This window comes from Lepidochelys olivacea (assembly GCF_965140295.1).
Source record: "Lepidochelys olivacea isolate rLepOli2 genome assembly, chromosome: 26".
Classification (NCBI taxonomy): domain Eukaryota; kingdom Metazoa; phylum Chordata; order Testudines; family Cheloniidae; genus Lepidochelys; species Lepidochelys olivacea.
This window is the reverse complement of record NC_140436.1, coordinates 11,165,387-11,453,744: the sequence shown is the minus strand read 5'-3', so window position 1 is coordinate 11,453,744 and position 288,358 is coordinate 11,165,387. Positions and strand designations below refer to the sequence as shown.

The 288,358-nt window shown below is 44.5% G+C and overlaps 3 protein-coding genes across 4 annotated transcripts; 1 reads left to right on the top strand and 2 right to left on the bottom strand.

The window, feature by feature from the left end:
- Positions 1-18,996: 18,996 nt before the first annotated feature.
- On the bottom strand, positions 18,997-69,107 carry TGFA (transforming growth factor alpha). The gene is made up of 6 exons (XM_084615016.1): positions 68,545-69,107; positions 56,147-56,200; positions 32,023-32,140; positions 30,874-31,023; positions 27,484-27,593; positions 18,997-24,402 (listed from the first exon to the last, which is right to left on the bottom strand). The coding sequence occupies exons 1-6, from the start codon at positions 68,582-68,584 to the stop codon at positions 24,395-24,397; spliced, it is 480 nt and encodes a 159-aa protein (XP_084471142.1). The 5' UTR covers positions 68,585-69,107; the 3' UTR covers positions 18,997-24,394.
- Positions 69,108-148,036: 78,929 nt separating this feature from the next.
- On the top strand, positions 148,037-234,547 carry LOC311513497 (pyroglutamylated RF-amide peptide receptor-like). The gene is made up of 6 exons (XM_084615376.1): positions 148,037-148,463; positions 219,256-219,414; positions 223,180-223,241; positions 226,635-226,870; positions 228,393-228,490; positions 233,352-234,547. The coding sequence occupies exons 1-6, from the start codon at positions 148,121-148,123 to the stop codon at positions 233,756-233,758; spliced, it is 1,305 nt and encodes a 434-aa protein (XP_084471502.1). The 5' UTR covers positions 148,037-148,120; the 3' UTR covers positions 233,759-234,547.
- Positions 234,548-254,634: 20,087 nt separating this feature from the next.
- On the bottom strand, positions 254,635-287,876 carry GMCL1 (germ cell-less 1, spermatogenesis associated). 2 transcript variants are annotated; one of them, XM_084614923.1, is made up of 14 exons: positions 287,558-287,876; positions 285,750-285,873; positions 280,663-280,759; positions 279,450-279,547; positions 278,804-278,916; positions 277,930-277,995; positions 276,554-276,638; positions 274,461-274,551; positions 273,751-273,891; positions 267,569-267,638; positions 261,635-261,710; positions 259,933-260,078; positions 258,915-259,002; positions 254,635-257,948 (listed from the first exon to the last, which is right to left on the bottom strand). In XM_084614923.1, exons 1-14 carry the CDS (start codon positions 287,737-287,739, stop codon positions 257,820-257,822), a joined length of 1,506 nt encoding a protein of 501 aa, XP_084471049.1. In that variant the 5' UTR covers positions 287,740-287,876; the 3' UTR covers positions 254,635-257,819. The 2 variants fall into 2 exon arrangements, with proteins under 2 accessions (XP_084471049.1, XP_084471050.1); XM_084614924.1 differs by lacking the exons at positions 285,750-285,873; positions 287,558-287,876 and adding exons at positions 281,303-281,453; positions 282,454-282,512.
- Between the last annotated feature and the right edge of the window lie 482 nt (positions 287,877-288,358).

Sequence of the window (288,358 nt, the reverse complement as noted above, 5' to 3'; positions counted from 1 at the left end):
CCTGCCGCAGAGTCTGGCGAGCAGTCCCGGGTTTACAATGGTGCCAGTGCTGCTCAGAAGGGGCCCCGGCCTGCACCAAGGGCTCCTCTCCGCCCCTTGGCCCCACCCGCCGGCTCCTCTCTGCCCCTGGCCGGACCCCAGGGCACCTCCGGCTCCGGGCAGTCTCTGCTTCCCACCACCTGCGGGGCCCGCCGGTCTCCCCGGAGCTGAGCCGCCTGGGACTGGGGCAGAAGCCTGGCCAGGCCCCTCCAGGCAAGTGCGTCTTGAGGGAGCCCAGCAGGGGCTGAACGCGCCATGCCCGAGGGGCGGGAGCGATTCCTGGCCCCGGGACCAGCCCTGGCTGCGCTGCCGGCTCAGCCCCGCAGACAGCAGGGCCGGGGAGTGCGGCCGGGAGGCAGGGCGTGGGGGAGCGGGTCCCTGGGGGCGGGGGGATGCTGGGCCGTGAGGGGGCAGGGAAGATCTGCGTGTGTTGGGGCACTGGGGGCTCTGTGGGGGGCGCTGGGCAGGGTGCTGTGCATTTTGTGGAGGGGGTCCGGGAGGGTGTTGGTGTCGGGGGGGGCGGGGCTGTGTGGCATGGGCCCGCCCCCACTGGGAAGGGGCACACTGGCAGCACGGGGCCAGGCGGGCTAATGTGCATCTGGCACCTGCCGGTTTGTAACTAGTGCCCTCGCACTGGGCTGGACAGAGTGGGGAGGCCCCTGCCGTGCCCCATTGCCCCTAGCTGGCCCCTCGCTCTGGGGACTGACCTCCCCGCGCCATGGGGGCCCACAAAAGGTTAAGCCGGCCCTGCTGGCAGGTGCCATTCCAGCACCCTGTCCTACCAGGCCACCCTTCCTTCCTGAGGAGCGAAGTCACTCCGTTTCAAACCCCGCAGAGGTGTGAGGTGCTGGCCTGTCTCAGCACAGCCCCCCAGCATCTTTCAAGCGCTTCTTCCAGAGCGATTCAAACAGAACTCGCCAACCACCACCAAACTCACAGCTCAGGCTGCCAGGAGCCAGAGTCCGATCCCTCAGGTCCCCGCTCTCGCTACTCCAGGGTCAGCCACAGGACCCGGCAGTTCTCCTTTGACTGAGCTGTCTCAGCCCAGGTCCCTTCCCAGCTGGGTCTGATAATCAAATTGGGCTGGCTGGCCCCAGGCCTTTAAAGAGACAGACCCCTCCCTTCCCCTCCCGCCCCGACACTTGGGGAAAACATCTTTGTGAAAATTCGTTTTTCCACCAGTCCCAATAGAAAAGATGAGGGGGTACCCCTTTATCGGAAGTTCTCCCCGCGTAATAACATTGTAATAAGCAGGTAGCTACAGAGCTGCAAACATAACCAATCCCGGCCTCTGGACTGGGTAAGGGGGTCTCCCAAGTGGAGATTTTAATGCGGCTTAAGAACCTGGGCATGCAATTCCTTCCTCTCCACAGCAATCAAGCTGTCATCCTTAGCACAAAGTGACGTCTTAATCACGCACCGGGCTCTCAGTGCGATGAATTTCCCTTTTAAGAGAGGCAAGCGAGATCTGGCAGTCCCTATATTCCATGCGGTTTTAATTTCTACAGGATGCCGCAGATTAGGAAATCAGATAACAACAGTCACAGCAGCAGCAGCAGCAAACATCCCGATCCTATGGAGACTTGCAGGCTTCATTTCAGAATCAGGAACATTGCTAAGCGCTGTTGCGAATCCGGACGTGACAGGGCATTTTCCCATTGTCCCTGCTCAAGCCTTGCTCACGCTCTGTAGACACCTGGAACGGCTGAACGACAGCCCCATCCTCTGGCAAAGCTTCACTCCCCACGGTGACTGGTTTAGGCCCCGATTCAGCAAGAGACTTAAGCATATGCTTAATTTTGAGCATAGGTCAACCAGGCTACGCCCGCAGCTAAAGGTAGTCACGGCCACTGTTCCCTCTAAGCAGGGCACGTGTGTGTGCATATGCACAGAGAGCCTAAACCCTGACCACACGGCGAAACACCCCACGCACAAACATTTGCACAGAAGCACAACAATTTGCACAGAAGAAATGTTTTGCGCACACGGCCTGTCAAAAATTAGAGGGAACGTTGCTGATGTGCCTTGCTGATTTGCAGCCCTGTTCCCTGAATGATGCACCTCAGAATGATTTGGGTCTCTCCTGCGAAAGAAAGGTGCTGGCTTGAAACCCCAACTCTTCCGTCTACTCGTAGAAAAGGAAGTAGCAGGTGCCCCCACCACCATTACGTTTTCTTTGCAGGAATCCCTGCTGGAGATAGGATGGGATAGGTCAGAATCCATGTGCATTGGGTCCCTCATCTTTCCAGGTAGGCTGTCAACAAGGAGCCGATGAGCACTGTCTGACAGGCTGGACATTTCTTGGGACGTGGACACTCGTCCCCCTGGGAAATGAACTGAGGCTCACCAAAACCATTCTGCGCAAGGCACCAGGGAGGCCAGCAAATGGTGATTCCTTTTGGTCAGTACTGACCCAGGCCTAATTCAGACAGGACGATCTCGAGATGAAAGGCGCCATATCTTATTACCAACCCCGCAGCTCTTCTAGTGACTCATATATATATTTTTTAATCTGCTTGCTTGGTGCGGTTTCCAGTGTGCACTGATGCTCTTATACAGCCAAGCATTAACGTGTACAAGTCCCTGGGCATCTGACAGTACTGAGCTTCCTTCCTCCTTCAGTAACTTGGGCAGCCATTTGATTTTGACAAATTCGAGGCAGGATAAACTGGAGGAGCCCACGCGGCCACAGCTAAGAGGTCAGGACTTTACACTGAGTGATCCTCTATTGTATGGTATTTAAAGTAGACATGCTGCCTTCCTAACGGTTAACCCATCTGCTGCACAAAGAACATCTGAGCGCATCAATTGGTTTGGGGGGGGGGGGGAAATTCCCTGTAAGCAGATAAGAGAATCAGTAGCTGCTGTGTAATCTGGCAGCGTTGCTTTCCGAGCATTAATACGGCACATTGTCTCCAAGATCCTCGGTAAGACAGCACAGTGAGCTCAATATCCGCTTAGTCACCTAAACACCATCTGCTGCGAGTGGCAGCAGGATCAAGGAGACGGATTTGGGGAGTCGAAGCCTCTGCACAGCAGCCGCAAGCTGGCATTGGGGGAAACAGACCCAAAAAATCCCCTCTGTATTTTCTTTAGTGCACCAAGAACTAACTCAATAAAGCAACGGGCCCAGCAAACACGGCAACTAGAGTGGGTGCCAGAAGATCTGGGTTCCATTCCTGACTCTGTCGATGACCTGTTGTGTAACTGTGGGCATCTCAGCTTCCCCATCAATAAAATGGGCATAATAATACCTGTCCCGCGGGGTAAAGTGTGTTGAAACCTGGAGATGAAATGTGTCATATGCTATGTATCATTGATGAAGATGACCTTCCTTGTCCATCTCTCTGGATTGATTGCTCCTGACATTATGCAGTCCAGTTTTAAGAGGATCAAGGATTGTGTTTCCACCCCTTCCCACGTGCCAGTATTTGCCATAGCATTTTCCATGCTATTTAATCAACATTCTCCTTTTCTTAATTTTATCCCATTGCTCTTACTTATACCCTCTTGTCCGACCCATAATCATCCTTCTCTTGGCTTAGTGAAACATCCATCCATCTCCCTTAGCTCTAGCTCAGCCAAGTTATACATAGCCATTCTTTTTTCATAAATTATTCTTTATTATTTGTATTGTGCTCATGCCCAAGAGCCCCAGAGATGACAAAAAGATAGTCCCTACCCCAGAGAGAAAACCAATCCCACAAGCTGCATAGGGCCAGTCTTGTCAGCTGCTCACCTAAGATTTTGGACCCAAATGGTGGGGATCTCACAAATTTAGATAATCATACAAGATTTCTGGCACTGTGGCTGGTTAAAATCTCGCGAGATCAGCAGTTCTGGTGGCCAGATTTGGCTGAAAACTTAGAGAGCTCTGATGGGAACACACAGGGCTTGTCTGCACTCGAAATGCTACAACCCTTTGAAGCCGATGTGAGTCTTTCCATCGATCTCCGCTGGTTTTGGATCAGGCCCTTAGCATCAGCACTGGGGAGTTCCTGGGGCTTTGTTACTGGCTTGCTCTTCACTCCACAGGCCGGCGATAAAGGAGGTCAGGCTGCCCTAGCCCATTTGCAATTTTACTGGCCTTAGCGGGGTTGTTGTTTTTGATGCCCCAAGGCCTTCAGGATACAGGAGTCGATAAGCCCATATTGACTGAGCTCCCTGTTATGTACATGGCTCTCCTCCTCTGGCTACTCCCCCTCTTCGAGGGGAACAGCCCATTGGCTGGATGCCCACTCGCCAGCGAGAGCAAACTGAGCATGTTCTCCTGCAGGCTAGCACCTCGTGTACTAGGGGTTTGGAGCCCCCTGCATGTTTCCCAGGCATCTCGCGCTATTTGGCAGCCTACATGTCCCAGAGGCACTTTCTCTCTTCTTAATTAAAAGCTGCCGGACCTGTCCCTTCCTGAGACATATAGGGATTCAGGGAGGGCCTTTGTAGGATGCACCGTGTTTTCCGAGACTCAGAGGATTCTGGGAGACATGGTCTCCTGTGAAAGCTACTAGTGTTGAAAGCAGCCAGTCTACTCTCATTCCGGTGGTTCTTTGCCCAGTCCCAGTGCAGGTCCACAGACGCATAGAAAATTCCAAGAGATCAGCTCCCTTTTAGGCTCTGAGCACAACGGCAGCTGGTGGGTGCTGGGAAAATCTGGCCCTAAGTGGCTTAAGTTGGGCAACCAGAATAAGTAGCTACCCTGGGAAAACTGAGGCCTAAGCAACTTGCCCAATGTCACCCTGCAAGTCAGGTGTAGAACCCAGGTCTCCTGGTGCTTTCTTGCACACCGTACCCGCTGGGCTAGGCCACCTGCCTAACGGCCCACAGATAACTGTTAGTCTCGCCCACGGAGAGGTGGGATGGTGTTTGTTTTAATAGGTTGCATGGCACCTGGCTACCACCACCACTGATGTGATACAACCCACAAAGACATTGCTAACACCTCTGGAGACAGCCTGGGACTGGAGAATACCCCGCCATGTTCCATTAGCAGGCGGCATTAGGCCCCTAATTCTGTTTGACCCCCTAACATTTTAATAAACACTTATTGCTATTTGTGTTACTGTAATGCCTAAGAGCCCCAGTCGGGGACCAGGACCCATTGTGCTAGGTGCTGTACAAATGCAGAACACACAGTCCCCACCAAAAAGATTTTCAGGTGCCCTGCCTTTTTTACCTGTAGCATGGACATCCAGCCTTAAAAGGAGCCTTTCACTGGAAGGGTTTTTTGGATTAGGTATAAAATGGAGGTCCTGACCATTAGTAAAATTAAAAGAACTTAGGGCCCTTTATGCAAGAGTCAGGTTGTTAACTTTAAGTGTCCTGCACAGATTACAGCTTTGGTCATTATCTAGCACATTACCTTCTGCCTACCTCAGTTCCCCTGCTAGTCTTAGTTGAACATGGAATTTTCATCTCACGTGGGGGCAGCATGTGGCAATGCATGGGACCAGGAATCAGTGAAATTGGGCCCGATTCCCAGCTGCGTCGACTTGGGCAATTCACTGAACTCCTCTGGGCCATGGTTTCCTCATCTGTGAAGTGTCGACTCACCTTAGTGAAGTGCTCTGAGAGCCCGTTAGCAGCTGCCGTATTTCACCCCAGAGGTGGCTGCACTTCACAGGGGGGTGAAATGATTTCCGTAAGAGTCCCAGACACAGCCCTGGTCTCAGCAGACAACTCTACTGACATCAGCTGGTGACAACAAGCAGCTTCCGGTTATGGAGTTATTCTTTGTACTGCCCTCTGTACCTGCCAGAATGACCTGCTTTCGACCTCCCCTGAGTGACTCTCCCTCTAGACCTCTCCTGCTTTCACATACACCCAGATGGCCATTGCTATGAATTTTATCAGAGATATGAGAGTATCACTTAGAAACTGAATCATAGAATCTCAGGGTTGGAAGGGGCCTCAGGAGGTCATCTAGTCCAACCCCCTGCTCAAAGCAGGACCAATCCCCAATTTTTGCCCCAGATCCCTAAATGGCCCCCCTCAAGGATTGAACTCACAACTCTGGGTTTAGCAGGCCAATGCTCAAACCACTGAGCTATCCCTCCCCTAAACACTTGCTTTAGATACCTAAAAGACACTGCTTCAGGATTGCAGTATTTGTCTGGGGATACATGGGGCAAACTGCAAAACACACAGGCAAAAGTTATTCAAGACAACTGTTTAAGCACGACCAGTGTATTTGCGTCCTCTTCGGGTATGTCTACACTGTACACTGGGCCTGCACTCTGACTCAGGTTTGAACCCAAGCCTCCCTTCTGTCCACACACAAATCAGTCTGACTCAGGACAGCAAGCATTCGGAACCCGAGTCCTAGGACTATGCTAGTGAGGGTGGTCAGAGCCTGAGCCCTGCTGTGTTTTGGGTGTGAGCCTTGCCATTCTGCAATGTGGATGCAGCTCAAGCCGCAGACCCAAGTCAGAAGGTCTGTGTAGCGCAATAAGGATGTGTTAGCACAGTGGGAGAGCCAAGTCCAGCAACTGTAAACCGTGGTTTACTATGCAGTGTGGACACCCGAGCATGGTCTTGGAAACACCGAATCCATAAGCCTGGGTCCCATGGACCCAGGCTTAGTGTGCAGTATAGACAGACCCTTAGCCAGCAGCTGTTTCCAAACAATCACACCACCTAAGCAGAGATGTCGGCCTGCGATTTCAACCAATAGTGTAGCTACAAGAGTGTAGCTATGGAGTTTGCCACAGGGCAACTACCCTGGTAGCTGAAATCCCAAAGACCTCATGCAAATACCCAAATCATTCTGATACCATAGGGATGGGTGTAGTATAAGACCTGATGCTTCTCCCTCAGGGGGAACTCCCACCCAAAGCTTGGTCCTGAGCAGCAAGGTGATTTTTGCATCCACGTACTGGATTGTAGCATAAAAGGATGACTCAAGTCAACACAGACGCTCATTGAGTACAATGGGGTTGGATCAGGCCCTAAGGGAACATGCCAGAGCATATTCTTCCTAGAACCAATTTAGACTTTGTAGCTAGGGCAGTTAAGGTGTTTCTTTCCTGCCAGCCGCAGCCAAGACCCCTTTGCTATTAGCCAGGTTTGTGTTTATCTGGTGTTAGGCTAGCCCAGCGGTTCTCGACCTTTTTGCCGGCCTGACCCTACTTTGATTCCCACGACTCCATCATGACATCGATCGACTGCTGGAGGCTGAACCAGATGCGGTGCCTCTGTGGGCCCCCAGCAGAAAGCCAAGCTCTAGTAAACAGCCTCCTCCACGCGGCATGACCTTGCCCGTACGGTACACGCGAGGTCGCGCTGTACAGGGAACGCCATTTGGTAGAGCCGGTCCGGATCCCTTCAGATTTGGTTCGTACGTTCAGTTGGGATCATGATCCCATCCCTGATGGCTCAACCCCAAATCCCAGAGTTTGGGAACCGCTGTTCTAGCTCTGAATTGCCTAGATTGCTTGGTTTCGAGTTTATGGCACACCTGGCAGGTTCCCAAGTATCTGTTGTTCGAACAACACACATTCTTCCTATTTCCATTATCTTTACTCTCTGTAAGGCCTAGGATCTGACCTGCTTTCCCCCTTCACTTACTATTTTTAGTAAAACAGGCATTCTTCATAGCTCTGACGTTATCTTTATTGCCTTAATATCTGCAACACATGTCTGTTTTATTACACTGAGCTATGTGGATGATTCTGCCCTAGGAGAAACAGCACTGCTATGTCATTCATCCTTAGATAATCGGTTTTTCTCTCTCTCTCTCTCAAGCTGCTGTTAAGACTTTTTACACTAAGGACATAAACAATAAGTCAAGGGGGTTTTTCTCCAAGTAACTTATAGGTGGGTCTCATCCCATGGAAACAGAAGTGATGGGCCCATGATGATCTCTGAAGTGAGTGGTAGAACCGGGACTAGAACCCTGGAGTTCTCCTTCTGCTGCTCGGAGCATTAGCCAATTCTCCCTTCCCAAACCGGCCATCCTGACTCCCCACTCTGCTGCCTTGACCACTTGAGCACACTGTCTCCCTGAACCAGGGAGAGAACTCTGCAACCCTTACTCCGCTGCCCCACCCCCTGCCTTCTCAATATCTCAGGCTGCATCAAAATGGCAAAGTGGGAGGAAGATGGGAAGCAGAGGCACAAAAGGCGACCAGAGAAGGGTGTCTCCGAGCCCTCTCGTCGCATCATTGTAGAGTTTGGCGCTGGCCGAATGGGAAGCACCATTAATTCAGAGGTATCCTTTGCAGATATTAAGACCAGAAGGACCCATTCTGATCACCCAGTTGGACCTGCAAACGCAGGCCAGACAACTAAGGAACTCTGATTACAGACACTACAGAAGCAAAGTGCAATTGATCAATCCTGATGCTAAGGCTTGTTCCTGATGCTTTTAACGAGACGACACGCCTACAGAAGGCAAAGGGAGTTTTGCTCACATTAGCCTTGCCAGATAAGGCGCACTGGACCTTTTCCATGGCCAATCAACATGTGCTTTATGGAGCATGGGGATGAGGGGGAGTTAATTATTAAAGGGAGAGCAGAATTTTCAAGCACTAGGGCTTGTTCTGGCCCCGCCTGGCGACAGGCGTGCCGATCACCTGGTATGCACCTCGTAAAATCCGCTCCGTGCAGGCCCAGCCATATGCCGCTGTGCCATGCTGCTGCCTCTCAGAAGCAGGATCTAGCCTTGCCTTTGCCCGGTTCTCCATTACCTGAAGGGTTTCCATTCCTGTTCCACCTGTGAATGCTTTTTAAAAGTGCTTTTTTAATATGAAAAACAATCCATGGTGTTTCAAAATGAAAAATGCGGCGTCAGAAGACATCAAACCGGAAAGTTTCAACCTTTTCAAAAGATTCTTTTTAAAAAATGTTCGCCACCATCGACTTGTTCAGTAAAACACGCTGCTTTCCGTGCAAATGGCATTTTTCATCTAAAAAAATATTTTGACACAATATTTGACCAGCTCAAACGGTCATTTCTCAAGGCGCCTAGCACACGGGGGTCCACCTGGTTATGGCTTTAAATGCTAGTGTAACATAGGTGTTAAATAATAACTTTTTTATTATCCTGTTAGTGTTCTCCCTTAAACATGGTTATAGGCTCAGGTTTTATTGCTCCTGGGAGAGATCAGAGAGATTTGCCTGTTGCTAGCTCTGTTTTTATTGGTCCTCCAATGTAAACATCATGGAGAATGCACAACGGATCATCTACCCCTGATTGCTCTTTCTTTTATGATTAACTACCCCCAAAATGTGGGTGTGGGTGACTCAGGGATATGACGAGGCATAGTCTGCTGGCTCTCAGCCCCATCAGACAAGTAGTGACTGGCTATTCTTTGTTTTACAGTAGCAGTAAGGGGCCCTAACCAGGACTGGGACCCCCACTGTGTTAGATGCTGTGCGTGCATATGTTAAGAGACAGTCCCTGCCCTGGAGGGTTTACAATCTAAATAGAGAAGACAGAGGAAGTATGAGTATCCCCATTTTAAACATGTGGAACTGAACCACAGAGGCCCTGATTCAGGAAAGCTCTGAAGCAGACGAACTGTGGAAGGTTGATTGGGAGTCTCACTGTGGTTCCCACTGACCAGGTCTCAGCCAGGGCTGTCAGAAAGGTCCAGCAAAGCTTCAAAAAGTCAGTGAAATCAGAGTGTTCTAGCCAAGCCCACAAACCACCATCGCAGGGCTACCCAATCTGATAACTGCTTTCAACTACCTGAAGGGGGGGTTCCAAAGAGGATGGAGCTCGGCCGTTCTCAGTGGTAGCAGATGACAGAACAAGGAGCAAGTTGGTCTCAAGTTGCAGTGCGGGAGGTCTAGGTTGGATATTAGGAAACACTATTTCACTAGGAGGGTGGTGAAGCACTGGAATAGGTTACCTAGGCAGGTGGTGGAATCTCCATCCTTAGAGGTTTTTAAGGTCAGGCTTGACAAAGCCCTGGCTGGGATGATTTAGTTGGGGTTGGTCCTGCCTTGAGCAGGCGGTTGGACCAGATGACCTCCGGAGGTCTCTTCCAACCATAATCTTCTATGATTCTATGAATTTCAAGGACCTGGATCAATGCAGGTTTCAGAGTAGCAGCCGTGTTAGGCCGATGAAGCTTATGCTCAAATAAATTTGTTAGTCTCTCAGGTGCCACAAGTCCTCCTGTTCTTTTTTGTGGATCAATGCAGTTCACTCAGCCCTACTCTCAGCTCTCACTCTCTTCTCCCTGGGCCTAGAGATGTGGGCCCAGATCCTCAAAAGGTATTTAGGCACCTAATTCCCTTCAAACCAATGGGAGTTAGGCACCTAATGACCTTTGAGGATCTGGGCCATGTCCCTTAGTGAACCTGCAGGTAGAGTGTCACTGGGAATGGTCCTAAGAGGGAAGTCGCTCTGCACATAGCTTACATTTCTCTCGCATCCCGCCCTCACCGCTGAATCACTGCCCAGGGAACAATTAATGCACGGAGCAAAGATTCAGAGGCGCTGCCCTTCCTTCACCTTCTGCTAGGAACAAACATGAGTCCAGATAGCACCTTGGGGATTCCACTGATTGCGTAAGTCTCTTCTGGCCGCACAAACATAGTCTGCGCACCATTGCTCTGTGTTTGAAATGCAGAGTACGCAATCTCAGGCCTTGAATTTCACAGGGGCCCAGAGCCCGCAGCTCCCATTGATTCCAAGCCAAAAGGGGTATGTCAGCATGGGCTGCTCCAGCCTGACCCCCCCGGGTTACATACTTGCTTGCACAGTCCATGCTGAAGCCTGCATTGTGGCATCCTGGCTTCTCTTTTTAGAGAGCTAGCTGGAGAACGCTAGTGTGAGTACATCTACATGAGTTGCCATTCGGAGCCCCCTGGCTGCACTGCTGATGTTCCCTCGAGTCTTCTAGGAAGTGCTTTCAGACTGACAGAACCTGCCTGGTAGCAATCACAGGTCATCACAGCACGACTACTTATCCTTTAGTCAGCATTTTTTATCCAAGGTGCTTTATTGCAGTGGGACAGTATCATTATCTCCAGTTTACTGATGAGGAAACTGAGGCACAGCAAGGCCAAGTGACTTGCCCAAATCCACACAGTGAGTCAGCAGCAGAGCCAGAAACAAAACTCTTCTGACCCCCAAAGTCTAGCATCCTAGCCGCTGCATCACACTGCCTCTCTCATAGCCCCCAGCGTCCAGAATCAAGAGCAACCGATACTTTGGAAAGGTGTATCCAGAGTCCCATCTCCCAGTGACAAGTCAAAAATGAATGCAGCATCAACAAGTTTCCCCCCCTGCTGTTTATGACTTTTTCACAGGTTTCCCAAGTACTCGATGAGATCAAAGTGACTAACAACATAGATTAGGAATGTACCTCTTTGATCACACCTGCAACAATCCCTGGTCCTTAGTCACATAAGCATGTGGAAGTGGCAAACCCACATCCTTTGCAAAATTTGAAGGGGAAAAAAAAAGCAGTGACGGAGAAAAACAAATTGCTTCACCCTCGCTGGCTCATTGCAGCTTTGGGTTGCTGATCACAATTCAATATTTTGGGGTTAGAGGCCTTTTAGGATACCCTTCACATAACACAAGAACCAGGAGGTCACCCAATGAAATGAATAGGCAGCAGGTTTAAAACAAACAGAAGCCAGTACTTCACCCATTGCACCGTCGACCTGTGGAACTCAATGCTGGGGGATGTTGTGAAGGCCAAAAGTATAACTAGGTTGAAAAAGAATTAGATAAGTTCATGGAGGATAGATCCATCAATGGCTATTAGCCAAGATAGTCACAGGCCCAACCCCATGCTCTGGTTGTCCTTAAGTATCTGACTGCCAGAAGCAGGGGCTGGATCACTCAATAATTGCCCTATCCTGTTCTCTCTGAAGCATCTGGCACAGGCCACCGTCAGAAGACGGGACACTGGGCTAGATGGACCATTGGTCTGACCCAGTCAGGCCATTCTTACGTTCTTATTAGACTCCGGTTTGCTAGAAATGAGACCATACTGCAAAATTCAGCTCCCAACAGGGAATTCAGACATCTGGATTTGGTTTCACACCTCCCTGAACACAGGAAACCACCGTGCAATTGTGATCCAGGAACACACGTTAGTTTGATCTCACAAGACTTCTCTGGGAAGTTCAAAACTTGTATTAGCTGTGGTGGGCCGATGTGGAAACTGGGCACAGAGACGGGAAGTGCCTTGCAAAAGGCCACAGAGTAAGTTAGTGACAAAAATGAAACATGAAACCAGTATTCCCTGCCCCTTTTCAAACCATTCACTAAACCACATATTTGTGTAGCCCTTTAAATAGTAACCAACTGGGCCATGGGGAAGGAAGGGGAACGAGACAAGAAACTCTCCTTTTCTAGATGCTACTCTTGATCATCCTTTGATTATACAGATGCTTCCTATTACCAGCCTGGCACCTCCTCCCCTTTCTTAGCCTGTCACGACATCTCTCTCTGTTATGGAGCCTATTGCTGGGACCTCAGCAGATTTGTAAGAGCCCACCTCCCTGATGCTAGAACCCATGCATGGAGACTGCCCCGTGGTCTCACTTTACAAGCATGTGATGCATGTAACTGACTTGCTTAGCTCCTACACTAGTTATGGGCTCCTGGCTCTCCTTCCCCTTGGCTTAAGCCTGTCCGCTTCCTCCACCTTTCCTTTCTTTCTCCCAATAAGGGCAAAGCTCCTTGTGGGGCCATGCCACTGATTCCTCTCCACTGCTTGCCATGGCTGTTGACGTCCACCTCTGACCATAGATGCCTTTTGATTAGGAATGGGTTGAAGACACACAATTTGGCTCCAGATTTCAGATCCGCGGGAGGAGCGGGGGGGGGGGGGGAGCCTTGGGTCAAGGCTCATCTTGACCACGGAAGATGTTGTCCCTGCGTGACACCACCCAGACTTGGCATGGTGACACCTGTGGAGGAAGGAGAAGGTCACATACTAGGTACATTAACCTACAAAGGTCTTAATTCTATATTGGACCCGCCCTGCCCTGAAGCCTGATAAGCAAACCCGGGGAGAGGTAGAAAGGAGGCCCTCTCTGCAGAGTTGGTTTCCATTCCCTTCTCCCACCCACCAGGCTACAGAAATGGAGATTTGGGGGCTTTCCTACCTGTGGGAAGCCCTCCCTCCGGGAAGGAATGAGTGTAACACTGCACTTTCCTGCTGACTCAAGGAGCAGAGGAGAAATCAGAACCCATGCGCAGCTAAATGGAAGGTCAAACAGCAGTGGGCTGGGAGCACAGCTGATTTCTAGCCTCAGACAGCGCTGCATGCTGACCGAAATGCAGTACTGCATTCTCGAAGGGCAACAGGAAACTGCAGGTTTCTGCTTGTGTTTTTTTATTTCCATATACTTTTTTTTCTTGGCCCTTTGCAGGAGGATGGTGTGCGCGTCCCTCCTGGCTAGAGCAGGCAATGTATCTTCAAGGTAACGATCTGGAAGAACAAACTGAAAAGGTGAAGGATGCAGACTGGCTCAAGGCAAGGGAAGGGAGAGCTCAGAGCCCTTAAAACTGGTGCGTGGGGCTAGGAAGTCAGTTATATCCATGCTTGTAAAGTGAGGCCCTAATGGGATACAAAGTGGTCGAATGGATGGGGCACGAGATGTGGGTTTTATTCCTGTCTCTGCTGCTGGGTGACCTTGGATAAGTTACTGTAGTGCTTTCTGCCTCAGTTTCCCCATCTGGAAAATGGGGGTGATGATACCATTCTCCTTTGAGAGCTACTGATGGAAGGAGCTTCAAAGAGGCAGGTATTAGGATTATTTTTCCCAGCTCTGCTACAAACTTCCTTTGGACCACTCATTTCACCTCTGTTTCCCCTCCCACTCTTTGTTGAACATGGCTATTTAGATTGTAAACTCCTCAGCTCCTGGACTGTCTCTCGCTGTGGCCCTGGGCCTGAAAGCTTTGCCAATTGGAATGAGAGCAGGCCCTGGATTCTAGCCCCATGGGGACCTGTGCCCTCTAGGCACCTGTAACACAAGTAAGAGCTTTGCCTGGACTTGTCTATGACGATTCAGTTCGATCTACTTTAATATCGCAGTTCAAACATCCCATCCTGCTCGCTATCTTATCTTAGGTAGTTATACGGCCCTCATTACCACAGTATCCGGTGATCCTCCCAACACCCCCTTTAGAGGTGGGGAATGGAGGCCCAGAGAGTGCCTAAGGATACGTCTATACTGCAATAAAAGACACACAGCCCAGCCGGAGGTGGTCCGAGTCAGCTGACTTGGGTTTGTGGGGCTGGAAGAAGCAGTGTAGATGTCCGGGCTTAGGCCGGAGCCCAGGCTCTGAGACCCCATGACGAGGGGGTGGGTCTCAGAGCCGAGGCTCCAACCTGAACCTCTATGCTCCTCATTTTAGCGCCACAGCCTGAGCCCAGGTAAATCTGAGACTGGGTGCCTCAGGTTTTCTGATTGCAGTGTAGACGTTACCCCAAGTGACTTGTCTGGGGTCAAACAGGGAGTCCGAGGCAGAACAGGAATTTGAACCCAGGACTCTGTCTATGGCCCTCACAACTGGATCATCCTTTCCCCCTTCTTGCTCAGGGACACTGGTTGAAATCCAGAGTCGCTCAACTGAAGTCACTGCAGCCCTTCTAGATTTTTTGATATAAACCAGCAGCCATACTGGTTCCTATCTTCTTCCATGCCCTGGCACTGCAAACCTCACCCCCTGCTTCTCATTGGACAGCCAATAGCATGACAGGGGCCTTTCTCAGCAGAGAATTAACCAGATTCAAAATGCATTTCCCGCCTCGTCACTCTCCGGTTGTAAATGTGTCTGCAGCCGGTTCCCCATTGTTAGCCTCTCACCTGACGGAGTGAAAACTTCCTTCTTCTTTTCCCCACCCACAGCATCTCTTTTAGAGTCTCAAGGGGAAGACAACTCTGCCCTGTATGTTACTCTGTGCACTTAATACGGATGGTATGGTCATCATTAGGCCTGGGACTTCCCATGGCAACAGAATGCCAGCCGGAGGGTAGGGGGAACCAGTGTAATTCTGCTTCAGTGGCTCTTCTCAGCTCATCAATGCTAACGAGCTCTTTTGTGAGTTAACAGACTCTAGCACCCGGCCCACCGGCTCCATTCACTGGCGCTTTAGACTTAATGCAAATTATTGACTGATAACACACACAAAGAGAAAGTAGGGCAACCTTCCACTGGGAGGGGAATTAAAAAGGCTGCCAAGCTCCGAGCTGGGTGTAGGGATCTCTTGCTACTGCTTATGAGGCTCTGTCTATCTGCAATGAGCTTATTGATGTGACTATAAAAGGGAGCCAAGTTTGGCCAGGCATTTAGATTTTTTGTTTTTGTTTTAAAAATGGTGAACTTAATTGGGGCATCATCCTGGGGGGGAGTCCAACGGGGGCTGATGCATGCTCAGCACTTCACCGCATTAGGCCGTGGGTCAATCGGGTACTTAAGACCTGAGCACCGCCATTAACTTTGGGGGGCTTGGCATTAGACATGCTTAGCATTAGACAGCTGCTCAAATGCATGGGCAAAGTACCATTGCCGAAGCAGGGCCCAATCCTGCATCCATTGGTTAAAAAAACTCCCCATTGATTCCCATGGGAACAAGAGCAAACTGTCCAATTACCTGGGTCGTATGCAGTGATGTAACTTAGTGGGGAGTCACCGATCAGGTAGACCGGCCTCTTCCCGGGGCTGGTGTGATTCTCCGGCCTGTCTCCGGTTCTTTCGGGCCCACAATAACTAAGGAGGAGCCACAGACTAGCAGCAGCTAATCTTTGCCCTGCTTTGTTTGTGTCCAGTTTCCATGAGCTGTCTCAGCAGGAGCAGCCAGGAGTCGGAACGCTGAGGAACAATTATGATACTGTTTGCAACAAAGGGAGATTCTGATGTCAGAGGCCTCCCCCATTGCTGGGAAGCTCTGGGTTGTGATCGTGGAGAGGGACTGCTTGTTACCAATTTCTCTTTCTTTAAAAAAAACAAACCTCACCCCCGCTGTAGCTTCTGCCATGCTGCTCTGCTAGAAAGGACCCGGGTCACTGCCGGTGGGACTGAGCAGAATTCCTGCAGAGCCACGGACTGGCTTTGCCACCTGAGAAAAGTCACTGTTGTGAGAAATCAGGCTGTTTTCTAGTCTCTGTTTTAAAGATGGGACCAGTTGAGAACTCTAGCTACAAACCTGCCCCCAGCCTAGATCTAAATGTCCCAGCTGTCCGTATTTCATTTGCCATCATAGGTTAACCTGTGACTGAAAGACATAAGGGCTTGCCTACATTAGTGTAGCAGCATTGTAAAGTACAAATGATACAATGTAACTTCTCCCTGGGCCAGTGAGGCCCATGCACTGCACCTATCCTGGGGCTTTGCATTATCCTGAGACCAAAATCCCTGATGTAGACAACCGTTAATAACAAGGTGTATTCAAAGCGACAATCAAGGAGGCTCCCTGATTCTGTGGTGGAGTCTCCGTCACTTGGAGCGTTTCAATCCGGACCGGAAGGCTTTCCAAATGGTACATGCTCAAGTTCCACCACATGTGAGTCGGTGGCCAAGTTGTATGGTCCTGCTTTGAATGCATTGGGTTCAGATCTCTCCCATTCATGTGGCTCTCACCTTGGCAGCCTGCCTTTGTGGCAAGGGGTGTGGTGGGCTCCCCATTCCAATGAGTCTCTAAATGAAGAATGGCTATCTTCCCAAAGGATCTGCTCCGGCCCAAGAAGCGGTTATGGCCTTGATACTTACACTACGGCGAAGCAAAGGACTCCCTCCTGCAAGGCTCTGGGGTCATTTGCCACCTTCTACCAGCACTGAATTCACTATGGGTATGTTTACACTGTTTACACTGCAGCGCGGGAAGAGAGACGCATGCTAGCTTTCATTTTGCTAGCACGTGAAAAATAGCCATGTAGCACAGGTGGCTAGTCACCTGAGTACAAACCCACCCAGAGCTATCCCGAGCTGACGCCCATGTGACCCCTAGCTCCGCTGCTATTTTTAGTGCGCTGGCTTGAGCGGAGTTGGCACCTGTTGTCTACCTAAGCTGGGAAGCGGCTGCCCAGCTGCAATGTCGATGTACCCTGTGAAAAATAGATCAGCTTTTCATTACAGGTGTATAGAAAGATGGGAACTCTGCTCTTCGTTAAAATCAGATTGTATGTGATCCCATTCAAAATGCCGTTTGGAGTGTGTGGATGAGGAAGGAGATAAGATTTTAAGGTACAGAGAACAGGACCCCTCAATCAGGTCCATCTTGGGGGGCAGGGAGGCCAGAGGTCCATCCGGCCCTCCCTCCATTTCCCCAGCCAGCTTCAAACTGAAACTCTCCAGCCCCTCCTCTCGCCTGTCTCTCTTTCCCTGGCCAGGAAGTCACCTGATCTCTTTGTTCTCCAACACCTTCAGTCAGCACCTTTACAGGGGAGGGGCCCAGGCTATCAGTTGCCAGGAGACAGGGTGTCAGCCATTCTCTGTGTATACACCATCACACTGGCCCTCTCGGGCTCTGCAACAATCACACACCCTTATCCCCCCACCTAGATACTTAAGAAATGCATAGGGGAAACTGAGGCACCCACACAGTATTCAGAGAAAGCATAAAGAACATTCCCACTTTGTCACAGTAAGCTTGGCCTGTACTCTGTGCACCAAATTCTGCGCTCAGTTACACCAGTGCAACGATGAGGGCTGATTCAGAAGGGACTGAATTAGGCATCTCCAGAGCTAAAAGCATAAACTACTACACTTTAGGCTAAATAGCCAAGGCTCTCTCTAGCTGCTGGCTGTAACAAACTCATATCCTCTGTGGCTAGGCACAGCCTGGGACCTGTGACACTCACTCACTAGCAGCTGTGCCGATATGGAATTAGACCCAATTTAAGCCAGTGACTAATTGATTTTCGATTGTGAATGATGGTATGGTAGGAGGGCAGTGATCCTAGAATTACATACAGCTACCTCCATTCATGTTTTCTTTTCGGTCATATTCCGATCAGGGGATATTTGAATAAAAACCCTTAGCGTTTGAATAGTGCTTTACCGATCTTCCAAGGGATTGCACCAGCCTTTGCAAACTGGCTCTAATAAATCCCACCCCCAAACCTTCACCTAAATCTGGAATTGAAACAGGGAGCTTGTTCAAATTGCATCTCTAAGAGCGTAGACCTTTCGCAGCTAGGCTGGCCTTTAAACATGAACCGGTGTCCAAAAGGGACGGCCCCATTGGGCAGCTGCTGAACCAAATTTCTGCTTTGCTGGATTATAATTTATTTTATTAGAGCTCGTCAACATTTTTCATATTTAAAATGGTTTTGGGGTGTTTTTATTTTTAAAGACCTGTTTTCAATTAATTTTGTGAAGAGCTTTGAATTGAGTTTTGTTTTTTAAATGGAAAAATGCTTATATGGTTGAATGTAACCCATTGAATAGTTTTACTGGCTCTTAAAAATCTCATGGTACAAAGAACTATGACCAGTAGTGCTTGTAGAATGGAGCCCTTACATTGTAGACTACTGTCTTGGAGGAAATGGTGAAGTAACATTGGGTCATTTCAACCTGGAGTGAACAGAAGCATGGAGGAATATATGGTAGGCAACAATCTTGTGTTGTCCAGGCGTGTGGACTAGGCTAAGGGTTCTCAATCTCAAGAGGAATTCTAGAGCTACTCACTTTCTGTGTGGCTAGATGGGAGCTTGAAGTTATTTTTACTGATGTAACATTGCTTAAGAGCAAGGAAGAGGTTGAGAACCATTGGACAGACAAGTTGATAAAGAGCTTTAGCATCTCTTATCTCCAGGCTTCTCTTGTCTAATAATCCCTCACAGCGTATTTTAATATTTTCACACCACAGAAGAAAATCCATTCATTCTAGGATCACGGAATAGTCCAGGTTTCAAGCAATCCTCAGGTGGCTGGACTTCTCGTCCAGGCAATAAAAATGCGACAAAAAAAATCTGAAAAAAGTGTACTTTATCACTCTAAGTAACTAGAATTCAGGTATTAAAGAGAAAACAGCCAATCACAACATAGTACAGAAATCAAAATTAATTTAACCACACAAAATAAATTAAAACATTAAATATTAACTTTTTCAGTGCAACATATACAGATGACAGAGTAACCATGACTAAAGAAAAGCTTCAGGTTGGTTATTTATAACAAACAGAGAGAGAGAGAGAGAGAGACTAAAAAAGGTTAACAATTCAACTGGAGGTGAGAGTACCAGCTGGAGGAAGTTTCCTAGAATTAAAGCTGATTTTATTATTAATACAGATTATCTGTCTCAGATGAGCATGGCCCCTGCAATGAGGTGGTATTTCTGTCCTAGCACCGTAAAATTTCAAGACAGATATTTTAAAAACCAAACAGCACTCTTACAGGAGGTTTTTGGGTAAAAGTATCCAAAATTGTGGGGGGGGGGGGGAAACGCAAGTTACACGTTTCAGGGAATTTGTCAGAACATCAGGGACACTGGGTGACAGAGCACACATTATGAGTGCAAAAATGTTCAAAAAGAAAGTGGGGTGATTTTCAAAAGGCACATGTGAAAGTTGGGTGCCCAACTCCCACTGACTTTCTGTGGAAATTGGGCACTTATCTATCCTTTGTGACTTTAAAAATCCCCACCCCCCACTGATAATCACATTTAGTGATCTTGAAATGTCAGCTCTAAGAAGATTTTTTTTGTTGTAGTTAAATTAGATAGACCCTAATTTTGCTGTTAAATCTGGATTAACCCCATTGATTTTAAAAATGTCTCCCCCATGAATGGAGTTCCTCTGAATTCACACCCGTCTAACAGAGCGCAATCTGGGCCATGCTTTCTTCTTTTATACTTAAACTCTCAGGGTGAAAGCTTGGCTACACGGTGGTCGATGGCAAAACAATGGGGCCAGGATTTCATATGCCGAGTCACCAGAAATGCTCATCTTTCCAACAGAGCAGAAAGCATTACATTCAATGAAACCCTTTTGCGACACAATTCCAAATGGCCTTAGAACCACAGCGCCCAATCCCTGCACCAATGAAGTCACTGCAAAACTTCCAGAGATTTCAGTGACAGCAAGGATTCAGCCCACAGCTTTTTGTTTTCCTACCGTCAAAAGTCAACAGTTTATTTGATCTTCTAGCTTTCCCTCTCCTTGCATTGCGACTTTACCAGTAAAGAAAACATCAAGTAACAAGCATAATTTTGTAAAAGCGGCAAAGAGTCCTGTGGCACCTTATAGCATAATTTTAAATCTCTTATCCTGAAACAGTTTCAAATTAATTTAAAGCCTGCAACCCAGCACAGGATGGACCGTCTATACTCGTGTGTATGGAAAAGCCATTGTGGGGAAAGGAGAGAGGAATTTAGATCTTCATTTTAAATTCTGACCCCAATACCCATTGTCACAAGAACCTTTATTTCTCTCCTGTCCTTTCCAATCCCTCTTCAACTAGGCAATGTGGTTGTTTTTAAAGTACATTCCATATTAATGAAGTGTGATCCCACTTTCTGAGTCAAATATCTAGGTATATTCTTAAAAGCATCGCCATTTTAAAAATCAGATCCTGGAAGTTCAGATATTGCAAGGAGCAGATCATGGAATGGATTACGAGGTAGACTGTACACATGGCCCTTTATAATTGCTCTTTAGTAGGGTGCAATCGGGGTGGGGGGCAGGGGAAAGCAAGGATTCAGTGCCAGAAAACCTAGGCTAGATCCTCAGCTGGTGTAAATTGGCATTGCGCCATTTAAGCGAATAGAAATGTTAATTCACACTAGCTGAGGATCTGTCTCCCTTGTTTTTAAAAAAGGTCAAATTAGTGGCTGCATGAACATTCTCACTAGTGGGTCAACTCAGGGAGGCATGTCTGAGCTTCTTGCCTATCAATACATTTCCAGGCAATAAGGAGGGACAGAGCTGCCCCTAGCCAAGACATGCCTCGTTGAGTATCAAATACCTGTGTGTTCGTGCCATCTTAACATGCAAAACTTCTGAGTTGGGATGTTAAAGCAGCACTCAGGCTTAAAAGCATACCACAATTAGGGAGGGGTGAAGAGTGTCAGAACGTCATCCACGGCAAATCTGACCCAGGCTTTTGAATGAATTCCTATGAACTTCTTGGGGTGCACCCAGCACAAATGGCTATACAGCTTCCTGAGAAGGAACTTCCCTGGAAGGTCTGAGGACAAGGTGGGGCGGTCAGAGAACTAATGACCCAACTGTTAGTTGCAAGATCCATCCCTCTGCTCATGGATGTTGTCAGAGGACCTGACCCTGCAGCCCATTCCAGGAACAAGGCTTGTGAAATAAAGCCTAACCGCCCCAATGGGCCCGTGAATCAAGGCGTGAAGAGAAGCCTAAATAATTTAGGCTACAAGAAATCAATTCTTTAGTCTTATTCCCATATAAAAAGCAAAAGAGAGAGAAAGCACTATCCTGCAGGGTGCAATGTAAGGTACTCTGCTCCTTGTGGAATTGGGCCCTAAATGCACAGCTTCCATACGACATTTGGACGCAATTTTTTAAAAACTATGCTAAAAACCAGTCCCCACTCCTCATGGCTGGAGCACTCTGCATGTTCTAAGGTGAAAAAGGGCACTAAAAATCAGGTCGAACTTTTCTTGGGAGCCCTAGGTTAGAGGTTAAAGCCTACGTTCTAAAAAGCAGGACTAAGCTATTTATACAGCTCTTGTAATTATGGCCATCAGCAACACCGCTTCAATCTTAAGGGCTGAATTTGCCATTGACAGAAATGGTCAGTGTGCCACCGATATCAATAGACGTTATGGCCACTTATGCCAGCAGGAAATTTGGCCCCAAGTTTCCTGAAGTGCTCAGAAACCAAGAACAGACCAATAGGGTCCCTCCCTACACAAAAGATTTCAGGGATCTCAGAGATGGAGCAGAACTATTAACCTGCTGCAGGGCAGTTACATGGCACTTCAGTTCAGATATTTCTTCTCCAGTTGTTTTGAGCCAGAGGAGAGGGTGCTCTGATGTTTTAGAAGATATCAGAGAAATGTGGGTAATTCAGCAATTACTCCCCGATTCAGGAAAGTGCTTAAGCACTTGCTTAAACTTTAAGCAGACGCTTAAGTGCTTTACAGAATCAGGACATTAGATGTGTTGGGCTTTTCCTCTTTGACAGACTCCGAGCATCACTGATAGAATCACACATACAGCTCAGAAATTGACCAGACCACACCCCACGCTGCCACACCCTCAAGACGAAGTGCCTGCCGCATCACTGCCAAGTGCAATAATCCATATCCACCTCTCAGACACAGATGCTGCGATTTTAAAATTAATTTTTCAAATCAGCTTTAAAAATAAATCAAAGAATTAAACGGAGTTGGGCGGGGAAAAAATCCTGGGCAGAGATTGACAAAAGCCATCTTTTGGTTGGGGGTCAATCTGCCTCCATAAGAAATCAAGGGGAGTGGACTTAATAGGTGTAGAATCAGGGCCATTGGAAGACTGCATCAGACTCAGTCAAGGTGCAGGTCCAGCAAAGGGTTGAAACATGCTGATCTCTGACAATTAAGATTATGGAACAAACCATCACTTGTGTATCTATTTCGAAATTTCCTCCGGTGCCAGTCATTAGGTTGCTGTACTATAGGAAACCAGAAGTTCATAAGACTGTTGCCTCTTTTAAGTAAGAGTTTGAAAATGAATAAGTAAGGCAGTGGTTTCTCTATATAAGATAAATATATATTGTTGTTTCTATTTTCCCTACTATGGATCTGGGTTAAAGTTGCAAGCATTCCTCCTGTAACATTTTGCTTCTAAACAAAAGGGTGAAATTCTGCTCTTCAATCATCAGGACAAACCTAGGGCCAAATTCCTAACAGGTGTAAGCAGGGGAAGCTTCACTGACCTCAGTGGAGGGATAGGTCTCACTTAGGCCCATAGTAGTGAATTTGACTCTAGGACTGTATTTTGCCAGGCAGATCTGGAAGCAAACTTCAGATCAACATTCAGAAGAATATTTCATAGGTGGGACTGTCAAGTTTGTTATCCAATTGCATAATGTACGGTGTGGGTTTATCCTCTCAGACTCAAAGAGGGACTAGGGGTATGCAAACATTTACCTACAAGTTATAATCCATACTTCAGGGAATAGTCCCATTTACTTAGGAGGGCCTGATTCTGATCTCACTCCAGAGTAACCAATGGAGTTACACCAGTGTAAGCAAGATCAAAATCAGACCCCATGAGCTTATTCTATTCCCATGTGGAAGGGTTTGCAGGATTGGGCCCTAGGTTTCCCACTGTCATAACACAGCAACTCCTAAAGTTTTCTGAACAGTCCCTAAAGAGCATAAAGAAATGCAAAAAGCCACATGTCTAAGGGCCTCATCCAAACCCATTACAGACATTGGAAAGACTTTAATAAGCTTTGGATCCGGCTCTAAATGCCTAGATTGCCACCACCCCAATGGCCGCCATTTTGTTATGCTTATTTCCATGTTCCATTTTTTCAGCTTTCCAAGAACACCAAAGACATTTAACCCGCAAACACATTTTTCTGCCTCAATAACTTGTAATATTTTCTGCCATCACGTTTAAAACGCAAAGGACTGCGGGGGCTTGAACACATTCCACCCCCCGCCACACTGGCTTGCGCGTTGCTATTTCTCTCTTGCAACTTGTCTCCTGATGAAGAGAAATTGATCATCAGAAAGGGAAAGGATAGCCCTGGCCAGTCCATCTCGTCCTGTATTTCCCCTGCCCCAGATTTCATCTGGCAGGGCGAATGTCCCAATGGCCCCGGCAACATAAAGGAAAAAAATCGCAGTCAGGCAAATAGGATATTCCTTTGAAAGGGCTGCGTTCTCTCTTTTGAAAAATGGAGACCTGCAACTGCTCCTCCTAATGAGTCAAATATGTAACAAATGCATGAACCAAAGACCCAGTCTTCAGGTACATTCCATAAAGTCTCAAAACAGGACAGATACCGACAGACAGCCAGTAAGCAATCTCCAACCTGGACTGTACACACTCCCCCCCCCACCCCCAATCGCTGGTGTCAAACCTACTTCCCCTCCCCCATATCATCACATCTACGTAAACATGAAGCTGACCCACGTGTCGTTCTCGTGTCCGAGTCTGAAGTCTCATAAAACAGTCTAAGATTCCATGGTGGTTGAGAGGTGGTCTACTCGTTACTTCATGGCTTCACATTGCATAGCCCCATGGAGATGGTGTCCTCGATTTGGCAAGGTTCTGAAAGCTCAGCCTATAATACAGGATGCATATGAAGAGTCAAGGTAATGTAGTGTATGCTTGATACTAATCCCACGCCAGAGCATTTTCTTCCATGGAAAAAATGTTCTTCTCTGGAATGGGATAGGCCTCCTTTATTATACTGCAGCAGTCCCATCTGGCCATGGCAATTAATATATTGGTCAGATCCAGTTCTCCTTCAGACCACTGCAGAATAAAAAACAAAACAAAAAAAAAAAAACACATACACCACACGGGTTAACCTACTTCCATGGGAGCAAACAAGGGCGTAATTTGGCTCTAGTCTAGCATCAGAAGGCAAGTGAGTCATAAGAACAGCCACATTGGATCAGACCAATGGTCCATCCAGCCCAGTATCCTGTCTTCTGACCGTGACCAGTGCCAGGTGCTTCAGAGGGGATGAACAAAACAGGGCAATTTTGAGTGATCCATCCCCTGTCCAGTTTCTGGCAGTCAGAGGTTTAGGGACACCCAGAGCATAGGTTTGCATCCCTGACCATTTTGGCCAATAGCCATTGTTAGACCTGTCCTCCATGGTTAAATACATTAGAAATTCCATTACAGCAGTAACCCAGAGGGGTTAAATAACTTATTTTGGGTGCCTAACTTATGGCATTTAAGAACAGTCAGAGGGTGGATGCTCAGCACTTTCTGAAGATCAGGCTGCTTAATTTGGGCAACCAAAATTACTCCTCAGTCAGTCAAATTTGACTATTTAGGGCAGGGAGTAGATAGCTCGTTTTTCCTTCTTGCTCATTCAAAAACATTCACTTTCAAACGACACTGCTGTTTCAGTATCTGATCTATGTATAAGGGCTCCCTGTCTCTTTATGGAAGTCTAAGCACTCTCTCCTTCACGGTATGAAAAGTACACCTCCCCTACAATGTGGAGCACCTGATATAGCCACAAACAGCTCAGGAGACCACTCTATAAAGCCAGGACAAACAAAGGCACCTTAGCTGCTATTACAAATAGATCTAATACTCTAAAAGCAACGAAGAGGAGTACATGCTTTCTACAGAATTCTCAGTCTCCTTCGTGAGCGCGATGAATAAGTCAGGCTGACAAAGATAAATAATTAGAGCAGAGACAAAATTAAAGAAAAACAGGAAGAGATCCAGAATAATTCTGGCCCCTGCCTAGACGGTATGTCATAGGTCACCTTGAATTTATGGCAGCACGTGGTGCAAAAAAACCCCTGCACTGACAAAGAATATGTTGTACCAAACTGCCAAGAGCACAGAAGCTGGATTTTCAGAGATGCTAAAAATGGTTGCGATTTCTTCCAGTGTCATGGGAAATCTCTTGCAAATCAATGCTCATTTAGTGCCACAAATGGGACTGGTTTACATGCAGATGCCGTAGCCCTAAGTAGGCAGGCCAAATGGTTTGTAAATCAATTTTAAAGGGTGCAAAAATCACTCAGCACTCAAAAGATGCTTTACTATAAACTCAGATGGTCTATAAAAAGGGAGTCTGGGGAAATATCATATTTAGGGAGAGATTTTCAAAGGTTGGTTAGCTACCACTGCACATTTGAAATCTTCCCTCACTTAAATAAAATTTACTAATTTATTAGATTATATATTACTTCCCACTCTTTAGGCTCTTCACTGTTTGCATTTCTCTCAGCATGGGGTCTAAACCAGCAATCCTTACTCACATGGCCAGACCCAATGGGGCCTGATTCAGTGTTACACCAACTTCGTTTTACATCATCACCCCATTTGATCCTTGGGAATTAAAAATCTGAATTTTATATGGCAACATTAATGAAGTTATTTCACTGTATCTTAGGCAGTGTTACCTAGTGGGTAGGGCACTGAACCAGGACTCAGAGAATCTGGGTTCAACTCCCAGCTCTGCTGCTAGCTTGATGGGTAACCTTGGGAAGTCGCTTCCACCTCTCTGTGACTCAGTTTCCCTATGTGTAAACTTGAGATAAGGATACTGACCTCCTTTGCAAAAAAGAGCTTGGAGATCTATGGATGAAAATTGCTACACAAGAGCTAGGCATCACTCTACATCTTGGAAATGCCAGCTAAATTCACTTAAACAAAAGTTGCTCAGCAGTTCTTACTTACCTGGTAAGTCAGCCTCCCCGCCCGCCCCCCACAAAAAAAGGTAGGAATGAAATTAAAAAAAAATTTCATGCATGAAAGGTTGATCTCAGATGCATTCCAAGGGGTAAACAGGACCATTCTAATAGACGACGCCGAAGGATGAAGTGTACTGATGTTCACGTTACCTTATGTGATCTCCAAAAGGACCCCATTGATCCTGCTCTCATAACTGCCTACTGCAGATATAACCCACTGGTAAGTGTGTTACAGGTTGTAGGCCTGGCTTGACATGAGTCAGACATGGGTGAGGCCTCATTTCTTGGGAGACAAGGTTAGAGAGGTAAATGGAACAGGAGGTTGGGAACAGAATGTCCACGCTAAAACTAAGATAGGTTAATGGGCCGGTAAGATAAGAGACCATGTCTATACTAGCTAAAATGAGGGGGAACACCGAGGGAGCCATTTAAAATGGACAAAATAAGCGTGGAATGTAAAGAGGAAGTAAAAAGTCACATGGACAGTGCGTGTCTAGAGCATACTATACAGGGATTGGTACCTCTGAAGTAACCAAGCCAATCCCAAAACAGTAAATGCAACATCATGTGTACATGTATACAAAAAGGAAGAGGTTTTCTGTGTAAGTTTGGGTGTGTGGTATGCCCTATACCTATCCCCTATGCTTGAATCTGATCAACTCAGCACAGCTTTGCTGGAGGTCAAAATAAAGATACCAGAGTGACAATCTGGAGTCAAACTGAGTTCTTGAGCAGCTGAATGGAAAAAAGGTCTCAGAGGGAATCCCACCATAGGTCCGCCCCTGTTCCCGATCCACCAAGGACAGGAGTCTGTTGCAGTGCTAGGCAGCCTTGACTCTTTAGCTCAAAAAACTGTAGCAGCTCATGCTTTAGCTGTAGAGATCCCTGGTTCAAGTCCCAGTGTGTTGACCAAGATGGTGGCTATCACAAAAGGTTCCTTGGACCTTCCTTTGATGCATCTGATAATGGCTACTGCCAGGCTGCATGCATCACCCCATGGGTATGGGGAGATACAAGTTAAAGAATAATAGACGAGGGATCGTTTGGACTTTGCCTGCTACTGACGCCAGCTAAATGGAACTCAGCTCCTTAGCAGGATCTTCATCTCCACGGCCAACCAATTTAACAGTTGGAAGGAAGCTGTTGCTACGACCGTTGTTCCTCCTACCTGTCTCTGAATGGCAACAGGAAGTTCCCCCCTTCAGGAGCCCACTGGGCTTCTCGAGTCTGCAGATGAAGGCTCGGCACCACTCACAATGTTTTCTTATCCGACAGCAACTGAAATGCAATTTAGGGCAGAGGTATTAGGATGGAGACAAGGCAAATAGCTTGTGCACAGGGAAGGAGGGGAAAAAAAAAAAACCAACAATGAAGATGTCTTTACTGTTCAGCAATAACCATCTCAGCAACATACTGGGCTTAGTTCTGCTCTCAGCTACCCCCAGAGAGCTCCATTGATTTTAGTGAAGATGCCAATGCAGACTAACAGAGTAGAATGTGGTCCATTGCTTCTCTTTACGCGAACAAGAATGGTGGTGCTGAAGTCTAATTTGTACAGCTGCCTTGGGAAGCATCAAGGGGTGAGGGGGCGGGGGGAAGAAGGGGAGAAAAAAAAAAAAATCACACAGCATTCACTTCGCTTAGCACCGAAACGCAATTCCCCTACTGGGGTGGGAAATGACAGGCATTACTACAGCCCCAACAATGCTACATGTGTGAGTGTGAGTGTGAGTCTTGATGCAAGGACAAAGGGAATGCCTAATCATTGCAAAGCAACAGGGGAATTTAGATAGGCAAAAATGGGACACACTCACCCCTGGTGTAGCTCCATTGATGCACAGGAATGAATTTACATCTGGTTAGTTATCCGAGATCTGGAATTTGAACCAGACACTGGAGACTCAAAGCCCTACTCCTAGGAAAAGGGCCACGAGATCTTTCAGGATCTGGTCTAGACAGGAAGGGTGATCTAGAGAGGAAGGACAGCCTGACGACAAAGGCACCAGTCAGTGACTCAGGAGATTGGGATTCAATTCCTACTTCTGCCACAGACTCATTGTGTCATCTTAGATAAGTCACCTACTCTGACTTTGGCCCCTATTCAGGAAGGCACAAAAGCATGTGCTTGATTTTCAGCATATACTGAAATGCTCACCTGAATCAGGGCCTCTGTGCCTCAGTTTCCCATTTGTGAAATGGGGGTGATGATACTACTTCTCTCTCACCCTTGATCTAGAATGTAAGAAATTGACTGGCACTATGCATCTGTACAGATCCTATCGCAGCGTGATCCTGATCTCATTTGGGGCCTCTCGGGGCTATTTTAATACAGAGAAATAAACCACAAGCGCTCAGAAACTCTGGTTTAGACCTCAGACAACTGGAGGGGAAAAAAAGCCCTCAATGAATTTGGAACAAATTGTACACAGCGGCCAATAGCACAGATTGATGTGCTGTTGAAAGATTTATTTACATTTATAAGTATATATCAGCCATGAGAAAAGTGACAATTAGGGCAAGACAAACAAACACTCTGGCTTATTGCAGCTGTACCGACTGGTTTGTTCATTTGATCCCATCGTGAATGAAGAGTTAAGAGCTAACTGAAAGAAGAGTTAGGACATGCAGAGAGACTGTGAAGCAATATGTCTCGTAACACAAGACACTTGGGTTGGGAAATCAACAGCAACACTTACCTATTCCTTTAAATTACACAGTGAAGACAGTATTGTTCTCTTAACACACTCATGTTGCAACACGAGTATATTGTCCACCTGCCCTTAGAATTAACATTGAAGTACTTTACATCCATAGGGATGAGCTGTTCTGTAGAACTCCAGTTATTCACAGAAATGGGCATTGGCACAAATAATGTTTCTTGTATCACAGTAGCAACCAGAAAGCTTTCTGCCCTCTAAGGGCGCAGTACAGCGGTCTGCATTTCCCCTGCAACAGTTCCATTCACTAGCACATTAAATAGAATAGCGAGCTTCATCTCATGCACTATTTCGCATGTTAGTCGTGGCATCAACTTTGGCTGGAAAAAAAAACACTAAACCAAAAAAAAGAAAAAAAAAAACCCCCCACAAACCAGAGGCCCAATCCTATTCAGGGGCTCAGCACCACACAGGGTCAGGTCTAGAGTCAGCAGCTCCCATGGAAGCAATTTTCACAGTCTACATGCATAGGGCCTGTTCAGAGAAGAACCTGAAGGAGTCTAGTTAATGTAACCTACAGCTTCTTCCAGTCCTGTAGTATGCAAGATACACAGTTTAGATGCCCTTATGTCCATTTACCGATGTAAACAGGCCCCCCCTTTTATACCTGTGAATTTGGCCTATTTTGGTACATAGTTTTTATATTAGCTTCTCAGTTCATCCATTTAAATAGACAGCCTTAGAAGTCAGCAGGTTTTCAGACAGAAATTTTTCCCCTGGCACTGCACTCAAACATCCTACCAGTAAACTACCATTATGAGGTTCAGATTATTCTGTGTATAAATATCCCGGGTCCATCCCTTCCCGATTCCCAACCACGGCTCTGAAACAACTAAAAAGACTGCTTGAAAGAGAATTAAATTTAGGCTTTATATGGAACTGGGATGTATTAGCAGGAGTGTTGTAAGCAAAACACAAGTAGTAATTCTTCTACTCCATGCTGATTAGGCCTCAACTGGAGTAGTGTGTCCAGTTCTGGACCCCTCGCTTTGAGAAAGACATGGACAAACTGGAGAAAGTCCAGAGGAGAGCAACAAAATTTAGGAAAGGTCTAGAAAGCATGACCTATGAAGAAAGATTGAAAAAAATTGGGTTTGTTTAGTCTGGAGAAGAGAAGACTGAGGGGGAACCTGATAACAGTCTTCAGGTATGTAAAAGGTTGTTATAAAGAGGAGTTTCAGAGTAGCAGCCGTGGTAGTCTGTATTTGCAAAAAAGAAAAGGAGTACTTGTGGCACCTTAGAGACTAACCAATTTATCTGAGCATGAGCTTTCGTGAGCTACAGCTCACTTCATCGGATGCATTCAGTTCACAGTATGCATCCGATGAAGTGAGCTGTAGCTCACGAAAGCTCATGCTCAGATAAACTGGTTAGTCTCTAAGGTGCCACAAGTCCTCCTTTTCTTTTTATTAAGAGGAGGGTGATACATTTTTCTCCTTACCACCGAGGATAGGACAAGAAGCTATGGGCCTAAATTGCAACAAGGGAGATCTAGGTTACACGTTAGGAAACTACTCCTAACTAATCAGGGTGGTTGAGTACTGGAAAAAATGACCTAGGGGTGTTGCGGAATCGCTGTCCCTGGAGGTTTTTAAGAGCAGGTAGACAAGCAGGGATAGTCTAGAGAACACTTAGTCCTGTCTCAGTGCAGAGGACTGGACTAGATGACCTACCAAGGTCTCTTCCAGTCCCCCGTTTCTATGGTTCTGTAATGCGTGGCGGAACGGGACTTAGAGTCTGTGTGGATACTTAGGCACGGCTAAGACAAATCAACAGAATCTCACTGAGACCCAGTAAAGTAGTAGTAAGCTGAGGCACAACAGCACGTAAAGCAGACTTACTGTATTAGTACACAGGCCACAATAAGGACGACGGACGCTACCACTGAAACCACTACCAAGGCAGTGATGGTTTGTTTCTTCTGATTGGCAGCTACCACTGCAAGGAGGTCTGCGTGTTCGCATCGCGTCCCGACAAACCCAGAATGGCAGCTGTGAAAAGAAGAGACATGAGAATTAAAAAAAAGGAAGTGCCAAAGCCCAGGCACACCCAAGAAATAACAATCCAGTCACTGGGATTCTCAAAAGGCACTTGGCAGACAACCACCTCAGTCCCCTAGCCAGAGAATAAAGAGCGGGACAAAGACAGGCTAGCAATACTTCAAATGCCAATTAACGGGTTGATCCTGCAGCTTACGCTGGCAAAGTTCTCACTGAAGTTGTACCTGATCAAAAACTGCAAGGTAAAGCCCTGAGCACATACTAAGCCAGCTGCTCCTTGGCAAAGTTTTCAGGCCTCCAAAAGCCATCTATCTAGGCTAGGTTTTCAGAATGCTGAGTCCCTGCAAATACCCATTTGAGTTATGGGACCTGCTGGGGGCACCACTGAAGATCAGGCTAGTAATTTAAGGTTATGTCTACGCTGCAGTTTAAAAACCTGTGGCTGGCCCTTGCCAGCTGACTTGGGCTCGCGGGGCTTGGGCTGCAGGGCTGTTTAATTGCCATGTAGACCTCTGGTCTCAGGCTGGAGCCCAGGCTCTAGGATCCTGTGAGGTGGGAGGGTCCCAGAGCTTGGGAATGTTTACACTGCAATTAAACAGCCCCGCAGCCCAAGCCTTGCGAGTCAGTTAGCTGGCACGGGCCAGCCACGGCTGTCTAATTGTAGCGTAGACAGGCCCTTAGATAACTAAATATGGATTTAGGAGCCTAACTTTAGGCACCCAGGTTTGACTTTTTCCACCCCATCTTTGTGCCGTGAAGGACAAGGGGAGGTGGGTACTCCATTCTCGCTGAAAATTCCAGCCGGTGTGGTTTCCTCTTTGTGACTCCAAAGATAATGCAAAAAGTTATATGTGCCAGTTCGCAACCCAAGGGGGGATGCAATGGGTACTATCATAACCCTGCTGCCCTGAGGAACAGTGGATCACTTTCTCTTCAATTTCACTTGTGCTCACACAAGCAAAAAACACTTTGGCACAGGAAGAGACTTACACACATGCTGGCTTCTCCTCTTGCACCAGAAACCTGCAGGTCCCGTGGAAGCAGAAGTGACTGTGGGAGTCGGGACAGTCGTTAAAATGGGAACGGACTGCGGCAGCCACTGGGGGACCTAGATGGGGTGGACAACAAACAAAGATACATTTTTAACTCCAGGTGTAACCCACACAGCTTCTGGGTGTGGTGTTTTGTCCCTTCTAGTGGCACCAAGGCCACTTAGTTAAATGAGTCTGCTCGAGAGCCTTAGCTAAGAGGCAGTTGGCTTTTAGTTCATGCCATAGAGGCTCACGCACTAAGCTCCAGAGGCCCCAGATTCGATCCCACCCACCGACGATCGGGATCTGTCAGCGTTACACGTGCATTAGACAAGTCTGAGACAATTCTCTGCCCGCAGGGTTGTGCTCAGCAATGATTTAGATTTCGCATGATGCAGAGTTTCAGGGGCACAGCACACAAGTGTTCATAACCCATACAGTAAAGCCCGAAAGAGTTTACTAGAAAAGCATTAACCTCTTTAGTGGGGTTTTTTCCATTCCAAACCACCCTCTAAACTTTAAATAGGTAATTGTACCCACAGAATTCCACCAGAATTCCACCAGATAGAAAAGGAGACCACCACTATAGTTCAGAAAACCCTATTAAGGACTGAAGATTTTTAAGAGCAATTTCTGTAGAACCCTCTTGGTTTTGCTAGACATATTCAAAGCTGTCCAGGAGTTTTAGATCCTAGATTCCTGTTCGTATCAATGGAAACTGGACACCCAAATCCTTTAGGTGGTTTAAAATAATCCCAGTGTCTCTCTAAGCAATTCTCCCATACAGGCAGGACCCTTATTACTACGAGATTTTATGTCTATTACTGTAGCATCTAAGGGTCCTAGTAACAGATCAGGATCGCATTATGCATGGTACTGTACAAACAGACTCCTCCATTGTGATTTGAGCTTTAAGATTAGCTTAGTGCTGGTGAGGGGAAGGGTGGGAGTGAGCCCACCAGAAGAAACCCACCCCCCCTCCAAACGAAGGAGGGGCCACAGAAACCAGGGTGAGCAACTGGCAGCATCAGAGAGAAATCCTCCATGGAGCCACAAGAGAGATGCCGCCTGGAGCAGAGCAAGATTCCCATGCCACCCTGCCAAAGGTGCTTCAAGTCTGTCTTGGAGGACCCACCTCTGGGATGAGAGGGGAGTTCAGTCTTCATGGCCCAGCCAGCTCTTGGCCTCTTTGTTGAGGCTGCCAACAGAGGGTGCGTTTTAGCGACAGTGTGGTGGTCGTTCTCCATGACGGATGCTTACCCACCGAGAAGCAGACTAAATTCCCCATCTCCTTTCACATAGGCCAGCATGTCACCCGAGGAACACTCAGGCACTGATAGGCTGGTCTGAGTAGGTAACTTAGAGAACAGAGCCCTTTGCCTCTATTTACCAATCCCTTGAGCCAACCAGACACCCTCCTCCATAGACTCCTAGAAACATGGGAGGAAGGGAAGAATTTTGTAGGAGAAGAGCAAATTCCATTTCCCGTTCCAGAGGCACCTCGCCAATACCCCTGCAGGGTTTAGATTTTTAAGTAGGTCTTTTGCAGTCCTGCCATTCGGATTGGTGTAGATGGGACAAAGAAGCTGCATGTGTTGACACCAAGCCTGAATTTGGCCCAGAAGCGGTCATGAAAGCGATCGAGACTGCAGGCTGAGGAAAAAGTCAAGAGAGACCAAAAGGAAAGAAATTATCCACTGAGTGGGGGCTGGATTTGTTCTTCCAACCCTCTGGAAAAATCAGAGGCAAGCAGCAGATCTGTTTAAGGGGCCCATAGTGGATCGTTTTTTATACACTCACAAAATAAGCCTTTGTGGCACTAGAAGAATTTACTAAACAGCTTAAAACTTAAAGTTCTTAGCCTAGATGAAGTTGATGAATAATCAAAGACTCAGGTGTTTAGAGAGCACTTGCCAAAGATCCACTGCACTCTTCCATTTGTTTTCTTGTTACGAAAGCACCCACCACCACAAGAGCATGTCACAGAGATGATCTATATATAGATGAAGACACTCACAAGAAAGGGGGTCTGCTTTAAAAGGGACCTCTTCCACCAAGCGTGATGAACACAGCCAACTCAGTGCTGGCGATTCTATAGAATGAAACATTGTGAAGTCAAGTCTCAGTAGTAAGGACAAAGCAGAGCAGAGGAAGAGAAGTGGGTCACAAGAATCTGTCGGAGAATACAAAAGCTTTCCTTCCCCTCCTAATTGCTACACTGTTTTCCATTTTGTCCTGTGCTGTTTTAAATTATCGTTCACAGCTGATACTGAAAACCAATATCCTGCTTTTGGATTAGCACTCTTAGAAAGCACATCTGATCTCCGTTGTTTCAAAGCCCACTTCGGGTTCCTGTTTCCATACATTTATGTCGGGCATGGTAATTATATCCACATCTCTCAAAAGCTCCAGGTCCCAGGGAGATTTTAAACAAGTTTGAGTGTTAATCAAGGATACTGTGGAAAGAAAAGGCTTTGTTCAAACCACATATTCACATGAGGTGGTGGCAGGCAGCCTGGTTTGGTACTTGAGCAGCAGTGGGCCAGTATTGCCATGTTGGAGACACTGGTCAGATTTCCAGCCCAGATTGTCTCATTACACGGGTTACAAGCTCGCCGTAGATTTTAGAGTCAGACTGGGCCCAAAATGATCATCTTGTCTGACTTCCTGTATAACACAGTCCTCAGAATTCCACCTAGTAATTTCCTCACTGAGCCCTGGGCAGGAGTCAGCTAAGGAGCAGGAGTGACTGCTTCAGCCCCACTTTCAGGGAAGGAGCATCCCCATCTCGGAAGAAGGGGCCACTGGTAACTCCATTGCTACTAGCAGCCAACACTGTGACAGTGGATTTTCTCAAAAGGGACAGATCTCCCCCAACTTTACTGGCATGGAGAAAAAGCATGGGCAAGCCTTTAGATGGAAAGCAAACCAAGGCCCGCCAGCCTCATATCAGGATCAAGTAGATTGTATGACAGCTGGTTACCGTTTTCGGAATCTGAACAAAAGACACACAGATAAAGAGGTTGATCAAACACAAATGGGTCTTATAAAGGTACTACATACAGATTAGGACAGAGATCGGTTAATAGTGGTGTGCAAAGTTCATGTAAGTTATGATACATAACCAATGAAGATATGTAACCAATGATAAAATAGGGTTTTCTTTAAAAAATGCAAACCCCTTATTGGCAGGCAAAGGAATGAATGGGCCACTGTACCGGACTTCTGAGAAGCAGCCTCACACAGTCAGAGGGAAGAAACATTACTTAGATTTTAAGCTTTTCAGAGCAAGGACTGTCTTTTTGTTCTGTGTTTGTACAGCACCTAGCGCAGTGGAGTCATCTAGGATTAAGGCTTCAAGGCAGTGCCATAATACACATACAATAATAATAATTAGACTGGAATGGCAGAGAGAAGCTTACAATACTTAGTCCTGCCATGAGTGCAGGAGACAGGACTAGATGATGTCTCAAGATCCCTTCCAGTCCTACGATTCTCTGAATGGCCTGGACTATGCTGTAACAATTCTTTGGATAAATGGAGGACTTTAGAGCCATCAAACCAGCAGCTTTTGCCAACAAGCAATTCACTGAGCAGCAAGCAGCACAAATGGGCTTCTGAATGGAGTCTGGCCTGGCCTCTTTTAGCTAAAAGAACAGTGGATGTGATAAAACCGACCCCCTTCTCATGGCTCAGGCAGTACGGAACCCTGACTGTTTCTAATAAGGGCTCAGAGACACACACACACACACACACACGATGCCCTGGGAACATCTGAACATGGAACTGAAACTTCAGAAAAGGAACATGGAACGAAAATGCAGTGGTAGAGGTGGTCAGAAATTTTCAAGTGGAATGTGTGTGTGTCTGGAAGTGCGGACTCATTGGAAGCGGAACTTAAAAAAAAAAGTTTCTGAAAGAAAAAATTGGGGAGGGGGAGGAAGAGCTTTTTTGAAAAGGTTGAAACAGAACGTTTCAATTTTCCATGTCAAAAATAAAGACACAATCTTCTTTAATATAGTATAACATGAAAACAGAGTGAAATGTTTGACTTTTATCGAAGTGAAATGTTTCAACTGACCTGAAGTTTCATTTCATGGGAATAATTTCAAAATTTGTTCTTTTAATTCCATTTCAGACTAAAACAAGATTCTGAAATCAGGGATTTTCCCGCAGAACAAAATATCCAGTTCCTGCCCAACTCTCCTCATTACACACTTATTATTATTTGTATTAGAATCATAGAAGATGCGGGTTGGAAGGGATCTCAGGAGGTCATCTAGTCCAACCCCCTGCTCAAAGCAGGACCAATCCCCAACACCAACTAAATCACCATAGCACTTCTCCCCTCAGAAGGGCGAGAGGCTAAATAGACTGAATCAGCAGAATACTTAACATCACATGAAGGCATCCAATGAAGTGAGCTGTAGCTCACGAAAGCTTATGCTCAAATAAATTCTCTCATCTCTAAGGTGCCACAAGTCCTCCTTTTCTTTTTGCGAATACAGACTAACACGGCTGCTACTCTGAAACTTAATGTCACTGTGGCCTGGATTCTTCTCAAATGACTAGCAGTCTATTACAACAGGGCACTAGGTTTTAAGCAGCACAAGCATCCTTTGCAGTTTGGATGCTTCTCTGAAGCTGATCTAGGCTAATCAATCTGTCATGCTTCTTTTCTGTCAGATGATAAACCATTGGAGTGAGGCATTTAAAACAAATCTTTTCCTCTTCTACAGTGTTCTCCGCCTAGACATCTCATGAAAGACGGATCTATTAAAAAATGAAGAAAAATTATTCTTGTTTAAAAAGGTTGTTGAAAGAGGAAAGGGGAGGGGAATCCTCAGCTGATGTAACGTATGTAGCTCCACTGAAGCATCAACATCAAAGGTTTTACATTGAGTTTGCCAGCTGTGGATCTGTCCTAGAGTTTACAGTTTAGGATTTTCTAAGGTGCCTATTTCCTTTAGGTGCTAAGTGAGTCAGTGGGGACTGTGGGTTCTCAGCACCTCTCAATTAGGCCCTAAATGTCAAGTTCGGCAGCCAAAATTAGTGGCCACTTGTGAAAATTTAGGCTTAAGTCACCTGCTGTAGATCACACTGAACGTTCAAGGCAGAAGCTAGGAAGAGAACCCTTGTCCCCTCCACTCTGTTCTCCCTGCATTACCCACAAGGGCCTCCTGTCTCCCTTGATGGTAGCATCCTGGTTTAGCAAAAAAATCAGGACAGGCAATGCAGACCTGGATGTCATTTTACACTGATCCCCTCAATGGGGTGGGAAAATTAGCAGGTCCCGTTTTAAGCCATCTCCATCAACCCCCTTAATGATGAGCCACATCGCACATGGAGATTAAATGTAACCGCCCTCCTCCAAACAAAACTCCAGGACATCTACTCCTGTGCGTAATGGGAGCAAGAAAGGAGCAGTCCCTGCCAGGACACCTTTCCCCAAATGCGCCTTTAACTCCTTTGTAGGAAACAATGACTGAGGGCAGCTTCAGTTTACGACCTTGCCTCAAGAAGCTGCACCATTTGCAACTTTTATTGTTGTACCAGCCCACATCAAAGGGCTGGGACTTTCCTTTTGTTCCTCTGAACCAGAGAGCTTTTCCCATCCCAGTTACAACCATCCATAGATCAAGCCATTTAATCTTCTATTTTAGCTTCACCAGCTTTGCACCATAACAGTCTCCCCATGAGCATTCGCTGACCTCCTGCTTCAGGATTCTTTTGAACGGTGTTGCAGACTGGTAGTTCTGAGTGGTGGAACAAGGGCCTGCTGCAATGCTCTCGTCTACCATCTTTCAAATGGTATTCCATAGGTAGTTGCCACATGCCTCTGTAGGAACCAGTGGGGATAAGACGCATCTACTGGCCTTGGGAAAGCAAGACGTACAATGGTCTAACATGTTCACAGAATATCAGGGTTGGAAGGGACCTCTGGTCGTCATCTAGTCCAGCTCCCTGCTCAAAGCAGGGCCTACTCCCCAACTAAATCAACTTTAATAGACAGAGGTGAAAAAAGCATTGAGTACATTAGCTTTTTCCACATCCTCTGTCACTAGGTTGCCTCCCCCATTCAATAAGAGGCCCACACTTTCCTTGACTTTCTTCTTGTTGCTAACATACCTGAAGAAACCCTTCTTGTTACTCTTAACATCTCTTGCTAGCTGCAACTCCAGGTGTTATTTGGTCTTCCTGATTTCACTCCTGCATGCCCGAGCAATATTTTTATACTCCTCCCTGGTCATTTGTCCAATCTTCCACTTCTGTTGCTCGGCAGTGCCAGCTTTAAGCACATCCAGTACAGTTTCAGAGTCTGATTCCAGACACATTCGGCTAGCAAGGAGACAGCATTCTGAAGTGTCAGGAAATGCTCCCATTTTAACCAGTTCAAACAGCTGTGGTTGCAGCAAGACATGCCAGTGCGTGGTGATGCTCTTCTAAATCCCCACCACTGGGGAACGTTCTATGCAATTCACTGGAACACTTTTTGCAAGATAAGATTTTTCAAACTTTTGAAAAGCAAAAAAACCACTAAACATAAACCTTCCCCAAGATAAATATAATATGCACATCATCCCAGCTCCACCCCATCATCTGTCTTTCTCCTGTTCCCCTTTGCTTGTCTAGTACCAGCCTTTGTCCATTTACAAAGGCAGTGAAACACTCTCTCTCTCTCCCCCCCTTCCAGCTCTCCTGTAAAGGATTTTGGGATGCAGCTTGTAAAAGGGACTCTTAAAAGAGAATGTCCTAATCGTGCCCTCTATGCAGGGAGGGCTATATTTCTGTGCAATGCTCCATTACTTCACTGGGACCCCAGGCACTTGTCTGGATACACCAGTGCAATTCTGACTGTAGGATGGAAGCTACCATCTGCATTTGTTTTATTGACTAAATTGCAGATTGGTAGCCACAAAACAGCTACCAGAAAGCTATAATCACTCAGAGGTTGCCCTCTTCCACACAAAGCCAAGGAACTACGTTAAGCCTTTGGCAATCGTATATTGCCACTGCTCACAAAACTCAGTATGAACACACGAAAATGAAATGAGCTATAGTGGCTAATCCACATGTATCAGTGTGATCACATCACTGACTGGTGTAAGGGAAATGAATTTGTATGGCACCCTCCAGAATCTCTTGCCACTTCCCTGGGTGGGGTTGGCGACTTTTATAGCCTTCTTCTGAAGCTGTGGTACAGATTGCAACTGGGTATGGTCTCAATCTCTTTTTTTCTGAGCTACTCTAGGAGGACTGGTAGCATAAATTGGCATGAATCCATCCTGACCTTTCCAAATTTCAAGCATCCCATTCAGACCCTTTTCAATAATCTTCTCCCATACTTTCATCACATGTAACATCAGCTCAATTGGATGATTAGCACACTAATATCTCTTTATGTTTAAAAGAAGCACCACCAAGCTTTTACCCCATTCATCAAGCATTTTCCCTTTAAGAACATGGAACAAACTTGTCAGATACTTGAAGCCTTCCTTTTCCAATGACTTCACCACATCCATTACGGCTTCATCTGGCCCAAGTGCTTTCTCCATTTCCTTAAATGCCTCTGCATAGAAAGGAGGGATTGAAATCTGTCATGATCCAGTTTGGCTTACATATCCTTAATTCTTCCATTGGGTTCTGCTCGTTCATCCCTCTTCCAAAACAATTATTTTGCTGATTGAGTCACCCTTCATTTGCAATGGAACCACATTCATTTAGAACGTAAGCAAACTCATTCAGATGCCCCATCGTTTTCTCATTTACCTTGGTGAGTCTACAGATGGTCTTTTCTCTCCTATCCTCCTAGTCTGTATGGCTCATCACAGGCCATACAACACACTTTGCCTCCAGGTATGCCATCTTATCACTGCTGAAGCCACTGGCCTACCATTTTTCCAAAAGTTATCACTTCCCCCCTGCAAATAAATTTTTTAGCTCAAGGACTACACCACCAAGTCTCCATTCTTATCCTTCCCAGCACTAGACCCATAGCACATGAAGTCCTAGGAGCAATTTCTAGCAAAGTTGACTCCAGTTTGAACCAGTTGCCCTCTACGCTTCCTTGTGTGTGGTCAGGAAGTCTACACATGATTCAGTGTTTGTGAAGATTCTCTCATTTCCACCTTTAAGTTTCCCCCCACTTGGGGCCCTCTGGCATGCAGGGGTTCAGCTGCTTCTGAGGTCTCTGCATTCAGAAGTGCACCCGTCGGAGCCTGGGGGGTGGAGCTCAGAGCCAAGGCTCCAACCCAGGCTTGAACATCTACACTGCTATTTTTAGCCCACTAGCACAAGCCCGAGACAGTTGATCAAGGCTTGGAGACTCACTGCTGCAGGTCTTTTTTTTTGCAGTGTAGACATTACTTCAGTGAGTACTTACAGTATCATAGAAATTAGAGGTGCAGAGAGACCTATCAGTGCATCTATTACATTGCCATAGGTCCAAGAAGAATAGAGACCTTCTCCTTTGTCCTTCACTTCATGTTCCACACTTTCATCCTGTAATTCTCCCCTCCTTTCATTTTCTTCTGTTCTGCTCTCATCCACACCTCTGTGTGGAGGAGGAGGAGGAGGATTGCCAGGACAGACTTCTCCTAGCCACTGACTCCACAAGTTTGGAAATCTAATTAAATACAGAGAGACTCAAGGGCTTGATCAGGGAAATGCAGAAGAGTCAACCCGCTTCAATGTCCATTTTCTGCTGTCCACACTGGCCTTTAAAACAGTGGTGTTGAAGTGTGGTGTAAACTAGGCTGTGGTCAAACTGGGTTCTAATGAGGGTCAAGCTGCCAATGTGATCCGAAACATTTTGGTGCCAATCACCTCTCCCCCTTCCCTGCTTCACAGTATGGTTCCAGCAGAACCTGGCCCTGCTTGGGCTAGACAGTCAAACTAGGTTTGAATCCAAGCTGCAATCATGGTGTTAGCTTTGGTGCAAATACCAGAGACATGCCAGAGCCAAAAGTTTCATCCAGATCTAAAACCTTCCCAAAGGTCAGGGTGCAGAGCTACATCCCAGGGCTTTGGACTGGCCCAATATATTGAGAAGAACCAAAAGCAAAGCTCAACTGCTGATTTCCAAATTTCTGGGGAGTCTACAATGGGCCTATTCTCTAGAAAGTATGCTCTGACCTGAAGATGCTGCAAAGTGCTCTGTGATAGCCAAAGATCCCTTCTCTGTGCACCTTTTCTCAGCACTCAAGAAAGCAGCCTGTCCACTGACAAACAATACTAAGCAATCGCATCAGTGACAGTTTGTTGCAATTGTGTTGTAACGTTTGCATTGCCCTTGATGCTTCAGTGTTACAAGAATGCCCCAGCCGGGGAAAGAGTAAGAAAGGGGCTTTGCCTCGTTGAGCCTTCACCCTTGCAAAATGAGATCAGTGTGCCTACTCCAGGTACCCACAGCTGACAGCGTTCCCAGACCACCTCTTATGAGAGGGAGGAGGAACATCACTGGGATGTATACCAGCTCCCAACCACCTTTGCTTTTACACATACATTTCTGACCTCCCTTCTGCCCCGTTTTTAATTTTCCTTCCACCTCATTCTCCCCCTTCCAACTGACCCACAGCATGGCTGATTCCCAGAGTCTGGGGAAAATCCTTACAGTGGTGAGATCTTATTGAGTTTTCTATTTTCAAGTCCCCCCCCTCCCCCGCCAGGGGGGCCCTCACCTTCCCCTTTGGCTGGGTCCTCTCCCCTCTTTTGCTGGTATATTCCCTTTCTTGGGACCTGATCCAGAGTCCACTGAAGTGCCTGGACTCCTTCCACTGATTTTGGATCAGGACTTTGGTGACCTCATTTGCACCTTTAGTTTTAAGCTACTCATAGCAATATAGGAACTGGCCCACTAGAATAAAGACGAGTAGCCCACCCAGTCCAATAGCTGCCTTAGAGCAGCTGGTACCCGATGCTTCAGAGGAAGGCGGATACTGCTCACAATGAACAATCTGCACCAATGCCCCTCCACATAGGCAATTCCCAAATCTACCATTTAATCCTAATCTCCGGCTCCATTGGCTCAAACTCAGCGTACCAAAATAGGCTTAACATTGCTTCTTTCTCTCTCCCCCCACGTGGAAACCCCACTCTCCTCCTTGCCAGCTCAAACTAAATCACAAATCCTTGGCATGAGCAGTCTGCTTGTACTGAGACCAGCCAGGGAAAATTCCCCACTTCTAAACTATCTGATCCCTGCCTCTAACCCCCTTTCCCCCTCTGCAATAACTTCTAAGTCAGGGAATGGATTCCTCTCTCTCTCCTCCTGGATATTTTTTGTGAGTAGCATGATCAATGCAGCACATCTTACAACAGGCCACTTTGCTGTATGCAGTTTCAAGACCTTTCCATGGCTTCCCCTCTTTAGGGATTTCCACAAGTCACCTGCTCAACACTGCAAAGGGGCTTCCCTTGACTAACATTGTTTGCATAGTGCCAAAGGGGCATATATGGAGAAATCACTGTCAAAAGATTTAATCAGAGCTGAATGTTCACCAGTTTTCCTCCAAGATCCTGAGACACCTAAAGCGGCACACATCCTGGTTTCTCTGGCAGATGGGTACCATAAGGCTCCGCTATGGACTATGACCTTGAGCAAATCACTGCTCTCGTGCCTCAGTTTCCCCATCTGTACAACAGAGGCTATTACTACTTAACTCATGGGGGTGGAGAGGATGAACCTGTTGTTGCTTGCAAATCATTTTGAGTTCCTCAGATGGAAGATTTCAGAGCAACAGCCGTGTTAGTCTGTATTCGCAAAAAGAAAAGGAGGACTTGTGGCACCTTAGAGACTAACCAATTTATTAGAGCATAAGCTTTCGTGAGCTACAGCTCACTTCCTCAGATGCATATCGTGGAAACTGCAGCAGGCTTTATATATACACAGAGAATATGAAACAATACCTATTCCCACCCCACTGTCCTGCTGGTAATAGCTTATCTAAAGTGATTTCCAGCACAAATCCAGGTTTTCTCACCCTCCACCCCCCCACACAAATTCACTCTCCTGCTGGTGATAGCCCATCCAAAGTGACAACTCTTTACACAATGTGCATGACAATCAAGCTGGGCTATTTCCTGCACAAATCCAGGTTCTCACATCCCCCCCACCCCCATACACACACAAACTCACTCTCCTGCTGGTAATAGCTCATCCAAACTGACCACTCTTCAAGTTAAAATCCAAGTTAAACCAGAACATCTGGGGGGGGGGGAGGTAGGAAAAAACAAGAGGAAACAGGCTACCTTGCATAATGACTTAGCCACTCCAAGTCTCTATTTAAGCCTAAATTAATAGTATCCAATTTGCAAATGAATTCCAATTCAGCAGTTTCTCGCTGGAGTCTGGATTTGAAGTTTTTTTGTTTTAAGATAGCGACCTTCATGTCTGTGATCGCGTGACCAGAGAGATTGAAGTGTTCTCCGACTGGTTTATGAATGTTATAATTCTTGACATCTGATTTGTGTCCATTTATTCTTTTACGTAGAGACTGTCCAGTTTGACCAATGTACATGGCAGAGGGGCATTGCTGGCACATGATGGCATATATCACGTTGGTGGATGTGCAGGTGAACGAGCCTCTGATAGTGTGGCTGATGTTATTAGGCCCTGTGATGGTGTCCCCTGAATAGATATGTGGGCACAGTTGGCAACGGGCTTTGTTGCAAGGATAAGTTCCTGGGTTAGTGGTTCTGTTGTGTGGTATGTGGTTGTTGGTGAGTATTTGCTTCAGGTTGCGGGGCTGTCTGTAGGCAAGGACTGGCCTGTCTCCCAAGATTTGTGAGAGTGTTGGGTCATCCTTTAGGATAGGTTGTAGATCCTTAATAATGCGTTGGAGGGGTTTTAGTTGGGGGCTGAAGGTGACGGCTAGTGGCGTTCTGTTATTTTCTTTGTTAGGCCTGTCCTGTAGTAGGTAACTTCTGGGAACTCTTCTGGCTCTATCAATCTGTTTCTTTACTTCTGCAGGTGGGTATTGTAGTTGTAAGAAAGCTTGACAGAGATCTTGTAGGTGTTGGTCTCTGTCTGAGGGGTTGGAGCAAATGCGGTTGTATCGCAGAGCTTGGCTGTAGACGATGGATCGTGTGGTGTGGTCAGGGTGAAAGCTGGAGGCATGCAGGTAGGAATAGCGGTCAGTAGGTTTCCGGTATAGGGTGGTGTTTATGTGACCATTGTTTATTAGCACTGTAGTGTCCAGGAAGTGGATCTCTTGTGTGGACTGGACCAGGCTGAGGTTGGTGGTGGGATGGAAATTGTTGAAATCATGGTGGAATTCCTCAAGGGCTTCTTTTCCATGGGTCCAGATGATGAAGATGTCATCAATATAGCGCAAGTAGAGTAGGGGCTTTAGGGGACGAGAGCTGAGGAAGCGTTGTTCTAAATCAGCCATAAAAATGTTGGCATACTGTGGGGCCATGCGGGTACCCATAGCAGTGCCGCTGATCTGAAGGTATACATTGTCCCCAAATGTGAAGTAGTTATGGGTAAGGACAAAGTCACAAAGTTCAGCCACCAGGTTAGCCGTGACATTATCGGGGATAGTGTTCTTGACGGCTTGTAGTCCATCTTTGTGTGGAATGTTGGTGTAGAGGGCTTCTACATCCATAGTGGCCAGGATGGTGTTATCAGGAAGATCACCGATGGATTGTAGTTTCCTCAGGAAGTCAGTGGTGTCTCGAAGGTAGCTGGGAGTGCTGGTAGCGTAGGGCCTGAGGAGGGAGTCTACATAGCCAGACAATCCTGCTGTCAGGGTGCCAATGCCTGAGATGATGGGGCGCCCAGGATTTCCAGGTTTATGGATCTTGGGTAGTAGATAGAATATCCCAGGTCGGGGTTCCAGGGGTGTGTCTGTGCGGATTTGATCTTGTGCTTTTTCAGGAAGTTTCTTGAGCAAATGCTGTAGTTGCTTTTGGTAACTCTCAGTGGGATCAGAGGGTAATGGCTTGTAGAAACTCGTGTTGGAGAGCTGCCGAGCAGCCTCTTGTTCATATTCCGACCTATTCATGACGACAACAGCACCTCCTTTGTCAGCCTTTTTGATTATGATGTCAGAGTTGTTTCTGAGGCTGTGGATGGCATTGCGTTCCGCATGGCTGAGGTTATGGGGCAAGTGATGCTGCTTTTCCACAATTTCAGCCTGTGCACGTCGGCGGAAGCACTCTATGTAGAAGTCCAGTCTGCTGTTTCGACCTTCAGGAGGAGTCCACCTAGAATCCCTCTTTCTGTAGTGTTGGTAGGGAGACCTCTGTGGATTAGTATGCTGTTCAGAGGTATTTTGGAAATATTCCTTGAGTCGGAGACGTCGAAAATAGGATTCTAGGTCACCACAGAACTGTATCATGTTCGTGGGGGTGGAGGGGCAGAAGGAGAGGCCCCGAGATAGAACAGCTGCTTCTGCTGGGCTGAGAGTATAGTTGGATAGGTTAACAATATTGCTAGGTGGGTTGAGGGAACCATTGCTGTGGCCCCTTGTAGCATGTAGTAGTTTAGAAAGTTTAGTGTCCTTTTTCTTTTGTAGAGAAGCAAAGTGTGCGTTGTAAATGGCTTGTCTAGTTTTAGTAAAATCCAGCCACGAGGAAGTTTGTGTGGAAGGTTGGTTTTTTATGAGAGTATCCAGTTCTGAGAGCTCATTCTTAATCTTTCCCTGTTTGCAGCAGAGGATGTTGATCAGGTGGTTCCGCAGTTTCTTTGAGAGCGTGTGGCACAAGCTGTCAGCATAGTCTGTGTGGTATGTAGATTGTAATGGATTTTTTACCTTCAGTCCTTTTGGTACGATGTCCATCTGTTTGCATTTGGAAAGGAAGATTATGTCTGTCTGTCTGTATCTGTACAAGTTTTTTCATGCAGTTGATAGATTTCCACTCCATACGGCTAAATGCAGTGCCTTGCATAATGACAGGTTTCAGAGTAACAGCCGTGTTAGTCTGTATTCGCAAAAAGAAAAGGAGGACTTGTGGCACCTTAGAGACTAACCAATTTATTAGAGCATGAGCTTTCGTGAGCTACAGCTCACTTCCTCAGATGCATATCGTGGAAACTGCAGCAGGCTTTATATATACACAGAGAATATGAAACAATACCTATTCCCACCCCACTGTCCTGCTGGTAAGATGGAAGAGGCTCTTAATGAGCATAGCATTGTGATTAAGAGCAAAGGGAGACATTGCAGGGTTTAGAATAGAATGGGTCTCTTAGTTGCGTGATAACAAAAGCCTAATGCTGGCACAGGAACTACACGATCATTCCTTCGGCTCTCTCAGGTTCTTGATGAAGTAACAATTACCTTGAAACTACCTTTGACCAGCCCCTCAACTTGTGTAAATGAGTACAGCTCTATTGATTTCAGCTGATGGGAACTGAGGCTCAGGGAGGTGAAGTGACTTGCCCAAGGTCACACAAGGAGTTTGTCGCAGAGCCAGGAACTGAACCTGGGTCTCCCAAGTTCCAGTCCAAGGCCTTACCCACAAGGCCTCTCTTTTTTTAAGATTAGCATCACTATATAAAAGAGTAAAAGGAACAACCTCCCACTCCACAACGTAAGCCACTCCCTGCTTATTGCCATTCATAAAGTGAACTTAAAGATAAGAAATTTACAAAGGTTCGTGGTGGATTCTCCACCACTAGTAATTGTTAAATCAAGATGGGATGTTTTCCTAAAAGCTCTGCTCTAGCAGAAACAAGAATTAATTCAGGGAAGTTCTATGGCTTGTGTTCTGCCAGAGGTCAGACTGAATGACCACAGGGGCCTGAGACCAGAAGGAAATCTGTGAAAAGGGTTTTGGATCAACCCATATCAGAGAAGGGCTGGAGCTGTGAAGTTCAGATCCAAACTGAAACTTGGTTCATGCCTCTTTCTAAAATTTAAAAACTGTTTTCTTAGTGAGATTCAGATTTTTGCTTTGCTAACGTCTGTCCCACAGCGAGATTTCACTGTGAGGCTACATAAACTCAGGGGCAATCTCTCCCCTCTGCTCAGAGCACAGAGTTTCCTTTTACACACACTTTTCATTCAGTTGGACTCCAAATCCCTTCAGCCTAGAAAGGAGGTTTTATTCCACGGCCAGGAGTGATATTTACAAATATAACTTCCAAGAGACACAAATGCCATTCAACGTGGCACTGGATAAATAATCAGGTATGGATGAATTGGCCCCTTACAAGCCCTCCAGAGTCCATCCCCCCCTCCCGCGGCTTTGAACACATGTAAACCATGAAAAAGAAAAAAAAAAAAAAAGACATCTGGCTTGTTAAGTCTCCATCATTCTGGCCAAAGGACAGGACAAACCCCCTACACATTTGCTCTATGCACAAGCTGTATTTCTTAAGCTTCAGAGATGCCAGAAAGAAAACGTTGACATGTTTGTAGCCCTTTTAAAACTCTACTCCAGCCCATTCATAAAACCCACTTGAGGTTCTGTCAAATGGGAAAGTTATCGGGAAAAGGGTCGGGGAGGGCGAGGGGGGAGAGAAAAGAATCATTTCATTTTTCAGATTTCACAGCTTATTGTAGCAGTTTTATGAATGAAGCAACTGACCTAGTGTAAATTGATTTGTTACAATGCAAATCAGCACTGCCAACTAAGAGACCGTGCAGGAGCCGTAGTGCGTCTAATGCACAACATCCTACGGCTGGCAATTCAGTCCTTGGAGCCAGGTCATTATACAGACATTTCCATTTTTTCCCTAGAAAGGCAGCCAGTGTCATCCTCCTTCAGCTGCATCGCAAGCAGGCAGGCAGCAGACTCTAGCAGAGGATTCGTTCCCCACTGTGGCTTGCTTTTGTTCTTTGGCAGCTGCATTAAGGGGTTAGGGTGGCAGTGGATACCAAATCACCTGCCATGATTTTCAAAAGCAACTGGTGGTTTTGGGTGCTCCATTTAAGACCCTGCACTACAAATGTCCATTGGTGTAACGCTCCAGAGCGATGCCGTTATACTGATCTAACTCCCAGTGTAGACAGTGCTATGTTGATGGGAGGGCTTCTTGCGTGCATCTAGCTACTGCCTCATGGAGAGGTGGATTAACTACACCTAAGGTAGCGTCTTCATGCCGCTCGCAGAGGTAGGTTTCTTTATGCCGACAGGAGAGCTCTTCCCCTTCGGCATAGAGCATCTTCACCAGACGTGCTGCAACTATATCGGTACGGCTGCACCTCTGCAGTGCCGTGTGGATAGACTTGGCCAGCTTGTCTACGCTTGGGGTTTTCTTTTTTTAGAAAGTGTTCAGCACTCTCTCTCTCTCTCTGAAATTCAGAGCCCTTTATGGTATCTCCAGTTGAGGACCCAAACTGATAACTATACGGCCTTCTTCCTTACTGAGAAAGCAATATTTTGAGAGAGATAGATATCTAAGAAAGCAAAACTCCCATCAACTTCAGTAGGGCCAGATTTTATCTATAATGTTTATGCATCCCAGTCTTTGGAAACCAAGGAAATGAAAACAGTAATACCTAGAGCTCTTTCATGAGTAGAGCTCAAAGCACTTTACAGAGGAAATAAGAATCATTGTCTCCATTTTATAGATGGGGAAACAGAGGCACAGGGTGGTCCAGTGGCTTGCCCAAGGTCACTGAGGAGGCCAGCGGCAGAACCAGGAACTCAGCCTAGGTCTCCCAAGTCTCAATCCAGTGCTTTGTGCAGTAGGCCACCCTGCTTCCAATACCCATCTTCAGAGACCAGACTGAGTTTGCTCCAAAACACTGCCCATTGCAGAGCCTGGTACAGAAAGTCTGATTTCAGCAGCGGAAGAAAAAAAAACCCAAAAACTATTTCTGCTGTTCACCCACAGACATTAAAAAAAGTGTTTGATTTCATGCCCTAGGAAAGAGTTAAGGGCAATGACCCTCAAACGGTCTATCCGATTATAAGAATAAACATTAAAAATACACAGAGGTTGCAGAAAGGACACAACTTCTCATGCATCAGGGCACAAGCCAAACTGAAACTATTGGGAGTAGGTTATTCTAAACTGACTACTGCAGTCTTTCTTGCACCTTCCTCTGCAGCAGCTGGTACCAGTGTCTGCTGGAGACAGGACACTGACTAGACGGACCCTGGTCTGATCCGATATGGTCCTTCCTACATTCCATTTGGGATCTCCAATTGCACGCATGGTAACGTATCATCTTTGGGGAAAAAGAAAGGAGTACTTGTGGCACCTTAGAGACTAACCAATTTATTTGAGCATGAGCTTTCGTGAGCTACAAGTTTGGATTTCTTAGTCTTGCCTAATGATTGATAAGGGAGATTTTCAAGGTGCCTAGCTGGCGACCAGTGGGAACTGGATGCCTACCGGCCGCCTGGACCTCTGAAAATATCACCCCCCACCCCTTAGGATTTCTTCTGTCCCATCATTTGTTCTCTAATGGCACAGGAAAGGTACAGGCAGGCAAAAAAAAAGCATATTCTGCATAAGCAGAGCTTTTCTAATCACTGCTCACACTCGGCCAGTGTTTACTAGCTGCCTTATCTAACATGGTCTTAATCTTGGCTGTATTTTTATCCCCTTCCTTACCTGATTACTAATAAGTCCATTTAGCCTTGCTCTGCATATTTTCTGATCGCATCTACACTCACTCACTCTCGCTCAGAAGCCTGGGGCGACTCCGTGGAGCCAGCTATTGCCCAGCTCTGCTTTTGACCTCCACTGAAAGTAGAATTTGGTTCTTGGGCCTTGCTTGTCTCAAGCTCCCAGCTCTCGGGGTAGCCGTACGAGCACAAGCTTCTAGTGTAGATGCCAGTGCAGCTCATGCTGGTTTCAAACTGGGGTAAACCACACACATGGGAAGGCTGCTGCACCACTTCAAATTAGGTCTCTGCTGGGGGGGAAAAAACTGATTGTGAAATTTTTTGTAATGAAATGAGGATTTCCCACTCACTGAGTACAGTTTAAGGATTATACATTTTTTTGGGGTCGTGGATGCAAGAATTCCTAGTGGCTGAAATGTACATGAAAATACTGTAAGGTAGATAGGTGTAAGCCAGGAGCAGCTTCACTGAAAATCAGTTGGGTTGCACAAGTGGAAAACAAAACAGGAGAATCATCTTCATATTCCAATTCCTAGGCATAAGGGTTCCATTAAATTAATACAAAACAACCCCTGAACACCTTGTGCCCACTTACACTTCTTGTGGCTAGCCTGCCTGACCCTAAACGCAGGAAGCTGTTTTACCAGCTGTCCGTGGTGGGGGCACACTGCAATCGCTGTTAGCTATGCACAGCTGCTGCTGACCTATTACGAGGGACGAGCAAACCGTCCGAGTCTGGGAATTTCAGCTAAGCAGCCTCCCCTCCCCCGCAATTCTGACTTGAAATCCAGAGTGTGCAAGTCTCACGCTCAAAACGGGATAGTCAGGATTCGATTTACCTGAGCCTTGTCCCTTAAAGTATCTGAAGTCTGCTGAGCGGCTCAGAGGAGATTGCTCTGGAAGGACCGAGCAGCAGTGGGGTTTGTGCAAGCTCTGCATGTGGGTTTTTTTTTAAAAATACTGAATTTAATAAAACACCAGTTTTTAAAAGACTTATGTTCCCAGCCTAGGGACAAACCCAGACCAGAATGTTCATGAGACCAAACGCTCGAGAGATTTCCAACCCTTCAACTGCGGAGTGAGGCAGCATGGCCTAGTGGATAGAGCACTAATCTGGGACTCAGTATACCTGAATTCTATTCCCAACCATGCCAGTGACTTGTTGTGTGACCTTGGGCAAGTTACTTTCTCCCTGTGCCTCAATTTCGCCATCTGTAAAATGGGGATATGGACACTGACCTCCTTTGTAAAATGCTTTGAGACCTAAAGAAAGAAAGATACTATGTAACAATAAGGTGTTATTAATCATCACCCTTCCTGAACAATGCTACTAATCCATTACCCAACAACAACAACAACAACAAGCCCTGTTTGCAGGATTTCTTCAGAATTTTAAGCTAAATAAAAACAAAACAAGCTCCTTGGGGCAAGGACCATCTTTTGTGTTCTGGGTTTGTACAGCACCTGGCATAATGGGACCTAGGCCATGACAGGAGCTTCTAGATGCTACCACAATACCAATGCTAAAATATGTATGTTCAAAATTTAGATGCTGATTTAAAGAGAGATTGATTGAGATCAATCAATAAGAATAGGATGAAATTTAATAGTGAGAAGTGTAAGGTCATGCATTTAGGGATTAATAACAAGAATTTTAGTTATAAGCTAGGGACGCATCAACTAGAAGTAACGGAGGAGGAAAAGGACCTTGGAGTATTGGTTGATCATAGGTTGACTATGAGCTGCCAATGTGATATGGCTGTGAAAAAAGCTAATGTCGTCTTGGGATGCATCAGGAGAGGTATTTCCAGTAGGGATAAGGAGGTTTTAGTACCGTTATATAAGGCACTGGTGAGACCTCACCTGGAATACTGTGTGCAGTTCTGGTCTCCCATGTTTAAGAAGGATGAATTCAAACTGGAACAGGTACAGAGAAGGGCTACTAGGATGATCCGAGGAATGGAAAATTTGTCTTATGAAAGGAGACTCAGGGAGCTTGGCTTGTTTAGCCTAACTAAAAGAAGGTTGAGGGGAGATATGATTGCTCTCTATAAATATATCAGAGGGATAAATACCAGAGAGGGAGAGGAATTATTTAAACTCAATACCAATGTGGACACAAGAACAAATGGATATAAACTGGCCACTAGGAAATTTAGATTAGAAATTAGACGAAGGTTTCTAACCATCAGAGGAGTGAAGTTTTGGAATAGCCTTCCGAGGGAAGTAGTGGGGGCAAAAGATCTATCTTGCTTTAAGATTAAACTCGATAAGTTTATGGAGGAGATGGTATGATGGGATAACATGGTTTTGGTAATTAAATATTCATGGTAAATAGGCCCAATGGCCTGTGATGGGTTTTTAGATGGGGTAAGATCCAAGTTACCCGGGAAAGAATTTTCTGTAGTATCTGGCTGATGAATCTTGCCCATATGCTCAGGGTTTAGCTGATCGCCATATTTGGGGTCGGGAAGGAATTTTCCTCCAGGGCAGATTGGAAGGCCCTGGAGGTTTTTCGCCTTCCTCTGTAGCATGGGGCACGGGTCACTTGCTGGAGGATTCTCTGCTCCTTGAGGTCTTCAAACTACAATTTGAGGACTTCAATAGCACAGATATAGGTGTGAGGTCTTTTTTAGGAGTGGTGGGTGAAATTCTGTGGCCTGCATTGTGCAGGAGGTCAGACTAGATGATCATAATGGTCCCTTCTGACCTAAATATCTATGAATCTATGAATCTATGAGATTTAAAAAAAAAAACAAAAACACTAAAGGAAAGATGTTCAATTGAATTTTACTTACAAATCAAGTTGTGGGTGTGAGGAGGAGGCCTTTACACTTTTACTTACATTTAAAAAAAAAAAAGGGGGGGGGGGAGGGATATTTCCATCAAACCCTCTTCTTGCATTCAAGAGGCAACATTTGTTTTTAAAACCAAAAACAGTCCCTCTGCAGCCCAACATTGCAGACCTGGTTTAGTGCAAATGAAAACAAAGTGGACTAGAAACTGACAGTACACCAGGTGAAACTGACTAGTCTGTTCTGGATGTCCACTTTCAGACCTCTGCAGGAAGTGAGCAGGTTGGGATTTTTAAGATCCCTTCAGTTTTAATAAGCTATGGCTGAGTTAGTAGGGCAGGTAAGGTACTAAATTCTTTCCCCTACTGCATTCCCTTGATATTGTGGCAGCGTTGATCCAGTCAGGGTGGAATTTTCAAAAGCACCTCAGTGACATAGGAGGACAAGTCTCATTTTCAAAAGCGACTTGGCACTGACGAGCCATTGACATCACTGTCGACCTGGGCTGGGAGGGTCACTGGGTATGTAGACATACCTTGAGTCACTTGGGATTCCAAGTACAATGCTCTCCATCCTCGCAAGGCAGTCCCCATAATAGAATTTCAGCCTACAGAATTGACCCCCTGATGTCCTGTCTGTCTCCCCTTCTGACCAAATGCTGCCCAGGCACCAGAGGGCATTTCCCCAAGTTAAATTATTACTTCCATCACAGCAGCACCCAGAAGCCCTTACTAAGATCAGAGCCCTGCTGTGCGAGGCGCTGTACAGACGCTGCTCCAAGAAGCTGACAGACAGGACAGACAAGGTGGGAGGGCAAACAGAGGCACAGAGACATGGTGACACCCCAGGAATAGCACCCAGGTCTGCTGGCTCCCTAGTGGCCACCCTGTGCTGATTGCACCAGGCTGTCACGAACTTTAAGGGGCTCTCTTGATTGTTTTGTTAGACAGTAAATTTTGGAGTTTGCTTCAAATCACAGGCAGGCGAGATCTATGGATGATGGGTCTCTTTTGGGGCAAATTACCTCCACTCCATATGGAAGATCTACATGATCCTAAAAATCAGCTTATTCAGGTTGAGATCTCCTGCAGGATTGTAGCTATTGTGTAGACAATGAATCTCCTCCCCTGTGCGCCCGCCCCCCCCCCCCCAGCTTCGTTAGAATATCCTGGGACTTGGATTACCACCAGACGGGCACAAGTGAGCCCAGAAACCACCTCTCACGTGTTAGATCTGGGCTTTGAGCTCTGTGCCATTATTGGCTCTAAAGCCTTTCATGGCTTCTCACGTCCCCGTTAGGAAACGGAAAAACCAGCAGCTTAGACGCAGACGGGACTCCCTAGGGATTAGAAGGCAGTCATCACAAATGGGGAGGGGAAATCTTTTACAACAAAACATCACCTCATCTCACACCCGCAGTGACCTCTCAGAGCCAAAGTCCACCCTTTGCAGTGCGTGTTTCCGTTGCTAGGCCCTGCAAAGCATGCTCTCAGATAGAATAGAGCCCATAAATTATGGTCATTCAGAGATAAGTGATCCTTGAATCTCTATATCAAATTACTTATTATTTGCCTCATGGTAATGCCTAGAGGCCCCAAGAAGCGTCCTGTTGGGCTAGGCACTGTACACACATATAACGAGAGAGGCGCGCCTGACCTAAAGTGTTTAAAATGGGAGTTTTGCCCCACCTTCAATAGGTGCAGAATCAAGACGACAGGAGGATGCCACAAATGGGGGAAAACACAAGTAATAGTGGACTCAAACATCTAAACAGGAAGTTCTCTCCTTCCTCACCCACCTCAGTTGCGGGACCCTGTAAAGGGAAAGGAAGAGCCCCACATGGACAACCAAAGAAGCGCGAAGGGCCAATGATTAGAATTCGGCACAAAAACCACGGGTGTAGTTTTGATTTGGGTTGGACAGCCCCGTCATTCTAAAGCCACAGCTCATTCTCATCCCTGGGCCATTCCGCCCGGGTGGAATGAAAGAAGCTGTTTATTCAACCAACTGAACCGGCACCAAACGCTTCCTTTCCAAATTCATAAGACAAAACAAAGCAGAGAGATACGAGGACTTGAGCAACGTAGGACTGGACTCTCCTCTCATGCCAGTATAAAATAGAGGGCAACTCCACTGAAGTCAAGGTGATAAAAAATGAAGTACAAGGAGAATAATGCATTTAGTATCTAGGGCACAGCAATTTGGGAGCAGGTAACACATACCTGCACAAGAGAGATAAGCTTTCTAATTTTAGCACAACTCCAGTGCCTTATGGGAGAAAAGGCCAGGCAGAGAATGGAATGGAGAAGTTGTTGGGAATTTGGAAAGGTGGCTGTTGAGCAATAGTATCTCACACACAGAGACTGGTGTCTGGCTGGCCCACGTTCCACCTATTTGCAAGGCAAAATACGTGTTGCAAAAAATACCACATTCCCGAGAACGCCATTGCATGCGTGCATACAACCGCAGCCATAGCTCGCAACACTTCTCCCACGTACCAGTTATCCTGGTCTACTGGACAGTATTGGACCCAGGAGATGGGATCCAACTCTCCACCAGAACCTGGAGGAAGTTCAGGCCCAGATATGAACTTGACAACTCAGTCCCTCTCAGATCCACTCTAAAGGCTGTGAAGGAATGGCGCTAGCAGTTGCCAAGTGTTTTTCAGTGTGTAAATCTAACAAATCCAATATAGACACAGGCACTTAATGCTTGAGCCATGAAGAATCTCTGTTCGCAGTATGAGGACTATGACATGCAGTTGAGCAGATATGATTCCATCCACCAGAGGGTAGCCACACACACTAGCCAGCCCACTAAAAGATGCATTCATGTAAAAGAAGGTACTCACCCAATCCCCTCTTTGCACCACCCAGACACAGATACAATGGAATAAGGCGACATCCCGGGGGATCATTTACACACATGACTACTAGCATGCTATCCACACTGACCAGCAAGGCTCTGCATGGACCCTGTAATTAACATTACAGTAGCTATCAAAAGCCTCAACTGGGATTGTACAAATACATCAGCGATGGTCCCAAAGAACTAGCAACAGCATTGTTTGCTCATGGGTACAAACCAGCACGAACCCTGGAGAAGACCCTATTTCACTACACTACAAGTCAGCACTTGGTTATGAGCCAGCGCATAGGAAAAGACTATTCTGTCTGTTGGTTATTTAAATGGCTAGCAGCAGGCTGGAAGCTAAGACCTTTATGGGCTGGATAAGCAGTGCACAAACTAAAGTGAATTCTCTCCGCTATTGCTCTCGCAATGGCTTCACGCTCAATATGATGGAATGAAAGGCAGAGAAAAGAAATGACCTCTCTTCCACGCGGTCCTCTTAAACCAGCCCTACCAAGTCACACATATGATCTATCCACTTATTAACATGGTCAAGAGTAATACATTGACGGTAGGGCATTAAACAAGAATCAAGTTATGCCCTGGCAAAGAGGCCAACATTACATGCAGTAAGATAACCCCAGAAACGTTTCTGGATTTGTTTGCACTTTCAAGCACAGATCTCGGCCCCATGGCCGAGGCATTTTCCAAGCATCTGAGCTGGAGGACTACTGGAGAGGGCCAGGAAACAGGGTACAGGCATGATGAGAACATCTGTGGGGACCACTGGGTATGATTAGGAAAACCAGAAGGGGTGGCTGAGAGCTAATTCGGAGCTCTGGATGCAGAAGATATGGTTGAAATTACTGTGCAAGGTCTAAGGTTAATATATTACATCAGTGAACTTACCACTCAAGGCAGACGTTGTGTTCTCCAAGGCATGGCACACAGCTAGTAAAATACCTAGGGAAAAATTTCAAATACAGGTCAGAAACAATACAACAAGCAACAAATTGATTTAAACAGTCAAGAGAGACACAGAAGATCTTTCAGTTTCTAGCTGCGGGGGCAGAGTCAAAGATGCAAGAGACCTACAGGTTTTTAAATGAGTCAATGGCTTTTGGGACATATCCCTATGTTTTCAGCTCAGAAAGGATCATCTCAAACTATACACATACATACACCCAAGATATCCAAGTTTATGTATAATGCAATAGATACACACACCTGATCTATACAGGTATCGATGGATGGAAGTATTTACCCCAACAAAACCGCACAGGAGTAGAAGCAGCAATCATACTTTGAACATCCATGAAAACTTTCATCCTAGGATCTCAAAGCAGGTTTAAATATTAAATCTCAGTACCCCTGCATGGTAGTTTTAAATATCCAGGTAGAGATTAGGAAGCTGACACAAACACACAGAGGTTAAACAACTTGCCTAAGGTCACGCACCGCGAGGGTTTGATCCAGTGTCCATTGTGGTCAATGGACAAGTCAGTTGCAGAACTGGGAAAAGGACCCACGAGTCCTGACTCCCAGCTCCAACCAGTGGCTCAAATCTATCCAAACCCAAAGAACTGTGTGTACTGTAAGCCCTCTTATCCAAAGATTCCCCATCTCAATTAAATAGCCTTTTTATTTGAAACCCAGTTTATCGCATGAATTCCACACTCCCTAATTCTGTTGAGATAAGCAGAGTTCCAGCTCTTATGTTACCAGTTGCAAACAACTGTTCATAAAAATGAACAAAATGTGCACCAGAAAGGCAAACTGGCGGTAAGAATGGAAGCACTATCCTAACACGAAGCCTACAGAGCCATATGGGTCTGCATATAGTGGAAGGGTTCTAAATAATCCCTGTTTTAAGAGGATTTAAAGGGGGAGGAGAAAGCTACACACACTATACATTTCTGAAGGTCATTCTTTTTCCATGCTGAGAGTTAGGAGGAGGAAATTGACCACCAGAAGCAGAACTAATAGCAAATCTAGAAAACAATTAGGATTAATTTAGATTCAGCTTTCTGGAACTGCAGGCGCAGTGGAAATGCAAAGCCAGGTTTCATTGCTCTAATAAGACGGGTCACTGAGCCCGGGAAAAACAGAGGTCGGAGCCAGATTTTGTTCAGGCTGAAGTGCTGGTTAGACCCACCAAATTTAAAGCCAGAAGGGACCACCAAATCATTGAGTCCGACTTCCTGTAGATCACAGGCCAGAGGATGAAGAGGAGGGGTATGGTTTGGACAGCTTACATGATTTTGGAGCTTTTGCTGTGAGACTTCAGGCTGAAATAGTGGCTATTTCACCAGATCAGCTCATTTGGCAGAAGGTTAAATAGTGAATCACATGATCAAGAGATGGGTCTCCTTGCAAGGATAACCCATTCTGGGAGATTTAAAAAAAAAAAAAAAAAGCATTAGAACTGCCTTTTAATCTCTCTTGGAAATAAGGCCATGACAGCAAGCTGGGATCCAGAAATCGGGATGCCAATACCTCTTCCTGAAATTGAGGGGTTCAGATTGAAGGTCCTGGTTTGGGCCCTAATTAAGCAGAGCCATGTGAAACTCAACCATTTCCAGTCTGCAGGATTCTCTAACCTTTTCTTGATTTTGGTTCATGCAGCAATTGAACCTCACCCTCCTGAGTCTTGGTCAAAACAATCCCCAAAGCTAAACCAACACTCAGCTGAAGCCAGTTAGTGTGGCTGGTTGGAGTCAAACCCACCAAGACTCTACTAGAAATCATTCAATGCCTCTTGCTCAAAGGGCTCATAACCCCTAGTGAGACTGGGCTGAGTACTAGGTCTGGAATGAAAAACACACGTCAGATAAGCTGGGAACGTTGCAAACAGGTGCCCAGTTATGAACGCTCGGCTGCCAAGTTGAGATTGGCGCTACATTGCACCCACAAAAACAGAAGAAGAGATTCAAAGAACAATTGTATGAGGATAAGGGCAACTCACTCTGCCTCCTAGATGTTACACACGTTTGTTTAAAGATATGGCCCTTGGAATGCTGGCATTTCCCCAAAATTCAGCTAGATGGAGCACCCTGCTGGACTTCCTGGTGACAGCACACAGAGTGTTAACAACAAGCATATCCAAACTCAGCTGGGAACCTTTCCAGCACCACCTTTGCATGATTTGCGCAAGAGAGAATGCTAGCTCATAGACCAACACCTCCACAAGTTGCCCTCCAGCTAAGCTGAGCTGTGACCCAGAGATAGGCCACCAGCAGGTGCAGAAGGTTTTCTATGTCCTTCAGCTTCAAGCTGGCATACAGACAGGAGCTCCTTCAGAGCTCTCGGCTGGGCTTTAACTCCCATGAGGAAATATAAACAGGCAAAAATTATTAGCTAGATCAGGTGTTGGAACCTGTTAAAAATTGATCATCCCACCTAGTTCAAATAGATGCTTCTCTCTGTGGAGTTTTGTAAGGCAGCTGAATACACACACACACCCCCAAAAATGTTTGCTGTTAGACAGCCAGTGATCTCTTGAAACACTGTGCCACTGACTGCTCTTTAATTACAGTTTGCAGTGTTGTTGTCTGTATCTGCATGTTGGTCCCAGGATATTAGAGAGACCAGGGAGAGGGAATCTTATTGGTCCACCTTTGCTTCTGTTGGAGAAAGAGACAAGCTCGCCCGCTGTGTAGAGCTCGTAACTGAAGAGCAGCTCTGAGTAGCTGGAAAGTTTGTCTTTTTCACCAACAGACGTTGATCCAATAAAAGACATTACCTCACCCACTTTCTCTCTCCAGCTCTTTAATTAGGTGGGGTGATAGCCGCCTTTGATTGTAGGAACATAGGGATTGCTAAATCAGATTGGGCTCATAATCCATCCAGACCGACGGCCATTTCTGAGAGTGGCCAGCACCACTTGCTGCAGAGGAAAGTGCTAGAAATTCCACAGCAGGAAGATGTGCTCTCATCCCAATCACTAGGAGTTAAAGATTAGTTTAAATCCCAAAGCATGAAGTTTCACATCCCTTCCAAAGCTCTTCTTTTAGAGCTATTCTAACTCTTGACATTCTTGTTATCCATATTATTGCCCAGTCCCTCTTCAGCCAGATTCAGTCTTGCCCTCCACAACATCCTGTGGCAATGAGTTCCACAGTCTACCCTGGTCAGAAAAAGTATATTTCTTTTTACCAGCTTTGATTTTCTCATCTCAATTCCACTCAAAGTCAAGAGGGGGCTACTGGTGGGAGATTCTCTGTGGCTTTGGAATTCTATACCCGCCCCCCGTCTGAAACGGGCCCAACATGATTACTTTCAAGGCATGTCACAAAGCACATCTTTTCCCCCAGCTGCTGGAAAACTGAGCCGGTTTGGAAAAGTGGGGAAATGTTAGAGGGGGAAAATTTAAGCTTTTAACTAGTCTGGCTTGATGGTGGCAGGTTCTACCAAATTGTATTGTGCTTCATTATTTGTAATGTACTTGCAAGTTACATGAAGGACACAAAGTTGATGTATGGATGCCCCTTGTACAAACACTGAAAATAAGCCCCCAAAGCCAAAGAAATAAATTAAGCCACAATTGAAAAAGTTATCCCAATCTAGGACAGCACTTATGCGTGGAATCAGAGAAATGTAGGGCTAGAAGAGACCTCAAGAGGTCAATTAGTTCAACTGCCTGCACTGAGGCAGGACCAACGATACCTAGACCATCCCCGACAGGTCTTTGTCTAACCTGTTCTTAACAGCCTCCACAACTTCCCTAAGTAACCTATTCCAGTGCTTATCTATCCTAGGTAGAACATTTTTCCTAATATCCGATCTACATCTCCCTGGCTGCAAATTAAGACAAGTATTTCTTGCCCTACCCTCAGTGGGCATGGAGAACAATTGATCATAGTCCTCTTTATAACAACCTTTCACATATTTGAAGACATATCACATCTCCCCAGCCCCAGTCTTCCCTCCCCCCCCCCCCCCCCCCCGACTAAACTGGCCAATTCTTTCAGCTTTTCCTCAGAGCTCATGGTTTCTAAACGTCTCATTTTTGTTGCACACGCCTAAGTCGCACTGAAGTCAAGGAGAGCTTAAAGTTAAGTGCCCTGGATCAGGCCCTAACACTGCTTCAGAGCAACGCCTTGCTGAAAATATACCAAGGCAGACAGCACAAGCTTAGCACTATTCTAATTCTTGACATTCTTGTTGTCCATATTGACGCCAAATCCCTCGTGGTAACCAGAGATGTAAATACACCTCATCCAGGATTTCAAATAATGGACCTTCCAGGGACTCCATTACCTTGGGCCACAGGTTCCTTTTTCTCATTAAAGGATGGACTTTTCCACTTCCTCCCACAAGTGGGGTTTTTATCCTCTCAGCATCCGAAAGCTTACATTCACTAACCACAGACTGCCTAGGTTCAGTCACCCTGTGATTGCTTGAGGTCAGTGATTCACACAAGCGAAGCCTGACAGCTGCGTAAATAAGGTTTTAGGTTACCTAGAGCAAACTATGGCTAACATACCCGACTACATGGCAGCTAGGGTGGTGAATTTAGGTGCGTGCACTGCGGTAGCTGTAATGCAATCTACTGTGGGATCATCACGCTTTCCCATGCAGAGTCACCTAGCTAGGACATCGGCATTAGATAGAAAGTTGAAAGTACCAAGGTCGGGCTTTTCAAAGCAGCCTAATGGGATATTCAATTCAAATGGGATCTGGTTACCTAACACTCATAATCGTCACGGAAAATCTGCAGCTTTCCCAAGACAAAGACTGAGTTTCACAACGCAAATTCTCACCACTGGTTGCTAGCTGGGATTGAACCCAGGACCTACAACTTCAAAGTTACAAAGTCTGCAACTTGAGTCAAAGGAGTAATTTCACCTGTGTTTCTGGTCCTGAAGGGACTGGTCCTCACTGATGACCTGCAATAAGTAGATGCCACAGATACATGGCCATGAGGGATATACTGAGACCATCACCCATTGGTGAGGCTCTCAGAACATATGTCCTAAGCGAGATGTGCACTAGGGTAGGCCACCTTCCCCAGAACTCACCATTTGAGGGGTCTAAGAGGAACCCCACGTTACGACTTAGCTGTCATTGGTTGTGCAAAGGAGGTTCCCTATTTGCATCACGTTTTCCATGTTAAGTGAGTGCACATGAATAGCCCAACCTATCATTTACTGAATGATTTACAGGGGTCCCTGCACAACCAAACTAAGCTTGAGGCTCAAAGAAGTTCCTCAGGGCTGCTCTACACTAGAAAGTTAGGTCAACCTAGCTACACCGCACACAGGGATGCGAAAAATGCACCCCTGAGAGACATAGTTAAGCTGACTTAAGCCCCAGCATAGACAGCGCTGTCGATAGAAGAATTCTTCTGTTGACCTAGCTTCCGCCTCCTAGAGAGGAACAGGAAAACCCCTTCTGCGGCTGCAGCAGGAAGTGTCTGTAATACAGCAGGGAAGCTGTAGTTTTTCTAAAGCTGTAGTTTTTCTAACGTAGACGTACTCTCAGAGGCCTAGCTCGTTAGAAAGGGTCTTGCCTCCAGAGTAGAGCTCAGCTCCCTTGTGGACAATGATTATTAAAACAGCAAAGGAATTAAATGCAACCACCACTCAGAAATCAGGCACTTCCCTCCATTCAGCATAAATGGCAGAGAGCCACTTGCTGGCCTGAGCCACCTTCCCTATCACAAGTGGGAGCAATCAGTTAAGATTTTCCAAAGAAAACAAGTGGCTTAGAAGTCTATGTCCCATTGACTTTTAAATTGGGTGGTTTTGAAAATTGGGCCCCATCATTTAAGACAAGAGTATTGCCTCTTTGGGAAGAAGGGATGAGAGGATACAGGAGAGGATCAGGGCTGGGGGAAAGAGGTCACAGTAGAAAAGAACATGGTGAACAGTAGATTACTCCTGCACCGGTGGTTGGTGCCCCTTGGGTCAGCCCATTCACAGCCCTAGCATTACCAAGCACAGGTCCAATCTAGTCAACCTTCTGCCAAGCCAAGCCGGAGGCACTGCTAATTGTGCATGGAGAGGACTTTTTGCACCTGGCTTAGTAAGCTGGCTTCCCGGAGTCAGGGCTCCCTTCAGTAGCTTGTGGTTTGCAGAGCTGATGAATCCCAAGCAGGCTCTGCCATCACTGAGCTGCACATAGGTTCTGCGCCAGCAAACCTATCTCCGGAAACACCACAGCGTGTGGGAATTGGTTTTAGCGTAACAGTTCTGAGAGAAGATTCACACACGTTCATTATGTGGTGGCCCAGAGGGAGACTCCGATGACTCCAAACCCTTTTATTTATTAAGGAAGGGAAAGCCATGAGAGAGACCAGGAAATATTAGCCTTTGAACAACCCTATATAAAATTAAGAACAGTGATGCAGTCCACGTTAGACCAGTCACAGGGAAATAATCTTGCAAGCAGTGACGGGTTTGGAAAGATCTCCCCAATGCAATCTTCCTGATGGAACTCCCAATTCCTAGAACAAACCCCAGACCACACTTCTTTGATACATTGTATTCCCTCCCCTCCAGTTCTGCTCTGAATTTGGCCCCGTATTTGCTAGCAAAGCTCTCTAAGAAACTGGCTAATAACTCTGGTGCAGCATAAAGGATTTCTTAAGGACCCTTTGCATTCTTTCCATGGCTGCACAACATTGCCAGACAATTGCTACACTCCACCCCAGAGGTGGCTGCAATTCAGCGTTGCTGTGTGCAAGGAGTTTGTAAAGGGCTTTAGGATCCTTTGGAGCACAGGGTGCTCTAGAAGTATACTAGATTAGTAATAAAGCTATGTATTCAAGCAGCTCAAGTAACAGGGGACAAAAAAAAAAAAAATAGATCTTTCTCCAATTCTTACTTCATATTTCACTGACTCGTTAAGGGTGACTTATTAAAACATTACCCTGTCTGTACGAACTTTAGTGGGACATAGGGTGACATTCACCCTTGAGCAGATCAGCACAAAGCCCTCGGAGTCCAGTCTAAAGCCCACTGAAATCAGCAGGGCCCAGTCGGCCAAAAGATATTTGGGCTCCTAACTTCTATACATTTCAATGGGAGTTAGGAGCCAAAATACCTCTGGGGATTCTAGGCCCAGGAGTATTTCAACTGACTTCAATGGAAATTGGACCAGACCTCGTGTCTCCAGTTCAAGATGAAGATGCAGATACAGTCTAGAAACAGTGTCATTCCAACATGTTTACTGTTCCCATGTAAAGGAACATGATATTAACATTCTGCCCTTTTAATTATAAGCAGACAACAACCCCTCATTAAATTAAATCTGCCCTGCAATGAATTAAGAGTCTGAGTGGCAGTTCTATTTAGCAATCCATCATCAAAGACCATCCCTGCAAGCAAGGAGTGGCTGAGCAAATAACCCAGAAAGGGACTGAAGCCAAGTGTCTGTTGGGTCTTAAATCTAAGGAACTACAGATTACTTATTTGAAAGTGCATTGTTCAGTTATTATATATTTAGTATACACCACAGTAAAAGAAAAATCAACCAGTTACAGGCATGTGTACAGCAGTGTGTTGGTGCTGTAATTTTAGTTCCTAAGTTTCATTAAACAGCAGTATTGGTGACAGTACAAAATTGATTCCTTCCATAAGCATTAAAATGAGAGGGTGAAAAATATAGAAGACAAGGATTACAGCTGAGTTGAGACAAAGTCCCCCAGGTATCTGTACTGGGACCAGTACTGTTCATACATGAAAAGGAAAAAAGTAAACATTGAAGCGGCAAAGTTTGCCGATGATACAAAATTTGGAAAGATCTTGGAAAGAGAGTTAAGTCCAAAGCAGAGTGCAAAGAGTTACAAAGGGATCTCACAGACCTGGGGGTTGGGCAATGAAAACAGCAGATGAAATTCAGCATAGATAAAATGCAAAGTAACATATCGGAAAACAGAATCCCAATGATACATCCGAAATTATGGGATCTAAATTAGCGGTTACCCCTCAAGAAAGTTCTCTTATGCAGCAATGGCTACATTAAGCGTACATCACTAAAGCGGTGGACAATAAAATATAAGGCACCATACAAAGTATCAATATAATACTACAATTCTTGTTTATTTGAGCAGGAACACGTTTTTTGGTCATGCTATAAGAATATAGCAGACAGCAGCATTTTGGAGATTGCTTAGCTTATAGAATTGGGACTAGAATGAATTCTATGAATCACAGTCTACAATTCTAATTGTAGCCTCCAAGACCTATTCCGACAGAAAGATGTTTCTCAGTCTCTCCCTCAGAGGCATGTAAACTTGCATTACAAGGCTCTCTTTTGGTGTCCAAAGGACCCAACAGCACTTTTCACATGAGCAGGCATGAGGAAGCCTCGATCACAGCTAGACTGTAATGCGAAGAATCACATTCCGCCTGCCTGAAGTTCCCCAGAGAACTGAAATACTTTGCATATAATACCCTGGTAAACAAACAGTTCAAGTTCCCATTGAAACAGTCCATCTTTCCATAGCTTAGCCTGGGCTCCCTCATGCAAGATGCTGAATGCCCTGCATTTCCTATTTCAATTGTGGGAAGCTGAGCAGGACCTCAAGACAGATCTAATTGAGCTGAGGCAGAGGATAGAATGTTGTTTCGCAATTACGACTATAGGTAAAATATTAACCCTCTGATTGCTCCTTGGCTGTGGCTGCTGGGCTATTCAGTTAATTGCCAGCACCTCTCTGAAGTTCCTTTGCTCTGGGTGATCTCTAGACCCGCTGCTCTGACACGCAGCCTTAATATCTGTAAGGGTAATTCTGCTAATCCTGCATTGGGATGCAGGTAAACTTATTTAACTTTGATTTTCTTTTTAACTTCCATTCTATTTTTACTTTTAAGCTCCAGAGAACACAGCCCCATTGGCAGCAGCTGTAATTATGAAAGATAAATGAACACTAACACATTTAGGGAGACACCAGCTTCTCAGAGCAGGTGCAGAGGAAATTCCTGGCCACCACAACCAGAGACAATACATATGAGAGAGCTGTGGACTGAAGCACCGCACACGGCATGCTTGACAGAATGATTATGAGATGTATTTTACAGTCTCATTGGCTGAATCAAGCTCCTCTTTCTGAGCTAGAAGAGTTCATGGTCCCTTTTAATAGGAGGAAGAGAGTTTCTCTGGCTAGGAAATTCAGACCAATCAGATTTTCATTGCTAACAGAGTTCTAAGACCACCATCCTCTTTCCTCCTCTTCCACTTTTAAAGAAAGTCATTTATTAGCTGGCAGGGTGACCAGATGTCCCAATTTTATAGGGACAGTCCCAATTTTGGGTTTTTTTTCTTACATAGGCTGCTATTACCCCCCACCCCCCTCCCGATTTTTCACACTTGCTGTCTGGTCACCCTATTAGTTGGCTTTCCTTGCTACAAGGCTACCACAATTTAACTATCAATTGCATGGATGTCTGGTCTGAACTTCCATCCTTACACAATGTACCCTTATAAAAAAAACACACAAAGCCCAGAGAATGGCCTAAGAGAGGTGTCCCTATGTATCGGTCTGGGTTTTCAGAAGGGCCGAACACCTGCAGCTCCTACTGACGCCAACAGGATCAGCACCTCTGAATAACCAGTCCCGACCAGCACATCATTAGGGAGCCTGGATCAAACTGCTGACCCATGAGGGCAATACTTGATTCTTCAGAAGAAAGCAAAATTGCCTCATTGTGCACCCAGAATTTTAACAGAGCTCAGTTTAAGTTTAGTACTCTTCAGAACTGGTATCCAGGCTCAAAACAGCAGTCCTAATTATTCTCTCTCAACCTTGTATGTCAGGAGTAACTCCATTACCACTGACCTACAACAGCTCAAGTAAGAGGAAAATCAGGCCCCACTTTTACCACTTGGCTATTTTTTTGGGGGGGGTGGGGGGTAAATCGTCAAAGCAAAAGGCACATTCTGTGCAGATGTAGCTCTCCACAGAGCTGCACTCAGAGCTTGTATGCCCTGGTGAAGATTCCCAGCTTTGACTCAATGCATTGATGTGGTTTCGACCACAAAGATTTTGCATAGATACAGCTAACCTGGTACAAAAATCCTTCCTGTAGACAACAAAGTCTCAGTTACACAGAAATAAAACCCGAAGGGGCTGGAATTATTCCAGATTTACACCACTGTAAAATGTGATATGAAGATCTGACACAGTGTCCATAGAGGCTTCTGATCCGGATTTTCCTCACTGACCTCAGTCGAGTTATTCACAATTTACACTGGTGTAAGGAAGAGGATGTAAAAACCCAACAGAGCTAAGTACCGGGGTTTCTGGTTCACGACTAGGGCTCTGAAGTGCTAGGGTAATACCTCTCTCCTTGGCAGAGCAAGAAAGTTATTTCAACTCCTGATAAGCACAGGTTTTCTAAAAAAGAATGAAGTAAACTGCAGCAACTCATTGAAAAGTTCTTCCCAGTGTGAAATCAGCAATTTCCATGACAATACCTTCCCTACAGCAGCCAGGGAATCCCAGCGCTTACAGACCCACTCAGGGAAGAAGTGGATGGATGCACTCAGCCCACAGCTTGGTTTCCAGGCTTTGTGGACTTCTAGGCACAGTCTACCCTCAGCCTTCAAAGACCTGCCGCAGAGGAGGGCAGGTGCAATAGCTGTGAAGACATTTGAGGCACCCACTCTGCTTAGGAGGCAGTTGCTGGTAAGAACACATACCCACTCGATAAGCTTTAACTTGCAATGTTTTTGAGCCATGGGGACCAACCTGTCAGTGCATTTCCTCAGTGTTTCATCTTCTGTACGCAAACCACTGTGAACACTCTCCCTCAGTAAGCTTGGGCCCATCCAAAAAATGCAGATCTAGCTATTAAAATCAGACCCCTTCCCCCCTTTAAGAGCATAATGTTGAAACCGCCCATGCACAGAGCTCCCACTGACTACAGTGCAAGCCAGAACATCCATTGGGCTCAAGTCTGTTCAGAGTTTTTATACCCGTGTAACTCCACTGATTTAAACAGAGTTAATCCCAATTGACGCTAGTCAAACAAAGAGCAGGATCAGGCTTTGGCGACTTCTAGGAACTCCTTGTGCAGTATAAACGTGCATGGGGTTAACCCTTTACAGGATTGGGACCTTAATATTCCACTTTTCACAGGGATTCTCTTTCAGTTACAAGGGAAGCATACATACATGTTTCCAATGCAATAGGAAACACATGCTTCAGTTCATAGAATCAGAATATTAGGGTTGGAAGAGACTTCAAGAAGTCCTCTAGTCCAACCCCCTGCTCAAAGCAGGACCAACCCCAACTATGTTCAATATGTAACAAACTCTCCTCTTATGGCACGCACACACATACACTAAACTTTGTGTCATGATCTTGCTTTAAATTGCCCAGTGCTCGTTACACACCTAGTTTAAATTTTAAACTAACATTGCTAATCACCTAGTGCCAACCAGACCCAGTGGAGAGCAAACATGCCAGAGGCAAGCCACATAAGAAATAAATAGGCAAGCAAAAGATACCTAAAGGCATTTGCATTGTTAAATTCTCAGCCAACTGCTTGTTGACAAGCACAAACTCCAAGGGGGGGAATCACAAGGGCTCTCACACACACAGTGGACTGACATTCCAGCCTCCTTATTCAGCCTTGTCAGAAAACAATTGGGAGAAGACTCTCTTAAAAGCCATCAACCAGAGAGACACATTGCAAACTGAACATAAAGGGGTGCTGAATGGGCACAGGGGAGTGGCAAGGAAATTGTAGCTGGCTCAGAAAGAGTTAGAACTTCTAGATGAGTGATTAGAAAGCACCATATTCCATCTATCAGCAATTCCAGGATTTGAAAGGGGGGAGAAGCTCCCCCCACAAATGAGAACACCCCCAAAAGCTTGGGTCCCCCCCAGCACGGTTTTAATTTTGTTCTCCTGCTTATATAATTAAGTCACAAGTCCCCTTGACTCATTTAATCCCCCCACCACCCCCACCCCTTAAAAGAGCAGCAGTTGAATAAGCTGGGGTCAGAGTTCTCTTTCCATGGGAACCAGAGAAAAGTCAAAGCAAGCGGGTGTGTTTATGGCTTTATGCAGGAGCGAAGGCATGGACCGGGGCATGCCACCTGAGAAAGGGAGTTTGGAAAGCAGCGAGCGAACGGGGTTGGGGTGGGAGGAAGAGTCAAAAGAAGGAGGAGGTAAAGGAGCAGGGGGAAAAGGGAAGGAGCAGGGGAAAGTGGAGCGTGAAAGAGAGGGAAAGCGGGAGACAAAGTGACCGAGGGAGAAGGGAAGGCACAAAAGGGAGGGAAAGTGAGGAGAAAGTGAGAGAACAAAGCCGAGCAAAGGCAGAGGGAGGCGCCCAGCGCCAAGGGGCTCGACCTACCCAGCGCGACCACGGCAATCTCCCCGGCGGAGCTGACCATTTTGCAGGCGTACCCCAGCCTGGCTGCGCCCGGAGTGTCGGTGCGCCGGTTCCCTCTGCTCCCTGCGGTGGGCAGGGCTCCGTCGCCGGGCGGAAATGGAGGCGGATTCACCTTTCAACCACTTGGACCTGAGCGGAGCCGACCATCACCCTCCTGCCCCCTCCGAGAGGGGCACGGGGGGCGCCCGGGACCCGCGGCTACTGGAGACGCTCCGTGGAGTCCCGGGAAGGGGCAGGCGCCGGGGGAGAGGAGGAGGAGCAGAAGAAGTGCGGGGAGAGATTAGTGCCTAGGCGTGGGGCGCAGGGAGATGCCCTAGCTAGGGAAGGGAGGTCGGCCCCACATCGCTAGCAGCTGGAGGAGGGGGAGAGAGCAGCGCGCACAGGGGCTTCCGTGCGCCTCCGCCTTGGGGAGCCCCAGGGGCGCAGCGCGTTAGGGCGCACGCCGGGTCCCTCCCGGGATGATAGCGAGCGGGGCTGCCTCGCCAACCCACGAGCCCCAAACTTCACCAACTCCGGGGCCGGCAGCTGTGCGAGCCCAGCACACGGAGATTTTTATTGGGCAGCCGGGATCGGTTTCCCAGTGGCTCCCCCTCCGGCCACCCACGGCCCCTCTGGCCATTACACCATAGATAGGAGCAGCTGGGAGCTGCCTCCCACCGCCCTTGTGGGTAGCTGGGATTGGGCCTTCAAGACTATGGTTTGATCAGCCCGAGAGCGCTCTCTCTCTGAAGCCTGCCGTGAACTCTAGGCGGCAGGAGAGGGTCAGAAATGTTCTGCCTCCTCTCATCTGCTCCCTCTTCTGACAGCCGGACCTATCAAGAATGGCTAAGGCACTTATCACCTGGCTATCTAAGGGCTTGTCTACACTTCTGATCACCGTGAGAGGTTTGGCGTTAAAGTATCTGGCCTCCGCCTACAAAATGTTGTGTTGCCCCCCTCTGGCCCTGGCACATGGGCGATTCACCTTCCTTTGGAAGAGGGTTTAGGGGGTTCACCTGCAGCCAAGCATGTGTGGATGCATCCTAAGGTTTGAGAATTAGAAGGGTTGAACTTGGCGAATTGCAGGTCCTAATGCGGTTTCCAATAGGTCTGATCTCTTCGGATGTGTACAAATAAAATAAGTGTTGTAAAAATTATTTTATATTGATTTTTACCATTAACATATAAATAGAGACCTAAAACAAGAGTCAGGGAATCAATGCATTCTCCCTGAAATATCCTTCAAAGAACATAACATCAACCTTTATATCCCCGTATTAGCAAACTCATCACAGGAATAACTATCAAGCCTTCATTTTGCCTGGCGCGCAGTGACAGTGGAATCTGTAGACTTGTAGTTTCAAAACTGACCCGCTTTGATCGTGCCACTGTGTTTGTCCAAGTATTCTTCATCTTAGCACATCTTCCACTGCTGCAGCACCTTTCATCCTGAATGATCTCACCCAGCTTCAGGGCAAATATACAGACATGCAGCCACTTCTGGCAACCAGCCGCCACCTAACACATTGCACAGGTGGGGTGGAGGGGAAATTTTGCCTAGAGACAAACCCCACATCTCTCTTACAGAAAGTGCTCTGAAAACTTGAAAGTCCACCTGGGTCAGAAGGGATGGCAGCTGACAGAGAGCTCCTGGCCCCCCAACAAAGCACAAAGGATGAAGGGCTAAGATTACCAAATGAGAAGAAAGAAGTTCTTTGGGTTAGGGTACTAGACCAGGGCTCAAAATATGTGGGTTCAGCTTTTTACTTTGCTACAGACTTCTTGTGCAAGTCATTCCATTTCATTGGCCCGCCGATCCTCGTCTGTAAAACAGAAATCATTTCCTTTGTCTGTTTAGATTGTAAGGTCTTTGGAACAGGGGCTGTCTCTTACTACCTGTATGTGCAGCCCTGAGCACAATGGGACCCTGAGGTTGGCTGGGCTTCCAGGCACTACAGTAATACAAAGAAATATTCACGATGCTGAGATGTAAGCTTAAGCATCTAAGGTGTTTCAAAGCCAAAAGGTAGATGGTGCTCTTGCGACAAGGAGTTGTCACAACTCTAATCACAAACCGTAGCTTTAGACGCTAAGGTCACTGAGTATAAATAAGAAATGCAACATGAGCCTGGCTCAGGAAAGCGTGTGTTATTGGGAAGCTATCACACTCAGCTTTGCTCAGGACTCTTGCAAATCAAATGTCCTTAGAAAAAGAGTATGCACTGAAAGGGCTGTGCCCTCTGTGGGCTGTGGTTAGTTTGTAGGAGGCGGGGATCAGGAGGAAACCAGGGAGCAGCCCTTCCCTTTGTGTATGTATCACGGATCCAAGACTCCCAGGTTGCATAAGCCACAAGAACATTCTTTCATTTAGGGCTGGCCAAGTGACAACGCCCCTTCCTCTCAGAGGCAGCTCTTACCTTGGCAATCCACGCCTTCGTTACCTCTAATACAAGGGCTGGGGCTGGCCCTAGCCATGGAAGCCACCTGGAAGCTCGGGCTTAGGCCAGAAAGCAGCTGCATTCCTTCTACGTGGGGCAGGCTGGCAAGAGCATGACATTTCCTAGCTTATATGGCCAGATGGAACCAGTGTGATCATCGAGGTCTACATTACAGATCTACGTCACTTGCGGGGGGGTGTGTGTGTGAAAATCTCTCCCGCCGGCATAGAGCGGCTACACGGGAGACCTGACAGCGATATAGCCACAGCTGAGGTCTGTAGTGCAGACAAAGCCTCAGAGTGTCTTCATTAAAGCATTACAGCAGGGCAGCTATATTGGTGCGGCCATGTGGAGGCAGCGTTTTAAGTGTAGACATGCCTCTACTCTGACCTCCTGTGTAAAACAGGCCTTAGGACCTCCCTGAATTAATTCCTGTTTGAACTAGAGCCTAGCCTTTAGGAAAGCATCTGAGCTTGATTTTAAAAATTGCCAGTGATGGAGAAGACACTGGCCCTCAGTACGTTATTTCGATGTTAATGACTCTCACTGTTAAATATTTGTTTAAACTTGTCCAGCTTCAAATTCCAGCCCCTGGATCTGGTTTTACATTTGTGTCCTAGGTCGATGAGCCATCTGTCATCAATACACCTTTTTTTTACTGGCTGACAACTGACTGCTGGGTGGAATTCACGACATACAAAGCTCTGAACAGTGCAGACCCAAGTTACCTTTAAAACTTGCCTCCCCACTGTATAGACCAGGGGTGGGCAAACTATGGCCCGGGGGCCACATCTAGCCCTTCAGACATTTAAATCCAGCCCTCGAGCTCCTGCCGGGGAGGGGGGTCCAGGGCTTGCCCCACTCCATGTGTGCCATGGCTCCGCATGGCTCCCGGAAGCAGCGGCATGTCCCTCCTCTGGCTCCTACATGTAGGGGCAGCCAGGGGGCTCTGCACACTGCTCTCGCCCCAAGCGCTGCCCCTGGCTGGCAGCCATGGCCAATGGGAGCTGCAGGGGTGGCGCTTGCCACAGAGCCTCCTGGCCGCACCTCTGTGTAGGAGCCAGAGGGGGGACATGCCGTTGCTTCTGGGAGCTGCTTGAGGTAAGCGCTGCCTGGAGCCTGCACTCTTGAGCCCCTCCAATGCCCCGACCCCCTGCCCTGATCTCACTCTCCAAACCCCTTGGTCCCACCCTCCTGCACCCCCTCGGTCCCAGAGCCTGCACCCCTGATGCCCTCCAGCACCCCAACCCCCTGCCCCAGCCCTGATGTCCCTCCTGCCCTCTGAACCCCTCAGTCCCACCCTCCTGCAGCCCAGAGCCTGCACCCCCAGCTGGAGCCCTCACCTCCCCCCACCTGCACCCCAACCCCCTGCCCCAGCCCGGAGCCCCCTCCGCACCCTGAACTCCTCATTTCTGACCCCACCCCAGAGTCCGCACCCCCAGCTGGAGTCCTCACCCCCTCCCGCACCCCAACCCTCAATTTCGTGAGCATTCATGGCCCACCATACAATTTCCATACCCAGATGTGGCCCTCAGGGCAAAAAGTTTGTCCACCCCTGGTATAGACTGTGTTGTCTAGCATATAATATCTAAGTCAGTTGGATTTTGTGAAGCAGGGCAAATAGCAAATCCAGCACTGGACAAATTCAGCCCAGGAGCTACAAGATTCCAGCAGCGAAGTCCATCTGGAACGCCTGCTGGATTGAGAGATTGTAGGAGTGCAAAGAGGCTGCGATTTCCCCTTGGTCAGGGAGCCCTGCAGGTGGATGGTGTTGGCAGAAAAAAAGGGCCTAACCGGCGTGGGGAGGGGATGCACTGGTTCAGCATGTTCCCCTTGGGACAGTCCAGAAGTAGCACCTCCAGTGATGTAATGGTAAAAAAAAAAAAGAAAGGAAAAAGAAATGGGTAAACTAACCTAACCTCCATATTCCCCAAATGAGAAGTGGGTAAACCTGTAGTTATCCTTAACTCCAGTACTTCACTGCTAACAGCAATGCTGGTACCATCCTTCACCTCCCTCACCCCGAAGGGTGAATTCTCTTCGGGGGTGCCCAGTGCTGGCCTGTCTCACCTGGTGTGAATCCAGCTCCTCATGCGGGGTACTGAGAAACCTCCTTTCCACACCATTGCCAGCTCCAGCCATTTTGTGACGAGTCTTGCGATATTTTGGTGTTTTTCTTAATGCCTCAGCCCCTAGAATCGTGTGAGTACAAGAGAATCTCAGCTTTCATGTAAATAAAGAATAAAGAGAGTTTCTAGGCCTCAGGGCTATGCAGAAAAGCCAGTAAATGTGAACCCTAAAGTCTCAGAAACTAGAAGGCAAATAATCCTCCCTCCCCCAATTTGAAATCTTTGCTGGCCTGACTCAGAATTTTGGAATGTTGGGGGGGCTGGCCCTATGACTTCCCATTGCAAGGATCTGCTTTCCAACCCTACACCCTCTTTTTAAAAATTATTCTTAGTCGTGGTATGTTGCCGTGTTCCATTTCTTCCTTTGGTGAAACCCCACAAGTCATCAGGGAAGTTGTGACTGCTGGGGGCGACTTTGGAGGTTACCGATGCCAAGGAAGTCCCCGCTCTGTCATGGTCTGTGTGGCCACACTGATACCAGTGTGGCCGTTACGCCACTGAGATAACCCCTTGGCAGTGCCGAGACATGAAATGTCTCTGCGCTGGATTGCCCAACAGATGCTCAACTTTCTAGCCACTGGCAGACAAGCCCAAAGAACCACCCTGGTAACAGCATTTAAAACGCATGCAAACACTGTTATGTTATTTCCCCCTGGATTTCCTTCACAGCCCCTACCCCCTCACACATGCCGCTTGCCACATAATTTATTTGTAAATAGAAGCTTCCTCCGTTGCAATCAGCCTCCCTCTCTTGGGCTGATTCATTCGCGGAAGTGCTTCTTGCAGCCTCAGAGTCACTGAGCAATACTGAGTGAATCAGGGCAGATTAGCAAAGCCGTTTGGAGGGGTGGGCTGGGGGAGATATCTTGATAACCAGCGGTGATGAGGAAAGCATCCCCCCCTCCTCCACCGTGTGGGAATGATACATTGAATGGGGCTTTGATTGGGCAGAAAATTTTGTAAAGCTAGCTGCAGTCTGTGTGTGTAAATCATAATATTTATTTCTCACACACCACTTTTCATCCACAGATCTCAAGGTGCTTTACAAAAGGTCAGTATCAGATGTCCTATTTTATAGAAGGGGAAACTGAGGCACGGGGAGGCAGGGAAGCGCTCATGCCCAAGGTCACCCAGCAGGTCAGTGGCAGAATGGGTAACAGAGGGAAGTTCAGGCTCCATGGCCTACACTCAAGTCTCTCTGCTGGGCCTGCCAATTTGGAGAAGGTGTTTGTGACACTAACACGTTCCTGCTCAGGACTGAACTGAAACTACTGATTTATTAAAAAGAAAAGGCATATTTGTGGCACCTTAGAAACTAACAAATTTATTTGAGCATAAGCTTTCGTGAGCTACAGCTCACTTCATCAATAAATTTGTTAGTCTCTAAGGTGCCACAAGTACTCCTTTTCTTTTTGCGAATACAGACTAACACGACTGCTACTCTGAATACTGATTTATTGCGTGTCGGACTCTGCAAAGCCTTCTGATGGCCTGAGTTTGACTGAGTACCAGTCTGGGTTGCCTTTGACCCAGAGACCAAGACTTTCAAGGCACCGTAGCCCATTACTGGGCTGCTTTCAACTACCTGAAGGGGGGTTCCAAAGAGGATGGATCTAGACTGTTCTCAGTGGTGGCAGATGACAGAACAAGGAGCAATGGTCTCAAGTTGCAGTGGGGGAGGCCTAGGTTGGATATTAGGAAAAACTTTTTCACTAGGAGGGTGGTGAAGCACTGGAATGGGTTCCCTAGGGAGGTGGTGGAATCTCCATCCTTAGAGATTTTTAAGGCCCGGCTTGACAAAGCCCTGGCTGGGATGATTTAATTGGGGATTGGTCCTGCTTTGACCAGGGGGTCAGACTAGATGACCTCCTGAGGTCCCTTCCAACCCTGATATTCTATGATTCTATGATTACCTGAGCAGTCCTTTTAGTTTTTACATTTATTTTGGATTTTTACAATTTCCTACTATTACGAAACAGCAGACAATTATTTACTTGTTTTCCCCAGTTCTTGGCAAGTCTTAAGTGAAAGGCTAGAAGCAATCTCAGCTTTCTTCCCAAATACTTATGCCTTTGTTCATGGTTTGTTCCGTGTTTCTTGGTGAAAGCAGCTACTTTCAACAGGTAAGAGAAAACCTAAGGGCAAAGTTTACTTAGCTCAAAGGTTTGTTCCATTTCAGTGCTGACAAACTTGAGACCAAAAGTAACTGCCACCTTGTTGTCTAGTGAGCCCATGACTCTCCTCGGAGAGTTTAAAAAACAAAGAAAGCAATTTTAGAATGATGAGATTCGTTACTTGTATCACAGTAGCAGCACCTAAAGGCGTCAAATGAGTCTGGGACCCCATTGCACTAGGTGCTGTTCATATACGAAGCAAGAGGAGTTCCTTGCTTGGAAAGGCATACAATCTTTATAGCCCAGAGGTGGAGGAAAGGAAGTAGTATCACCTCCAATTCACAGATGGGGAACTGGATACTGAAATGAATGGCGGTGGCTCCTTTGCTCTGGAGAGTTTTAAGGAGACATTCCCCACAAAGTCGCTATCGGGTGACAATTACTCTATGTCCAAAGTAAGGGGTCTCTCTGCAGTCTTATACTAATTACAGTCATAAGAACATAAGAATGGCCCTACTGGGTCAGACCAAGGGTCCATCTAGCCCAATATCCTGTCTTCTGACAGTGGCCAATGCCAGATGCCCCAGAGGGAATTAACAGAACAGGTTATCATCAAGTGATCCATCCCCTCTCGCCCATTCCTAGCTTCTGGCAAACAGAGGCTAAGGGCGCCATCCCTGCACATCCTGGGTAATAGCTATCCTCCATGAATTTATCTAGTTCTTTTTTGAACCCTGTTATGGTCTTGGCCTTCACAACATCCTCTGGCAAGGAGTTCCACAGGTTGACTGTGCGTTGTGTGAAGAAATACTTCCTTTTATTTGTTTTAAACCTGCTGCATATTAATTTCATTTGGTGATCCCTAGTTCTTGTGTTATGAGAAGTAGTAAACAACACTTCCTTATCTACTTTCTCTATACCAGTCACGATTTTATAGACCTCTATCATATCTCCCCTTAGCCATCTCTTTTCCAAGCTGAAAAGTCCCAGTTTTATTAATCTCTCTTCATATGGAAGAGAGATTAATAATGCAGAGGCCAAGATTTTGCCTAAACTGCTCTCTGCTCAATTGTACGGACAGATGTCCTAATCATTTAAACTTTATCAGATGGGATTTATCAATGTGGAGGTAGGAGTGATATTATTCTGCTTCTTTGCACAGGTGAGAAGATATCAAATTAATGGCAGGGGGGTTGAGGATATGAGCTAAATGTCACCTATTCTGACTGTTCTCTTGTGTTCTCATGCACCACAAGGCCTATGCACTGCTTAAGTTCCACTTAAGGCCATATGATTGACGTGATTCAGTGCCACGGGGCTGGCTCTCAGCACATGGGTGAATGTCACCCTTTAGAAGAGCCAACCCGCAAAGAAAATCAGCTGCTCAATATTCATGACATAAGAACGGCCATACTAGGTCAGACCAATGGTCCATCTAGCTCTATATTCTGTCTTCCGACAGTGGCCAGTGCCAGATGCTTCAGAGAGAATGAACAGAAAAGGGCAATTATCTAGCGATCCATCCCCTGTTGTCCAGTCCCAGACTCCGGAAGTCAGAGGCTTAGGGACACCCCCAGCATAGGTTGCACCTCTGACCATCTTGGCTAATAGCCATTGATGGACCTATCCTCCACAAGACACAACTCCCTGTAATCTGTGTTTAAAATATGCTGAAGTGGCAGGAAAAGAAAAAGTCCGTCTATACCCTGTAGCCAAGCAGCACTTAACACGGAAGCTGTGTGTTTTTGCCCAACATAAAAGACTCCAGCCGTGTGTTTATTTTGGATTATAAATGTGAAAATGAGGAAAAGCAAAAACACTGAGTTTTTCTTTCTAACCCCCTCCCCCCCAACCAATCTCTTGCAGAAAAAAAGCCAGCTAGATTTTTTTGGCTTGCACCGTGAATAAAAAAATCCATCAGTCTAGAGCAACCAATGGAGTCTTAAGAAGTTCCCCTGTTTATTTTTTTAATGTGTGATTTTAGATAAATATATAATATAGATATAATATATTTATTTTAGATAAATAAGATAAATATTATGCCAAAGGTCAGGGCACCGGCTGTGTTGCTGCATTGTCTATTTATGGGTATGTATTTCCATCCCCTAGGCCTATCAGTATAGTGGCCTTTTAACTTCTGAGATAAACGTCTCAAATGACTGTGCAGAGTTTTGAGCCATGTCCTCCTCGTTAAACCCAGTGAGGTTCATGAAGCTAAAGCACTGAGTAATGCCCTCAAAATGTACTGACTAGACTCGTCTTTGAACCAGTTTCATGCAGTGTAGCTCTCCCATGAATGAATTGTCTGCCACATTGACTCTGCTCCCTGCTGGATGTCAAAGCACTTTCGACCATTCATAGATCTTAAGGTCAGACGGGACCATCATCTAGTCCAGGGGCTCCCCCAGCACATTTTTTGGTGGCCTCAAAGTGCAGCCACCACCTCTTGCTGATGGCTGCTATGACAGTTTTCCCTAAAATACTTAATTAACTTTAGGAAAAACAAATAAATTTGGACATACACATGTCCAAATCATTGTAATTTATTTATATAGGGGTTTGTTTTGTTTTTTTGAAGACTCAATAATAAAAATAATGTACAGTTGTCTCTGCTCTTTACTGGACCTGAACAGAATAGAAACACAAATAAGATGCTTTGCACATTCTTGTGTTTTTTGTTGTTTCTTTTGCTTTTTGAGTTGTTTTTTTTCTAAAACATGCTAGTGATACTTGTATGTTAATATCACCTCCGGCAGCCTTCCAGCTAGCTACTAAGTCTGCTGTGAAAAGGGATATTAACAAACATACAGATATCACTTTTCACAGCAGATTTACTCAGCCTCGGCAAGACCAGGGACAAATAAAACCCTGGATCGGGAGGTGAGTAGGAAGGTAGCGGGGTCAGGGGCGATGGGAGGGGGATGAGCCCCGGGGCGAGAGCCCAGGGGCCTGAGCCCGAAGCCCTGCACCTGGGGGCGGGAGTCTGCCACCGCGCGGTCGCAGCCCAAAGGCCCACAGCCTGAGCCTGCTGCCAGCCATCCCAGCGCTGAAGTCTGACCCCCACCACCTCCAGGAACTCAGTGGCTGCCTGCTCCTCTGGTGTTTGTCTCTCCAGAGGGGGGCAGGGCTTGCTGGTGGCCCCAGGAGGGGAGGGGCCACCCCCTCATCACCACCCAGGAGGCTGTGGCTGCAAGAAAAACCCTTTGTGGCCACATGTGGCCACAGGGGCCGTATTTGAGAAAAGCTGATCTAGTCTAATCTCCTGTGTAAAACAGGCTATAGAATTTCACCTGGTTTCGCTTGTGTTTGACTTCAAGCATATCTACCAGAAAGGCATCCAGTCTTGAGTTGAAGACATCAAAAGACAGAGAATCCATTACTTCCCTTGGTAGTTAGGGCCAGTGGTTAATCACCCTCATGATCAGAAATGTGTACCTTATTCCTGGTTTGAATTTGTTTAGCTTCTACACTGGATTAAAGTGTCTATAAAGATACTATGACGCTGTAATCAAGTCACCTCTCAATCTTCTGTGTGACCAACTAGATGCTGACAGCATTGTTTGACAGGTTTCAGAGTAACAGCTGTGTTAGTCTGTATTCGCAAAAAGAAAAGGAGTACTTGTGGCACCTTAGAGACTAACCAATTTATTTGAGCATGAGCTTTCGTGAGCTACAGCAGCATTTCCTGAGCCCTTCAATAATTTTTGTGGCTCTTCTATGCACCCTCTCCAATTTTACAGCATCCTTTTTAAAAACGTGGACACCACGACCGGACGCAATACTCTAGTGTCAGTCTCACTAATGCCATATACAGAGGTAAAATCACCTGAGCCATCTCAGAATCAGTGGTCAACAGATTGGAATCTGTTCCCGCTGGGCATAATTCACACCAGTGCAGAAGGCTAGCATATGGCCCCATAAACAAACACCCAAAGCCTCTGAGATATTTAGGCACCTAACTCCCATTGATATATCCCTTGGAGGATCTGGGCCAAAGAGCCTTTCATCTGTAGATTCCACAATTTACATCGTGCCCTGTGTCAGTATAAACCAAAAGTCATTCATCACCACTTGAAAGGTTTTTGCTGGTTCATGTTAAATGGATTGGTTTCAGTCCAGTATCTAATGAATGAATGTCAACGGTGAGAGGAACTGGTCGGTGCATATGCATATCCTGCCCTCTGCTGGGTGGAATCAGAACTGCCCAGCTGTGATTCATAGCTCCTATATGCTAACTGAGATTCTCCGTCTACTCAAGGGGTAGGGGCTTGGGCTTTCAGAGCAGGAGGATTCGAACTCTAGCTTTTCAGTTGCCATAAGGTTCTGAGTGGCCACGGCGAGCAACCAGGCAGCCACTAGGAGACTATGGGTTTTGTCACATCTTCGCAGAAACCACTTCTGTGCGGGTGACGTGGCAGACTCAACAGTGGGATCGAGGTCTGAATGGGCCATGAGGACTGAACTCCCTTCCACCCTTAGCAGTGCCAGGTTTGTAGCACATTGGTGGGGGAAGTGGCTTTATGCTGCTGGAGTCCTCCCACACAACACAGGTTAATGGGGCACTCACTACCACGGAGCCTTACACCAACACCCCTTTACACTGCTCTGGCGCCCACTTTAAGGGCCCCAGCGTGGTGTAAAGGGGGCTTTGTGCACATGAAAGTCAGGCCCTGTGGCTACACAGAGGCCTTCAGTCTCCAGGTCTGGTAATCCAGCGCGAGGGAAACGAACGGCGGCAGGTCACAATGCTGGGTGCAAGCTGGAGCTTTATTTATCTGTCCTTGTCCTGCTTGTGTATCGGTCACTCACACTGTGCCTGCCTCCTTCCCCTGCTCCTGGCTAAGGCTGCTTGCACAGCTCTGAGAGAGCCAGGTCAGCTAACTGCCTGAGTGTTCGCTCCCCATGTGATGACCTCCTGTACGGTTAATGAGAACCCCATCCTCCAGGGTGCTAAGTATCTTCAACTCCCACTTCCGTCAGTGGGAACTGGGGGTGCTTCGCCCCTTGCAGGATTGGGCCCCGGGTTCCTATGTCTCAATATTGCAGCGGAACCGCCTGTCCACCTTCCAAGCTGCATCAGCTCTTTCCAAGGAAACATGACCACAGCTGATGTAAGGGGAGGGACTGAGCCGCACAATGCTGAGGAATGTGGGAAAGGAAATACACCTCCTCTCTCAGGGCAGTGGGTTAACCAAGGGTTAAATGCTCCTTCTGGCCTGGCTCCAGCAGGAATGAGTCACTGACCAGAGCCACCTTGGGAGCAGAAAAGGGAGAAGCCAGGAGGATAACTGATGTGACTAAGACACACTGGAATGGTCGGAATTCCTTCTGCCAACTACACCTGGGCACCATTTCCAGCCCGGCCCTTGGCTTGCGCAACATGTCTCGCTGTGCCCTGAGAACTGACTCATCCGGCTTTGGGGTAGGGAGTAGGGAAACCCTAGAGATCTGAAAGCCCTGGGCATTTCAGGCAACCTCTGGGAGCTTTTAGGGTGCGGCACTTGCTTTCTCAAAGAGTAACAAACCACTGGGAGATTCAGAAGGTATTTGCTTTTCTGCAGAAGTCGCCCGAAGCTCACTGACCCTGTGAGATTGGGGCCACAAAAGCACCTTTAGCATAGACAAAGCTTTGGACTACTTCGGACTCATAGACACTACCTGTAGACTCATAGACACTTGTAATCTGCACAAATACCCTGAGTTTGGCCCACAAGGTTTGACAGAGACTAAAAGGTATGTTTACCCTACAAAAAAAACCCCCAAACCCTGTGACAGCTAGTCCTAGAGCCCGGGTCGACTAATTCCGGCTCGCAGGGCTCATGCTACAGGGCTAAAAATGGTCGTATAGACGTTCCCACTGGGGCTGGAGCCCAAGCTTTGAAATCCGGCGAAGGGGATGGATCTCAGAGCCTGGGCTCCAGTCTGAATAGAAATGATATTTTTAGCCCTGTAGCGCAAGTCCGAGACAGCTGACCCGGGCTCTCAGACTCGTCACTGTGGGGCTTTCTTTGGCACCATAGATGTACCCTCAGGCCAGTTAAATTGGTGTCATTCACACGCTGTCAGGGCCAGAAGAAGATACAGCAGGGTAGCCTCCTTTAGAATCCCTTTGGCCTTCCTTCCGCTGGCTCTAATCAGTCATTAGCTTCCCAGGCAGGCAGCCGATTTTTTCTCCTCCCTCTTCTATGTCAGTGATTTGCTTTGGGCCTGATCCTGTCAGGTGCTGAGCATCAGATCAGACCCTGTGCTACGTTGCCATATTTAGCTTATTCTGCACTTTGTGATGAATTTCTCTGCTCTGAGAACCGGTCAGCGGCCGGTGGCACGACTGTATTTTATGTAAGCCAGAAGAATAATAAACTGCCCGGGACATTGTCAAGGTTGGTGGGTCCTGCTTGTTGGTTGATTTTGAAGCATCTGTTTGCAAAGTCCAAAAGGCAATGCGGAGATGCTAGGCGGGAGACAAGATTCAGGGAGCTTTTGTCTGCTGCTCAGGGGCTTTTCATTCAGAGTGCCTTTGAAGGCCACTTGCAGACAGTTTTCAGGGGTGAAAGTCACTGCAATGCAGGGGCCCAGTACCAGGCCTGTGCACCACTTGAGGCTTCAATATGAGGGAAAATAATCACCCAGTAAGGGAAGACCCAAGACTCTGGTTGGAGTAGAAGCTGAATGGCCTGTACTTGGTATATAGAACAAAAAGGTGTGCCTGATTCACCACTGGGATCCTCTGGTTTAAGTTGCTGTCAGCACATTGATGCCAAAGCATGACTGGAGTGATGTAGCAGTGAATCAGGCCGTGCATGCTTTGGTTTCAGAAGCAGATACAGAGTTCTTTATTAGCACTGTAAAGCAAAGGGCTTCGGCAGCATTTTTGTTTGCAATGGAATGAAGCACGTCTTCCTGAGATCAATGAAGAGCTTATTCAAAGCCGGAGCCAAGCTAATGATATGTACCAAGTTGACTGTGAGTGCACTTTCATAGCACAGGGTGTTTTGCAGACGCGCATCACGGTCTGACCCTCTCAGTGTCGCATGCCCGTGTTTTTAGAAATGGAACAACAGCGAGCGGAGTTGGGAACAACATGTGAGTGCAAACATTTCAGTTGGAGCTGACGGGGAAAGCTGTGTTTTGTTTGCATGCTCACATAACTCAAAAACACTGTGTTGATTTTGCTCAGAGTTTCAAAACAAAATTCTCTCTTGGGCTGTGACCAAGCATGGAAAATTTCAGTCTGAAAGGAATTAGTTTGACAAGGTTAGGAGCAACTGATAATGGTGCACATGAAAATGAAAACTATATATAAGCTCTGTGCACATTATTATGCTGCATTTTGATAGATAGATAGATAGATAGATAGATAGATAGATAGATAGATAGATAGATAGATAGATAGATAGATAGATAGATGGGGTGGATGGGGATAGATAGATAGATATATAGAGTGAGGGGGTTATGGGGATAGATAGCTAGAGGGGTGGATGGGGATAGATAGATAGATAGATAGATAGATAGATAGATAGATAGATAGATAGATAGATAGATAGACGAGGTATATGGGGATAGATAGATAGATGTCTATAGACACAAGTCACATTGCAGTCACCACTGAAACAGTCATTCTGAGCTGGAATGTACAATTTGAAATTTGTAGCAATGCTATACAGCAGTTTAGGACAGGAAGGGAAGAAGAATATTGACTTCAGTTGATGTGACAGGAGGTATTTGGGGCAGGTAGAATGGAATAAACTCAGCTACAATTTGGACAGGGTACTGCTGCTAATATTTGGAATTATTTTTATGGCTACACCTTGCGTCTGCATCTGAATGATGGCCCGGTCAGCACCCTTTTGCCCCCAGTACCATTCTGGCGTACTTGTCCATGCTGGTTATTTTTTGCTAGACAGACATCACCCAGTGCCCTGAGGGCAGGAGTAGGTGTCAGGAATTCCACACCTCCAATCCTGACTTTGACAGAGACACCCCCTGTGACCGTAGCTCTTAGTTTCTTCATCTGTAAAATGAGGATAGCATCACTCACATCCCAAAGAGCTGCAAAGCTTAGCCAGGTTAATTTGCAGCAAGGGAAATTTAGGTTAGATAGCAGGAAAAATGTTCTAACTATTAAAATAGTTAAGGGTCCCGGTTACGTAGGGAGGTTGTGGAATCCCCATCATTGGAGGTTTTGAAGAAAAAGTGAGACAAACACCTCTTAGGGAGGGTATAGGTATGTATCATCCTGTCTTAGCACAGAGAAATTACCCAGATGACCTCTTGAGGTCCTTTCCAGACCTACATTTCTATGATTAGTAATTAAGGTTCAAAACGGGCTTTGAAGATGAAAAATGTAAAATATTATCATCAGATGTAATTGAAAAGGCAATTCCACATGTTTTGCTTATTATATCATTAAGGGTAAATCGTCGAATCAGGACTTCCCAGCTGTCACAATTCTGCACCCTATGGTTACCCAAGACTTCATGGTACGGAGGGATAGCATTCAGGTGCTTCTGTTTCTAGTCTAAAAGAAAAAGGCCACTGTCATAGTTAAAAGAGAATTCTCCTTAACTGTAGCAGTATGGGGGCAAGGACACACCTGTGCACAGCTCTGACATTCCGTCCTCCATAGGGTAGTGTTAATTCATATGCCCAACCCTGTATATCACATCAAACAACAAGAGACCATGGCACAAATTTCGCTGCACCTAGTAGGTCCTTTTGACAAAAGTGATTATTTTCTCAAGCCGACAGCTCTGTTGGGCTGAAGATGCAAATTCAACACTCTCCTTTTCGAACTGGTGAGGGGGTGGACAATAGCAATCACCCCCGAACTCGCTGTCTGGCTACCTCAGAGGCAATCGTTTAAAACCACTGCAAAGAAACCAGAGCGCAAAACTCTGCAGAGCATCACAAAAGGAGGCCTGATATCAATACGCTGGGAGGTGAAAGGCTCCAGGCCAAGAGAAGGGAGGCTGTGTTTGAAAAATGACAATTTCTGTCTAGGAAATGTATGGTTCTGAAAGGAGCCCTTCTTCATGGGTTTCCAGGAGCCAGAGACCAGAACAAGAAAAGCCTTTGAATAGCTATGTAAACTATTCAGCAGGCTGCCAGCAAGACTGGAGCTGCTGAAGCCTAGCGGAAAATCTATCTGCACGGTCAATTGCAAAGCTCAAAACACATCCTAAAGCTGTTGGGGAAGTCAAGAGGCTACCTCCTGGGATGCTGCAGGAGGCTGTCCTTCCTTTACCTTAGGAAGGGGAAGTCTGGGTCCGAAACAGACTGATACACTGACCGCTCCCCACTTTTAATTTTTTTTAAATAGTCTTTGGCAGTTTCACATGCAGCTCACAGGTGCACACAGCAGCAAGATACACACTCTAGGAACAGTCTGTGGACGGAAAGCACTAAGGCCATTGGCACTTCAGCGTGTGCGTGAAGGTCAGCATGTGGCTAAGGGCTTTCCCGAATCAGGGCCTCTCTTAGCATCCTCAGTGCAACAGTGAAGAATGTGGTTCGCTCTCTAAAAATTAACTTGCAGAAGATCATAAAAGGATTGTAAGCTCTTTGGGTCAGGGACTGGCTTTTCTGTTGTGTGTTTTTTACAGTGCCTAGCACAAGAGAGTCCTTCTCCATCACTGGAGCTCCTAGGCACATGTAAATAATAATAAGTTCCTGGCCAAAAGATCATTAATTCTGAGTAATACACGTGTGTATGTGTGTGTGTATAAGAGAGAGAGAGAGAGAGAGATGGTACAGCACATATATAGGCCCTGATACACCAAATTATGAAAGCGTTTAAGCATGAGCATTTTGTATGTGTGCAACTGATTATTCCTTCCAAAGTAGTCCACTTAGGAAGGAACAATCAGTTGCACACATACCAAAATGGAAATGACTGCCTAGGAAGGAGTACTGTGGAAAGGGATATGGAAGTCATAGTGAACCACAAGCTAAATATGAATCAACAGTCTAACACTGTTGCAAAAAAAGCAAACATCATTGTGGGATGTATTAGTGTTGTAGGAGTGTTGTAAGCAAGACACGAGAAGTAATTCTTCAGCTCTACTCCACGCTGATTAGGCCTCAACTGGAGTATTGTGTCCAGTTCTGGGGGCCACATATCAGGAAGGATGTGGACACACTGGAGAAAGTCCAGAGAAGAGCAACAAAAATGATTGAAGGTCTAGAAAACATGACCTATGAGGAAAGATTGAAAAAATTGGGTTTGTTTAGTCTGGAAAAGAGAAGACTGAGAGACATGATAACAGTTTTCAAGTACATAAAAGGTTGTTACAAGGAGGATGGATAAAAACTGTTTTTCTTAACGTCTGAGGATAGGACAAGAAGCAATGGGCTTAAATTGAAGCAAGGGAGATTTACGTTGGACATTAGGAAAAACTTCCTAACTGTCAGGGTGGTTAAGCACTGGAATAAATTGCCTAGGGAGGTTGTGGAATCTCCATCCTTGGGGATTTTTAAGAGCAGGTTGGACAAACACCTGTCAGGGACAGCTAGATAATACTTAGTCCTGCCATGAGTGCAGGAAACTGGACTAGATGTTCTCTAAAGGTCCCTTCCAGTTCTATGATTCTATGAGTTCCATTAATGTCAATGGGACTACCAGATCCTTAAAATTAAGCATAGATTCTTTGCTGGATTGGGGCCATAGAGAGTAATTATGCATAGGGACAGGTAGTCAGACACTACAGTGATGGGGGGCCATGTCAGTATCTAGCCAGCCAGCCACATGGAAGGAGTAAAGGCCCATCTTTCCCAAAGAACTCCTCAAAACTTTTAAGCATGTGCTTCAGTACCTTGCTGAATCAGGGCCTGCTGGGACATCCAGGCTCCTATGCTGAACAGAAGAGGGGGCAGTTTTCTCCACACCCCCGTGTTTATAATGTCCTCCCTCGAAAGTAACTTTTTTCATTTCATTTGCCACAGAATCTCAGAACAACAGTGACGGGGGAAAAAGACCACTAGGATTGGTAATAATAGCACAGAAATCAGCAGCCCTTCCATCATGGTTTCATCCAAGCGCTTTACAAAGCCTCGTGATTCCCATGTCACGGATGGGGAAACCAGTGATGTGACTTGACGACGGGAAACCAGGCACACTCATAAGGCTGGCAGTGGGGTTTGAGCCTAGTACCTGCAGAGCCAAACAGCAGGCTTCGTCTCCACTAAAGACTAAAGAAAAAGGCCAGTTGAGCTAAAGAAAAAGGCCAGTTAGCTAATGGGTGTAGTAAGACGCTCAGGTAGTGCAGCTATTAGAAGGGCACAAAGACCTCCCCTGGGTTTGTACGGGATACACAGCAGGTCGATGGCAGAACCTAGGACTCCTGACTGCCGGAGCAATGCCCGGAGCCTGCTGCGTCCCGACAGTATATTTTCTAGGTCAGTGACCAATCTAGTTTTAAATAACAAATAAGATGGCGCTTCTGCTCCTCCCTTTGGGAGATGGTTCCTCAGGCCTGGGGTTTACAGCGTCCCCAGGGAACATGGGGTTTACAGCGGTCAGGCACCTCAGGATGGTTATCACATCCCCCTTCCACTTACTCATGTTGCATCCAGCCAAGCTAGGCATGTTTCGCTTTCCCAGTCCTGCCTCCTCAGTTAACACCTACATTTTGGACAAGAGAGCATGTGCGTGTGGAGTAACTAGGAAAGCAGGGGGCAGTTAGCAGGAGCCAGACAACCACTCATTCCTGCAGCTGACAAAAGCCAATGGATTGTAGCTCCCAAGCAGAACACCACGGGCTGGTTACCAGCAACTGGGATTTTCAAAGGATGCATAAGGCATTTGCGGGAGAGTCCTAATTCCCTTTGACAGTTAATGGTAGCTGGGTGCCTAACTCCCATAGGCTCCTTTGAAAACCCCAGTCTCAACATCATAGTTGACAGCAAAGATCATTAGGGTTTGGCTGGGCTTTTGCTCGTCAGAGTCACCTGGAGCATGTTCGCAGAGGCTCGAAGAGCCAGGCTTTCCTTGAGAAGAAGGGGCAACCAGAAGCATTCATTCTGCTCACACATGAAACAGAAGAGGGGTGGATTCTCAGCTGAATGGAGCAAAGGGCATCCAGGCTCAGAGGAATGGCAATGCAGAGCGTTGACAAGGTTCCCTGGGGAAGTGGTGGAATCCCCTTTGCTTGAAACACTGAATACAATAAAGGGATTATACCAGAGCTCACAATCCTGCACTGGCTGGGGGATCTATCTCCCCTGTATCATATTTATAGCATGCCAATCATTGCAGGCTAAGATATGCAAAGGTGCCATGGGGCTTTGGATGCCTAATTCCCATTAAATCCCCTAGGTGGCTTTGAAATTTCAACCACAGGCATCTTGAACTGGAGGAGCTAATCATCTAGCAGGTTTTCCCTTACAGGGTCTATGATTCTCTGCAGTTAAAATTCAGGAGAGGTGTATGAGAAATACTTTGATGCTCCAGAGGTTCTCTTGTTTGTTACTTCTTTAATGTTATTTCTTTCATTAGCTATTGCAGATGTTCCAAGTGGAGAACTGTTTCTCTCAGCCTTCCCAAAATAAAATACGTATTCCCTCGCATTAGCATGCCCGCTGTAGCATGGTATCTCAGCAGACCGTCCATTATGGCATTAATCACCCGATGCCGTTACTTCGCCAGATGTTCCCTGCAGATAACAACTGAATTCCTGGGTCATATTGCTTCATTAATCCACAAATTAGTAATTGCAATAACAGAGCTGATAAGATTCAGGCCAGAGAGTCATGAAGGAGTAGGAGGTTTTGATATATGGAATGGGGCAAGAGGCTTCTCAGACCATGAGTAGAGGAATGAAATGGATAATAGCAGAGATGCTTTCAGTGCTTTCAGTGCTGCATGCTTTATTCCACAGGAACCGCACATAGCAATAAAAGATATTAGATCCAGTTAAAAACACACCTCAAAAGAGCCCCCAGATTAAGCCATTATATTCACAAGCTTTTTGCATGCATTTTTTACCATGATACTGTATTCACTTACTTATGGGAGGCAGGCAGCGGAGTCTAATGGTTAGAGAAAGGGAACTCCTAGTTTCTATTTTCATCCTTTCCACAGATGTTCTTGGGCAAGGCAATTCTGTTCTTTGTACCTCAGTTGCCCTAGTTCTAAAGCAGGGATCCCACCAGTTTTGTAAAGTGCCTGGAGGTAGTCGGATGAGAAGTGCTACATATCAATTGGTGGATGGGCATGAGTTTGAGTTCTCCTGGGTTGGATCAAGAGGGGGCTGGCTGGCAGGGCGTTCTCCACGAAGCAGAAATAACTCTCCCCTCCCTACCATCTAGCAATTGTCCCATGGGCACCTCAGCTCTGATCCAGAAGAGCACTTAAGCATATACACTCTGAAATCAATGGGACCACGCACATGCTGGAAGTTGTGCATGTGCTTAAATGCTTCCCTGGACAGGGGCTGCTGCTCTCCAGCTGAGGAGATAGAATGGGCGAGCCCAAGGTAAGGAAGGGAGGAGCTGGGGTGCATTTTCCCCTCCCACCCGCACTGCAAGTTCTGGGTCCGAACTCGGCTCCGTTGTGCTTCCCATTTCGGTGGCTCCCGAACCATAACGAAACAAGCCACCCACCGGGTCACAAAGCCATGGGGTCACAAAGCCAGTCCCCAGCACCCACCCTGAGCAATGGGACTGTGTGCTGGGAAATTCCACAGGAGTGGGAGAGGGAATGAAGAATCCTACCTCTCTAGGCCATCCATGAGTAAATCCCTGGCCTTCCTTTCTGGTATCTCAACCTTGGCCCAGGTCCTCAGCTCCCTCTAACAGGAGTTAGGCACCCAAATACCTTTGAGGAGCTGAGCCCTTCTCTCTTCAGGGGGTAAATGTCTGGCAGTTCCATACAGCCACTGATCAACCACCCCTAGGCCTCAATGCATGGCAGTGAACTCTGGTGCCTGGCAGGGCTCCCCAGATCCTCACAACATCCCTGTAAAGCTGGAGTGAACCCCACACCTCCCAAGGCAACGATGCTGGTCCCCTGCCTGGGTAATCTCTGCAGGTGGGACCATCCGACCTTGCAGCAGACTTCCCTCCCATTGCCTGGTATGCGCTCCCACCGCATGGAAGAAGGAACATATGGGGAATCAGGCATGAAATGCTAGAGCCAGTGAAGTCAAATATTGGGTTTATTATCCCCCTTTCAGGAGGGCAGTATCAATAGGGGAGTTTATGCAGAACTCCATTTACATCCCTGGGGTGGAGTTTTAGGCCTGGTCTTCACTATGGAGTTAGGTCAACTTAAGGCAGCTTATGTCGTCCTGAAACGTAGCTCCTGCCGATGTAACTCGCCCACGAAACCCCCTGAATTAATAACCTCACCCCCTCAAGCCCTTCAGTCGACGTAGTGAGGTCGACGCACTGTCAGTGCAGACCCTGTGTTGCTTCCATCGACTGTTGCTGCCTTTCAGAAGCTGTCCCCCAATGCCCCACGCTGGCAGTTAAATTGGGGCAAGTGCTCCTGGTGACGGCGTGTACCGCTGACCCAAGGAGCGTAGTGTGGACATGCAAAGCAATTTAAGTACTGTGGTGGCTGTACGTAACTTAGGTTAACTTAATTCTGCAGTGCAGACTTGCCCTTAGTGGCTGGCAGTTTCCCAGCACTGGAAATCTGAGTGCTTTCAGTGGTACGAGGTGATAATGAAACAAGTCTTCTCTGGGAGCTTAAGACAAGCAGCAAAGAATTGTGTTAATGCCTGTCTGTCTCCATGTAACAGATGCCTGCCAGGGGAACATGAGAACCATGTACCCAGTGTAACATTGCTCAAGGCTGGCACTGACGGGATGCTCCAGTGAGTTTGAACGGCACAGGTGAACTCGGTGTGGGGAGAGTGCCATCTGCTGGTGAGCAAGGGCATGCTCTGTTACAGAAATCAGATTTTAAGACCAAAAGGGACCAGTTATGATTATCGACTCTGACCTCCTGCATGACATAGGCCATAGAAGTTCACCCTGCACACACACGTTTATTCTATCCCCAATGTGGGCGCATGGGGCCCAATCCTCAGATGCTGTATTATCAGCATTACACGACAAATGCAGATTTGGTTTGACTGAAATATTTTGCAAACTCACGTTAAATTTGCTGAACTTAAGAACGGTCACACTGGGCCAGACCAAGAGTCCACCTAGCCCAGTATCCTGTCTTCTGACAGTTGCCAGTGTCAGGTGCCCCAGAGGGAATGAACAGAACAGGTCATCATCAAGTGATCCATCCCTTGTCACTCATTCCCAGCTTCTGGCAAACAGAGGCTAGGGACACCATCCCTGCCCATCCTGGCTTATACCCATTGATGGATCTATCCTCCATGAATTTATCTAGTTCTTTTTTGAACCTTGTTATGGTTTTGGCCTTCAAAATATCCTCTGGCAAGGAGTTCCACAGGTTGACTGTGTGCTGTATGAAGAAATACTTCCTTTTATTTGTTTTTCAGCATATACACTCACTACAGTGACAGGAGAGGCATTAGTCAGGTCGCCGGAATAATTCTTATCTCAAACAAATACTGTCTACACCGGGGTTAGGTAGCTTAACTATGTCACGCAGGAGGGTGGATTTTTCACACCCCTGAGCAACATAGCAACATAACTTTTTAGTGTAGAAATTTTGTGCTGATTCCCACTGCACACGGATGAATGTCACCACGTAGGAATGTGCCTATGATTATATGATTAATTACACAATCCTATTAATTAGTGGGAATGGCACACATTACTAAGACAATACTTCTCCCCTAGTTTTTCATAATGGATTTGTTCAAGTTTCCTTAGGGGGAACACCTTACCCCAATTTATTATACAAATCAGTAAACCGAGCCACAGCTGGGAAAACAATTTTCAGCCAAAAGTTTTTGTGGCAAAATGTTTTGCAAGTTTATGTCAGTTTCTCCAAATTCTTTAGGTCAGAAAAAAAATTGAAATGTTTTGTTTTGGCATTTTCAAAACACAATGTTTAGATTTTTCAGTTCAAAAGGACTTTTCATTGCAAGTTTCCTGTTTTTTATTTTAAAAAATCATCAAAAATATTTTAAAGGAATGTTTCAATTTTTGTCTAAATGAAATATTCTGTTTGACCCAAACTGAAATTTTTTGTTCGGGATGGGGAATAAGCAATGTGAGTATAAAGTCCATTTCTACAGGTATAACTGGGTGCACACTGGCGATTGCACTGGTATAACCATTCAGTAAATAATTACAGCTCTAACCAAAATAATTATACAAAGTCCATCCATGGACCTCACAGCGCTTTACAAAGGGGCGGGATCTGTATCATTGCACTCATTTTACTGATAGGAAACTGAGGGACAGGGAGGGGACTTGCCCATGTTCACCCAGCAGGCTAGGGCAGAACAGGGAATAGAACCCAGGTCAGTGCTCTATTCGTTAGGTTACACCGCCTTCACTTCACAGTGGTGCTGATAGAAAACATTCTGGCTCTCGTTACTTGCAGCCTCACAAGTATTTAGGGCCGGATCCCAAGATGGTCTAAACTGGCCCGCACTGATTTACACCAGACGAGGTCTGGCCCTTAAAGTCACTTGGGTTGACAGATGGGACTCTTCTGGCAGGGTTTCTGTTGTCAGTGAAAGACGGCTGTATTTGTGTATTTTGTAGCCTTCTTTCCTTTTCCCTATGCTACCTGCCCCTTCCACACAGAATATCCATCCCAGACCGTCCATTCAGATCACCAGCTTAATTCACACCCACTTTTAGGTCCTTTTAAGCTGCCAGAAAGGGCTACAGGGGCCTTATATGACAATTGAGCCCCTAGAGTGCAGCAGAGAACTGCCGAAGGAAGCTCTGTTATGAAGCATACTGCACATTTACTTGCTTTGGAATGTTGAAACTCATTAGGTCGCGCTGTCTTGTCCCATCGGTAATACCCAAACTTGTCCAACCTGAGTGCCTAAAATGCAGTTTCTAACTCTGTATTTTGGCACCTAAAATTAAGCCCTTCTTCTCAAAGGTGTTCAGAAACCTGGGGCTACCACTGAGATCAGAGAATTCACTACAGTTTTTTGGACAGTGAGTGGGAGGCAGTATTGTCCAGTGGAGCAGGCCCTAGACTGGGACTCTGGACCTCAGTTCTTTTCCTGGCTCTGCCAGTGACCTGGGGTGTCACTTTGGGCAAGTCACTTCCCACCTTTGTTTGTCTTACCATGTTACGTATATTTAGATTGCAGGCATCCTGGAGTGGGGATAGTCTTTCACTATGGGTTTGTACAGCACCTAGCACAATGGGGCTCTTAGGTGACACTGGAATACAAATAATAACAATAAAGTACAGTAGTAAAAACACACCTAAGAGATAGATCCTCGTGTCAGTTACCCCAGGGCCCTAGACTTCAAAAACTCAAGTACAGACTTTCATGAATTAATTGCAAGAGACGCAATTTTAAAGTAAAATGAAGCTTGGCTCATGATCTTGTGATAGAACTCTCAAATGTCAGGATTTTTTTTTTCAGCTGGCTGTACTAGAAAAGTAACATCTAGCCTGCCTGGTTGCAGATGAAACATTGAAAATGTGACCCGAGAGCACATGAAAGGCTCTGGAACCAGAAGGGAAATAAACAGAACCCACATTTCATTAATAAAAAAATAGCCTCGTTATTAAATAAGCCAATCTCATTATTTTTTGGGGGGTCTCACTCGTGATTTTCCAGTGGCGAGGGTTGGCAACACTGCAAGTACATATGCAATTGAATCTCCGGTCTGGACTCCGATGGCAGATGGGGATCTGGAGAACGCCGATACTTCGGCTCCCCATGCATCACTGTGACCGCACCCATATAAGCCAGAGCTCTTCTTAATGAGCTGTTTACTGAAGACGGGCAGCATCTGATTTATACAACGTTAACTCTGACAAACCCCAATAATGAAATGTGTCATGCAAGTGATTAAGGGCTAGATTGTGACTTGGGTATGTTTACACTACACACTAAGCCCGGGGCTTGCCAACTCAATGTTTCCAAGGCTGTGCTTGAGTGTCCACACTGCATGGTAAACCTGGGTTTACAATTGCTGGGCCTGGGTCTCTTTGTTGTACTAATGCGTCCATACTGTACTATGTAACCCTTCTGACTCTGTCTGTGGCTTGAGCCACGTCAACACTGCAAAATGACAGGGCTTGGACCCAAGCCATAGCTCTGACCCATTCTTCTATCACGGTCCTAAGACCTGGGTCCTGAGTGCTTGCTAACCAGAGTCAGACTGATCTGTGTGTGGATGGAAGGGCTCAAACTGGAGCCTGAGCCGCGGCTTAGTGTCCAGTATAGACATACCCTTGGACTCCATGTATATGCAAAAGAAAGTAACAGCTCCCCTTGGGCCTCTGCCTGGGCTACCCAGACCTTAGTTGTGGTGCAAAACTCCATGCTATATGGTCGCTTACTCCCACTGTGGAGCAAGTGGATGGGGAGGGGGCAGGGAGGGGCAGGAAATAGGCAGAGTCTTGCCTCCACCTCTTGACTTGCTAGTCAGCATAACTGAGCCAGCTTTGGTCTGGGTATCATAACGTATTGCTGGAATAGGCCAGCAGCAAGTCACTACATCTGGGGGACGGGGGGGAACTCACAATAAGGGGTGGTTGAAACTTCAGAGTGGAGTAATTTTGACAAAAAATGCCAGGTGTTGAAAATGAAATGGTTTCCCAGAAAGATCCTGCCTTCGAGGACATTTTCCATTTGTCTGACAAAAACCAGGAGAGGCCAAAATGTTCTGTGCATTTTTTCGGTTTTGGGTAAAATAACAGAAGAATTTGGTTTTCAAAAACAAAAAACGTTTTAATCGAACACTCAACATTTTACTGAAAATGGTTTTCGAAAACCAGACATTTTTCTCAAAAAGAAAAGGAGGACTTGTGGCACCTTAGAGACTAACAAATTTATTTGAGCATAAGCTTTCGTGAGCTACAGCTCACTTCATCGGATGCATTCAGTGGAAACATCCGATGAAGTGAGCTGTAGCTCACGAAAGCTTATGCTCAGATAAATTTGTTAGTCTCTAAGGCCACAAGGCCTCCTTTTCTTTTTGCGAATACAGACTAACACGGCTGCTATTCTGAAACCAGACATTTTTCTGTTTCAGTTTTTCCCACGAAAACCAAACATCTTCCTGGGACATTTTAATGAAAATCAAAATCAATCAATAAATAAACTAGAAAAGAAAATTGTACGTTTCCCATGAAAAACAATTGGCATTTTCCAACCAGGTTTAGTCAAGGGGCATCCTGGGCTATCCCTGGATAAGTTCAGCCTACGCAGACCTGTTGCTCAGTGACACGCAGCTGAATGCAGCCTGCTTGAGAATATGAATACATTTAAGGCACACTACGTTGATGCTACACACAATCTACATTGACGCTACAACAGCCCGCCTAGATTTTTTAACCAATCCTAAAAATATCCTTCTGTTCACTCTGCGAGAGATTCTGCTTTCATACCGCAGTCCATCAGCCAAATTCAACAGCCATGAAGAAAAAAAGGAATCATTTCTTTACCTTGTCAAAATCTTCTCCATTCCCGAGGCCAGGCAAATCATAGGGCTGTCCCCTGAGGACATGTGTCTGTCTTTGGACACATTACGACATGGCCTCCTAATGCGTGGTGAAACAATGTCACTAAAATACTCCTGTACTCTTGGGAATCAATATGATGTCAAGCAATCTTCTAAATAATGCAGTATCCTTTCCCTCTTCATAAGATTACCTAGCAAATTAAGGCCCTTTACTGATTTTTGCCTTGTGTCTGGAGCATAATGAGGTGCTTGTTATGTCCATTTCCCCGGCAAGTAACATTGCTGGAAACCATTTTGTTGCACAACATTTCCCCTCAAAGTCAATGTGGTTAATGGACTTTCTAGAAGTTTAAGGGCCTGATTCTCATTCAGGGACCTTTACAATGTGCTAGCAGTAATTTACTCCCTTTTGAGAATCAGGCTCTGAATACACAATCATAGTGACTAAAAAGAAGTTCAGTCAAAGTAACCCACAAGGCCTTTCAAAATGTTCCACAATGTTCCACTGCTTCTGGGAGCTGTGCCGGGAATTGTGGGATACACACCCAGAGGGCAGTGGAAGATGCTTACTTCTCTAGTGTAGACATGGCCTAGGAGATTTGCTGGAACTCCCGATAGTAAACTCATTCCCCTATAATTCAGTGTGAGTTCTTCTGGAGAAAGGCTTTCAAGATCTGACTCAGTGAGTTCCTATACATTGCGTATGGACGATTGCAATTTTGTCCCATGGCCCCATTGCCATTGTACTATGCTGCACTTGTGCCTCCCTCTGGGGCTTTATCCCACAATATATACTTTTCTAGGAGTGTCGTGAGGCTTACTCAGTGCCCATAAAACACTTTGAGAGCCTCGGATGAAAGGAGTGTAATATATTATTGAAAAGTATCAATGAGCGCTATGCACACAGATCTGGGGCATTGTACACTCCTTGGTTAGACTCTTCCTAGAGTTTTTACATTTTATATATTGGGACTGAAGTATAGGGAGATAGAAGCTGGGATTTTTGAAAGTGCCTATGGGAGTTAGGCACCCAACTGCCCATTGGACTTGGGTGTCTAACCCCCTTCGACAATCTCAGCCCAAGTGACCTGTCGTGGATATACAGGGAGTCTGGAGCAAAGCAAGGAAATCGAACCCAGATCATGTGGGTACTAATACAATGCCTTTACCACAAGGCCATCTGTTCTCCAAGCTATGCCTATTACAGACCACAGCCTGTGCAGGGAATTATTTTGATACAGGAATAATATGGTGTATATTTTTGCTTTGCTCTGAATTTGTTCTATAACCTTAAAGGGTTGATATGAATCTATAATCACACATTAACACTTACTTTATATAGTCACATTTTCCTATTTGGAATACATCATGCTATACTTCAAGGCAAGTTACTGTGCAGATCCTGAGAGCATACCTGACAAACTAAATTAAAAAGCATTGTTAAACTTGGACGAGCACCACTGACTTCAGTGGAGTTACTTCATGTTTACGCTGGGATAAGAATCTAGCTCTTTGTCCTTATTTTGTCATCCATATTCAGTTGAGCAACCAGAAGTTTCAGTTCCTATCATAAATCAAAGTTTGCCAAAATCTTTATTAGCAGGTTTTTAATTTAACATCTGAGGTCTGTTGCAAATGACCAAGGAATGATTCAACAGCAACCGACTGATTTTCAATTGTACTTTTTTTTTTATTTTTTCTTTAGCCTAGATTTTCACATCTTTTACTCAGTATGCAGAGAGATAGGTGGGATCTACTTGCCATAAACTCAAGTGAATCATAGTAGTCAGAGATTTGAAGCATCAGTGGCAACCCATTTAACAAACAAACAAACAAATAAATAATACCTAGCTCTTATATACTGCTTTTTATCAGTACATCTCACAGTATCATTCACCCCATTTTACAGATGAGGAAACTGAGACATAGACAATGGGAAATAACTTGCCTAAGGTCACCAGGATAGGGTGGAATGGGTCCCAGGCCAGTGCTTTATCTTCCACACCCCACTGCCTCCCCTCCCCTCTTCCCAGGGCAAGATTTTTCCCAGTAATATTTTCCAATACAGCTTTAAGTAGATCAGATTCAACCCTGGTGTAAGCAGGAGAGCTCTCATAGACTTCAAGTGACAGGTCCGATAACATTAGTGATGGGTCTTCCAACTAGAACTGGCTGGAGAATGAGGGGTGAGTGTCTCCACAGAAAATGTTGAGTTTTTGGTGAAAAACAAAACAACCCCCACCCCCCAAAACCAGAAATATTTTACACCAAACTGAAACTCTCCATGAAAGGACATGGTCCCACATGGCAGTCACATGACCATGGTGCATCATGGGAGATGTAGTCTGGCAGAGGAGCCTGGCCCAAATATGAGAATGGAAGCGTGAAGCGGCTGAACTACAAATCCCATGAGGCATCATGACCGCATTTCAGAATTTAAATATGTAGTTTTTGGCCAAAAACTGAACATTTTTTGGTTGTCAGGCATTCAGTTTTTCTATGAAAAGTTAAAATTTCTGCAGAAAAGAAAACACTTTTTGGAGAAAAAAAATCATTTACACAAAATTCCAAGTTTCCACTGAAAAATAGTTTTAACAGTAAACTTTTGACCAGCCCTACTTCCAACGTTTTCCAAGGGGGGGTTCAGATACTACAACAATGAGTGCAAGATAGATAGGTCAGTAGCTAGCTAGATGCCTAAATAAATAGACAGATTGACCACGTTATCAGGGAATGCTTCCTGATATTTAACTCATAATTTTTTCTAATTCAGGAGTTCTCAAACTTCATTGCATCATGACCCCATTCCGACAATAAAAATTACTACCTGACCCCAGCAGGGGGGACCGAAGCCTGAGCCCACCTGAGTCCCACTGCCCCAAGTGTGTGTGTGTGCAGGGGGGCAAAGCCGAAACCCAAAGGCTTCAGGCCCAGGCAGGGAGCCTGTAACTTGAGCCCCGACACCCAGGGCTGAAGCCCTCAGGCTTCAGCCCCAGGTAGTGGGATTTGGGCTTTAGCCCTGGGTGGTGGGGCTCGGGTTTCAGCTTCTGCTCCAGGCCCCAGCAAGTCTAAGACAGCCCCGATAACCCCATTAAAATGGGGTCCGGACTCACTTTGGGATCCCGACCCACAGTTTGAGAACCCATGCTCTAACTATATCCTATTACCCTTAGTGGTCACACTTTGGATTCAGGGTACATTTTTATATACAGTTTATTAAGTGTTAATAAAATGATTAATAGGTGTTTTGGTAAATGGTTAATACACGGTATCAAGTCTACCATATTGATATGTTGTTGATAACTATTTAACACCATCTAGTGATATGCTGATAACCATCAGTAACACATACAACCATGTCTGTAGCATGTTTGTAACATCTATTAAGCAAAAAGAAAAGGAGTACTTGTGGCACCTTAGAGACCAACAGATTTATTTGAGCATAAGCTTTCATGAGCTACAGCTCACTTCATCAGATGCATCCAAAGCTTATGCTCAAATAAATTGGTTAGTCTCTAAGGTGCCACAAGTACTCCTTTTCTTTTTGCGCATACAGACTAACACGGCTGCTACTCTGAAATCTATTAAGCATTTATTCACCCTTTATAAACTACTCATAAATGTAGCTATACTACAAAGTGCGTTCTTCTTAGTTAAATGCCTTTGTGCCATAAAACAATTCATCTCCATTCTTGGCGTCTTTAGCCTTTAAATACCTCTATGGGCAAAGTATAAAAACAGACAGTTTTTATGTTCCGTTAGTGGGAAAACTGGCCCGTTACCTCTGAGAAACTGTAGCTCCAGGAAACATCTTCCCATACTATGGCTTGGCATTGCCAATGAGAAGACAAAGGGTAAAATAAGGCACAGAAAGGTTAAATGAGCCACCCACGACCACACAATAAACCAGTAACAGAATTGGGAATAGAACCCAGGGCTCCAAATTCCCAGTCCCCTACTCTAATACTTAGAGAATCTGCTGGTATGGACACAGCATTTCAGAAACATTTGAACTATGGTTATTAACATGAGTCACATTAATACAAATCAGCTATAGGTAGGCAGGGTTTTATCACAGATTAGCTAATGAGAATTAAACACACACCATTTTCCCTAGTGAAGACAATGTGTGGGGGTGTCCTGGCAGGACATCTTGGTTGAGATAACTGGGCAGTTTGTGACAATCCTGAACTCTCTCTCTCTCTCTCTCTCTTTCTCGGATAAAGAGAGGTCATCAGTTTCCAGAGCTGGCACCTGCCACAGGTGTTTAAAATAATAAAATAATAAGAAAAGTTTTCCAAAGAAATTACAGCCTTTGTAAATGCCAAATTAGAGAACTCCGCTAATGGTGTCATTTATACTGAAAGAAAAGGAGGACTTGTGGCACCTTAGAGACTAACCAATTTGTTTGAGCATGAGCTTTCGTGAGCTACAGCTCACTTCATCGGATGCATAAGCTCCGATGCATAAGCAAAAGCTCACGAAAGCTTATGCTCAAATAAATTGGTTAGTCTCTAAGGTGCCACAAGTACTCCTTTTCTTTTTGCGAATACAGACTAACACGGCTGTTTCTCTGAAACTTGTCATTTATACTGAAGATGCTAATAGCCTGCTTTAGCTAATTGGGTTCAGGTTGGAATGGCAGGGTTTATCTTTCTCTAGTGGCTTTTCCTATACTTCATGGTTCAGTAGACATTTTGTTTAATAGAATCATTTTAAGTGCCAGATTTAATTGAATTTATGTTAATTACCCAGACGTCAACTGTTCACGCTTGGAGAACGGTAGAACTAATTGCCAGATTGATTAAGTATGTGTCTAGAGCTCTGGCTAGTTTTTGAGAGCCAGTTCTCCTCTCTGAGCACGGCTCATGCCTCTTGACAATTTCCTGCAATATCCTGAAAGAACTCGACTGCATTAAGGTAAACCTTATTGAATTAGGGCTAATACCTTTGGGGGTCCATTGTATTAAAAATGCAATTGTGTATGTGTTACTGGGGAATTATATGCATCTCTCTAGTAGGAAGGGGATGCTAATATACTTCCTCTGTTAGCAGCTCTTTAAGTCCCCTCCCCCCCCCCCACCCCCACCCCCACCCCAACCAGGGAGAGGTGCACTGGGACCAACAGCCAAATAAAGGGTTTTTTGGATAAATGGCCTGGTTTTAAACAGGCTCATGGCCTTCTTCCCGACCCAGCAAATGGACAGGACCCCTGGTCCACAGAGGGCCCCAGTTGTTAGGGTGTGGTTGGGCCTGCTGAGGCCCCATAAAACTGGGTGCTTGTTTTGAGCTGAAATTGAACCTGAAACCACCAGGAATCCCCTTGGGTGGCGATTTGAAGGACTGCCAGAATCCATGGTAGGGCTGGGGTGAACCCTGGTAAGCTTATTAGCAGGCGTCTAGGTTCTTGTATTGTTTTTAATGTTTTCTCTGTAATGCTTTTACCTTAAGAATCAAACAGGCTTGCATAGGAAGAGCTCTGTGGTAACTTGTAAGTGTTGACAATCACTCTCTTATCAGACTCTGAAGAGAAAGCAAGCAGGTGTGCTTGGCCAGCCTGTCTCTGCTGGGAATAAAACAGTCAAGGCAGGGAATGGTGCAGCTTGGAGACACCCCAGTGTGAAGGGAGTGAGATGTAGGTCTGCACCCAAAAAAGGCAACCTCTGGGGAGCTGGCAGCCTGAGAGACGGAGCCCTTGCTGGACCAGCGAGGCGAAACGTAGCTACAGTTGTCATGCTTTCTAACACAGCCAGGCAGCTGAGAGTATCTTCCTTGTAAGTATGCTGAAAGCTCTGTACTTCAGGAACCCAGAGCGAGACCAGGGACATAAAGCTTAAACCACCACACGACAAGACGGCTCCAACAGACACTGCCCGAGCAGATCCTGTGTGCGCTCGAATCACGAAAGAGAACCTTCCCAACAGGAGGCCCTCAGGTGACTAATTTTAAGGAGTACCACAACACACTACAACGCTAGACCCTCTCCTCTTGTTTTCACTCAGGCTGAACAATTCAGTGAGGCTAGATCATTTCCTTTCTGCAACATGATCATTTAGGGCCAGCCCTACAACTAGTGTGACTTCATTGACCTCCATGGAGCCACACTGATTTGCACCAGCAGAGGATCTGGCCCTTAAAGAGGCACCCTTATTATGAGGCAATGGAGATGTGGAAATTCATGGACTGGGTATGCTAAATAGTTAGGTTTCACTTCTGCAGTTTTCAGGGTCTATTCATTGACGCTTATGCAAGAGACAAGAAGGAGTGTTACGTTGCATTCCTCATGAGACATCTTTGCAATAGCTTGGCACATCATGGTCACGAGTCACTAACAATTGGGTAGCACCGTTAACTAGCCTTTCCATGATGGCTCAGTTCAGAAAAGGACTTTGGGAGACATTGGTTGATGACATTTGCCGGCATAGATTGGGAGCTAGAGAGCCAAAGGGAAGCACAGAGTCTGTCCTGGGCCAGCAGCCTAATATTGAAATTAACAAAACAAATATCTTTAGATGTTGACCTTTTAAAAAAATTACCCTGGTTTTGAGTAAAAATTAACACAAATTTCAGAAAGCCAGGACTGTTCCTCACCCCTGTGTGGGAGGTCAGCTGGGAAGAAGCAAGCTCATAACAGTGAATCCTTCTAGACAGGGAGACCAGTGGAAAGAGACACACTACTAGTACATCATAGGGAGTTGTAGCAGACAAAATCTAATAACATGACTGGCCGCACATCCTCTCCCCATCCCCCATGCCAGATGAGGTCTCCTCTTTTGTGGCCCAGTCCTGCCAGGTGCCCCTTGAGGGGTGCTGTATCTCTTCAGAGTCTACTGAAGTCAGTGGGGGCACTTCAGCATGCCCCAGAATCCGGCCCTATATTTGCAAGTGAGCATTTCTATTCAGCACTGGGGAAAGAGGTGAATTAAAAGGCATCAAGAGCAGGACTGCAATGCAGGAAACTGAAAGGCGCCCATGAGCGCCCAGAGCACTGGGCTAATGGAGTTTAGAGACTCATTAAATGAACAGTAATGGGGTCAAAGCCTTATATCGGGGATTCCAGTATCGAAACAGTACCATGGAAGGGCAGCAGTGATGGCCATATGGTGAGCAATAAGGCCCTGAAGTCAGTTTGATGAAGGCAGTGAACCAAGTCAGATGAAAGAAGAACCAACACAAATGAGCTTTGTCCCCTCGCAGTTCAAGCAGAAACTGAAACAAGCCCTTTTCTGCCTCTTTTAGCTTGATTTTTTTATGAACTGGAAATTTATGAATTGGAGAACTAGGGCAGGGATGATCTCTGTGCTGGCAAGTAGTGTGGTCCAGTAGTTAGGGCACTGGACTGGGAGTTGGCAGACTTGATTTCTATTCCCATCTATGCTACTGGTTTATTGTGTGACCTTGGACAAGACACTTCCCCTCCTACCCATTGGCTGCTTAGACTGTAAGCTATTCAGGGCAGGAACTCTCTTTTACAATGTGTCTTACAATGAGCAGGGCCCTGATCTCAGTTGTGGTCTCTAGGTGCTACTGGAATATAAAGAAGTAGAACAATGTCTGTACAGCAGCAAGCTACATGAGGCCTCAATCCCATCTAGAGATATTAGGTCCTCCCTTAATACAAAGGTTTAATAATAATATTAGAGCAGAAACTAACCTATTCCATTCCATTATAATACATTCTGGCTATGTCCAGCCCAAGTGCCATTAAGTTAATACCTGTCTAAATCCTTTTTATCTCTAGAGCTCCTACTGCTGCAGAATCAGCTTCCCTGTTTAATTTCTTGCAGAATCAGCTTCCCTGTTTCATTTCATGACAATGCTGTGTAAAGTTCACTAAAGTTCATTCTCTGTGTAAAGCTCATTTCATCTACGTTCATTTTCAGGCCTGACCCTTTTGTATTCATTAGAGCCAGGGAAAAATCTCAGACCACCTAGTCTTCCAGTTCCCAGTGGTTTTCAAACTGGGGTGCGCGAGCTCTCATCAGGGGGTATAGGAGAAAAATCCTGTAATGGCAGACAACTCACTTTATTTAGTAAGACTTGGCAATCTATATTATGACCCTATTTTAGATGGGTGTTTACAGTGGAGTACATTATTTGGAAGGGTACACAGTCTAAAAAGTCTGAAAACCACTGCCTTAAAATATTTGCTTCTCTCACACACAGCAATAGCAATGCTGAACGCTAATGATACAAAACCAATAGCAGCAATGATCCTGCTTTGCAACAGTCTCGGTACTTGTTCCAGATCAGACATTTCACTGTATGGTGTTGACTGAATTCTGTTAAGGCATCAAGCCACTCAAGGTGTTTGTGTTTCACAAAAAATGTCTTAAATTCCTACTTACCCCATGCCTCGTTCTCCTCCTACTTTAGCTGATGTGAATCAAGTTTCTGCACTGGAAAAAACCTGCCAAATTCTGCTCTCGGCTAGGCTGGTGTAAATCTGGAATAACTCCAATGAAGTCAGGAATTGCTATCTGAGGATCTAGTCCTCTGAACGTCTGGGCATTGAATCGTGGATGGGGATATGTATCACATCATCACTGGTTTCACTTAGCCACTTTTCAAACTGACTTCCTAGCAACATTTTCTGGAGTAGATCTTCAGCTGGTGTACATCAGTACAGCTCCCACTGACTTCGATGCTGATATACACCCACTGAGGACCTGGGCTTATGGCTTTTTACAAGTGATGGATAAATCTGCACGGGCTCAAAGTTTGGCTTCAGATGAGATAAGGATCCAAAAGTCTGCATGCTTTCCTGAACCTTGACCAAACTCCCTTGAATGTGGAGGGTGAAATCCTGGCCCCACTGAAGTCAGTGGGAGTTTTGCCATTGTGACTTCAGTAGCATCAAGATTCACTCAAATACCCAAGGTTCAAATCCTCATCTGGAGTAAATTGATGGAACGCTGTTGCATTCAATAGAACTATGATGATTTACACCAGTTGAGGATCTTGTCCATCTAGCTTTTGAGGTGGAGTCTGAAAAATAAAGAAACAAGGATCGAGATAGATTTCACGGGCTTGAATGTCCATTGCCTTGCACAGTCATCTACAACCACCTATTCTGATCTGATAGCACTTCCCAACCCCGTTGCCCAGATAAAAATCTAAGTTACTCATATGCCCCCCCACCACTGAGCTATAAATGCGTCAGGCTTTAAGGGATCCCCTTTTGACAGACGGGCTACTGAGGCACAGAGAGGTAAGTGACTTGCCCGAGGTCACTGAGGACAGCTAGGAACTGAAGCTGGGTCTCTCAAGTCCCAGTCTAAATGGACTAGCCAAGTTACTGGAGAATCTGGTCCCAAGACTCCAGAAGAGGATTCCACCAGAGACCATCTGGAGCCATGTCCTAATTAACTCCTTTGTAAGGATTATGCTAATAGACTTTCTTATTACAGGTGGATTTCAACCGTGAGACTACAAATACCAAACTTCCCTGTTTGCGGATTTGGCAATGAATCCATCAGAATCCTCTTCCATAAATGAATGAGGGGCTGAGAAACCTCACAACGAACTTTCCAATCATGAATCCTTTCAAGTCTTCTCAATATTTATTCAGTGGCGGTTGTACTTTAATTGGTGGTCTTGGAAGATTATTTCAGAGACCTGCAGGAAACTTCTGCTTCACACACCAAAGGCCTGAATGATTCCCAGGTGGTGTTGATTACTTGGACTGCTTTGTGCCTTGCAGGGAGCATTCACCACCTGGCAGGACTGGGGTCCTGAATTGCTCATAAATTAGGAATTAATTGTGCAGCAGAATTTCTGGCCACTGACCAGGCAATTTGAGGTCTGTTTACAGCATGCCCAAGGGAAATCAGACTCCACAGAAAGACTAGAGTGAATTAGCATTTGGTTTCTGTATAACACATCCTGATTTGCACAATATATACCCATGGCTGTTGAAAAGAAGTGAAAGCACAGGCTATACCATAAGAGTACGGAGTAACTCAAGCTCCATAGGAGCTAGTACATGTGGGAGTGATAACTTTTGTGAGATGAGAGACCAGATACTAGTAGTGCTGTAGCTAAGGCGCAGAGGTGGCTGCATTTCAGTGGCAGGTGGAATGACTCCATTACTTAGAGGACCTGATCCTGAAAATCTTCCATATGCACAATCCTTATTGTCTTCAGTGGGAGCCACAGGATCAGAAAGTTGGTAGGATTCGTTTTCATGCTTTGCAAAGTGGGTAGAGATGCATTGAGACGAAGTGCCTAAATGAAATGGTTACTTTTTGTGACTGCGTTCTGAGACAACTCTGCTGGAGAAAAAAAAACAAATGGACTGAAAGAGAAAGGCGGGTTTCTGTTAAATAGAATCTATCCAGAAACCTACTGATCAGGAGATAAACCCATTGATCTATCTGCCCATGGAGAACTCAGCACAGTAGTGACAAAATAATCCTCATCCCAATACAGAAGTAACGCATGGGCTCAGATCTTCTCTCCTCCCCAGGAAGCAGCTGGGGGATTCTTTCTATCTAAGCCATTTACATGGCATCCATCACCAGAGTACCTGAGCACCTCACAAAGCTTAACATGTTTATCTGAACACCCCTTGGAGGTAGAGCAGTGCTATTATTCCCATTTCACAGATGGGAAAGTGAGCCACAGAGAGGCTAAATGATTTGCCAAAGGGAATTGAACGCTGGTCTCACAAGTCCTAAGCTGGTGTCTTAACAACTGGACCATCCTTCCTCTCTGACACTCGTCCGCCTCTTTGTTGTGAAGCTAGGAAAGCGAAGCTGAAGGCATGAGGTCTTCACTTTGTTCTGAACCTGGTGAGATCTGTGGCTACATCCACGGCAAGGGAGTCCTAGAGCCATGTCTAGACTACAGGCCCTCTGTCAGCATAGCCCCTTCATATAGGCGCGCTGGCAGCCAGTGGAAGGAGTTCTTCTGCCCACACAGTAATAGCAACGCCACCTCCCTGGGTAATATTAGCTCAGCCGACAGAAGCACTCTGTCACCTTACTTGCATCTAGGCTGGGGGTTCTGCTGGCAGAGCTATGTAGCCGAGGGGGTATGAATTTTCGCAATCCTAGCCTACATAGCTATGCTGGCACAACTTCCTAGTGTAGACCAGGCCCTATAGCCTGGGCCATGCTGCTGAGATGCATTGTCAATGAAAAGAAGAGGAATCCGATCACCGCTGGTCCCGGTGGGGTCTCTCTCCCTGCCTTTGTTAGCACATTAATTGGATCGCTAGGGAATTTTTCTGGGTCCTCGTCTAAGACTGAGACATGGGAAATGAAATACCAAGTGTTTGGCTAATAATGAACAGTTAAATAAAATTCACCAGTGTATTAAGTTGCCAAACCTGACCTTTCGTAAATAGTGACCTGGCATTTGCATCCAGTCCTTTGTTCCAGGCTCTACAGAACCAAACTCTTCTGTGGGATTGAGACTTAGCCAGGGTGGGTTGGTTTTTTATTCCTTGCTGTTTGCATAAAGATTCAACTATCATCAGCGTTACTGCAGTTCTGATTCAGACTCATTTTCAGGCTTATTTCATCCTGGCTGCCTGCTGTTCTCCTTGGACAGCAGTAAATCAGCTTGATTGGTTTTATTTTATTGGTATAAATTTATGGGATTGATAATTTTTCCCCAAGTTTTTTTTTTTATTCGTGTGATAAATGCCTGTCTTATGTAACTGATTCCCTGGAAAGAGGAGACAGGAAATAAACACTCAGCAAGATCTGTAAGGCCCTGTTCCAGCAACTCCCTTAAGCACATACTTAACTTTAAGCATGTGAGCCAGCCCACTGACTTCCTCCGATTCATTGTGGCAGTGAGAAAGGTAAGCTGAAGTTGTGAGTTCCCCACTTGACTTCAGTGGGATTGCTCATGTGCCTAAAGAGAAGCATGTGTTTAACATGGGAATGTACTGATTACAATTTATAGTCTCTGGGGATGGATGATTCCAGTCAGTAGCCCTCCAAGGAGGAGGAAAAGCTCATCTTTAAACAATCAAGGATGGTGACAAGCATTTCCTTTCTATATTCCAATTTCCTGATCCAATTTCCATTAAAACAAATGATAAACCTCTGATCGACAGCTGTGGACATTGGGTCAGGTCCTCAGAAGCCAGAATGGGCTCCTGGAGTTCTTTTGTTGGCTCCCCATTCTGGATTTCCTCTAAACAGAGGGATCCCAGGGTGCATTACGCACCAGGACATGCAAAAGTGGGTACAGCAGAGTCAGAGGTCATGAAATCCCATCTGTAAGAGCCTAGATCATCTTCTCCCCAAAGAAGGGAAGATTCTTCCATGTGGCAACTCTTGTGCTTAGCACCAATGTACCTGCATGCCACTTCTTCTAAGAGCACTCACTTTAGACTCCCAGTGCCTGATTCTGATCTTACTGACACCGGTGTGAATCAGGAGTGACTCCTGTGAAGTCAGTGGAGTGACTGATGTAAGGGGGAGGAGAATTGTACCCAGCCCCATATTCTATTTGCCAGATAAGTCTAATGGAGTTTGATCGCCAGGTGTTATTCCCAGAGGGCCGATATCAAATAAGGAAAGGTAGGGTGGATAATTTAACAAGTGGAGCTAAAAGGAGAATGAAGCCAGACCGTCACACACAGCCAGGGCCTCAGCTGGTGTAAACCAGCATAGGTCAATTAAAGTCAGTGAGTTACACCAATGGAGGATCTGGCCCCTGATTCTTAACTGACACCAGAGGGAGTTCTGTGCATAGAATAATGGCTTGTCTACATGGGGAAATTAGTGTGCAGCAAACTTGGGTGTGAATTAACAGAGCACTTGCTACTCCACACTAGTTCCTTGTATGGACACTTTTACTGGACACTTAGGTATGTCTACACCGCAATGAGGCACTCGCAGCTGACCTGTGCCAGCTGACTCAGGTTTGCAGGGCTAAGGCTGCAGGACTGTTTAATTGCAGTGTAGATGTTCTGGCTCAGGCTGCAGGCCGAGCTCCAGGACTCTCCCACCTCACAGTGTTCTAGAGCCCCAGCTCCGGGGCTGTTCCACTTCACAGGGTTCTAGAGCCCCAGCTCCAGGACTCTCCCACCTCGCAGTGTTCTAGAGCCCCAGCTCCGGGGCTGTTCCACTTCACAGGGTTCTAGAGCCCCAGCTCCAGGACTCTCCCGCCTCACAGTGTTCTAGAGCCCCAGCTCCGGGGCTGTTCCACTTCACAGGGTTCTAGAGCCCCAGCTCCAGGACTCTCCCACCTCACAGTGTTCTAGAGCCCCAGCTCTGGGGCTGTTCCACTTCACAGGGTTCTAGAGCCCCAGCTCCAGGACTCTCCCACCTCGCAGTGTTCTAGAGCCCCAGCTCTGGGGCTGTTCCACTTCACAGGGTTCTAGAGCCCCAGCTCCAGGACTCTCCCACCTCGCAGTGTTCTAGAGCCCCAGCTCTGGGGCTGTTCCACTTCACAGGGTTCTAGAGCCCCAGCTCCAGGACTCCCCCACCTCGCAGTGTTCTAGAGCCCCAGCTCTGGGGCTGTTCCACTTCACAGGGTTCTAGAGCCCCAGCTCCAGGACTCTCCCACCTCGCAGTGTTCTAGAGCCCCAGCTCTGGGGCTGTTCCACTTCACAGGGTTCTAGAGCCCCAGCTCCAGGACTCTCCCACCTCACAGTGTTCTAGAGCCCCAGCTCTGGGGCTGTTCCACTTCACAGGGTTCTAGAGCCCCAGCTCCATCTCAAGACTGGACATCTACACTGCAATTTAGACGCCTGGCCCAAGCCCCACAAGCCTAAGTCAACTGGCATGTGCCAGCTGTCGGTTTTTAATTGCAGTGTAGACATACACTGCCCCACTACATGCTAGCTTTAATCAAAACAGTGCAACAGTATTACATGCATCAAGACTGTGCAGTGCAACAAATCACTCCCTAGTCCAAGTGCCTGCAAAGATACTGCCCAGCAAGACTGAACACCTGTGGCTCTGTGTGCTTCAGAAAGATGAGCTGTCACCAGCGGGGATAAAAATAAACTGTAAAATTAGGGAGGAAAAGGATTGCTATTTAATTAGGGGTCTGAAATATTCTCCTTGGCTGAGAGCCTCGTTAATGAAATACATGCAATCCCCTCACACTGTTCTCTCAACTCAGATTTCCTGACACAGTTCTCCTCAGTCAGGTTTAACTCTGGCTCATGTCAGCGGAGTCACATCCTAGTGTAAGTGAGAACAAATTCTAGCCACATGCACTCTTGGGGCTGGTCTACACTGGGAATGTCTATGTGTCTCTCAGGGGTGCGAAAAACCCACACCCCTGAGAGACGAAGCTATGCTGACCTAACCCACAGTGTAGAGAATGCAAGGTCGACGCAAGACCTAGTTCCCACCTCTCTGGGGGAGGTGGATTACCTATGCTAATGGGAGAACCCCTCCCAACGGTGTTTGCGCCTATATTGCGCCTCTGCAGCATTTTCAGTTTAGATGTGCCCTTAGTAAAAGAGATCTGGCCAGCTATACCCCTCAGGAGGAACTCCGTTTCCTTTAAATCCCTAACTCAGCTACAGCAGAGGAGCAGTCCGTGCAAGCTATCCTGGCACTGTCTTGCCAAGAAGTCTCAGGGTCAGTTCCTGTCCTTGGTGTATTTGCTGCACGTGCCAGCTGTGGAGAAGATTTCCATAACCTGACCACCTGTACAAGAGGCCCTGGATTGTCATCCAGCAAATAATCTTTTCCCCTGGGCTGTTGAACAGCTGTCAGACAGCGGTGACTTTCAGACACTGTTGAACCTGTAACCTACAAGTGAAAGGATCCATCTCATTCACAGGTGCCCTCAGCCATCTCGTCCTCTAGCAGTATCACATTTATGTTTTCAAGGCTTATGTGAAATGGCCACAGCCCAACATTCATTTTGTTTCTTTCTCACAAGCTGCCAGCGGAAAGACCTCAATACTGCTGAAGATGTTCAACTTTTATTTGCTCGGCAAGTCAGCTATTGATTGGCTTAAGCCAGCGAAAAGTGTTCCATAGAGTGCACACGGAATCCGTGTGATGCATGCTACACATTTTCATGTGCAGCGAGGACCCATATAAACGCCACTAGCCTCAGAGAAATCAAGACAAGCAACCCCATTATCCCTCAGACACAGCATAATTAGAGATAAGCAAAACCCTGCATCCCTGAACTTTGGGTCTGGATGTAGTCTTTGTGCCTCTCTCTTCAGTCATAACGGTTTTATCCTCACAATATTCCTGTGAGGTACGGCAGCACGATTATCCCCATTCTGCAAATGGGAAACTGAGGCACAGAGGCTCGGAGACTTGCTGAAGGTCCCACAGGGCATTAGTGGCAAAGAAGGAAACTGAACTACTGCCTCCCTCATCCCGGGCTAGTAGGTTAATCGCTGTAACACCCTTTCTCAGCCTTCCACTGTCAATAGGTATAAGTTGGCGCTGGCCATTGATTTCAGCTGAAGCCCCCTAGCTGGCCAAATCTCTTGCGTTGTCTGCACAGCCTGGTAACAGAGATGGGTCCTGACTCTGCTTCTTAATTGCATGGGTGTAAATCCAGAGTGATTCAGGGGCTTCATTGGGGTGACAGAGCACGTCTACAGCACAGCGGCACAACTCCAGTGCCCTAGTGCAGTACATCGACAGAAGGGGTTTTCCATGGATGGCAGGAATCCAACTCTCTGAAAGGCAGGAGCTAGGTCAAAGGAAGAAATCTCCTGTCAGACTTGCTGCGTCTACAGTGGGGTTTAGATCAACCTAGCTATATCTCATAGGGCACACGTTTTTTCACAGCCCTGAGCAATGTAGCTAGATTGACCCAAACTTTGGCTGTAAACCAGGTCTTACATGGCTGTGACTCAGATCAGAACCTACTCTGTGTGGCCTGCTTCGCCTCTCATTCACACCCGTTTTAGACCACTATTTCCTGGTGGGCATCCATGGAGTTACTCCTGATTCACACAGCTGTAAGTGAGAAGAGAGTCAGGCCCATTACTTGAACAATATGGAAGTAATCCCACTTATGCAGCTTTCTCAGTGTGATTACTTTACAGATCTCTAGTCGGGGTGCTATAGCAGGAAAGTATATGATGTGGAGGACTTAAGAGGAGATAGTATTAATAATATTCTATTACATTATATAGCAACTATATACGTCCCAAAGCACTCTTAAAATTAGAAGCAAAAGTTTCCAAAAAGATCGTGCCAGCAAAAAATCCTGGCTCCCAAAAATCCTCATTTGAATCTAGGTACTTATTACCCTAATATTAAAGTGTTGACTGACATTTGCATATGCAACAGCTGAACCCATACATTGCTAATTGCTCATATAATTAGCTGATGTGCATAGTCAAATGGCAGTGTATAACTAACTGTAGTATGCAAAGGCAGATAAAAGATACACTATACACTTACAAATACAATGTAAGTAAGGCAGAGCAGCCAGTAGTCCTGTAGGGTATAATCCAAAGCCCATTGGAGTCAGCAGAAAGACACTTGAGTTCAACAATCTGTGGATCATTGATATGATTTATTATTGTTTGTGTTCCACTAATGTTTAGTGGACCCAACCAGGTTGGGGCTCTGAAGTGAGCTGTAGCTCACGAAAGCTTATACTCAAATAAATTTGTTAGTCTCTAAGGTGCCACAAGTCCTCCTTTTCTTTTAACAAAGTCTGTGTCACAAACAGCTTGCAGTCTCAAAGATAAGGCAGGGATGCAGAAAGACACAGAACAAATAACGAAATAAGCGCGCCTGTGAATAATCCAAATGACTAAAGCTGTACTGATTTACACCAGTGGAGGATCCGGTCCTTAGAACTGTAACAAATTCATTCCAAATACAGGAGCCTAATTCTCTTTTCACTCACATCAGTTTTACACTGGCGTAACCCTCTACTAGTTTGAACTGAGTTACTACTGATTTACACCAGTGCAGATGATATCAGAAGCAGGGACAATATGCTTTGCTTCAAAGCATGACTGTCATTTTGAGGATACAGTTCGAACCAAGAGACATCTATATATAAACAGCTCATTTGATCAATATATATTTTCTTTCTGTTGCTGGAGATATGCCAGAAGAGTAACATTCTCCACGACTAAGCCTCACCTGCTGATGGATCATGCAGGGAAGACAAAAATCCTTTGTTTATGACAGAACTGACTGTTGTGTCACTAATCCAGAAGTCTGGCATCACAGCAGGATAGAATTGGAACAGAAGATTATTAGAAAGGAAGCTGCTATTAAACACAAAAGAAACAGATCTTTGGCTCCAATGAGAATCTAGCTCAAATACCTTTGATCATTAAAAGCCAAACATAAGTATCATGTGACTGTAAGTGGATGCAAATTTCAAGCCTTGTCTGGCTGGAAGATTTTCTTAGGTTTTGTCTACACTGTACTTTTGTCATGAAAACTTTTGTCAGTCAGTGGTGTGAAAAAAAAAACACACCCCTGACCGACAAAACTTTTAACAACAAAAAGTACCAGTGTGGACAGTGCTTTGTCAGTGGGAGATGCACTCACGCCACCAAAGTTACCGCCCCTCGTTGCGGGTGGTTTTATTTTGCAGGCAGGAGAGCTCTCTCCTGCTGGCACAGAGCGGCTATACTGTGTACCTTACAGCGGTACCAGTGTAGATAGAGCCTGAGAAGAAATATGGAAGATTCCATTTAAGAGCTGATGGGAACTTTTCCCACCAAAACACTTTTTGAAATAGAAAATGCTGTTCTTGTCAAAATTGACGCACTTTGAAAAACACGTCAGTTTTGATGGAATTTCATTTAGAAGCAAACTAAATGAAGCCCTGTGATTTTTCATTTCAAATACACGTTTTTGAAATGAAATAAATTGTTTTTACGTATAAAACAGCACTTTAAAAAGTTTTAGAAGGTCCAGATCAGAAGGAAACATTGCAGTTTTGTCGAAACAAAACATTGGCCTGAAACAACTTTTTTTTTTTTTTTTAAATTCAGAATTTCATTTCACAGGAAATTTTCAAGTGTTTTTGGTTTTGTCTTGTTTTGGAATGGTTTTAAAAAAAACCAAAAACCCATGCCATTTCCCATGAAATGCAGAATCTCTTTCTTGCCCAGCTCTGTTCCATTTTAGCCCGTCGTCCAAAGTGAGCTCTGGAGTAACCAGTGGTGATTCCGAATGAAATCAACAGGAAATGAAATCATTGGCATGCCTTAAACTCCCTTTTCAGATGGATGCTTATCTATTTTTGTTCGTACCTCGGAATTCTTATTTGTAAGCTTTTCTCTCCTCTCAGCACCAGTAGCGTTGATTTAATTTGTCATTTCCATGTCACTTTTAACAATGCCACATAAGGTTACCAATTCCCTGTAGCTGCTTAAAATTTAGATTAAATTTTCCACTTACCATCCACGCAAATGAATAGTAAAATAGGCTTGTTTTCCTTTGGGGTTAGAAACAGTGAATAGGAAGCTTGCCCTCTTGTTAATTCTTATTTTTAAAAGGTGGAAACATCATCCAATTTCGTTAACATTTCATAAATGTTATCAAGACCTAGGGACGAATAAAAAAAAGTTTTTGCCTTTTTTTTTGTTTTCCTGTTTTGTGATTAAGATGACCTGAAAGTTTGTTGGTTTGTTTTAAAGTTTATAAATTGTTTGTTTGTTTACATTATAAATTCATGTCTCATCTGTCCAGTTTTTCCTGGAAGACTCTGTGGATGACTGGAAAATTAGGAGGTTTATAACCTCAATAACACGGGCCCTGATCCAGCAAAGTACTTGAAGTGTGTTTAATCACAAGACTCCAATGGACTAACTACATACTTAAAGTTGAACACATGCTTATGTGCTCTGCTGGAACAGTAAGCAAGGGGGTAGAATCTAGTTAATGCAGAGGAGAAAGAATTTTCAGTAAAAAATGTTTAAAACTGTTTCTTGTTTGTTTTTAACTCGAATGCCTCACAAGCAGCTGGAAGAAAAGCTGTGTGTGTCCATGATTCATCAATTCCACCCCTAGACCATCCAGTCCCCTTCGCTGGGTCAGTCAAAGAGACCTCCAGCTAAAAGAGGGAGGAGAAGACTTGTCCTGATATTTCTCAGGTAAACAAAAAAGGCAAACAAACTTTAAATAAAGCAAATTCTTTCTACCCTTTATACAACACGGAGGGACAAAAACCTTTTGTTTTCCTATTAACTTTCAACGTACAAAGCCACCTTTATAGATAGACACAAACCCTTTCCCCTGAGTTGTACTGTGCACGCCTCAGCTTTCGCTGAAGCTCAGGATCATCTGAAACTATATTGTCACCACTGGAAAATGGGATTAAGTGTAGAGTCCTTGAATACTATCGAAAACAGGCAGAGTCAGCTCTCATACTCATGCAGTCCCAATGAATGAATCTTTCCCTAACCACCCCCAAGCAGGCTGTAGGAATTCAGTGCAGACCTGGTTCTGAGCTATGGGTTAGAGTTATGTCCTATGCCCTTCTGCACCCTTTATATGTTGACTTTGGACCATGTGTAAGCACGGCTCCTGAGATCTTTCTTTTGGCTTACCCTCCAACCATGCTGGCATATTTAGAGCCAATGAAGAGCCCCCCCCCCCACTATCTCTAGTGCATCAGGAGAACAGAAGCCTCCCTCTGCAGCTGATTTGCCTGTGCCCACTCTGTACAGCTTTGGCATGGGGCATGCGCCAAGTCTTTGCAGGGGGACGAGTGTCGCATATCAGGTATGTTCTGTAAGATGCCAATGCAAAATAATGAAGACGCTGAGTGAGGTTCCTGCTGCGACATACAAACAAACGCGTTGCACTCCGGGCTCGCTCCACTACTGGCAAGCACAGCACAACTGGCTTTTAGTCCCTGTGGAGACACGGTTCTTGCAATTTTCATTAATGTCAGTGATTGTCACAAAACACAGATACAAGTGAATGGACATGAATTCTCTGCTAAAAGGCTTCATTCTAAAATTCTCGATGTAGCTGTTAATAGTAAAATGGGCTGATAATTAACCGCTGTAATTGTTTATCCTTTAAAAAGCTTAGGTCACTAATGAGTGCTCTAAATAGATAGACAAGACTAGGTAGGGGGACAAAAGGCTGACTGGCTAATTAGGTAGGTAGACAGAAGGCTATCTCTCTGGCTAGCTAGGCAGATAGAAGTCTAGCTTGCTGCCTAGATATATGGATGGACAGATGAGAGATGGAAGTCTACTTTACTGGACAGATGGATGGAGACACGTCTAGCTCGTTACGCAGATGGATGGATAAATGTCTAGAAGCCTAGATGGATAGCTAGAAGGTCCCTACATTGATGGATGGATAGAAAGGTACCTCGATAAACACACAATGGGGTAAGGTACTGTGAATCATCACATTGATGGTTAGAATTATGCATGCATACATGCTAGGAGGCACCGTGGTCTACCATACAACTCACACCGTCCAATGAGTAGGCCAATGGTCTGGGATTCAGGAGAGATCAATTCTATTCTGGGCTCTGCCACTAAGCTGCTGCTTGATCTTTGTCAAGTCACTTTCTCTCTCACTTTCCCCCTCCTACTCTTGTTTGTCTCGATTATTTAGGCTGTTTGGTGCTTGGAGCAGGGACTGTGCCTTACTATGTGTTTGCACAGCACCTAGCACAATGGAGTCCTAATCTCAGATGGAGCATCTAGGTTCTATCAGAAGAAAAAATAAGTAAATAAGCAATAGCAGCTTTCTATGTACCTAGTACCTTTCATTAGAGGATCTCCAGTCATACAAGCAAGCTCCTAACCTTCCCACTAAGGTTGATATATTATATATAAAATATAAAAATATTGATTAAATATATCCCAAGACAACAGGAGAAAAGCAAACAGCAGCATTTTCTAACACATTAAATTTTACCATGCAGTCTAGAGGCTGTAACCCAGAATTTATTAAATAGAGTACCTAATCTTCTGAGACTCTTTGGACTCTGCGCCCAGCTGTGATGCAGCCAGCCAAAGAACACTAGTCAGGTAAACATTCTCTTGCTGCTAGGCAAATCTGAAAAACTTGTGCAACTCTGAAAACAAACTTGTCATTAGGAAGTTGACTGAGCTCATTAGCCTATCACAGCAATACAAATTGCTATTCTTTCTAATAAGTTCTGGTGGAATCCTTTCCAGGGATGAGTCAGGATGGAAACAGCTGTTTATTCTCCGAACAAGAAGGTTCACCTGAAAGTGATTAATCAAACACATAAAATGATTCTGACAACTAATGCAATGGGGTAGTGTTTCCACTTCTGGGGGAAATTATCCTCTCAAGATGTGACAGATTATAGGGCCCACCTGGAATAACTGTAAAGCTGGTTGAAAAATTTCTACTGAAACTGGGTTTTGATGGGAAAATTGGGGTGGGTTTTTGGGGGGAGGCAAAAATGAAACTTCGTGCAAAAAGCATCTGCTTCCTGTGGGCAATTTCAATCTTATGTCGAGAAACTGAAAACCAAATACTTTGATCAAAACCCGGAGTATTTTGATTCAAATTGGCCCCACAGTGCCTCATAGGGGTTGGAGTATTTTTGCCGAAAAGTCAATTTTCTGCAGAAAAAAAAAGAAATTTTGTTTTCTGTCAACAATTGATCCTATTCTCCTATGTGCTAGAGCCATAAAATCTCACCTGCCCTGTCAAAAGGCAGTGTCTTTATTACGGAAACTCAGTGTCATTCCATGGAATGGGCCACACAGGACAAGAAATCCCCTAAAAGACTGGTGTCTTATAGTAAGCAATCACAGAAGGTGAAATTCACTCCTGTGCAGAGGGGACAACACAAGCCACAAACACCCACTTAAACCCCAGGCAAACCTTCAAATTAGGATTTAAGTGGTACCTAGCCCTTGTGTTGGTCTTCTACACAGGACTTAACTTCATCCATAGTCCTCAACAGTATTTACAGATGTAAAACTCCCCCGCACCCCGGCAGATCAGCTATGCATTTATGTAGGCTGCCTGTGAACGTTCTTTGATCAGCGTGAGGCTGAGTTTTGTACAGACAAAATGCAGTATCAGTGTAAAACCTGCTGTACCTTTTGTCGGGAGCCTTGTATCCTGCCCTGGCAGTTAGATGGGTATAACAAGCAAAGATCTTTTCCATTTCTAATTACTAGAGGATCCTAATTAATTTCCATTGCTAGGAGATCTCAGGCTGATATGCCAGGTTCCACATCAAGTCCAGTCCTTTATTGATACCAACAACAGACACCTTTGCCCATGACGGTGACTCTCAGTATAGTTTAACTTGCTAATCTTTCAGGGGACAAAGGCACCAGACCCAAGAACCTGATGCTGAGAGATAATGGTTCTTTTCTAGTGTATTTCATGACACAACATCAACGGAGAGCGTACATTCCAAGCTGGTTACCCACAGCAGGTTCTAGTTATCAGCAGCGGGCACAGTCACCAGACAACACTGGGTAGCTTTAGTCTCAGCTGTACCCTGTACGAGCACACAGCATAACGGTACCGTGAGAAACAGAGGTGCTGAAGTTATGGGCCCAATCTCGGAGTAACAGAGTCACATGCTGCCCCTCAAGCACGGTGGAGGCCCAGGAGCTCTCACTAAGACGGGTACACTGACAAAATGGCTGTGGAGGAGACAGAGGCTTAGCACACCCTGTTATATCAGGAAAGCTTTATCTGTACTTGCCCAGATAGAGGAGTTTCTCAGGCCATGCAATGGTCTTCCCCATGTAGGGTCTGACCTAGCACCCACTAACATCAAAGGCAAAACTTCCACTGGATGGAGTGCTGACACTTATTATTATTTGCATTACAATCCAAGAGGCCCCAGCTGAGAGTGGGACCCTGTGGAGCTAAGAGCTGTACATGCAGGAGATAGTCCCAGAGAGTTTACAGACTAAACACACTCAGGGCTTGTCTACACTTACAGAGCTGCAGTGGAGAGCTCCTCCTGTCGGCTCCCCGAGGAGTGGTACCTGTGTAGACAGGAAAAACCCTACCATTGACATTGCGCTGTCTACACTGTGGGATAGCTCTGTATAACTATGTCTCTCAGTGATGTAGTTATGCCGAAATAAGACGGTAGTGTTGACCAAGACTAAGGTTGGAGGAAAGGAAAGGAAAGGAAAGGAAAGGAAAGGTCATTACCCCCAATTTATAGATGGGATCTGAGGCCCAGAGATTGAGGGTAGGATTTTTCAAAAGAGTCCAGTAATTGCCTAAGGCCTGGTCTACACAACGAAGTTAGGCCGACGTAAGCTGCCTTGAGTCGACTGTTTGTCCATGTTTCTACCCTCAGATTTGTCCCCAGTTGATATAAGCCCCTTGTTACCGCGATGCAATAACGCCACCTGCCTGAACAGCGCCGGGCCATGGTTGACCTTCTGATGTTGACACAATTCAAGTGTAGACACCGCGTGACCTGTGTCGACCCTAGCAGTCCTCCAGTAGCTGACCCACAATGCCTGACAATAACTGCTGTGGTCACAACTGTGAACTCCACTGTGCGGGGGTCATGGAGACCGGAAGCTTCCCCCCCCCCCATGGTGCACTTCATTCAGCATCAACACATGCACTCCTGGTGGTAGACCAACTGTGGCAGCTTTACACCTATGTATCTTGTGTCGACGAAAGTTGGTCTGATTCTACTCCCATTGATTTCAGCACCAAGTGCTTTGAAAAATCCCATCCTAGGTGACTTGCCCAAAAATCCCACAGGCAGTCTGTGATAGAGAGAGGAATTGAACCCACAACTCTTAAGTCCCAATCCCCTGTCAGAGCCACACACCCCTCCTTCCTCTTGCCTCCGGATGTTGGGACCTGTAAGTAAAGTTTTACCACTTTTTTTTTCTGCACACTAGGATCATTTATTATTCCTTTTGCAACTTTTTTGTTCTCACCAGGCAGCAGTCTACACTGTCAAGGAATTCTCCTATTTTCCTCTTGCTGTAGCAGTCTGTCCCCAGCCAGGTAGTCCTGCAAAAACTATAACTGGAAACTTGGTCTCTGCAGCAAAACGAATTCGCCCAGTGAGAGCCTCTCTCTTGTTCTCTGCAGCGGCACAGAGTATGAAATATGTAGCTATGAAGAGCATTAGATGAAGCAATGTTTGGATAGTATTTGGAGCTGCAGTTTCCTAACTCTAGTATGTTACCTTTAATTCAGCTGATGGGCTTCAGGGTACAAACTGTGCCACTTCAGGTTATTTTTGCTGTCCTAGACTCTGAGGGCCAGATGTGTGAAGGTACTTAGGCACCCAAAAATGCCCATAATTGCTTCTGTATCTCTCACTAGGCGCTGACATGAGTTAGGTCTCTAACTCCCATAGGCTTTCAATGGGAAGTTAGGCTCTAAATTGCTTTGGGCTTTTGGAAAATCTCAGTGGGTACCTGTCTGCAGCTAAATACCTTTCTAACTCTGGCCCTACCTTGTCTAGGGGAAAAGTCAGTTTCCACAATCTCAGTTTGAGCGTAACATCATCACCTGACTCCTGGTTTCCCTGCCTACTTTCCTAGTGAGTTCAGAGCCTGATCCAGCCCTTGCAGAAGTTCACAAGAGTCTTTCTATTGATTTCAGTGGGAACTGGATCAAACCATTTGCACTTACGAGAAGTGCCACGTTGAAACTGGAGAGTGGAGAACTTTATCAGCACAGAAGCAGCTTTAGGCAATGGTGGTGCAAGATGAGGACCTCGCCCACTGCTAATAAGTATCCCAAGAAATAGGCAATAGGAGACCTGCCATGAGAAAATGGCACTATGCTGATTTACACCTAGATGAGGATCTGGCCTTGAAAGTCTAGGTTCAGATTCTGCTCTCACTTGCACTGGATGGATGTAAATCAGGAGTAACTCCAATAGTACAAAAAGGATGTAAGTGAGAGGAGAACAGCCTACAGTCCCCTATTAATGTATATTTCCCATCCCGTTACAAATCAGCTATTTATCTGGCCCCTGAGTCTAAGAGAGTCTGAGCTGGTGTAAGTCCAATGGCTGGAATGGGAGAAAAGTGTAGCAAGAAGAATAAATAGCAGGAGGTTGTAAGAAGGTGCGAGGTTAAAGTAGGCTACTTCCTATGGGAGATTTGCCTGAATGAACTATGTGAGGACCTCAGGATCTGGCCATTACTTTGACCTGACCTTGAGTCACTGCTATTCACACTGCCTCGTGTGGGTACTTGTGCAGCTTGAATGGTTATACTTCACTCTATGTCTTGTTAGCATGTTTGTTTGTTCTTCTTTATCTTACTCCTGCAGCAGAGTCAGCTTATCCTTTCTCTTTATTTACTCATCTTTTCCCAGATTTCAGCCTCTCTGGGTTTTGTCCATCAGCCTGTGGATGTATTCACCACATAGTTCCGTCTACTGGGCTTTATGACTTGGTTCCACTGCTCCTTGCCCTGGGGAAGTCTGCTATAGTTTCGTGATGAGCTCATATGTGAGGTGTGGAGATTGAGTAGAGACCCTTCTGTGTCTGAAAGCAAAAGCAAAACCGCAAAGCCTCTCACTCTATCTAACTTTTGGCAGCCTCTACAGCTCCTGACAGTGGATGGGGAGCTTTCCTGGACCTACTCACCTTTCACTTTCTTTGACCCTTGAAGTCAGCAAGTTCTGTAATTGGGTCCCTCGGCACCTCTCTTGACTAGATAAGTGGTGTTGCTTCTTTCTGGCCTGAGACAAAAATCTGCACAGATCTTCTGCTGCCTGTTTCTCAGGATGCTCGTTAACCATGAACCAGATCCTCAGGAGATGTACATGAGCATTGTTCTATTGCAGTTCATGGAATTACACCAATTTACTCTGAGGTTTTGGTTCAATATCTTAACACCTCATTACCCTATCTCATTATTATGGATATCAAGTTTATCCAGAAATGTTATAATTAACAACAACAAAAATTGTAAAATATTGTAGATCTTAAACCTCATGCTTCAGGACTTTAGCCTGTCTCCAACTAATAGAAACCAAGACAAGATGCCATGTGAGGGCTGTGTATCCCATATCTGCCTCTGCTGTGTTCTTACACCTGCTAAGACACCTGGTGCTGGCCACTGTCCAAGACAGGATAGATGCTCTCCTGGTCTGATTTATTATGGCAGTTTTCCCGTCTAGACACTCCAGGAGAATGGGGGTCTGAACTCCAGAGAATAAGCAATTGAATCAACTGATTGTGTACAGTATTCTTGTACTATACAAGTGAATTGAGTGAGTTAGCATAAAAAGTGGTGACATGCTAATCATGAAATCATTGTGTGATGTGCATATGGATGGTGTGTAAAGAGTTGTGCGTGTACTGAAAATAGGTTCCTAAGATGTATTCTGTGGCCAGACTTGATAAACAAGTTCGTCTAGACAAATAATATTGTTTTGCTTATGTCTCCAGTGTAAATTGAACAAGGTGATTCCAGAGACAATGGAAGTTACATTTATATACGCATCACCAGGGGGATAAGACGTCAACGGGAAATGGCAATCAGCAGGGGAGAAGAACTTTATCTGGGGCTATCCTTCAAAAGACTACATTTCAAAGGTTTGTTGAACAGAATGAGGTACACTTGTGCAAAACCAGTGTAAGCAAGAAGAGAATCAGACTCTGCTGTCTCTCACACTAGACAACGGATGTGTATTTTTGTCTGAAATATTTTCAGAGCTCATTGCTGTTTGAAAGCCTCTATCTATATTTTAATTATTGCTGATGGAACTTGTAGCGGTAGCAACACATGAATTGACGCTTAGCAACCAGGCTTCTTTGTAACGACTGTCCACCTGCTCTATTAATTAATGGGAAGTCTTGTTATTTTAGAAGATTTCCTTGCAGCAAGAGGATTGAGTAATCTCTCTATCACTACCCATAACAGACTAATTAGAGCATTGCTCTATCCAGTTCACCCTGAACACGCAAGCAAGACATCTTTGCCTTACTCAGTGGCAGGCAAGAAAACTGGGCATGAATGGAAGTTACTTTGCAGTCAGAGAGATTTTTTAGAAAGAACATATACGTTTGGGAAGTGGGTGTTAATACAGTGGGTTTAAACTGATTGGAGCCAAATTGGTACCCTGTGTTACGCGGCATTGCTCCATTGACATCAATGGGCCAGATCTTCAGATGATGTAAGTTAGTGTAACTCCTTTGAAGTCAATGAACGAAGTGCTCAGTTGATGTAAACCATCACCACTCTACTGAAGTCAGTGGTTTGATTTACCCTAGCTGAGGGTTCGACCCATACTTCTCTAATTTCTATGATTCTGTTCTATATAGGAAGTGCACACTTCTCTGTAAGGCTATATTTTCTACAAATTTTGGAAAAGGTTCCCACCTTCTAACAGCTTATGAATTCTGTGTAAATCATAGAATCATGGAAGGGACCTTGGGAGGTCATCAAGTCCAGTCCCCTGCACACATGGCAGGACTAAGTATTATCTAGACCACCCCTGACAGGTGTTTGTCCAACCTGCTCTTAAAAATCGCCAACGATGGAGATTCCACTACCTCCATAGGCAATTTATTCCAGTGCTTAACCACACTGACAGTTAGGAAGTTTTTCCTAATGTCCAACTTAAACCTCCCTTGCTGCAATTTAAGCACATTGCCTCATGTCCTATCCTCAGAAGTTAAGAAAAACAATTTTTCTCCCTCCTTCTTGTAACAACCTTTTACACACTTGAAAACTGTTATCATGCCCCCTGTCAGTCTTCTCTTTTCCAGACTAAACAAACCCAATTTTTTCAATCTTCCCTCATAGGTCATGTTTTCAATCATTTTTGTTGCTCTTCTCTGGACTTTCTCCAATTTGTCCACATCTTTCCTGCAATGTGGCACCCAGAACTGGACACAATACTCCAGTTGATGCCTAATCAGCGCGGAGTAGAGCAGAAGAATTACTTCTCTTGTCTCACTTACAACACTCCTGCCAATACATCCCAGAATGATGTTTGTTTTTTGTGTTATTTTATGTTTATTGTGTTACAAGACTCAGACACTTCCAAGAATCCATTCAATCTTCATACCAGCCAATTATTTGAACAGGAATGTTGTATTTAGGTAGGCCCCATAGCAATATTATTCCAGTAATTATTTCTCTGAGCAGGTGTTGACATTGTGAGGTTTCTTTCCCAAACCTCCTTTTTTAACTTGAAGTGAAATTAGCATCTTCATGGAGGGTAGAAAATTTTTAACATCAGAGAGGGCCAGGCTTGGGCCTGATTCTTCTGTCACACTTGCTTTACACCAGTGTAACTCCACTTGGTCAAATCCTCCATGTAAGTCAGCGTAGTTTCAGGGCTCATTGACTTCAGTGACACTAAGGAGAGTTGCAGCCCCTTGCTCTTCTCACTTCAAAGACCTGATTTTCCTCTCACTCTGTGTTCACATCATCCCCTATAGTGTGTGTTCCTCCGATTTATACCACTGCACGTGAGAGAGGAGAAATGGGCTCTAAGGCTTTGCCATCATAGAAACACTGCTCGAGTCTCCTTTCTCGCTGACTCCAGTATAACTCAGGAGTCACTCCACTGAAGTCATCGATGTCCCCTAGGGCTTGTCTACACTTAAAATGCTGCAGCAGTGCAGCCGTAGTGCTTCAGTGAAGATGCTACCTGGCCTTAGAATCTATGAGAACAAAACCAGGAACTAAAGGCACGCTAAATGTACCAGAAATCACCCAACATCCACATGGGGGAGTCTGGCAGGCCAAAATCCTTCCAACCCATTCACACCGTTTGGGACCTCCTTAGACAAAAGGTGCCATCCGTTGGCTGAATCAGAAAAGAAGACCCGGAGCGCATTCAAAATTCAGCTTTTTATACCAACCATCTTGCTTTATCTCTCGGCTTCCTGAAAGCAGGTAAAATCAGTCATTGTCCCTTTTTCCCCAGGAGGTCAAGCTTTATAACTAGCCTTGAGATTTTGCATTAACCATCACCTAACGATTCCAGATTCTGCAGGTAATCTCTCACTGAGCTAGGGACACACAAATACATTAACATGCATTGGTACAAAGGGATATGAATATTTCATGGGCTCATACCATCTCAACATAATGGTCTTCAAAGTCTTCATGCTTTAAGTGTAAAATACAATAATGACAAAATAGGCCTGTGTTCATCATATCTGTTACAACTACATAATTCCATCTGTTCTTTAATATCGGCCATCATGAGGGTGACTTTTACAGAGATGGGTCTTACTGGGAATACCAGGGATGATGTATAATTACAATTTGAAGGACCAGTTCCTCAGCTGGTGTCAATCAGCACAGCTTTGTGGATCTGTGCCAGCTGAGGATCTGGTTCAGTGTGTGCAAAAAAACTGTGGCCAGTAACAATGTCTCAGGGCTAAATGCAAATATCTCAGAGCAGTGGCTCCCCAGGCAGTGATCCATGAACCAGTGACGGTCTTTGGAGCAGTTGCTGGTGCTCTGTGGAGAGCTGTTTCTACAGGTCTCCAAGCAATTCTTCAAAGAAGAGCCTGGAAGTCTGTAACTGGAAATGGAAACAAGTAGGTGATGCTGTCTCTAGTAGGGCTGATGGTGATGAGAAGGAAAAGGAAGAAAAATCATCTTGTGGTCAAAGCACTAGATTGGGACCAATTAGAGATCTATCCGAGACCCTTGGCCAAGTCATTTAGGTCACCTATTTTCTTCCATGGGCTTTGGATCTGGACTGACTGTGACTCAATCTTTGTTCCTAGAGGAAATGTTTCTCTCTCTGCATCATGGGTGTACAATAAATATTTGTGAAATGGTATTTCACGTCAGCTAGCAATTGGTGATCAGTTGTTGAATGATGTATATCTTAATGCATATGCACATGGGGGAATGGCTACCCTAGGAACTTTATCTTGTAGGTTTTAAACTTTTGGATCTCAGAATTAGAGTTCTCTTGAAGTTGCAGGTGCTAGTCCCACAAGCTGAGCTAGCAGGGAGTTCCCTTATTCCACAGATGCCAGCTTTTTAATTTTCCCTGGGGGTACTTAACCCCTGCTCAGCCTCAGGCCCCACCTCCCCTCCACCCCTTCCCCAAGGACCCACCCCGCCTTTTCCTGCCCCTGCTCCACCCCTGCCCTACCTCTTCTCCACCTCTTTCCACCCCATCCCCTGAGCACACCCCATCCTCGCTCCTTCCACTCCCTCCCAGCACCTCCTGCATGCCACGGAACAGCTGAGCTATGGCGGATGGGAGGTGCTGGGAGGAGTTGAATCAGCCAGCAGGTGGGAGGGGAGCTTGGCTGCCAGTGGGTACTAAGCACCTACTAATTGTTTTTCCATGGGGGCTCCAGAGCTGGAGCCCCCCACGGAGTTGGTGTCTATGCTTTACTCCCACCCATAGCCAGTTGAAATGAATTGGGCTCCTCATGGGTGCAGTGGTCCCTCAGCACAAATCTGTTTGCAGGATCAGGGTCACAGTTCATTTCAGTTTAGACTAGGATAATTATTATTGGTGATCTGCTTACTCCCAGCATGATACTGTCTGCTTTACAGGTATACAGGACACAGGGCCCACAGCTCAAAGAGATCATAGTCCAAAGGCTGGATTCGAAAGCCCATTGAGCTCAATGGGTATTGTTTCATTGGCTTCAATGGGTTTTGGATTAGGCCATAAGGGCCCAGTCCTGCAAACACTTCTACCAGTGGCAGAGCTTACTACCATGACTGTGGACTGTTCCATAAGACAAATAATAATATAATACTTGAAGTGCCTAGATCTCAGTGAGACTATGCACTATACAGACAGAGAAAAACCATCTATGCCCCAAGGAACTTACAAGTTAGATAGGTAGGAGAAACAAAGGGGGAAAAACAGAGGCACAGAGAGGTGAAGTGACATGCTCATGGCCACACAAATGAATACATAGTGGCAGAACTGGGAATAGAAACCAGGTTTCTAGAGTACTGGTCCTGAGCTCTACCCACTAGCCCATGCTGCCCTCCTAGGTGCCTGGTAATAAGTGTTTACAGGATCGGTCCTAAATAATAGTAATTAATTATAGGAGGGTGTCTAATTTAATAACCTCTTTTGGTTTTTGACGTGGGTCAGCAGTATAAAGAGTTAGATGAATTAACCTTTTTGGAATGTGGAGCATAAAGAAAGGCCCCAGTCTGGCAAACACCAACGATCCCATGCCATGCCTAGCAGGCTTGCAAGCAGGTCCATTGTCTGATTGAAAAGGGGCACGCTGATTTAGCTGTTCTATAGATACCAAAGCTGCCATCATGACAAAGCCACGCCCTTTCCAACTAGTTGCGAAAAGTGTTTTGGAAGTATTGAGAGAAAGCAGATGGCTCTGTCAAAAGTACAGGAGGTTTGGCTGAAAACCAGAGTGTGGTTGTTTGCCTTTAAGAACAGCGTGGGGTTGTTGTTTTTAACTTCCATGGAAGTGTTTTGAATGAAAGACAGATGTTAATGTTTTTTCATATGTTAATTCAAACTTCCGTTTCCCATTGTTTCTTAAATGAGGCACCATCCCTTCTTTTTTCAGTTCTTTAGTGTTGCTAAGTATGTCAGAAATAACATTACAGCAATGCAGCATGTCAGGGCCTATGGATCCGCCTGTAACGAAAGGAACAGAGGTATAAAAACACTTGCCTGAATCTCCTCTCATTTACACTAGTTTTATCCTTGTGAAACTCCAGTAAAGTGACTCTCACTAGTGTAAATGAGAGGAGAAGCCATGGTAATAGCTGTGTAGTACAATGGGCCTCATTCTTGTCTTACACAGATGTAATTCAAGAGAAACCTCCCTGAGGTTAATGCAGTTACACACTGGTGTGAAACTGGTGTAAATGAGAGGAAAATCTGGCTCAGCACAGGTACAGATTGTTGTTCCTCAGCTGGGGAGCAGTACAAAGTGACCTTAAAGCTGTCCTAAAAGAGACACCTGAAGATTTCCCAGGTACAAGTGAATTCTGGCATGTGGAAAGTTTGTTATAGTCATCTGTATGGTAGCCCCTCTGATGCAGGAGGGCATTGGGGACTACTGGGGAAGAGGAGGCAATGCTGGGAGTAGGAGAGGGTGGAGCTAAAGCACCATGCTCTCCTCAGCCAAAGGAATGATCATTGTCTAGCGCAGTGCTTCTCAAGCTATCTGATGTGGGGGACCGGCAATTTTTTTCCCCAATGTGCGCGCAGACCAGCAGCTGATGGCTCGCGGACCGGCACCAGTCCACGGACCACTACTTTGAGTAGCACTGGTCTAGAGGCCCCCTTCTAGCCAGAATAGGTTACAACAGCCCTGTGGCTGCTCTAATTTGCTCCAGGAGCCAGTTCAGCCCTGGCTGCCCCCAGATCAGAGGAGATGTAAAGGTAGCTTTGCCTCTCCCCACCCCACACACCCACCTCAGACACACAAAGCATGAGATCAGCATGCCCTAGGTCTTCCAAACATAAACATGAAGATGTGAGACTCAAAATCAAATTAAAAACTGGATGAGCTTCTTGTGGAAGGGTGCTGTAAAATTAATGGGCTTGATATGAGTAGCTTCCTGCAGAAGCAACCAGCTGTCCAAGCCACATTAATAGTTACATGGTCACAGCTCTGCCTATCAAGAGGAGGATAGGATCTTTGGCAAGGTTCCAGTGTCCATGTCTGAAAGCAGCCAGATATCTGCAGAGCCAGTCACACAAGCAATGCTGTGTAACTAATAAACATGATCTTGTTTGGGGGTGTCAATGTTCCCATCTACTGCACAGTGAGGAAAAGCCATCATGGGGCTGTGTGGGGTGTTGGGAAGGCTGCTAAGTCGGGTGCTTTCTACCCACTCCCCCTGCCTGCCGAAAAATCTGCCCAGCTAGCAAGACTCATGACTCATAAGGCCAGAAAGGAAAGTCAGGGCAAGTTTCTTCTTCCAAACAATGTACCCCTAAATAACGTGGCATTAAACAATGCCTCTCTGTTCCAGTCACTGCCATCAAGGGGGTCCTTAGACCTGGCTCTCCTCTCACTCATACCAGGATAACTCCATGGGTTTCAATGGAGTCTTTTCTAATTGACACCTGAGAAGGTGAAGGGAGGAGGGGTGGGTCATCAGAATGCCACCACAGGTCCTCAGTTTTGTTGCCATTACAAGAGGGACCCTTGGAAGGGTGTAAAGGGAAAGATTCACTGTAATGTCTGGATGGGTATCTGCACCAAACCCCAGCCTTAGCTGCAGGGATTCCCAGCTCCAGCTGCTATTCAGAGCCATGAATCCAGGCTGGTCTGCATCCCTGCCCATTCCAGAGTGAAACATGTCTCCCAACGGCTGCACTTCAAAACCTGCATGGATTCTGAATGAATGTATTTCCTTCTGTGTGTTTTGACAATAGAAGGGGAAATATGGGCCATGGTAACGATTACTTCAATACCTAGCAAGTGTGACTATCAAATATTTTTCTAGAACATAACTATCATGTAGTTAAGTAGCAGAGGAGTAGCTGTGTTAGTCAGTATCCACAGAAACAATGAGGAGTCCGGTGGCACCTTAAAGACAAACAGATTTATCTGAGCATAAGCCTTCGTGGGTAAAAAACCCACTGAGAATCATAGAATCTCAGGGTTGGAAGGGACCTCATAGAATCATAGAATATCAGGGTTGGAAGATGTCAAGGTTCCTCCCCCACTCTGAACGCTAGGGTACAGATGTGGGGACCTGCATGAAAAACCTCCTAAGCTTATCTTTACCAGGTCAAAACTTCCCCAAGGTACAAAATATTCCACCCGTCGTCCTTGGATTGGCCGCTACCACCACCAAACTAATACTGGTTACTGGGGAAGAGCTGTTTGGACGCGTCTTTCCCCCCAAAATACTTCCCAAAACCTTGCACCCCACTTCCTGGACAAGGTTTGGTAAAAAGCCTCACCAATTTGCCTAGGTGACTACAGACCCAGACCCTTGGATCTTAAGAACAATGAACAATCCTCCCAACACTTGCACCCCCCATTTCCTGGGAAATGTTGGATAAAAAGCCTCACCAATTTGCATAGGTGACCACAGACCCAAACCCTTGGATCTGAGAACAATGAAAAAGCATTCAGTTTTCTTACAAGAAGACTTTTAATAAAAATAGAAGTAAATAGAAATAAAGAAATCCCCCCTGTAAAATCAGGATGGTAGATATCTTACAGGGTAATTAGATTCAAAAACATAGAGAACCCCTCTAGGCAAAACCTTAAGTTACAAAAAAGATACACAGACAGAAATAGTTATTCTATTCAGCACAATTCTTTTCTCAGCCATTTAAAGAAATCATAATCTAACACATACCTAGCTAGATTACTTACTAAAAGTTCTAAGACTCCATTCCTGGTCTATCCCCGGCAAAGACCCAGCATACAGACAGACACAGACCCTTTGTTTCTCTCCCTCCTCCCAGCTTTTTAAAGTATCTTGTCTCCTCATTGGTCATTTTGGTCAGGTGCCAGCGAGGTTACCTTTAGCTTCTTAACCCTTTACAGGTGAGAGGAGCTTTCCCCTGGCCAGGAGGGATTTCAAAGGGGTTTACCCTTCCCTTTATATTTATGACAGAAGAGACCTCAGGAGGTCATCTAGTCCAACCCCCTGCTCAAAGCAGGACCAATCCCCAATTAAATCATCCCAGCCAGGGCTTTGTCAAGCCTGACCTTAAAAACTTCTAAGGAAGGAGATTCTACCACGTCCCTAGGTAATGCATTCCAGTGTTTCACCACCCTCCTAGTGAAAAAGTTTTTCCTAATATCCAACCTAAACCTCCCCCACTGCAACTTGAGACCATTACTCCTTGTCCTGTCCTCTTCTACCACTTGGAATAGTCTAGAACCATTCTCTCTGGAACCACCTCTCAGGTAGTTGAAAGCAGCTATCAAATCCCCCCTCGTTCTTCTCTTCTGCAGACTAAACAATCCCAGTTCCCTCAGCCTCTCCTCATAAGTCATGTGTTCCAGACCCCTAATCATTTTTGTTGCCCTTCGCTGGACTCTCTCCAATTTATCCACATCCTTCTTGTAGTGTGGGGCCCAAAACTGGACACAGTACTCCAGATGAGGCCTCACCAATGTCGAATAGAGGGGGACGATCACGTCCCTCGATCTGCTGGCTGTGCCCCTACTTATACATCCCAAAATGCCATTGGCCTTCTTGGCAACAAGGGCACACTGCTGACTCATATCCAGCTTCTCGTCCACTGTCACCCCTAGGTCCTTTTCCGCAGAACTGCTGCCTAGCCATTCGGTCCCTAGTCTGTAGCTGTGCATTGGGTTCTTCCATCCTAAGTGCAGGACCCTACACTTATCCTTATTGAACCTCATCAGATTTCTTTTGGCCCAATCCTCCAATTTGTCTAGGTCCCTCTGTATCCTATCCCTGCCCTCCAGCGTATCTACCACTCCTCCTCAGGAGGTCATCTAGTCCAACCCCCTGCTCAAAGCAGGACCAATCCCCAAATTTTGCCCCAGATCCCTAAGTGGCCCCCTCAAGGATTGAATGCACAACCCTGGGTTTAGCAGGCCAATGCTCAAACCGCTGAGCTATCCCTTCCCCCTGCATGCTTCAGCTGCATGGAGTTATATACTACAGTAGAACCTCAGAGTTACAAACACCAGAGTTATAAACTGACCAGTCAACCGCACACCTCATTGGGAACCGGATATAAATAATCAGGCAGCAGCAGAGGCAAAAAAAAAAAAAAAAATACAGGACAGGACAGTTTTAAACATAAACTACTAAAACCCGAAAAGGGAAAGTTTAAAAGAAAAGAGTTGACAGTGTAAGGAAACTGTTTCTGTGCTTGTCTCATTTAAATGAATATGGTGAAAAGCAGCATTTTTCTTCCGCACAGTCAAGTTTCAAAGCTGTTGTGACACACTCTGCTCCCCATATTCATCACAGTGGCATGATTATAATGTACTTGTGACATACCTGTGATGCACCTTGTACATTCACTCGATTACAGAAGTGGCAATTCTTCAACAAAAAGACTTCAGAAACAGACTCCAACGAGAGACTGCTGAATTGGAATTAATTTGCAAAATGGATACATTTAACTTAGGCTTGAATAAAGACTGGGAGTGGATGTGTCATTACACAAAGTAAAACTATTTCCCCTTGTTTATTTCCCCCCTCCCGCACTGTTCCTCAGACGTTCTTGTCAACTGCTGGAAATGGCCCACCTTAATTATCACTACAAAAGGTTCCCCCGCACCCCCCGCTCTCCTGCTAGTAATAGCTCACCTTTCCTGATCATTCTTGTTACAGTGTATATGGTAACACCCATTGTTTCATGTTCTCTGTGTATATAAATCTCCTCACTGTATTTTCCACTGAATGCATCTGATGAAGTGAGCTGTAGCTCACAAAAGCTTATGCTCAAATAAATTTGTTAGTCTCTAAGGTGCCACAAGTCCTCCTTTTCTTTTTGCAGATACAGACTAACACGGCTGCTACTCTGAAACTTGTACAGAATGTGCCCTGGAAAGTGTCATTGGAAAAGTGATGATCTGCTAAATATGATTATCCTCTTTGTGTGCATGTATCATTTTTGTATCTGGAGTTATAAATATTGACTATGTATCTGTATGTCAAAGGTGGTTGCAACTGGGTGACACCCACTAGGCAAAATGCTTCCAGTGAGACAGCTGATTGTGAAGGGCAGATTCAAGGTAATGAGCCATTAAGGGAAACAATAGGCCTTAGGAGATCCTTATCCCCCTCCTGGAGAGCCTTCCTGGGAACACTTCAGAAAGCCTATGGATAATGGCTGCTAGGACTCAGCAAGGCATGCAAAGCCATGTGACCAGACCACATGATACTGTACTCCATTTTGGTACCTGTATTTTTCCACAAACTGGGCTGGGAACTTGGCTTGAAACAAAGGGGTTCCTGCCATACGGAGAGACTAAAATAGATGGGGAGTGACATCATCTCTGGGCCTCACTCCCCACACAAGAGAACTCCTAGAAACATCCGAGGAAAAAAACTGGGGGAAGTGCTGTCCCATGCTAAAGGGATTTCCCTGTGAGTCTAGTCCTGAAAGGTGCTTAGGTCCCACTGGCATCGATGTGAATTGAGGGCTCTCAGCACTGTGCAGAACCTGACCCTACTACCCGTTCAACATGTGCCTCTCCTTTCAATTCTCACCTAAGACATCACTCTCCTGGTCTTAATTTCTCTTGCTTTCTGTTATTGGCTTCATTATGGCTAAATGCCTTATTTATTCATCACACAGTCTCTTAAAAGAATTATTTTCTTCTAATTATGCTGCATGCCGCCCTGCTGTTTTGCTTTACATTTGTAAAGTGTTTTGGATTACAGTTTGCCTGAAAGACAGTCAAGCTGAGTGGTGTATCATCCTTTCTGTTGTCCACTGGAGAGTGCACAGGATTTTGGACTCGGGAGATTGGAGTTCTAATCCCATCACTGGCACCAACCTGTTGGGTGACCTTGTGTAAGACTTGCCCAGCAAAATGGGGCCCTGATCTCAACTGGGGTCTCAAGATGCTACTGTAACCTGTAACATGGACTACTGGGGGTTACTAAAATCCCAACATGCCATAGCAGGAGTAGATGGCCCAGCACTAAACTGGCTCCAATCATTCCTCTCAAACAGAACTTGGAGAGTAGTGATGGGTAACTGGTCTCTGAAGGCTCTAAGCTCTGCGCCCTGCAGGGATCCATACCATCCTCTCTTCTTTTCAATGTTAACACGAGACACCAGGGGCTTAGCTGCTAACAGTATGCCAATGACAATCCCAACTGATGCAACCACCACCACTACTAACCCATCAGAATACTTGCAGGAAATCAGCTCTTGGATGAAAAGCAGGTGGCTCAAGCTGAACCTAGGAAAGATCAACGGGATGCCAATTGGAAAAAGGAAACACTTTGAAGTGTTGGCCAAGTCATTACGTTCCCCCCTTCTATCAAGGGCTCACAGACACCATTTGTCCAAGTGCTGCTAAAACTCATTAAACTTGGATGACCAGGTAGCATCTGTTTCCAAAACTGCCTTCTGTCACCTCCAGATAGCTAGGAAACTTCTTCCCTTCCTCCTGGAGAGAGGCCTGGCCACAGGGATCCCTGCATTTGTCACTTCCAGGCTGGATTCATGTAACTCATTCTAGCTGGAGCTAATTGCAAAGAGGAAGGACAGAATCCAGCTGGCCCAGAATGGGGCTGCTCACCTTTTCCATTGCTCAGGCCACCATGACCACTTCAGGCCTGGGCCCAAGTTCTTCCACTGGCTTCCAGGCAATTTCTCATGCCAGTTTAAGGCCACGGTCCTAATTTTCAAAGCAATTAATGGATGAACCCCCCACCCCCCAGCTACATCAAAGATGGAAATTTGATCTATGATCAGCTGAGACAGCTGTGTTCCACTGGCAGCAATGCAGAACACTGAGTGCAGGAGGAAGCGTGTGAAAGCCGGGGACAAAGCCTTCTTTGGGGCCGGGATCTGCATATAGAACAGTCTTCCAGAGGAGACCAGGCAAATCTAGTATCTGACTATCTTTAGACTATGTTATCTAAATCATCAGTGATTTAGATAATGGCAGAGAGAGTACACTTATAAAGTTTGCAGACGATATCAAGCCAGGAGGGGTTGCAAGTGCTTTGGAGGACAGGATTAAAACTCAAAATGATCTGTACAAACTGGAGAAATGGTCTGAAGTCAATAGGATGAAATTCAATAAGGACAAATGCAAAGTACTCCACTTAGTAAGGAACAATCAGTTGCACACATACAAAATGGGAAATGACTGCCTAGGAAGGAGTACTGCGGAAAGGGATTTGGGGGTCATAGTGGATCACAAGCTAAATATGAGTCAACAGTGTAACGCTGTTGCAAAAAAAACAAGCATCATTCTGGGATGTATTAGCAGGAGTGTTGTAAGTGAGACAAGAGAAGTAATTCTTCCTCTCTACTCCACGCTGATTAGGCCTCAGCTGGAGTATTGTGTCCACTTCTGGGTGCCACATTTCAGGAAAGATGTGGACAAATTGGAGAAAGTCAAGAGAAGAGCAACAAAAATGATGAAAGGTCTAGAAAATATGACCTATGAGGGAAGATTGAAAAAATTGGGTTTGTTTAGTTTGTAGAAGAGAAGACTGAGAGGGGACATGATAACAGTTTTCAAGTACATAAAAGGTTGTTACAAGGAGGAGGGAGAAAAATTGTTTTTCTTAACTTCTGAGGATAGGACATGAGACAATGGGCTTAAATTGCAGCAAGGGAGATTTAGGTTGGACATTAGGAAAAACTTCCTGACTGTCAGAGTGGGTAAGCACTGGAATAAATTGCCTAGGGAGGTTGTGGAATTTCCATCATTGAGGATTTTTAAGGGCAGGTTGGACAAACACCTGTCAGGGATGGTCTAGAATACTTAGTCCTGCCTTGAGTGCAGGGGACTGGACTAGATGACCTCTCGAGGTCCTTTCCAGTTCTATGATTCTACGTTGCAAAGCCTTTCTGCCATAAGTGACACAATATGAACATCCCTTTTATTCCCACCCCCAAGCTCCAATAAAACCAAACAGAAAAACCTACCCCAGATAGAGTTCTGACCCTGTCAGGGGAACAGTGCCAGGGACTCCATGAAGTGTACTAGTGACTTCACTACTGCTATTGATTTTACATGGAAAGTGCTCAGATACTATGTTGATGGGCAATAAAAACATTAGATAGCTAAGTAAGCTGATGGTCAATATCAAAATCAGCTCCCAAAATAAGCATTTAATTAGTATTATTAATAATTCTTAGCAATTACCAGTAAAATTTTTATCTGAGGATCTCAAAGCACTTTACACAGGAAGTATTGTTATCCCTGTTTTACAGCTGAGGAAACCGAGGCATGGAGAGATAAAGTGACCTGCCTCCCCAAGTTCCACAGTGAGACAATTTCAGAGTAACAGCCGTGTTAGTCTGTATTCGCAAAAAGAAAAGGAGGACTTGTGGCACCTTAGAGACTAACCAATTTATTTGAGCATAAGCTTTCATGAGCTACAGCTCACTTCAATAAATAGATCAAATAAATTGGTTAGTCTCTAAGGTGCCACAAGTCCTCCTTTTCTTTTAGTGAGACAATGGCAGAGCTGGCAAAAGATCCAAGGAGTCCTGACTCCAAGTCTGATGCTGAGGCCACTGCACCAAGCTGATGAAGAGAGAAAGAGAGATAGACAGTGTGTGTGTGTGTGTAGAAGGAAGGTGGAAACAGAGGCAGACTGGGCACTCCGCTTCTGGAGTGTCATGGAGCACAGATGAACATCAGACAGGATCTAAAAGGCCTCCCCCATCTCCTGAAAAGCAGAGGCAGTATGGCCAAGTATACAGGCCAATGGAGTGGGACTCAGGAAACCTGGGTTCTATTCCTACCTCTGACATTGACCTGCTGGGTGGCCTTGGGCAAGTCACTTCCTCTATTTCCCCATCCACCTTCAGTCAGACTGAAAGTTCTTTGGGGCAGGGACAGTCTCTAATTATGTGTATGGACAGTGCCTAGCACAATGAGCCCTCCTATCTCCATTGGCACCTTTAGACGCTATTACAGCTAATCAGAGATAGGTGGAAGTGAGGATGTGCAGTATCCTGGAGACAAGGGGAAGGCTCCTGAGTTTGCCACAGTAAGGACACAGACAATCTCAGGTTTTTTTAATGCCAGACTAACTCTACTGCCTTTTTGTCAAACCTCACACACAGGCACTTGCTGTTCTGCTGGTGCTTTATGTCTGACAAACATAAGAGGTTCTCAGGTTCAGCTTCTGACTGATAAATATATTTATATTCTTAATCTCCCCTCTCCATATGGTATTAAAGAAATGTAGTGATGCGGAGAAGGTCACTCAGCTGAGAAAGTCTATTGTTCTGAGAAATGAGGGAGGAAAAAAGCCATTTGATGCCTTCAGAAAAGCAGTAAGAAGAATGCTATTCCCGTTACACTACTTCATTGATTTCAGCTAGGTGGCCAAGGGGACTGGCAATAATGAGGTCTAGGCTGCCAATTCAAATCCAGGCTAGGTAGGGAGAGGCTGAAATTTGATGACTGTTCTGTGGCCTATGTGAAATGAGTCTGGTGGGTCTCTGCCCGGTTCCCAGTGAACACGTGGCCACAGCACAAAAAACGAACAGCAGAATTGGCACCAATTCTTAGTCAATAGGACTGAAAAGGCCGTGGTGACTAAACTCTCCCTCTAACCCCAGGTCAAGTTTGGGCTATACTAGGAGGGCAGTGCAAGGGAAGCTCGCCTTGCTGCTACCTACATGCTCTGTCTGACATGAATAAAGAGCAGAGAGGCTTGCCGTCTGGTGCCTTCCACCAGAAATCAAACCACACCAAGAAAAAACAACAAAGCAAAGTCCAAACTCTCCCATTCTAACCCTGACAGTTGGAGGCACTCCCCTTAAACACCCGCAAGGCTACCTCGCTGTTCTCCTTCAAATCCCTTCTTAAAACTCGTCTTTGCTGTGAAAACTACAAAAAATAAATAAAAATCTTGACAATGGTTAGACAGCTGGCGTGCTGAGACCACAGCCTATCATGCTGACCAATATTGACCCTCTGTTCCATCCATCTGTCTATCTCCACCTGTTGTCTCTTCTCTTATACTTAGATTGCAAATTCTTAGTGGCAAGGATCTTATGGTGATGAGCGTGATATAAGAATCTAAGTAGAATAGAATAGTGTAAATAGAAAAAGGATCATCTTTTGTTTGTACAGTGCCTCGCACAACAGAGTCCTCATCCGTCCCTGGGGTGCCTAGGTACTACTGTCATAGAAATCATTAAAAATAACACTAAAACCGTGCTGGGAATCTTAGTGTTGCCATATGGATCAGATCAATGTTTCATTTTACCTGGTACCCTGGCTCCAAAAAAATCATTAAGGATGTGATGCTTCTGAAGAAAGTGTGAAAGTCCAATAACGTTCACTTGTGAAATAACATGCCCATGGGGGAAGGTTTTTTTTCCAACCACAGAGAGTTAGTGATTGGGTTATGCCCTGAACCATGAGAGTCAACAGTCATAAGTATTAATCTTAGCTAGCATTACCACAGAGAATATTTGTATTTATAGAAATGTCTAATCTTTTATTGGCATTGGCTAAACTGCCTGCTTCAGTAATATCTTGTGGCATTGAGTTCCACAGGTTCATTGTTTACAAATAAACATTTTAAATGTGTTGGGTTTTAATCTGATTGTGCATTCCCCCTATTCTTTTACCATAAAAATGGTAAATGGAAGCATGTGAATGTCATTCTCCACATCCTATTACATACATTTATCATGTTTTTTCTTATTCATCTCTTCTCTCATCAAAACAGTCCTAGTCTCTGCAATCTCTCCTCAAAACAGAGACTTTTCATGCCTCTCATTATTTTCAGTGTCATTCTCTGGACCTTTTCTATTTATACGGTACCCTTTCTGAGCTGTGATAAACAAAAGAGAGCACAGCATTTAAGTTCATGTCATAACCCCAGCTGATACAACTGAACAATAATATTTCAGCCTTAGTGTCTCTCTCTCTCTGTCCTTATACAGTTTAACTTGTTTACTTTTATGACCAGAGAAGAATGTTCAGCAGATGTTTCACTGAGCTGCACATAACAATGCCTGCATAATTTCTGGAGGGGATTTAAGAACTCCTTGTTATTAGTTCAAATTGTTCCTATGCTCTGCTAAAGGGCTAAAACTTAAGATGTTCAAAGGAACTTTAGGGACCCAGGACCCCAAAGCCAATAGGCTTTGGGAACCTAATTTCCTTAGGGACTTTGAAAATCCTACCATAACTAGTTAGAACTGTTATACAATAGTGACATAGTGTCTTGTAATTTCAGTTAATTACTAGGGGCAAAACTTTCAAATTTAGGTGCTTAACTTTAAACACCTAAGATTGAAAGTGTTGGCATTAACTCACTTTATATATACACACACATACACAGAGAGAGAGAGAGAGAGAGATACACACACACTATATTAGTGAAGTCTAGCTCTCAGTACATTTTGCGTGCTGAGAGATTATGGCACGAACCGGACCTCTTTTCTTAGAAACACTATCGTCCTTATTTAAAATATTTTTTTTTATTTTTGTATCTCCATTGTAATTCCCTTCCCTTCATGGAACTATACGGACACTCTCCAGGAGCCAAAATGACACCTTTACATTCCTATCGAGTGGGCCAGCGAGTGAGTGGGCCAGAGAGAATGACTCTATAGACTGTGGTTAGAGGACTCACCCAGGATGTTGGGTTTATGCAGGGATGGCCAAACTTACTGACCCGCCGAGCCGCATATGACAATCTTCAGAAGTTTGAGAGCTGGTGAGTGTCTGTCAAGGTTCGGGGCTTCAGCCCCACTCCCATTGAATCCCCGAGCCCTGGTAGGCACCTCCTGCGGGGCTGAAGCCCTGTGACCCCCCCTCCTTGCTGGGCAGAAGCTCCTAACCCCACCACCCAACTGCAAGGCAGAAGCCCCAAGCACCCACAACAGTCTGGTAAGTGGAGAATGCGGGGAAGGGATGTGAGGGGCTCTGTGGCCCACACTTTCACTGTAAAAGAGCTGCATGCAGCTCACAAGCTGCAGTTTGGCTACCCCTGGGTTTATGTGTGGGTGCAGGATGGGGTTGGTGGCCGGTGACAGAAGAGATCAGACTAGATGATCTCTGGTGGCCCCTTCTGGCCTGAAACTCTATCAGGACCCAGCCCCTCTGTAACAATAACTCTTTAACTATTTATCCATACTGGAACCACTACATCAGGAGACTGTGAGGGAACTCCACATCAGAACGGCCCAATGGTTATGGTGGCAGATCATTGTTCAAGTCCCTTCTCCTTATTAGGTGGCAGGGGGATTGGAACTGGGGGCCTCCAACACCCTATGGGAGTACCCTGACCTCTGGCTAAAGGTTATGGGGGAGTTCCTTATTGCAAAAAAACACCTTTGGTGCCTAACTCCAAAAAGGATGCTCAGCTGTGAATCACTAGCAGAAATAGGTCCCTATTGCCATGAAAGGGGCAGGGCTTAGCACACATCCTTCTCATTGTGTTTTCCCACTGGCTAGTTTAGGAAGCTTCCTGCCTAGCATGCTTGTTGCCTAGCATGTGATTGTTAATCACAATCAAAGGTGCCTCTCTCTCCCCATAATGACAGGTTTCAGAGTAGCAGCCGTGTTAGTCTGTATCCGCAGAAAGAAAAAGAGTACCTGTGGTACCTTAGAGACTAACAAATATATTTGTGCATAAGCTTTCGTGAGCTACAGCTCACTTCATCGGATGCATGCAGTGGAAAATACAATGGGGAGATTTATATACACAGAGAACATGAAACAATAGGTGTTACCATACACACCGTAATGAGAGTGATCACTTAAGATGAGCTATTACCAGCAGGAGAGCGGGGGGGGGAGGCGGGGGGGGAACCTTTTGTAGTGATAATCAAGGAGGGCCATTTCCAGCAGTTGACAAGAATGTCTGAGGAAGAGCGGGGCGGGGGAGGGGGAGGTGGATAAACATGGGGAAATAGTTTTACTTTGTGTAATGACCCATCCACTCCCAGTCTTTATTGAAGCCTAAGTTAATTGAATCCAGTTTGCAAATTAATTCCAATTCAGCAGTCTCTCGTTGGAGTCTGTTTTTGAAGTTCTTTTGTTGAAGAATGGCAACTTTTAGGTCTGTAATCGAGTGACCAAAGAGATTGAAGTGTTCTCCGCCTGGTTTTTGAATGTTATAATTCTTGACGTCTGATTTGTGTCCATTTATTCTTTTACATAGAGACTGTCCAGTTTGGCCAATGTACATAGCAGAGGGGCATTGCTGGCACATGATGGCATATATCACATTGGTAGATGTGCACGTGAACGAGCCTCTGATATTGTGGCTGATGTGATAAGGCCCTACGATGGTGTCCCTGAATAGATATGTGGACACAGTTGGCAATTGGCTTTGTTGCAAGGATAGGTTCCTGGGTTAGCGGTTCTGTTGTGTGGTGTGTGGTTGCTGGTGAGTATTTGCTTCAGGTTGGAGGGCTGTCTGTAAGCAAGGACTGGCCTGTCTCCCAAGATCTGTGAGAGTGATCGGTCGTCCTTCTGGATAGGTTGTAGATCCTTGATGATGCGTTGGAGAGGTTTTAGTTGGGGGCTGAAGGTGATGGCTAGTGGCGTTCTGTTATTTTCTTTGTTGAGCCTGTCCTGTAGTAGGTGATTTCTGGGTACTCTTCTGGGTCTGTCAATCTGTTTCTTCACTTCAGCAGGTGGGTATTGTAGTTGTAAGAATGCTTGATAGAGATCTTGTAGGTGTTTGTCTCTGCCTGAGGGGTTGGAGCAAATGTGGTTGTATCGTAGAGATTGGCTGTAGACAATGGATCATGTGGTGTGGTCTGGATGAAAACTGGAGGCATGTAGGTAGGCATAGCGGTCAGTAGGTTTCCGGTATAGGGTGGTGTTTATGTGACCATCGCTTATTAGCAACGTAGTGTCCAGGAAGTGGATCTCGTGTGCGGACTGGTCCAGGCTGAGGTTGATGATGCGACGGAAATTGTTGAAATCATGGTGGAATTCCTCAAGGGCTTCTTTTCCATGGGTCCAGATGATGAAGATGTCATCAATGTAGCGCAAGTAGAGTAGGGGCATTAGGGGACAAGAGCTGAGGAAGGGTTATAGGGCCTAATCACATCAGCACTATCAGAGGCTCGTTCACCTGCACGTCTACCAATGTGATATATGCCATCATGTGTCAGCAATGCCCCTCTGCCATGTACATTGGCCAAACTGGACAGTCTCTACATAAAAGAATAAATGGACACAAATCAGTCGTCAAAAAATTATAACATTCAAAAACCAGGCGGAGAACACTTCAATCTCTTTGGTCACTCGATTACAGACCTAAAAGTGGCAATTCTTCAACAAAAAAACTTCAGAAACAGACTCCAACGAGAGACTGCTGAATTGGAATTAATTTGCAAACTGGATTCAATTAACTTAGGCTTGAATAAAGACTGGGAGTGGATGGGTCATACACAAAGTAAAACTATTTCCCCTTGTTTATTCCTCACCCATCCGCTGCTCCTCAGACATTCTTGTCAACTGCTGGAAATGGCCCACCTTGATTATCACTACAAAAGGTTCCTCCCCACCCCATCCCCACTCTCCTGCTGGTAATAGCTCACCTTACCTGATCACTCTCGTTACAGTGTGTACGGTAACACCCGTTGTTTCATGTTCTCTGTGTATATAAATCTCCCCACTGTATTTTCCACTGCATGCATCCGATGAAGTGAGCTGTAGCTCACGAAAGCTTATGCTCAAATAAATTTGTTAGTCTCTAAGGTGCCACAAGTCCTCCTTTTCTCTCTCCCCATTCATTGTTTTGGGAGCCTAGGTACCTAATTCGGACTTTGGGAATTGCAATGCGTTCCTGTGGCTTTCTAAGCACCTAGAAGTCAGTACCTTTGTGAATCTAGGCCTAGGTCAGTGGTTCTCAACCGGGGTAAACATACCCCTGAGGGTATGCAGAGGTCTTTCAGGGGTACATCAACTCATCTAGATGTTTGCCTAGTTTTACAACAGGCTATATAAAAAGCACTAGTGAAATCAGTACAAACTAAAATTTCATAAGAACAATGCCTTGTTTATACTGCTTTATAGATTATACACTGAAATGTAAGTACAAATTTATATTCCAATTGATTTATTTTATTATATGGTAAAAATGAGAAAGACATCAATTTTTCAGTAATAGTGTGCTGTGACACTTTTTTTTATTTTTATGTCTGATTTTGTAATCAAGAAGTTTTTAAGCAAGGTGAAACTTGCGGGTACGCAAGCCAAATCAGACTCCTGAAAGGGGTACCATTGTCTGGAAAGGTTGAGAGCCACTGGCCTAGGTGATTTCCCCACAGAACAAGGAATTGAACTCAGGCCAGGCTAGCACCATAATCACTGCACCATCCAGTGTCTCCATAAATTCAATGAGATTATTTGCATAGTAATGTACATATCAACATAATTAAGCATGGAAGATCAGATCAGATCATTCAAAAATGCACCATAGTTAAACATACGTAAACACTTATTGCAGAAAAAAAAAGTACAATAAATGTTAACCCTTAAACTTCTGACATTTTCTAGGCTGCCAGTCACCTGAATTCTTAAAAGGACATTTGTGTGTGTAAAGTCATCAGAAAGATCTCAGTTTACCATGAAACTGTGCATAAGAGTTATGTGACTCAAAGCATCCATGGCCTGTATATTTCCATTATACATACATTTAATTAATAGGTGGTTTTAATTGCTCATCATCATGCATGGAATACAATACCAGGAATAATCAATCAAACAAAATCACACCAACAAGAATAAGATTTTCATTATCTTTTTGGCTGCCCACTCACTCAGATAGATACAACTGAAAATCAGAACTCAGGTGCTTGAGCAAGATGCTCTCAATAGGTAGCCAAGTAGCAGCTACCTTGAGTGCCCCACGTCAGCCAAGGACAGAGGAAAACAATCAAAGAAAACAAAATCAAATTTTTAATGGGACTAAACATTCTCAGCATAGATGATAAATAATTTCACCAATCTGATGAATCCCACATGGGGAAATAGAGGAAATTCAAGCCTACTATTCAAGAATGCTCTTTATATTTCTGGATTCTTCCTCTAGTCATGCCATGCTCAGATGCCTTTTTCTCCAAGACGTCTTCTCTTTAAAACTTATTTGATAAAGGCATAATAAGGAGAAAAATTACAGTCATAGACTAATACTGGTTTAACAAGACTGTAGCAGATTCTAACTTCTCTTTGGCAGTATAAGTGCTTCCAGACATCCTTGAAAATAATTGGCTTTGTCTGATTTTAGCCCTACAATTTCCTGTAATTTTTAATTATATCATTTAGACTAGAATGAAAAAAGGAAAAATATTTTTTTTCCAACAATGCCGTTGAAAGGCTAAGTTCACCCAATATTTATGGCAGGGTCCACTGCAGAGGTACACTGAAGGCTGCACAGGTAAAATGCAGATGCAAATTCCCTCTCACTGAGGAACCTGACACTCAGACACCATGGTGATGGACTGGGCTCATACAGCAGGGTGAAAATTTTCTGATGAAACAGTTTTTCCATCAGAAACTGCCAATTTGACAAAATCAAAATGGAACATATAGATTGTCAACATTTTGGATGAAAGATTATTGAAATTTTATTTCGATAAAGTGGAAGCCTGTCATTTCAAAATAAGGCAAAGCAATTCTTTCCCACTCTCCTTTTGATTATAATGACAGTAGATGCCAAAATGATAATGTCAAAAGGAAGTGCTTCAATTGTATTGAAATAAAACATTTCAATAAGGTTGTTTCAGTGTTCCTGAAATGAAGTTGGGGAATGTTTGTTCTGAGGGACCTTTCAAAATTTCAACTTTTTGTTCAGAACTGAGAGAAAAGGAAATGTCAGAATTTCCCACTAAATGGAAATTCTTAGTTTTTACCGACTACAATAAGAACCGGAATACGTTGAAACCAGAGAGAACACATCTCAGAATATGAGCAAGGTAGGCCTTTTTGGAGCTGTAAGCATAAGTAACAGTATGAATCAAAGGCTGTGAGCCAGAATAGGCCTGGCTTTGGCAAAACAGCACCAGGTGTCAGCTAACCAAGTAAGGACATTCCTGACCAGAGAGGATGGGAGAAAAAATAGTTATTTGAAAGAGCCATGTGAACATATTCCTAAGAGATGGTACAAGAGCAAATCAACCCTTTTCTGCGGAAAAGGACCTAGGGGTGACAGTGGACGAGAAGCTGGATATGAGTCAGCAGTGTGCCCTTGTTGCCAAGAAGGCCAATGGCATTTTGGGATGTATAAGTAGGGGCATAGCGAGCAGATCGAGGAACGTGATCGTCCCCCTCTATTCGACATGGGTGAGGCCTCATCTGGAGTACTGTGTCCAGTTTTGGGCCCCACACTACAAGAAGGATGTGGATAAATTGGAAAGAGTCCAGCGAAGGGCAACAAAAATGATTAGGGGTCTGGAACACATGACTTATGAGGAGAGGCTGAGGGAACTGGGATTGTTTAGTCTGCGGAAGAGAAGAATGAGGGGGGATTTGATAGCTGCTTTCAACTACCTGAGAGGTGGTTCCAGAGAGAATAGTTCTAGACTATTCTCAGTGGTGGAAGAGGACAGGACAAGGAGTAATGGTCTCAAGTTGCAGTGGGGGAGGTTTAGGTTGGATATTAGGAAAAACTTTTTCACTAGGAGGGTGGTGAAACACTGGAATGCGTTGCCTAGGGAGGTGGTGGAATCTCCTTCCTTAGAAGTTTTTAAGGTCAGGCTTGACAAAGCCCTGGCTGGGATGATTTCATTGGGGATCGGTCCTGCTTTTGAGCAGGGGGTTGGACTAGATGACCTCCTGAGGTCCCTTCTAACCCTGATATTCTATGATTCTATGATTCTAACCCCTCCGAAGATAAGGAGGGAAGGACAGGATAACGGATGAGGATATTTTGTTCCAACTAGCATAGGGATGGTAATTAACAACATCTGGAGCATAATACATAACTTGTTTGTATCAACATGTACAAGGAGAAGTCACAGGAGGAATATCTCCATTCTTGACGAGGGAACAGCACCCTGGTGTGCTGATTGAGCTGGTACCATTGTCACGAGCATATACACACGAGTGTACTGTCACCACTGTGGTTCACTGGCAATAAACCTGGCCAAGCGCCTATGCCACCAAACCAAGCCTGTGGGCTTTACGAACAACATCGAGGTCTGCTGAATCAGCCAGCTTCACTGTCTGCTAGTGCAGCTGACATGGGAGCTCCAAGAACAGCAACACTTCGCATCCTTGCAGCGCTACCCACAAGCAGCACTGGCCAAAGAAGGGGGTTGGTTCAGGCCAACAGAGAGCATGCTGATTCAGTGACTCTTGGGACTGACCCACCATTGTGTGACTCCAGGTTAAGAATAGCATCACGCCTTTGAAACCACTGGAGTTACTGCAGTGACTCTTTTGAACAGCCTCCACTACTGGGCTTTCAATGGAACTCTAGCCAGCCTATGAACCTTGATAGGAAACTGGGAAGGAAGCTGGAGATGTGTATCAGTTTATCCTCTTTGGAGTGGACCCCAGCCTGCAAGGATGAAGGAACCTGATTGGCATGGGGAAGTTTAGTTTACAAGCCTTCCTGTGCTAGCACTAGTGAAACTGGCCCAAAAACTTATTTCCCGAAGGAAAAGTCAACCTTTTATCAACAACAATTCATATTCTAACAGGGCACTCCCCTCCAGAGAATCTCAGCGTGGGCAGAGGTGATCCTGCAGTTCCCTGCCTCTGTTTCTCTTCCTCAGAGCCTTTTATGACCCCCCCCCCCACACACACACACCCATAAAATCTCTTGTAGCTGCGCCATCCACCCCTGCCTGGGGCCAGTTTAGTAAGTGCAGCAATTCAAAAATAATTCTCAAAGTCCCACAAATAATGTCCATCATCATAACACAAAGATTCAAACTCAACTCCGGGGCACCTCCCAGACACAGAGATATTCTCCTGTCCCAGCCTGCTCTTCACAGAGCCAGCACTCCCAGCCCTTTTCACCTGGAGGTCAGCCTTCTGACTCCAGCTTCCTTCTCCTGCCAGCATCTCCCCTGTTTGGAGAAAGAAGGAAGCATATACATTGCCCATCTTGGGAGAGCTCCTCCCACTTGGATTCTTTTACATGCGAACTATACCGGATCAATAGGTCAGAGTGCTTAAGGGAGATTTAAAAGCAAACTGCCGTGGTGTCATATGATTCTTAAATGCTCAAGGTGCCTGTGTTCCCTTTAAGTGTCCATAATTTTAATGAGCTGACATGATCAAATTCACACCTGTGATAGGAGGATTCAATTCCATTCAGTAGAATGTCATTGGCTTACACCAGATCTGAATTTGATCCATAATGGCCAGAAATTGTGAGCTAAATCTCAGCTGCTGTAAATGAAGTTAATTTAGGGCCTACCTCCTGTTCTGCTATGGCTGTCAGTCAAAACAACAAGGAACCCTACCAAAACAAACCACTCTACTGCATATACTACCCTTCCCCTGGGGAGAGAATGAACCACACGTTACAGATATTAATCACATTGCTTTATGCATGACTGAAAGAAGCTCAAATGCTACAATGACCAGGGTGGCATAAGAACCTGTACAGAACAGAATCTTTTATTCTGAAATCAGAAAAATAATTGAAATATTATTTTAATATAATTTTCAATATTTATTTTGTAAAACCTTTAAAATAATAATCAACACTTGGGGCTTGATTCACTACAGCGTTACTCCAGTTTTACACTGGTATAACTCTACTGAAGTCAGTGGAGATACATCAATGTAAGTCTGGAATGAAATGGTGGTCCTGCAGTGCCCTGCCTCTGTTTCTCTTCTGCAGAGCCTTTTATGACACCCCTCCCCCAGATGCTCGGGGCATCGGGGCAAACTGTTTTGCATTCAGTGTCTTTAGGCTACACCTGACACTAGCTGATAAAGAGGACTGAAAGATGGATTTGAACATTTGGCTTTATGCAAGCTAATTACCTGAATTATTTAGTGGGGAAGTCATTAATAAATCTTTCAGATAAAAACAAAACAAACAAAATCAATGACCATGCAGGGATTATTCATGATGCAGCTTGGAAAATATTGTCCCCATTGCCTTTTTCTTAAAGGAAGTTCAAGGCTGGAGACTTTAAAGAGGCTTTAAAGACTTTTAATTTGATGCCCTAAAACTAAGCTGTGCAGGCTTTTGTTAATTCTGGGCTTGGGCTAGAGGTTTCAGTGAACAGTGAGGACTCCCCCAGGGGTTCTCACAACAAAATTTTTGATGGCCTCAGAGTGCAACCACCAACTCTTGCCGATGGCCGCTCTGACAATTTTCCCTAAATACTTAATTAACTTTAGGAAAAACAAATAAATATGTACCTATACATGTCTAAATCATTCTAATTGATCTATGTAGGGTTGTTTTTTGCAGACTCAATAATAAAAATTATGTACAGTTATCTCTATTCTTTACTGGACCTAAACAGAATAGAAACACAAATAAGGTGCTTTGAATGTTCTTGTCTTTTTTCTTTTTGTTTATATATATATATTCTAGCTTTAAGTAAGTCTGCTGTGAAAAGTGAGATTTGTATGATTGTTAACATCACTTTTTGCAGCAGACTTACTCAGCCCCGGCAAGCCCATTCCAAGGGCGATGGGGCACTGTGGGAGGCAGCTGGACCCAATGGTGATGGGGGGGGGGGGTGAGCTCAGGCTAGAGCCCACCACCACACAGCCAGGGGACAGAGCCCAAAGCCCCGTGGCTGGAGCCTGCCACCGGCCACCCCAGGGCTGAAGCCCAACCCCACTGCCCCCGGCAAGGTGCGGAACTCACTGACTGCCTGCTCCTCTGGCTTGTGTGTCTCCAGAGGGGCCCAACCACTGCTGGTGACCCCTGGGGAGGGGCTGATGCTTCATCTCCCCGCCCCCCAATCACTGCCCAGGAAGCTGTGGCCACAAGAAAAGCCCCCTGATGGCTGCACGCGGCCACGGTGGCTGCATTTGAGGTTAATTGAAAGGAGAGATTATTCGAGCCCCGCTTTCTTTTTCTGATTAGAGTCTAGCGGTCTGCAAGTTTAACGAGCCAGGATTGACAGCCGCCTACTCTGTCATTTGCCTGTGATCTCCTCTGCCCCAGAGGAAACCCCTGGTGCCACCAATTTACCAATCAGCCCAGGGCGCATGGAAATACCATGGGAATGTGTCATGCAGCAATTTCTGTTTAGGGATGGGAATGCGGCTTCCCCTGTGTCTCCCTACTCCTGGGAGGAAGAGAGAAACTGCTCTGCCAGAACCGGAGTGATAAGCCATCACTCACCTCTTCAGATCTCAGCAGCCAGGCTACTAAAGGAGAGGGAGACACACAGAGACAGAGCAAAGCGGGCTGCAGAGCACCCAGACAGTGCCGGGTCCGGCAGCACAACTCCCTAGCAAGCTGCGGCTGCTCGGGAACTCGTCTTCGCCTGTCATTATTTTTCCCCAGGGGGCAGCGGCAGGAGGCGCTGTTTCAAGCCCAGCGCGCAGGCTGCGTCCCTGGAGCGGAAGGCAGGGCGCTTGCCCTTGGGCTCGCTGGCTGCGCGGAGCGCACCGTTCGGCAGCCGGGAGCGACGAGCGAGCGGAGCTGCCAGGGCCGGGGCACGGAGCCACTCCAGAGGTCAGCACCGCGGAGAGCGCGCCGGCCCTGCCTCAGGCGGCTGAGCCCAGCCCAGGAGTCGGCGCTGCAGACCGGGCCCCGCGGTGAGCAGAGCCCGGAGTCGCACCTCGTGGAGCGCAGCCGGAGCGCAGCGACCCGAGGCTCCAGCACCCTGGAGAGCGCGCTGGGGGCCTGGGGGCCTGGGTTCAGCACCAAGGACAAGGCTCCGGGGTGAGCGCCCCATGCCCCGGGCGCCCACCAGGGACCAGCACCATGGAGAGGAGGCTGAACGTGAGCCCGGAGGCGCTCAACAGGCTCCTGGAGGAGCACAACATGACCAGGGAAGAGTTCATTGCCGCCTACCGCCTCAAACCCCTCGTCTACATCCCAGAGCTGCCTCCCAGTGCCAAGGTTACCTTCCTGGTGCTCTACATCATCATCTTCGCGCTGGCTCTTCTGGGCAACAGCCTGGTGGTCTACATCATCATCCGGCGGAAAGCCATGAGAACGGCCACCAATATTTTCATCTGCTCCCTGGCGTGCAGTGACCTGCTGGTCACTTTCTTCTGCATCCCTTTCACTCTCCTGCAGAACGTCTCCTCAGAGTGGCTAGGTGGTAAGTCTGCCCAAGTGGGCTCACTCCCACCCTTCCCCTTTCTTCTTTCAAGTACATAAAAGGTTGTTACAAGGAGGAGGGAGAAAAATTGTTCTTAACCTCTGAGGATAGGACAAGAAGCAATGGGTTTAAATTGCAGCAAGGGAGGTTTAGGTTGGACATTAGGAAAAACTTCCAAACTGTCAGGGTGTTAAGCACTGGAATAAATTGCCTAGGAAGGCTGTGGACTCTCCATCATTGGGGATTTTTAAGAGCAAGTTAGACAAACACTTGTCACGGATGGTCTAGATAATACTTAGTCCTGCCTTGAGTGCAAGGGACTGGACTAGATGATCTCTTGAGGTCCCTTCCAGTCCTATGATTCTTTCCCCAAGGCTTGAGATCTGCTACAGGTTGGCTACTGCCCATTAACCAATCATCTCTCCCCTGCCTTATAGCGAGCTAGCTGGCTAAGTTATAGACCATGTCCATACTTTGTTCTTTCAAAACCAGATGTTCCTCCTCTTGAGCTGAGTAAGTGGAATCATTTTAAAAGCTGTTGGAATAATTCAGATCCTTCCACACTTAACAAATCATTCCATCAGCCTCTGGGTGTGGGAGGGAGTTGTACTCCGGTAATTGCTTTTGCAAACTCTATCACAACACTGTCATGTTGCGAACAGCTCAATAAATTGGGGCTATTTCCAGTTTTTGAAAGAAATTAGGGTCACATGCAGAAAATGAACCTTCATAACCTTGTAAAAAATAAAAATGCAATACACTCACACAAGATGGTTTTGTGTTTTGCTAACAATTTGCAATCTCCACCTCTTCGTTTTCTATTATCTTTGTCAGCTTGCATTGTTTTCTGAGTCTCTCTTTGTAGTTACAAGTCAGAACCTGTCACTTAGACTGGGAAAACATGTTATTGGCTCACAAATGAGTTATGAGTGTCCCTTTATGCTGGGTATGAAAGGTAATGCTAATATCCACATTTTATCATTTAAATTTGCATGTATGTGGCTCTGGTGTTGTTATATTATTATTTATTTGTATTACCAGTGTGCCTGTGAGCCCTATTTATAGATTAGAACCCCATTGTGTTATGTGGTACCGAGTTATACAAAAGAAAATGTGGCATGCTCTAACATTCAGAGAGGAGGAGTAAAAATCACCAGGACACTAGTCAAAGGGTGTTTAATACCCACTGAAATCAAGCTATGCGCTTAGACCTTGACAAGAATATGATAACTGAATCAATACATCAAGACACATCACACTGGGATCTTCACAAATGGCCCTAGAAGTGAAGTTTTTATTAGGCAAGAACAGAGTGAGTTCAGTCACATTGCTATTGGCTCTAAGTGGCATTCCCACAAGCAATAACCTTTTCAGTTGCTGCTTACTGTCAAAAAGTATTTCCCTCCGAAAGCAGGAGGGAAAACCAGAGGAAATGTGGCCAATCTGATTGTTAAAATCTGAATGCCCCACTGGTTGGACTGAGGGGCAAAATAGTAGTCATAAAATTAGATAGATATGTAACTGAATAATCACTACAGGATGTCATCACTAAAACCAAACTCCAGTGCATCCCCTTAGATTCATAGGCCAGCTCTACACTACAAAGTTAGGTCGACATATGCCGTGTTAGGTCGAGTTAATAATGTATGTGTCTACACTACCGAGTCCCTTCTCCCGACCTAAAGGGCTTGTAAAGTTGACTTCTGTACTCCACTTCCGTGAGAGGCATTGTGCTTCAGTCAACAGCCACGCATCAACATGGGGATAGTGTAGACACTGTGCTGTGTAATTCGAAGGAATTAGCCTCCAGGAGGTATCCCACAGTGCTCTGCTGTGACCGCTCCAGAGAGCACTTTCAACTCCACTGCACTTCTGCCAGGTACACAGGAAACAACCCCCACCCATTGAAGCCCGGGGAACTTTGGAATTTTCATTTCCTGTTTGATCGACATGGAGAGCTTGTCAGCACAGCTGACCACGGATGCTCAAGGCTGCAAACGCACTCCAGCATGGAGGACACAGGAGACACTGGATCTTATTGCTGTGTGGGGAGAAGAGTCTGTACAGGCAGAGCTCCGAACCAGCAGAAAAAAGGCTGACATCTATGCCAAAATCGCGGTGGGCATGGAGGAGAAGGGCTACACCAGGGACACACATCAGTGCCGTGTGAAAATAAAGGAGCTTCAGCAAGCGTACCAGAAGACAAGGGAGGTGAACAGCTGCTCTGGTTCTGAGCCACAGACATGACGCTTCTATGAGGAGCTGCATGTGTTTCTAGGCAGCGACCCCACCACTACCCTGAAACACTGTGTGGAGACCTCCCAGGAGCCCCGGGCGACCTCGGGCTACAACAAGGAGGGCATTGTTGACGAGAAAGAGGAGGATGAGGAGAATGCTCAGCAGGCAAGTGGAGGTTCCATTATCCCCGAAAGCCAGGAACTTTTTTTAAACTCTGGAGGCCATCCCCCTCACAGGACCAGTTGGCGGTGGAGCGTGATGCCGGGAAAGGCACCTCTGGTGAGTACACATTTCCAATCAAACTGTTGGGGTTACATATTATCTTTAATGTTGAATCTGATTTAAAAAAATGGGATAGTGGCTATCGGTGGCCACTCCAGCTACGCCGAGGGTACGCTCCGAAAAAGACTATTTATGTGCCCGGGGATGGCCCTGGAATCCTCCATGGAGCTCTCTAGGAAGCTTTCATGGAGGTACTCTGCAATCCTTTGCAGAAGGTTTCTGGGAAGGCCTGCCTTATTTCGTCCACCACGGTACTACACTTTACCGCGCCACTCCAGTATTAACTCTTCTGGCATCATTGTGGCACACAGCATTACAGCATAAGGACCAGGTCTGTACCCAGATGCTTGCAGCATCGGCTCCCTTTCTGCCTCTGTTACCCTCAGGAGAGTGATATTGCATATGGTCACCTAGGGGAAAAGGGGGAAGTTTTAAATGCTAGCCCTTAAACTGAAAACAATTTGATAAGTTTGGTGAATTCTGGGTCACACAACCATGCTTTCCTGAATCTGTCCTGGCTGTGGTTGGAAGGGATCACCCCGTATTGCAGCCAGCATTTAGAGAAGGCGGGGGGTGACACTTCCTGTTCGTCTCCCTTCCACCCCAACCCAGGGCTGCTTTTGTAACAATGAAACTATTTGTGCGGCTTTACGCTGGTGCCTGTCCTCAAGCACCATCCTGGTTGCTATGGGAAAGGGGTCTGTGCTGAGGTTGGAACCACTGATCCCAAGGATGTCTTATTAAAAGCTGCAGCACAAGATCTCTTCCCCCCGCCTCATGGCCTTACTCACTATGGCTGGAGCAGCAAACCGACTGTTGCAGTAGCCCATGGTTGTGGTTACATTGTGGCTTGCAGGAAAGTGCATTGAGGGGTGTTACTTTTTATACAAAGATTTAGCCTTGCACCAGAAACAATTTATGCTCTGTCAGTGCTACCCTTGTGCTTTGTACTTTTTGCAGCTGAAACCTTGTCCGTCGGTGCATCCTCCACACCAGGACAGAGACTTTCCCTGATTAGAAGGCTGAAAAAGAAGACTCAGGAGGACATGTTCAAGGAGTTAATGTGCGCCTCCGAGAGTGACAAGATGGAGCTCAGGGCACGGAGGACTGCACTGTCCGACAGCCTGCACAACGACCACGAGGACAGGAGAGCATGCAGGGAACATGAGTGTGACACGCAGAACGAAATGGTGCAGATTATGAGGGAGCAAACAGACATGTTGAGGCATCTGGCTGAGGTTCAAGAAAGGCAGCTGGACGCTAGCGTCCTGCTGCAGCCTATGCTGAACCTGCTGCCATTGTCGCCAAGTTCCACATCCTTCCCTCCCAGACATTCTAGGATGCGGGGGCAATGGGGGGAAAGTCCAGTGTCCCTTGCACTCTACTCCAGGGGAGGGTACAAGGACCAGAAGGCGCCCATTCCCACACTTTTGATTGTTATTGCAGGGCAGTTGTAAGCAAGTTGTCCTTGTTTCTCCCTTTTACCCCACTCCCACCTCGGTGTTATCAGCCCCTTAGCCCTAGGTTATCATAATTTTCTTTGACATCTCTCTATGTTTGTGAGCATAAAAGAAATTAATGGATTGAGGAGAAACGGCTCTTTATTAATTCAGCACACAACGGTTAGTGGGGGTGTAGTTTACAGGGGACTAAATGCAATGAAGGGAACAGCTAGGTAAGGAACAACACACATAAGTGTCACATTACTGTGGGGCATTGATTAAACTAGTTTTCAAAGTCTCACAGAGATGCAGCACACCTCGATGTGCTCTTCTTATTGCCCTGCTGTCTTGCAGCTCAAAACTGGCTGCCAGCTACTCTACCTTAATGCCCTACCCCACTGGAAACTTTCTCCCTTTGTTTCACAGATATTATGGAGCACACAGCAGGCAGCAACAACAGTGGGGATAGTAAGGCACTGAATGGGGATACTGCTTTCACTGAGGTCTAACCTAATAAGCAAACTATGCCAGTGGGCTTTTAAACATCCAAAGGCACATTCCACCACCATTCTGCACTTGCTCAGCCTATGGTTGAACCGCTCCTTGCTGCTGTCCAGGCTGCCTGTGTACGGCTTCATGAGCCATAGGAGCAAGGAGTAGGCTGGGTCTCCCAGGATCACGATTGGCATTTCAACATCACCAATGGTTATTCTGTAGTCTGGAAAGAAAGTTCCTGCTTGCTACTTTCTGAACAGACTGGAGTTCCTAAAGATCCGTGCGTCATGCACCTTTCCGACCATCCCACGTTGATGTTGGTGAAGTGGCCCCTGTGATCCACCAGTGCTTGCAACACCATTGAGAAGTACCCCTTTGGTTTATGTACTCTTTGGCAAGGTGCTCTGGTGCCAAGATAGGGATATATGTTCCATCTATTGCCCCACCACAGTTAGGGAACCCCATCACGGCAAAATCATTCACTATGTCCTGCACGTTGCCCAGAGTCACTACCCTTCTTAGCAGAAGTCTATTGATTGCCCTGGCAACTTGGATCACAGCAGACACCATGGTAGATTTACCCACTCTGAATTGGTTCCCCACTGACCGGTAGCAGTCCGGCATTGAAAGCTTCCACAGAGCTATCACCACTCACTTCTCAACTGTCACAGCAGCTCGCCTTTTAGTATTGCTGCACTTCAGGGCTGGGGAAAGCTCTTCGCACAGTCCCATGAAAGTGGCGTTGCGCGTTCGAAAGTTCCGCAGCCACTTCTCATCATTCCATAGCTGCATAACTAGGTGGTCCCACCAGTCAGTGCTTGTTTCCCAGGCCCAGAAGCGGCACTCCACTATGTCAAGGTGATGCACGACTGTTGCCACCATCTGCAAATTGCTCCGCTCCCAGGCTTCCAGCAGGGCTGCTTGTGTGGCATCACGTTGTTCTGTGCAGCGGCTCCTGCTCCAGCTGAGTAAATACTGCAGGATAAGGTGCGAGGTGTTTGTAATGCTCACAACAACAGTGTACTGCTGAGCAGGGTCCATGCATGCCATGCTATGGCATCTGCGCAGGTGACCCAGGCTGAGGAAAAAAGGCGTGAAAAAGGCTTGGTTTGTTTGCCGCTGAGTTCAGGGAGGAAGGGAAGTAAGTGCATCATGGGAGGCCAGTGCTATGTTCCCATAACCACCTGTGCAAATAAATGTTTTGGTCCCATGAAGCATTGCAAGCCCAACCCAACGTTCCATTTGGCTACGTGCACTGTGGGATAGCTACCCACAGTGCAGCGCTCCGTGAGTCAATGCAAGCCCTGCTAGTGAGGATGTGCTCTGCCAACACCATGAACATAGTGGGGACATGCAAAATCAACTTGCTTAAATTGGAGGCTCAATGTCGACTTAAACAAAATGGACCTAATTTTGTAGTGTAGACATACTCATATATTCCATTGTGAGTCTGACCTCCTGTAGAGCACAAAGGATAGAAATTCCCTAAAAATACTTCCTAGAGCATATTCTCTAGGTTATAAATGTGATCAAGTCATGATCATTTGTACCTAAACTACGGTTGATTTTTAGTTCTATAATCAGTTTCTCTTTATCTGTTAAGACAAGATCTAATAAAGAGTTCCCCCATGCTGGCTGCACAACTTTTTGAGTTAAGAAATGGTCATCTATCATTTCTGCAATTGTAACTCATTAGCCAGAGTGTGTTATACATGTACTCCTCTGTATCTGATCCACAGACGATATGGGCTGTTACAAGCCCAGAGCTACAGAGCCTGGCTCTTTGGCTACAGCTGTAGAGGCTAGGGCTGGCTGGCAAACAAGAATTCCATTTCATGAACAATGCTGAGCTTTTGAGATCTGTTTTCATTCTGATTCAGAACAAAACTGAGACCTTTTGAAAGTTATGGGAAAAAATGTGAGAGGGGGAAAGAGACCCCAGCAAGCTCAGAATAGCCCATAGCCTGGTGGTAGGGCATTCACCCAGGATGCGGAAGAAACAGGTTTATGTCCTAGCTCTGCCTGATTTGAAGCAGGAACTTGAAGCAGAATTTTGACATCCCCAGTGAGAGCTTTAACCACTGGGGTAGAAAGTCAGTCTCTCCTATTGGAGCTGTTCCACTTTGTATAAATAATGAACTATTCATTGGGGCAGACTTAAAGACTGATGTTTAGGGCATTCACCCAAGATGTAGGAGACCCAGGTTCAAGATCCTGCTCCAAATCAGAAAGATCATGTGTATGACTAGAGCAACTCCAAATCAGACAGAGCAGGGACTTGAATCTGTGTCTCCCCACAACCTGCATCAATACCCTCACCACCAGGCTATTAGCTATTCTGGGGTCCCTCTCCTTCCCCACAGAAATTCCATCCCGGATGTGAGAAACCTTCATCATGAACATTGATGGAAAGAGGTATGTTCTTGTTTTGACAAATTGGCATTTTCCAATGGAAAAAACACTCAGTCAAAAAAATCCCAGCCACTCCAGTAGATACTCATGTCCATGGTCCCCAGGTCATCCCCACTTTTGGGCCAAGATGCCAGTCATCCCTGGGGAATGCCTTGACACAACATTCCCTGTTCATCTCTGCTTAATAGTGACAATGTAAATTGCCTTAAAGAGCCTGACGTACACAAGTTTACTTCTGCAACTCCACTGATCATAACTGAGCTATTTCTGATTTACTCCAGTGCAAATGTGGGAGAACTGGGCACAAAACAGTGCCTGTGTTGGTTATCTTTCCACTCATTTTGTTTCAGGGATGTATCACAGAGAGAAAAACTGGATTCGTTTCTTTTGTCCAGGCAGTATGGGAAGTGAGGACACATTTTATGTTTACGCATCATTCACTTTCACCTTTCATTTTAAGTTGCTGCCCATGTGAGCAACTCACTACATCTTTTTATTCTATTCTGGGGTTTGATTCATTCACCAGAGTGATGAATGGATGATTCTGATCTGGCGACATTTTACACCCATGACAAGGCAAGCAAGAATTAGTCTCAGATTCTTGTCCTAGAGTTGCATAGATCTCTATGACTAATTTACATTGCTTGTTTGCCAAATCTTCCCCCATTTCTAGCAGTTGTTTCAACATGGTCAGGATTTTTGATTTCTCCCTAGGCTTCCTGCTGATCCATGTAATTGTTTGGTGTTACTGCTGGGTTTTTTTTGCTGAAAATAATATCCCCTCAATATTTCCTTTGGATAAGCCACCAGGGCTTTGCAGCATTGTAGGTATGGTAACAGACTGGTACCACTTTTCTATATGCCTATATTCTATTTTTATATTTTCTTTTAATACCAGATTAAAGATAGATAATTAAGAAAAGTCCAAGATGGTGTGTGGATTTAAATTAATGGGACTATTTACATGGGTGAGACAACAGAATTTGGCTGCTGATCAGCATGAAGAGGGAATTCTCACATGTGGGTCCTTATCATAGTCCTGAATTCAGCAGTCCATCATTCAGCAAAGAGCATAAGCACATTTTGAACCTTTAGCTTAATTGACTTCAGTGGGACTTAAGACACATGCTTTAGTGCTTTGCTGAAAGGGGTGGACTTAAGCCCAGAAATGTTTTGCTGAATTGTGCCATAATGTTTAGGGCAGCATCCATTGAAGTCGTCCCCAAAAGTCCTTCAGCCCACAGTTCACAGGGTGAGTAAGACAGACAGAAGCTGTCCACTCGCACTTTAACAAAATGCTCATCTAACCCCAGGCCCTTGCTCCATGTTTAACGTGGCTCTCTGCCATGGCTGCCTTTCCGAAAAGGAAAATGATTAACCTCCATGACATGGTCCACTGGTTATATTTGCCCTATATTGCAAAAATTATGAACTCCACTTAGGCCATCCTGTGTACTTGCCTGCCCAACTCAGTACACTCATCTCTACTTGAAGGGTACCTCTACACTGCAGTTGGGGGTGTGAATGGCAGCCCATGTCGATGTACCCAGGCCAGCTCTACTCTGGCTAACTCACTAACAGTAGACGTGAAGATGCCACACCCTGGCTGTATAAGCCCACCTGGGTCTCCAGGTACGTACTCACTTGTGCAGCCCACACTGCTGCCCGCACTTCTGCAGCCTCACTTCTATTTTTAGCAAGTACAGCTAGCACAGGGACTTCTACATGAGCTGCCATTTTAGACCCCTGGCTGCAGTGTAGGCATAATACCTTGACTGAGCTCCTCACTTTCTCACCCAAGCTATAGCAAAGCCCCGTAGAAATCTATGCACCACCTAAGTCCTTACGCTGGCCTTCTGCACAGGAGTGAATTCCACATTCTCAGTACCAGCTCAAGAATGCTTTTATTCTCTGGTGTTTCCTGAAGTCCCATCCATCAGCTTTAAATGGTTTCTCCTCTTTCCCTTAGTTCTCTGCTGAACGTTTTCTTTGTGTTGATCTTAAGCTGAAGTGACCTGCGCCAAGCTTTTTGCCGAGGTTTCCTGCTGCAGAAGAAAGACTCCGCTGTTTTCTCTCGCTTTTAATATCTTTGATCAATGGTGCAGTAGTTTCAACTATAATAATGCTCGGTGCTATGATCTGTTCTTTAGCAACTGGCAAAACAGTTTCTCTTGTTTTCATTATCAGTTCCTTCATCCCTTAAGGCACATAGAAATATCACAGAATCCTTATATTTTAATCAGGGCTTTGTGGCCTTCTCTACAAAAGGTATATGGGTGAGATCCCCAGGTAGGGTAAATCAGTGTACTCCAATGAAATCAATAGTATAATGCCAGTTTACCCCAGAGAACCATCTGGTGTGTATGTGTAGCTAGGCATTTTATTGATCTCTGTATCTATATATATTATATACACACACACGCACACTTTTCATATGAATTCAGGAGTGGGGAAAAAATGGAGACAACCTAAAGAAAACCATGTCTCAGGAGAACATCTTAAAACATCCATTGTATCCCACATGCTGCCTGCTCATCCTCCAGTCCAGAAAGGCCCCAAACACAACTGAACCACTGGGGCAGGATACTAGGAATCCATTCTCTGAGTTTTGGCACCCCCTACGCATATGGGGGATTGCTCCTCGAAAAGCTCCTTTAATGGCCATGTGCTGGGCTGGAGGTTCTCCTGCCGTCGGGGTCTCTGCTCCTGTCCTCCAATGGAGGGGGCTCTAGGGCTGCAGAGACCTCTCCTTCCCCAAATTTGAGGCTGGAAAGTCCACAGGCTGTACTTGTTCTCTTCTATAATTTGATTCAAATTTCGAGTTTTTTCTCCCTATTGCTCTGAGTGCATCATCAGAAAGTAGCTTCTAGCCAATTTGTTCTCTGTTTATTACTACCTGAGGTGATGCAGCTCATAGGTGGAAACACAGCTCTCTCCTGTTTCATCATGCCAACCAGGTGCATTTTTAGGGTGGTAAATGTGCTTGTGGAGCTGGTGTTTCATCTGAATCATCGCAAGTAATGCTCTAAATGAGCAAGTCCTGGAAATCCTCTCTGATCCTTATAACTAAGAAGAATGACTGAGGATCAGTTATATTTCCCACAATCAGAAACTCTTATTCTGGTGCCATCTGGGGAGCCCAGCTGTAGACTGTGGCATGCAGAACTGTTCCATCCCATGATTTATCTAGTCTGATTTTCAGTGACTCAAGTGTTGGCGTTTCTAGCACTTGAGAAGAAGAAGGGTAGGTAAGGCACAGGACTAGGAGTTCTGTTATTTGCCTAACCACAGATTTCCTGGGCCTAATCCACTATTACCCTGCACTTTGGGGGGTCATTCACACCAGTGCAAAGTGAGTAACACAGTAGCAAATCAGACTGGCAGCATTTTAGCTGCACAAGGCACAGGGCAAGGGTGAAACACACCCCTTGTGAGGTCAAGTCACATCATCTCTTTGTGCTTCAATTCTCCCCTCTGTAAAATGGGATACCACCTCCGTCTCTCACAGCAGTGTTGTGAGACTAGATTAATTAACGTTTGCCAAGTGCTCTCAAATCCCTCCTGCACTGTGCTAGCACTCACTGCAAACCAAAAATAATATTATTCCCTTGGAGAAACTATTCCACTCTCTAACTGATCTAGATTCTCTCCAATACCTATTGCAATGATACAAGTTATTATAAAACTCTTAGCATAGTTGTAATTAGAAGGGAGTCTTAAAAGGGATCTCAGCGTTCAAAGGACACCAATCGTGACAGCCAGAGCATGAAATGTTGGCAGGAAAAGAGGCCAAACCCAATTTTCACTGCCTTGAAGATATGCGGCGTGGGACATCTGTTGCAACTAAAGTTTCCCCAAGCAATAATACCCAGGGCCTCGCTTGTCAGGGTTGCTAAGCACGTCGGCTTCGATGGGAGCTGCCAGCGGTCAGGAATTCTGAAAAAAGCCCTGCCCCAATTGAGAAAGAACGAATCGCCAGCTCTCTCACTGGGAGAAACCGAAGATGAGAGTCCCATATTCTAAGAATAAAGGATGAACCTTTAACTTTGCACGGTACTCGGCTACTACACTGGCAAGTGCCATTGAAAGAGGGAAGAGATGTGGCTGTAAGAAAGGCTGCAGCTCAGCGAGATGTAGCTCAGCTTGTCTTTCGCAGAATGCCACGCTCAGCGTCTCGATCAGTTCTTCAGCCTGAATACGCTCTCCGCCCTTCCTATCTGCTTCCCCCTCCTGCCCAATCACGCACCCAGTGAAGATGCACACCTGCAGTGCCTTGAGCCTCAGCCCCCAACACCATACGTTTAGTTATAGCACATGCATGGCAGCTACTCTTTCATGAAAGAACTTACTTTTGATTTCTCCCCGACTGGTAAATCTTCTCCCAAACCGTATCTTGTCCCCACTGAGAACAATTTGTGACATCTTTTCTAAAACCCATAAAAAGCCACTTCGTCCCCATCTTCTTTGGCACGGGTTCACTCGTGCAATTAGTTTGTTTTCTCTGCGTGAGAGAGACAGAGAGAACTGTTGCTGGTAAAGTCTGCTTGCAAAACTACTATTTCCCCTTCAGCAAGGAGGGAATTGAGAAGGTGTCCTTGGGAAACAATCTAGCCCCAGAAGAGTAGCAAAGGCAGCTGGTCCAGCATCCCTGGAAGGCATTGTTATTTCTCCTGACCTCTTCAGGTTGGCTCCAGCTAGTGTCTCAAGCAATATATCCCCTCCAGCCCAGCTCTGGCACTAAGTGCCACTCAAGAGCCCTAATACAATAAATATTAGTTCAAGTTTGACTTATTTAATTATTGGGCTGAGCCAGAGATCCAGAGGCTCTGAAATTAATTTTATACAAATCCCAGGTATTATATTAAAAGTACACACTATTTTTGGTTGGTTGGCCAAATAGACTAGTTTAAAATGTCTAGTGCCTCTGAAATATTCTGTCTAGGTTCAGCTGAGCAAGGGGAAATATCTTTTTAAAGCAGCAGTGGATGTTTTATAAAAATGTTTTGGGGGGGAAATGATGATGCAGGAACAATGCTGCTTTCAGTTATGATATATTTTCTTCTGGGTCTTCATATTTCTCTTCTCTGTCTTAGGGCTTATCTCCATGGGGAAAGTAGTGCAGAATAAATTAGGGTATGAATTTAAAACACAATAGCTATTCCAAAGTGGACTAAACTAAACCGAACAAAGGCGCTCAGTGCAGAATAGTGTGTCCATAAGGAGAGGCAATGCAGAATAGCTATTTTGGGCTATCTCCCCATGTAGACAAGCCCTTAGAGCTGTATAACTATCCCTCCGTAGGAAGGAGAATAAGCTGAATAAGCTATGCTGGTATAAGGCACTTTTATACAGGCATAAATGCATCCACACTAGAGTGTTTACTGGGTTAGCTATATCTGTAAAAAAATCATACCCCTAACTGACATAGTTATACTGGAATAATTTTTCTAGTGTAGACTAGCTCTTAGGCTGAGGGAATCATAGACATGTAGGGCTGGAAGGACCTCAAGAAGTCATCAAGTCCATCCCTCCCCCATGCTGAGGCCAAATTAAGTATACCTAGATCAGTGATACTCAGACTGAGGCTTATGAGCCATAAGTGGCTCTTTAATGTCTCTCCTGCAGTTCTTTGCAGCATGTATTAAAACACTGTGTGATTGAATTATTAACCAAAGTTATTAACCAATCAGGAGGCTTCTGCTATGTTATTAACCAATTGTCCTTGATAAAATATTGGATCAGTCATTTTGCTGCGAGAATGAATATATATAGGTAAATGAAACAATGAATTCACACAACTGTGGTTCTTTTGGGTAATGCTGATTGCTAATTTGGCTCCTGAACCACTGAGGTCTGGGTATCACTGACCATCCCTGACAAGGGTCAGTCTAACCTGTTCTTAAAAACTTCACAAATTCCCAACAAAGCACAGCTTCATGGTTCACAGGATCCCTCCTGTCCTGGTACTTCCATGAGCTAACAGTACTTATACCCCATCCTCTCGCTTAACATCAGAACTGCTTGAAAATTTTTGCAATGTCAAAACTAGTGGCGCAGGGGGTTGCGATCGGAAAAAATACCTATGACATTTTTGTGATTTCCCCACCCTTTTTTTTTTTTTTTTTTTTTTTAATATGAGCTGGCAACATTTTGGAAAATGTCATAAAAAGGGGGAAACAGAGAAAATTATCACAATCCCCTCCCTCCTCTTTTCCGAGCAACTTTACTGAAGATTCTCTGGGTGTTTTGCAAAAAGAAAAGGAGGACTTGTGGCACCTCAGAGACTAACCCATTTATTTGAGTAAATAAATATTTTTTGAAAATAAATATTTTCAAATATTATTTGAGCATAAATATTTATGCTCAAATAAATTGGTTAGTCTCTGAGGTGCCACAAGTCCTCCTTTTCTTTTTGCGAATACAGACTAACACGGCTGTTACTCTGAAATCTGGGTGTTTTGTTCTTCACATCAAAGCTAGGAGAAGTTAACACCAACTTTTATCCCAACTTTACATCCAGCTAACTCAGACTCCGCGTCTTCCCTGATTTGCATTCGCAGAGCCCAGCACTGCCATGTAAATGGTGAGCCCTGAGCCCGTCCAGCCACCTCCCACACCTGACAATCAATCTGTTTCACACAAATGCCTGGAATTGAATTTACCAAGAGGAGCTGCAACGATTGCCCATAAGAGGGCCCTGAACCTTCAGAATGCACTCTTTCGGGGTAGGTCACTAAGCTCCAGGTTAGGTGGCCATCAGGTCACACGTATTGCTGCTGACGTTGGATTAGTTTATTTCCTCTTTGCGCGTTCACCTTGCCTTTGTGTTGCTCTGGCTGGTGATATTGTAAGGGATGCAACAGTGAGAGTAGTTTTGCAGTCTTTCAGAGTAACAGCCGTGTTAGTCTGTCTTTGCAAAAAGAAAAGGAGGACTTGTGGCACCTTAGAGACTAACCAATTTATTTGAGCATGAGCTTTTGTGAGCTACAGCTCACTTCATCGGATGCATACCGTGGAAACTGCAGTAGACATTATATACACACAGAGACCATGAAACAATACCTCCTCCCACCCCACTGTCCTGCTGGTTATAGCTTATCTAAAGTGATCATCAAGTTGGGCCATTTCCAGCACAAATCCAGGTTTTCTCACCCTCCGCCCCCCCCACACAAACTCACTCTCCTGCTGGTAATAGCCCATCCAAAGGTCACTTTGGATGGGCTATTACCAGCAGGAGAGTGAGTTTGTGTGTGGGGGGAGGGGGGGCGGAGGGTGAAATGGCCCAACTTGATGATCACTTTAGATAAGCTATTACCAGCAGGACAGTGGGGTGGGAGGGGTATTGTTTCATGGTCTCTGTGTGTATATAATGTCTACTGCAGTTTCCACAGTATGCATCCGATGAAGTGAGCTGTAGCTCACGAAAGCTCATGCTCAAATAAATTGGTTAGTCTCTAAGGTGCCACAAGTCCTCCTTTTCTTTTTGCAGTCTGTGACCTTGTATACACCTAAAACTCAGACCGACCTAGCTACGTCGCTCAGGGGGGTAAAAAAATTCTCAGCCCCAAGAGACATAATTAAGGGGACCTAGGCTCTAGTGTAGACAGCGCTAGGTTGCAGGAAGAATTCTTCCATCAGCTTAGCTACCGCCTCTGGAGGGGGTGGATTTACTACAGCGATGGAAGAAAACGTTGCATTGCTGAAGCACGCGTCTAGGCTGTGTAGCTGCAGCTGCGCCACTGTAGTGTGGACACAGCCTGTGTCTATTTTAGGTAGCTTGCCCCTGCTTGTAATTCAGGTCAGTGGGAGATACACATTGTAGGATCTGGCCCTTTATACATTGGTTTAAATGTCTGAGCATCTCAATGACATTTTAAAAGTGGAAACTGACACTGGACTGGGAGCAGCGTTTTTTTATCCAGCGTTTTGATCCTCTTTGAACCAGACTCGCTTTGCGATTTGAAGAAAAAAAAAATTGTCAGCAAATTGCTTTGCTGGCCAAGGTATTTCCGGCCATGAAATCCAATTTAGGGGGAGTATTAGAGACTTTGAAAGACTTTGAAAGTATTAGAGACTTAGACTGTAATCTGTTATATCGGAGTAAGGACAGACAGCACGAGTGGTCTCTAACCCTCTATTCTGTGGCATATTTAACTCAACCTTTGGGGCAAAGGATCAATCCACTTTTGTTTCCAAGGCTCCCATTTAAAACATGGCCTTACCTGGAGTGGGAAAATGCATTACCTAAACCATTTGAAATAATGAGGTTAAATACGATTTTGCCTTTTGTGAGAACAAGGATAGTTGCGTTTCAGCGTGGTTAACTCCAGAGACCCACAATCAGCCAACACATTTTTAAATGCAATGGATCCCTGCCTACACTAAGGATATGTCTACACTGGACAGAAAATCCCACACTGCCTCAGAGCCTGGGTCAACTGGTTTGGGCTGCGGGGCTAAAATTAGCAGTGTAGATGTTTCAGCCCGGGGGGAAGTCCAGTCTCTGAAACCCAGCAGTGAGCATCAAGATCCCTGGGATTCTATTCCCAGCTTGGCCACTGGCCTGCTGAGTGACCTTGTCAAGTCACTTCCCCGCTCTGTACCTCAGTTTCCCCATCTGACAAATGGGGATAATGACACTAACATCCTTTATAAATCATTTGGAGCCCTACCGATGAAAAGTGCTATTTAAGAGCTAGGGATTATTATAACATTAAGCACAGGAGTAGTGTCGGTAAAGTCAATGGTTCTGCTCATGTGCTTATAGTTAAGTATGTAGTACAAGGCTTTGCTGGATTGTGGGGGAGAGTGGAAGGGTCCATGAGCCAGATTTTCAAAAGTATTTAGGTGCCTAAAGATGTAGAAGGGCACCTAGTGGAATTTTCAAAAGCACTTGGGACCATCCATGGGGAGTTAGGTGCCTAACTTGCTCTGACGCTCAGGTGCCTCTCTGCATCTTCAGGCATCTAAATATCTTTGGAAATCTGGCCCCATATGACCAAGGATTGTTCTGTGCCTCAGTTTCTCTCTCTGGAAAGTTCTGCATCACAGAGGTGTTGTGAAACTTAATTAACTGCCTATCATGCTGGCCACTATTGTCTTGATTCCTTGTGGTCCCCCATTTGTCTGCACCCATCCGTTGTCTCTCGACTTGTACTGAGGTTGTAAGCTCTTTGGATCAGGGAAGGTCTTCTGTTTTGTTTGTACAATATCTAGTGCCACAGAGTCCTGATCCATGACTAAGGCCCCCAGATGCTATGATAACACCATTAATTGTTTTCAAAACTCTCAGAGATAGGTAACAAAAGGTGCCAAAGATATACATAGAATATCAGGGTTGGAAGGGACTTCAGGAGGTCATCTAGTCCAACCTGCTGCTCAACGCAGGACCAATCCCCAATTTTTGCCCCATATCCCTAAATGGCCCCCTTAAGGATTCAACTCACAACCCTGGGTTTAGCAGTCCAAAGCTCAAACCACTGAGCTATCCCTCCCACCCCATACAGGTTATGATGAATACAGGTTATTATGATTTACAGGTTATAATACAGGTTACTATGAATTTATAGTTACAATATCATCAGCATTCATAATTCTCCACTCTGTCAGAGGGTTTTTTCCCTTGTACACTGACAATGTGTTTTTATTTCATCTTTTAATTTTTTTCCCCCTCAAATACAAAAAGGAACAAAAAAAGCAAAACCATAAACAGCACACAGGGAAAACTGCCTGAGAACAGGAGATGGAAGACAAGAGTACAATTCAAATTTCCGGTGCACAGTTAGAACAAATGAGGTACACCGAGGACAGCTCTAAAGCAGAGATTCCCTAACTTTTTTCAACACTGCCATTTGGAGACCCATGCCCGTGCATGCTCTGCATCCTCCCCCCAGCCTGGCACTACCCAACCCCCTTATTTCCCCAACATGCCACCTCCTCCTGCAGCTCCAGCCAGTCTCCCTCACCTCGCAGCCAAGCCACAATCCCCACCAGACTGCACACACTGCCCCCAGCTGCCTCCTGCTGCCACTGGCCCAGCATTCGGAGTGGAGTGCAACAGGCAACCATAGGGGCTGGCCTGCTCCCCAACGACTCCCCGCCAGATACCCCCTGCCCAGCATCAGGCTGTCAACAGGGCTGACTTGCCCCCTAGCCGCTCTGCTGGCTGCCACTCCCCAGAAAGCAGCAAGGACATGGAAATGCTCCATCCTATGCTTGAGTCCTGTCAGCCCCAAGTCTCTTTACCCGGGCTAGGAGGTTCATGCCCAGCTGCAGTGCAGACACACTCATACAGGCCCAGATCCAGCAAACGTTCTGCATGTGCTCAACTTTAAGCCATTATTAATATATTACTATAATGCCCAGGGACCAACTAAAAACTGGGTCCTATGATGCTAGGCATTGTGATAACATAGTCATAGACAGTCCCTGCCACAAAGAGCTTACGATCTAACTGTCTGAAACCAGATAACCTTTTTTTTTTTTTAAACAGCTTTCTGGCTGGAACAATCTTTGTGTTAGCAGCTCCCAACACAGCACCTCTGTGTCTCATTCTCTCTCTCTCTCTCTGTCACTCTCTCAGTGTGTGTTTTAAACTGACACTGAGGAGTTGAAAGTCATCCAGCTTCTCAGCCATGTGGGTTTTGTTGCAATGTATATTTCCATGCTAAACCCTTTCATAAACCTGCTCGAAGAATGCACTTTAGCAAATTTAGCTGGATGTAATGGACAGAGGAGACTAAGGATAACAAAAGGGAAAGGAGGGAAAGGATAAAACCAGGATCTTGGGGTTAATTTTTCATGAACTTGGCAGGGAAGACAGGGTACAGTTAATAGGAATGGTAATACCTGTGGAGTGTAACGACACTTGAAGGTGGCTCCCATAAAGATGTTTATTTGAGATCAGGAAAAGCAAGACCCTCAGCAGGTACAAATCAGCTTAGGTCAGCTGAGCTCACTGGAGCTATACTGATTTACACAAGCAGAGAATCTGGCTCTAAAGTGTTTTGCAGAAGTTCAGTGAAAATTCAATATGTGATTCACCCCTCTTCTTCCTCCCTCAGGTTATCTTGTTACTACTAAAAGTGAAAAACAGGTGTTTCATTAAGTGTTTGAGGCTAGGGATTAAGGGCGGGTGCAACTGCAGAGGCGGTGGGAAGATTCTGGATTTACAAAGGCATAACTGTGCTCAGGATCCAGTCCCTGCTTCTGCAGCATTTGCCCTGTTTCTTCAGAGCCTCGGCTAATTGTACATGATCCCCTTGCGTTTAGAAAAGAACCTGTAAGGTACATAAGTATACAGTGAGGGCTCTGAGTTTTATGGAGAACACAGAGGTTAATAACCTTATCTCTTGTGCTGCTTCCCAGCCCTGAATCACACACTGGGTTGAAAGTATGCTATTTATACAGTGCTTGGGGCAATAGATATTTGCTACCTGCTGCAACTTGGCCAACAAGATTCTCTGCTGGTAACACTGATTGTTATTTTGGGGGCAAGAGTAGGTGGCTGTGTCATTGGGGTGCCTGGCCCACTGCCCTGCTCAGAACAATGCACAGAGTAATACTTCTGTTCCTCCCGGTTCCACGTACTTGTCCCAGCTATTAACGTTAGCTGTACAGTGCACGTGGCCCCAGGGAGCTCCCAAGCAGCTGCAGCTAAACTCCAACAAACAGTCCTAGGAGCAGAGCTGTGCTAAGCCAAGAATCTCAACACTTTAAACCTTTGCTTTCATTCCAAATCAGAATTAGATGTCAACATTCGGTGTCTCCCACAAGGTGAAGTCATCCCAGTGATTGCTTTTGGGGTCAGTTGAATCATTTTGTTTCGACATCAGCAAAACATTTTGCTTCGAAGGAGACTTTTTATAGTGCATTATAAAAATGATATAAATGATCATATAAATATTAAAGTCGATGCTAAAAAGTCATTTCAAAATGGAAAAAAATGAAAATGTTAACGGTTTTTCCCCTAAATGAAATTTCAGTAGAATTGACACATTCCCACATTCATCGAATCAGCTTTTTCCCATGGGAAATTTTCAACCAGCTCTACCTACTAGTAGATGATTGAGGGGCATTTCCAAAAGAACCCTTAACTCGGGACAGATTGCACCCAGCCTCCATGAAAAGTGGGGTGGAGCCTTCATGCACCTGCCCTATTGCAATCTCTGAACTCCCCTGAGTACAAGGACTGCTCTGAAAAAAGGGGTGGGACCACAATGCCCACCTCCACTACACACTTGCCAAGACAGCAGGGCACACTGGGCCCCTGGTGTCCCCAGCTACATGATTATACATGAGAGCTAGTATGAGTTTGCCTCTGCAAGCTGGGAATCCCAGTCTTAGCTCATAGTGTAGGTGTAGCTGGTACAGCAGGCATGCTCTCCGAGAGCTCTAAGTGTCTCTAGGAGGTGTTCGGCTTGCTGGTGGCATCATCCCTCCTGAAGATCACCCTAGGGCAGTACAGCTTCATGCCACCCACAGGGAGGGGCTGTTCATGAATGTTACAAGTTGGTCCTTAAGGTGCTTCATCCTCGCATCGAGGGAAAGCCAAAGATGTCTGCCAAGGGAGTTCACGGTGAGTTTTTAAGTGGCTGAAAAGCCCAATTCTTACCCTGCAGATTTTCCCACAGAAGTGACAGGTGTAATCTTGGAGGAGACATAGTTGTTGGCTGGAGTGTTGTGCCCTTTCTTTCCTTCTTTGTCGCGTCTCTGTCTCATGAGCATGTCTGTTCTCCTCCAAGTGAGCTGTGGCTTGGTGTCTGGTGTGGTGCGTTACCTAGGGAGGTGGTGGAATCTCCTTCGTTAGAGGTTTTCAAGGTCAGGCTTGACAAAGCCCTGGGTGGGATGATTTAGTTGGGGATTGGTCCTGCTCTGAGCAGGGGGTTGGACTACATGACCTCCCGAGGTCCCTTCCAACCCTGATATTCTATGATTCTGTGATTCAGTCTCTGAGCCAATGGTGGCAGTCATCCCATCATGGAGTAGTCTGGTGATGGAAATGAATTTCTGTGGACAGACACTACACAGCACCTTCCATAGGGCATCATGATCGATAGAGAGTGAAAGGCCTTGGTTAGATCAATGAATGCCATGAACAGTTCCTGGTGTTGCTCTCTGACTTTTCCTGAACCTGTTGTGCCACGAAGATCATGTCAGTTGTGCCATGAGATGGCCTGAAGCCACATTGTGATTTAGGGAAGAGTTCCTCAGCAAGGGGGAGGAGGCAGTTGACTAGGATCTGGGCAAGAATCTTCCCTGCGATGGAGAGGAAAGCAATACCTCTATAGTTCCCGCACAAAAATGTGTCCCCTTTCTTGAATATCATAACAATGTTGGCCTTCTTCAGGTCAGGTGGAATTTCTTTGCAGGTCCAGATTTTGTCGAGGAGTTGGCAAAGTTTGTGTTGGAACATTCTTCCACCAGCTTTAAAAGCCTCAGCTTAAAGAGCACATGGACAGCTAAAGCAAGTATGTGTTCCCATTCTTCTAGCATAGCACATACACACTCCATTAACCTATCAAGATACACCTAAGCTTTCATCAGCGCTTGACTGTTCCTCAAAAGTTTCCCGTGCAGGACCTCCTCTATCCTGGTCACTTCCTCCTTCTGCTTTGGAAAGAGAAACTGTTTTAGGCACTCAAGTTGGATCTAATAGGACATACCTGTTCTGACTGCCAGGGTGAATCAGCAGAGCGCAAGTGGCTACGTTACAGGTCCCACTCAGGCTGAGTCCCATTGTGCTTTGCACTGTATAAACATATAAGAGGCAGCCCTGTCTCCAAAGAGTTTAGACGTCACGGTGAATTGGCTGAATAGCTCCACAGCTCTCAGGAAGGTCCAGGTATATAAAAGGCTGTAGAGCAAATTATTGCTGCCCTCTGGTAGCAAGTAAAATAATTAATCCATTTAGACACATTTTATGCTATGCTCCTATGACTCACACACACAGTGTTTGACTTACAGTAGAAAGCAAATGTGGCCTGAAACTATGTTGACTTAATCGCATGTAACCAGTTAAGCAGCCAAACAATTTTCACTGAACAAAGCCTCCCAATTAAAGGACTGTATCAAAACACTTCTAATTACAGATCCAGAATGCACAGAGCTTGCTTAATTCATGACAGCGTGTCCTGGGAATGCTGGATGATGCTTGGCACTACAGGACTGACTATGCCCACTCCCTGTTTGTTAGCCCAGTGATTAGCAATTTAATGTACAAAGTTATTAATTTTAGACGAGCCCAGTTCCGATGGTTCTCTCACATAAGTCTCACAACAGTGTAAGTCTATCCTCTTCAGTGGTACGATGGTAGCAAAGAGACTCGGGTGCTGTATCTCCAAAGGCTCTGTTTTATTTTAATGTGGACCTTTCTCCAAAGTCTGGGGGTATTTGGATCCAGGGTTTGGGGCAACCTTTCATTGTCGTAAAAGCGGCCAGTAGAAATATCCCCCAAGTCAATGGGGGCTAGGCACCTAACCTGCTTTGGCATTTGTGAAATCCCCCTAAGTATCTCTCTGTATCGTTAAGTGCCTGAATACCTTGGTCAGTCTGGCCCTACAGCTTTTCTTGATCGTGGATTGCACTCAGTAAATCTAACAGAATTTTCCCACCTCCACCTACTCTGATCTGATACTGTCAGATTTCTCTGGCACATCCTAATGTGACTGCCACTGGTATGATTACACAGGGAACCTATACTGCTGCTCACGGTTTAGATCCTTAGCTGGTGTCAATCAGCATAGTTCTATTGACTTTAGTGTGAGTCTTGAGGTTACAACAGGGCAAGAATTGTCTCGCAAGTTTGGGATGCATTTAATCTATAACTTCCAGAAAAAGAGAAAGAAGTCACTCTCTGTTTCTTTGGCAACCTAGTTCCCCATGGCTGAAGATTAAGCTTGGCTTCAGAGCCAGCAGAGTTCAGATCCACTCTCGGCATCCTTGCTGCAGTCTCATTTAAATTTAAATGTACAGAATGCAGCTCTCCAAGAGAAAAATAAAAAGTGGCTGTACAGTTTCTAAATGTGCTTGTTCTAATACTATACACTTGCCCCTTCATCACAGGCTTTAAAAATGGTTTACAGCCATTTCCTTTTCTCATTAGTGCATTGCTTGCCATTAAAAAAAGAAGCATTATACTTTTGCTGTGGTAGAAACATAGGCGATCCCATACTGCAGTATTTGCAATGATTCCCACTGCTTGTGTTTCAGGAAAACTGTATCAAAGCCAGCAGCCTTATGTCAAATACATAAGATGTGGGAATGGGAGCTGACTGGAAGGATGGTCTTGTAGTTAAGGCACTATACTAGGACTAAGGAAATATGGATTTAATTGCTTATTTATTTCCATGCCGATTGGTGCAAAGTCATGCACAGTAGAAAACATAATCCTAACAATACAGACAAAATGATGTGGTTTAAATTAGCTGTTACCATACAAGAAAGAGACCTTGGATAGCCCTCTGAAAACATCTGTTCAATGTGCAGCAGCAGTCAAAAAAGCAAACAGAATGTTAGAAACCATTAGGAAAGAGAGAGATAATACAACAAAAAATATCATAATGTGACTATACAAACCCATGGTACACCCAGACCTTGAATACCGCATGCAGTTCCAGTCGCCCCATCTCAAAAAAGATACATTAGAATTGGAAAAAGCACAGTGAATGTCAACAGAAATGATTATAACATCATGAATGGTGTGGAGAAAGTGAATAGGGATATGTCATTTACCCCTCCACAAAACACACAAAAGACACAAAACAGGGGTCACACAATGCACAGTCAACCTATGGAACTCGTTGCCAGGGGATGTTGTAAAGGTCAAAAGTATAAAGGGGTTTTAAAAAGAATTTGCTCAGTTTATGAAGGTTAGATCTATCAATGGTGATAAGCGAAGATGGTCAGGGATGCAACCCCATGCTCCAAGCATCCCTAAACATGTGACTCTCAGAAGCTGGGACTGGACAATGTGGGATGAATCACTTGATAATTGCACTGTTCTGTTTATTCCCTCTGAAGCATCTGGCACTGGCCACTGTTGAAGGATGGGATGCTGGGCTAGATGGACCATTGGTCTGATCCACTATGACCATTTTTATGTTCCTGGCTCTGCCACAGACATTAAGATGGACACCCAAAAAAACCAGGCATCAGAATCGATAGCCACTTCTGACAATGTGCACCTGTCTCTCTCTCTCTCTGTCAAATGGGGATGATTCCCAATTTCCAGGGCCAGAAGGGTGCACTGTGATCATCCAGTCCTGGATAAGACAGGCCATGGAGCTTCCTCACTTTTGTCACTCATTCAAGGACTTCGGACGAAAGCCATTATAGGTGTGCAAAGTATGTCACTGAGCTACTAAAGGGTACCAGGAAATGCATCAAAAGGTGACGAAAACCACAACTACTTCCTACTACTGGTTACCGAGCCCTACCATTACAGAATGGGGGAAAATACCTTCCCACACTACTCAATTCATCTTCAAAAAGAGAAACAAGCTGTCCTTTCAAGAACGGGTGTCAGCTTGAGCTATCTAACATTAAGGCAAACATTCCCAGAGCGTGCCTTCAAATCCTGACATGGTGCCATCAAAGCAATGTAACATCAGCAACTCTGAGCCTCAAGTTGTCACAGAGGTGGACAAGATCATTCTAAATGAGCCACAGACAATGCCTCCCCACACTGTCTCCCAGGTCTGCAATGGGAACATCTGCCCTGGCTGGAGTCATCCATTAAGGTCCCTGCATCCACATGGCACTGATGGTCTATAAATTCTTTGGGGCATCTCTTTCTGTTTGTTCAGGAGCTAGTGCAATATGACCTGTTCTCAGTGGGTGCCTAGGCACTGTCATCACATATAATTTTGTGTTTCGTGTTGAACTTTAAAAATCTGATATGCAAACATTAAATTGCAAATACGGGGCCTGATTCTGATCTAGCTGCTCTGGTGTAGTGACTCTATTGGAATTAGACCTGAGTAAGTGGGACCACAGATTGTAAATTTTTAACAAGCTTCTCTTGTCCTGTCTTGCCAATGGTTTCTTAGTAAGAGAAAAGTGCTGAAGAACTCACTTGACAAATGCTTTCTGTCTCCATTCCATCGAACGAGTTAAAGATCAAGTCTCCTAGAGGCAAAAATTAAAAAATTTAAAAAAAATACATACCATTATTTTTATCACATTTCCAAACTGTAATCCGACTAAAACCCTTGCCACCCAACTCCTTTGATAATAAGCTGTCACAGTGATCTGTCCTACATGCAGTTCCAATTCTCTCTTCCAGCCTGACAGGCGCTGACCTGAGTTTTAAACCTCAATTTGTAATGAAATTTTGGTTTCCCGTGACAGTTCTCTACCTCTATAATGTGCAGCCTTTCAGAGCTGGCTTGGCACTGCTCTTCTCCACTTACTCTCTCACGGTTGAATGAACTGAATCTGTCCCATCTGTTGCTGAAATAAATATTGCCTTGTTTTCCATTTGCTTAATGCACTTAATACTGCTAAACTGAGGCAGCTAGGTACTGAGTGCAACTACTGGCTTCATTGGCAGTTCTCCTGATTTCCCAGAATCACAGTAATGTAGGACTGGAAGGGACCTCAACAAGTCTCCTGTGCTGAGGCAGGACCAGGTAAACAGAGACTATCTCTGATGGGTGTTTGTCCAACCTGTTCTTAAAAACCTCCACTGATGGGAATTCCACAACCTCCCTTGGTATTACAGAATGCAATTATTCTCCCATTTACACAGTGCAAATTCACGGATGACACCTCAGCTGTTGTACTGCATCCAATTCTGGGCTCCACACTTTAGGAAAGGTGGACAAATTGGAGAGAGTCCAGCTGAGGTCTCACCAGTACTAAGTAGAGTGGGACAGCAACATACAACACAACATACAACACTCCTGTTAATACATCCCAGGAGATTAGCCTTTTGCACAGCTGCATCACATTGCCGGCTCATAGTCTATCTACCCCGGATCCTTTTCAGCTGTACTTCCGCCTAGCCAGTTATTCTGCATTTTGTAGCTGTGTGTTTGATTTTTCCTTCCTAAGCATAGTACTTTGCACTTGTCCTTATTGGAATTTCATCTTGTTGATTTCATATCAACTCTCCAATTCATCATGGTCATTTTGAATTCTAATCCTGTCCTCCAAGCCCTTGCAACCCCTTCCAGCTTGGTGTCATCTGCAAATTTGCACTGGTGTAAATGTGAGACTGATGACACATTGTAATACCAAAGTATCTCTAACTACTTTCAAACAGTAGATATGGCTATTTGTAACAGTAACCACTTGCATGGAACATTGTGCCTGCTCTATTTAATGTGCGCGTTGCCTTCTCTCTACCTGCAAGTGTGTGACTTGGAAAGCATAATTGGGAGTGGAGGGCTGTAAGAACCATTCTTGGCTTATGGAGAGTTTAGAGAGAGAGAGAGAGACAGAGGATGAAGTTCCTCTGACACATAACACAGGGCTATTGATGTGAAACTCAGGGTGTAGTAGAGAGGGAGCCTGGAGCATTGGGTCTGGTACAAGGCCTGAAGCCTGAACCAGAGGCTGTGAACCAAAGTCAGGCCACAAAGCAGATCCTTTCAAGTTCACTGTCCGATACATGACCTTGGCGAAGGTCCTGCTAGTGTTGCTAAAACACAGGCACTCCTAAGAAGCAACAGACACTGCGTATGTGTGTGAATACACAGCAAAAGATTAGCCCAGGTATATCCTGACCTACCAACAGATAAGAGGGGTTTACAGAAGTGATGAATTGGGAAGTTTTGCCTGAGACATTTAGAGCAAGATACAAGGAGAGGTAACAAGCAGATGTCATGAAACACATAAGGTGGTACATAAGTTGTTTGTCCCATTTTATACCTTGCCTTAACCCTTTGTCCAGCCGAGGGAGCAGTGAAATGTCCTGCTGACTGAGCTGAGTCCATTGTCACAGGCATACACATGTCAGTGTGCAGCACATATAGGGCACTAGGACCGTGCTTCATTGACAATAAACCCAGCCGAGCGCCTTCACCACTGAACCTTGTCTGTAGTCTTTCCAAGGTGTGCTGAGCCAGCTACCTGCACAGAGCTGGGCCAGCGCACAGAGAGAATGCACGCACTCCAAATGACAACACGGGGCAACATTTCCTCTAGTCTAAACCCAGAGTAACTCCACTGCAGTCAATGGAGTTCAATGATGCATGAATTTTCTCCCTGGTATCTAAAACACAATAAAGTACCGTTCTTTTTCATATCTTTCAGCCACACCAGACAGCTCATAACCCAGACAAGAAAACTGAGTTATCTTCATCAGCACTGATGTGTTTTCTTTAGCAGAAGCAAACCAAAGATCCATAAAGGAGGATGTTTGAAATACTAAACAGAAATCAGAGTTGACAGATTTTTATTAGAGACAGGAAAAAGTCACAAAGCAGATTCAGCAGCCTTGCCAGTTTAAGAATCTGAATCGCTGCATATACGAAAACAAATTGTGCAGAATCATTCTACGGGGCCTTCAGTACAAATCAGTCATCAGCATGCAGCCGACATAGCTACCAGTGTAAAGAAAAGTTTTAAAGTACAAATCAAGAACATGAGGCATGTATTAAATGAGGCTGGCGAGTCAGAAGGGGATACTGGTGGCTTAATTCAAAAATGCTTGTAAAGTGCTTGGAGAACTTTCATGGGAAGGAGCTACAAAAGTGCCTAGCATTTACATATTTCCACCTCTTTGCATTTTTTAGGGCCTTGTCTATAGCAGAAAACTGCACCAGCATCAATAAATTGATTTAAAAATCAGTTTAGTTTAAACATTTCAGGTTGTTTAACCAGATCAGTTTTAAATGGATTTTAGTGCATAGGCTCAGATTTCTAGTACAGGTACGGTCAAAGGGCTGATCTACTCTAAAGCCTTGCAACCTGACCTGAACCCAACAAGATCCAACTACAAGTGTCGGGTTTCAGTCTGGTCTGAAAGCAAACCAGACCTCTCAGGTTTGGGTCAGGTCATCTCTGATCACCTCTTCCTGCCCGTAGGGTCGGCATGATTGTGGCTGCATGCCCCACTCATACTGGCTGCTACCAGCTCACAGCCCTGTGAATGCTGATGAGTCGCACCTTTCTGATGTGTACTGTGAATTCTCCTCCTTTGTAAATATATATATATATATATATGTGTGTGTGATGTAAGAAAATATCCAGTTATTAGGAAGAGACATGTATTAGTAATGGGGGATTCGATCATTAGAAACATAGATCGCCGGGTTTGCGATGACCGGGAGGACCGCATGGTGACTTGCCTGCCTGGTGCGAAGGTTGCAGATCTCTCGAGACATTGAGATATACTTCTGTGTAGTGCTGGGGAGGAGCTGTTGGTCGTGGTACATGTAGGTACCAATGACAGAGGGAAGGATAGGAGACAGGTCCTGGAGGCTAAATTTAGGCTTCTAGGTATGAGATTGAAGTCCAGGGCCCCCATGGGAGCATTCTCTGAAATGCTTTCAGTTCCATGCGCAGGGCCAGTTAGACAGGCAGAACGGCAGGATCTCAATGCGTGGATAAGACGATAGTGGAGGGAGGAGGGGTTTAGATGTATTAGGAACTGGGGAAACTTTGGGAAAAGGGGAGCCTATACAGGAAGGATGAACCAAAATGAAACCAAATTCATGGCATTTAACATTTAAAAGGTTGTAGAGCAGTTTTTAAACTAAGGGCTGGGGGAAAGCCAACAGGTGCGGAGAAGCACGTGGTTCAGGCAGAGACATCCCTTAGGGGAGGATCTATTAATGGAGATTCTCTATGTCCTGGTAAGAAGGAGAGGATAGAAGATAAAATACCAGTAAGATCTGATGAGAAACAGTCAAAAGAAAAAAGGCCCATTCAATTACATCACATAATGGCAGAGAGCTAAAAAGTGATACGTTTTTAAAGTGCCTATATACAAATGCTAGAAGTCTAAATAATAAGATGGGCGAACTAGAGATCCTCGTATTAAATGAGGATATTAATATAATAGGCATCACAGAAACTTGGAATGAGGGTAATCAATGGAACACAGTAATACCAGGGTACAAAATATATTGGAAGGACAAAACAGGTCATGCTAGTGTGGGAGTGGCACTATATGTGAAAGAAAGCGAAGAATCAAATGAAATAAAAATCCAGTGGATATAGTGTATTTGGTATATTTAGATTTTCAGAAAGCCTTTGACAAGGTCCTTCACCAAAGGCTCTTAAGCAAAGTGAGCTGTCATGGGATGAGAGGAAAGGTTCTCTCATGGATTGGTAACTGTTTAAAAGATAGGAAACAAAGGGTAGGGATAAAAGGTCAGTTTTCAGAACGGTGAGAGGTAAATAGTGATGTCCCCCAGGGGTCTGTACTGGGCCCAGTCCTATTCAACATATTCATAACTGATCTGGAAAAGGCGGTAAACAGTGAGGTGGCAAAATTTGCAGATGATACAAAATTACTCAAGATAGTTAAGTCCCAGGCAGACTGCAAAGAGCTACAAAAGGATCTCTTAAAACTGGGTGACTGGGCAACAAAATGGCAGATGAAATTCAATGTTGATAAATGCAAAGTAATGCACACTGGAAAACATAATCCCAGCTATACATATAAAATGATGGGGTCTAAATTAGCTGTTACCACTCAAGAAAGAGGTCTTGGAGTCATTGTGGATAGTTCTCTGAAAACATCCACTCAGTGTGCAGCGGCAGTCAAAAAAAGCAAACAGAATGTTCGGAATCATTAAGAAAGAAATAGATACTAAGACAGAAAATATCATATTGCCTCTATATAAATCCATGGTACACCCACATCTTGAATACTGTGTGCAGATGTGGCCATCTCAAAAAAGACTTGGAAAAGGTTCAGAAAAGGGCAACAAAAATTATTAGGGGTATGGAACCGCTGCCGCATGAGGAGAGATTAATAAAACTGGGACTTGGAAAAAAGACAACTAAGAGGGGATATGATAGAGGTCTATAAATTCATGACTGGTGTGGAGAAAGTAAATAAGGAAGTGTTATTTACTCCTTCTCATAACACAAGAACTTGGGGCCACCAAATGAAATTAATAGACATCAGGCTTAAAACAAACAAGAGGAAGTATTTTTTCACACAACGCACAGTTGACCTGTAGATCTCCTTGCCAGAGGATGTTGTGAAGGCCAAGACCATAACAGGGTTCAAAAAAGAACTAGATAGGTTCATGGAGGATAGCTCCATCAACGGCTATTAGCCAGGATGGGCAGGGATGGTGTCTCTAGCCTCTGTTTGCCAGAAGCTGGGAATGGGCGACAGGGGATGGATCACTTAATGATTACCTGTTCTGTGCATTCCCTCTGGGGCGCCGGGCGTTGGACACTGTTGGAAGACAGGATACTGGGCTAGATGGACCTTTGGTCTGACGCAGTATGGCCATTCTTATAGGTAATATTGTGTATATTTCTGTATATACAAAGAAAAATACCTAGCTCTTATATATCACTTTTCATTTGAAGATCTCAGAGTGCTTTACAAAGGAGGTCAGTATCATTATTCCCATTTTACAGATAGGGAAACTGAGGCACAGAGCAGGAAAGTGACTTCCTGGCAGTTACCCAGTGCCAGACCCTGAACTAGAACCCAGGTCTCCTAGTTCCTGTGCTCTATCCACTAGGCTGCCCAGGTGTAACCTAACCCAGTTATGGGGCCAGATCCTCAGCTGGTGTAAATCAGCAGAGCTCCTATTGAGCCACATCAATTTAGGACGTGGCCTTATAACTTTGCACTGGCATTGGCGGGGATGGGAATGCAGTGTTTTAGATCTGGGTTCCAACAAATAGCAGGAAGTGGGTAAAAGGATAGACTGAAAGTTTAAGTTTTGCCCCATTCCTACTTCTGTGCAGCCCTGACATTGAACGGATATATTCTTTTCTCTCACACTTCATGTCACTGTTTAGAAGGAAGAAAATGCATATGCAAAGTGCTTTAAGTAAATGCACGGAGCCAGATTCAAAGAAAGACAGCATTCAATCAAGAAAAAACAAAGTTAACGTGCTAGAGAGGGTGAGTGGGTGGATGGATGCCACAGTACCCATGACAGGGAGAAGTTGCCATTTAATAGTGAGCACCACACACATAAGGCTTGATTCAGCCACTGCTTTGTGCCGTGGGAAGTCATTTATACGCTAGTTAAAGAGAGCACAATGTGGGTACAGTGTTCTACCAGTCATGGACACTGAGGCCAGAAGGGACCATCATGATGTCTGAACTCCTGCACATCATAGCACCTCGCCCACCCATGCCTGTAATAGGCCCATCACCTCTGGCTGAGTCACTGGAATTCTCAAGCCTTGATTTAAAGACCCCAAGATACAGACTATCCACCATTTACTCTAGTTGGAATCAGTGAGCGACCCATGTCCCATGCTGCAGAGGAAGGCAAAAACCCTCCAGGGTCTCTGCCAATCTGACCTGGGGGGACATTCCTTCCTGACCCCAAATATGGGAAGCAGTTACACCAGTCATTCTCAGACCTCAATTAAAAGACACTCTGTTTTAATATCATGTGGTGCACAGAGCTCCAGGAGACACATTCTAGAGCCACTTGCAGCTTGTGAGCCTCAGTCTGAGTATCACTGAGTTAGACCCTGAGCATGTGGGGGAAACACCTGGGAAAGAATTCTCTGCAGTAACTGACTGTCTCATAGTGCATTTCACAGAACTCTGAACAAACATAAGTGATCACACAAGTACAGCCGTGCAAATAGCTGATATATCTTAGTTTGTTTGCACTACCAAAAAAAAGGCCCCAAACCCCCCAAGCATTTCAAGTGGAATGAAACATTTTGTTTGACCCAGAACAAAATATTTTGTTTCGTTTTCAAGCTTTATCATTTTAGTTTTTTTAAAAAAAAGATAAAATTGAAGTACATTTTCGAAACAAAAAGTCATCTTGAATTGAAAATGTTCATTTTTAGATTTTTTTGAAGGTTTTTTCCCCCCTGACTGAAACAATTAGACAAATTTGATACAAATTCACTAAGTATTTTGATCGACTCAAGTGTGCATTTTCAGCTACAAAAGTTTTGGTCCAACTTTACATAAAAGATTGAGCCCAGGAGCTGTACTTCGTGGGCAAGAGAATAAGGAAATTGAACAGATGACACCACAGGAACGGCCATCGAAACTGGAGTCAGTCAGGATAATACAGTTCATTTAGAAAAGGTCAATTACATGCTCAGAGCAGTGCTGCTGTGATAAATGTATGGCCACATCCCAGGGCGACTGCCGCAGTAATGCACTGAGATAATCCATCCGAGCAGTGTTGGTCTCAAAAGCATGCTGCCCTGACAATCATTACAGCCATGGCACGGCTAAAATGTACCAAGGAAATACAGCAGCAGGGCAGTGGAATTATTTATGAACCCCTGGGTGATTCCATTCGGATGAATTCTATGTTAATGTGCCATGGGCTTGACGACATTGGTAATGCTGAGCCAGTCAAATCACTGCAATTAGATGGGGAGTAGTAGTGATGGTGACTGAACTGTACAAACCCTAGTGAGTTTTGTGCAAAGCTGGGCAGCTAACTCTTTATTGGGATGCTACAGTTTAACATTAGACTCCAGTGACTTTAGCAGCATTGGGGACCTGAAAGTGGTCAGAAATAGCCCCCCGAGAATAGACTCTGTGCAGAACTGGTGTAAAGATTCTACCACTGGCTCTGCTCCCAGCCCCCAGCATAAGGGGTGAGACTAGAGTGCACTACAGTACAGTCAGTCTCTTTCTCAGGGGTGGTAGGCAGCAAAGCATAACTTAAAGTAGCCATAAGGCTGCTCTAATTTGCACCAGGATCCAGGCAGGGCATGGTCACAGAGTACCAAGAGCACAAAGGTGGCTTAAAGCCACCTTCACCTCAACCCCCTCCATCTCTGCCCCCACACAGGTGACGAATAAGTGATGCCTTGTCTACACTACAAATGCAGTTATCTAATGTAGATGCAGTTCTTGCTGATAGACAGGTTTTCTGTCCTCAGAATAAGACCCCCTACATTAGCTGTGCCAAAAGAAGCATTCTACTGTCAGCATAGCTATGTCTACACGGGAGGTTTTGCTGGCATAGCTGTCAGCTAGGGACCGAGGGGGTTTTTCACACCCCTGATTGAAATGCTACACTGACAAAACTTTTGTCTCATAGACCTGGCCTGAGAAAGGGCTACCCCACCAAGAAAACACTGTCCAGGTAACTGTGGGAACTGTATTTGCAAATGTTCCCTGCTGTACAAAAGCACTCAGGACTGGTCTACACTTAAAAATTAGACTGATCTAGCTATGTCACTCAGAGCTGTGAAAAATTTCGCTCCCTGTGTGCTGCAGTTCACAGTCTAATCCCCGGAATAGACACTGCTAGTTTGATGGAAGAATTCTTCTGACCAGGCGCTATCAGCTAGTTCTCTTAAAAGATGACTAGTAACTTCACGCTTGAGGGAATAAGCATTCTGCATGGAATTAAGCAAGTATGTACCTTTTGGTCATTTCTACATTGCTGTGCTATGTAAAATCAGAGAAAGAGTGAGTTCTTTATTTCTTTGCAGTAGGAACAGTCTGAGCTGTCTGTGTCATGTAGACTTTAAAGCAATGTTAATTAGCTGGGAGTCATTTATATTGTAATAACAGGACACACGTTCTATAGCAAAAGTGCTTCCAAATTTGCCAGCGATCCCGGCCCAAAATGTTCAGGTGCAATGATTCCAGTCAAACACAGATGCAAACTTCACAGTTATGTCTTTAGTTGCTGAAAACTAAACGTTAGTTGCTGTTAAACCATCGTCTTTGCTAAGAATGGATTTGCAGTTGCTGGACTCCAGCTGATATGCAAAAACGTGGCTATTGCCATCATGCCTGCATTTCTGTTTAGGCCCAGTACAGACTTCAATCTCCTGCATGCTCAAGCCTGGCACCTTTCATAAGCAATAAAACAGGCTTGGAAATATTTACAGGGGAAAAACAAATATCTGATGTTTTTCTAGAATCACTTTAATGAGATATCCAAGGGAGTGAAAGCAAAGTAAAGCCTTAGGGTCAAAATTGTATGTTTTGGTTTTGCTGTAGGAATAATCTGTTCCCCATCTTTAGAAATGCATTGTGTGCCAGTGCGGGGGGGGGGTACTATAAACAAATGGACTTTAATTTGTTCTACTGCAAAATCATTGTACCTCGGTGGGTAAAATAGTCCCCTCTGTTGGGAGGACTGTAATCACTGTAATCTGCCCTGTGTTAATTTATTTATTTTTACTCTGTACATTACTGAACGATTTCAGAGAGTTGGCAAATTGCAACATCCAAAAAGCATGCATGTGCCCTCCGGCATCTCTCTCCTCCTCTGGGATTATTGCCAAATAGCATAATGATTAGAATTCCACAACTGCCAATCGGTGGTTGTTGCTAACGTTTCGCAGAATTTGGAGGATTCATAATCTGAGCTGGAGGAGATGACAGAAAGTTAGAACTCCCTGGTTTGTTTTCCTCTCTCACAAAGCCTTGATGCTTGCCAGAGAGCAGCGTGTTTTCCTGCCTGGTAAATGTCTGTGGTTGTTTTCTCCCATGTCAGTCCACCCCATCCCCATCTCCATGCCATTTTTCAATTAATTTGGTTTTAACTCCGCAAAGACATGAGGGGAGAAAAGACATTTCATCAAAGCACCGAAGTATCTGATTCTAAATCGCAGGGTGTCAAAGCAAGCATTCAGAATATTTTCATTCTTGAGAGAGACAAAGTGGGTGAGCTAATATCTTTATTGGAACAGCTGCTGGGACCAATACGACTACAACAACACGGCAAACAGCATTTTGAGAGTCTTTTCTGTAGTCTGCTTTAGACTTCATGTAAAGAGCAATTGAAAGGCTTTTTTAATCTGCAAAGACCAGGGATCAGGGCTCTGCATTTCCTCTGAAACAGGTAACAGGGAGATGAGCTGCTCTGCAGTGGAAGGGACTGACTCCCAATTGTGCTGAGGGAACGTCTACACTGCAGTCACAGATGTGACTGCACCTTGTGTAAACATCTCTGAGCTAGCTAGATCAAAGCAAGGATGGGTCTTGAAGCAGTGAAGTCACAGCTGTGCTGGAGCCCATGCTGATGTGCAAGCCTGCCTGGAACCTTGGGTAATTATTTGAGTGACTAGCCTGCCTGCAAGCCTAGATTAAAGCTAGCTCAGGTATGTCTACATGAACTGCGGAGGTGAAGGAATTATAGAGAAAAAAGAACCTACCCACATCCTAATAAACTGACTAGAGATCACCACCCCCACTCCCATCTGCACACGGGCAGTGGTTGGCATCAGTTCCTCCAACCTTTCGCTTAGGATTGGGGCCATGCCTTTGGACAGAAGGTCCTGTTCATTTGCTGGATCAGAAAGAAAGCCGGCAATCAGTTTAAACTCAAACTATGTATCCAAAAGTCCTTTCTTTGTCTGCTGGTCTCTGGAGAATCCAGTTTGAATCAGTATATGGGAGCCTCTGTGGGTGGTGGTACTTCTTTGAAGGGGTTACAACCTGAGTGAATTTGTCTAATCACCACCCACTGGTTTTAGCTCTTGAATACAAGTCCCTGGCCCACAATGATACATAAGCTTAATGCACTCAGATATCCCAAAAATATTGCAGGAAATTGCCACATCTGTCACAGGTATCTTTTACAAGCTCTGAGGAAGAGCAAGAAATTACTGCCGTACTTTCCAGATGTAATTATCCATGTGTACATCATCTGCGCTCTAATCTTTCCAAAGTACACTCCGGTCTGCATGGTAATTTGAAGGTTATGTCGCGCTTGAACAAGGGCTTTCTTGTTCCCTCTAGAAACCTTATCATTTGACACCTAACAACAGCTGTCCCTTTATGTATGAGCGCTGGTTAATATGAAGGCTGCCAATGTTTCCCCAACATTACTGATTTCCTCTGTCAAATACGCCTAACAAGGCCTGTGGAACAGGAAGGCTGTTTTTAAAAAAGACACTGCTTGTAACAACAACATGGGAGAGATCTAACATTTTTCAAAGGATTAGAACAATGTTAAACTTCAGTGGTGCAGATTCAAACCTGGTGTAAGTGTAACCCACACACCTCCTGGGTGTGGTGTTCCGTCCCATCTAGTGGCACCAAGACCACTTGGAGAGAGTTAAATGAGTCTGCTTGACAGCCTTAGCTAACAGGCAGTTGGCTTTTAGCTCACACAGTAGAGGCTCATGCACTAAGCTCCAGAGATCCCAGGTTCGATCCCGGGGGGCTGTTGGTGTTACATAAGCACATGCATCTTTATTGAATTACACCATTTAGCCCAAGGTCCTTGGCCTGGTCTATAAGCAAATTTTATACTGGCATAACTATTGTGATAAGGGGGGTGATTTTTTTTTTTTTTACCAAAACAGTTCCAACAGTACAACCCCAGTGTATACAGAGTTACACTGTTTAAAGGTGCTTATTCCACTTCCTGTAAGTAGGTGAATACTGTTTTAGCTATACTGGTATAGTTAAAGCAGTACAACTTTTGAGTGTAGACAAGACCTTTGGCCCACTGTTTTCAAAGCACAGGCATACACTTATTATTTGTACCACTGTTCTGTGGCACCATATTGGAGGGGATGGCCTATAGGACAAAGCGTTAGGTTTGGGAAGGGGTAGTCAATAGGTGGTCTGCAGTCCAAATCTGGACCGCCAGAGGCTCTTCAGCGGACCGCAGGATGTGCCCGGCCTTGGGGCTTCAGTCCCGCGACAAGCTGGGGCTGAAGACAAGAACACACCGCACCACACACACACACACACACACACACACACACACACACACAGAGCTGTGAGTCCCGGTGCACCTCAGATGGGGCTGAAGCTGTAAGTCCCGGAAGGGATGAAGCCCAGAGGGTGTGCCTCCCGTGGGGCTTCAGCCGTAACGGGACACGGGGCTTCAGCCACACAGAGACTTGCACCAGAATGTGGGGCTTCCACCTCGGGGGGATGGGGAGGGGGTTGTCTTCAGTCCTAATGCACCTCCCACGGGGAGGAAGCCCCACGTCCTGGAGCATCCCGCAGTCTGCTGAAAAGCCTCTGACAGTCAGGATTTGAACTGCGGGCTGCCTATTGATTACCCCTGCATATAGGACTATAAACATGAATTACAAGATTTGTGAGAGCGGGGGGGGGGGGGGGGCGAGGAGGAATCATTTCTTTCAGTGGTTATTTTTCAATTGACGCATTGGGGAAAAGAAATAAGAAAAGTATCAGGGGAGTTTTTTTGGGGGGGAGGGGAAGAAGAGTTGTTTTTTTGGAGCACTGATGCAGAATAAATGGATTTTCGTGAAAGACAGAGTAATGAAAATCTTCAGTAGAAACACCGCAGCAAAAATAATTAAAAGTCAGTGTCATCAAGATGTGTTTGCTGGAGCTGCGCAAAAAAATTCAAAATTTTCATCCCACAGGTCATTGCAATGTTGCAATATTTGTTTTCATCCCAGATCAGGACAAAAAGTTGAAATTTCCAAAATGGTCATGGAATGGAAACAGGACAGTGGTTTTACAGCTCATGACAATCATTTGTAACTAGGGTGACCAGAGAGCAAGTGTGAAAAATCGGGACAGGGGTCGGGGGTAATAGGTGCCTATATACGAAAAAGCCCCCAAAATCGGGACTGTCCCTATAACAATCGGGACATCTGGTCACCCTATTTGTAACACACCCTCTGCCTGTTACCTGAGTTGTCTATTTCAGCCCCTTGATATGTAACAATCTGAGCCCCCATTTGTCCACTTCATTTCAGAGTGATCACCTGCCATGTGTGCTCCCTGTTCTACTCAACAATCTGCCCCAATTAGTATTTAGTCCTACGTTCTGCTTCCTCCCTCAGACCTGAAGAAGAGTTCTGTGTAGCCCGAAACTGTGGACCTTCCACCAAGAGAAGTTGGTCCAGTAAAATATGTTACCTCCCCTACCTTGCCTGTCTCAATTTTACCTTCTTTCAAATGATAATATTAACCATCAGGAATTAGACTGTTCAACTTTTAGTAATGCTTGGGTGCACAGGTGCCAGCTTTCGTTGGTGCCGGTGGGTGCTTGCGCCCTCGCTGCCCACGGCCCCACCCCGACTCCACCCCCTCCCTTCCCCTATTGGACCCCACCCCAAATTCCCGCCCTGGCCCCACCTCTTCCCTGAGCACGCCGTATTCCTCCTCCTCCTCCTCCCCCCTCCCAGCGCTTGCTGTGCAAAACAGCTGTTTTGCAGCGCAAGTACTGGGAGGTAGGGGGGAGAAGCAGGACGTAGTGGCGCACTCAGGGGAGAAGGTGGAGGCGAGCTGGGGTGGGGGGGCGGGGAGCTGCCGGTGGGTGCAGAGCACCTACCAATTTTTCCCTGTGGGTGCTTCAGCCCCGGAGCACCCACGGAGCCAGCACCTATGCTTGGGTACAATTCATCCATATGCAAAGGGCAATGCGAGGTCTATGTGCTACTTAAGCCTACCTGAATGAGGCCCTAATTGTTTAAAATATTTCCCACCTAATAAAATATAACAAAGTCCGTAAGCTGCTTGAAAAAGGCATTGGAACAGAAGTTGAATCTGCCAGACCGGCTCTTCCTTGCTTTGTTCTTTTCCTGGTATGAAGTTCACAGCTCATGCCACTGGTACAGCCGCAGTTTTGTTTCTGAGTGATTATTAAATTAAAAAGGGAATGGCTTCCAACAAACCCCCCAGCCCCCATGCTGTCTCTGAGCAGCATTATTGTTTTGAGCCTATTAGGAACCAGAGCTGCTGTTAACATCACTTCACTTGGTTTGAATAAGAAGCATTGCTAATTATTGTGGTCCCAGCTCATCTCTACGTATTAATATTGTATGGGGAACATTACTGTCATCTGAGTGCTGAAGCAAACTGTTGGGGGAAACCAACCGTTAATTAATAGCTTTGCAGTTTCACTGTAATATTTGTCTCATTTTTTGAATTGCATAATCTGACATGCTCCAGTACTAGTTACAAAAAACAAACAAACAAAAACTTGCTGAAATTCACTCCAGTGTAATGCCCTAGGGCTTCTAGGGTGCATAGATCTCATGCTGGCTCTGGTGTACAGGGATGAATTTAATTCATGCGAATGCCTGCAAAAGGTGCCAGACTGATAGGTCTGCTGACCAAAGACTTCTGTTTATGCCCAGAGTGGATGCTGCATAAGCCTCTCCTGAAATTATGGACCATTTACAAAGGAGCAAAGGGCATTTCAGTTTCATTAGAATTAGAATTTAAAATGACCTTGACAAATTGGAGAACTCATCTGAATTCAGCAAAATGAAATCCAAGACAGGCGAGTGCAGAGTACTTCACTTTGGAAGGAAAAATCAAATGCAAAAGTATAAAATGGGGAATAACTGGTGGGGTGGCAGTACTTCTGAAAAGAATCTGGTGGTTATAGTGGATCACAAATTGAATGAGTCAACAGTGTGATGCAGTTGTGAAAAACCTAATTCTGGGGCGTATTAACAGGAGTGTTGTATGTAAGACATGGGAAGGAGTTGTCCCATTTTGCTTGGCACTGGTGAGGTTTCAACTATAGTATTGGGTCCAATTTCTGGGCACCACACTTTAGGAAAGATGTGGACAAATTGGAGAGAGTCCAGAGAAGAGCAACAAAACTGAAGAAAGTTTTAGAAAACCTGATCTGTGAGGAAAGGTTAAAAAAGCTTGAGAAAAGATGCCCAAGAGGGGAGCTGACTGAGCAGGAACCTTGTAAAAGTCTTCAAATATGTCAACCGCTGTTATAAAGAGGACAGTGATCAATTGCTTTCCATGTCCACTGAAAGTCAGTCAAGAAGCAGTGGGCTTCATCTGCAGCAAGGATGACTGAGGTTAGAAATTTTTTCCTAATATCTAACTGTAAGGAGAGTTAGACACTGGAACGGGCTTCAAGGGAGGTGGTGGAATCCCCATCATCAGAGGTTTTAAGAACAGGCTGGACAAACACCTGCCAGGAATCGTCTAGATTTACCTGGTTCTGCCTCAGCACAGGGGGCTGGACTTGATGATCTCTTGAGGGCTCTTCCAGCCCTACGTTTCTATGATTCCTCATTCAGTTCTCAGCACCTCTGTTGAGGCTGCCAACATGGATGATGGGAAGATGGGGACCAATTATGATCTAGACAGAAACTGCCAACTCCTTTCACACAGGACACTGAATAGCCATTGGTAACTCTCTGTCACTAATAATCTCAGGTTGATTCAGCCCAGCAACCTAGAGGCGAACAGCACTGTGTGTTACCAACAATCCCCTGAGCCACCCAGTCCCTCTGTGCAGCACTGGTGTATAAAGAAAACTGAAACTTGAGCCTAATTTTGCATTGCGCTGCACCAACAAACCCAAATGCTCCTAACTGCATCCTACACATAAATGCGAATACAGACATTGACTGGCAATACACATTGGCGGCCCAGGCTGAGACTGATCAAAGCTTCCAAAGGGATGTGGCCGTCCAGTTTTCAATGGGTAATGAGTGCCCAACTTCCCCAGAGGCAGCTTTGAAAATCCCACCCAAGATTTTTTAAAAGCTAATCTCCCCTTTTGCACCCACAAATTGAAAATACAATTATCATCCAAACCACTCACCTGTTGTATTCTAGTCTGTTAACACTGCTGTGCTGAAGCGACTGCATATCATGCTCACCAAGATTGCCTCGTTATTTCCTTATACTCCCCTGTCTGCCTGCATCTACCTGTTGTCTCTTCTCTTATACTTCAGTTGTAAGCTCTTTGGGGCGAGACCATCTTTGAGTTTATACAGAGGCTGGCACAATGGGCTCCTGGTCCATGAATGGGGCTCCTAGGCGTTACTAGAATACAAATAAAGGTTATTATACCACCTTCATCGCTGTAATATCTGAGCACCTTCCAACAGGTCATGAAGTGCCAGGACCAAAACCTCTCTGTTCATCTTTCATGTACCGTTGATTGAACAGAGTGAGCTAAAAGCACCCCTCACCTAACCTGGCATATTCCAAACACCATGGACAACCGGGAGAGATTTCCTTTCGCAGGACTAATGACGTCCCATGCTCAGCCACAAACATGGATGCTAGGCAGTCCTCAGAAGTCACCACCAACGCCTTAAAGGCTTCACTTTAACTTGGGATATTTTCTTGGGATAAGGCACTGTTATAGGTCACTTTATATTAGGGGCAAATTTTCAGCACACCTCCTTACCTATGCCTTCAATATTTGGAAGTATATTCCCTGCCCTTCTCCCCCCCCCCCACTTTTTTTTTTTTTTTTTGCATGCAACAATGTTGCACTTCATAGAAGATGAGGGTTGGAAGGGACCTCAGGAGTCCTCTCGTCCAACCCCCTGCTCAGAGCAGGACCAATCCCCAACTAAATCAACTTGCCCATTTTGCAGGTGTAATTAAAGCAGCCTGCTGAAAATCCAGCCAGTAAAGTTATGGGACCTGATCCTGCAAGCTCTCACTGATCCAAGAAGGCTTTACTCAAAATATTGCTGAGAACACTCCCGTGTACTCACATAAGAACTGGCTTGCAGGACTGACGGAACCCTGCATTCTTTTGAAGCTACTGTCGTTTCCTTCTCTTCTCGGTTTCAAAGCCAGCTGCCCCTGCCTCAGACAGCACAGGCTGAGACAGGCTCTGAAACACCAGTTCCCTTGGTCAGCAACAGCAACAGGAAAATACATGTGTTGCTGCTAATTAATAGAGGGATTGGCACAGATTCATGCCTTTTCTTCAATCTGTCCTACTGAAGGTCTACATGCTAATGAGTATTAGCTGAGCACGTTAGAATTCACTCAGACCCCTGATCTTTTCAGTTTCTGCTTTATTTCTGATGCACATAGGAAAGAACGCAAACTGCCATTCCATAAATACACAGGGGCTGATGCTCAGCGGCTATAAATCAGCAGAGCTCTCTTGAAGTCAATGGAGCTACCCTGATTTACACTGTATTCAGGTTTCAGAGTAGCAGCTGTGTTAGTCTGTGTCCGCAAAAAGAAAAGGAGGACTTGTGGCACCTTAGAGACTAACCAATTTATTTGAGCATAAGCTTTTGTGAGCTACAGCTCACTTCATCGGAGGCATTCAGTGGAAATTCAGAGTGATTCATACGGTGGTAAGCTTTGAGGATCTAGTCTTGCCCATAGATGTGTTGACACATGTCACCCACATGCTTGTTTCATGTACCTCCAAGTTCCAGGCAGGTTGCCACAGTGCTGGTGGGTGGTTGTATATAGGTTACATCACAGGGTGTGCTGACATTACTGAGGCAAATATCAAGGGCCTGACGTGCTGAGCACCTAATTAGAGGATTCATCCCTGATTATGTATCTCAGATACTTCTACAACTCCTATCCCCCCACTGAGCCCCACAGAGTGTTCAGTGCATTTATCTTCAAAACCCCAGTGGGAGGTAGGAGAGAGCTATTATCCTCATTTTACAGAAGGGGAACAGAGACATTAAGGCCAAGAGTTTCAAAAGTCATTAACGATTTTGGATGCTCAGATTTGGGCACCCAATTTGAGACACCGGAAAGGGGCCTGATTTTAAGAAAATCCTGGCTTTGTATAAAATGCATCAATTGCCCCTGGCCAGCTAGGCAGGAAGAATGACTTTATAGCATAGTGGTTGGGGAGAAAGACAAAAACCTGTTTTCAAATGCCTATTCCAGAGCAGGGATTCAAACTCGGGTTTCCCCCAGCATAGCTGAGTGGCTCAACTGGTGATGTACTGGGTGAATAGTGCCTAAACTGCTGGTGAATGATTTGTTGCAACATTTCAGATTTTTTTTTTCCCTTTCTGGTTTGGACCAAAACATTTTGTGAATTCATGTCAGTTTGGGCAAATTGTTTTGGTCGACCCAAATCTGCATTTTTAGGGGTTTGGGTTTTTTTAAAGTTGTGATTGAAAAATTTCACTCAGTTCTACCTACAGGGCTTAATCCTGCTCCACTGAAAGCAATGGGGAGTTTTGTTGCTGGTTTCAATGGCAGAAAGATGTGGCCTGCAGGAAGGTCTGATGGCTACTACATGTCTTCTCTCCGCTTTCTCTCTGCACAGCCTTTGCTTGGAAATGGCAAAGGGAAATATTTATTTTTTGGTGCTGCTTCTTCAACTGACACCTTTGAGCTCAGAAGGCCCTTTGGCAGAATAAATCCTACAAGTGAATATACCGGATGGTGTGCTGCTTTGTGGAAGCACAGAACCAATGGAGGATAAAGATAAGAAGCACTGTGATCTGCAAATCAGTATTTAGGGGAAAATAAGCAACTGCCTAGTGCGGGGGAGAAAACAGGCTTGGCACACAACCCTCCAACTGGACACAAATCTGTGATGCACCAGAAGATACAGTACCAGTTTGGGATGCAACGGGAGGGGTTAAATATTAGGTCATCCCCACCCCCTCTGAAATTAATCATGTGCTGTTCTGTGATACAGATTTTGTTCTAAATTGCTGGGGATAGAATCTTTGATGAGAAGTGATTTAGGGGCATTATAACCAGAGGAAAAAAATATTTTTATTTCTTTAGATTTGAAAGAAAGAAAGATGCTCATACCAGAGTTCTAAGCACCCTGCCACTAATTTAAATCTAGAATGTAATACACCCAAGCAGCTTTAAAAAACAAGCATGCAAATAGGAATAAATAACTCAGCCAGCCCACTAGTTACAAAATAATTCCTCCCTCCATCATTCCAGGAACACACCCTCAGTGTGCCTTCAAACTCCTGCCAAAGAAATGGCTCTTTTGCATCATGTTTGGAAGGTCATCAAGGCCAAATGGGAGTGGACCTAGCTCCAGATTTATGGATCACTCATAGAAAACACCCTGCCAGCAGCCCCCTCGGTTTTATAACAAGAGGGTGTCACAGATCCACAGTAACGGTGCTATGCCCTCAGCTTTGGAACAGTCTCTGGGAGGAACCCCTTCAATGTGCCAGACCCCAAGGGGTCTCACTTATCTTCAGGGTAGGTCATGTGGCCACAGCACCTCCTGAGACAAACTCTGGGACTTCTATTCTCCTACTTCACACTGTGAGCTCTGCCCAGTGAGTCTAGCTGAAACACTCTTGGCAGAGACTTGTCCACTCTTCAGGGATGAATGCACCTCACCAGGGAGCTTTTCCAAAACAACAGGGTTTATTAGTTAGCTGGAGCAAAGCATAGGCTGTCCTTAAGGTTAGCACAGAGAAATACAAATTAAAGCACAGTCCATTCTGGTCAGCCCAGAGCCCCAGCCAAGCTTAGTGAATTCCATGGTCAGGCTCTGTCTATCTCTCATTCTGACCTCCTTAGTCAGTGCCTAGATAAGAGCTCCTAAGCTTCCTCCATATTCTGGTCCCTTGTTCTCAAGCTGGGGGCTCTGCTCTGCTTCCATCCTGAGAAGCAGTGAAATCCATGAGTCATTGGCGCTTGCATTGTCTCTCTGGCCCCCTTATTGATCTGGGTTGGTTTAATCTCCTTGACGACTCTTCATTCCTCCCAGACAGGGAGGTGACCACCCACCTTTGTCTCTTAATCTGCCCTGAGAGCAAATTTAGTCCTTTCCCCCCACCCCGACTGGGTAGCCATGCAACATAGGGGAAACTGAGGTACACAGAAAGAATAGGAGCTGTAGCTCACAAAAGCTTATGCTCAAATAAATTTGTTAGTCTCTAAGGTGCCACAAGTCCTCCTTTTCTTTTTGCGAATACAGACTAACACGGCTGCGACTGTGAAACCTGAGGTACACAGAGGCTTCGTAAAAAATATTACAAAACTTCCCACTTCATCACAGACAGCTCCAGCTTGAGTGCTTTTGACAACTGCAGCTGCTCTCTGTACTTTGGGCAGAACTCCCCTTGACACTTCAGCAGGAGATTTCCCTGAGTAAGTAAATCAGGATGGTGCCCCGACTCATGAAATTACCCAGCACTCTTGATTTTAAAGTCAGAAGGGACCACTGTCATCTTCTAGTCTAGCCTCCTGCATGACACAGACCAGAGAGTTTCACCCCGTGATTCTAGCTGTGGAGAGTGTCATTCTTGCCTCCGGCATAACTGAGCTCAATCACTTGTAATTAGGGTGAGCTGACAGCAAGTGTGAAAAATCGGGACAGGGGGTGGGAGGTAATAGGAGCCTATATAAGAAAAAGACCCAAAAATCACGACTGTCCCTATAAAATGGGTCATCTGATCACCCTACTTGTAATGACAACGACATTCCACCTCATTTCACAGACTCCTAGTCATGATGATTTTCAATCCAAAGCAAGAGCCGTTCCATGTATGGACGATCTCTGGGTTAATTGCTTCTAAAGACTTGTAAAGTCTTTTTCAATGGGAGCTTACGAAATACAGCTTAGTGCAGCCCTCTCACATATTTAACGTCTCCGGTCAAACATGTGACGCTATTATGCTCAGACATATAGCACTCAGAACAAAGAGGAACATTGTTTCCGAGTGGAAAATTAAATGAAATGCTGGCAAAAATGTTGAATATACTCCGTGGCTTGCTCCTGGGTCACAGCAATTCCTTGAGGGGCTAATGCATAACATCCGGGCAAAGGGTTACTAACATCTAACATAGCATCTTCTGCCCAGAGTTAAAACTTTGCAGACGTTCATCAGAGCTGACAGAATGTTATGTAGCTCAGTTCATGCCCAGTGGCTCACCCTGTTGCAGCATTTTAGGTATAAATCATGTCTGAGAGCGTGTGAACCCTTGAAAACTCTACAGTGGCACAGCTGTACCATTTAAGTGCTTCAGTGTAGACACAACCTACAAAAATATGGGTGGGGTTCTCCCATCCACATAGTTAATCCACCTCCCCAAGAGGTAGTACTATGTCCACAGAATTCTTCTGATGACTTAGTGGTGTCTACAACTGGGGTTATTTCGACATAGCTACATCTCTCTGGGGTGTGTATTTTTCATGCTTCTCAGGCCATGTTTCCACTGCCAAACTGAGTCAACCTAACTTACATCAGCATCCAGCCGCCGGAGTAGTCACATCATCTGTGCATGTCTACACTTTGCCCCTTGTGTTGGCGATATGCATCCTCACCAGCACTTGTCCTGTCAGCGTGGGGCATCGTGGGATGGCTCCTGAAAGCCAGTAACAGTCAACCTAAGCAATACAGTGTCTATATTGATGCTGTGTCGACCTATGTGTGTTGACCTTGACTCTACACTGCTCGTGGAGGCAGAATTATTAAGTCAGTGTAGGGGGGAAGTTAAGTCAGTGGGATTCAAATTTAAGTATAGATCCTCCCATCGTTAGGTCGACATAAGCTGCCTTGTGTCAAACCTAACTCCGTAGTGTAGACCAGGCCTCAGAGATGTAGCTATGTTGATGTAAGTTCCCAGTGTAGGCCAGCCTTAAAACATGGATCTCAGAGAGCTGCTATTTAGCCTTAGGATGGCAACCAAGCAAGTGTTCCTATTCATAAATAAAATTTCTTTTATTCTCTTAGGCCCTGCTCTCATTGAAGTTGATGGCAGAACTCTCACAGGCTTTATTGATGCAGGATCAGGCCCTCAGTAGGGCCCACATTTGGTTTAATTCTTCCCACAAGGTCCCTGGGCTTGACTCAAATCTCCTGTTTCTCCAACAAGGTAGTTCCATTGACTTCAGTGGATTTACTCCTGTTTTACATCAGTGCATGTGAGAAGAGAAACAGGCCCAAACACTGCTTGTCTATTAATATTCCCTAGCTCTTATACAGGGTTTTTCAGCAGTCAAGCTTAAAGTGCTTTACAGAGGTGGGCAGTACCATTATCCACATTTCACAGATGATGAAACTGAGGCACATAGAGGTGAAATGACTTGTGCAGGGTCACCTAGCAGGACAGTAGTCAAGCTGGGACTAGAACCCAGGCCTTCCGAGTCCCACTCCAGTGCTTTATCTGTTAGATTGCTTCTGGAGCAACATATCCAATACCAAGATGGTTATTCTATTTACAGTATATGTTACGTTGAATACTTAGCTGCTCCCCTAACCATCACATCTAAGCACCTCACATCCATTAGTCAATTTATCCACAGAACCCATTTTACAACAGGTGACCTGAGGCACAGAAAGGCTAAGTGTGACTTTCTCAAGGTCACACAGGAAATCTGAGGCAGAGGAAGGAATTGCAACCAGACTCCTGAATCCCAGCTCCTGTGCCTTAATCACAAGGCCACCCTTTGCTCTCTCATTTTATATGCTTTGGGGCAAATTCACCACTACAATAAACAGATGCCACTGAAGAGTGGTTGTGTTCCTGAGAGCCCCCCAAGGCCAAATGGCGTGTAGCAGTGAGCCTCAGCTGGCCTGAGCACCTCACACACTGTTGCCATGATATTTATCCAAAAGGTGGCATATAACATATAATTGGAAAATAATAACTCATTGATCATTAATCCTCTTGCATGATGTACGTACAGTTAACCTACAAATAATCACACAGATGTGCTGGAAATATGTGACTAAAATGTGTTTCAAGCAGGCACATCAGCGGGAGTTGGTACACAGGTTTTTTCCAGTCCAAGGAAAGGTGTCGACACCTGAAGTCAGGCATGGCCAGGGATGGTGGGCTATTTGGTTGTACTGGAGATTGCAGGAAGATCATTTGCATTGTAAAAATCACAAGTAGAGGATAAGTCAGCACAGTGTCTACACGATAACATGGGGTCTACAGCCAGCAGGGGAAAGGAACTTTATCTGGGGAGACATGTCAGAAGAATACATTTCAAAGGTTTCCTGGACTATAAAGAGAGGAGGACAGAACCCTGAAGTTATCTTTCACCTGAGGAGACAGAGAAAACCAAGCATTTTGGGCTCTGGAATTGGATCTTGGCTAAGGCCTAGCTAGAAATGCAGGAAAAATGGCTAGGGGGAGAAAACTTAGAACAAAAATCTCTAGTTTGTTAAGTTGGATTTTAGTTTTAGTAGCATATTTTCACTTCATTGTTTGCTTGTAACCATTTCTATCCCTATTACTTCTACCTGGTATCACTTAAACATGTGCCATTTTGTGAATAAACTTGTTCCACTATAAACCAGCTCCATGCAGTGATGGAAGGGAAGGCAGTGTGATAACCCCAGTTAATCTAAAAGGCTGCTATGTACTGCCCCTAAATAAACAGCAAACTTGATACGCTTTGGTGAATGCGACAGGTGAAAGTGGCTGTGTCCTGCAGAAAGATGTTTTCTGGAGGAGAACTCAGCACTGGAAGAGGCTGTTGCAAAGAGTAACTGAGCAGGGAAGCTAGAGTTGCCAACTTGGTAATATTTAAAAACTGACACTCCAGCAGGAGGACCGGAACCTCCTCTTCCCCACCCCTCCCCTCCAAGGCCCCACTCCTGCCCGGCCTATTCCCCCAAAGTCCCGCCCCTGCCCCACCTCTTCCCCTAGTCCTCTCCCCTCCCCTACCCCATCACTCGCTGCTTTTCTCCTCCTACCCTCTGCCACCCAGGTCAGGAGGGACGTTTAGGTTGGATATTAGGAAAAAAAATTTCACTAGGAGGGTGGTGAAACACTGGAATGCGTTACCTAGGGAGGTGGTGGAATCTCCTCCCTTAGATATTTTTAAGGTCAGGCTTGACAAAGCCCTGGCTGGGATGATTTAGTTGGGGATTGGTCCTGCTTTGAGCAGGGGGTTGGACTAGATGACCTCCTGATGTCCCTTCCAACTCTGATATTCTATGATTCTATGACTTGCCTGCAGAACTGGGGCTGGGAGCTGCAGCCACCCGACGAAGGTAGGAGGTGGCCCCAGCTGAGTAGGGGCTGGAGTGGGTGATGACCCGGCGCCTCCCCACCTTCCCTGCTCGCAGTAACCGGACTTTGGGTGTCCAGTCAGTAGATCTGACCGGACACAGTCAGGTCCCCTTTTCTACCAGACTTTCTGGTCAAAAATTGGGCACCTGGCCACTCTAGGGGAAGCCCAGATGAGAGCCATGGCTGTTGAATTCAGGGCTGCGAGCCACAGTGTCATGCCATTCTAGGCACTCAGAGTTGCAAAAGCAGGTGGTGACTGAGTCCCTTACTGCCTGGGTGAACCCCTAAGTGTCTCAGTAGCTCCAGTGATTAGTTACCCTCCCTTTAAAAAATGGCTGCCTTATTTCCAATATGAATTTGTCTGGCTTCAACTTCCTGTCATTGGATCTTGTTATATCTTTGTCTGCTAAATTGAAGAGCCCATTATCACATTTTGTTCCCCACGTAGGCAATTATAAGCTGTTATCAAGTCATCCCTTAACCTTTGTATAGTTAAGCTAGACAAATTGAATCTAGCTGCAAGTGTTTTAATGTCACATAAATGAGAAGTGACAAGGTGCACGGTCCCTATTATTAAGGTTGCCTGAAGCCATTAGTTTTAGTCACTCATAACTTTACCAAACTGACAGTATTTGGGTTGAAATTTTACATTGCCGATGTCTGCCTCAGGTTGAATTTTTTTTGGAAAATGTTATTCCTACATAGAAAGAAAGAGTTAGATGATTTGCTCCCAGAACCCTGGAAGATTATGGCTGTTTTTGCTAATTGTGAAGTAATGAAGCACTAGCCTTTAAGGAAGAACAAAGTTATCAGAACAAGATGTGTGGGAGTATAGCGAAGGCCTGAAGGACCTGTGAAAGCCATGGAGTCTAGCAAGTGAGTAGTTCGGCTATAAATGATTATGCCGGAAATATTTCTTCCCATAGGTCAGCAAAATAATGCATTTTTTGGCTGCCGTTCTGTTCCCCTATTGGAAAACAATAATGAAGTCTATATGAATAGTCTGTGCTGCTTTCTTTAGCTTCAGAGCAGAATGATTGGACTGAAACCAGAATGGGATACAATTTGTCATTACTTTTGGGGGGAGACAAAAAATGGCCTGTCTTCTAAACTTTCACACAAAAAGAAGTCATACTTCTGACATTTGGAAATGTTTCGACTTCAATAAAAAACTGGAAATGTGGGAAAAAATAGTTTTTTGTGCCGTGATTTAGAAAACAGGCCATTCCTCCCCCTCCCCCCGCAAAAAAGAAATGGAAAGAAAAGAGATGAAAAATGTTATCCTTTTCTGGTCCCAGCTCAGCATTCTGCTCTTAAGTGCCATTGCCAGTTTACACCAGCTGAGGATCTTTTCCACTTTCACTTGGATCTTCCATGAGAATGGGCCAGATATTAATCTGCTGTAGATCAAGGCAGCTCCATTGAAATCAGAGCCACATTTGGGTTCCTAGCTCACAGACTACTGTATCCAATATGGCTGGTGCTGGGGAGATGCCCAGCGAACCCAAGCTACTGAATATCTAGTAGGAATGTTGTGACAAAGTGGGAATTTTCTGTAATATTTTGATGAGTCCTACATGTGCCTCAGTTTCCCCACTATAATTTGCATTGCTCACCCAGTTAGGGGAAAAGGTTTAAGTTTGCTCTCAGGGCAGATTAAGAGATATAGCTGTGTGGGTGTCACCTCCCTGTCTGGGTGGGGTGAATTGAGTTGTTAAGGAACTGATTGAAACTGACTCAGACTAACAAGGGGTCCAGAGAGGCAACCCAAGTTCCAATGACTCAGGAACTGACACGCAACAGAGGGAAGCTCCAGCCAGGGGGGCTGTGAACTCAGCATGGCCCTGCCTGGAGAATGAAGAACAGGCACACCCAGTGGGGAATATGTCTCTCTCTCTACGCTAACCTAAGGACTTCCAATGCTGTGTTCCAGTTGACTAATAAACCCTGCTGTTTTGAAAAGGCTGCCTGGTGTCACTGCAAATACTTGCTGACAGGCATTAGTCCCTGAAGAGTGGACAAGTTTCTTCCAGCCATCTCTACCTGTCTCATCTGGACTCAGTGAGCAAAGAGCACAGAGAGAAGCAGGAATGCTGAAGTCCCAGCTGCATGGCCTCCCCTGAAGGAAGAGTGAGATCTATTGGGGTCTGGCACATTGTAGCGGAGTCCCTCCAAGAGGCTGTTCATAAGCTGGGGCACAGCACCATTCTGGTGGGTCCGTGACAGACATCTAGGGCCCCAATCCTCCAGCAAACAATGGAAGTTAGGAGCCTAGATATCTTTGAGGATCTGGGCCTATGTGCCTACCCCCCTCTTCCATCTACATTACCGTGGATGAAATTCCTCCAGCCCCAGAGAGCAGCTCTTTGATGGGCAAGAAGGTGGCAGGGCTCCTTCCTTCCCAGAGGACGGAGGAGGCAGAAATTGGCTCTCTGTAAGCATATAGAGTAAGTGTGAAGAAAAGTCAACTCATCCCTTCAGAACTAAGCATAATGACAGATGCATCCTAGGACCTAGGACCTAAGGGTTACAGTGGACAAGAAGCTGGATATGAGTCAACAGTGTGCCCTTGTTGCCAAGAAGACCAATGGCATTTTGGGATATATAAGTAGGGGCATTGCCAGCAGATCAAGGGACGTGATCGTTCCCCTCTATTCGACATCGGTGAGGCCTCATCTGGAATACTGTGTCCAGTTTTGGGCCCCACACTACAAGAAGGATGTGGAAAAATTGGAAAGAGTCCAGTGAAGGGCAATAAAAATTATTAGGGGACTGGAACACATGACTTATGAGGAGAGGCTGAGGGAACTGGGGATGTTTAGTCTACGGAAGAGAAGAATGAGGGGGGATTTGATAGCTGCTTTCAACTACCTAAAAGGGGGTTCCAAAGAGTATGGCTCTAGACTGTTCTCAGTGGTAGCAGATGACAGAACAAGGAGTAATGGTCTCAAGTTGCAGTGGGGGAGATTTAGGTTGGATATTAGGAAAAACTTTTTTACTAGGAGGGTGGTGAAACACTGGAATGCATTACCTAGGGAGGTGGTGGAATCTCCTTCCTTAGAAGTTTTTAAGGTCAGGCTTGACAAAGCCCTGGCTGGGATGATTTAATTGGGGATCAGTCCTGCTTTGAGCAGGGGGTTGGACTAGATGACCTCCTGAGGTCCCTTCCAACCCTGATATTCTATGATTCTGTGATCCGATGAAGTGAGCTGTAGCTCATGAAAGTTTATGCTCCAATAAATTGGTTAGTCTCTAAGGTGCCACAAGTCCTCCTTTTCTTTCTTCAGAACTAAGTGTTCCTCCGACGGTAACATGAGTGATAAGACACAGGAAGGCTCTGTTCCGCTTCTGTTGCTCAGCAACACTTAAGCGCATGCTGGAATTTCAGGCAGGGACCAGACTGATAGGAATCAGCTTTTAATATCTTCTTTGTGTAATAACTGTTGCTTTCTCTCTGCTAATGCCCGCTCAGGTAGTTTGATGCATAGACCCCACTCTGCTACATCTTTCACTGTGCACAGAACATGCTGTATTATCCCATCCCAGCAGGCATTAGGATGGACTGATGAAAAAAGATATAATGATGAAGGTAAGAGAGAGCTATCCAGGGGAATTCAGCATCCCTAAGGCCACATCCACACCACAGAGCTTAGCGGAGTTCTTCTGCTGGCATAGTAACACCTCCATGAATAATATTAGCTATGCCGACAAAAGCACTCGTGCGTCGGCCGTTTTATCCACACCGACATAGTTGCTGTGGGTTTTGTCGGCATTGTTATGTTGAACATAGGAACATAAAAATGGCCAAAGGGTCAGACCAAAGGTCCATCTAGCCCTGTATCCTGTCTTCTGACAGTGGCCAACGCCAGGTGCCCCAGAGGAAATGAACAGAACAGGGAATCATCAAGTGATCCATCTCGTTACCCATTCCCAGCTTCTGGCAAACAGGGGCTAGGGACACCATCCCTGCCCATCCTGATTAATAGCCACTGATGGATCTGTCCTCCATGAACTTATCTACTTCTTTTTTGAGGAAGTAGATGTTGGCTATAGGGTGTGATTTTTTCACATTCCTAGCTGACGCAGTTATGTCGCACAACTTTGTAGTGTAGACCAGGCCTAGGTTAAAAAAAAAAGTCAAAAACTCTACGATGAGGAGTGTTCTGATCCCCTCCTTTCCCTTGGGTTTAAATTAAACACACCCAGGAAACTCAGTCCCAACAGAGAATGCGGCTATACATCACAGACGTCAGAAACAACCTTTTTTTTTTACCAGAAAACTCATCTTGACATAAAATGGCAAGAAACTGAACAGATGAGGCATTTTCAAAAATTGAATGATATTCAATGATAGGTGGTGAATGGGGCTGGAATCGACAAGAATGAATGAAGCCGTCCAGTTACAGCCCTGGTTCACCACTGCCCTGCACCTTGTCTAATCGTTCTCACTTATGCCACATGTAAAATGTTCCCAGATCAGAATGGTAGCAGTATCACCAACCCCAGTTGTTCAAAATTCATGAGTTGGATCCCCCCAAAATCATGAGATGTTTTAAAAGCATAACATTGGGGTTCTTTTTATTTGTCTTCGACTGTCATCGTCTTTAGCGATCACGTTTTCAAGCTTCTCCCCACAGAAGTGTGGGCTAGAAACGTACTTTATTTTAAAATAAAAGCGATGGTCTCACCCAATAACAGGGCTCCAGGAGCTGGATCTTAGGAAAAGCACCAAATATTGGGTGAAAATCATGAGAATTGGTGGTAGTTCTTGGCACTCTCTTTGCACACGTGTGAATGATGATGCAAGCTTCAGGGCAGAAGAGAACGAGGCTCAAAGAACCTGAACCCAGGTCTCCTCTTTGAGTCAGCCCTCTCTTTTAGCCTGCACATCCTAACTGTATCCAAGTCTTGTCACTTTTTCCTTTGCCACATTTCCAAGATCAGATCTTTTCCCCTTCCATTCTGCTAAACTGCTCGTCTAAGCCCTTCAAGCTATTTGCTGCACACACTTTTTGCATCTTGTCTTAACCTGCGCTATAAGTGGGGAAAATCAGGAGTAAGGTGATGAGGTTTTAGACCCAAATCCCCTTTTCTCACTCAGTCTAGCTGGATGCTTCATATCTCTTTTCTCCACCTCCATATTTACTTTGCTACCATCTGGTTCTTTCAGGACTGTTTTCTATGCAGAATAAACCAGCCCCCACAAACGGGTTGCTACACAATGCACTCCAAAGCCTCTTGCAATAGGGGTCACCTCTCTAAATTTCTCGTATATGGTGCTTCCAGTCTCTGCAGTGCTGCATAATAAGTCAAGTTGGCACCCAAGTTCAAGAGCATTATCCTTGAACCACGCCAGAAGCAGATGCCATGTGCATCTCATCCTAAAAAGAAGCCTTGATTATTCCCTTGGCTTTCACTGCACATCATGAATCACAGTGGAGTCTCTTGGTGACCTTGTAGTCCTCCTTCAGTCAGAACTCCCATAGAAGTCAGGGCTGGTCTAAAATGCTGCAGTGACCTACACCTAATGCAAACCCATTTATTTCACTGGAATCACATGGAATATGGATCAGCCCAGAATTTGACCTCAGAGTTTTGACTGTGTGTTAATACAGACTCCTAAAAACAACCAGGCAAGGAAGAGAGGAGTATTTTGCTTTTAAGAGGGGCTAGTATTCAAGAGGGGGGATAGTTTAGTGGTTAAGGCATTAGCCTGACCTATAGGAGAGCTAGGTTTGACTCCCAGCCGAACTACAAACTCCTTGGGCAAGCTGCTATTTCTCTGCAGTTTTGAAATGTTCAATTTTATGAACACTTCCACTTCCATTGAGTTTATGAAATAGGGGTTCTGTTGTAGACAGACAGACATAAGGGAAGGATTTGACTATTTTTCAGCTATACACTGTTCACCACAGCAACATGTATGGCTTGGGGGATTTTAAATAACTAGGCATTTTAGCAGATGCAGCACAGGTGAAAAGTTAATGGTTGTCTCTTCTGTAGAAGTTAACATTTTGTGAGATTTTCAGAAAGTAATACAATCCATAGAGAAAGAGAGTGTACAATGCCCCTCCGGTGATACAACACAAGACAATGATTAATTCATATAGCCCTGGTCTACACTGGGGGCGGGGGGGAATCAATCTAAGTTATGCAACTTCAGCTACGTGAATAATGTAGCTGAAGTCGACGTACTTAGATCGACTCACCGTGGTGTCTTCTCCATGGTGAGTCGACGGCTGCTGCTCCCCCGTCAACTCCGCCTGCGCCTCTTGCGGCGGTGGAGTACAGGAGTCGATGGGAGAGTACTCAGGGGTCAATTTATCGCGTCTAGACTAGACACGATAAATGGATACCTGCTAGATCGATTGCTGCCCGCTGATCCAGTGGGTAGTGTAGACATACCCATAGAGTGCTAACCACCAGGCAATAAATACAGCTGACATTTGAAATACAGTCCTCTATCATTTCTCCTAAATCCAATATTTTACTGCAACTTATGGCAAAAACTTGAGTAAGGACAGACACTGAATGGAAATGTCATTAGGTTTTGTATCCGTATTCATTATGCAAATGTTTCATTTTCATTCTGAGAAGCTGTCATGGCCAGCAATAAACTTTATTGTCCCAGAAGAAAAACTCATGTGATAAGAAGCAAAGGTGGGGAATGAGGAAGATAATGAAATTCTTCCTTATAGATGAAGAAGCAAAACTGCAGGGAAGCATCCCAAGAGAAGCAAACTGCAAAGGGCTGGTCCAGAGTCAAGAGCATAAACACTTGAGAAAACACAAGCGGGGCTAGGTGCTCAGCTCCACGGATGTCATGGAGCTCCCCTGAATTCAACGGACCTATGCCAGCATACCCCCACTGAGGATTTGAGCTGCAATTCCCAAACAAAAAGAAAAGGCACATGTTCAAGTTCAAAGACTGTGGAGACACTGATCTCTAGGGCCTTTACTTTTAACAGTCACTGTAGGGATCAGCAAAGGTTGCCTCCCACTAAGCCAGGGGTGGCCGACCTGAGCCTGAGAAGGAGCCAGAATTTTACCAATGTACATTGCCAAAGAGCCACAGTAATACGTCAGCAGCTCCCCCATCAGCTCCCCCACCACTCCCAGCACTTCCCACCCACCAGCAACCCCACCAATCAGCGCCTCCCACCCCCTGCATCCCACCCCCCACACTTCCCGATCAGCTGTTTCGTGGCGTGCAGGAGGGTCTGGGGGGAGGGGGAGCAGCGAGGGCAGGGCAGGCTCAAGGGCGGGGGCGGGAAGGGGCGGAGCGGGGGCAGGGCCTGTGGCAGAGCCAGGGGTGGAGCAGTGGGCGCCCCCCGGCACACTGGAAAGTTGGCGCCTGTAGCTACAGCCCTGGCGTCTGTGCCTCTATAAGGAGCCGCAGATTAACTTTGGAAAAGCCGCATGGGGCTCCAGAGCCACAGGTTGGCCACCCCTGCGCTAAGCACTTATCCAACAAACCCAGGTCCTGATTTTTGTGTCAGGTACACTGGCATAAATCAAAAATAACTCCCGCAAAGTCCGTAAAGTTACACCAATATAAAACCAATGTGTGAAGTGAATCAGAACCCTAGTTTGTCTCAGAGTTATACAGATATATATTTAAACACAAATCAATAATGCTCAGACTTCTACAGAACTTTAATCCAACTTTCAGACAAAGGAAACTTCCCAATTGTTTATGCTAAAAGATAAGCAATAGGGTTTTAAATTGTAGGGCCCAATTCTCTTCTCCCTCAAACTGGTTTGATGCCAGGGTAGCTCCACTGATTTCAATGATGTAAATCAAGAGTAACTCAAAACTCCACTGAGGTCAGTTGTATCAGTGATTATGAAAAGAGAATCAGACCCTAATTCTGGTCTAGGTGTTAAGACTTTTAGGATATACTAGGTGTTAGGACTTTTAGGATATACTGGCCAAAATTCTGCTCTCACGCTGATGTAAATCTGGAGTAATTCTACTCAAATCAATGGATTTATTCTGTATTTACACTAGAGTGAACACATCTTGGTTCTGTGGTCTCTTCCCTAACTTACTTTAATGTTTTCTTCTTCTTCCCAACTCAGTAAAATTTTGAGCAAGGTCACCCTGCCCTTCTGGAATTTTGGTGCATCTGTAAACTGTGGACTGTAATTAAATCATTCAGTGTTTCCTGTATTAATCCAGTGCTACCTAATGCAAAAGAGCCACATTAGTTACAGAAAGGAGCAATGTTACTAGGTTCCATTAGAAAGAGTGTTATTAGCGGCAGAAGTTCACTTTAGAGTCAGCTGGTAATTGAGTCCATCTAATGAAAACAAAGAAGTCTTACACTCTACAAAATGATAAGGGTCTTTATGAAGTCCAATAGCAAAATAAAATGAGCTCAGGACTAATTATAATGAATCACTGATTATATATTGTAAAATGTAACAGCTCAAAGTGGCTTTCCAGAGAGGCTGGTTAATTATTAGTAATATGAGAATTAGAAGTAAGAGGCCTGGTTTTAACGTCACCTACCGCAGCGTAAATCAAGAATAATTCTAATAATGTCAAAGGAATTACACGGGCGTACGTGAGATTAGAATCACGTCTGATGTCCTACTAGCTTTTTCATCATATGCCTGAGCTGCTTTGTATTGTTGGCACCATTTATACTCCTTGAAACATGTACATTAAAAACAAATTCAGACTCAGAACATCGTTAGTGTTATTCTTCAGATAGGACCTTTTGTCACTGAAGTTTGGGTGGTGACGTGGATTAAATGGATGGAGTTGGCTTAGATGTCATCTCCCTTTCTTGTCTGGGACTGTGGTTTTGAGTCTGATCCCATTGGCACAACCCAGCCATCTAGTTACATCTGAATCCAAAGAGCCCAAACCTACAAATGTCCCACACTGATCTATAGAGGAGGCAGGTCTGTTACCACTCCCAGAAAAGGGACTTTGGCCTGCTGCAGCCTCCGGTGATGATGTATCATATAAAAAGCTCTAGAGAGGCTGGACACATGGGTAGGAAATTAAGAGAAGTTCAGAAGATCCCCTGACACCAAAGGGAGTTAGGCACTTAATTACTTTTGAGGAGCTTGGCCTAAGTCCTTTAGCTGAGACCACTGCCTATCATGCCGACCAATATTATCTCATTGTTTCCTTACATTGCCCCGTCTGTCTGTCAGTACCCATCTGTTGTCTCTTGTCTTATACTTAGATTGTAAGCTTGTAAACTGTTGCTCCTTTGAAGTCTGTGGAAAAATGCCATTTTGCACCAGCTCATGATCTGATCCCAAATCTGTTTTACAGAGGACAAGCATGTCTCTAGATTGCATGGATGTACATCATTGCATCACGGTAGGTCTAGAACAACAATCATCGTCCATTTGAAAACAAAATGAGGAGTATTTAGGACTCCATTCCCGTCACTGAAACTTATTGAGATAGCCTGCATTACTGGAAGAACATGTTCTCTGTGCAGTACTCCAAGACAACCGTAAAGACATTGGGTAATGTGGTATATATCAGTGCATATTTGACCATTGGTTTCATAAATGGGAAAAGGACGCCCATCTAAAGTATAATGCACCAATCATTTATCATATAACATCTATATTTGCCTAGCACCACGAGATTCCATGCACAGGACACATGCAGTACAAATCAACCTTCCTCCTATGAATTACCACATCAGTTTCAACAGGGTACTGCACTTCTTTAATCATAAAGAAGTGATACACCTTTGCAATGTGTTATTGAACAGTTGCAATATTCCACCCTAGAGGAACCCTGGTCTCCACCACATACACTCCTTTGTAACTTGTTTGTATATTTGGGGGCGGGGGTGGATGCTGCATAAATGCAATATCTCAGCAATCTAATCCCTATCAATTTGCAAGCTTTGGACTTCTCTTAATTTCCTACCCATGTGTCCAGCCTCTCTAGGCCTTTTTATATGATACATCCTCACCGGAGTTTGCAGCTTTTCCTATTTTTGTATTGTTAGTTACGAGGCAGAATGGCCCTTTAAAGGAGATTAATTTAGCCTCACCTCTGACTAATTAGCTGCCTCCCCATAGTGGGATTTGATGCAGGTAAAAGGGAGTCGGTTCCACTGAGCAGAAGAAAGGATAATGAGACCTTCAGGGAGCAGACAGGCAGGAGGTGCAGTGTCAGGAGTTTTTCACACTAAGCGGCTAGAAAGGCCTGGCTGGAGCTACCTGCCGTGAATGGAAGGGGCAGAAGCCTTGAAGAGGGAAAGGACTGAGGAAACATTGGACAGCAGGAGCTGGGTCTGGGGAAAAATTGTTGGAACTGCAGAGTGGGACAAAGTTTTGTTCGGGTTTGAGTTAGTTGTTGAATTGGGATGTTATCGCTTACAACCAGACTCCAGAGTAAGAGGGTGCTGTTTTTGAGAACTCCAAGAAAAGGAAACTGAGGAGGGGCAGGGTATGAAAGCAGATTGGGTCTGACCCTATTCCAAGTAACCTCCATTAATAGCTGTTAATTCATCTGCCATTCAGCACTTCAATGCAGTTGTTAAATAAGATCAAACCTACCACAAACCTTTGCAGTTCTCCACTAGATAGATGCATACACTGGCTTTTGTTTAAGAGGGTAGTGTGATCCAGTGGAGACAGCACGGCTCTAGAATTCAGGAGACCTATGTTCAATTTGCAGCTCTGCTACTGATGGGCTGGGCAAGTCACTTAACCGCTCTGTGCCTCAGTTTCCCCATCTGTACAAATGGGGATAATGATACTTGCCCTCCCTTGTAAAGTGCTTCGCAATCTATAAAAGAAATTTCTATATAAGAGCTAATTATTATGGATTGCAGCCAGTTTTCTGTCCAAAAGGGAATTTGCCAAATCCTCATCTGATGTAATTCAGCATAGCTCCTTTGAATTTATGCTAATTTGCACCTGCCAAATTGTTAAACTCAGTTATTTTATCAAAGTAAATTTTAATTATAGTTTTGCAAGATAAAATACATCAGTTGTTGTTCAAATGTTTTATTAAACCCCAAATATATTATGTCCACTGCTTCCTCTGTTCCCATTAATTTTGTAAATCCATCAAGAAAATCATCACGTGTCTGGCAAGATTAGTACCTTAGAAATTAATTCTGCTTATTGCTCACAGTTCTTTTATGTTCAAGGAACGTTAAGAGGGGTTTTTTTTCCCCCTGCCTCCTAATATTTTAGATTTGACAGATGCTTGTCAAATATTCAATGCCTGAAGGGTCAATCAGAACTCACCACCTTAAGTGAATTAGGCATGGCATTGTACTGTATTTCCACCTGCATTTTAACAAATGCAAGGTCAGTTTCAAGTGTTAAGTTCAGCGCGTTGGTAGGAAATGAGATTATTAAATAACTCATCATTTTCCATTCCATTTGATCCACCCAGCCTCTGAGGGGGTGGAAAGACACTGCGTCTGAATAAAGAATGCAATGGAAAAGGTTGAGATGGGATACGTAAAAATCCATTTGATGTATCTATCTCTTGTTGAGCAGGAGACAAGAAATGTCCCATTGCCTTTGAGTTAAGAAATTAGCCACGAGAGTAAAAAGTCCATTTCTCTTTCACAAACAGTTCCCCACTTTATTTAAACTAATAATACTTCGCTCCTGTCATAGATCCAGTCCCCCTTCTGGTTACCCACTGCACGCTCTTTGGTCACTCGATTACAGACCTAAAAGTGGCAATTCCTCAACAAAAAACCTTCAAAAACAGACTCCAACGAGAGACTACTGAACTGGAATTAATTTGCAAACTGGATACAATTAACTTAGGCTTGAATATAGACTGGGAGTGGATGGGTCATTACACAAAGTAAAACTATTTCCCCTTGTTTATTTCCCCCCCTACTGTTCTTGTCAACTGCTGGAAATGGCCCACCTTGATTATCACTACAAAAGGTCCCTGTGTCCTCCCCACCCCCGCCCCGCTCTCCTGCTCGTAATAGCTCACCTTTCCTGATCACTCTTGTTACAGTCTGTATGGTAACACCCATTGTTTCATGTTCTCTATGTATATAAAATCTCCCCACTATATTTTCCACTGTATGCATCCAATGAAGTGAGCTGTAGCTCACGAAAGCTTCTGCTCTAATAAATTTGTTAGTCTCTAAGGTGCCACAAGTACTTCTTTTCTTCACTGCACTGCTGTGACACTCTGTTCAGATCAAGAAAAGGAGGACTTGTGGCACCTTAGAGACTAACCAATTTATTAGAGCATAAGCTTTCGTGAGCTACAGCTCACTTCATCAGATGCATATCGTGGAAACTGCAGCAGACTTTATATATACAGAGAGAATATGAACCAATACCTCCTCCCACCCCACTGTCCTGCTGGTAATAGCTTATCTAAAGTGATCATCAGGTGGGCCATTTCCAGCACAAATCCAGGTTTTCTCACCCTCCACCCCCCCACACAAATTCACTCTCCTGCTGGTGATAGCCCATCCAAAGTGACAACTCTTTACACAATGTGCATGACAATCAAGTTGGGCTATTTCCTGCACAAATCCAGGTTTTCTCACATCCCCCCCACCCCCATACACACACAAACTCACTCTCCTGCTGGTAATAGCTCATCCAAACTGACCACTCTTCAAGTTTAAATCCAAGTTAAACCAGAACATCTGGGGGGGGGGGGGTTAGGAAAAAACAAGAGGAAACAGGCTACCCTGCATAATGACTTAGCCACTCCAAGTCTCTATTTAAGCCTAAATTAATAGTATCCAATTTGCAAATGAATTCCAATTCAGCAGTTTCTCGCTGGAGTCTGGATTTGAAGTTTTTTTGTTTTAAGATAGCGACCTTCATGTCTGTGATTGCGTGACCAGAGAGATTGAAGTGTTCTCCGACTGGTTTATGAATGTTATAATTCTTTACATCTGATTTGTGTCCATTTATTCTTTTACGTAGAGACTGTCCAGTTTGACCAATGTACATGGCAGAGGGGCATTGCTGGCACATGATGGCATATATCACATTGGTGGATGTGCAGGTGAACGAGCCTCTGATAGTGTGGCTGATGTTATTAGGCCCTGTGATGGTGTCCCCTGAATAGATATGTGGGCACAATTGGCAACGGGCTTTGTTGCAAGGATAAGTTCCTGGGTTAGTGGTTCTGTTGTGTGGTATGTGGTTGTTGGTGAGTATTTGCTTCAGGTTGCGGGGCTGTCTGTAGGCAAGGACTGGCCTGTCTCCCAAGATTTGTGAGAGTGTTGGGTCATCCTTTAGGATAGGTTGTAGATCCTTAATAATGCGTTGGAGGGGTTTTAGTTGGGGGCTGAAGGTGACGGCTAGTGGCGTTCTGTTATTTTCTTTGTTAGGCCTGTCCTGTAGTAGGTAACTTCTGGGAACTCTTCTGGCTCTATCAATCTGTTTCTTTACTTCTGCAGGTGGGTATTGTAGTTGTAAGAAAGCTTGACAGAGATCTTGTAGGTGTTTGTCTCTGTCTGAGGGGTTGGAGCAAATGCGGTTGTATCGCAGAGCTTGGCTGTAGATGATGGATCGTGTGGTGTAGTCAGGGTGAAAGCTGGAGGCATGGAGGTAGGAATAGCGGTCAGTAGGTTTCCGGTATAGGGTGGTGTTTATGTGATCATTGTTTATTAGCACTGTAGTGTCCAGGAAGTGGATCTCTTGTGTGGACTGGACCAGGCTGAGGTTGGTGGTGGGATGGAAATTGTTGAAATCATGGTGGAATTCCTCAAGGGCTTCTTTTCCATGGGTCCAGATGATGAAGATGTCATCAATATAGCGCAAGTAGAGTAGGGGCTTTAGGGGACGAGAGCTGAGGAAGCGTTGTTCTAAATCAGCCATAAAAATGTTGGCATACTGTGGGGCCATGCGGGTACCCATAGCAGTGCCGCTGATCTGAAGGTATACATTGTCCCCAAATGTGAAGTAGTTATGGGTAAGGACAAAGTCACAAAGTTCAGCCACCAGGTTAGCCATGACATTATCGGGGATAGTGTTCTTGACGGCTTGTAGTCCATCTTTGTGTGGAATGTTGGTGTAGAGGGCTTCTACATCCATAGTGGCCAGGATGGTGTTATCAGGAAGATCACCGATGGACTGAAGTTTCCTCAGGAAGTCAGTGGTGTCTCGAAGGTAGCTGGGAGTGCTGGTAGCGTAGGGCCTGAGGAGGGAGTCTACATAGCCAGACAATCCTGCTGTCAGGGTGCCAATGCCTGAGATGATGGGGCACCCAGGATTTCCAGGTTTATGGATCACTCTCCTGCTATCACCAGCAGGAGAGTGAATTTGTGTGGGGGGGTGGAGGGTGAAAAAACCTGGATTTGTGCTGGAAATGGCCCACCTGATGATCACTTTAGACTAGCCCAACTTGATTGTCATGCACATTGTGTAAAGAGTTGTCACTTTGGATGGGCTATCACCAGCAGGAGAGTGAATTTGTGTGGTGGGGTGGAGGGTGAGAAAACCTGGATTTGTGCTGGAAATGGCCCACCTGATGATCACTTTAGATAGCCCAACTTGATTGTCATGCACATTGTGTAAAGAGTTGTCACTTTGGATGGGCTATCACCAGCAGGAGAGTGAATTTGTGTGGGGGGGTGGAGGGTGAGAAAACCTGGATTTGTGCTGGAAATGGCCCACCTGATGATCACTTTAGATAAGCTATTACCAGCAGGACAGTGGGGTGGGAGGAGGTATTGGTTCATATTCTCTCTGTATATATAAAGTCTGCTGCAGTTTCCACGATATGCATCTGATGAAGTGAGCTGTAGCTCACGAAAGCTTATGCTCTAATAAATTGGTTAGTCTCTAAGGTGCCACAAGTACTCCTTTTCTTTTTGCGAATACAGACTAACACGGCTGTTACTCTGAAATCTGTTCAGATCAGAGGAGGAAATATCTTTCCCCAGCTTGAGCACACCTATTGTTCATTCAAAGCACCATGGTTTATTGTTCTATTGTTCATTCAAAGCACCATGGTTAATATTAAGTATCTCCCCATTGTCCTCAGCCTGAGGAAGACATGCTTTTCAGACTGGTAAGACACAGGGAATACACATAGAGAAGAAGAGCTCTGTGTAGCTTGGAAGCTTGTCTCTTTCACCAACAGAAGTTGATCCAATAAAAGATATTATCTCCCCCACCTTGTCTCTTGTTTGTACAGACAGATCCCCGAATGATATATAGGCATGTTCCTTCCTTAGATCACAGAACATGTTACAAAGAAAAGTCAGGACCATTTTGCTCATGGGGAAACTGAGGCACTATACAGGGAAGCAACTTGTGCAAGGTCACCCAACAGGTCAGTGGCAGAACTGAGAATGGAAGCCAGGTCTCATGACTCCCAGTCCAGTGCTCTGGCCAGGGAATCACACTGTCTCCTCCTCAGAAAGCTTCCTTATGTTAGAATAATATTAAGGGAGAAGAATGGCAACCTTTAAGCTGTAGCCCAAGACAGACTGTGTGACAGAAGAGAGGAAACTCAAGATGAGAGCGTATGAAACCAGCAGGGCACGGAATACAATATATTCTTTTTTTATGATACATTACAATTAACTTGCTTGTGTGCATCTGACTGGCCTCTCCAGGATGAAAACAGAACCGCTGAACTGGGTGTCATAGGTCCTATACAGCCAGCAGATAATGGAGATTTTCCTTTAGGCATTAGTGCTTTTGGAAGTCTATTTTTGCTGCCGTTACTGTGTGGTACTGCAATGTGGGTTATTAAGAAATGTGATGTCTTAGGTGGGCATGGATTTGTTACGATATTTTTATTATTATCTAGCTCTTATACAGTGTTTTTAATCGGTAGATCTCAAAGCACATTACAGAGGAGGTCAGTATCATTTTTCCCATTACAAATGGGGAAACAGAGGCATGGAGAAGGGAAATGACTTATCCAACATGACCCAGCAGGCCAGCCGCAAAGCCAGGAATAGAACCCAGGGTTTCCTGAGCCCCAGTCCAGTGCTCTAACAACTAGATACAATATTAAGCTATTCATAATTACTGGTGAGTATTTCCAGTCCAAAATCAAGAGATGAAATAAAGCAACAGCAAAAAAAATATAGTAATTAAAAAACAAATATCATTAACTACCATATATCTGAGTCCATTTTATAAAATAAAATTTAAAGGATTTTATCTTTAGACCGATTGAAACAGAAGATCACTGTAATTTAAAAGAGCAAAAGATGTACCCAGCTGCAGTTTGGGGCCAGACCCTCAGCTCATGTAAATCAGTGGAGCTCCACTGAAGTCAAAGGAGCTAGGTCTGTTGACATCTGATGAGGATCTGGCCCATAGTTTCAGATCAATAGATGGCTTAATACTCTAACTGGATACCTGCCTTGCACCTTGGGGAGTCGCCTACACCAGTGCAAAGTGGAGGTAGATGGACGTGAGTGTGATGTGGTAGCATTTTACACTCACTCTGCGCTGGTGTAAACAGCACCCGGTGCAGTGCAGAGGAGAATCGGACCCTTTGGTTCAGATTCTGAACCAGAGTAAATCAGGAGTAAATCCAGTGATGTTAATGGCCCAGCTCACTGGGCTGGCGTAAATCAGTGTTGCTCCACTGCAGTCATGCACTGAGGATTTGGCCCATTATATTTAATTCCTGGGCAGAGCTGGGGCCAGGCCTAAGAAGATTAAGCAATTGCTTAGGGCCCCAAACAGCTCAAGGCAGCCCCTTACTCCTTTTTTATTATAAGAATTTGCCTGTTTTTGTATCGGGGTGGGGGTGGGGGGGAGGAGAATATATTCCTGCTTAGGGCTGCCAGTGGGCTAGCACCAGGACTGCTCGTGAGGCCAGATCCCCAGCTGGCGTAAATCAGCGTAGTTCCAGAGAAGTCAAAGGAGCTGCGCCAATTTACACCAGCCTAGGATCTAGCCTTTGGGCTTTGTCGAGCTCAGCTGCTTATCTGCTTTTCTTCCCATCTCCTTTGATTCTCTTCTCCCCTTGCCTTATCCTCTCCCATCCCTGTTTCCTGATGGGCAGACTGTATTCCCTGGCTTTGCTAACAACCCCCCCCCCCCGTCAAGGGAATCACTACACTGACAATACACGTGCCTAATGCTTGGATAGCCCTTTTCATCTTCAAAGCAAACCCCCACACCTCCGAATCTTCATAACAGTAGTGGAAGGGCGGCATTATCCTATTAAAATAGAGAAAGAAGAAACGCTGCAGAAGAACTGGACTGCGTTATCCATAAACATCTGGGTTCTTCACAATTAACTTTAATAATACATTTTTCTCTTCCAAAAGTCGTCACGTACATCTGTTAACCCTTGCAAAACCCCAGTAAGGTAGCTATCCCTATTTTACAGATGGGGAAACTGAGGCACGAAGCGAGTGGTTAAGCAACTTGCTGAATATCCCAGTGATTATCTGGGAATGTAACTCAGGAGTTTCGGGCTCTTGATCTTGTGCTCCGACCACTAGATCGTGTCTTAGACCTTTTCTACACTAGGGACAACCCCTGGTGCAGGCAATATAAACCCTTACAAGCTGCAATTTGCAATGGTGCAGCTGGCTTCTGTGTCAAGCAGGGGTGGTCTCCACTGGTGAAAACAGGGGCTTTCTGTGCTACAGTTCAGGCTGGTGCAGCTAGGCTGGTAGCTGGTCAACAATGACTGAAATTAGGGCAAATCTTGCCGAACAAGGGGAAACACCAGGTTTGTACAGGAAGGGGAAGGTATGAAAATCTGGGAATAGCACTAGATCAAAGAAAGACGGGGACCACCCTTGCCAGAAATGGAACTGTGATTGCTTAAACCACAAATCAACTCTTGAACCTCAGGGATTCAGCTTCCCGACAGAACTTACAAAAAAGCCAAACAGGGCCTCAGGAACCCAATTCCAGACAGAAATGATGGGCCAGATTTCAGCTGATATCACTCCACTGATGTCCATTTACACCTGCTGAAGACCTGGCCTTTTAATTGCTAAATTACATTAGAAATGCTGGAGCAAATTAATCATTGGCACACCTTGTACAAGTGGATGGAGTGACACCAGGGATTTATTTGGAATGGAGCCTTCATAGGCTCATTAAAAATCAATTTGATTCTAGACAGCAGAATTTTCTTGTGTTAGAAAGGGGAGAACTGTATTGTTCACTTAACAGCTAACTTAATGCCTTACACCCACATGGCCAACAGTTACTATCCCTTCGTGTATACTCCCCATACTGAACAGCTCAAAGGCAAGCCGCCTATCCCCAAATGCATCGTGGCCTCAGCCATATTGTCTGGGAGTTGGATCTGGCAAGCTAAGCAGGACTGGAGTGAGCTAATTTGCGTAATCACTGCAGGGTGGTCTCTAGCCTTTACCCACAGCTGGGCCAGCTAGCTTGGCTTTAAAGCAACACCAAACTTGAGCCAGAGGGTTTTGTGTGTGTGCGGATGAGGTGGGTAAGAGTATTAGGGATGACATCCAAGTAAAAGCTCACGTTAATGCTGCAGGGAAGACAGCCCCTAAGTGGCTTGTCCACGTTCACACAGCATGTACTATGGCAGAACAGGGAACCAAAAATCACCTCTCCTGAGTCCTAGCCCAGTGGAACTTCATCCATCTCCTTCCAGCCCGAACTATATTTTTTGTGTTGAGAGATGTCCCAGTGGCCTGCCCCCTTTCTGTTCCCCCAGGGTCATTTAGGGGACACTGTATGGCCTCTCTTCCTACAGGTTTCAGAGTAGCAGCCGTGTTAGTCTGTATTCGCAAAAAGAAAAGGAGGACTTGTGGCACCTTAGAGACTAACCAATTTATTTGAGCATAAGCTCCTATAGTGCAGCTTGGGAGACGTACCAGGTCAAGTCAACTCTCCTCCACAATGCAAAGGTTCTTCAGCATAGACTAGAAACCCCCTGGCTTTCCCAGCTCCAGCCACAGCAGGTAGTAGACTCTATTAGCTCCTAGCACACCCACTAGAGGGCAGATTCTCAAAGGTGCCCAATTCCCTTTGGCAATTAACCAGAGAAGAATATCGAATTCCCATTGGTGCCTTTGATAATCTCCTCACTGTGATTATCTTAGCCAGCAGCTTTAGGAATAACTCATCTCCAGATCCAGGGCTAGGAAAGGACTCCAGTTTCAAAGCCCAGATGCGTCTGTGCTAAAAACAATCTCTCCACCTCCACGTTTTGGGACTGTGCTCCAGAGAGTTTGTTACTTGAGAAAACATATATTCAGCCTCACGTCACCTGTTGGGTTCTTTAAATCTGCATCCACAATCTTCAAACCTCTATTTCCTTAACACTTCCACATAAATCAGACACGAGGGTCAGAAAAGGCAGCCTCATGTGTGCCCGTCAGTTGCTAGGGAGCCCAGCAGATGAGCAACAGATTAGATGAGCTCCCTTGAAGCTCTTTCATCTCAGGGGAAAAGGCTGTAAAATGAGCAGAAAATTGTTCAAACGCCAACAATTTCATTGTGCTCCGGGAAAGTCTCAGATGCAGATAAATCCCCAGCGATAGCATCAGACGCTGCTGCCAGTCCTGGCTCTAAAAAAGCAAACGGGCTGAGATGGAAACTCATCCTTTCCAAAGAGGTGGGGGGCGTTCACTGTATTATTTGGCATATGCAATCCAGGCAAGCCAAGCCACAGCGTTCTTGTCAACAATGTTCAAGGCACAAAGACCTCCAGGAAGTTGAGTCAGTTAGTAGTCACTTGATGCAGATGTCTCTCAATATTCTAGCATCCTACTGGGAGTTTGGTAGTATTGTACCCAGCATCTGGCATCTGGAACAAAACACAATTTCAACTGATTCTCATGCAAAAGAAAACCAGATAAAACCTCCATCTACTGATGCCAGCATGACTGATCCTTGTGTCTGCTTTACACAACGGCCATGTGATCAGATAACTTCAGAAGGCCATTCATCGTTGACTGGCACGATCAGACTTCAGCATCCAACTTTCCCCTCTTCTCCGACAGAACTAATGCCCTTCAGAGCTTCTTATTCCACTGTTATGAAATGAAGGGTTTTGGTGTTGGGGAATTCTGCTCTGTTATACTGATGTAAATCTGAAATCAAGTGGAGTGACTCTGGATTTATACCAACATAGCTGAGCAGAATTTGACCCCAAATCATCACCCTAAAACTTCGCCCTCAATCAAAGGAGTGGCACGCTAAAACGAGATTCAGGAGCTGGGGAACGCTAACCTAAAAACAGTGTTATAATCCTTCAGAGTAGCTTGCTTAACATCCCAGCACAATGACTTTAGTGGCCTGATGAATGATGCATATTCCATAAATTATCCGCCCTAAGTGCCTGATGTCCAGTTGCTCTGTTCCTCCCTTTGGGAAGGGTCAGGGGGCATGGTGGAAGGTGGTTTTTAAGCCACCTTTGATATCTTATCACCCTGCTGCAAGTAAAAGCAGCCTCGGGGCTACTCTACCTTATGCTCTGCTTCACATGGTCCCCTGTCTGACCTGAAAGGCAGAAAAGACCTATAGCAGTTCTGATTGGCCCCAACACCACGCTTTGGGAGCAGGTTGGGCACAGAGACCTGGTGGCAGCTCTACAGTGCCTGTGAAGGCATTTGCAACAGGGGGTATTTTCAGGAGACTGTTTCTGAAAACAGCATGCTGCCAGAGATGCAGAAGGAGACTTTAATAACACACCACCTCTTGCTTATATAGCACTTTTTGCCCATAAATCTCAAAGCACTTTACAGAGGTGCTCAGTATCATCATCCCCATTCCACAGAAACTGAGGCACAAAGAGGGAGCATGACCTGCCCAAGGTCACCCCAGCAGCAGAGCTCAGATTTCCTGAGTCCCAGTTCAGTGTTCTATCCACTAGGCCACAGTGAGCTGAAAGTTTAGTGTAAATGAGAATCAGACCATAAGGCTAAAATGATCAGTCCAGCCCCTGGCCCGAGCACAAGGCAGGCCTTGCTCTTCCCAGTCTGTGGACCCCAACGGCTGGAGATAGGGTCAGGGGATGTGATCATTCCCCTCTATTCGGCATTGGTGAGGCCTCATCTGGAGTACTGTGTTCAGTTTTGGGCCCCACACTACAAGAAGGTTGTGGAAAAATTGGAAAGAGTCCAGCGGAGGGCAACAAAAATTATTAGGAGGCTGGAGCACATGACTTATGAGGAGAGGCTGAGGGGACTGTGGTTATTTAGTCTGCAGAAGAGAAGAGTGAGGGAGGATTTGATAGCAGCCTTCAACTACCTGAAGGGGGGTTCCAAAGAGGATGGAGCTCAGCTGTTCTCAGTGGTGGCAGATGACAGAACAAGGAGCAATGGTCTCAAGTTACAGTGGGGGAGGTCTAGGTTGGATATTAGGAAAAACTTTTTCACTAGGAGGATGGTGAAGCACTGGAATGGGTTACCTAGGGAGGTGGTGGAATCTCCATCCTTAGAGGTTTTTAAGGTCAGGCTTGACAAACCCCTGGCTGGGATGATTTAGTTGGGGATCAGTCCTGCTTTGAGCAGGGGGTTGGACTAGATGACCTCCTGAGGTCCCTTCCAACCGTGATAGTCTATGATTCTATGACCCATGCCTGCCCAGACCTCTTTGGGCAGCTCTGGTGGGGCTTTTCCATGGGGCTGAGCTCTGTGTACCACCCAAGCAGCATCCTGCTGCTGTTTGCCCATGGAACCATACTGACTCCACAGCTTGGTGGCATCCATATCTGCAGAGCCCAGGGCTGGATTTGAGCTCAAGATATGCTCTGGCTTGGTGCAGTCCATTTAATGTCTGAGTGATACTTCCCTATTACCATTACACTGGTGAGGTCTTGGCTGCTTCCGAATATTGGTCTGAAATGAAAGAGGCTTTACTATAGCAGTGTCTAAATCGAAGGCTGTGCGTGTGTGGGACGGGTTTTAAAGGTGATACTGTTAATTATTATTGGGTTTGGGGGGTTACCATAGTACCTATGAGCCCCAGTCGTAAACCAAGATCCAATGGTACATGGTGCTGCATGGCTCTGCAAGAAACTCCACCTTCCTGCATTGTGCCATGGACTCCACTGGATCGCTCTGTAGTCCCCATCCTAAGGGCTCTTGTGACATGCTGGCTAAAATTTCCCTTCTTTCACAGGGGGCTGGAAGGATTGTTGAGAAGTCATCACACTCAGCCCCTCGCTGCTTGTTTGTTTTAGCTCTGAAAGGCATCCAGCGGTCGAAAGTAACGTAATTGCACATTATCCTACACCGGCGTGCAGGAAAGAAAAGCATTGAATTCATACTGCAATTAAGCGGAAGCCTGCTGGACACGTGGCTAGATTCTCTCCCCTGTTTTCCTGCCACTTTGCAATGCTCAGGTGGTGCCCAGAGTCTCTAACTGGCTCGCTGAGATTTTCCCAGCATAGGAATGCCTACATACTCCAACTGACCCCACAATCTAGTGTAGGAGCATGTCTAGGGGGCGGAGGGGTAGAGCACACCTGAGCTTGGCCAGTTCTTAGCTGATGCCTGGTCTCTTGGGGACCATCCCTACCTAGTGTATTTTAGAGAAGCCTTTAGGCTGCTCTGACTTAGAGCAGGGCCAGGCCAAGGCAGCTAGAAGGAATCAGGAAGTTACAGCTAGAGATGTGCAAATAATGGATTTTTCTTTTTGCTGGCAAATAGAAACAAAAAACCAACAACCAACCACCACCACCTGAGGGGCGGAGGGGGCAGTGTTGTTTGGGGTTGAATGCAAAATGACATTTTTTAAAATGTTTTAGCAAATCCAAAAGTCAGAAAAAAAAGTTTTGGGTCAAACTAAATATTTTATTTTGACAATATCATTTTGACAGTTTTTAAACATTTTTTCTTTAAAAAAAAATCCAAACCACTTGATGTGTTCCAATTTTTTTCCCCCGGTCAAAACAATTTGGCGAAGCCTGCAGGAATTCGTGAAATGTTTCCGTGGTGCTGAATCTCCATTTTTTCACCAAAAATAAGTTTTGTCTGAAAAATTTCACCTAACTCTAGTTATCACCAGTTCTTTGATGGTCCCCTCCTCTCCTGGGCTAAGTAGATCTCTGTACAGGAAGGAATCTGGCTCAGGTTATTTGACAACCCCAAGATTACAAAGAAGTCCATGCATAGAGGACAATCTGAGTTAGAATTGAGCCCCCCCCCCCCCCCTTCCACCAGCTGAAATTTGCTCCCAGGCCTTAGGGTTAGGATTTATTTCTGCCATGAGAGCCAGCACACTAAAATGTGTCTTTCTTTTCTAGGCCCCTTTGTGTGCAAGACGGTCCCCTTCATTCAGACCACGGCAGTTGTGGCCAGCACCCTTACCATGACATGCATTGCTGTAGAGAGGTACCAAGGAATAGTTCACCCACTGAAGATGAAGAGACAGTACACAAACAAGAGAACCTACAAAATGCTAGGTATGGCTGAGTATATATGTAGGGTAACTGGTAATGGGGCATGGAGTTTTGCACCTCTACAGTATTGCAAACTCCAAATGTTCAAAGATCATGAGTCAGGCTCACCAAAAAACATGAGATCAGCTTTCAGATCATGAGATTATGTACAAATAATAGATTCAAAGTTGTTTTTTTTAATTTGCCTTCTATTTAAGGCTTTTTGAGCCTATAGGGTGCACTGAGGTCACATTTTTGAAGCTTTCTCCATAGCCACAAGGGCTAGAAACTTACTTTTTCTTTTTAAGAATGAAAGCTGAAATCATCCCATATCCACTTGACTCCAGGAGCTGGGGCTTTAAGGAAAACAATCATCATCATGAGACTCATGACAAAATTGTGAGAGTTGGCAATGCTGTCTCTGGGACACGTTCAAATCCAACCCATGTTGGACAAACATAGGGAAACCCCCATGGAAGCTAATAAGGGAACTTCCATGAGCATTGGCTTTGAGCCATTCTAGGTTGGCTGGTTTTTCTCTTTCATGAAAAAGACAAGTCATTCAGACTGAAAGCACATGGTTTCTTTTTGTGTCTGGCTAAGCACAACACTGGGCAGGCCTGTAACAGAGGTGAGTTCTCTCACACAAACACACCAGTGCATTACACAATTTAATCCCTCACTATTTTCTTGAGTCCACTGTGACAGTCTGATTCTGCTCTCATTTACACCATCTTTACATCAGCATGATTTCAATGGAACTATTCCTGATCCCCCGCCTGCTCCATCATGGAAGTGTGGGAAGAATCAAGTTTTACATTGCTGCTTTCAAGCTCTACAGAACTATAAAGACAGTGGGACTGATTCTGATCCTCTTACTCACCCTGAATAGCACCTTGTTACATGAGTGGCCTCACTGAAACCAGTGCTGTAGGATCTGGTTTACTTTTGCTATTAAAAACCATCGGTTTCAAAAAAAGTCTCAGGTCAGTGACGTGTGTTTTTTGTTTTAATTGGATACATTTAAATCACATTTGAATCCCAGGTTCAATGATAAATGACACTTTGTCCTAAATTTAGTAATAACTTATGTCTGGGCAGAACAGGTCCCTGTGCCTTGGGTGATTTCAAACCAGATTGCACAAAAAGCACTGGGATGACACAATCCCTGGATAAACCTGCATGGATGGGATGGACTAGATGACTTGATTTTAGAACTGGTCAAAACATTCCCAACAGAGCATTTCTCCATTGGAAAATGCTCTTTCACTGAAACAGACATTTTCTGCAGGAAGGTATCCGCTGTAGATGAAATTTCATCAAGGAAAAAGAATTGGAACGCAGCATTTTGGTGGTGTCAGAATGGAACGTTTTGACACTCTCAGATTGTTCCATTTTGATTTCTCATTTCTAAATGACTTTTCATTTTGAAATGTTCATTTATTTTTAAAATCAAAATCAGACCGAAACTTTTCGACTTTCTGGTAAGAGGATGTTTTGATTGACCCCAAGTGAACATTTTTCAAAAATTCAGGTGGGCAGAAAATTTCCAAAAAAAGATGTTCGGTTTTGTTCCAATTGAGAATGAAAACAAATCTTCAATTTTTTTTTGTGGGATGCAAATTCCATTTCCTACAGATCTCTACGTAGTAGGACTAGACGAGAGGAATCCATAGCTAATGCCACATTAAAAGGGGATATGTTGCAGAAGGAGACCTCACGCAGGAAAGAGTCCGGCAGAATACCCCTGGGGCTACTGGGAGCATCAACTGCCCCATTCGTTCATAGGGGACTCCTTCAGCATCACTCTATCCTGCTCTGGGATGCTTCGTACTAGTGATGAGTCTGTGCTGGGGGAAGATGGCAGGTGCTCTCCTGGGGGAATGCAATGGTTCCTTCTGCCCAGGTGAAAAAGATTGTGTGTGTGTGTGTGAATGTGTGTGTTGTGGAGGTGTGAGCAGGGCTTCCCTGGCCCGCTCCCCAGTCCCCAAACAACCATTCAGCAGCAGGCAAAAGATAGCCCGGCAGCACTGCAGTTATCTAGTGTGATTTTTGGCTTTACAGTGTTCGGCAGCTTGGCTTATACAATGCTTGATCCTGCCTCCTCTGAAATCAATGACAAAGCTCCCTTCAGCAGGGCAGGGTCGGGCTCACTGTAAAGAAGAGCTTGTAGGTTCAGGACTTTTCTTGCATGCTTACGAGGTTTTCCGTTTCCTTCCCCTGCCTGCATAAAGGGCCAGTGTACATAATTCTGAGCATTACGTCAATCCTCAAAACTGGGCTTAAGTGGGACTTCAGGGTACATAGTCCTCATGCTGGCTCTCTGCACAAGGAAAAATTCATCTTCCAAGAGAAAAAGAATCTGCATTACCTGTGTGTTTGTTAAAGGAAAATAAAATCCTTCAGCCTGAGTTACACCATGCTAGTGTGACCCCATTGATTTCAGAGGACATAAAAGGGAGCCGGGTATCTTCCTTTGTTTGCATCCCGCATCTGGCTTTGTGCAGGCGTCAGGTAATTTTTTTTGAAAGATTGAAGAGTATTTAGCACTAGACCCAGGATAAGACAGAGAGATCAAGAGGTGGGGAACTTTGTGAGCTCTTAAATCCCTCTGAAATGAAAACATAATCCTGTTTCCTGGCACTAAAGTCATCTTTTGGATCTCAGAAACACACCCCCTCACAAAAGGCTGCAGGGAGACCTGGGTGAACTGCACAGGCTCCATTCATCTTATGTCAAACCCTACAAGTGGGGTGACGTTTCTTGAACAGTTGTACAGCAGGTGCAATTAACAAGAGAATGCCCCTTCACCACCCACAGTGGTTACACCTAAGGTTTGAGCCGATGCCCAACGAGGCCAGTGAAAAGGCTTTTGTTGACTGAATTGAACATTTCCTCACACCCAGACAGTTATTTCCCAATATAAGCATATGGAATATTGCACAGATGAAACAATACAAAGTTAAACAGCACACTGAGACACCTTTTTAAAAAGGTATCCAATATATTGGGCCAAATTGGGCCATGATCTATAGTAGCTCCAATGGTATAAATCAGGGAAAAACTCATATTTACAAACACAGTGACTTTCCCCATAACCAAAATTCATTGCACGTGAAATTTGCCCCTGTGCAGAGGGCTAACCCAAGGTCTACATCCCATTTGAACCATACTTTGAGCACTTAAATGGTGCATAACCCACAGTAGAATTTCAGCCTACAGTCTTATTCTGCGGACTTATTAGTCTCCTTGACTCACACTGAGTAGTAGTTTTCTTTAGAATAGCTCCATTTAAATCAATGGAACTATTTGCAAAGCACGATATTACTAAGCATGAGCAAGGGAGGCAGAATGAAAGTATAGTGTGATTATTCGTTTGGAACAATTTCCTTACTCTGAAAATTTGATTTCAAGTGAACAACATCTGGAGTTGGCTGGATCTGGAGACTGAAATACTGTTCATTTTAAACCAGGAAAAGTGTAAAGGATTAGATATTAGATTCTTAATCTGTAACTGATTCACCTTGACAATGAGCAAAGAATTCTCTGCAGAGAGAGGTAGAAAGGCCAAGCGAGTCCTGCAGTTATGCATAATTAACAAAGTGAAAAAAACAAGATGCTTCTTGATTGGCAAACTCTCAGTTATTAGAAATCTAGAGCCTCAGCTCTTTCATTCTAGCCAATTCACTTGGCAAAAGTAAACACTGACAAATGCCTTGAGATAAATGTTGAAAAGTAACGGTCATAATTGAAAGAATTAATTTCTTCCTTTCTTCTCTCTTTAAACAGGATTCGTATGGACGATTGCAGTCATTGTTGGGTCGCCCATGCTGTACGTTCAGACTCTGGAGGTAAATGCCAGTCACCCATTCATAGAAGAGAATGCTTATCTGAAAACTGCCACTCAGTGTTATTGTTAGGGTATGTCCACCTGCAATAAAACATCCAGGGCTGGCCTATGTCACCTGATTTGGGCTGGCGGGGCTCGGGCTGTAGGGCTATGAAATTGTAATGTAGACATTCAGGCTTGGGCTGGATATGTCTACACTGCAGCACCTGTAGACGTACCGAGCTAGCTTTGATCTAGCTGGTTTAACAATAGCAGTAAAGCCAAAGCAGCCTGGGCTAGCTGCTCGAAAACACAACCTAGTGAGCTTATGCAGTCCGTCCTGCCCTCGTTCCACTGCTATATTATTCGAGCTAGCTAGATCAAAGCCAGCTCAGATATGTCTGTGCAGTCACACCTCTGAGTGCAGTGCAGACAGGCCCTATGAATCCTTGTGCAATAGTCTGATGGCTTAACACACAAAATTCTTTGCCTGAAATCTTGCCACTAAGAAGCTTATGACAATAGGATTGGCAGGCAGTATATGTAGTACTGTTATCAGATAGAGAGGCCTGATTCTCCTCTCCTGCCAGTTTTATACCAGAGTAATCCCAGTGACCTCGGTGGAGTTACTCCCGATTTATACTGGTGTGAGAGGCAAATCAGGCCCAGAATGAATAGTAAAATTTTCCAGGGGGAAATCAGCAGGTCGTTTCAAAGAATGATGCTTCTACTGGATGTCAGTCAAGCCACCAGTGCCCACAGTTTGTCCCTGACAGCGACTTTAATCACAGTTAATTGGGGTGTCTGAATGAAAAACAACTGGGGACTCCCCTCCTTCCCGGTGCGTCATTGTAGAAGTGGGTATTAGCCATGCTCAGTGGCACTGCACATTGCTGTTCTATATGATAAGCAGCATGCTTTATGATATCGGCACTTAAAATCTCGTTCTGCGCCACATTTAACACAGCTTAGACGACGGGCCAGGTCCCCTGCAGTCGTATATCAGTATAGCTTTGTTGTCTTAAATGGAGCTCCACCAATCTACTCCCACCAGTCCCTTAGCTCTGTTCTTCTAGTGTGAATCAGGAGCAGCTCCAGCGGGTTGACCCCAGCCTAACTGAAATCAGAAACTGTCCAAATGCAGTTAAATCATTATTGCAAACGTCAAGTGTGTCAAACTAGAGAGTTTTCATAGAGGTGATGAACCAGTGAGCAGATCTTTGGGTCAGATGGACACTGTTACATTAGTTACATGCATAAAACATAATGGAAAAAAGATCCCATTTGCAGACGCAGAGAACTATATCTCAGCTGTGCAGATTCACAGAAGGCATGCTCCGTTCCATACTTATGCCAATGGACCAATACCAATTTACAGCAGCTGATGAGCGGGCCCAGAGTGTTTTCATATTACCTGGCACTGACATCACACTTTTCATCCTCAAAGCACTCTACAAATGTAAATGAATTACATAGCAATTTAAATGTCCTGCTAGGAGAAGAGCTTTGTGTATGCTCGAAAGCACGTCTCTTTCACCAACAGAAGTTGGTCCAATAAAAGATAATATCTTGCCCACCTCGTCTCTGCTAGGAGAATTAACTTTACAGATCTGAGTGCTTATTTAAATACCTTCCTGCCAGAAGCCTTTAAAAAAGAAGGTATTTACATTTTCCAGACACTCTATTTGCTGACAGACAGCAAGGGTGGGCATGAAGTGAGTGATTAACTCACATTCCCTCTGCAAAGCCAGTTTCTCTGCTGCATTTTGCATTGTTCCCTCTGCCTTTTTATAAGCATTGTGTCCTAGCAATTAGGGGCTTCTTCAGCAGTAACATCAATTTGTAAAGCAGCATTCTCACTGATAAACCATGTCGATCATTTTCCACTTTACATTGTCATCAATATATGCCAAGTGCCAGGTCTGTCTGAGTTTTATCTCACTATAACTCTGCAGCAGACAGAACTGTAAAACAGCTACTCAAGTCTGTAACAGAAGCTTCCAAGATGCAGTACATAGTCAAATTAAGTATGGAGCCGGCAGAACTAAGCTATTGCTGTATTCATCAAGGGGAGACAAGGGATATGACATCTAGAGCAGGGGAGACAGGGAAGCCAAGGTTCCTGGGTCTATTTCCTGATTCTTCTTGTTACTTTGAGCAAATCACTTGGCCCTGAAAACGATTTAAGGGCTGGAAAAAATATACTTTCCAGCAAAAGACTTAAGGAGCTCCGTCTGTTCAGTTTATGAACAAGCTTAAGAGTTGACTTGATTACAGAGTATAAATACCGACACTATAGGGCTCTTTAATCTAGTGGAGAATGGCATAGATAGAACAAGAATCAATGTCTGAAAGGCAAAGGCAGACCAATTCAAATTAGAAATAAGGCACATATTTTTAACAGTGCATGGGATTAACCATTGAAACAAATGGACAAGGTTCAAAAAAGGGCAACAAAGATGCTCAAGGGTATGGAATGGCTTCCATACGAGGAGAGACTAAAAAGATTGGGGCTGTTCAGTTCAGAAAAGAGAGGAGAAGATTATAAAGGTCAATAAAATTATGACTGGTATGGAGAAAGTGAATAGAGAAATGTTATTTAACCCTTCACATAAACACAAGAACTATGGTCACCCGATGAAATGAATAGGCAGCACCTTTAATACAAACAATAGGAAGTACTTTTTCACAACACACAATTAACACCTGTGGAACTCACTGCCTGTGGGGATGTTATGATGGCCAAAAGCATAACTGGGTTAAAAAAAAACCTAGATAAGTTCACGAATGATAGGTCCATCAATGGCTATGAGCCAAGATGGTCAAGGATGTAACCTCATGCTTGGGGAGACCATAAACCTCTGATTGCCACAAGGCAGAAGGGGAAAACAAGTATGGATCTCTCCAAACTGCCCTGCTCTGTACACTTCTCCTGAAGTTTCACTGCCAGAGACAAGATACTAGGCTAAGTGGACCATTGGTCTGACCCTGTATGTCAATTCTTATGTAAAGTGACAATTTATATATAAGCAAAAAAAAAAAATCTTAACTCTTGGTGTTTCTGGTTTGGGTTCAAATTTCAAGGTGTTGGTCTATCTACCTACCTACCTAGCTTGGGGTTTTATACCGCTGCCCATCACCATGGTATCTGAACATCTTTGACGTAAAATCACTAGCAATAGCAAAGTCCCTAGTGGACTACACAGAGTCTCTGGCACTCCTCCCTTCTTGGCTTTTTGTTGCTTTTAGATTTGATTCGTTTCCCCTTTTCTTATTTATTGTCAGTGTTGTGTCATTCTTGTTCATACTGATATTATTTTCTCTGACGCTCCCTCTCTGATGCACTGATCATCTCTTGTAAGTCTCTGACCTTGTATCTTTCTCCACTCCACGCCCCTCCCCCCCCCACCCTTAGGTGAAATATGACTTTCTCTATAATATTCATCATGTCTGCTGTCTGGAGTCCTGGCATAGCATTGAGCTGCGCCGTGCTTATGCAATCTTTATCCTGGTGGCCTTGTTTCTGGTGCCACTCACGGCCATGCTGATGCTCTACTCCCGGATAGGATACGAGCTGTGGATCAAGAAACGGATTGGAGACTCTTCAGTATTGAACACCCTGAGTCGCCATGAAATGGCTAAAATAACAAGGTGGGTAGCCGCCTGTTTGACTGGCTTTAAATGGCACAGAGATAGGGTTGCCACCTTCGGTTGGATGAATTCTTGGAGGTTTCATCACATGGCATTATCTTTAATTAAAGAGGAATCCTTAAAACCTGGAGACTATAGGACAATCCTGGAGACTTGGCAGCCCTAGACCAGAGGAGAAGCATCACAGTTTAGGCGTGCGTGCGAGAACTAGTAGGCAATGTTGGCAGGTGGTTAGAAGAGAGGACTGGTCGTCTGGACTCCTGGGTTCTATTAATTGTTCTGCCACTGACTTACTGTAGAACCTTAGGCAAGTCCTATAGGGCTGTTCCAACACACACTGAAGTCAATGAGAACTTTTCCATTGACTCCAGTAAGTGCGGAATCAGAACTTTCATTCCTGTAGTATGTAGAAGCCCCAGTCCTGGGCCAGGACCCTGTTGTGCTGGGTGCTTTATGGTTCAGTTTCTCTCTCCGTTGCATAGGCCTGCCACTTAACTCCCATGGCTGTTAGGAAGCTCAGCCCAAAGAACGTTCCCCAGAATTTTGGCTGCCGTTTGTACCACACTTGTGAAATTCTTTCAGGAGGTCAGATTTCCACTCCCACCCTTTTCCCAGGAGACCTACAGAGTGATGCTCAAAGGGAGAGGCATAAAAGCAGCACAATCAAATGGAGAGCATATAGTCGTGGGCAGTACTAGTGGGCACTGATGCACCATAGAGGCCTATTCAGCTAACCCTGAAGAAACACAGGGAGAAGCAAAGAGCTGTCAGAGGGAGGGAGGAAATTTGGAGTGTCCCAAGAAGGAAATACCCAGAACCTGGGAAGCCTCTTTGGATTCTGCAATCCTGTTACGGCCCAAATAAACACATTGTCCCGATTCTCCTCCGACACCCGTTTTGCATCAGTGTAACTCCATTCACTTCCGTGGATACCTCCAGATTTACATCAGAGTCAGTGAGAGCAGAATTGGGCCCCTGAGCTTTCTGGGTGCTTATCCAACTGGAAGCAAAGCTGCAAACCTTTCGGGCATTATCCAACCCCTCTAGAAAATATAGCAATTTCCTGGCAAATGAAAAAATGTTAAGCCAGCTGGTATAACAGTCATAAAGTGGTTGTGATGCAGTCAGAAGAATTCCCATACTAGGAGTAGACCAGTGGTCAATCTACTTCAGAATTCTGACTCTGACAGGGGCCGGTATTAGCTGCTTCAGAGGCCTTTTGGCAATGAGTTCCACTGGTTAATTTTGCATTGTGTAGAAAAAAAGTGCTTCCTTTAATCAGATTGGTGGGGGCGGGGTGAGGGGGTGGTATTTGCCACCTTTCAATTTCATTGACCATCCTTGTGTCCTTTTATCAGGAATGTGAATGCTTTACAGTGAATGCTTTTCACTCTCCTACCATCTGAACGCAACTAGCCTATTTCTCTCAGTACAAATGATCAGGTGCTGAATTTCTGCTTGCCTCCTGCTATAAATGTCTCCTTGTCAGCTCTCGCTCTCTGTCTCAAATGGCTTCCGCCAGGAAGAAGAAACGAGCCGTGATGATGATGGTTATTGTAGTGCTGTTCTTCGCTGCGTGCTGGGCACCTTTTCACGTTGTCCACATGTTGTTTGAATACAGTGAGTAGATATAAATTGAACTGATAAAAGACTCTGTGTGCGTGTGTGTGTGTGTGAGAGAGAGAGAGAGATCCTAAAATTCCTGAAATGACCAATAAAAATAAAACAAGAGACATTCCCTTGAGAGAAAAAAGAAAAGGAAGACTTGAGGCACATTAGAGACTAACAAATTAATTTGAGCATAAGCTTTCGTGAGCTACATTCAGTGCATTCAGATGCATTCAGTGGAAAAAGATGCATCTGATGAAGTGAGCCGTAGCTCATGAAAGCTTATGCTCAAATAAATTGGTCAGTCTCTAAGGTGCCACAAGTCCTCCTTTTCTTTTTGTGAATACGGACTAACACGGCTGCTACTCTGAAACCTCCCTTGAGACAGTAGCTCCACTGCAATTCCAGAATAGTCTATTAGCACCAATATATACTTAGCTCTTCTACTCATTCATCAAAACTGCATTGCTTAAGCCCCTTGATTTTTTTCATTAATGGTCTTCTCTGAACTCTTGTCCATTTGCCCATATCTTTCCGATACCGCATTGTCCAGAACTGACTGCAGTATTGCAGCATTGGAGATGATAGCTAAAGGCTAATGTACACAAGGAAACTATTCTGCAAAAACTATTCCTGAGTAACTCCCTATAAGGACATTGTGTTCTAGACTCACTTTATTCCAGTGTAATTACTGCATTTCCAAAGAGCAGTAATTATTCTGGAATAAAATCCCTTTAGGCTCAAGAGAAGGAGCAATCAAGTCCCTTTATTGAGTAATGACAGCTGGGAGGCTACTGCCCAAGGCTCTAGGCTGCATGCCAGGTTAGTGCTAAGTTGTGTAGAGTGTGGGGTTTCCCTGGCTGCAAACACATGGCTAGGATATGGGCAGCAGACTCTGTGTGTTGGAGTAGAAAGCCTGGGGATGGGGTTGTGAATGTGGCTCTGAGAGGAAGCAGAGAGACAGAGCTTCTTGGGCAGAGAGCTCATGAAGTTGGCAGATTTGGGAATTTCTGAGCAAGAAAACTGCTTACTGTTGTTTGTTTCTAATGTGTCCGGGGAGATAGACTGTGAACATTTTTTGTAAATAAACAAGATGACACCAAAAGTAGACCTGACTTGCAGTAGCAATTTCTCATCCTAATGGAAACAATCCTTCAAAGTCCTGAACTTTAGCTAACAGCTTGGGCCAGAGGGGAAACACTATTATCTAAATTGGGTAGAATGCCTGACCCATTTGTTTTTGCCTGGCATATGACCTTGAGGACAGCCAAGAGCACCCACTGTTTTGGAGTTGCCTGCATTATTCCTTGTATTTAGACATGAGCTTGAACCAAAAACCTAATTCCAGATATTCTTACACTCTTTGGGCAGGCTGAAATCTAAATCCATTTGCAAATGTTTCAGTTTCTATAATGGGCAGGACCCATACACTGAAGCCAAGATCAAACCAGATCCAAATTTTACAGCTTGGGTCCAACTCCAATTATTTTATAGGGGAGGTCTCCAGCCAGAGTGGCTTTTTTGCTCTCTTGAAAAAACAACAACAACAACGCTATGGCTAAGGACTAAATACACCAATTACACCCACACACACTAGCTTCTCAGCAGAATTCAACATAAGAAATGAATGCAGCAGATGAATGAATATGATGGATCATTTCTGCTCTCAGATCCACCATCCTAAATCCAAAGTAATTTCCTCCCCCCACACCCCTGCAATCAGTGGCGTTATTCTGGCTTTGTGCTGACAAGAATGAGATCTGAATCTAGCCCAGGTTTACAAGTAATTGAAAGCAGTAAATCACAGGACAATGAGCCAGATGGTATAAATCAGTGTATCTTCATTGAAGACAGTGCAGCTATGCCATGAGAGGAGGAACTGGCCTAGTATTTGCAAAATTTGTCTTCCTGCATGCCCAGCTGAGTCCTCCTTCCATCCCCTTGGGGATGTTGATTATAAAAGAGAAGATTCTCAAATAGCCGGCAAAAGAGGCATCCTTGCCTCAGTACAGTATATAATTCACTGATTAGTGCAATGTGAGCGTAGACAGCTCCTCAAAATCCTGCTAACTCAACAAGATCTCACTCCACACATGAATGATCAGAATGTCAACTGACAGCCTCTGTTACACAAAAGCCATTCCAATTCATAAATGCAGCCTATCTCCATATGTAAAAAAATTTATTCAGGCACATTAGTCAGTCTGTGGTGGCAAGGCAGCGATGGGTGGTTTTGTAACAATACCCATGCATGCTGTGCTATTAAAGTTACTTGAAAAAGTGGCCTGAACTTAGAGATGGAAGCTAGGGAGTCTCCTGCAGCCTAATACTGGCTCTGTCACCGATTCACTGCATAGCCCTAGTTGAGTTCTGCAACTTCTCTGCCTCATTTTCTCCAGCCGTAATATTGTGATACCATTTTCCCATTGTACGTGGGGTGTTATGGAGATGATTTGGGGTGAAATTAACACTATGCAGACAGGCAGCACAGTACTATTTTGAGGGATTCAGTGGGACTTCAGTAGGGCATAGGCCGGCTCTTAACAGCCCTGCCATAAACACTCCCTGGAAACTCCAGTGGTGATGCAAGTAGTGTGATCAAGGGGGGGGGGGGGAACAGCAACATTTCCCCAATTTAGCCTTCAATGTATTCGGCTGGGCCTATGGTCAGTTTCCCAGTTCTCTCCAAATACCAGCATTCCTCACCTCAGCACAGTACAAACATAGGGCCTGATCCTGTAAACCTTTACTCAGATGAGAAGCTCAGACCGTGTCAATGGGACAACATATACTTGTAAGGGCTCTAGTCCTTGTTTTGTATACCACCTCACCTAAAAACTACATGAAAGTTAGGGCTGGCCAAAAGTTTGGCAACAAACCTAGTTTTCAGCAGACAAGTGGGTTTCTGACTAAACAAAGTTGTTTCATGAAAAGTGTCTGCTCCGCCGTGGCAATTGCAACTTTTTGTCAGAAAACAGAATGCTCTCCCAAAGCCCAACTCCAGTGCCCCCTGCTCGCATTTTCCTCCGTGAGCCATGCGCTCCCGCTCGATTTCATTTCCCATGGTTCCCCACCTCCCCTCACCAAGAGGAGACCATGGTGCATCATGGGCGATGTAGGCCAGCCTCTAGAGGAGAAGGGGATCATGAGCCACCTGAACTACAACTCCCAGGAGGCACCACAGTGACATTTCAAATTCGGGGCTGAAATATTTCAGTTTTCAATTGGTCACCAAAAAAAAAAAAACCTGTCAATTTTCTGTGAAAAATGTTGACAAAGAACTATTTAAAAAAAATTCCACTGGTGCAGGGAAGATATTTACCAACTAGCTCAAATCAAAATGCTGAAATTATAGCACAGCTGCAGGCACAAATAAGAGCAGCAACGTGGGAGAGGAAGAGGATTCGTGACAGTATTCTTGCCAGCAAATTAAAGAAGTATGGATTAGATGAATGGACTATAAGGTGGATAGAAATTTGGCTAGATCGTCGGGTAGTGATCAACGGCTCGATGTCTAGTTGGCAGCCAGTATCAAGCGGAGTGCCCCAAGGGTCGGTCCTGGGGCTGTTTTTGTTCAACTTCTTCATTAATGATCTGGAGGATGGGATGGATTGCACCCTCAGCAAGTTCATGGATGACACTAAGCTGAGGGGAGAGGTAGATATGCTGGAGCATAAGGATAGGGTCCAGAGTGAACTAGACAAATTGGAGGATTGGGCCAAAAGAAATCGGATGAGGTTCAACAAGGACAAGTGCAGAGTCCTGCACTTGGGACAGAAGAATCCCATGCACCGCTACGGGCTGGGGACCGACTGGTTAAGCAGCAGTTCTGCAGAGAAGGATCTGGGGATTACAGTGGATGAGAAGCTGGATATGAGTCAGCAGTGTGCCCTTGTTGCCTAGAAGGCTAACAGCATATTGGGCTGCATTAGTAGGAGCATTGCCAGCAGATGGAGGGAAGTGATTATTCCCTTCTATTCGGCACTGGTAAGGCCACACCTGAAGTACTGTGTCCAGTTTTGGTCCCCCCCACTACAGAAGGGATGTGGACAAATTGGAAAGAGTCAAGCATAGGGCAATGAAAATGATTAGGGAGCTGGGGCACATGACTTATGAGGAGAGGCTGAGGGAACTGGGATTGTTTAGTCTGCAGAAGAGAAGAGTGAGGGGGGATTTGATAGCAGCCTTCAACTACCTGAAAGGGGATCCAAAGAGGATGGAGCTCGGCTGTTCTCAGTGGTGGCAGATGGCAGAACAAGAAGCAGTGTTCTCAAGTTGCAGTGGGGGAGGTCTAGGTTGGATATTAGGAAAAACTCTTTCACTAGGAGGGTGGTGAAGTACTGGAATGCGTTACCTTGGGAGGTGGTGGAATCTCCATCCTTAGAGGTTTTTAAGGCCCATCTTGACAAAGCCCTGGCTGGGATGATTTAGTTGGGGATTGGTCCTGCCTTGAGCAGGGGGTTGGACTAGATGACCTCCTGAGTTCTATTCCTGCCCTAATCTGCTATGATTCTATGAATTGGGGAGAGAGGTAGTCACAGGGGGGTAAGATTTGAAAAGGGACAAACTAGAGAGAGGTCGAATGGCTATTCCAGATTGCAGGTGCTGCAGAGCAGGTTGCCTCACTTCAGGTGAAATTCACCCCAGTGAAGAGGCCTTTGCAACTACTTAAGTCCTGTCTGTAAGAGCGGCATAGGCCTCATGCTCAGGGGTGAGCTTCAACATAGTTGCAGTGGGAGCATGTTGAAGGACTGGAGAGGAGGCTGGTGAATGGTAAGGCAAGGGAGCACATAGTGTAGCAAACAGAAAGATGTGGGTCTAATAGGTAAGACCCTCTGGTTGGTTCTTTCTAATCTATTCCCTTGCTCCCCAGATAACCTGGAGGAAAGCTACGATGATGTCACCGTAAAGATAATCTTTGCCATCGTCCAGGCCGTCGGGTTCTTTAACTCTTTCAATAACCCTGTGGTCTACACTTTTATGAATGAGAACTTCAAGAAGAGCTTCGTGGCTATTCTCTTCTGCAGTTTGCGGAGCCCTGAGCCAGCCGACAAGCAGGAGAGCCAGCAGCTGGAAAGGGCCAAAATGGGACCCTCGAACTGTGGCATCAGGAAGGAGGGCAGAAGCTTGCACAGCCACCTGAGTGCAGAGAACCTGGAACTGAGACTCTGTGAGCAGGTGCCATCCGCAAAGCTGGAGTCAGTGCTTTCAGTGGCGGTCATTACCTACCCCATGGTGACCACCCATAAGGAGATACTGCCCAATGGACAGTCAGCATGATTGCTGCTGACTTCAAGTACACACTGTGCTTCATGGATCAAAATAACTTTGCTTTAGGGAGCAGTATCCACTTTAATGAAAACAAGCCACACTGAGTGCTTTAATATTTCCAGTGTTCTCTTTCGTCATTGGTTTCTATATTTCACTCTAATTTCCAGCTGCCCAAGTCTCCATCTCAAATGTAATCTATGGAATATGGGACCAGGTATGGATGAGTTTCAGAGGATAAAAGGCTGCCAGTTTTCCAAAGGGATGGGGAGAGAGGGTGGTAGAATGTTCCTTTTTTAATTATTGCTATTTTATTCATCTTCCCTCTTGAGCTGATGGTTCCATCCAACCCCAAACAAATCAGGTTAATTGGGGCTGAACCAACAGCCTCCTTGTCTCCTTGTCTTCAGTAGGTGTTGAAGGTGCTTTGCACCTTACAGGATGAGACGCGCACCCCCATAAATTAGAAGCTGGAAATGCATGAACCATGGAAACCTAGTTTTAGGAACCGTCTGCTCTTGCCTGACTCTCAGACATGGGGATGGGGATAAGACAGCATGCTCTGTGCACAGGGCCTCTTTCACGGACTTTGCTCAAGAGTCCATGCTGCTATCAGCTGCCTGAGCTGACAAAACAATGTTGCATCCCACGGAGCCTGCTGCTGCTGCTCATACACTGGTGTCAGATCTGTGTGAGGAGCTGGGAAGGAAAAGGTTTCTCCAGCCCACGAGTGTTTTTGGAGATTTCAAAATTTTTTTCCCATCCCAAAAAGTCAAAATCTCCAAAATTTTCATGAATCAAAAAAATCTAAAATTCAGGAACTGTTGAAATATTTTGTCTTGATCTTTTTTTCTAACAAGAATAATACTTCATGATTTAATTAATACCAAATCTAACTAAAATTTTACATGCACAAAAAAAAAGCCTTTTTGAACAGAAAATGTGTTTCCAAAATGGCTGGCAAGTCCTGTTTTGACCTCTTTTCCAACCGTTTGGGAAATACAATTCACAAATGTTTTGAAACGGGAGATTCCTCAGCAGCGACCCTTTCCTGTGCACTGCTTCAGTTTTGACGAATCAGCATTTTCAAACAAAAAGAAGGTTTTGGCTGAAAATTCCTGACCAGCTGTACAGATGTTGCCCCATTGACTTCAGTGAAGTTATTCCTCATTGCCACCTGGATGAAAGCAGACTAATTCTGAATGCCCGTGAGGCTGTTGTGAAACAACGGGGAATGACCAGCTTGCCGCATCAGCACAGACATTCATCATATGCAGGGAGGAAAGGCTGATGTCTGTTTTATACCAGAAGCTACTGTTCTAGTGTATATTGCCGTTGCACTTGCCTGCATACTCTACAGTCAATAGTGTGCCTGCCTAGCAATGCTACATAGTAATTACTGGTTTGAGGTGGGTTAAGTGTATTGAGATATTTTCCTTACTGTGAAAATTCACTAGCATCCATGCTTCTGTTGTAAAGCCTTTTCTTTCCAATAAGAAAAATTTGCTTTTGAAATCTACATGGCATTGGCCCCTGAAGCAAAAGTCTACACATCTTTGAAGCTTTTGTTGTCGTTGTTGTTGTTAGGTCGATTGCTACTCTGGGTTCTACGTCAGTTATACGTTTGGAGAATAAACCGTTGACTGAGAACACCAGCACCAGCCATGTAGACTATTTCATGGGTAGATCTCAAAGCACTTTACAGAGGTGCATCAGTGTAATTTCCCCAATTTTACGGTGGTGGGTGGGGGTTATGGAAGGAGGAAGTGAAACACAGAGTGTACGGGACATTTAAAATGATGGATGTCAAGGAACGGTCTTTGCTACCTCACCCCTTCACAAGGAACTTTCACTTAGGAAAGAATCATTAAAAAAAAAAATCAGAGAAAAAATCCAGTATGGATTCTGAATATAAATATTATATGTATTGTGGTAGTAGCTAGGAATCCCAGTCATGGACCAGGACCCCACTGTGCGAGGCGCTGTACAAACACAGAATAAAAAGGTGGTCCCTCCCGCAAAGAACTTACAGTAAGTAAATATATATTCAGAGGTAAGGTGTAAAACGAGAGGTGGATTAGGCCACTTTAGGGTGGGGAGCTGCTACCACAAGGGGCCAGAAGAAGGTGGATGTCGAAGTAGGAAATGCCCTACTTTAACTCCCATCTTCTTACACCATATTGGTAGCTGCTTTTCCTGCTGTCTCCTTTGGGCCAGACTTTCACGAGCTCATCTCCCATTTAGGATACATCTACACTGCAATAAAAAACCCACTGCATGGCCACAGTGGGCCTAGACTCAGACTCAAGAGAAGGAAAACAATTCTCAAGGTTTCTTCCTGGTCCTGCTTGCAGGCAGAGGCTCTGGAGGGAAGCCTGTGATCAGAATGCATTCAGAAGACAGGCAGCCTACAGTAGGGTGGGGTAAGTTTTGCCTCTCTGTTTTAAGGAGCAGCCTGCTTCATTTCTCTCTGTTTTGGGTGGTTGTGTGTAATCGTTCTGAATTGAGACAATATGGGTGAGGTGATATCTTTTAGTGGACTAGTTTCTGTTGGAGAAAGAGACAAGCTTTCAAGCTCCACAGAGCTCGTCTCTCTCATATCCTGGGACTGACACAGCTACAACAACACTGCAAACATCACTCTGAATTATAAGAAATAAAGTAGTGTTACACTGCAAGCTTCCAACAGAAGTATTTTTTAAATCTATCTCCTCTGTTTTGTATGCCATGAACACAGCAGATCCAAAGGAAGACGGAGGTGGATGGGGAAAAAAGAACAGAGACAGAACAAAATAAGGAGGGAGTTAAAAAGAAAGTAGAAGAAGAGAGAATAGAACAGAGAGAAGTGGCGGGGAGGAGAAGGTGAGGGAAAGGAATAGAGAAAATAAGAGAGCACTCACTACTTCTAAGGTCAGTCATATGTATTTGTACTCTGTTTACTGGTGCTCCCGAGAGATCTAACACTCAGGCTGGCAGGACAGAGTTTATTATGCATGCACTGCTGAGCCTTCTTTTTCCTCATGCTTTTGCAAGGAAGATGCCAAAATATCCATTGCCCAGGACCCCTGCAACTGGCCCTGTCTCTCTCAAGCTGCTTCCCAGCAGACAAGTAGCAACAGCTACACTGCTGCGAGCGGCACGAATTGGTCCTTGTGTTGGCAGCCTTAGAAATCTAGCTACTTACAGTTACAGGCACATCAGCAGTTTGCACTTCTGCCCTGTTGTCTGGATAAAAAGAAGACGTGGGGTACATCTACACTGCTCAAAAAGATCTGCAACACCGCTGCGTTTGGCCTGGGGCAGCTGACTCTAGCTTGCAGGGCTCCAGCTGCAGGACGAGACAATTGCAGTGACTTTGGGTTGGATCCCAGGCTCTGGGACCCTTCCCCGTCATGGTGTCTCAGAGTCCAGACACCACAGAATCATAGAAGATTGGGGTTGGAAGAGACCTCCGGAGGTTCATCTAGTCCAACCCCCGGCTCAAAGCAGGACCAACCCCAGTCTGAGCTCAAACATCTACACTGCAGTTTTATAGCCCCACAGCCCAAGCCCCAGACAGCTGATCCAGACCAGCCACATGTCTTTTATTGCAGTGTAAACACATTGTCCCCAGGTCTCCCAAGCCAGCGCTCTTCTGCAGCACTGAATTCATACCATTTTCAAGCAACAAAAAGTTTGAGAAGAATCATCTGTTTCTTATCTATATTAAGTAGCCCCTAGATGCCCCAGCAAAACAGAACACTAGCAGCTATCCTCAGTGGTTACAAATCACGACTGTACCGGAAAATATTAACTGTTCCTGATTCAGCGCAAAGCCCTATTGTCTCATATAGATGCCCATATCAATATGCACACCCATAATATCTGTATTATGATAGCAATTATAGATCTCAAATGAGCTTGGAACCCCATTGTGCCAGGCATTGCACAGACACATGGGGGTATGTCTACGCTGCAATCACAGGATGTTGGACAGACACACCCGAGCTAGCTTTGACCTGGAGTGAAGCCACAGCATCTTGGGCTTCAGCACGAGCTGTACAAGCCTACCTCCATCCCTGGGTAATTATATGGGTTGCTAGCCCCACCCACACTGCCACAGCTTCACTGTTCCACCAGTGCCCAAGTGAGCTCTTATCAAGTGATTTCAGTGTAGACATACCCGCAGCGAGAGAGAGTCCCTGTCCCAAACAGTTTACAGTGTAGGCAAGACAGACAAAGATGTATCGACTCCTGGGGGCAGGGATTGTCATTTACTATCTCTTCATATAGCACCTACTACAATGGTGGCTGTGACCTTTAGGCATTAAATGTTAAGTAAGAAAGGGAGTATTAATAGCCCCATTGTACAGATGTGGGAACCAAGGCACAGGGAGACAGTGACTTGGCCAAGGAAGCCTGCTGCAGAGCTGGGAATTGAATCCTGAGGTGCTGGACTGGGACCAGGAGACCTAGTCACAAGCCCCACCTTCCATTTGGTTTGCCTATAAAAATGCTTGTTTTGTTCCCACTGCGAGGGAAGCTGGCATTAAAGCAAGGATGGAAAGTTCTTGCTTTATCCCTCTGCTGCTCTATAACTCTGCAGAGGCCGCGCACAATCTGAGTCCTGTACTTAGAACATGCTACACATGGAGGTTTTGTCGTCTGGGAGCACGAACACAAATTAGAATTGGGGTGATGTTAGTGAGTGTGGTAAACAGCACCAGGGTCCAGTATCTACAGGAGAAGAAAGCCCATTGGCTTTGTTCCACAAGTTCAGAGTTCTGGACTATTACCTGCCACTAAGGCTATTCTACATCAGTGATTGGACTGCCCTCACTACCAGAATATCAGAGCACTTTCCAGTAGTGGTTAAGCGACGCGACTAACCTCTGTCCTGTGAGGTTCATTCTCTTTCTGTCTCATTTTGCTCAGAATTGCTTGTGCAGTGGAGTGGTTTGTTTTGGTTGGGTTTTCTTTTGGGGGGGGGGGGGATGGCATTGTGTTTTTGGTTACCTTCCCATGTTCTCAAGCTCCCGTGTTCACGTCCATTCCCTAACTGTCAGGATGGAACACACCAAAATAGAATTTTCATCTCCTGGTTCTGGTGCTGCTGATCTTCAGAACTGGGTGCTGAACAGACATCCTAATGGCATTAAGGCGTCAACACAGGGCCAGATTCTCCTCTCACTTACACCTGTGTAAATCAGTAGTAACTCCATTGAAGTCAATGGAGTTACCCACGTCTAACGGAGAGGAGAACCAGGGCTGGCTTTTAAAATTTTAGATGCGAGACAACTCCTCCAGTTAGCTCTCTCTGTGTAAGGAAAACTACAACTGGAAGGAATACGAGTTTGACCCCCTGCCAGCTGTCGTGTCAGCTTTCCATTGTGCAGCCTGCCAGCTTGTACAGGTAATGAATGCCCTCTATACCTCCCGGGGAATGAAGAGAACTACTAAATCCTCGTGCCTGCTTTTGCCTGCTGCAAACCCAAAGTATGAGCAAGCTCCTGCAGCTCTCCACTGCCAACCAGTCCCCTCACAGAGTGAATTCTTTTCCGTATTCAGCAAAGAGTCTGCAAAAGCCAGCTCATTTTTACACTGAGCCAACCCAGTCCTTCACTCTTCACTGATTTTCCAGGTTTCATCACAAGTGAGAGAGCTGCCATTTCTTGCTTAGATTGCTGCCTATTGTGTTACAGTAGAATCTCTTCGGGTTGAATTCACTCCTGTGCAAAAAGCCAGCACAAGGCCCATGAAATTCCACTTAAGCCCTCAAAATTGGGCCTAAGTGGTGCGTTGGCTTTGTACTGGCACAGGTGTGAATTTCATCACAGGTGCCCCTATGAGATGCAGGTCACAATTACCAAAGCACAGTGAGAGGCACTACAGAAACACGTCAGAAAGGAACCCTTTCATACTGCATTTGTATAAACTGATCTACCTGTTCCTTTTCTGGGTAAAGCTACACTGATCTCAGTTAACAGGCTTTCCGTTAGGACTTTTTGCAACATGGAAAACAAGAACCTAAAGGTGATGTATTTTTAAATTCTGCATCCACAGAAATGGGAAAGAGAGCACCCCGCTATCATAGGGTGTCATCATCTCTATCCCCCTGCCAATGCAGGATTAAGTCTGTTCCCATGTGTGCATTAATCCTTTGCATCGGTAGAGGGAGCAATCCTGACCCCACAAAGATTAGCAGAAGAACTTTCCTCAGTAGCCACTGTCCTTTCCATTCAAAATCCCTCTTTTTATGGACATCAGATAGGATGATTGGCCATCTTCAACACCAGATATTAATCCTAGTAACCGAGGTATCATTGGCCGAGTGAAGTGAGACCCGCCACTCAGCATGACGATACTTTTCTGTTTGTCTATAACACGATAAAATCAGGATGATTATTTCCAACAATTTTTTCCCCTCCCTGCTGTTTTCATTTAATGGTTTTAATGGCGTGTGGAATGCCCTGCGATCCAGTCTTTCTGAAAGGACTCTCTCCTTCCATTATGTCAATAGTTTCCACCTGCTTCGCGTCCATTCTTTTTTGTCAATAGCAGCCTCTCCCAGCATTACTACAATAGATTGACCTTTTGAGACTCTAAAATAAGCCACAGAATCTTGACAGCCTTAAAAACACAACAGCACATTAGGACCTCTGACTTATGATCCTTTTCAGTAGCTTTTGTCTATTTCACTGCTCTGAGGACACCACAACACATTCTGTGTATATAAAATGAATATTCAGGAATGGAGCAGCTTGACTTACAAGTAGGGTAACCATCCATCCCATTTTTAAAGGGACAGTCCTGTTTTTTGGAACTTTTGCTTATATAGGTGCCTATTACCCCCGACTCCCTGTCCCGTTTTTTCACAGTTGCTATCTAGTAACCCTACTTACGAGGAGATTTTTTGCATTTTAAGGACACTAGGTCAGATGGTGCATTCTTTTTATGCAATGTGGGCCATGGGAAAGAGTGGGAAACTGGTACCTTTTAAGCCTCCTTTGTGCCTCCCTACTTCTGTACCCAGCCCCTAGAGCAGCTCTCAGCTACACGGGTTTTGCGTGACTGCCTGAAAGGCACAATTCGGGAGCACAGCCCTAGAGCCAGTCAGGAAATAGTTTTCCCATCCCAGAAACATTTTCAAGGTTTCAAAAATGTTTCCTACTCTCCCCCACCCCCTCAAACCAAAATTCTGTGAAGTGAAAATCTGTCGTCTTTTTTTCAGATCTGTCAAAATATTTCATTCCCGTCATTTTGAAAGGCTTCATTTTGATTTGGACCTTTTACATTTCTTTTTACTATAAAGAAACTTCCGTTTCTAAACCAAAGGCCATTTTGAACCCAAATCAGAACGTTTCCTTTCAAAAGCGTCAAAATGCGATGTTTCCATGGCTTCTAACAATTTTCCAAAATGGAAAATTCATCAGCGTCCACCCTTTCCCAAGAAAGGTATCCCTTTTGACGAATTGGCTTTTTTTTTTTTTATCGAAAACATTGAAAAATTCTCAGCTAGCACACCCTGACCACACCCCGTCCTGCTATTCCCAGTCACGCCCTGCAGCCAGGGACCGGGACAGGGAAAGTTGCACGGCTCTCTACCTGCCCCTACTGGGGGGACTATTCTGCATAGAGAATGTGAGCTCTCTTTTGCAGCCCCTTTATACTACAACAGCAGTGTCGAGGGGCCATTTCATGACACAGGGTATGTCTATATTGGCGCTGCGGTTGGAAATGAGTGTTGCTCGAGCCAGCACACTAAAAATAACAGCATGGATGCTGCAGCTCGGGCTCTCAAGCCCCCCTGACCTCCTCCGCTTGAGAGCCCGTGTTTCCGCCCGAGCAGCAACAGCCACACTGCTATTTTCAGAACGCTACGCAAGCAGGGCTTCAGTTGTGTCTGTCCGCCCACATAGCCAGACTCGCTCCAAGTGGCAGTGTAGACCTACCCACGTGGTCTGGCTCGTTGAGTGCTGTATTCTGTATCATCGCTGTGGTCCGGGTTGGTCCCTCCCCATGGGGGAACCCACCAGAAAGGGCCTGAGGGAAGGAGAATGGTGCAAGAGTGTCCCTTAAATGGTTCTGTGGGACCTCTGCCCCGTGGAATGAGCTGCTGTTCTGATCACAAACTTGATGGACGCTGGGGGGAAAACAGCCTCCCATGGTGGCTCTGGAAACCCAGGGACTCCCTCTACGCTACCTGGCATCCTGGGCTTTGACCAGGAAGTTGACCCTCCAATGGACAGGGACAGAGGGAAAAGGTACGTTTCAGAATAGATGGGAACCAAAAATCTGCCCTTACCAAGCAGGGTGTTCTCCTTTCTGCTGTGCTCCCAGGTGTGTTATTGTAGGGTTGCTCAGGAATGTTGGGCTGCTGGCGCTGACCTTTTAAGAAAAGAAAAAAAAAAATAAGTAAGCATTTGAAAAGGTGGGAGAGGAGGGGATGTTACCGAAAGCTTGGCTGGAAGGATGTGTTGTGGGGAAGATACCTAGCCCTACCTTTGGGACTCTTCTTACACTGAGGCTTGGACTGGTCTCTGGTCTGCTCCAGAGTCTAGGTTTCTCAAAGATGGTAAATATAGCCAGATTTGCTCCCCCACACTCAAGTGACACCAAGATCAGTTCAGGTACAGCTCATAATTGGTGCCCTCTCATTGCGATTTGGGAGAGTTGCACACCCCCTTTGCACAAGTGTGAATGACTATCCCAGGCACAAAGCAGAGGGGAACGGGAACCAGCGGGCATCAATCTCCACCGCCCTGAAGCTAGTGCATTTGTTTACACCAGTGCCAAATGGGTGAAGTGCCACCTGATGAGTATGGTAGCATCTTCCCCCGCAACTTTGCAGTGGCATAAGTGATCACACAAGGTGAAGTGCAAGAAAGAACCAGGCTGAAATGGATCTGTGCAGAGGAACAGTGGATCGACCCATTGTCCCTGGTATATTTGCCTAGCTAGCTCTCATCACAGCGCCTTGCATCTTATTACCTAAGATGCACTTCGTATTTTATGTTGCCATTTAATAGAATCTATTCCCAATTGTTTTTGGTTTTTACTTTCTTGCTCACCAAAAGCCTTGTTTACCCCAAAGCCTGAATCCTCAGATGGGGAGGTTTCAATTGAGCATCTGCAAGTAGGGTAATAAAGAGTGGTTAATTTCCTGTGTCTACAGGAATGTCTCTTGCCCTGTTTCTCTTTATTTTACCATCGGCTGGGTAATTTTCCAGTTACAGGCAATGCAGAAAATGTGCCACGTGTACGTTCCTAGAAACAGTTAAGTGCAGGTTTGGTGTAGCATTTAACACCTCAGTAAGGTGGCAGGGGGCTATATTGATTTGTTTGTGCTGAAAACAAAGGAGGAACAAATTGTTAAGGAGGGGCTACCTGGCTCAGCAGCTAGGTAAGGGGACTCTAGAATCCTTCACATCTAGGTTGATGGCTCAAATTCAGTCTTGGGAAGTAGTGAGCAAAAATTCAACTTGATGAATTCTCATGGAAGATTTAGGATGGGTTCTCTGGAACAGGCCTTCTTCTCTGGTTATTCCAAAGTTCTGAAAATGACACCGCCTGGATTCTACATCTGGCCCTAGAGTAATTTAGAAGTCATTCCTCTTCTGCTTCATGCTTTTTGAGACCAGTCCTAGGAATAGGACTTAGGGATTATGGGACTCCAAAGACTTCTTATAAAATAGCAATGAAGATATTGACTTCTTAACACCTGCAGTTTTATGCATAGAATCAATGGTGATTCTTTCACTCAACTAGATAGAACTAGCAGCAGAGCAAGCAATACAATGATATTTTTCTATAAACTTTTCCTCATCTTACGTTAACTAATGTTATAAAAGCAGAACAGGTAGGTAACAGGGAATGAGGAAGCAGGGAATTGACTGACATGGCCTCACACAGAGCCCTTGAAGGAGTTTAATTTGCATAAATACTAAATCCACTAATGAATCCTCCCCTCCTGTTTTCAAAGGAGAATTCACTCCATGTTCATAATGGGGCAGAGCTGTTTTTTGCTTATCATGAAGTCTTTCCACTGAAGTCAATTGCAAGTGGACATGTATTAGTTCTCCGCAAAGGTTTCCTGCCATGATAACGCATGCTGTTTGTATGCCTCATCTCTTTAAACATTTATGATGGAGCCAAAGACCCTTGCTGCTTTCAATCCTTTGCCGCATCTAGGAGATTAAGTATCGGAGGGGTAGCCGTGTTAGTCTGTATCCACAAAAAAAACGAGGAGTCCGGTGGCACCTTAAAGACTAACAGATTTATTTGGGCATAAGCTTTTGTGGGTAAAAAACCCACTTCTTCATATGCATGGAGTGAAAATTACAGAAACAGGCATACATATATATTGGCACATGAAGAGAGCTCTTCATAAATAAATCTGTTATTTGTTATCCATTTATTTTAAGGTGTCACCAGACTCCTCGTTATCTAGGAGGTTAGTGCATTAAGAAGTGTTGTTCCAGCATCCTGGGAAAGGTGTGAATTAATGTCACATAAGTTTTCAGGCAACCTTTTAGCAATTTATAAACTACAAGTTGCTAAAGGTTTGTTTTAAAATCTTACCTCACAACGGAGAAGGGATAATCATCATGCATTTATGCCTCATCTTCACAAAGATTTTGGCTAACTCACATTAAGAACATATCTTTTTCCTTAAGAGGACAAAGACTGGGAGGGTTGTCAATGCTGTGTAGATATGCATATAATGCAGACGTGATCAGGCCAACTTTTCCCTCCTAAGGTCATCCTTCCTCATCAGATTTGAGGCATAGCTGTAGGGCTGCAGAGGGAAAAGTTGCCAGACTTGCCTGTCCGTACCCACCCCATGGATAAACAGAAGACTTGAGTCTTGAGAACTGTAACACCTTTTGACAACCCCCCATAGAATAAAAGCCAAGTAGAAGACTCCACAAGTCTGGGAGATCTACCAAAATCCCTGATGTCTGCAGCAAGGGAGAATTTGGAAGAAACCATCTCTAAACAGCACTGTAAGCTATGGAATTTTCCCTAGACCATTAAATTTTATTGGTGTTATATTTCCCCTCTACACTGATTTTATCTTGTTACATTTCAAAACAAAACAAACAAAAATCACTAGTGTCTTGGAAAGTATATAAACCCTTTGGCTTCAGATTCAACCTCTAACTAAGGGGGCGTTGGAGGTCTTTGCAGGCACGTTCTCCCTTAAATGTCTTCTGTAAGGTTTCTTCTTCTTTTGTAGGATATATTAACAGTGACAGTTACCAAGCTATCCCAGGCAGTCAGAGACATGATCCAGTCTGGCAATTGCTGTATTTCTATATTCCTTGTTTACTGAGGACCAGGTATGGTCCTTGAAACCTCTCTTGCAAATACGAATGGCCTGGAAGCTCTGAAATAGCCACTGTACATTGTTAAACAAATTTGACCAGTATTAAACTGATATTTTTGACCTCAGCAGGAGAAAGTAAGGATAACTGAATCAGGAAAAGATGGAGGAGTTTATCCCTCTGTTCTTGATGTCAGTAGTTAGAGAAGCTTAAAATTACAGAGGTAGCTGTAGGGTTTTTTGATTCTCCTAAGGGCCCCAGCTGGAAACTCATAAATGTTCCTCTCCACAGAAATCCTTAGTAAAAGGCAAAAGATTTATGCAATCTGAAGAAAAACCAGAGACTGAAAACCGTTCAAGCTTGTAATCTGCTCCCCCAGCATGACGAGAACAAACAGTACCTCTCCCAGCAAGACGTCCTACCAACTGAATTCAGTTTATCCACTGAAATCCAGCAAAAGCAGAGAGAGAGAGAGACCAGGGAATAGCTCAAACATGTCAACTGCTGTCATTTGAAAATGCACCATTAATGGAAAGCTTGGGGAGTTGGTTTTAAAGTAACTAAGCCCTTGTATAGTGGTGTATAGTCATCCCCCATCCAAACAATTTTTAAAAGCGTACTTTAACTTGTCCCTCTCTCTTTCAATTTTCTGTTGGTGGAATCCAAATCAAACTTGCCTGACTTGCACAATAATGTTCCCCCTTAATTCATAGTGCTGCATGCTCCTTTTGGGCTGTGAAAATCAGCCTGTGTTCTTTCCATCTCCAGCATCATCACCAGTAACAAAGAGCCTGCAATTAGAATGTAGCTGCTATTTTTTGTAGTTATTTTAATAGGCGGCAGGTTTAAAACAAACATAAGGAAGCTCTTCACAAAATGCACAGCCAACCTGTGGAACTCATTGCCAGGGGATGATGTGAAGGCCAAAAGTATTACTGGGTTCAAAAAGGAATTAGCTATATTAACAGAGGATAGGTCCCACGGCTTATTTTTTGAAAAAATCTTTTGTGGGAGGCAAAGTGAGCTAGTGGGAAGAGCAGTGAACTGGGACTAAGGAAACATGGGTTCTATTCCTAGCTTGGTCATTAGCCAAGATGGTCATAGACGCAACCCCATGCTCTGAGTCTCCTGGATGACAGGGGATGGATCACTCACTAATTGCCCTGTTCTATTCATTCCCTCTGAAGCATCTGACACCAGCCACGAGAATACTGGGCTAGATGGACTATTAGTCTGACCCAGTGTGGCTGTTCTTATGTTCCCCCAAGCCAGAATGCAATCCAGCTCTCTCTTCAGTAGCTGCATTGGCTCGGCTCCGCTAGCATAATGTATTGATCCTCGCCAAAGGTTGCCGTGGTTTGAACCTAGGACTTTCACTCTGACACGGCATTTTTCAGCAAATTTACTATTTGACCGAAAAATCCCATCCAGTTTTACTTGCAAAGTAAACCTTGAATGTGTGATAGCAAAAGGAAAGAATGCTGTCTGTAGAATGAGTTTTAATACAGAATAGCTGTTCAGCAATGAGGCAAAGAGTGAAGAAGTCAGGGTTAAATTAAGAATTCAGCTGGGCCAACATTTTCAGACCCCACTTTTTTTCTGCCAAAAAAGGCAGATGTGTGTTGACAGAAACATTTTGTGAATTTGTGTAAAATTCACCTAATTGTTTCAGTTGAAAACAAAAACAAAAAAATCCCAAACACCAAAATATTTTGTTCTGATGTTTTCGAAACAAAATGTTTTGATTCAAAATAACTTTTTATTTTGAATTTCACCGTAATTTTATTTTTTTAAAGGTAAAAGACCTTTAAAAACGAAACAAAATATTTCAGTTTGGTCAAACAAAACATTTCGTCCCGCATATACACCTCTACCCCAATATAACGCTGTCCTTGGGAGCCCAAAAATCTTACCGCGTTATAGGAGAAACTGTAAAATCGAACTTGCTTTGATCCACCCGAGTGAGCAGCCCCGCCCGCCCCCCAGAGTGCTGCTTTACCACGTTATATCCGAATTCGTGTTATATCGGGTCGCGTTATATCGGGGTAGAGGTGTATATATATATTTTTAACTTTTACTTTTTCAGTTAAACACAAACTTTTCATTTCAGGTCACCTGGAAAGGATTGATTGTTTCGTTTTTTTTTTTTCTTTTTTTTCCTTTGTTTTTTTTGTGGGGGTTGGGGCAGAGACCTAAAAATCAGTTTTTTGCATCGTTCTAGTTAAAAACCATTATTCAATCAGTCTCATTAAGCAGGTGTGATGACTGCCATCTTGACTAGTACAGCCGAGATTGAACTGCAGACCTGCAGAGCTTAAAGCATAAGTATGTCTACACGCTATGTATGATTTCAACTCTGGAGGTCTGCAGTAGCTATGCCACTGTAGTGCTGATGCTTCCTACATCAATGGAAGGGGTTTTTCCATCCATGTAGGTAATCCACCTCTCCGAGAGATGACAGCTAGGTCAACAGAAGAATTATTCTGTCGCTCTAGCTGCACCTACAGCGGGGTTAGATCAATTTAACTGCGTCGCAGAGGATGTGAAATTTTTCATAGCCTTGAGCAATGTAGCTAGGTCAATCTAATTTTTAGGTGCACACAGGGCCAAAGTCTCGACAGTTTGAGCTAAAGAGCCAAGATTCCCCAGCTGGGGGAGGGGGGCTGTGACAGACTCATTTTCTCTGCAGATCTGGCACAGACAGGGTCACTGTCACATGCTCCCACCAACCAGTAGGTTCCAGATTTTATTATGCATCCGCTTTTCAGAGCATGAAGTTTCCTGGTTTGGTTTAAGCTTCAGTTCAAGTTCAAATCTTTTATTACATGCAAACCATCTAATTTACCCGTAACAAGCAACTCCATATCTTTGACTGAATCTTTTGCAATTGCAAGGCATGCATTGCACCTAACAAACAATATACATCTCAGTACAATACTCAGTCATGCCTACCATTGGCTATCAGCAAATTAACTCCACATTATGCCTGGTTACTGTGTATGGAGTGAAAGGCACAATACCTGTGACTGATCTCAGTTGTTGACTCTTGGCAAGTCACTTATCTTGCTGTGTCTCTAGCGCTCCCCACTCACAGGGGTGTTGTGAGGATAAATACATTCAAGACTGTGAAGTGCAGAGATACTGTGTGTTGAGGGCAAGATAAGTACCTTTGATAGGTACCTAAACTCACTGAGGTTCACTGTGGCATTCCGTTCCTAGCTACAGAATCATTTTTGCTGAAAGCTTCAGTGATGGACTTTTTTCGTAGCGTTTCCTCAACCTATTTCCACAACTGTCGATACTTATCTCTTCAGATTTTTCTTTAACCAGCTTTCTATTTAAAAAAGTAAAAGGGGCAGTGTCTGTCTGAAGTTTTGAGCCGAGTTTACATCAAGATAGTTTGGGAGTTAAGGAACAAGGAAACCCCATGCTGTTCTCTTACCAATATGATCAGACACCACCGCCCATCTGTGCTTCAAGTTAAAACCTGAAGACGAGCTCTGTGGAAGCTCAAAAGCTTGTCTCTCTCACTAACTGAGGTTGATCCAATAAAAGATATTATCTCACCCACCTCCTCTCTCAAGTTAAAATGGTCAGTCCTGGAACAAAGCACCAACCACTAGTAATAAAATTAGCTTAATTTTATCTTTTAAAGGAGGACTGTCTTGTTTGGAAAATCTTGCAAGTACATTTGACTGCAAAGGTAACCATATTACAACTACTCAGCATTTATATTAGGTAGATCGCAAGTAATGATATATAGCATTAGCCCATCCACATATAGCCAATGCAGTCAATTATTATATAGCATTTTCCATGTATAAATCTCAAAGCACTTTACAAGTGAGCAATCCTCATTCCCATTTTATTAATGGAGAAACTGAGACACAGTGAGGTGAAGCGTCTTGACCAAGGTCATGCAGTTCAGTGGCAGTACTGGGAGGAGAATCCAAGTCCAGAGCCCTCTCCACTGGCTACACTGCTTCTCCCTTTACAGAGCTTTTCACAAAGATATGTAGTTCTCTCTATATTTTACAGATGGGGAAACTGCGGCACATGGCGCTTAAGAAACCTGTGAGTCAGTGGCAGACTCATGAATAGAGCTTAAATCTCTAGGGTTTATCTAGGCATTATCCATTTATACCCTTTGTCAAAGTTTGAGAATTTGAAAGGGGTTTTTTAAAATTTATTTACTGATGTTTTATTACTAAATATAGTTGAGACTAGCAACATACAGCAGACAGCTGGGAGCTGGAACTCCTGGGTTTTAATCCAGCTTCCAAGAACAAATTGCTTTGCAGCCTTGGGCAACTCACTGTATTTTTCTGCCTCTATATCCCATCTGCAAAACTGGGATATTCACCTATGGTACGTCACAGGGGTGTCTTGAAGATGACTTTATATTTGCAAAGTAGTTTGAAGATTAAAAGACTCTTTACATATTACTGTATCACAGGGAGAAGGGGGGAAATTGCTGGGAATTAAGTTTTTGCCAAGAAAACCAGTTACTTAATTGAAAATTTAAAAATATCTCAAAGCTGCAGTTCGCTTAAGGTTTTAAAAAACTTTTTGCTCCATAACTTATAACTTGGTACTTGCTGCAATGCAGATCTATTATCTTTCTTGTCTTACAATGTGATTTTTCTTCTAGTGCCCTTGAGTTAAGTTCCTTCCTTCACAAACATGTTCAACACATTCAACTGATCTTCTAAGATTATAAAGATCTTTAATTCTCTCAGATCTTTTTTACTCATGCCCTTTGGCTGTCAGTCATTATTTATCAGTATACTGGAACCTTTATTGATAATGATCATCCCTGGGTGAATTCCTTTTAAGAAGGCTGAGGCAAACCTTTCCTCAGAAGTAGAGGAGGTCACGAAAATCTTCTGTTTTCTTTGAATCAGCGAGATTTCCTAGAAAAAAACTCCACATCGGTAGGTCTGATTCTAGTTTCCATTAAGCTGACAGTCTTTTCAAAGTACACCACATATTACTGCAATGCTTACATTCTTATATGCAAAGCTTTTTATTTACTGAAATAAAAATCTTTAAATAGGAAACTAATTGCCAAATCTGATCCAAAAGCAGTGTGAGCCTGTCAATTTAACACGCGTTGGATCAATTTGGCACAGATTTTAAAGCCAGAAGGGACCATTATGAACATCTAGTCTGACCTCCTGCAAAGCATGGGCCATAGAATTTAACCAAGTTGTTCCTGCATTAACTTCTGGTTCAGCGACAAAAAAAGACATCCAGTCTTGATTTAAAGACTCCAAGTGGCTGAGAATCTACCACATCCCTAGATAAGTTGTTCCAACTATTAATTACCCTCACTGCTCATAATTAGCATCTCCTCTTTAGTCTGAATTTGTCTAGCTATGCTTCCAGCTACTGGATCTCATTATGCCTTTTCTGCTAAATTAAATCACAAGTCTGATCACAAGTCTTCTTCCCATACAGGTAATTATAAACCAGGAGCTCAACTTGTTGGTATACCGCTCACTACCATCCAATTAATGTTTGTATTATTAACACAGCAAACCTTTCACCGCTAATTATGGTAACCATGAACCTTCCAGTTCAATACTAGACACAGAAGGGTCAAGCTTTAATACTTGCATCAAGTGGTTCTTATGCAAGACCTATCAGTACTTTATAAATATCACTGAAAGTTGCGCTCTCAATATACGTCAACAAGCAAATTTCAGAATAATCAGCTTTAACCGTTACCTGTAAAGTATTATTTCACATCGTACATCAATACACTTGTTGCGAGAATCACTGTGATGCTGTGCGGAATGACTGGTGCAGCAGAAGGCGCAGCCTACAACTAATTTTACAAAGGTGGTCATCTTCTTGGCTCTCCTCCAAGAGCCATCTGAGTGGGAGGTAGGGATCACATTTTTCAGTGAAGTTTAGTAAAAAAAATGCTCATATCGCGCTTATTTTGGAATGACCAAACTAGCCTGGCTCAGGGAAGCTGGTTAAAGGGTTTTTTTGTGCTGGTTTTTAAGAATCCGTTGTTCACCAAAATTCTGACCAGCTCTAGTCTTTGCTGTTTACAAACTCCTACTTCAAATGATCATTTCCCTGAAAACACCAGCTGACTACCGTGTGAAATAACATTAGCTCCCAGACGACATTGTTATGCTACAATTGCAACTGTAAGAGCTTAACTGGATGGAAAAGCCTTTTGGAAAGTGACTCTCTCAATAGCTACATTGATAGGGAGAACCCCACAGTCTGAGGAAGCAACACGCAGTTTTGGTAATTGCCTGACACGATAAAGGAAATAATGGAAGAACAGTGAAATCAATTGGCACACAAGCTTCTCACGCAGAACACAGAGACTAGTGTGAAACAAATCTACGCATCATTGGAAGATCTTCAGTGATCTGCAACTCAAAAAAAGGGTCCCACAGAAAGTGGAAACTCGGTCAAATTACAAAGGATGAATATACACAAACACCACAAGCATGTGGTGAAAAAATTAGAAAGGCCAAGGCACAAAACCAGAGTAAATTAGCTAGAGACATAGAGGGTAACAAGAAAACATTCTACAAATACAGTAGAAGCAAGGGGAAGACCAAGGACAGGGTAGGCCCATTACTCAATGAGATGGGGGAAACAGTAATAGAAAATGTGGAAATGGCAGAAGTGCTAAATGACTTTTTTGTTTCACTTTTCACCAAAAAGTTCAGTAGCAATTGGACATCTAACTTAACGAATGCCAGTGAAAATGAAATAGGATCAGAGGCTAACATAGGGAAAGAAAAAATTAAAAATTACTTAGACAAGTTAGATGTTTTCAAGTCACCAGGGCCTGATGAAATGCATCCTAGAATACTCAGGGAGCTCACTGAGGAGATATCTGAGCCATTAGCGATTATCTTTGAAAAGTCATGGAAGACGGGTGAGATTCCAGAGGACTGGAAAGGGCAAATATAGTGTCCATCTATAAAAAGGGAAATAAGGACAGTCCAGTCATCTTAACTTCAGTACCTGGAAAGATAATGGAGCAAATAAAAGTACATAAAAGGTTGTTACAAGGAGGAAGAAGAAAAATTGTTCTCTTTCACCTCTGAGGATAGGACATTAGAAGCAAGGGGCTTAAATTGCAGCAAGGGAAGTTTAGGTTGGACATTAGCAAAAATTTCCTGTCAGGGTGATTAAGCACTGGAATAAATTGCCTAGGGAGGCTGTGGAATCTCTGGTTTCAGAGTAGCAGCCGCATTAGTCTGTATCCGCAAAAAGAAAAGGAGGACTTGTGGCACCTTAGAGACTAACAAATCTATTTGAGCATCAGCTTTTGTGAGCTACAGCTCACTTCATCGGATGCCACAAGTACTCCTTTTCTTTTTGTGGAATCTCTATCACTGGAGATTTTTAAGAGCAGTTTAGACAAACGCCTGCCAGGTGTGGTCTAGATCATACTTAGTCCTGCCATGAGTGCAGGGGGGCTGGACTAGACCACCTCTCACGGTCCCTTCCAGTCCTATGATTCTATAATCAGTGTGTAACTTAAGCAATTACATTCGGCATCCATGGAATCTGTCTCGCTCAATACTGAAAACCTCACCCCCTATGATGATTTAACATTTATATTGCAGAATAGCACCTAGAAGTGGAGATGCTGTTGTGCTAGGCACTATACAAGTGTACAGCAAACAACCATTCCTGCCCCCACAGTCGAAAACACGGTGCCCTCAGTAACGCTTCAACGTGCCTAGAGGAGTTTAGTGCCCGCTGTGGCAAGGCATCTCCTCTGCCTCTGCAGACTTAGCACTTCCCCCTCTGGTGGTGGCCTGAGGTAAATCAGCCCCACTCCGGACTGCTTTGTCTTCCCCTCCTCTGTGTTTACTTATCCATATTTTCAAGGTAGGCCTGGGGCAGGCCCGAGGGTTGCTCCTCCACCAACCAAAAGAAACAAATCTACAAACACAAAACCGGGGGGGGGGGGATACCTTTCCCTGCCCCCTCGCTGAGGGGACGTCGTCCTGTTGTTGGCCCCGGGTGTCCCCTAAGCAGGCACTCAGTTCCAGTTGTTTCCCGTGTGGAGCGAAGAGCAGCCTGTCACCCGGGAGAAGCCTGGCAGCCGCTTGTCTCTCTCCTTCTCTTCCCCCCCCCCCCCACATACACACACAAAAGGAGTTTTAAAAGGTCTCGGGCAGCCCTTAACTGGACTCAGGTGTCCCTAATTGATCTGAGGTAACCCCTTCTCAGCTTGTAGGAAAAAATACCTTTATCACTCTAGGGCTAACATACCTGCCTTCCTACTTTTGACCCTTTGACCCTCACACCTGCACTTGTGTTTTCTTCTGTCATCCCCCATATTTATGAGTCCGGGGGGGCAGTAGCTCCTCCCCTCAGGCTACTCCGCCCACTTCCCAGAACCCAACAGGGCCACTCTCTTACCGCCGTCCAGCCTGACTCTGTCATGCCTTTAAGCATTGACCATTCAGAACATCAGTATTTGAGAAATACTTTAAACGGACAGGGTCAGGAATTGAGACTAAAAGGCTGTCCATCAACTAAGGGCCAGACTGTGCTCCCCTTCCCCACATAAAGTAATACCTCACAGTACACTTAGTCCCCTTTGTTTCACATAGACAGGCGCTATGCAACATGTACACAAGCGCCCTAAGGGTTCTTATGCTCTCAAGTTTTGTGTCCTTTTGTTAAATATTCCTGATTCGATATTCAGGAATATTTTCCACCAGAGATATTTATTACTGTAACTAATGAGAACATTAATTGCTTCGTAACTTGTAAAGCTAGAGATGTTGAACTAGCTGTACCACTAAAAAAATCTGCTTTTCATTTACAGGAATATATTTATGTATTAAGATTAATAGTGTCAGATTTTCCTTTTTTCAATGGGGGAATAGTTACCTACCGCCACAATAAACACTGAGTTTTTAAAATATATTTTATTGCCTTTCATAAAAGACTTGAAGTTTCATTTCTTGGAGGTTACATTTAACTGAATTAGGCTCACTCCTGCAAACAAGTAATTATCTGGTAATACTCAGCATTTACCTACAAAGTGCTTCACAAATATTAATCCTCAGCATCCCTACAGAAGATATTCTCTGTTTTCATTAGACTTCAGCTCCTGACAGCCTTCTACCTAGCATTGAAGGATAACACTCCATTTTAGTACAAAACAAAAAATGAATCCACGCCTTGGGTGAGAGTCACTTTCTTTGCATGTTAGACTTTGTAGGTAGTGGACATTAATAAAAAGTCAAAGCCCAAGACATTAGCTAATCAGAAAGAATAATTCACCTTAAAAGTGTAATATTTAGCTAGGACTGGAAGATGCTGCCAAGTACTTTGGGTACTGCATTTGAATACCAAAATTAGTTGTAATTAGGTCTATGGAATGTCAGATTCATAGAAGCAACGTTTATAGGATTATTGCTAAAGGTCTGACTTTGAAATTTAAATACATGGTGCAGATCACTTTTGTATTTTATGAAGCTTTTTCTTATTACAATCCCACTGAATTCTTGGTTAAATGAGAGAAAAGAGATTAATAATAGGAAATTTTTCCCAATTTGAGCAAGAACAAAGAGAAACTCCGAGTTGAAAGACAATATATTTAAAACTGGTAAGAAATGTAGGGTATACAGGGAATATCTTCAGTAATATCACTGCAGCATGGCATTATACAATCATAATTTAGTAAGGTTCATAAAAAGATTAGGTGTCTGCATAACAACTACGTTATACCAGCGGCATAGCACCACCAATCCTCAGGCTTCAGGAAAAGGATTGCTGTTGCTTCTTGCATACAAGCATCCCTCCTTACTTTCTTGTTCTGTTTTGCAATGTTGGCCTTACACTAATTTTCATCACATTCAGTAAAATGTAGGCTATTCGAAATAACTACCTGTGACTGGAATTCAAGCTTCAGTTCTTAGTTTTCTCTTTTCTTCTTACAGTTCCCTCATTTTGTCAAGTTTTCACAACAAGAATACTTAAAAAAAAATTAGGGCAGTATGTAACGTGATTTCTTTCACTTTTATGTTTGGACTCAAATTTATTTTCTTTTCCCTACTTGCAGCGGTAATATTCAAAGTATATGTTGCTGTGCCCTCTTATAAATGAGCGCTAATTCCCAAACATTAAAATAGAGATAATAGGTTTTGGCACTTCATGTCTTCTCCTTCCCTTCCCAAGAGTTTCTTACAGGAATTTCTTCAATTATTGCTAATAGAAGCTAAACCTTTACTATGCTTTTACTATAAAAGCAATTATAAGTAAAAGCATTTAATGTTCAGAAGATTCATCTTATTCTTTACCTCCTCCTGCTATTTATTAGTTTCAGGAAGTAACCACAAGGTATTAGACATTTTCCAGATATCATTAAGTGGTTAATTCATGTTCCCTTTTTCAGACTACACACAATTTCTTTGAACACACAGTTCCAATAAATACAGCTAATTTCTCTCTCTCAAGAAGGCATGTAAGAAAAAATGATGGATGTAAAAATTATTGTAGCTGCTGTGGTTTGAAAGGCCCACAGAGGCTCAAGAACAAAATCAAAGTACAACATAAACAGTTGGACCATAAATCAATGTTGGAAAGGTTTCAGAGTAGCAGCCGTGTTAGTCTGTATCTGCAAAAAGAACAGATAGAATGGAACATATAGTGAGAAGATATATACATGTGAGGATACTTAACATGGGGAAAGAGATTCAATTTGTGGCTGGGTCATAACATGGGGAAATAGATTCAATTTGTGTAAAGTATCCTCACACCTTGTCAACTGTCTGAAATGGGCCATCTTGATCATCACTACAAGAGCTTTTTTTTTTCTCCTGCTGATAATAGCTGATCTTAATGAATTAGCCTCTTCGAGTTGGTATGGCAACTTCCACCTTTTCATGTTCTCTGTATGTATATATATCTTCTTACTATATGCTCCATTCTATGCATCTGATGAAGTGGGCTGTAGCCCACGAAAGCTTATGCTCAAATAAATGTGTTAGTCTCTAAGGTGCCACAATGTTGGAAAGGACACCTATCAATCAGGCCTAGATTTTCAAACAAAGAAGTCTTTTAAAGTCAGACACAAATAAGTGATGCGATTCCCCCACCCCAAGATACTGAACATTCCCACTTCCCACAGAAATTAATGGGAGTTGAGGGTTCTCAACTATTTGAAAAATCTAGCCACTTATTTAGGTGCCTAAACAGGAATTAGGTTCCCAACTAAGCACCAAGCTTGACTTTTTTTCTTCAGGCTCCAGCAGGATAAAGTCCTGACTGATTTCCTCTCTGGTATTGTCCAAAAATACTTTTGACATTGTCATATAGCTAATATCCAACATTTTCAGGGTGACTCAGAATATATTTCTGGCAGAAAAGAAAGATTAACGAGCACTGCACTATTAAATCCACTTTTAACAATTTATTCACAAGTTGTCACTGTTGTTGTCATTTTGCTAAACTTGTATTTGTATCCTTGTTACCGTGTACAAAGGTTCAATCCTTTTCTGACAATATTAACATTAAAAAAATAGGGTTCCTAAGGAGGCAAAGTTTCTTGCTTTGCCTCCATAAATCTGTAAGTAGGAATTCAAGGTATCAATAGACAAACATAAAAAACAAACCAATACGTACAAAACTAACAGTGTGCATCTTGTCCTTGATTTGGATCAGTTAAACACCAACTTGGAAATGAATCCCTTGCTCTCAGCTCCTATTCTGGATCCTGTGACCTGGCTTAACCGATGTGAAGTTTGTGTTAGCATGTATAACTCAAAAGGCACTCAAAGGTCACAAGTTCCTGAGCTTAAGTGGGATACAGATTCCCAATGAAAAGTTAAAACAAGATGTTACAGAAAGCCAAAAAGTTAAAAAAAACCCTGATATTTGGTATACACAAATATGTTAGGAGTCAACTGAACCCTTGCTGAAAACTGTGGTTATGTCAACAGAAAGACTCATAAGGGGTGGACAATACACCTTTGTAGACTTCTCGGTACATCCAAAAAATGCATTTCCGAATGAACTTGTCCAAAAATTTCAGACTTGTCTTTCTTACTGTTACTAAAAAATGAGGAACAGAAGATAAAAAATATTTTCCACAAAGTTTAAAAAAATGGCCTAAGACCAAGAAAAACAAATATACATATGACATGTGGAAGGCTTAAAAACTAAAATGGGTCAGAAAAACTGTACAACAGTTAAATAACTATAAGGAAAATAAAAGAAAAACGTAGTCCTGATGTAAGGGCCACTGGAGTCAGTGGAATTTGGAGCTTGCTATTTACAGTTCTGTTACAAAAAGAGCGCAACCCAGTGGTTAGCAATGGAAAGGCTTTTTTTACCCAAATCTAACAAGTAATCTGGAATTTTACAAAGAGGTTAGTAACATTTCATTCACACAGATTCACTTTTATCAGTTAGGCTCAGATTTTGCCCCACCGCCCCCCAACAACAACAACAAAAAAACAGAAACAAACAAATCTGTAACAGATTTCATACAAACTTGGAATGGCTGTTCTCTGCTAATGTAGAACAGAAAATACACGTGAAAAAATGTATGGTATAACTAGTTTTAGCCTATGTGGTTTCAGATCTTTTTTTCAGATATGCATAGGAATATACTGAGGATAAAAAAGTAGCTGTATATATTTATCTGCTACAGTATAAGGCCTTTGTTTATTTCTCATAGCTCTGTGTGTAAGCAGGGCATTAACTTAAAGCAGGCATACAGTTATAAAAGTGCTATTGTGTTCCACTAAACAGGTCTCTCAGTTTTCTGGGCTATCTAGCAGCCCGTCACTCTCAGTTCTCTTCTCTGGTGATGTATATAGGAAGTTACAGCAGATATACAGAGGGAAGATCAGAAGTCTGCTGTCCAAGTTCATTACTACTTGTTCCTGTAAAGCAAATATGAAGGAACATTTTTAAAGAAGTTTAGAACAATAATTCATACTGCTGAACAAAAATAAAGCGTGGTACATAATTTAGAAGTGCTAGAACAGATTTGAGTGAAACAGCAAACGACTGGAGATTCCATTTAATTGTATGTTACCACCAAAAAGAAGATGAAAACATCACAGAACTTAAAACATTTTATAAATTCACAGCACTGGGTATGAAGAAAAAAAAAAACCAATAATGAATCCAAGGTTATATAATTCATTCCCTCTCCTTCACTACACATGACTAGCCACCCGAAAATGAATAGTTTTATCATACCTCAACTTTGCCAAAACATTCTCTACCCTGCCAAGCCTCTCCCTATCTCACTCTCTCAATCCCCTTAAATCAGCGACAAGGATCAGTCAGCGCAGGCGGTGGCCAAACCATCAGAGAGTCTCCCCAGGCAATCGCCTACCATTTAGAGGTTTCAGCAGACTGGATAAAACACAAGATCTGCATAGATTTTAATATTTAATATTAAGCTACTTGCTACTAAAATTGGAAAAACTGCGCCAATTGTATCTACAAATTTTGTTAACAGTCTAATGTTATTTTTGGCTAGCTATGAAAAGGTTCCCTCTCACTAGCTTGTTAAATCAAACCTGGTTAATTTCTCAAGTGTTAGAATTCTGGTTAACTATCATTCTTAAAGACATTAAGATAAATGGTGTGTATCTTCAGCAGCACCCTGAGAATTTCATTACAGCCACGAACGAAATCCAACTAAATATTCTGATTTAGTTCTCCCATTTAAACTAGAAATATTAACTTCCATTATGTGTGGCAGAAGCATTTTAAAATTTCATGTCTGCAACTACAAAATGTAATTGAATTATTTTTTAAAGGTCACTGATGATTTTCTCAATATTCTTGATGATTTAGACTATTACTAGATTTTAAAAAAAGACACACAAACATACCTGATCTTTCTCAAGGGTCAGGATCTGATATCCTGTGGTTCTACTGCAAATAAGTTTTCCATTGTTATCAAAAGAGGCTAGACGTAGCCTAGGGGTATAATGAAAGTTAAATTACTTGATTTAGCCTCCTGTAACTTTTTTTTTCTGAGGCTAAAGGAAGAAGTCAGCTTCATAGAATCATAGAATATCAGGGTTGGAAGGGACCCCAGAAGGTCATCTAGTCCAACCCCCTGCTCGAAGCAGGACCAATTCCCAGTTAAATCATCCCAGCCAGGGCTTTGTCAAGCCTGACCTTAAAAACCTCTAAGGAAGGAGATTCTACCACCTCCCTAGGTAACGCATTCCAGTGTTTCACCACCCTCTTAGTGAAAAAGTTTTTCCTAATATCCAATCTAAACCTCCCCCACTGCAACTTGAGACCATTACTCCTCGTTCTGTCATCTGCTACCATTGAGAACAGTCTCGAGCCATCCTCTTTGGAACCCCCTTTCAGGTAGTTGAAAGCAGCTATCAAATCCCCCCTCATTCTTCTCTTCTGCAGGCTAAACAATCCCAGCTCCCCCAGCCTCTCCTCATAACTCATGTGTTCCAGTCCCCTAATCATTTTTGTTGCCCTTCGCTGGACTCTCTCCAATTTATCCACATCCTTCTTGAAGTGTGGGGCCCAAAACTGGACACAGTACTCCAGATGAGGCCTCACCAATGTCGAATAGAGGGGAACGATCACGTCCCTCGATCTGCTCGCTATGCCCCTACTTATACATCCCAAAATGCCATTGGCCTTCTTGGCAACAAGGGCACACTGCTGACTCATATCCAGCTTCTCGTCCACTGTCACCCCTAGGTCCTTTTCCGCAGAAGCTTCTCACAGGGAGACAGGAGCACACACATTGTCATAAAGCATATTTTGTGCCAATGAAGTTGTCATCTGTTAATGAACCAATTCCAGTACGAAATCAGTTGAAATACTGACTTTAAACATATTTTTCAGTGAAATGAATGGTTAGCCATTCTTCACCTGAACGCAATGTTTCTCCGTGGTTGCAGACTGACTGATCCACTGCATGGCTGATTCAGTGTGTTTCTTTTGAAAATGATGTAGCGATTTGTATACGTGACAAGCAGATCAAAGCCAAAGTTGAATCCAGTCCATCGCCAGCAGTACTAAAGAACAGAGAAAACATGTAAGACCTATTTTATTTCAATGGGCTATACGAGTAAAAATATAGCACATTTCACTCTGAAGGATCCCAAAGCACTTCATAGCCTTACATACAAAGGCCCAAAATCTGCATCTGATCCACATATCCCAATATTTGCATGAAGTCCTACTGAAACAGTGAACTCTGCATGGGCGCAAGTGTCCGCTCAGACAGATGTGATTGAAGAATCAGGGATTACTTCACCTGCCACTGAAATGCAGCCACTTCTGGGGTGCGACACACCTATCTTACCTCACATAACAAACTTACAGACCAGTTTCTGTACACCTCATAGGAGCACTGCCAACTGGAAACAGAAGAGGTGTTTAGATAGGATAGTTACGCAATTGCCTACATTGGAATTTGGTTAGGCCACAAGCTTTAGCAGCCACCTAACCCTTACATAGAGCCATGGAATTATACACAATCAGGTTTCAATTTAAAACCACCTGTCCGTAAAAGATTTTATAATGCACCAATTGCCAGAGGATCTCTAGGCAACATAACTCCAGAGCCCTCTGGACCATGGGTTAAATATATGAAGTGATTACTTCAAACAACAGATCCTTCGGTTAAATGATTTTAGCGTGCAGTTGGGAAACACGTCCTTCACCTTTCTAATGCTCTTCCATAAGGCCTGCTATATAAGGATATAAACACGATATTCCTGTATTAAGAACTAATCTTTAGATGTTTACTACCAAATTGTGATGTAATCTTGAGCATTAATGAGTTCTATTGCAGAAGGTGACCAAAATTGGCACTGTGGGGTTCCACGTTTAATGTCAGTGATTTGCATAATATGCTCAGTTTATGGAAGTAAATATATCTTTGTCCAATTGCCAGCCCTGAAAAGTCAATCTGCAACCTGAGAGGCAAGCAAAGTTATTTCCTTGTCACGCCCCGTCACCAATGAAGTTTTCTAAAGCCAAATTAGGCCAGACACCTAGTCAACTGTATTATCTTCAAACGATCCTCTCAGGCGCACCTGGACAGCCTCAATCTCTTCAAAAGCTTTGCTCAGGTGTAAATAATCAGAATTAAACAAACAATTCTGTATAGGAAGAAATTACATACATCTTTGCAGGTGCATTGCTTCTCCAGAACAGTGTCACTTTTCAGAGCAGAACTAATATTTTACAGATGATGTTATGCACACTATATTTAAAATTGTATTTTAAAAAAATTAATGATTTCTATTACTTTGCAAAAGTCATAATTAAGCATCTCAGGAGTTTCAAACAACAACTTCATTTCCCCCCCCTCTAAAAACGCTACACATTCAGACTTTGTTTTATAGTACTATCGTGATGACTTTAGTAGTATTTTGCTAGAAACTAGAAAAGCTGACAAGCATTTAAAGAAGAAGGAGCTTTGTTTATTTGTGAAAATATCATTTCCATTAAAATCTTCCTTTTTGGTGCAGTTTCTGAAAAAAGCCACTGAAGACAAAGTTTCTGAAAATATGTAACACTTTCGAGATAGTTTTGTACAAATTAAGATATAGTTTATACATACATCACCATCCTTTGCAAGCTTCCTACCACACCTCATGCTGTTTCCTTCAAGTTCTTCTTTATTAATTTCTTGAGGCCTATGAATGTATGAAGTACACCATTTTGAGAATGATTTGACAATTTATTGTTCACTTGTAAGAAAAAGATCACAGCAGCAGCAAGAAAATGCTCTGTGGAATTTTAGCATAAGTCAGCTCCTAAATCAGAAAACAAGTCAGATTCTTATTGTATTTTTATCGGATATGCTTTTACTAAATATAAGCCTTCCAGTTCAGTTTTTTGTCTGGCTCTGGCTTCTAGCTCAGTTTTGCTTCTGAATTGAGCCAATACATGTCAGTGAGACAAAACCTGACTGAAAACCACCCAATTTAAAAAAATAACAGTTTCTTGCATTTCTCCAGCCAAATGAAAAATAAGACATTGAAAGCTTCTGCCTCAAATATTGAATGTTTTTAGTAACATACATAGATTCATAAAACAAGGTAAGTGCCCTGAGGGCACATTCAGATCAAGGAACCCTGTTACAATTCAGCTGAAATTTATAGCATTGATGGGAGTCTAACCATGTTGCTGCCTAACGGGGCTAAATGACATGATCTATTCACACGACTTTTTACCTGTACTGTAAGGAGGACAAGTGGGACAAATGGGATGCAAATGGGTTCTCTGATTTTGTTATTTTTGTAATGTAGACACACTCTGACAGTATTTACCTGCAATTCAGAAGGACTACATACAGACAGATCATCTACCAGAATAATAATTGGACCCTCCAAACTAACAGGTCGTATAAATTACTGTTGCCATCTGACTATGGGACTTCGCAGAAAAGCAGTGTAATCAAGAGCACCTAAGCATGCTAAATTACTCTTAAAAATTCAAAAGCAGTCTGAAACAGCAATCAAAATAGTAACAGGCCACTTACTGCATTTCTTGCCATTATAAACACACGCTTGTAGCTACAGCACTGAAAATATCAACTAAGTAATCTGTGGCCTTTTTCTAGATTTTATAAAGAACACTAGTCATAGAAGATTAAATACTTTATAAAGAGATTGTTAATTGGGCCAATTAAGTGGGATATAAACATAATAAAAGTCTACAAAACTGGCCATAGAATTGGCCCTCGAGCTCCTGCAGGGGACCGGGGTCTGGGACCTGCCCCACTCCACAGAGCTCCCAGAAGCAGCGACAGGTGCCCCCTCCAGTTCCTACACACAGGGGCAGCCAGGGGGCTCCGCACGCTGCCCCCATCCCAAGCGCTGCCCCTGCAGCTCCCATTGGCTGGGAACCGCAGCCAATGGGAGCTGCAGGGGCGGCGCCAGTGGACAGGGCAGCATGCAGAGCTGCCTGGCCGCATCTCCGCTGCTTGAGCTAAGTGCCACCTGAAGCCTGCACCCCTGACCCCCTCCTATGTTCCAACCCCCCGCCCCAGTCTTCATCCCCCTCCCGCCCTCCAAACCCCTCAGTCCCTGACCGGAGTACCCTCCTGTACCCTGAATTCTTCATTTCTGGCCCCACCCCAGAGCCTGCACACCCAGCTAGGGCCCTCACCCGCTCCTCAACTCCCAACTTTGTGAGCAGTCATGGGCCGCCATACAATTTCCACACCCAGATGTGGCCCTCAGGCCAAAAAGTTTGCCCACCCCTGTGATAGTCGGTCAAATATGTTACCAATTACTGGCAATGAAGACGTGCACTGTGGATACAGAATTTCATTCTTTCTGGCAGAATAGTGGTTAGTTTTCAAAATCATTAACAAATTAAGTTTCTAGTTATACATTAAGCTCTTTTTACTAGTCCCTCCAAGTAGCTACAAAAATTCAAAAAGCTTAACCATTCAACAGTTTAAACTAACCACTTAGACAGCATTACTCCTTATTTACTCCTTCACATAACTGAAGGACCAGGGGTCACCCAGTGAAATTAATAGGCAGCAGGTTTAAAACAAACAAAAGGAAGCACTTCTTCACACTACCTGTGGAACTCATTGCCAGGGGATGTTGTGAAGGCCAAAACAATAACTGGATTCAAAAAAAGAATTAGATAAGTTCCTGGAGGATAGCTCCACTGACTATTAGGCAAGATCACTGGGGATGCAACCCCATGCTCTGGGAGTCCCTAGCCTTTGACTGGCAGAATCTGGGAGTGGACAACAGGGGATGGATCATTCAGTAACTGCCCTGTTCATTCCCTCTGAAACTCCTGCAATTGGCCACTGTCAGAAGACAGTATACCAGGCAAGAAGGATCACTAGTCTGACCCAGTATGGCTGTTCTTATGTACCAAAAAGTATAACAGAATTTAATTCTGAATATTTACCCAGATAAAAAACTAAAGTGGAAAATTAAAGTAGACTAATCTGCAGCTTCTGTCATTTCCCTTGAACTACTGTAGGCACAAAGATCTATTTCAGCACACAAAACTACATTAATGCTAACATAAAAAGTAAGCCTACTTCAGGTTTACTGTAGGTAAGACATGTTTTGATGACTGGATCCAGTACTATGTGATAACAGCTCAAACGTTTCAAGAAGAGTGAAGAAAGTTCACACCCCTTTAGTTGCAAACTACTTTACTGAAGTGGGAAGGGTTGTTACTTCTGGCCTCTCAAGTATAGCAAAATGTTGAATTATGCAGCACTGCTCTAACATCCCACAAGGGCAGTAATGTGTATGAAGAGTAAAATACACTTTTAATACAAAATCATTTTCATTTCTGTAGTCTCAAAATAGCATGTGCCCCATTAATACATGCACCAGATGGGATATGAAAATAAAACTACATCACTTCATGAAGCTCTGTAGGTGACAAACAGTTTTCACATATTGTTCAATTACTGGGTTTGTGGTTTTGGTTAACTCTTCAGGAAATGTCAAATACTATAGTGTCTTATAGCTGCACCTATCAAAGAAAGAAAGAGACAGAGAGAAAGTTGAGCTGGGAGCAGGGCAACTGGCCTGGATGAAATATGGGGAAATTTCTGATCATCAAGTTATTCTTTTACTCACCCATTTGCCTTCTAACTTCCAGATACCTTCCTTCCTACATAGCAATACCTGGCATCTCTTTTCTTATTTGAAATGTTAATTAAGGACCCCAGCTGCCTCTGTCCTGGGTCCCAGGTGGATGTGTTCTGCTGACAAGCAGTGGAGCCTCTCGAGTTGCAAATCAAAATCTGGTTCTCTCTGGGATTTGTAATGTCACAGACCAAATCCCGAAATGAGGAAGTACTAAAACATAGCACCGAGGGCAGTATCTCCCTCCTACACAATCCCAGAGCAGAAAGGGATAGGAAGAAGAGATTAGCTAGTTTTACTAAAACCTGGACAAAACGCTGTTCAATAAAATTAGCTAGAGAATCACTGAAAAATCCCTGAGACATCTGATTTCCTTATACAAACCTACACAATTTTCACTGATAAAGCGAAGAAATTATATTTGCCAAATCACTCTCCAGCTCTACCCAACATTAAACAAATACAATATAAGAAAGCTATCAACAGAATAAATGAAGCAGAAAAAACTAAAATCTACATTTGTTCTGAGACGTCTGGATTCATAGACAGTAGTACTAAAGGCTTGTTGAACACAATTTTTTCTGTTACATTAAACTGCTTAATTGTTTCAAAATGTTAAGCTAACAGCTTCTCTTTTCACTTTAGTTTTGGATGTGATCAAGAAAGGTATCAAAAAGCCTTTGTTTAGCAGTACATATCAGATAGACATTAATATTAATAAAGTAAATTCTTCAACAGCAACAGCAGCACTGAAATACCCTTAAGTGAGATAAGCTTTATCTGCCTCGTTTTCACTGTCTAATATTTGACTTCATACTAAGCTCTGGCTCTGCTCCTCCTCTTTCTTGATGTCTCAAGCCTAATAACACAGCTGTAACACTCACTGTGCAATGTTTTACTAAATGCCAGATACACTACAACTCTGGCATTTTCTACCTGGAAAAATGTTCAGTTCTCGTAATACACTTTATTTAATGTAAGATTAAAGAGTAGTAAAAAAACCTCATAACTGCATACTTCATTTGCCCTTCTAAGATAATGCTGTTGCCATGAAGAGGCATCTGACAAGCAAGTTTAAAAAAACAACAACAACAAGCAGCATTCCCTAGCCTAGCTAGTACATGCACATATTTTCTAAAATGACAGATGCTGGGTTGGCAGAACTGATGCAAGAAAACCGAAGTAAAAAGGGAGACAAACGGCAGGCCACAGAACTAAGAGTGTTAGTTACCTTTATAAATAAGGTTTCAGAGTAACAGCCGTGTTAGTCTGTATTCGCAAAAAGAAAAGGAGGACTTGTGGCACCTTAGAGACTAACCAATTTATTTGAGCATGAGCTTTCGTGAGCTACAGCTCACTTCAGCAGATGCATCTGATGAAGTGAGCTGTAGCTCACGAAAGCTTATGCTCAAATAAATTGGTTAGTCTCTAAGGTGCCACAAGTACTCCTTTCCTTTATAAATAAGAACAGTTTTAGAAAGCCCTCTAATACTGAAGAGGCTACAAAGCAACATTATCCTCTCCCTTCTCCCCCTGTTTTGCCTCAGTTATCATATCTATAAAGAAATGAAATGACCTGTTCAAGGTCAGACAGCAAGTCAGTGAATAAAAGGAATAAAACACAGTTCTCCTGGCCTCCAGCCCTATAACTCCACACCCTAGACCTCAGTGAACATTACCATATAATATGCTCAGATACTGAAATGACTGTTCCAATGGCAGTTATAACATTATAAGGGACAGCGCATTAACACTTTTTAGCTTCTAATGATCAGTGTTATGCTAAACAAGCAATTTTATATCTGTTATTCTGATAAACGTACTCCATATCAAAGAACTCTCCCACTCTGAACTACAGGGAAAAGTAAAGTAATTACCATTTTGTTAGATGGTTAGCCAGAACAGGGACACTTTGATCACTCAGATTACATCCTGGATTAACCAATTTATTTTTGAGGTGGAAGGGCCATCAACTCCATGTAACTGAAAGCACCTGAATAAAATGTATTATCCCTGGGGAGCCAACATAAAACTGGGTCTGTAATGCCAATGGGGACAGGGAAACGAAGTCCAGCATTGCAAACAGCACTATAATATGGCTAGGAAAGAGACTGCACAGGAAAAGGCTAGGGACACAGTTCAAAACTCCAATATGTGGCGACACTATCACAAAACAAACAACTTGGGAGCCAATTCAGAAAAAAAGATATCTGGCTTCGATGCTATGCAAGTTCTTTACGATTCCCAACTAAAACAGCTACCACTAGTGACTTGCAAAGAAGCAACATACTATTTTCTAAATAAGAATCTAAAGATTTATTTTTGAAAATAAGAAAAATTGGAACAAAATACAAAGGAAGGACTGTAGTCACAACAGTTGACAGAAAAAAATGCTTCTCATTATACACATTTGAAGGGTGAGAGTTATCCCTCCACTATTTACCTAATTAAAGATAGTTCTACAAACTTGTTCAGCCTATACACCTTCCCTTGTCCATCCAGCCACATGGAAGGGGGAAAATAAACAGGAAGGATAAATTTAGATTCTGCATAGTTTTCATTTTTTCTTAATCCATGTTCAAAATTGATTACTATATCACTCTTTCACATCCTCAAAGCACATATGCAATACTAGTGGTGACAAATACTGACCAGTATAAAAAAACTTGGAAAATAATGTCCACCTATAAAGGCATATTAGAGAAAACAAGTTCTTACAGTCTTATTTTGCAGATGACAAAAAATTGACCAGATGAAAGTGAACAAAATAGATTGTTCCACGAAGAATTGGATGCGATTTAGGTCTAATTTTCTCATTTTGATGTAAACGCTAAACATTTATACATATCGGAGTCTATACCAGAGAAAGATTCTACTTAAAATAAGAAATAAAAGAAAACCTTTAATATACCTACCCAATATCATTGTCTTGTTCTGCTCTGAGCATGGCAAACCACTGCTGTTTGTAAACAGAGGACAGCCATTCTAAAATTTAAAAAAATATATAAATAAATGTGGAGATTTCTTTGGAGGTGGGAAAGGGGGTATTTATAGAACATTTAAAATAAGGAAATAAAATTACACTGAGATGAAAAAGTTTTGTATTCATTAATTAAATAGCCAATTCAAATCCAGTCAGTCAATTGATTATTTCACTGATATACCCATCTTTAAGACTTAACCTATTTTAAGTTGCAAATACCAATAAAATAACCCTGCTCAAAATGAAGTAACTTGTAACACTAAATGCATCTTTTGTTATCAAATCAGCACCATTCCCTCTGAAATAACCATATGACTGAACAGATTTTTTTCGCCCCCTATGCGAAAAAGAACGGTTACAAAGGGGTTGAAATGCAGTTAAACTATACCTTACTGGTATATAGCATTCTTCACACAATGCATCAAATGAGTCAAATATAGCTACACTCAAAAGGAAATGGAAGAATAATGCCTATTTCTTATATAAAGTTTTTCATCTGTACATCTCACAGCCCTTCACAATGTTCAATGTATTTATCTATATAACACCCCTGTGTGGTAGGAAAGCATGATCATCCCCATTTTACAGATGATCTGAGGCACAGAGAGGCTAAGTGACTTGCCCAAGATAACACAACAAGTCCATGGCTGAGCAGGGAATTCCCCATACCCTAAGCCAATGCCCTAACCACAGGACCAAGGATGCAACTATTGGGGAAAATTAGAGAAAACTGATAAGTGGGATTTTGTTGTAAGAGCAAGAGGAAGGTTTTACAGCTATCAGTTTTACAAGAAAAACAGGACAGTTCTAAGGCAAACATTAAAGAGACAGTTAAAAGCTCAATGGCCTAGAAGAGAGGAACCCAGTTCAATGTAGAGCGGAACCAGTTCCACTGTGAAGAGATGAGAGAAGGGGCAAAGAGGCAGGTGGGTGAAGTCAGGTGTAAGGTAAAGAAAGTCTAAGGGGAGTTGGGGGACAATTCAATGATTTAAATAGGGAGTCAACAAAGGTGGCAAAAGGAAGGGAAGAATGAAAAAAGCACTCAGGATCCCCAAAATTTTAGACACAAAGGATTTAGGACTGATAAGGGACCGATACCGACTCTACTAACTTCAATGACAAAACTCAGTCTTCAAAAGGAAGCAAGCCTGGACCCAAAAAGAATAAAAATAATCAATGGAAACTGAAAGCTATAAAAATGATTTCAGCAAAACCACAATCAAAATGAAGAAAAACTCTGGAAGAGTTCTGGAGAAAGAGAGGAGGAGGGAAAAAAGGCAATTTGGTGTCAAGGGTAATTTGGAAACAAGAGGATTTGCTTTTAAATATTTTATTCATTTTTATATTTCACTTTATTTTAATGACTTGCTTAGCACATGAAAGGCGTGAACAAGGGGAACTTTGTAAGTTAAAAATATTGTTCTGGAACTCTTGAGCAAAGTTACCAGACGAACTACAATAGCAAAATGCTTAAAACAGATTTGCATTTGTATTACAGCAAAGAAAAGATTTTATTCTAGAACTTCAGTGGCAAATGCATCACTGCCTTTTTCTCTCATTGTGCCCGGACACCTGCAGTACACAAAACAAAATTTGTAGCATATCTTTCAACCACTCAACAAAAGATTGTTTACATTAACCAGAATTTAATCTGGCACTATCTAAAAAGATTTACATTACAAAATATATTTTCTGAACTCGGAGAAGTACTCCTCAGGTACCACACAATAACTTCAAAATTTAGTGATGACATCCAATCACCAAACTTGTTCAAACACACATCACATGTATTTATCAAACCTCTTCTCAAAATGAGAAGAAAAACAACCTAGTCAGATAGTTGTTGAGTAAAAAGTATTAATGGCTTACAAATGTAAGAAATGTTCAAGTCCACAAATGTATCTTCATTCAGCATTTAAGATAAAATTTATAGACTTGGAACATGGTTAAGAAAAAAAAAACTTTTTTCATTTGGTTTTTTGAAACAGACTTCACATAAAACAATTGTCTTCACGTAACGAAACTAGAGAGTAAACGATTCACACTTATTCTCACTGTGGACCACATCCTAAGAAGTTCTCTCAAAGACTAATTCCCCTCCCATCTGCAGTCATATACACATTCGTACATCAACTTCAGCAATTGCTGGCCACAGTTTAGGAACTGCTCAGTCAAGTCACGTTAGTCAAATCATAAACAGCTTATTCTAGAAGTTCTCATCCATTTGACATCCTGCACAACCAAACCTCAGCATTAATCATTTGCCTATCACCTTTCTTACCAGACTGATAAAGGAAAGCAGGATAATCTTCTTACACAAACTGTTTTCCTTCTATTTTGCTCTCAGTGAGAAGATCAACACACACAATATGTCAAAAAACCACCCCTCAAGCAGCATATCTTGTAATGACTTCAGGAAACCGATTTCCTTCTTGTAGCAAATAGATACACAGAAGTGACTTCTAGTTCTGTGTTCAGACCACCCTTTTTCTAGAATGAACAAGAAAATGCTGAAAAGGTTTTTCTAGTACACATATCTTACTCCATGATAGGTAAGAAATATTGATGTGGACTGGTGTGGTCCATGCTTGAGCACCACTATGTTTTGTTGAAATCTTGTTCATGTATTTATAACACTTATTTTACTCAGATCCAGTTGCTGGAATTCTGTTACAGTATCTGAAATCGATCTCATTAAAATAAAAAGATTTTAAAATGAAGTTAATTTTAAATTTTCCCAAATAAAATAAAGTGAAAGGATCCTCGCCATATATTATACATCCAGGAATCAAGATACCTTGAAGTCTACATTTATAATTTGGTGTATTGTGAAAAGACGACGACTTACAGGACCACAGCATAACTGGATTTCTCCAACTTCCTCTGCACTAATCCTGACAAAGTAATGGAGGGAAGAGGAGGGTCATTAAGGCGATAGGGGTTCTGAAAGTTCTTTCAAATAAATTTCAAACAAACAAACAAGCAGTATTTATTTACTTAGCGTGTGCAGTCGTCTAGCCAAGCGATATCATCTTCAGTGGCGTGATGCAGTCCTTCTAGGCCACCGCTGAACCAAGTCAGCAGACATTCATCAACAATGTATGTCATCGTCTGTGTTGCACCGCAGCTGCACAAAGAGCCGTCACGAAGGCCCCAGTGATACTGGTTGGCTGCTCAGAGACCTTGCCCAGTCTGGAACCTGTTCAACAGGTACCTTTGGCGACAGGGCAGGTCAAAACCAGGCAGGCAAATTGTGGGGTCGGTGACGAGGGACTGGTTGGGGATTCTAACATATCTATTCCTCTCGCCAGAGGGTTTCCGCCCTAACATCTTGGCATGGCGGATGAGACCATAAGGGGCAACGTGACAGCAAACGTGCAGCTGGTGGCTTAAAAAGGTCATTGTGCAGTGGCAGGCTTGGGTTGGCACGTACTTTCTCCAGTAACTTGCCAGTCGCAATCTCTCATCTGATATGAGGAAGGACAATATTGCTCAGAACTGGAAGCCAGGGGAGTGGAGTCAGAAGCAGGGTGCCGGAGACGATACTCATTGTGACATGTAACTGCACATCCACCAGTTTGCTGTGTGACGATCGACTCCAGACTGGCGTGCAGTACTCCACCCACCGAATACAAGGTGGCAAGAGCTGACCTCCGCGAAGTTGGAGCACGACGAACCTTCCACTTTGCTAAGAAGATTGTTATGCGTCTTAACTTTAGCTGCTGTCTTCTTCAGGTGGGCATGGTAACTCAGTGTGCGGTCTAAGGTCACACCTAGATAGACCGGTTCTACTTCATGCTTCACCTTCTGACCATTCAGATAAACATTCAGTTCTCGGGTTGTGCTGGCGTGATGAAGATGGAACAAACTGGAGACTGGTTTTATAACAAGCAGTAAGGGAAAGTAGTACAAGATTTAAGTGAAGTGGTTACGGTGGTAACTGACCGTATTTATAATAATTTTTTTTTGGAGAGGTACTTTACTCCTAAGTACCCAAAATCTAGCCACAATTAACCTTTTAGTTTCTTGCAGGTGTCACAGCAGAATCAAGTTTTCAGGAACGATCCTGCTCAAAGTGTCCTTTCTGTGTTCAGGGTGTGGAGTCAAAGGCGAGGAGATGACTGAAGAAGCTGACACCACGAACAAGGTAAAAGGGTCAGGGCAACACAATAAGAAGAACGAACAAACAAGGGGCACAGTTAGTGCCATGAAAGTAGGGCCAAGTTCATTGCTTCAACCTGGTGCAGTGCAGGAGATGAAGGAAAGGATTAAAAAAGGAGCAAATTACTTGGTCAAAATGATGCTGGAAACTTCATATTGTATGCAGTGGATGCGGCTGAGCACGGATATTAGTGAGATTACAGTAATCAAGATGGGACGTGAGGACTTGAAAGAGCATGTTAGTTGTAGGGATAGAAAAAAACATTCGCTCCTCAAGATGTTTTGGAGGAAGACCTAGCAGGATTTGGACATGGCTTGAACGCATGGGCGACGAGGAGGCATGAATCAAAGGTGACACTTAGTATACAGGGCTGAGTGACAAGAGGGATGAAGGTCATGTCAAAAGGGAGAGGATGGAGAGAGTGAAGAGGGTTTAAGAGGAAAGATGAAAAAAAGCTGAAACTGAACTGCGTAAGTCTAACTTTTCAGTAACATCCAGGAGAAGATGTCAGAGAGGCTGAGATCCAGAATTGGGTGGACAGAGATGAATAAGGATTGGACAGATGGATTTGTGCATCACCACAGGCACCGTAAATGAAGCTGTGAAAGTACAGGATGACACCCAAAGAGAGTAACACAAAAAGAAGAGGGATTCAAGGACAGAGCAACATGCAAGCCCATAGACAAAGGAGGCCATGCCAAAGGAGACATGGAAAGGACAGACAACGATGTAGCATGAGAACCAGAAAGGACAGTATCATAAAAACCGAGGGTGGATAAGATTTCAGAAGATTTAGACACTGTCATATTCTCAAAGAAAATAAGGTGCCACAAGTACTCCTTTTCTTTTTGTGGATACAGACTAACACGGCTGCTACTCGGAAACCTGTCATATTCTCAGAGGTCAATGAAGATAAAATAGAGACCCTGAGATCATCAGAAAGCTTTGTGAAAACAGTTTATGTGGAGTAAAGATGGTGGAAAACAGATCCAAGAGGATCCAATACAGAGCTGGAGAAGAGGCAATCAAGGCAACTTTTGTAACAGGCATGACCAATTAATTGAGCAGTGAAAGGAAGAGGGAAGTGGAGCTGAAGTTAGAAAGGCAAGTGCTCCACCTACTGGAAGATCTGAATGTCTGGTGGCAGCGCATTTTCAGTTTAGGCCCCCGACTTTGAGAATTAATATATTTCTGTTCATCTAGCAGTGCCCAAGTTTGTTAAGCTTCAGAACAAGGAGCAAAGACCATTTGCTTACTCAGGATTGTGCCAACAGAGTGAGGATGGGGCCTATTTATAATGCAATTTATGTTAACATTTTAGTTCTTGGTTCAACTTGATTTTCTTTCATCAACATTGATTATTTTCTCTTAATATTCACATGTGCACCCCAAATCAAAAGAAGTTGGGCACATTTTACACCCTGGAAAATGCAAACAGAATAACTGAACAGCCAGCCACCCAATGGCCTTGCTGAGGACAACACAAGAGCTTTCTCCTTTCCAAACTTTATCTATTAGTAAAGTAACAGATGTCTTCTGAGATGCTAGAGAACAAAGGGACAAGCTGTTGCAACTCCTTCAGTTTCAAACACTGATCTACATACAAAACCTACCTATTATATCACTAACTTTTAGTTTAATGCTTTAGCCAATTCTCTTTCTAGGAAATAGATGACTTTCATGAAGTATATCAATCAATATTTACATTCTATTACATGTTTCATTATCAATATTTACATTACTCTAATAATTCAGATATACAAGGCAGTTTTACAGCTCTGCTGACCTTGCTGACATAACTGACAGCCCAATGAATATTTTAGAAAAGTATGTAAGTGAATAAAAAAACAGATGGATGGGAACAAGGGCATAATCCCAAAAGTTTCATTCACAATTTGTTTCAGCTACTAATCAGAAAATACACAAAATGTCCAATCAAAGTATTTTCTTACCTGAAGGTACTAGAGAATCTCGCTCAATAATGCTTGCTGATGCCAAATCGCTGATGATGTATTGCAATCTCAAGTGTTTGAATACTGTCAAGAATGCTCTTCCTTGTTCAGATTCTAAGAATGCAATGTCATCCTCAAAATCTGCATATTACAAAAGACACACACCATTATGGGTTTCCTAGAACTTGCTCATTTTGATCGTCTTCTAAAATATATACAAATTGAACAGAAGGTCCTAAGCTCTCCAAATAGAGAAAGGCAAATTACATTTTGCAAGCAAAATTACCAGTGTGGAACAGAATAGATTTCTCAAATCCAAGGAAGTTAACAACATTCAAATAATTGTAAAGGTAAAACTATTAGACCAAATTATTTTATCCACTGAAATAAGAGAGAGTTTGGCCAGAATTTTCAGACGATCAAACAAAGATTTCACTAGACAAGTCAATCACAAAAATAAAGCAGTGTACCCTGAAATTATTTAGATTCAACATGCATGGCCAAAACAGTTCAAGGTAAGACCTTAACAGTATAATGAGAATAAGAGGTGAGGTGAGGTAATGAATACATCTCTTTGGTATACATGGGGCAGTGTTTTTGGAGGGAGCTGAAAGACAACTGCACTGTACTTGCTGCTGTATGTACTGAGCACTGAAGTTCTAAATCCAGCACCTTTTTCACAAACACTACATCCCTACAAAGAGGCTCACCTTTTCTACGCTTGGAAAACCAGGCATCAGCTTCAGCTAAAAGTTGTTTTAGTGGTCCATTCCAAGAAGGCACTAGTTGAAGGAACATCCACTAAAGAAAAACAAATTTTTGTAAGCTTATTTAAGATTCATAAAATATTATGTAAACATCCAAGACTAATATATTTAATGTTACAGCCACTATGAAGCTCCTGATAAAAACAAGTAATTAATTCTTCTTCTAATTATTAATTTTTAATCGTAACACTGGTATAATTAAATAGATTTATGGTTAAAAGGGTATTTTCTAGGGCTGTCAAGCGATTAAAAAAATTAATCGCGCAATTAATTGCATTGTTAAACAACAGAATACCATTTTCATATATATTGATTTCAATTACAACACAGAATACAAAAAGTGTACAGTGCTCACTTTATTTTTTTTATTACAAATATTTACATCATAAAAACAAAAGAAATAGTATTTTTCAGTTCACCTAATACAAGTGCTGTCGTGCAATCTCTTTATAATGAAAGTTGAACTTACAAATGTAGAATTATGTACAAAAAATGACTGCATTCAAAAAGAAAACAAAGTCCACTCAATCTTACTTCTTGTTCGGCCAATCACTCAGACAAACAAGTCTGTTTACATTTGCAGGAGATAATGCTGCCCACTTCTTGCTTACAATATTACCTGAAAGTGAAAACAGGCTTTCTTATGGCACTGTTGTAGCCAGCGTCACAAGATATTTATGTGCCAGATGAGCTAAAGATAGATATGTCCCTTCATGCTTCAACCACCATTCCAGAGGGCGTCCATGCCGATGACACATTCTGCTCGATAATGATCCAAAGCAGCGAGGACCAATGCATGTTCGTTTTCATCATTTGAGTCAGATGCCACCAGCAGAAGGTTGATTTTCTTTTTTGATGGTTCACGTTCTGCATTTACCACATTGGAGTGTTGCTCTTTTAAGACTTCTGGAAGCATGCTCCACACCTCGTCCCTCTCACATTTTGGAAGGCATTTCAGATTTTTAAACCTTGTGTCAAGTGTTGCAGCTATTTTTAGAAATCTCACATTGGTATCTTCTTTGCATTTTGTCAAATCTGCAGTGAAAGTGTTCTTAAAAAGAAAAAACGTGCTGGGTCATCATCCGAGACTGCTATAACATGAAATATATGGCAGAAAGTGGGTAAAACAGAGCAGGAGACATATAATTCTCCCCCAAGAAATTCAGACACAAACTTAATTAATGCATTTTTTTTAAAATAAGCGCCATCACCATGGAAGCATGTCCTTTGGAGTGGTGGTCGAAGCATGAAGGGCATACGAATGTTTAGCATATCTGGCACGTAAATACCTTGCAATGTCGGCTACAAAAGTGCCATGCGAATGCCTGTTCTCTCTTTCAGGTGACATTGTAAATAAGACGTGAGCAGCATTATCTCCCATAAATGCAAAAATACGTGTTTGTCTTAGCGACTGGCTGAACAAGAAGTAGGACAGAGTGGACTTGTAGGCTCTAAAGTTTTACATTGTTTTGTTTTTGAGTGCAGTTATGTAACAAACAAAAATCTACATTTGTAAGTTGCACTTTCACGATAAAGAGATTGCACTATGGTACTTGTATGAGGTGAATTGAAAAATACTATTTATTTCATCATTTTTACAGTGCAAATATTTGTACTAAAAATAATATCAAGTGAGCACTGTCCACTTTGTATTCTGTGTTGTAATTGAAATCAATATATTTGAAAATACAGAAAAAACATCAAAAAATATTTAATAAATTTCACTTGGTATTCTATTAACAGTGCAATTAAAACTGCGATTAATCGTGATTAACTAAAAAAAATTAATCGCATGAGTTAAGTGCGATCGACTGCCCTATTATTTTCACAGTACAATTATCCATAAACAGTTTAAAATTCTGTCTCTACACACATTTTAATGTTAAAACCAAAAAGTCAAAATAATATAATCATTTCAGAATCTGAATACTACTTTACACTACAACACTGAAGTATCAAAAATTTTAAACAAATTGGGCTAACTTCATGGCTTCAATAGTCTTATCCCATGGACAACCTGGGCCCTTTGCAAGTACCTTCTTGAGAGCAGTATACACATCCATCTCCACTTGCATTACAAATAGGTTAGAAGAGCTGATCAGCTGTTTCATGAGGTTTATGCTGGGAAAGAAAATACTATGAGATGGTACGTATAAACCTGTAAGTCGATCAAGTAATTAGTAATATCAAAGAGGAAAGAGTGAAGAAAGTTAATTCACTCTTGCCACAGCTAAGTGAAAGGTAGAGCTAGTTGGCTATTTTCAAACAAAGCAATTTTTCCACTGGAAAATGCAGCTCTGTCAAAACTGAAACTTGTTAAAAGGGCTGCTTTTGATGAAACTCTAGCTGGAAGGCTTTTCCAGCCTCGGATGGAATTTCTGGTTACAGAGAGCGCACAGAATTACCATTAGCTCAGTGGTTAGGACACTCACCTGGGATACGGAAGTCCCTGCTTTGCCTGATTTGGATGAGGTGAGTTTCACTAATTACCAGGCTACTGGCAAATCTGGAATGGGTCTCTACAATCTCTCCTATTAAAACTGCTCCCCTTTGCATAAATAAACTAAATATTCATTGGGCCAGGGAGAGAGTGGACTAGAAGGGCACTCACGTGGCATATGGGAGACCCATGTTCAAATCCCTGCTCCAAATCAAGCTTAGTGTGGACTTGAATCTTTACCTCCCCACACCCGTATTCCAGGTGAGTGCCCTAACCAGCTATTCTGGGGAGGATTTCTCTGTTTTTTTTTCAAAATTTTTTTGAAAGGTTTCAGTTTTGACCCAGTGTGGAAAAGGAAGACAATTTAAGAGGGAAGAAGGTTCCTTCCTTATGACCATAGATAAGCGAAAGATTAAAGGATTCAGTCTAAGTTCACCGGGGTACACACAATATTCTGATTCAGAGCACAAGATCTTGGTAATATGAAAAGAAAAGAAAATATTTAAGTGGGAGTTGAAGAAGAAAGGAATTGACTAGTCACTAGGCAAGCATTCAGAAAAAAACACTTTCTCAGCCAAAAACTATAAATTATATTTTGAAGTTAATTTCAACCTTAACAATGGAGGGACTAAGGATCCTCACTAACAATACACTGTCAAATATGAAAAAAGCTTATTTTTTTTAAATTATGAAAATAGATGCAATACCAACAGTGTTAAGTAAAAACCAGGAATATCTGAAGAAAAACTTTTCAAACATCAACTGAGAAAATTTTAAAGCTAAGTTATGTAACACACATACACACAGCCAACCCTGTAAGTGTCCCATAACATTAAAAAAAAAGTTTATGGTCTAGTTTCTTGTAATGGTCATCAATATTCTAATATGCCACTTGCAACATGTTTTAGTTACCTCAAAATACGTAGACTATTTTAACCGCTCAATTACCTAAGTTAATTGAAATCTGAATACCTGAGTTCTTTGAAGAGTTCAACACTCTGGTGAGTCATCAGGTTATTCAAAAGCCATTCAAGGCACCTAGATTTAAAAAAATCAGGTGGTTATTCACGATTTTCAGATATCCAAGTTGGACTATTAAACAACTGATCAAACTAAAATAGATTTCGCAATTCTAGTGGATTGAAGAATGTCTGATCTGATTACAAAACTCTCTGGATCTAAAAACTCTGATACATCTTATTATTTAATACTACTTTAATTTGAATGATCGTAAACTTTAGGAAGGATTAAAGAAACTTAAAACATTTTCAAAGTATGAGGTTTACTTAGATAAGCATGACACTAACAGAAAACGTTTCAAACATTATCTTCTGTAATAGCAAAGGGAAGGTGGGAAGTCTGAATTGAGAAGGTGAAGTAAAGTAGCTACGTGTCACAGAAGGGGTTGCGGGACCATTTGTTGTTGGGGAAGAAGGATCTGGCTGGAGCAGCCTGCTCACCAATTCTTCCAAGACCTATACTGTTCAGAATTTACATTTATTTCATGTTGAACATTCCAGGAGCACCGATATCCAACGAAATTAGAACAGCCAGTTACATTAATATTTTACTCTCCTTCTACAAAGTTAATCTGTCTTCTTTTCAAATTTACAATTAATTCCTTATATCCTCTAAGCTACAGTTTTTTAAGGCGGCCCACTGTTTTCGAAATAGTAGAAACAGGAGAACTAAAACACATATGATCCATGTTATACACTTAAAAAATTACAGTGGACTAACTCAGTCACTGGTCAAATTTATATTTTGAAAAATGTTCCATCTTAATTAAAATGTAAATTTTCTTTTAAACATGAAAAATAGTCTGGAGAAAAAAGTTCATTCTTACTTTTTCTTCACAGAGTCTAATCCATAGGTCCCTGCTGAATTATAATAGCCACACACAGTTTTCACATTAATTGTTTCCTTCATAGTCTCACCACATTGCTGTATTAAACCATCCTGTGAATAAATCCACAAACATTCAAAGTTTGGGTTTTTTTAAAAAGCATAACCTTATATTTTTATGGACATTACTGACAATTTAGTGAAGACCATTTATCAATACATTAAGTTTTCAAAGTTATGTGCCAGAACAATACGACCAAACTCTTCCAGAGTAAGGAAGCTAATATAGCTAAAAATATTTAACAGCAACATGCACAGTGCTGTTATAACAGGTAATTTAATCCTACTTACATCCTCGAGTAAGCCTCAATAAACAATTTTATATTTCAACTAAAAGTGAGTCTTAGCATGTTTATATAAAACTGCTTCACTGATATATGTGCTAAATAAGTACTAAGCAGCCCACTCTTTTTCCAATGATTGTTCTGAAAATGATTTTTATAATCTATTAGGAGAAAGAGTGAACATATTTAATGTTTGTTCTAATGTGTGCCTTTTAACTACACTCTGAGTTTTTATTTTAATCTAAATAACTGATAAGACCACTATACTATCTAAATACATCCATTACTTTATATAGAACTTACCAGCTGCAGCATACAGGCTGCTGCTAGAAGGGCAACAACACGACTGGGCTTTATTAAAACATCATCTCTATATAGTGAGCCAAATGCTACCTGCAGAGCTAAAAAAACACAAATTGTCAAATCTAAAGAAAAATAGCTATAATCTCACAGTTAGTAATTTAAAGTACACAATGTTTAAACACTAGGGATTCCTTTCAACTTACGCTGTTGCTAAAATTTTAAATTCTTTAATCTTGAAAAAAGCTAAATTGAAAAAAGTTAAATCAAAAGAAAGCCAATGGACTGATCACAGAACATTGTAACTACTGAAACATAACCCATACCCACAAATGTGGTGATTATTTTCAACTGGGTCATTAGGAAATATTTGTGTCAAATGTATCACTTCTATAAGCACTGTAGTTCTAACTACACACAGAATCTGCACCCAGGAGAGACAGAGAGAGTTCCATATTTTGATTCACAAGAATTTAAGAGCTTTCTAAACAGTTCCCTTCTGTTCGTATTTTTTAAAAGCAGAAGTAATACCTGAACAGTACAATTACTTACTTTGCTGTTTAAACAACTGGTATTCATCCTAACAGCTGAAAAAACACATACACCATCAAATAGTTCCAGGGAACCATAACACCGCAGAGGGTGATGCCTATGAATTATAATCCCACCATGCCATCACTGTAACACGTCAGGACATCAAACTGGAATTACTGTGTCTTTCTCTCTGCAAGTCCTCTAACAGAATCTCTCTTCTCGCTCTTCTTTACTCCTGGCTGCTTGGAGGCCAGGAAAGGATGCCAATAGCTCCAATGCATATCCTCAAATCTGTCCCAAGTGGAGAACCATGAAGAGCACTCCTCTGACTGGCTGTCTTTCCAAAACAACACAGAGAAAGAGGTGCTTCATTCGAACACTTGGATCTCCACAAGAGCTATACGTTGTTCAAATCACTGCTTTAGACTGTGGTTCTTCAGTCAGTTCCTGGACCTTCACCACAGTTCCTCTCATGATCCAAGACTAAACTAAGCCATAAACAACTCATGTTTTCTCTTGGGGTAGTTGTGGTTATTTACTGATCTGTCAGTTCTCATTTTCACTTATTTGAAAATAAACCCTCTTTTCAAACAGAGATGTCAGCGATTTAGCGTAACAGTAAAAAATTCAAAGGTTGAAATTAAGTGAACTAACAATATTCAGGAAAAAGGTGCTTGCTTACCTTCTATATCAATATTCTGGTCCGGAATCTCCAGTTCTATGATGTCCATGCTAGACTCCCTCCAAGAACCACTGAACATACTGGAAAAGTAGCCAGACTATTAAAAAAAACACAAGGAATCATTTCATTCAAATAATGAAAACCTGAAGCCAAAATTGTTAATCATCTTTAGCTATAAAATCAAGTAAATTATAGGGTAAGTAAGCTGAAATAATTGTGACGTATTTCCATATCAAGAAGAACTAACAATATTTCTTCCAATTATGTGGAAATATTTACAAACATCGATCCACATTTCAATTCTGTTTACAGAAGTAGAGACATTTGTTTTTCAAGTTATTTTTCCCCAATCAATTCAATTTTAAATAGGCAGAAAAACTGTAAAAAAAAAAAAAATCCATGATAAATCATGGTATCCACAGCATGTACTCATGTCCAAAATTTAAGTCCTTATAGCTATTTGTAGACAAAAAATCCTGCAGACATTGATTTTTTTTTAAGCCAATTAAAAAAGTATGCAAGACATGCAGATTAATTGACAAGATTGTGGTCTCAGACTAAGGACACACATACATTTTAAATATTATGTGTAGGTAAATTCATACAAACACATACACATACACCATTTACATTAGTATACCTTTTTTAACAAAGTGTAAGGCATATAAAACTAGAATTTGCTAGATTTCCATCCAAATGAAGTGAAAAATACTGCTTTACTAGGATTCATGATTTTCCATCTCAGCAGAAGGAGAGCCCATTATGAGATGCTATCACTCAGTGATGTTTACCTGAGAGATTAAAAAAATAAAGTCTATTTGTACAATAGCATACCTTCTGCACTGTTACCCAATATTTCCACTGGTGGCAGCAAATTACAGCACGTGTAAAATCAAAAGTATCAAACCGTATTCCCCCACCACACACTCTATTTATGAGCAAAGAAATACACCACTGTTGCTTATTGCTTTGTAATCAAGAACCCGGATCGTTTGCTCCCTACTGGTGGAGAGCTTAGTACACTCATGGGCTATATCCAAATATACTGGGCTAACGCCTAGATTTCATGGAGAATAGTGTGTTTTAATAAGCAGCACCAAAAGCTTAATGTACATCTCTCATTCAGTACCTCAGTGCCATCTACTGGGAAAAAGTCACGAACTAATGCACAAGCTAGGAGAGCTAAAGCTGACAGATGGTCATCAAGACACAGAAGTAATCTGTCCAATATGTAAGGGTGGAGTGATAGCTTCACCAACAGTAAGATTACAGATATATGGTATAACATTGAGAGAACAGTTTAACCCTACTGATTTAGTTCCAATTAAAGGTGGTAGTCACTTCCAAGAACCAATTTTAAGATTCAATTCAACAAAATTTCCCCTTACATGATGTCTCTTAACTTAAGAGACAAGGTCAATATGGTACAAAATCCACCACCTTCTCAAAAAACTTTGGAATTTAACATGCATTGAATATTTTAAATTAAACATTAAATGCTTTCACATTAAGCCACATCAAGATTTTAAGAGAAATTTTAGAACCTTTTACAAGACAATGACAAAGCTGTACTGGAAAAAGGACAGACAGACTAAGTGATTTGCCCAGCGTAGCACAGGAAGTCTGTGGCAGAGCCAAGACGAGAACACAAGTCTAACTCTGGCCAATACTTTAACCACAAAACCATTCTTCCTTTCTAGAAAGTAAACAACAGAACTACAGGGAAAAATAAACTGTTCTGTTTGGGATTATTTTAGGAAGTACATGAAAAAGATTAGGTAAATTTTTCACCTCTTACTGGGAACTGCAGTGAGTTTATTCTTTCTGCTTCCTATTATCCATATATTTTATCCAAAATTTGACTTCTATAGACCTGTTTACATCACAGCACACAGATATAAAGAAAAAGAACCTTAAATTAATGTTTGTCCTAATTTATTTCAACCACTGAGGCACTACAGTGCCTCTGATTAAAGTTTGTCTGCTGATTTTGTACAATAGTACCACAGAAAATTGGTAGGGGGATTTTCAGATGTAGCATATGGAATTACTTTCAATTCTTTACAGGCTAACTAGATTTCAAGGGACTGTCATTTTAATACTAATTAAAATATTCCATATTATGACTTCAAACTAGAATTTTGTCTTTCACAGTTTTTGCCATGAAGCAGCCATAGTTTCTCCTATTTTTTCCTCAGGGCAAAAAGTTGTTCTTATCAATGCAAATCACTACTTGTATGAATACTATCCCTTGATAGTAGAATTCCCATTGAAGTGTACAGTACCTTATTCTCCTTAACCTCTCATGTCCTCATTATTTACACCAGTGTTTCTCAACCAGAGGTACATGTACCCTGGGGGGTACACAGATGTCTTCCGGGGGGTACATCAACTCATCTAGATAATTGCCTGGTTTTACAAGAAGTTACATAAAATGCACAAATTAAATCAGGACAAACTAAAATTTCATACGGACGATGGACTGGTTTATACTGCTCGCTATACTATACACTGAAATAGAAATACAATATGTATATTCCAATTGATTTATTTTTTAATTATATGGAAAAATGAGATAGTAAGCATTTTTTCAGTAACAGTGTCCTGTGACACTTCTGTATTTTTGTGTCTGATTTTGTAAGCAAGTAGTTTTTAGAGGAGGTGAAACTTGGGGAAACGCAGGACAAATCAGACTCCTGAAAACGGTACAGTAGTCTGTCAAGTTTGAGAGCCACTGGTTTACACTATGGGTCATGCATAGTTTCTGAATATGAAACTCAAAATTAATCTGAAAACAAAATAATGGAAATGGCAGTAGCTTTTAATCAGAGCTGCTGTAGATCTGGGTGTGTGTTTTTTCTTGTTTTAAATGCTCAACAGCCTTCATTTTAAATCTAAGAAACCGGAACAGAACATAGTCACAGCTCACACCAACAGTGCATCACACGAAAAGCAGTCATCTGATTACATCAAACCCTATCCAGGACTCCATGTGATCAAGATCTGTTTGGCAAAGATCTGGATGTTACCCTGTTATACAAATCTATCAGTCAACAACAGCCTGCAGTGTTGTCTTTTGTAAAAGCACCAGAGGAAAGCATCAGGTATAACAGTGTCAACCCAACAGTAGTCTCTGGGAGAGTTATTTGGTAATTGGTGGTTCCAGAATGAAGCAATAGTGGGCTGAAGTTTGGCCCGATTTCATCTGATGCAGCTGGGGGTTTGAATGCAACACAAGGCTGAATGTTACCTCAGTACAGAGGCTGAAGTTGCTTTCAGCTCACTGAAGTCTGAGCTTCAAATTAAGTTGGAGATGGGGCTTGAGCACAAAAGACATCTGCTACTGTCAGCCAAAGAAATCCTACCCAGACTCGCCACCTAAGTATTTGTCTGAGAACCAGGTTAGTTGCTGATGCACATGGACTGAAAGACAATTCCATTCTAAGTAAACTGGCATCCAAGTTCACTAGTGAGCTCTTTTGGACATACACCTTATATTTACAATTAAGCGACTCACAGAAGACAGAGTTCTTATTCACAGAACTTCCTAATTTATTACTTTTAAATATGCTTGTTTTATAAATACCTGGGGCTGGTGTTATGCAGTTGTGTAAAAAAAAGTTGTTGTTTAAAAGCAAAAAGTGTGCTATTAGCATGAAAGAACCTCTTTCACAGCCTAACCACTACTCATACATAAGGCTGCACGTCTGTCACAGAGGTTATGGAAGTCACAGATTCTGTGAATTTCCGTGACTTCTGCAGCGGCCAGTGTGGCTGGCTCTGGGACTACCCAAGCACTTGGGCAGCCCCTGGGCCAGCAGCAGTTCCCGGCCAATGGGAGCTGCAAAGCCAGCCGTCTGGGCAGAGGCAGTGCACATAGCTGCCTGGCTATGCCTCTGCCTAGGAGCTGAGCGAGTGGGATGTAGCCACTTGCGGGGAGCTCCCCAGGTAAGCACCACTCAGAGCCCACTTCACCCTGTCCTGTGCCCCAACCCCTCCCACATCCAAACTCTGCTGCTGCTGGAGGAGGAGGTGCGGAGCCAGGTAGGGAGCCTGCCACAACCCGTGCCCCAGCACCAACGGGGGTCTCAGGCCATGTGTCGCCCCTGGGCTGCCCGCCCCTAGCATCCATGGTATCCCCAGGCAGCCCCCCCAAGTTTTAGTCCAGAGTATTTAGTAAAAGTCATGGACAGGTCAAGAGCTGTGAATTTTTGTTTACTGCCCGCGACCTTTATTAAAAACACCCACGACTAAAACGTAGCCTTACTCATAAACAACATTTTTTTGGCTTGTTTAGAGCAGTTTCCTTGCTTGCTTGAGATCTTGAGAAGGAAAGCTTAAAAACCAACATAATCTCAAAGCAGAAGGACCACTGGTGATAAGCATAACCTCTACTTTAGAATCAGAAACCTAGAGCATCAGCATCCTTTGCGTAAGTAGATAGTGAATGAAGTTAACAGTTTTCACATTCATCTTTTTGAAACCAGATGTCTTTAGACTAGTACAGAAAGGAAAGAGACATAAATTTTTGAAGTCCACCATTCTTCACAAGTCCTGTTCCTTTGTAGCAAAGGCTTTCCTATATGAATTTTTCACACAGTGCTGTAAACAACGTACTACTGACTCTCTGCAAGTTCATCCAAGTTGAGGGATGGAAAAAAATGTTCACCTTTTGCCTTCACTCATAATGCTCTAAGTTTTATGCATGCAAGTAATTTACTATCACTGCAGAGGACTGGCCATTAACTGTTCTTTCTAGCTGAAAGAATTAGCAGGTATATTACAATATTTCATTCGTTATCTGGACACCTCCCATACAAGTCTACAAATCTTTAGAAAGTCTACACGAGGATGAGAGGGCTGGATCAGAGATTGGTAACTGAGCTGTTGTCAAGAGCATCTGAAGCACAACATAAGGTGCTTTACATTTTTGCACAGAAACAAAAACAAAATAAAATTAGAAACTGGGGGAGGGGGGGTGAGGGAAGGAAAGAGATGAAGAAAAAACAGATCTATACTTGAAATTTACAGAATAGTGTTTATTTTTCCAAAATGAGTTTCTACTGCAAAAAAGAAAAACCACCTACCTGACACAAATATATCTTGTGCAAGTTCCACTCCTCTCCCAGAGCACAGATCTTAATATCACTATTTTCACCATTCAAAAACAGAGTCTGATAAATATACTTGGATGTACTTTTTAGTTTTTTCCTGGATAAAAAAAAACAACAACTCAAAGACATACACAAACTGTGGAATTCTGCCACAAAGAAAATGAAAATATTTGTCAAGCACTTGATTGTTTACAGCACCATATCAGAAGTTGGCTAGCAAGATTTTCTTCTCTTCCCTTAGTCATTAGACAGTTATAGACCATTTCCCCCCATGTGCTGCTGACAGAGGTCATTTGACATAAGTTTACTTTCTTTTTGTTTACTACAGCTAAGTAGTTATCAGGACATTCCCAGAGTGAATAGGAGAGCTAACAGAAGCCCCAAAGCCCACACCTGCCCCTGCACACAAACATACCCTGCCAATTTTCATGGGTCTGGAATCCCTTTCTCTAGGATTAGTTTTCTCTCTCTCCCCCCCCCCCCCCCCCACGCTTTCTATGTGACAAGCCTCCAAAGAGCAGAGGGAACTCAGCCCTCCCTACATCCCCAATCCTTCTTGGCCACCGCATCCAGCTGGATTCCCATCAGACTTCCCCCAACTCCACACATTTCATCGCCACCAACCCTTCCCTTCTGCCCTCCTCAATCATCCTCCAAATCCCTCCCTCCACCCTTACCCTTAAGGGCCCATAACTATGCCTCCCTGACATCCCTCCACCCATGCCTGCCAGGACCCCTGCAGCCGAAACCCCCCATGAGCCAGGACCCCCCCTCAGCCAAGCCCCCCCCCCCGCTAGCCAGGACTCCCCCAAGCCCCCCTCAGCCAAGCCCCCCCCCCGCTAGGCAGGACTCCCCCAAGCCCCCCTCAGCCAAGCCCCCCCCCGCTAGGCAGGACTCCCCCAAGCCCCCCTCAGCCAAGCCCCACCCCCCGCTAGCCAGGACCCCCCCAAGCCCCCCTCAGCCAAGCCCCACCCCCCGCTAGCCAGGACCCCCCCAAGCCCCCCTCAGCCAAGCCCCACCCCCCGCTAGCCAGGACCCCCCCCAAGCCCCCCTCAGCCAAGCCCCACCCCCCGCTAGCCAGGACCCCCCCAAGCCCCCCTCAGCCAAGCCCCACCCCCCGCTAGCCAGGACCCCCCCAAGCCCCCCTCAGCCAAGCCCCACCCCCCGCTAGCCAGGACCCCCCCAAGCCCCCCTCAGCCAAGCCCCACCCCCCGCTAGCCAGGACCCCCCCAAGCCCCCCTCAGCCAAGCCCCACCCCCCGCTAGCCAGGACCCCCCCAAGCCCCCCTCAGCCAAGCCCCACCCCCCGCTAGCCAGGACCCCCCCAAGCCCCCCTCAGCCAAGCCCCACCCCCCGCTAGCCAGGACCCCCCCAAGCCCCCCTCAGCCAAGCCCCACCCCCCGCTAGCCAGGACCCCCCCAAGCCCCCCTCAGCCAAGCCCCACCCCCCGCTAGCCAGGACCCCCCCAAGCCCCCCTCAGCCAAGCCCCACCCCCCGCTAGCCAGGACCCCCCCAAGCCCCCCTCAGCCAAGCCCCACCCCCCGCTAGCCAGGACCCCCCCAAGCCCCCCTCAGCCAAGCCCCCCCCCCGCTAGCCAGGACCCCCCCAAGCCCCCCTCAGCCAAGCCCCCCCCCCGCTAGCCAGGACCCCCCCAAGCTCCCCTCAGCCAAGCCCCCCCCGCTAGCCAGGACCCCCCCAAGCCCCCCCCAGCCAAGCCCCCCTCAGCCAAGCCCCCCCCCCGCTAGCCAGGACCCCCCCAGCCAAGCCCCCCCACTCCGCTACCTGCGGGGGGTGTTGAGCAGCTGCTCCTCGCGCTCGCCGTCCCCGTCGCTGTCGCTCTCGCCGGGGCCCTCGGGCCCGCCCCGCTTCCGCTTCCCGCCGCGGCTGCCCCGGTCCCCGTCCGCCCCCTCCCCGCGCGGGGGCGCCACCCGCCGCCTCAGCACCCGGCTGCTCAGCGAGCCCATGGCGGCTGGGCCGCCGCCTCCTCATGGGGCCGCCCGGCGCGGAGCGCCCAGCAAAACGGGCGGTTGGGGGGGGGCGGGGACTTAGCGACGCCCAGCCGCGTCCATTGTCGCCGCCACACAGGCCGAGGCCGCGGCGCATGCGCGGAACGGGACAGGCGGCGCATGCGCTAGGAAGGTCACCCTACGGCGCATGCACCTACGAAACTACGGGAGGGGGGAAGAGGAGGGAATTGGAGCGTGCGCCAGGGAAAGTCGCATGCACCTGCGACACGCCCCCGGAAGGGGAGGGAATTAGCGCATGCGCGCTGTGCTCCCCTTGCGGGGAGGAGCGCGAGCGCGGCTGCAGTAGGGGGCTCGTGCCGCAGGGCTGCTCCCGTTGACCGCAGTGGCTCCTGGTTTGCAGTTTTGCACCTGTTGCAGAAGGCAGGGGGTTGGACTAGATGACCTCCTGAGGTCTCTTCCAGCCCTCATCTTCCCCCCCACCCTTCAGCCTTTTCATAGAAGGAGAACATAAATGTGAAGTGGCCCAGTGGTCACTTGAGACAGTTTGACTAACCCTCTTTCTAGTCATACTTTTAACTATTCGTTAGCTAACTTCTTGTGAGTATCATTCTCAGAA

What these genes read in the sequence shown, in the direction of transcription:
- GMCL1 (XM_084614923.1), bottom strand. Translation starts at nt 287,739, where the DNA reads ATGGGCTCGCTGAGCAGCCGGGTGCTGAGGCGGCGGGTGGCGCCCCCG. An exon ending in ACAAGATATATTTGTGTCAG is followed by an intron (nt 280,760 to 285,749) that starts GTAGGTGGTTTT and finishes TTTTTTTAATAG; the next exon opens with TCTGGCTACTTTTCCAGTAT. An exon ending in GTTTTCCAAGCGTAGAAAAG is followed by an intron (nt 273,892 to 274,460) that starts GTGAGCCTCTTT and finishes TGTAATATGCAG; the next exon opens with ATTTTGAGGATGACATTGCA.
- TGFA (XM_084615016.1), bottom strand. Translation starts at nt 68,584, where the DNA reads ATGGTCAGCTCCGCCGGGGAGATTGCCGTGGTCGCGCTGG. An exon ending in CACAACGTCTGCCTTGAGTG is followed by an intron (nt 32,141 to 56,146) that starts GTAAGTTCACTG and finishes CACCCCATCTAG; the next exon opens with GTCCCCCAGTGGCTGCCGCA. An exon ending in GAGGAGAAGCCAGCATGTGT is followed by an intron (nt 31,024 to 32,022) that starts GTAAGTCTCTTC and finishes TTCTTTTCACAG; the next exon opens with CTGCCATTCTGGGTTTGTCG.
- LOC311513497 (XM_084615376.1), top strand. Translation starts at nt 148,121, where the DNA reads ATGGAGAGGAGGCTGAACGTGAGCCCGGAGGCGCTCAACAGGCTCCTG. An exon ending in CTCCTCAGAGTGGCTAGGTG is followed by an intron (nt 148,464 to 219,255) that starts GTAAGTCTGCCC and finishes TTTCTTTTCTAG; the next exon opens with GCCCCTTTGTGTGCAAGACG. An exon ending in CCACATGTTGTTTGAATACA is followed by an intron (nt 228,491 to 233,351) that starts GTGAGTAGATAT and finishes CTTGCTCCCCAG; the next exon opens with ATAACCTGGAGGAAAGCTAC.